Below are 265757 nucleotides of genomic sequence, written 5' to 3' on the forward strand. Positions count from 1 at the left end.
CTGGGAGGGCCTGCCTGGTTTCCTCTGCACTCTCAGTCCTCTCATGCTCCTCACTGTATCATTTAAAGCAAATATAGACATCTTTTAATTAAAATCTGGCTCTTTGGGGAAGGGAAAGTAGCAGGACAAAGTTTTAGCAAAGTTTTCATGAAGAAAAAAGAGAAAACATAAATAACATGTATTAGGGATAAAAAAACATACAGTAGAGGTTTCAAAATATCACATGAACATTTAACACTCTATGCCAATAACTTTGAAAATTGAAGAAAAGGTATACTTTTCTAGGAATGTGTAATTAACACAATTTACCCCAAAAGGAATAGAACAATTTCCTTCTAGTGTCATGTGTGAGCACAGAGGTCCCACAGCCAGACTGCTTGGGTTTGCTTTCAGCTCTGCCACTGTGGTGTGAACTTGAGCAAGCGACCTAACTGCTCTTTGCCTCAGTTGCCTGATATGTGAAGTGGAAACAGTACGTACACCTTGGTCACAAGTCTGCTGTTGTGTTGATTGAATGAGTGTTTGTTGTTGAAATGCTTTGACTGCAACAGGGGCCTGCACTGCATGAGTGCTACCTGCTTCCAACATGGGAATAACAAAGTAGAGGACGGCTCAGGAATCACATGCACTCCCTAAGGAGGAAGCAGAGCCAGGAAGATTTACAACTGAGTTTTACTATAGTCAAGGAACAGACAATTCCTATCTTATACAAACTGTTCCAAAGAGTAGACAAACAGACAAAGACATTGAATTTATTTTATGAGACAATATAATTTGATGCCAAACCCAGTCAGACGTAAATAAGGAAACTATATGCCAACCTGTCTTATAAACATAGATGTAAAAATCCAAGTACAATAATAACAAATCCAGTTTAGCAGAATAGAAGAATACATTTTAAAAAGACCAAGCATGTTTATCCCAGGAACGCACAGAACTTTCACCTTAAGGAATCTGCCCATGACAGCCAGCACATGGGCAGATTTAAAGGCACAGCCCACACAATCACCACAACAAAGGCACACCAAACACTCAAGAAAATGTAATACTCATTTGTAATTTAAAAAGACAATTGTTAACAAAGTATAAATAGAAGGAAACTTAAACATCCTTGACTTGAAAAAAGGCATCTAACAAAAATCTATATCATATTATAATAAATTTATCATGTATCAAAAATGCTCAGATGTTTTCCCATTAAAGTCAATAGCAAGAAAAAGATATCTACTACCATATTATTAATACTATTATAATAAGGTTATATGTAATATATAATATTATCAATAGATTATTATGTCTATGTAATATATAATTTGTATTAAATGTTATATATTATAATATAGTAATAATATAGTTATTATCAATACCATGTTAGAACTTCTAGCCAATGAGGCAACAGAGACACATAGATCAAAGAGAAAGATACAAAATTATCATTATTTGTTCATGGTCTGATTGTCTATTTAGAAAGTCCAGGAAGTTCTATAGAACTAACAAAATAATTCCACAAGGCCTTGGCTGGTGTGACTCAGTGGCTGGAGTGTCATCCTGTAATGGAAGGATTGCAGCTTCAATTCCTGGTCAGGGCACATGCCTAGGCTGTAGGTTCATCCCTGACCTGGGCACAGGCATGGACATGTAGGGTCCCTGGTTCCAGTGTGGGTGCCCCAGTCTGGGTGTGTAGAAGGAAACTAACTGATGCTTCTCTTGCATCAGTGTTTCTCCCTTCCCCTCTTTCTCTCTAAAAAAAGCAAATGAAAATGTCCTCCAGTGAGGGAGGAAATCAATCAATCAATCAATAAAATAAACAAGATAGATCATGGTAAAACTATTTTCAAAAACAAAGAGCATTTCTATGGGCTAGTATTACACAATAAATGGAAAAAGTCTAGTTTAAACAATAAAAATATTTGATGCCTAAGAGTAAATAAAACAAAAACTTTATAAAATTTGTTGCAGAGGAAACAGTTAAACTGTGCTCATGAGTAGGAAGCTTTAATATGATAAAGATGGTAATTTTCCCTCCAATAAATCTAAAACTGATGGAATTTCAATGATAATTCTAACATGGTTTTATAACTTTATAAAACTTATAAAGTTTTATTGTAAAGTTATTGTAAAATTCATGTGGTAGAATAAAAGTCCAAAAATACCCAATATAATTCTGAAAAAAAAAGATGAGAAGGCTTATTCCACCAGGTATCAGAGTTTATTATAAAGCTAAATGTAAAATAATATAGCTTTGGCCAAGTCATTGATAAGAGATCAGCTTAACAGATAGAATTTTCTGCATATATGGACACATTTAATGGAGCTGGCATTATTGATCAGAGAGGAAAGAATGAACTACTCAATAAAAGATACTGGGTAGTTGGGCTTCCTGGCAGAATAAGTGAAAAAACACAAAAATTTTCATGATTATTAAAAACAAAAATTATAATAACCAACAGAAAAATATAAAGAGTATTTTTATGATATTTGGGTAGGGATAACCTTCTTAAGCAATATAAAAGGAGCACAAATTATATAGAAAAAGACTGATAACTTTGACAAAATATAAGCTTCTGAATGGCAAATGAGATAATAGTAAAGCTACGTAACAAACAGACTAGAACAATATATTTGTAACACATAAATGTCACATATATGGCCACACTCATGAGGATCTGAAAGAAAGGTGACATTGTAGACATCGAGGCAATGGGTACTGTTCAGAAAGGAATGCCCCCGATGTTCTCATGGCAACACTGGAGGAGTCTACAGTGTCACCCAGCATGTGGTGGGCACTGTTGTGAACAAAATATTTAAGGGCAAGATTCTTTCGAAGAGAATAATGTGTACATGTTGAGCACATTAAACACTCTGAGAGGTGAGATAGCTTCCTGAAACGTGTGAAGGGGAATGATCAGAAGAGAAAGGGAGCCAAAGAGAAGATACCTGGGTTCAGCTGAAGCATCAGCCTGCAACCCCCAGAGATGCACACTGTGTGAGAATAATGGAAAGGAGCCTGAGCTGCTAGAACCTATTCCCTATGAATTCATGGCATGATGAGTGTAAAAAAAAACACAAAAACAAAACAAAACAAAAAAAAAAACCCTCTGTACTGATTAAAAAAAGAAAAAGGAAAAAATAAATTTATCCACTAGAGAAGTGGACCAATAAATGAACAATCAATTCACAGTGAGGAGAACCAAATGCCTAATGAATAAATGAAGTGATGGTCAAGTTCACCAGTAGTCAGGGAAATTCAAAATAAAATACTAGTGAGATTTAATTGGACTTTTACAAGTTTGGAAAAAATTAAACAGTCTCTTAACACTGAGAATGTGGGGAAATAATGCTGGTGTGTGAACTGGTGCAGTCATGTTAGAAGGCCCAGACCGGACAAGTCTACCTTGACATGTATACTTTAGAGAGTCTCCTGTACATGTGTACAAGAAGGGAATGGATAAAATATACTATAGTCATACTACGGAATATTTATAGTCATACTATAGAATATAGGAGTTAAATGAGGTGGCTAGGTCTGCATACATCTTCATGAATCCTTCTCAAAAACAGTGTTGAGTGAAAAAACTCAAGTGAAAAAATGATGTGTATATACTCCTATTCATGGCAAGTTTCAAATGTACATAACACCATATTTTTTCCTGGTTGCATGGGCATGCATGCACACATGTATAAAAGGAAAAGGTGGAAATGAAACATTACACACTAAATAGAATGATTGCATCTATGAGGCAGTTGAGTTGAGACTGTACATAGGGATGCTGAATGAAGGGATTCTAATTTCAATTCTATTCATTTAAAAAATAAAATATTATAAAAATTATAACAACTATTAATTATGGATTGAAGACATGTGCAGGCTTAAAGTTCAGTCTAAAAATAAGAAAAATATCAGATAAATCCTAATTGAAACATCCTACAAAATGTCAGACCACACTCCTCAAAACTGCCAAAGTCATCAAAAACAAGAAAAGTTGAAAAAAACTGTCACACAGCCAGGAAAAGCCCAAGGAGACATGAAAAGCTAAATGTAATATGGTATCCCGGACCTGATCCTGGAACAGAGGAACATTAAGAAATGACTAAGGAGAAGACTGCCGGTCAAGAGGGAGGGTATAGGTAAACATGACTCGCCTCCTCACACAACCACAGCAAAAATTACAACTAGACTATAAAATAAATACCACCCAGAATTGTCAGAAAATCAGGTTGTATGGAAGACTGACAACTACAGAATTAATGAAGCCATATTCATCCAGACAGGCAGGAGGGGCAGAGATGTAGAGAAGTGTGGAGACATGAGAGGCGCAGAGATGCAGAGAGGAGCAGAGAGAGGTGTGGCGATGTGAGATGTGGAACAGGTGGTCCCACGCCACATGTGGTGGATAAAATCAGGAGGGTACCTTGGGAATGAGGGATCCCAGCTCCACACCAGACAACCCAGCCCAGGGTTCCAGTGCCAGCAGAAGATAAGTCCTTATAAAACTTCAGGCTGAGAAAACCAGTAGGGGTTGGGGTGGTGGAACAAACTGGAAAATTCTCAGGAGTCTCTTCTTAAAGGGCCTGCAATGGACTTATGCAGACTCACTCCCTTGGGCTTTAGCACCAGGGAAAAAAGCTGGAAGGTGATGATGCAGACTCCAACCAGTGGTGTCCGAGGTGTTGTGAATGTGAGAACAAATTCACACAGACTACAGAAGTCCTGTGGAGAAAAGGGATGGCACAGCCACTCTCTGAGTGAGAGAGCACCCCAACCCCTGCATGGACATGCTTTTTTTGCTTTCTGGGAGCATTACATCAAGGAAGGTCCTCATTACTTATGCCCAGGTTTACTTTAAGGGATTACTTCTTACAGATAATAAAGAAAAGAGTATTGCAAATTCAAGGGAACAATAAAAGTGATTGATCTGATTACACTAATCCTTGGAATGGCTTAGCACAGACTTTAGGAGTTACTTCAAAGATATACATTAGACATCTGTTGTCTTAACTCAGGGTGAGAAAGTTTTAGCAAAAGCAAACCTCAAAGCAGCCTAGATATAATGCAGGCCTGTTCCCCCATGGGAAAGCCGATCTGTGGGCCTGGCTCCTGTGTGCTGCCTCACACCTGTTGGTTTTCCGAACCAGAGCTGAGCTACATTCGCCATTGCCACATGAGCCAGTTCCCTGAAGAAGGGCATCAGTGGCATATGGGGATAAATGAAGTGAATGGCATCAGGGTGAGTGCTAGGAGAGAGTTTCCTCCTGGGAAAAACTCTGGAGGCCAGGCAGTGGGATTGTCCCTGTCTGAGCCCTTCCCCACAGAGACACACAGAGTGGCAACACAGGTTACCTGCTCTGGAAGTTACCTAAAGCACTGCCCCATCCATCTAACCAGTGTGCTTTTCTACAATAAGCCACACTACTAAGACAGAGAGTCAAAGCAAATCTACCTAATACACAGAAACAAACACAGGGAGGCTGCCAAAATAAGAATACAAAGATACATGGCCCAAATGAAAGAACAGAACAAAACTCCAGAAGAAGAATTAAGTGAAATGGAGATGAGCAATGTATCAGATGCAGAGTTCAAAACACTGGTTATTAGGATGCTCAAGGAACTCACTGGATACTTCAATGGCATAAAAAAGACACAGGCAGATATGAAGGTTACACTAAGTGAAATAAAAAAAAATTACAGGGAAACAACAGTGGAGTGGATGAATCCAAGAATCAAATTAATAATTTGGAGCATAAGGAAGAATGAAAACATTCAATCAGAACAACAAGAAGAAAAAAGAATCCAGAAGAACAAGCATAGGCTAAGGAGCCTCTGGGACAAGTTCAAATGTACCAACATTCAAATCACAGGGGTGCTGGAAGGAGAAGAGAAAGAGCAAGAAATTGAAAAATTATTTGAAAAATTAATGAAAGAGAACTTCTCTAATTTGGAAGGAAATAGACACCCAAGTCCAGGAAGCACAGAGAGTTCCAAACAAGATGGACCCAAGGAAGACCACACCAAGACACATCATAATTAAAATGCCAAAGGTTAAAGATAAAGAGAGATTCTTAAAAACAGCAAGAGAAAAGTGGATAGTTCCCATAAGACCATCAGTCTAGAAGGGACTGACAAGAAGTATTCAAAGCAATGGGAAAAAAAAGGACCTTCAACCTAGACCACTCTACCAGCAAAGTTATCATTTAGAATGGAAGGGCAGACAAAGTGCTTCCCAGACAGGGTAAAGCTAAAGGAGTTCATCATCACCAAGCCATCATTATATGAAATGCTAAAGGAAATTATATAAGAAAAAGAAGGAGATCAAAACTATGAACATTAAAATGGCAATAAATCTGCAACTATCAATAATTGAATCTAAAAAACACACAAGCAGAACAGAAACAGAATCATAGACATGGAGATCACTTGGAGGGTTATCGTTTGGCAAGGGAAAGGGGAAGGATGGGGGAAAAGGTGCAGGGATTAAGTACAAATTGTTAGGTCTGAAAGAGACAGAGGGTTGTTATGAATAGTATAGGTAATGGAGTAGCCAAAGAACTTATATACACAACCCATAAAGGAGCAATTGCTGGAGGGAATAGGGGTGGTCCCAGGTGGAGGGGGGCAAAGGGGGAAAATTGAGACAACTGTGATAGCATAATCAATAAAATATATTTAAAAAGAAATAACCAAGGATATCTGGATAAAGTATGAATTTTTGTTAACAATATCATATCCATATTGCTACATTAATTTTTACAAATGTGCCAAACTAATGTAAGATATTAGTAATAAGTAACAGGAGACACTTAGAATGGGATACATGAGAACACTTTGTACTATCTTCCAAACTTAAAAATGTTTTTTAATTTTTTATTTTTAGTTTTGATTTTAGAGAGAAGTGAAGGGAAAGAGAAAGAGAGGGAAAGAAACATTGATGTGGGAAACATTGAACAGCTGCCTTCCGTATGCACCCTGACTGTGGACGGAACCTGCAGCCCAGGCATGTGCCCTGTCCAGGAATCAAACAGGATACCTTTGAGTTTGTGGCACAATGTCCATCCAAATGAGCCACAGTAGCTGGACCCAACTTTTCCTTAAACCTAAAGTCATTCTAAAATTTAAAAACTGTATCTAAAAAACAGAATAGTGTACAGTATTATTCCAAATGTGTGTGTGTGTGTTTGTACACAAAGAAAAAGACAGCAAAATATCAAAATATATCAGATAATGATGTCCTGGCTGTGTAGCTCAGTTTGTTAAAGCATCGTCCCGCTATGCCAAGGTTGAGGGTTTGATCCTTGGTCAGACCACATACCAGAAGCAACCAATGAAGTCATAAGTAAGTGAAACAACAAATCGATGTTTCTCTTTCTCTCTCTCTCTCTCTAAAATAAAAAAATAAAAATTTGCCTATGACATAAATATCCTCCAGTGCTTTAATTTCTAGAATATCTTTCTTTTAATATAAAAAGAAATCAGCATTACTATGATCATCAGCCTGCCAAAAAACTGCAAGATGGTTTGGCAAGGTATCTAGATTAAAGGAGGACATCAATATTTTATTTTTATCACTCAAGAATGTTCAAGAGTAAACTTTAATTGATCGTAGAAATAATGTAATACATTTAGATTATTCTTTTCTATTTTGTATTATTTTAGAATTGGATGATTTACTTGTTAATTTTTACACTCAGATGTAGAGTGTTGTGTTTATCAACTCTTCATTTCATTAACACACTGTCACCATTAGTCCACAGAGGCTTCTCCTTTTTGTTCCCTGCATGTATGCATGTATATGTTTTTATATGCATGTGATTCTGCATGTACATATTCATGCATGTGTTAATGCATGGAAGTATGCATCAATGTTTGTATTCTCTTTGATCTTCATTCCCCAGATCCATTCTTTTACCTTCCATAAAGAACTATTACAATGTAAAAAATTTTCAAAAAATAAAAAAATTCTTAAAAATCAGACAATTTGGTCTGGATGGTGGAATTATGGGTGGATTTCATTTTCTCTTTCATTCCTTTATTTTTCTTTATTTTCTCACTTTCTACTTAGTTTTGATGTCAGAAAAAGTGTGTATTTTTCAAACTCCTGCCATCCATTCTATGGCGGGCATGATGTATTGACACACGTCATGTATCAGAAACTTCATCAAGGCCTGACTGTTCCTATCACACATGGGAATTACTGACCCCAACATCCTAACACCTGTTTCCTAGTTTTGCCTGGGGTGTTTACTAAATAAAAGTGCAAAACTGTAAGCTCTATACTAGAAATTTCTGGGGAAGAAACCTGAGAATTTATTTTTTAACAAGCCTTTAGGGTTTGTGTGTGTGGCGGGGCAGGGGAGGGGGGAGTCATTCAGATTAGTTTAGGAAACTGACTCAATTTATTCCCTTTTTTTAAAAAAATATTTTATTTATTTATTTTTAGAGAGGGAAGGGAGGGAGGGAAAGAGAGAGAGAGGGAGAGAGAGAGAGAAACATCAATGTGCGGTTGCTGGGGGTTATGGCCTGCAACCCAGGAATGTACCCTGGCTGGGAATCGAACCTGGGACACTTTGGTTCCCAGCCTGTGCTCAATCCACTGAGCTACTCCAGCCAGGGTGTAGATTACTCCTCTTTATCATTCAAACTCCCAATCAGATAACTTCACTAATACAAGGTCTTTCTTCACCCCTTCCAGCAAAGTTCTGTTTGGTTCACAGTGCCAGGCTGCCACTGGGGTCTGCCAGCTGGAAACAGGGCCTAGATGGGAGGGAGGGAAGAGAGGACTTCTGGGTATTTATTCCTCCAGTTCCCTCTCTGTGGAAATGCAGGCTCCTTTCAGGAAACCCTCTCTTGTCAGGTTCTGGTGACAGCTCCAGACCTTGCTCCTTTAAGATGCTCAGGTTCCTGGAACCCTTGGGGCACAGCACTATCTCTGTTGATTTTTCACACCTTGCTCTTTCCTTTGCTGTGTATTTCCTGCCAGGATCCTTCTTGATACAAAGGTTTAAGGTATTTGCTATTACTCTGTAATTTTTGTATTTTAAAAACTATACCATATAAAAATTATACAATATAATAAAAGGTATAGGAAAACAAAGAAAAAACTATAATGAGAGAAAAGAAATATTAGAGATATAAGAATTTGAGGGAGAAGAAGACAAAAAGTATGAAAAGCTTCTTAAGGACCTGGGATGCCTTGAGGAACTAGACATGAGGTAAAAAAATAAGGATCCTCGTGTTTGTGCTTTGTAGGAATCATGTCTCATGCACACCCCTCCTCAGATGTGCCACACAGGAGTTTTGTCCTCCTTTATGGAAAGCCAGGAATATTCACCCCTATACTGTCATCAGCTTGACACATAGCAGAGATACTGCTGTGAGCCAGCAATTCACTTCCCCTGCTTGGTTTTGTTTAACAAATATGACTGAGAATCTCTGCTCTCTCAACCACTGAGCCACATGCTGGAAGTACAGAGCTGTCCTGGCCATCGCTGCTCCCAAGGGCTTTACTGCCTACCAGCAGGACATTGCCCCAAAGGACCTGCCACTTCAATATAAAGCAGATATTTATTTCATTTCATTTTAGTAAGAAACTTAACCTGAGATCCACTCTCAACAAATTTTTAAATGTACAATACATTACCTTAGACTATAGGTAAAATGTTGTATAGCAGATCTCTAGAGCATATTTATTTTGCTTTATTGAAACTTTACTCCTATTGATTAGTGACTCCCCACTTTGCCTCCCCTCACCAGCCCCAGTCAGCACCATTCCACACTATAAATACAGCAATTTTGGATAACTCATATGAATGGAATCACGTTGCATTTGTCTTTTTGTGACTGGCTTATTTTAATTAGCATAATTTCCTCAAGGTTCATTCGTGTTGTCTCATATTGCAGAATTTCCTTTTATTTAAAAAAAAGACTGAATAGTATTCCATTGTATGTATGTATCACATTTTTGTTATCTATTTACCTTTTGGTGAATATTTAGATTGTTTCCACATCTTGGTTATTGTGAATTGGGCTGTGATGACCGTGGGAGTGAAGATATCTCTTCAAGATGCTGATTTCAATTCTATTTTTTTAAAGATTGTATTGATTTACTTTTTAAAGAGAGGGGAAGGGAGAAAGACATCAATGTGTGGTTGCCCCTTGTGCACCCCCAACTGGGGACCTGGCCTGCAACCCAGGCATGTGCCCTGACTGGGAATTGAACTAGTGACCTTTCAGTTCTCAGGTTGGTGCTCAATCCACTGACCCACACCAGCCAGGGCTGGAGGACTCTTCTGCTAAGTGCTGTGGTAATGGGGTGTAGGGTGTTTCCCCCCCTAAATGTTCCTGGATCACAGCTATTATAGTCAAGGGATCCTGGGTTTTTTTAGTGTTTATTTATTTATATTGTTTTTAAAGAGAGGGGAAGGAAGGAAGAAACAGAGGGAGAAAATAATTAATCAGTTGCCTTTTGCACGCCCCCAACCCAGGGCATGGGCCCTGATGAGGAATTGAACCAGTGAGCTTCCAGTTTGCAGGATGACCCCCAACCCACTAAGCCATACTAATCAGGGCATGGGAGGTAATTTAAACTCATTTTGATAGCAGCAGTCATTTCTGGCTATAAACAGGACCCTGGCTCATGCAGACTATGGCACCACCTGTGGGATGTCAGTAAACAAATTCTGCCTGCTCTCTCTGCTGCTGACGGAAGGGTCTCACTGCTGAATCATGTACAAGATGATATGGAGGGTGCACACACTGCCCCTGATGACAGTGCCTCCCACCGTGTGATGGACAGCTTTGGGAAACCCAGCCTCTCTGACTCCCACCTTCTCCCCTCTGCCTGGTCACCATGGCTGGAAGCTATGCTGTAGCATGTGTCCTTCCCGCCATGGCCAGCAATGACTGCATTAGAAATGAGTGCCTGGTCCAAGATTCCTCCTGTATTTAGAACTGGGGACAAGGAAAGAAGGAGGGAGAGGCAAAGAGAGAGGGAAACTGATTCTGTTTAAAACAGTGTGGGGCTGGAACTGTAAGACATAAATGTAGAGTAGATAAGGTTGGTCCACAGAGAGGGACAGTGATAAAGCAAATGAGCAGAGACAGTTTCAACTGTGGCAGTTCACATCTTAACTTCTGTCCTTCCTCAGGCCAGCTGCATTATTAACCTCGGTCCAAACATCTTCATTTTCTCAAAACAAATTTCCTTAAGTTTCCTTAGGTGAGTTGAAGCATGTACACACACAGTAGGAGCTCAGCAAATGCACCCTGTGGTAGGTAGAATTTTAAGATGGCCCCCCTGAATCCTGTGTCTAACATCCATGCTTTCATGGAACCTGCTCTCCTTGAGTTTTGGGAGGGAACTATAACTTGTTTTTGACCCATGGAATAGAATAAAGTGCAGGGAGTTTGCAGTACCTAATCAGTGACTTAAAGTTAACCAGAGAAGAGATTACCCCAGGCTGGTCCAATCCAATCAGGTGACCCTTCAAGGGAAAAGGGTCCAAAGGTCAAAAACTCATTCTTTCCTGCTGGCCTTCAAGAAATAAGATGCATGAGTTCCGCAGCTGTAAAAAACTGAATTCTGCCAACAACCACGTGAACTTGGAAGAGGACCTCAAACCTCAGATGAGCCCCAGGCCTGGCTTACGCATTAGTTACATCATCAGGAGGTCCTGAGCAGAAGACTCAGTTGCACCATGCCTGAACTTCTGATTATGTTTCAGGCTCTTAGGTTTGTGGCAGTTTGTTACATAGCAAACCAGAAAGCTAATACAGAGGGCAAATGAGTGACTGTGTTCTTGTTTCTTATTCAAGTCCCCCCTCTTCCCACCTTTCTCCTTTAAACAACAACCAGCACTGTCTTTCAAATCTGATCTGTAAAGACACCAATCTAATTGTCTAGATGGACCCTAAGAGGCCAGTTAGCTGTATTCCCACTTTGGCCTTTTACTTCGATGAACTCTTCTGAAGATCACTGCTCAGTTCTGCTCACCATGGAATTGGGGCCTTGTCATCAAGAATACCTCAGCCACTGGCAGCAGTGGGGAGAAAGGTGGGAGAGGGAGATTTTTAGGAGTACCTAGTGCCAAGGATTAAAACTTATGTGAAATTATACTGGCCCAGCACAAAATGTAAAAACAGGGCTTACTGATGGGGCTTTCTGCATTTCTTCATAGACATAGGGCTTTTGAGGAAGCAGATAGGTACACTGCTTTGTCGGGAAGAACCCCAGCTCACTCCATATCTCTTTATTCAGCTCACTACCTCACCAGCCAGAGTCCCCGTGGTATAGCCCCCAGCAGCCCCCTGGCCATTTAGAACATTTCTGGAAAAAGTGAAGAATAAGCAGCTTGAGATTTGGGTACTGGGGCTGTTGAATCCTCAAGTAACCAACCCAACTGTAAAAGAGTAATAATATATGACATCCACATAACATTTTACAGTTTCCAAGTTGCTTTAAGCTCCATTTCTCACTCAGTTCTCTCAATAGGCCTGAAAGTGAGGTAGCTGTCATCAACCCTGTTTCACAGAGGAAGAAATTGAGGCCTGGAGAAGTTAAATGGCCTGCTCGAGATCACACAGCTGAGTGGCAGAACCAGGACACTGGGTCCTTCCTCACAGCGAGTCCTCACTCATTCCTTCCTGCCTTAAAGACATGTCCAGGGTCGTCCAAGTAAGGGGCACTGTGCAGTGCTCCAGGGACGTGGTAACGATCAGAGCAGACCTGGCCATCAAAGAAACTGCCACAGAAATAGTTAAAACATGATCCTGAAGGACAGGCGCAAGGCTCCCTGAGAGTTTATTGGAAGAGTCTGTAAGTCATTTTGGAGAGTTGGGGGCGTTTTTTCTGAGGGAATAACATTTAAGCTAAGATCTGAAAGCCAAAAGTTGTTAACCAGGAGAAGACTAGTGGTAGGGATAGCATTCCACACAGAGGGAATGATAGCCTGGCACCTCCATGGAAGAAAAAAATATGTTCATACGGCTGCAGGGTAGAGAAAGGGAGGCATGGGGCAAGATGAGGCCAGGGAGGCAGGCAGGGGCGAGGTCACAACGTGCTCTGAAGTTCTGGTTAAAGATTTTTGCCGTGATTAAAAAAGCAACAGGAAGCCTGGATGGTGTTTAGCCAGGGGAGTCACATACATGTATTCATATTTGCATTTTAAAAATACCACTCCGCCTGCCCTGTAGGAGACAGGCTAGAGGTCATGGAGGGTGGGGGGCATGGAAACAGGAAGACCAATGAAGAGCAACTGCCTCAGTCTGCAGTCCGAGCAGAGGGCAGAGCGAGTGCAGTGGCAGTAGGGATGTTGGGAAGGGCCTGGGCTTCTTGACTGGATGTGGTGATGGTGAGGGAGAAACGGGGATCGAAGGTGTCCTTCTTTCCACTTGTGTGTTATCTCCCAGGCCGAGGCTTCCTCTGCTTGATTTCTATCTCACAGAACAAAGGAAAAACCAGGCTCTTCCACACAGCAGCTGGAACACAAAGGAAGCCCAGCCAGACCTTTTAGAATCAACTCAACTTTATTTTTTTTAACATTTTTTCAACTCAACTTTAAAAGCTCTTCAAATGTTCCATTGTTAGGGATTCCCACAGTATCAGGAAAGCAGGTGAAATGTTTCCACTTGATGCTCACCTGTTTGATCAGACTCTTTGAAGATGACATTGAACTTCTCCCCAGGCAGGAAAAATAAATAACTTTTGGATAACAAAAATGTACAAATGTCATGTTACATAAAATGCTCAAAAGACTATGTTGAGGTCGAGCCCATTAGTCTTACCAGTTTCTGAAACCCAAGACTCTGCTCTTGACAATGATAAGAGAAGTGTTTAGAATTTTTTAAAAATTGTTCTCAACTTCTCTCCTCAAAATTCTGGCCGAGGGAGAGTTTGTAAGTACAAAGAGCCAAGACACTATTGAGAGTGACAGACTGAAAAGAAAAGAGTTAGGTGTCATTCAATTCATGTCTGATATCTTGTCATGTTTTGAAGAGTGATGTACTAGAAAATACATGGGCTTTGGAATCTGAGGTAGGTTCGGATCCTGCTTCTTTCATGTCTTAGCTACATGATGTTGTGTATCTGAATCACCCTTTCTGTATCGCAATTGACAAAAACTAATAGAAACCTCTACTTCACAGGTTATGATGAAATGTAAGACAATGATTCAAAACCAACCTAGTACCTGGCACAGAGTAAACATTCAATAAATGTTGGCAACAGTATTGTGAGGATGCTTAGACTCAAAGGAAACAATGTTTTTTGGTATATTTTGACTCTGGTGCTAAATAAAAAATTCTTTACCCTTATTAGAAATAATAGAAAAAATAAGTTCAACTTGAAATTGAGTGGTCATAAAAGAAGTAGCTTGATTTAAAAAAAAAAGAAAAAACTATTGATATATACTATGTGCTAATCATTTTGCAAGGTGATGTGAGAGACCTAACAAGGTATAAGGCAGACGTACAGACCAGTGGGTAAGGCAGAAAGACCGAGAAAGGAAGCCCAGTCAGACCTAGTTGGCTAGGCCTAGTTGGCTAGACCTAGTTGGCTAGGTCTAAGCTGCCTAGTTGGCAGCTTAGCCTAGGTTGGCTAAGTTGCACATGAGGCTGGAGTGCGTGGTGCTCTCATACATGAGATTTCCATCTGGCTGGGACAATGGATAGCAGGGTCTAAATGATAAGACCCACTCTCCCCATGTCTGAATGCAACTCCTAACTGATAGTTTAGAAAAAATAAGGAAGAAATTTTTTTTCTGAGCAATTAAGAGTTGTTTTGGAATGGGTCAGAATAAAATGCAATGGCTTCAGGATGTGTGAAATTACTGCTTTGATATTTACTTGCAAAGTCAAAGTCATTTGTCCTATATCTAAAATGTATAACTCAGTGAGTTTTCACCAATAGCCAAAAAATCTGCTTTAGAAATAGCTGCCAGAGAAACTCAGCCAGAGCAGACCCCACCGTGAGGGATTTGAGAGCTCACACCAATTTTCAGTTCAACTTAAAGTCACAAGTATTTTTTGAGCATCAACTCTGTGCCAGACCTGTAGGGCACAATGTTCTGTTGAAGACTTCATGGGCTATTGAAGGGAACAGGCATGTGAACAAAATAAATTGTGTGAACAAATTAAGTTATGAAACAGAATCCTGAGCACAGCAGCAGAAATGTGTTAGGTTCAGAGGTCATGCAGAGCATGGGTGCTATCTGAGGAGGGGGTAGAAGATGTTGGGGCGAGTAGAAGGGAGGACAGTAAGATTCAACAGCAGGATGAGGGACATGGAGGTATGAAAGGGCTGCTAGGGAATTACAAGCAGCTGGGAACTCTAAATGGGCTTCACCATGGGGCTGACCCAGCTCACATGTGGAGAAAGCTGTGCGCAACCTTTCATGCTTTCTGACTAATAGGACACTGAGCCAACTCTGTCCCAAATTACTGCTCACCATTATTCACTGCATCTACTTTTAGCTTCAAGTTTTGACCCTTGTTCAGAAAACAGACACATATTTTAGGTTGTTGCTGCTCATTTGTACTTGAGTGAAGATAACTTCCACACGCTTTCTCTAAAGAAGGTTCGCCTTGGCCAGGTAGCTCAGTTGGTTAGAGCATCATCATGATGCACATATAAGAAGCAACCAATGAATGCACAACTAAGTAGAAAAACAAATTGAGTCTCTTTCTCTCTCTCCCCCTCCCTCTCCCTCTTTCTTTCTAAAAATTAATTTAAGAAAAGATTTAAAGAGCAAAAATGCCAAGAGTTCCAAACTATAGATTTTGTTATGTCCCACTTCTCCCTCCCTCTCACTTCCATTTGCTTCAACATCTTTGCTCAGTAAGGCCAGCTACTAATCACCTATCTGAAAATCTGCAAAGCTGCTGGCTTTTAATAATGTACCGTATTTGTCGGCAATTTTATTTTTCTAGGATACATTAGTAAGAACCTCTGGAAAATATCAAGATGAGTTGCCTAATCGTAATATTAGCCAGAAGTTGGCCTTCAGCTACAGTCTGTGTCTTCCTTTTGGATATAGCATTCTGAGAAAACAAAGAAAAATACTGTATTCTTATTTCCTTTTCTTTTTTTAATTATACTTACCTGGAAATGTGCACATTGTGCAACAATTCCTCCTGTGGCTCAGGCCCAGAATCTCAGAGGAGATTATACACCTGTCTCCATTGTTTATGTTACTATGTGAGTTCCCAGGCCATTTTCCCTGCCAGGCAAATACATATTTTGTGACTTGCCAGATATTGTGTGTTATTGTTCTTGGCAAAATACTTGGTTCAGTCACTCTCCTGCTCAACGGCAGAGAGTACAGAAAGACCTAGCAATCTGATTACTCCATATAAGTGTGGAAGTTTCCAGGAACAGGAAAAGCATGTCATCAAAGTAGCACTTCCATAAGATGTTCGTTGGAAACCCAAGATTGAAGTCTGGGGGAGGTAGGAGCCTTGGGAAGCCCCAGATCGCAGCAAGAGCGACCATGTCAGAGAAGTGGCGATGTTGCCAACTTCAGAGAGGGGCTCAGAGAAGGGTTTAGGTATCTGGAGGTGGCATGTACTTGTTGAATTATGAAAGAGTCAGAACATACCTGAGATTTGGCGGGAAGAGGGTAGGGTTGTGAATGAAAAACTGACCTTCAATAGAAGGTCCAGAGAATCTAAAGCTATTTATTTGGCTTTTTAAAAACTTATTTAAAACTCTTTGAAAGCCAAGAATAATCACATTCTTAAATTCCTTCAGAGTCTTAATCCCTTTTCACCAATTTCAGAAATCACTGGTGCTCTTTGTATGTTCTCTGTTTCATTCTTTTGGTTTTGAACCTGGGTTGGATTCCTGACTTCACTTGCTAGCTGTGTAAATGTGGGAAAATTACTTCACTTAAGCCAATTTTATTGTCAAATGTCAATAGGAAATCACCAGTTGCTGCTTTAAACAGCACAAGGAGTTGGTAATTGCCCAGATATTGCATGTCTATCACCAAAACTATTGATGGAGCGTGGACTAAATTCACTGTGCTCTGAGTGAACTTTTCCAGGCTCTTTTCCCACCCCCTCAAAAGAATCTGATCTTCAAAGAAAGAAGATCTTTTTTGTGATTTAGTACAGAGATAAGTTTGGCTTTACACAATTGATAAGTTCCCAAAAAGCTGCAAATCAACACTCCATAAACTCAATTATGTAAAATGAGGAGAGTTCACTCCTAACGAGACTCTAGAAAGGGAGTTTGGGGGTGCAGGCAGCTCCAGGTGTCTGCAGGGCTGTGAGGAGCTCTGAGTCTCCCACTTCCAGGGGAAGCTTCTCAGACCTCTCAGTAAAATGGGTTAATAGTATCTAAGTCACAGGTTGCTAAGATTATCTGAGATAGTATATATAAAAATGGTTTGTAAAGTATAATGAGATGTCTAAATGTTGGTCTATGATTAAGTAGTAAAACATGTTCATAAATCAGAGTGTTCTTCCCATAATTTATCTACCTTATAAGTCTGGATTTCACATACTAACCTGGATCAGATTTTTGTGGTTGTTGCATTTTTATTCTTTTATCACTATTTCAGTTGTGAAAACTGAAATTGTCTCTAGTCAGTCATCATTTTGCTTGATGAGTTTATTCAAAGAACCAGCATTTCAGGTCAGCAGTGGCTTAGACTGACGAATTTCTGAATTCAGGCTTCACCAGATTGTTCAAGTTGACCAGTTTCATGGGTTGAATTCTGTCTCCCCAAAAAGACATACTGAAATCCTAATCCCCAGTACCCATGAGTGTACCTTTATTTGGAAACAGGGTCTCCGCGGATATAATCCAGTTAAGATGAGCTTTATAGGTGGGCCCTAATCCAATATGGCTGGTATCCTTGTAAGAGGAGGAGAGACACAAACACGGAGGGAAGACCAAGTGTCCATAAAGACTGGGGTTATGTGTTTACAAGCCAAGGAACACCAAGGATTGCCAGCAATAAGAGAAGTTAAAAAAAAAAAGCATGGAACAGATCGTCTCCTAGAGCCTTCAGAGAGAGATGGCTCTGCTGACACTCAATTTGGGACTTCTAATCTCCAAGCCTGTAAGAGTAAATTTCTGTCATTTTAAGCCACCCAGTTTGTGGCACCCTAGGAAACTAATGTAGCAGTTATCCCACAGGCCCATTTGAAGTAGTCTTGGTCACTGCGATGGGGACCATAACTGATTTCTCTAGGTTTTATAAATGAACTGCCGCAAGTCCACAGGACTGGTAAAAGACCAATCTAACCTTGAAATGCACATTCATTCAGTGTAGAGGTCCCATCCATTTATGTTCCCAAGAAAGGAGGTAGCGGCTCACTACCAGTATAGAAACAAGCCCTTTGCAGGGTTTTTATTTTCTATCTTATCACTCTTTTTCCACTTCTGTTATGAATTGTAAAAAAAAAAGGCAATTTGTTGTTATTTGATTTGTCTTTCAATGTTAAATTTTTATTAGTGGAAAAAAATTAAAAGGAAAGCTGTATAAGGCTTATCTCAACCTGAAAGACATATTGTCAGAGAAAAACTCAGAAAGCAACTTAGTGACTATGTGGTCTGGTAGTCCACAGTTCTGGCCACCCTTCACAATTGCCTGAGACCTTTGAAAAATACCATTGTTTGAGTTCTACCCCTAATGATTCTGGTTTAGTTGGCACAGGTTGGGGCTAGGCTTTTGTAGTTTTTTAAGTGCCCACACAGTTCTAATCTGCAGTCAGGATTGAGAACCAGAGAGCTGGTCCAAGAAGAGAATGTTGAGTCCAAGGGGTGTTTAGTGACTTGTCCAGGGTCAAAAAGCCAAGTGTCCTGCATATGCCATCCCTGTCCACAGAGCACATGGCCCTCCTTCACCTGGATAATTTGTGGTTACTCATCAAGCCTTAGCTTAAGTGTTGGTTGCTCATTGGGGCCTTTTCTGACCATAGCCTCCCAGGCCTGGTCCAGGCCTCTCCTCTGTCCCTTTGTGTTTGCAATCACCAGCCTTATCACATATATTGACTTATAGGGTTTTCTTTCACTTTGGGGCAGGAAAGAGCCAAGTTGAAGAAAAAATCATAAGAACTTGTTCTTTTTCATGTTTAACAAAGGAGGATTTTAAATTACTTGCAGTTTCCTAATTTATATATAATTCTTTCCCATTTTCTTATACTTATTTACTAATGTTTATTGAGTTTTTCTGATTATAAAGGTAATTCATACTCATGGTTGGAAATTTAGAAACACTCACAATTACATAGACAAAGTAAAAGTCCCACAGAATCGCCACTTGAAGGTTCATTGTGGATGTCACTCCTTGATTAATCAAACATTTATTGAGCACCTGTCATGTGCCACTTGGTGTCAGAACACCTAGGTCCAAGCCAGCCCTTGACCTTTGTGTCCTCACTTTATTTGTAAGATGTTTATTTTTACAACAATTCCATAAAGTATTATTAGTCCCACATGAGCAAACTGAAGCTCAAAGAGATTGTCAATATTTCTTACCTAGTAAGTGATAGGTCCTGGGATTAGCACCTTGGTCAGATTGACTCCAAGTCCAGGCCCTTTCCTCTATTAGACCTCAAGCTCTGGCCCCTGCCCACTTTCCAGAGTCTTTACCCTCTATTATCTCTTGTTTGTGGTACTCCCGACTACCCTAAGCTTAGCCATCATGAACTGCTACTTTGCTTTGCTGGTGTGGAAGATAATTCTTCCAACTCTCTGACTACTTCCTATTCAGCAGGTGCTTCTTAAACAAAGCCTGCCCTGATCCTCACACTGAGTGCCTTTGCTCTGAGTTCTCATATCTTCCTTTTCCATACTTCTCTCAAAACCAATGACCAGTTGGTTATTTTCTTGGCTGTCTCAGTAATTCTGTCAGTGCCACCTTCAACAGAGATCCCTAATCAGATCATTCCAGTGCTACAAGTAAAACACTGTTAGGTCAAGCCATCACCATATTCACTTTTACTCCCCCTATATTCGTCCTCTACCTGGCAATCAGAAGAAGCTTTCTAGGTCTAAATGAGAGTATACCACTCTGCTGCTTAAAAACCACTATTCCAGGGACTGGCAAACTACATTCAGTTGGCCAATCTGCTCTTCATGTATTTTTGTAAATAAAGTTTTATTGAAACACAGCCATGCTCATCTTTCTGCGTATCGATGATGACTGCTTTGGCACTGCAGCAGCAGAGTTGAGTAGTTGACACAGAGCCCCTTTGATCGGCAAGGCCTGTAATAGTTATCTAGTCCTTGACAGAAAAATGTTGCTGACCCCTTTCTGTTGGCTTCCCATCTGTTTGAGTTATCTTGTTATATATATATATTAAAAAAAACACCCCTAAGCTTAGTGGCTTGAAAAAACAACAATCATTTATTTTGCTCTTGAATCTGCAATTTGGGCATGGCTCCTAGGAACATCTCTCTCTGATCCACATGGGGTCAGCTGGACAGCTTGACTGAAGTGAAGGATTTCACTTTTTTTTAATTTAATTTTTATTTTTTTATTGTCATTCAAGTACAGTTGTCTCCATTTTCCCCTCACCATTGTCCCCCGCCCCCACCCATCCCCACCTCCCACCCTTGATCCTACCCCCTTCTGGCTTTGTTCATGTGTCCTAGAATCTTCTGATCCATAGTCAGACGCATTATCCATTGTGTCACTGGCCCGAACCTCATGTGTCCTTTATACATGTTCTTTGATGACCCTTCCCCATTTTCCCCCATTACACGCACCCCTGCCCCTCTGGTTACTGTCAGTTTGTTCTTTATTTCCATGTCTCTGGTTATATTTTGCTTGCTTATTTGTTTTGTTGATTAAGTTCCACTTATAGGTAAGATCATATGGTATTTGTCTTTCACCCTCTGGCTTATTTCACTTAGCATAATGCTCTCCAGTTACATCCATGCTGTCATAAAGAGTAGGAGCTCCTTCTTTCTTTCTGCTGCAGAGTATTCCATTGTGTGAATGTACCAGTATTTTTTATCCACTCATTTATTGGTGGGCACTTAGGTTGTTTCCAGCACCTGGCTATTATAAATTGTGCTGTTGTGAACATTGGGGTCCTTTTAAATAGGTTCTTTTGAATTGGTGTTTCAGAGTTCTTAGGATATAATCCTAGCAGTGAAACTGCTGGGTCAAAAGGCAGATCCATTTTTAGTTTTCTGAGGAAATTCCATACTGTTTTCCACAGTGGCTGCACTAGTCTGTATTGCCACCAGTGGTGTACTGGGATTCCCTTTCTCCACAACCTTGCCAGCACTTGTCCTTTGTTGATTTGGTTATAATGGCCATTCTAACTGGTGTGAAGTGGTATCTCATTATGGTTTTAATTTACATCTCTCTGATGGCTAGTGATGCTGAACATCATCTCATATGTTTCTGGGTCCTCTGCGTGTCCTCCTTGGAGAAGTGTCTGTTCACGTCCCTTGCCCATTTTTTAATTGGGTTGTTTGTCTTCCTGGACTGAAGTCAAGTGAGTTCTTTTTTATTTTGGAGATCAAACCCTTGTCCAAGGTATCATTTGCAAATATATTTTCCCATACATTTGGTTTTCTTTTCATTTTGCTGATGTTTTCTTAAGCCAGCAGAGGCTTTTTATTTTGGCAAAGTCCCATTTGTTTATTCTTTCCTTTGTTCCTTGCTCTAGGGGATATATAGGTGAAAATATTGCTGTGAGGAATATCTGAGACTTTCCTGCCTATGTTCTCCTGTAGGATTTTTATGGTGTCATGACTTATATTTAAGTCTTTTATCCACATGGAGTTTATTTTTGTACATGGGGTAAGTTGGTGGTCAAATTTCATTGTTTTCCATGTAGCTGTCCAGATCTCCCAACACCATTTGTTGAAGAGGCTATTTTTCCTCCATTTTATGCTGCTGCCCCCTTTGTTGAATATTAATTGACCATAGAGACTTGGGTTTATTTCTGGGCTCTCTATTCTGTTCCATTGATCTATGTGTCTGTTCTTATACCAGTACCAGACTGTTTTGATTACTGTGGTCTTTAATATAGTTTGATGTCAGGTACTGTGATCTCTCCTACTTTGTTCTTCTTTCTCAAAATTGCTGTGGCTATTTGGGGTCATTTATGGTTCCATATAAATTTTTGAAATGTTTGTTCTTTATCTGTGAAATATGTCATTGGTATTTTAATAGGCATTGAATCTATAAATTGCTTTGGGTAGTATGAACATTTTGATGATGTTAATTCTTCCAAACCATGAACATTATATATGCTTCCATTTGTTTGTGTCTTCCTTAAGTTCTTTCTTCAGTGTTGTGTAGTTTTCTGAGTATAGGTCTTTTACCTCTTTGGTTAGGTTTACTCCTAGGTACTTTATTTTTCTTGTTGATATAGCAAATGGGATTTTTTTCCTGATTTCTGTTGCTAATATTTCATTGTTGGTATACAAAAATGCCTGTGGTTTTTGAATATTGACTTTGTATATATGCTGCTGTTTTGCTAAATTCACTATTAGGTCGAGTAGTTTTTTCATGGAGTCTATAGGATTTTCTATGTACACTATCATGTCATCTGCAAACAATGACAGTTTTGCTTCCTCCTTTCCAATTTGGATGCCTTTTATTTCTTTTTCTTGTCTGGTCTCTGTGTCTGGGACTTCCAATGCTATGTTGAATAGGACTGGTGAGAGTGACATCCTTGTCTTATTCCTGATCTTAGTGGAAAATCTTTTAGTTTTTGCCCATTGAGTATAATGTTGGCTGTAGGTCTCTCCTGTATGGCCTTTATTATGTTGAGAAATGCTCTCTCTACTCCTACTTTGCTGATTGTTTTTATCATAAATGGGTGCTGTACCTTACCAAATGCTTTTTCCGAATCTATTGATATGATCATGTGATTTTATTTTACCTTTTGTTTATGTGATGTATTATGTTATTGATTTGCAAATATTGTACCATGCTTGCATCCCTGGGATAAATCCCACTTGATCATGGTGTATGATCTTTTTAGTGTATTGCTGGATGTGGTTTGCCAATATTTTGTTGAGGATTTTAGAGTCTGTGTTCACCAGCAATGTTGGCCTGTAGTTTTCTTTCTTTGTTATGTCTTTATCTGATTTTGGAATTAGGATGATGCTGGCTTCATAAAAGGAGTTTGGGAGTATTCCCTCTTTTTGTATTTTTTGGTATAGTCTGTGAAGGATAGGGATTTGCTTTTTCTTAAATGCCTTGTAAAATTCTCCTGTGAAACCATCTGGTCCAGGGCTTTTGTGGGCTGGGAGTTTTTTGGTCACTGCTTCGATTTCACTAGCTGTTATAGGTTTGTTTAGGCTTTCTGCTGCTTCTTCATTCAATTTTGGAAGATAATATTTTTCTAGAAATTTGTCCATTTCACCTAGGTTTTCAAACTTCTTGGCATATACTTGTTCATAGTAGTTCATTTACAATCTTTTGTATTTCTGTGGTATCAGTTGTAATCTCTCCTGTTTCACTTCTGATTGTGTTTATTTGGGTCCTCTGTCTTTTTTTCTTGATGAGTCTGCTTAAAGGCTTGTTGATTTTGTTTATCTTTTCAAAGAAGTAGCTCCTGGATTTATTGATCCTTAGAATTGTGATTTTAGTCTCTATGTCATTTAATTCTGCTCTGATCTTGGTTATTTCCTTCTTTCTACTCACTCTGGGCTTTGTTTGTTGTTGTTCCTCTAGTTCTTGAAGATGTAGGGCTAGGTTGTTTATTTGAAATGTTTCTTTTTTATGTAGGCCTGTATCATTATGAACTGCCCTCTCAGCACTGCTTTCTCTGTGCCCCATAAGTTTTGGACTGTTGTATGTTCATTTTCATTTGTTTCCAGAAACTTTTTCATTTTTTCCTTGATCTCATTATTAACCAATTCATTGTTTAATAGCATGATATTTAATCTCCACAAATTTGAGTGTTTTATTGTTTTTTCCTTGAGATTGGTTTCTGGTTTCAGGCCCTTGTGGTCCAAGAAAATGCCTGTTACGATTTCAATTTTCTTGATTTTATTGAGGTTTGTTTTATGTCTTATCATGTGATCTTTGTTTGAAAATATTCCATGTGCATATGAAAGGAATGCATATTTGCTTCTTTGAGATGAAAGGTTCTATATATATCAGTTAAATCCATTTGATCTAGGGCATTGTTCAATGCCACAATATCCTTGTTGATATTTTGTTTGGAAGTCCTGTCCATTGTTGACAGTGGGGTGTTAAAATTCCCTACTATAAGTGTGTTGCTGTCTATATCTTTTTTAAGGTCCTCCAAGATTTTCCTTATCCATTTGGGTGCTCCTATGTTGGGTGCATATATGCTTATAACATTTGTGTCTTTTTGGTGGATTCTTCCCTTGAGTATTATGAAGTGTCTTTCAGGGTCTGTTTTTATGGTCTTTGTTTTAAAGTGTCTTTAGTCTGATATAAGTATTGCTACCCTGGCCTTTTTTCCCTTTCCATTTGCTTGGAATATTTTTTTACAACTTTCAATCTTTGTAGGTCATTTGTTCTGAGGTGGGTCTCTTGTAGGCAGCATATGTGTGGGTCATGTTTTCTTATCCATTCAGCTACCCTATGTCTTTCGATTAGAACATTTAATCCATTTACATTTAAGGTTATTATTGATAGGTAGTTATTCATTGCCATTTTACTTCCTTTGTAACTGTGTTCCCTCTCTCTCTCTCTCTCTCTCTTTTATTTTCCTTTTCTTAAAGGGACCTTTAGCATATCTTGCAATGGATTGGCAGAGGTGTATTCCTTCAGCCTTGTTTTTTTCTGGGAAACTCTTTATTTCACCTTCTATTTTCATTGAGAGCCTTGTTGGATAAAGTAGTCTTGGTTGCAAGCCTCTGGTTTGCATTACTTGGAATATTTCTTGCCATTCCCTTCTGGCTTGGAGCGTTTCCATTGAGAAGTCAGCTGCTAGTCTTATTGGGGCTCTATTGTATGTTACTTCCTGTTTCTTGCTGCCTTAAGGATTCTCTTTGTCTTTGAATTTTGCCATTTTAATTATTTTGTGTCTTGAAGTGGGCATCTTTGAGTTCCTCTTGACTGGGACTCTCTGTGTTTCCTGGATTTGTGTGAATTTTTCTCTCATCAAATCAGGGAAGTTTTCCATCACTACTTTTTTCAAACAGGTTTTCTATTCCTTACTCCTCTTTCTCTCCTTCTGGTATCCCTATTATATGGATATTATTCCATTTCATGTTGTCCTACAGTTTCTTTAACCCCACTTCGTTCTTTCTGAGTCTTTTGTTCTTTTCTTGCTCTTTCTGAGAGTTTTTTTCTACCTTGTTCTCCAGCTTGCTGATTTGATCCTCTGTTTCATCTAGCCTGCTTTTGATTCCTTCTACTGTGTTCTTCGACTCACAAATTGTATTCTTCATTTCCTCTTGGCCCTTTTTGATAGCTTCTATTTCCTTTTTTATGTTGATATAGTTTGCAGTAATTTCTTTGTAGTTTCCCTATAGTTTCTGGTAATTCACACTGAAATCATTGAACTTCTTTATAACCTTTGTTTTGAACTCAATATCTGATAGCTGACTTGCCTCTATTTCATTTATTACTCTTTCTGAGGATTCCTTCTTTCCTTTCAGTTGGGGTTTCTTTGTCTTCCAATTATTTGTGACACTCTTCTTGTTTGCTTCTGCTTCTTAACTTTATCTGTTCTGACTCCCTGAATTTGTAGTATGAACTTCTATGGTAGGAGATCTGTAAGATTCAATGATGTGGTCTCCTTGATCTCCTGAACTTGATGTTCTTGGGATACCCCTTATGTCATTTATGTTGGTCCTCTGGATGTAATTGGGTTTTGATTGTTTTTGAGTTACTCTTTGGTGGGTCCATTCCTCAAGCTGGTTGACTGAGGGTCATTCCACCCACCACATCTTGTATGCTGTTGTGCAGGTGCTGCCAGAACAAAACCATAAAGCCCAGGAAACAAACCCACATCTGCAATAATAAATGCCCCCTGCAAGCCCACTATCAACAGCAAATGAACTGGTATTAATAAGGGTGTAAGGAGATTAAGACTAGTATAAGAAAGGAGAGAAATAAACTATAGTATAAAAGCTAGTGACTTAATATGCACAAACTTGGTGGACAAGAAATAAATGTTAAAAAGCTAAGCAGGGAAGAAAATATTCCAAATCATGGAGAAGACCACAGTGGATTTTGTCTCAGTAGTCTTTAGTATTTACTATTGTTTTTTCTTTCTGGGTCCACCTCTGGAGATGGCAGATGTTGACCCCATCTGACCTTAGGCAGCTTGCTCCAAGACTTCCAGGGATCTACTGTTCTCCTGGCTAACTCCTTCAGTTGTTAATCTAGTCACTCTGCACTCAGCAGACAGGCTTAATGACCACAGAGCCAGGGCAGAGTCCCTGTTGGGATCAGAGCTACTGCTTCCCCTCTGGTTGCTGCCGCTTGGAGGAGAGTGGTCTGTCTCAGCAGGATTACTGCTGCCATGTGGGTGATGACTCAGCACTGGGATCACAGCGGCTACTCTCTCAGTTCTCTCCTCAAAGCCTCTGTCCCCAGTTTCTCCTCAGGTGTCACCAGCCCATTCTGCCCCCACCTTTGCTGGAGCCCAGGGTAAGTGGCTGCAAATGAAAATTTGTGTGTTGGCCCTTTAAACAGCTCTTTGTGTCTCTAGCCATCCATCTCTGGCAGAGAGCAACCCTTCCACTTTTCTTCACCACTTGTAATCTGTGTACTTTTTGGGCTCTGGTGCTCTAGGCTGGGGATCCCATTTTAAGGTTTAGACCCCACACTTCTCAAGGGGGTCCAACTGGTTGCTTAATTATCCCTCTGGCCCTGCCACCTGTGGGCACCCAGCCAGCCCCCTTGTGTCTCTATTGCACACCTTATCCGTCAGGTTCTGCTGGAGCTGATTCTTCTGTCTGTCTGAGTTTATAAGGCTTCTCTCTCGCTGTTATTCAGCTTTTTGTTCCAGATGATTTCTCCACAATTTAGTTGTAATTCCAGATTTGTCCTGGGAGGAGGTTAGTGTGGCTTCCATTCAATCCTCTGCCATCTTACGCCTCCTCAGGATTCACTTCTTGAATGGCCCACTCACATGGCTGACAGATTGATATTGCTTATTGTCTGGGAGCTCAGCTGCGACTCTTGTTCTAGATCCTCCCTATGTGGGCCTCTCCATGGGACTGTTTGGATTTCCTCATAGCATGGGTTCCAAAAGTAAGTATTCTGAGGGACAAGAAACAGAAGCTGCCAGTCTCAGATTCAAGGGGAGTAGATACAGATCCCTGACTTCTCTGTGGAATCATACATCGAATAAAATCAAGGTTCACCCTGCCCAGATGGCTCAGTTGGTGGGAGTGTCATCCCATGGACCAAAAAGTTCAAGGGTTCGAGCCTGGTCAGGGTACATACCCAGGTTGCTGTTTCTATCCTCAGTGAGGGGGCATAAGGGAAGCAACTGATTGATGTTTCTCTCTCTCCCCACCAATAAAATCAATAAACATATCCTTCAGTGAGGATTTAAAAAAAAATCAAGGCCCTCCATGAGCCAATCACCGCTTCCCACTATGCTATCATGTCTGCACAACACCCTTTATTCACTTTGCTCCAGTCACACTGACCTTCTTGCTGCCCCTTGAACATGCTGAGCAGGTTGCATCTTGGCCTTTGTCCTGGATCTTCCTCAAGCCTAATCCTACTGGTGTCTTCCTGTCAGCTCCTTCTCATCACTCAGCTCTCAGCTCTATTGTCATCTCCTGATGGCCTTCTTCCACCTTCTTAACTAACTCAGTCCCCTACCACTGTTGGTCTTTCACAAACATATTACCTTATTTTTTCTTCTTAGCACTTACCAATATTGAAATTCTCATTTCTTATTATGTGTTATTTATTTATATATTTACTTACTTTCTTATTGTCAGCTTTCCCTTCCCACCATAGAATGTAGAGGCCTTCAAGGCAGAAATCCTGTCTCACATTTGGCTATATCCCTATTACCCAGAATAAGCTGGTTAGAAGTAAGCACTTGATAAAAATGTGTTGGGACAATAACTGTTTTCCTGAATATATTGTAAGCCACTTACAGGCAGGGGCTACCAAGTCTGATACAGTCTTGAAACACTATGGGTGCTCAGTAAGTGACTGTTGAATGAATAGGGTTTGCATGTTCTTGAACCAGAAATGGGAACTACAGGGATTCGTATCAATATAACAGATTATGTTACCACTTACAGAGTCTCTCTGCCAGTAGTTCAGACATGGTGCCTAGCTGCATGACCTCTCTCCATCTGTCCCTTCTTATCTTTTTCTCTTTCTGTCTCTCAATCTCAAATGCCTCCAAGGCTGCCCTGAGGATGTGGGCCTAACCTAGAGCCTCAATACAGTGCGGGGGTGATCCACAGGGTTTTGATAGTGCCCCATGGCTGGGATCTCGTAGGTTCTGGGTATCTCTGCTGGTCCTGAGATTTTCCTGAGTGTTCGGGTATGCTCCAGGGTGGTGCCAAGATGAGCTTGAGACCTGGATCTCTGAGTAAGGCCAGAAATGAGGCCCTTAAATCTTACAATGTGAGAGTTTCAGTGCTTAGCAAAGAGTGGCTTAGACCAATCAACATTACTGAGTGAGTAAGTGAATAGTAGGGACAACCATGGCCCCACGCTGGTCAGATTCTCTATCCTGAGGTTAAACAAGGAAGGCATGGGCCTGGTATGACTCCTTGGCCAATAGCTGCTCTATGTTTGCCTGGGCTTTGCTATGACAAGGCCCTTCCCCACCTGTGTCTCCTCCTCTCCACCCTTAGCCACAAACACCCATCTTTCTCCTCTCTATACTGCCCCTTGGGCTGGGAAACCATGAACTCTGTTGCTGGAAACCTCCGAAAAGAAAACAGTCCACACCTGTCCATTCAAGAAATAGGGAAGAAAATGGGCCAGAAGATTACTCTAGGCTTTTGCTCAAAAAAAAAAAAAAGAACAGCTTCCTTCTCCTTAGAAAAATCTGCTCACTAAAGTATAAATCAGAAGGAGCCTGGCAATTCCATTTTAAATAAAACCCTTCTCAATTATCATATTTCAAATTGGAATAACATCCTTGCCTCCTTCCCCACCCCTGCTGTGGCCCCTGCCCCATTTCACTTTATTCTGTGTGAAGACTCAGTGGGGAAATGTGAGTTCCATTGATTAGAAGAAGCCTGTGACGGGCTTGCCACCAGCTAGCTGTGAAAAGACACATCCAATTAAAACAGACATTTTCAAAGACCCCAGTTGGGCACTGTATCTCCTCAGCATTTTCTCCAACATGTCAGTGTTAACCTGCAGCAACTCTTTCTCTCTCTTTTTTTCCTCTCCCTTAATATAAAATTTAGGTCAGTGACTGCATAATCCACAAAAACAATGCTGCCTGCCTCCTCTCCCTCCTCCTACCTCTGGAGTTGTATGTTTGGAAATACATAATTGGTCCCAAATGTTTCCCCTAGCTGACTTCAGTGTTTTGGGTGAAAAGTCAGCCCCAGGAATGCTGGCTGACTGGCTGGTGAGCTCTGTGTGCACAGGACATGCGACAAGAAAAGCCTAGAAAATTGGTTCTGTGATTCAGTAATGAAGTCAAACCATGGGGCCCTGTGAGCTGTCTCACTGTGAGATTAAATCTTATCCCCTACCCTGAAAATCAATGATGTGGCCTCAGGGAAACCACCAGCCCTCTCTGAGCCCATCTTTCATCCGTAAAAGGAGGTGAACTGGCCAGATGTCTACACTGCCCTGTGTTGCTTTCATGCCTGGACATCCCGGCTTCCACAGAGCCTTTTGGAGGCAGATGCTCTCTCCAGGGGTGCAGATCCCTCCCACTCATTAGCTGAGTGTGAATCTGTGTCCACTTGTTCCTTTTATACCTCCGTGAGAATGTCCAGACACCATGGGCATGGAGAGATGGTGTCTGCAGAGAGGAGGCCCCCTCAGCCAAAGGAGGTGAGGGAACTGGCTTTCTTCCCACGCTAGCTGGGACAAGCACTGGCCATAGAGACAGCACTATTTTCTTAAATAGAAAAGTAAATTCTGTGCTGGAGAAGTGAGAGATAGAGCAGACGAGTTGGAGCATGTGCAGGGGAAGAGGACCTAGAAATGTCTTCTCACACTCTTCCTGTCTCTGGGTAGCCTGTCCTGCAAGACTATTGGCATTTGCCAGGTGAACTCGAAAAATGCTTTTCATTTTACATTTTCCATGGGAGAAAAGTAGGAGAGACAGACGTAGGAACAGCCACCCTGGTTTTTTCCGAGAGGCCATCTTGTCCAGTACTGCAGCCTCAAGGAAGCACATGAGTACACAGTGGGTGGGCTATGGTCATTCATCCTTCGAGGGGTAAAACTCAGTCAGCTACAGGGACATATCACTGAAAAGATTTTAGCTATTAGTTAGTCCATTATCTCCAATCTGTAGATGAGAAAACTGAGGCCCAAAAAGGGGAGGTAACTTGCCACATTCACACCGAATTGCTGGCAGAGTTGGTGGACTAGGCATTCCTGACCATCAGGCTAAGTTAATCTCCATTATCTTACAGCTTTCATCCTCTCCCAGTTTCCTTCTTCCTTGTTTGGAAATTAATGAAACTCAATTCTGGGCATTGTGTTGCATACGGGGGGTAGGGAAGTAACTAAGCCACAGGCCTGACTTCAAGAAGTTCTCTGTGTACTAGGGGACAAATTTCTGCAGAGAAAGAAGTTCAGGTCAGCATGATAAAGGCTCAGTTGAGCTCCCGGAGCATCTGTACCTCCTTCAGTAACAGCACTGAGTACCTCAAGTTGTAAGTAACTCCCATGTGATACTGATATCTTGAAAGACAAGGACTGGCTTATTAATTTTGTGTCCCTAATGTCCAAGACAGTGCCTAATACATGGTGGGTGCTTAATAGATATTTTTTACAACAAATGAGTAAATGTTTTACTTAAACATAGTGCCTTGGAAAGTTATTTAACATTCTTATACCTCAGTTTTCCAATGCATAAAATAGGCATAAGTGGCTTTTTTCCAACTCCAGTGAACTAGCTTTATTAAGCTAATTCTCTTGCTAAGAACAACTATAAAAACAGAAATATGCATATATATACTTAATATATAATAAATATATCAATTTGAGAGTATATATGAGTATATATTTACATATATATAATTCTTAAAAGATATTGTCAGAAACAAGAAAGTGAGGACTTGAATGGCTCAAATCCCAAAGAAAAGTGAAAACAGTCGTTAGCCCAACACCTGCAGCCAACTTTTCCCTTAAGGTATTTGCTTTTTTCTTTTTCTTTTTTAATATATTTTATTGATTATGCTATTAGAGTTGTCCCATTGCCCCCTTCATTCCCCTCCACACTGCACACCCTCTCCCACCCACATTTCCCTCCTTTAGTTCATGTCCGTGTGTCATAAGTTCTTCAGCTTCTACATTTCCCATACTATTCTTGCCCTCTCCCTGTCTATTTTCTACCTACCATCTATGCTACTTATTCTCTGTACCTTCCTCCCAACTTCCTCCCACTCCCCTGTTGCTAACCCTCCATGTGATCTCCATTTCTGTGGTTCTGTTCCTGTTCTAGTTGTTTGCTTAGTTTCTTTTTGTTTTTGTTTTAGGTGTGGTTGTTAATAATTGTGAGTTTGCTGTCATTTTACTATACTTGCTTTTTATCTTCTTTTTCTTCGATAAGTCCCTTGAACATTTCATATAATAAGGGCTTGTTGATGATGAACTCCTTTAACTTGACCTTACCCGAGAAGCACTTTATCTGCCCTTTCATTCTAAATGAAAGCTTTGCTGGATAGAGCAATCTTGAATGTAGATCCTTGCCTTTCCTGACTTGGAATACTTCTTTCCAGCCCCTTCTTGCCTGTAAGGTCTCTTTTGAGAAATCAGCTGACAGTCTGATGGGAACTCCTTTGTAGGTAACTGTCTCCTTATCTCTTGCTGCTTCTAGGATTCTCTCCTTCATTTTTACCTTGGCTAATGTAATTATGATGTGCCTTGTTGTGTTCCTCCTTGGGTCCAACTTCTTTGGGACTCTCTGAGCTTCCTGGACTTCCTGGAAGTCTATTTCCTTTGCCAGAATGGGGAAGGTCTCCTTTACTATTTGTTCAAATAAGTTTTCCACTCATTGCTCTTCCTCTTCTCCTTCTGGTACCCCTATAATTCAGATATTGGAACATTTAAAGATGTCCTGGAGGTTCCTAAGCCTCTCCTCATTTTTTTTGAATTCTTATTTCTTCATTCTTTTCTAATTGTATGTTTTTTTTCTTCCTTCTGGTCCACTCCATTGATGTGAGACCCAGCTTTCATTCCATCACTATTGGTTCCCTGTGCATTTTTCTTCATTTCACTTATTGTAGTCTTCATTTTTTCATCTAATCTGTGACCAAAATCAACCAATTCTGTGAGCATCCTGATCACCAGTGCTTTGAACTGTGCATCTGATAGGTTGGCTATCGCTCAGTTGCTTAAAAGTACTGATTATGGGGCTTTTACTCTGCTTGAGCCATCTTTTTTTTTTCCTTTGGTCTGGTCTCACCTGTTACATATGAGGGGTGGAGTCTTAGGTGTTCACCAGGGCAGGGCACCCCAGTTGCTGGGTTGTGATGCTGTACGTGGGGGCGGGGTCTGAGAGGGAACAATGGCACTTGTTCCGCTGTCTGTAGGACCTCAGTCCCTTGCACCACTTCCCCAGAACAAATTGGGTGCCTCTGGTGCCCATTTCCATGTGGGTGGGCTTGTGCACTCTGTGGGACTTTCCAACGACCTCTTCTGTGAGATTGGGGCTCTCTCCCTGCACCTCAACCCCCACAGGTGTTTTCAATCAGTGCCCCAAGGTTCTATTTCCCAGTGCTGGGATCCTGGGTTGCGTGCAGTGCCTTGCTTCACAATCACTGCCTCGCTGGGTCTGCCAGTTGCCACTCCTCCACTGAGGTCTGCCAGCTGCCACTTTGAACACTCATGGTCCACCCACTGTGGTCTTGCACCCCCAGATGCCTTACGCACCTGGTCCCAATGCTCTCTATTCTCTGCATCAACCCGCACCCTGCTGCCTGTGCCCTGCTGCCCATGCCCTGCTGCCCGACTCCACCTCTCCTACCAGTCTGGATGAATATGTCTATTTTAACCTCTTGGTTGTCCGACTTCCATACAGTTCAATTTTCTGTCAGTTATGGTTGTTATTCTGTTTCTAAATTGTTGTCCCTATCTTGGTTGTGCAAGGAGGCACAGTGTGTCTACCCATGCCTCCGTCTTGGCCAGAAGTTGCTTTTTTTTCTAAGTAGCAGCTAAGGAGCAGCACATGGTGGTTAAGGAGCTGAGCAAAGCAGAGCTAAGCAGTCACTCAGGTCTCTGGGGAAGTGGAAAACTGGAGAAGGGCCCACCAGGAAGGAGGATTCCTGATAAGCACAGGGGAAGGCAACACCCTAGGAGCAAATAGGAATTGGAAACCGCGGTCATTGTGGACGGATGCACACCTCAAATCAACTTAGTCTGAGCATCCGTTAACCTGATCTGTTCTCCTAACTGCCTTCAGAATCAGGAGTCCTCTCTGGAGAAAGATAATGTCATCTAAGATCTTGAAAGATCTATACCATTTTCCATTCAGAATTACTTGCATTTAATCTCAAATCATCAGACATACCTTCTCCCTTCTCCATTACAGTACTATTTTAGAATATGGGACTCCAGGAATCAAGAACTAAAAGGATCAAAGCCAAGAGAAAAACTGACAAGAGAAACAGACTTATAGGAGTTCGAGACACAGACTTTAATATATAAAGTGGGTGCAACAGTACTAGGTACTAAAGGAGCTGACACATGTTTAATGCTCACAATAATGCCTGCTGCATAGTAAGCTTAATTTAAGTGCTTGTTAAACATAAGAAATACTTTGGAGTTATGAGGGTTCGGATGTGGTGGGGAGGAATATCCATCATTCTGTGACTCCTATGAATACCAATAAGATGAGGACTCAACTTCAGGATCCTCACAGCTGGACGAAGATAGAAACTTCTCAATATAGGAGGACCATTTACGGCTGTTCTAAAGACAACAGGGAGAGAAAAATCAAAATATATTTGGCCAATGGATATAAGTAAACAGACTAAAGAGGTAAATAATATAGCAGGCACTGTGTCCAGGGTAGGGGAAAGCTGGAGTCTGATATTTCCTCAAAGCCTTTGGGCATTGGTAGGGATCACCACCCATTTCTGAGGTAGCTATGACTGTTAGTAGCACCCTCACTTACACAGCAGAAAACAGAGACCCAGAGAGGTTAAGGGATTTGCCCTGGGTCAAAGTAGAGTTGCTACTGGAATCAGGACAGATGGTATCCTGAATGCCATTCTTCTCTCTTCTCCATTATGGTCCTATTTCAGAATATGGGATTCCAGGCAAGGTGAAGGAAGGACATATAGAGCAAGAATCTCTCTAATTGTTTCCTTCTTTATCCTCCTCAACTTCTTAAAGGCTAGGGACACAGACTGCTTCCCAGCAGAGGGTCTATAGATGGTAGCAGCCCTGCCTGAGCCTCTTTCCAAGCAGGAACCCCTCCAGATCAGGACACACAACTGTTCCAGAAGGCTGGATATTAGAGCCATTAACCCTCTGCAGACAATTTGCTCCAGTTTCAAAGAATGTTGCCACAGTTACTTGACTGTGGGAACACAGACCTGGGCCTAGAACTTTCCCCACTAGCCTACTGGTTGGAGGAATGGCCAGACCATGACTGCAGACTGAAGGTTCCTAAGACCAATGGCTCTCTTCTCTCCCAGCCCTTACTTGTCGCTGTCTCAACTTGCTCTTGGCTTCTTCACTTGAAAAATAAAAATGGCCATGCCCAGAGAGCTGTGTTCTGAGGGAAGATAGGACAGCTTACTGCAGTGCCAAGGTCCACCTGGCCAGGGTTAGAAAACATGCCCCAGAATGGCATTTGTGAAAAGTTAAGCCTACTTTGAGTAGAGGACTGTTCTATCTATGAGATAATCTCCCTGCAGGGGCATTGTCAACCCCTTTCAGGAAGTGAAATGTCAAGCAGAGAGCTGACCTGGAGGGAGCCCCCTAAGATGGCAGGTGGGGGTGGCTCCAGGATGGGTGGATGGAAAGGACAAGTCACCCTGCCTCTATCTATGAAAGGACAGTAATATGAGACAGAGGAACCTGAGAAATGCCATATGAGGTCACACACATGATGCACTGATTCCAGACACTCTCGCTGATATTTGTCCTTAGGGATTCGCTGACCATGGAGCCATCTCACAAATCAGTGGTACTCTCCCACAGAGCCTGGATGTGTAGGAGCTGGGAGGGCAATTCCAGCTTTGAAGTCTAGCCTCACTGCTTACTTGCTGTGTGATACTAACCTTAACATCTCCGAGTTTCAACTTCCATCCTGTAAAACAACTATTATGGTACTTGCCCTACCAACCTCATGGAATTTTTCTGAAGGGCACAAACCCTTGAACTTGTATAAAAGTATTTGGTAAACTGCAAAGCTGAGGTGCGGTCCGTAGACCAGCTCCCTGGCTACAGACCATTTGTTACTAATTCCACAGAGGAGCTTGTGTCAGAATGTAAATCAATGGCCACTAAACACACAGTTGAGTCCAGAAGACAGTCTGTTTATAACCTAGCCTTCCTTGTTGCAGGAAGCAGTGCTGGGGTGAGTTCTGTTTCTCCCTGTGGATCTGCACCTGGAGTATCACGGTTGTAAACACTATATGTGTAGGCATCTCTCATCTCAAATGCCCTAGCCCCAGCAGCCGACCCACCTGGAGAGCACCTACTCACTCTTCAAGATGCAGATCAAGCATCTCCCACACAGATCCCTGCAGGAGAGCCAATCCCTGCCTTCCTAGGCTTCCACTGCATGGCAATTAGTAAAGCACCATGTGTCCTGCAACTAGTCTGTGACATTTTTGAGGTCATATTTATCTCTGTGTCCAGAGACTGGCACAGAAGAGGTGCTCAATATGTATTTATTAAATGAAAAAAAGTTAAAAATATATGAGGTGTTGCTACCTCTCTGCTTCTTCCTTGGGTGGGTGCCATGAAGTCTGTGAAAGAGTAGGAGCAACCTCCAGGTATGTTGGTTGAGATGCAGTCCTGCCTGCAGGCTGGGAAATAAATGAGGCAATGATCGTTTGAGACTGAAAGATCCTATGGAGATTTATCCATTCAACACACAATTATTAGTTATCTGCCATGTACCAGGCATGGGGTAAAGCACTGGGGATAGAACTATGAACTAAATGCAGTAGCTGCTCTCCAGAACCCGCAACACAGAGTCTACATATGTCAGTATTAGCTCACAGAAGGTGGAGGGAGGCTAGTCTCTGGTGCCCTGATGCCCACCATTGGTGCATCTACCCCTTGATATTGGGCCAGTTGATTTCTTTGTTGGCTGGGTGTTGATAATATGAAATTAATCCCAAGTCTTGCTTACTGAAGAATGCCTCAGGGCCTCACCTGAAGGTGAGGAAGAGAACTGCTATTTAGAAGGTAAAAGGGAGGGATAAGTGCCCAAGAAGAACAAAAAAGAGGGGTTGGGGGCAGGGAGAGAGAGGGTGGGAGGATGGACAAGGGAAGGCTGAGCCTAATTTCCTCAGTCCATACCACCTTTTATCTTGATCTACCTGGCTATCCTTTGTCCTATGTCTAGATGCAGCCCCTACACTTATCGGTCCCTCCTCCCTTAGGGCCACCTCCCTCTGCACAGTTCACATCATTATGGAACTTACCAAACTCCTTTGTAATTATTTGTTTATATATCTCTCTCTCCTCCTAAGCTGTGAGCTTCATGAGGCACAGGCCAATTTCATTCTTTTTATTATCCTTTTGTCTCAAATGTTTAATTCTTGAATAAATGAATAATTATCTCCACTTATACAACAGAATACCCAGGTTCAGAAGTGTGTCTTGCCTTCTGTCAGAGGCAGAGGCAGAACACAAGCCAGATCTTCTGACTCCAGCCCAGGGCTCCTTTCCTGAGGCCCAGCCACACCCAGCAGGGTGGCCCTGAGGACTATAATTAGACAACCACTACTTGAGATCAACTTTGCTGTTCTGAGAAGTAGAAACTGAAGCCTAAAAGGGTAGGGTGACCTAGGGTTTGAAAGTTTGAAAATAATGGCAAAGTGGAAGGCTGCATTAAGTTCTCTGATGTCTAGGTCAGTAAGTCTGGAGGCCATTCTTGATGTCTCCTTCCCCTTTATAAGTCATTCCATTATCAATTATCACTAAATCCAATGAATTTAGCCTCTTTAATATCTTTCATTTTTATGGCCATTGTCACTGAACTCATTCAGGCCCTCAGCAGCCTTTTAACTACTCATCCACCACCGTAATGAGTCCTACTGTTGATCCTCCATACCACAGCCAGAGTGCTCTCTCTAGGAGGCAAACCCATTGTGCCTCTTCCCTCACTAAAACCTTCCCGTGGTTCCTAGTGTCCCAGGGATAACTCTAAAGCTTTAACTTGGTGTCTTTTTTATCTGACTCCTCACCTCCCCAGCTCCTTCTCACTATTGAATCCAGACTCAGGCAGTTGCCCAGGCTGCCTTCCTTCTGTCCAACTCCAGCCTCTCAAACCCTCTCACTCAGCTCTGCAGTCCCTAGTTTTAGTCCTGAGGCCTTGAAACTAGATTTTTCTCTAGCCAGTCCTTTTGGGTTGATAAACTGGCTGCACATCTGTTTGGCTTTGGTTATTACTTCAGACTTACCCTGATACCTCTAACAACCTCTGTGGGTGGGTCCAATGACCTCTCTACCCTTACCTGCATCCCTACCCCACTCTGCAAGCTGCTCCGGCCCCTGAGTTGCCAGTCTAAATCTGATCACTGCAGCTTCCACATGACTGGAAGGACTATCAGAGTGAATGAGTGAATGAATTCAGTAATGAATAAGTTTCCACACTTTCTCTCCTTTTTCCAGCTCAGACACCCTCATCCTATGCTGTGGTTTTAGATATATACTGCTACAGCTCTCCTTCTTCCAGGCCTAATCTCCCTAAAACAGCCACTCTTCAAAATAATCTCAGCCTTCCTTTCTCTATTCCCAAATCAAAATTTCCCTCCCCATTGAGGTGGCTGATATAGAGAAAGGGTGCAGTCATGGGCCTCAAGAGGCATGGGATTAGTCCCAGCCTTGTTCCCTAATCCCTGTGTAGCTCATCAGCAAACGGTTCTTCTTCCCAAATTGGGAGGCTAAGATCATAAATGTAACAAATTTCCCATTGTGTAAAAGCACAAGGCCCAGAGAAAGGGGATGCATTTCAGAGTATGGCTTTCTTCTACCCGATGCTCCAGGCTTGCCTGTCTTACTGAATTCAGGACCACCAACCCAGTGCTTCTTTTCTGCTTTCCCAATTTTCATACCAAAACCGGAATTGGTAAGGTAGCCCTCCCGGTGAGAACTGATAGGGCAAGCCCTAGCAACAGAGCTGTCCTAGGTGTCCACTAAGGCGCTTTGCTTTGTTTTATCTTTTTTTTAAATATATCTTATTGATTATGCTATTACAGTTGTCCTAATTATTTCTCCTTTGGCCCTCTCCACCGAGTACTGCCATTTCCTCCAGCAATCTCCTCCCCTCAGTTCATTCATGTCCATGGATTATGCATATAAATTCTTTGGCTTCTCCATTTCCTATACTGTTCTTAACTTCTCCCTGTCAAATTTTGTACTTACCAGTTATGCTTCTTAATCCCTAAATCTTTTCCCTCACTCTTCCTCTTCCTCCTCCCAGCTGATAACCCTTCAGATGATCTCCATATCTATGATTCTGTTCCTGCTTTTGCTTGTTTGTTTAGTTTGTTATCTGGATTCAATTATATTTTTAAAGATTTATTTATTTATTTTTAGACAGAGGGAAAGGGAGGGAGAAAGAGAGGAAGAGAAGCATCAATGTGTGGTTGCTCTCGTGTGCCCCCCCACTGGGGACCTGGCCCCAACTGGGAATGGAACCAGCTACCCGCTGCTTCTCAGGCCAGCGCTCAATCCACTGAGTCACACCAGCCAGGGCATGGATTCAATTATTGATAGTTGTGAATTTATTGCCATTTTAATGTTCATCATTTTGATCTTCTTTTCTTATATAGGTCCCATTAGTATTTCATATAATAATGGCTTGGTGATGATGAACTCCGTTAGTTTTACCTTGTCTGGGAAGCACTTTGTCTGCCCTTCAATTCTAAATGATAGCTTTGCTGGGAAGGGTAATATAGGTTGTAGGTTCTTGCTCTTCATTGTTTTAATGTTTCTTGTCAGTCCCTTCTTGTCTGCAAAGTTTCTTTTGAGATATCAGCTGACAGTCTTATGGGAACTTATTTGTAGGTAACTATTCTCTTTTCTCTTGCTGCTTTTAAGATGTTTTATTTTTAACCTTTGGTATTTTAATTATGATGTGTCTTGGTGTGTTCCTCCTTGGGTCCATCTTGTTTGGAACTCTCTGTGCTTCCTGGACTTGTGTGTCTATTTCCTTTAACAAATTAAGAAAATTTCCTTTCATAATTTTTTCAAAAAAGTTTTTAATTTCTTGCTCTTCTTCTTTCCTTTCAGCACCCCTATAATTTTGATGTTGGTATGTTTAAAGATGTCCCAGAAGTTCTTAAGCCTATCCTCATTTTTTAAAATTCTTTTTTCTTCCTGCTGTCCTGATTGAATACTTTTTCCTTCCAAATTGTTGATTTGATTATTGACTTCATCTCCTCCCCTATTGGTGCCCTGTAGATTTTTTTTTTAATTTCACTTAATGTAACTTTCATTTCTGCCTGGGTCTTTTTCGTACCATTGAAGTGCCCAATGAGTTCCTAGAGCATCCTGATAACCAGTGTTTTGAACTCTGCATCTGATAGGTTGCTTATCTCCATTTAATTTAGTTCTTTTTCTGGAGTTTTGTTCTGTGCTTTCCTTTGGGCCATGTTTCTTTGTCTCCTCATTTTGGCAGCTTCCCTATGTTTGTTTCTGTGTATTAGGTAGAGCTACTTTTGACTCCCTGTCTTAGTAGTGTGGCCCATCTGAATAAATGTGGTTTCTTTAAATCCTTGGTTGTTGGACTTCCACACAGCTCATTTTTCTGACAATTCTGGGTGGTATTTGTTTTGTAGTCTAGTTGTATTTGTTGGTATAGTTGTGTCAGAGGTGAGGCGTGTTTACCTACACCTCCATCTTGACTTGGAGTCTGCCGTCTTTTATCTTAAGTGATCTTCATAACATCTTTCTGAGTCAGACAGTATTATAATATCACCATTATATAACTAAGGAAATCAAGCTAAAAAAAATTGGAAGTGCTTGCTCATGATCACAGAACTAAGTGGCAGAACCAGAATTCAACGCTAGGTTTCTTTAACTGAAAACTATATTGCTGCCCTTTGTAGACAAGGTAATGTAATTGACCAGGGTCCTCACTCCTTTCATTGCTTCCCTTTCTTCCTTCCATTCACTGGAATTCTGGGAACACAAAGAGACAGGCTCAGGAGCATGGGAATTAATCCAAGGTGTTGAGAGCTGTCTTTGATAGAGACAAAGGCTTTACAAAGAGCTTTGGGGGCCCAGGACAGGGATCTGGAATGCCACTGTGCCTAAAGACAAATATGCCTCTTTCAAATGGACATACAAGCTTTATCCAAATAAACATACATGGGGAGGAGAGGGGAGGGTAGCAATCAATATCTATAAAGGAAAATGTGCTTCATTTTTCCCACTGTGCATTACACTCAATGTAAAAGGCTTGTGCAGGGTGAGAAAGACAGGCAGGTACCCATTTCCAGTCTTCTCTGTTGGGGTCATTTTTCAAGAGTGGCTTGTTGGCATTGCATTAAAGTATGACTGGCATTCCTCTATTAGGCTGACTGAGAGGGGTCTAGATCTATCTCAACAGCTGTGGGTAAAGATTCTTGGCCTTCTAACCTGCAGAAGAGATTGTGATCGGCTTATCCAGACAGATTCAGGCAGGTCCCAGACAGCTCCTAAAATGAGCCCTGGGTACCCAGGGGATGGCTTAGAAGTTGTCCTTTTTCAAGGAATCACCCACAGCACCATCTCTCAGCCTAGCTTCTTCCTGTACACTCAATTCCCTGCAGCCCTTGAGAATCCTCTACCTAGCTGGTCCCCTCGGCTAGGAGTCCTTTAGACTTCGTGAGCCCATATGCCCCACATTCATTTCTATTTGGTTCTAAAGGGATCCAATGTTGGTGGCACTAGCCCTGGAGCAGCCACTCATCAGTTTCACTTCACACTCTAGCCTCAGTTTCCATAGCTGTGAACTAAAGGGAATGACAAAACCTGTCCTGCCCATCTCTTGGGCCTGTTGTGAAGATGAAATCAGGTCATCTAAGTGAAAGTGTTTGGCAAGTTCTGAGCTGTGGTTATGCTGATGATTATCAGTATTATGTTCACTGAGCAGTTTGGGCCCAGAGACCCAGGGAACAAATACAGGTGCAGTCTGGAGATGATTTGCCAGAAATGAGCCACAAGGTTCATGGGGATAAGCTGATGAAAATGTCCCAGATTGCCATTTTCAAGAGAAAGAAAAGGGGCCCGCTGTATTCACAGAGAGACATGCAATATAGCATTTTCTTGTGCTCTTTCTAGAGGGAGAGAGACGGAATGAAGCTCTGCTGTCATTAGTTCCCTGCCCACCCCATGCTGCTGAGTATAGCTCGAGTTCCTATGAACAGCCCCGCACTTCCAGCTGACGCTAATTGGTTCTCAACACAAGTTGGGCTGTTCAGCAGAAGCACTAAATGGCTGGGGAGAGCTCCTATCTCTGAGCCTCCCACAAATTGGAGAGGCTAAGAACCCAGCCCCTATGTCTTTGGAGTTCCACTCCCAGAGCTGGACTCACCTTATCCACTAGAACAAGTTCCATCTATACACAACATACAAGGTTCCCAGTCTAAGAGGACCAGAAACGCCAACTAATCCATAGTTTGTGGGGCCAGCTTTATGAATCACACCAAATTGGGTGGATTTCAGAACCAATTCAAAGCAGACTTATGTTCAGTTCTAAGCACAATCTCCTGGAAAAAGGTTAATATTGAGTTAAGCTTCTAGGGTAAGATACACTTGGACTCAAACTCTCAGTCATCCAGCCAGTATGTTAGATCACCCATTTGCAAACTGGGAGAATCTAAAACAGTTGTCTTATTTGACATAGAGCAAAAAAGAACAATGTTAACCTCTTCGGATTATTGTGAAGAATGAATGGATATAGAGGTGACTGACAAGTAGTCAGTATTCAACAAATTCTTGTGGTTCTGAATTTCTTGATCTTAGATGCTTTCATTCTAGAATGTAGATATGGTACAAGATTATAATTGTTTGTCATAAGACAATTACTTCAGTCACCCAAGCTAGAAAACTAGGTAACATCCTTGACTCCTCCCTCATCCTCATTCACTAAGGCCAACCAGCCAGGTCTGACTGCCAAATATCTTTCATCTATGTTCCTTTGTAAGCCCACTATATCAATCCAAGACATTATGATATGCCTTCTACATTATAAGTTTAGCCTCTTCATTTATCAGCTTATTTGTCAAAGTCATGCACAATTAGAGAGTTAGAGCTCATCATATGAGGTAACCAATGTTCCCAGAAGAAACAAAGCAATGGGATTCTAGGCAGCACTGCCCTCATTCACTGTACCGTTTAAAGAAGACTGCTGAAATTGCTAACGTGGCTTGAGGATCCCCTTAACTCCTAGTATAAGTGGCTTTCTCTCCAGTTTTCCTTTTTGATTCTCCCCCACATGGTACTTTGCATGCTCATCAAACAGAATTACTTGCTGCTTGCTGTACAAACCATGCTATGTCTTTCTTTGCAAATACTATTCTCTCTGCTTTTTAATTTTTCTTTCATTGAAATATAATTGATATACAACACTGTATAAGTTTAAGGTATACAGCATAATGATTTGACTTACATATATCGTGATGTAATTACCACAATAACTTCACTTAAAATCCATCATCTCTTCCCCTGGCTGGTGTGGCTCAGTGGATTGAATGCCAGCCTGTGAACCAAAAGGTTGACGGTTCCATTCCCAGTCAGGATATATGCCTGGGTTTGGGCCAGGTCCCCAGTTGGGAGTGTACGAGAGGCAACAGATCCATGTATCTCTCACATATGGATATTTCTCTCCCTCTCTTTCTCCTTCCCTTCCCCTCTCTCTAAAAAGTAAATAAATAAAATCTTTTTAAAAATTCCATTGCCTCATACAGGTACAAAAACTATTTTTTGCCTGTCATGAGAACTATTAAGATCCATTCTCACAACTGCTCTTACGGTCTTTCAGCTTCTTCATCTGGGAAAATCCTGCTAGTGATTTGGACTCAACTGAGATTTTTACTTCCTCTTGGAAGATCCTCTGGCTTTACCTACCCCCCTCCCCCACTTCAAAAATAGATTAGGTTCCCCTTCCCTAAGTTCCCAGGACACCTCTTAATTCTTTCATAGTGCTTGTAACTCAGTGACTATTAACTTCTTTGCTTATTGGTTTTTCCCTTTAGACAGTGAGCCCCTTGAGGACAAGAATACATCTTAATGCCTCTTTGCATACTGGACTCAGAGGGATGGCTAGCCCAGGGACAGGTGCTGCTAGCCCTGTCTCATAATATCACTGATCTTGGGGAAGAATGTATCAGTTCTAGAATTTCCGCACAGGGCTGCTTTCTTGAGCTGCCTTACAGCCTCTGCTTATTTTCGTAACCACAGGCCAGTGGACAATGGTGACCTAGTATCAGTTGACAGTCCAGAATACTTCTCCAAGGCAGTCCAATCAGATTGGACTGACTTGAGGCTGCATTTCAGTCTTTGTTTTTCTAAGTCTTTTTTGAATTTACCCATATTTCTGGGGCATAGCTCTGGAAATGGCAAAGTTCCCTTCTTGCTTGACATGGTAAGGTTGGTGAAGTCTGCTCAGCCTCTTATCACTTTCCCCTAGGCTTCTCAGCATGACTCCACAGACAGACAAACGGAGAAGAGAAGCATCTCCCACGGCAACATTCTGTGCTCCTGTTTCTATTGATCCCTTTATTCCCAGCTCCCTTGTCTCTCATCCTAAAAGGACTGAGCTGGCAAATTTCTTGAGGGGAAAAGCAGCATCAAATGTCAGGCTTACCTCAAGGAGTTTCCCCTTCTCTCAGAGATCCTGGCCCCTCAAGCCCTGGCTGCCATGGTAGCACTCAGATGCCTTCTCTATTTTTTGAGTCTAGCTTTTGTGCTGTGTTTTTTTGTTTGTTTGTCAGTGGGAGGTTTGGCCTGTTGCAAAATAATCTGATGCACCTGACACTGCTGAAAGTAAAGTCAGTTTTTTTCTCCTTAAAAAAAAAGTTCAAGCTCTGGGTGGGTAGCTCAGTTGGTTAGAGCATGGTCCTGACATGTCAAGGCTGACATGTCATGGTCAGGGCACATATAAGAATCAACCAATGAAGGCATAAATAAATGGGAAAACAAATAGGTGTTTCTCTCTCTCCCTCTATCTTTCTGAAATCAATAATAAAAAAAAATAAGAAATAAAAAAATCCACTCAAAGGTGGTTTTCATCTAAAGAAATTCTGGGTGAGTTTTAAGATGATAAAAATGTATCTAAATTATTATATAATAATAAAAGTTCATTATGAATCAAATTCAACTAAATGCACTTGGGGTCAGAGAGAGAAAACAACCATTTAAATATCATGGGCAATTCTGCTTAATAAGCCATCTCACTTAACATGGTATTTTCCAGAAGGCATGTGAGATGGGACACATGAACCTCGTGTTCCCTCAGCAGGTCCAGTGCAAGCTTCTTGCCGTACTGACTGTGATTGTAGAATAAAAGAAAGTATCATGTTTGTCTAAAAGCCAGCTGCCTCAGCTGAATAAATGGTGGTTTACTGCTGTACAAGCTGTAACTGTCATGTTGGACTTTGAAAAGTAGTATTTTGGTCTCCAAAATGACACTTTTAGAAGAAATTTCCTATGCTATTTTAAATTCTATGCAATTTTCACCTTGCCTGCTAACTCTCAAGGTCTATCTCTGTGTCAAGTTTAACTCAACCCATGGGGCACCCATCTTCTGCTCTAATTAACTCACAGGCCCAGTGCTGAGGAGAACAGCCTTTATGGGAGAGGAGCGATAGTGCCCTTCTAGAAGTTTGTGAGGTGGTGGCCACCATCAGGAATAAAAAAGGACAAAAATCCAGGGGCACTTCCTGTTCCCGTGTCAATGTGGAGTCTGGAACTGAAAAAAAAAGCCACTGAAAGATACCATAATCTTTAATTCCCACATTTATCTTTTTGATATCTTCAGCATCTTTTCCTTGGGAACTTAAAGTGAAAAGGGCCTCTCTGGATGGAAGGAGAACCTCAAGGGGAGGGAAGTCACAGCGCTGAGGGTCTGGGACCCACTGTGGGAAGGACGGAGGGCGGGGAATGGGACCCTCAGCAGAAAGCCTGGGCTTCAGCAAGTTTTTCCTTAAGATTTGTGGGACATATAGTACGATTGTATAAATATTTACTTAAAAATAAAACCTGATAAGCTGTTTCAAGTGAAAGTGAAACCCTTATGCATGATGCAAGATGAGAAATTTGCTTTTCTCTGAGAGGGAGGTGAGGGAATAATGAGGAAATGGGGGAGCACAGGGAGAGGAGACAAAGAGAGCCAGCAAGGCGGAGGGCTGGGACCAGGTGGTTGGGAGATTCCGTGCTCCTCCATGCTGGGGATACTAAAGGATCATGTTTTATAACATTCCCTTTAAAGCCCTTGTATTAGTTTGCAGGGGCTGCCATAGCGAAGTACCACGTCTCACAGTTCTGGAGGCTGGAAGTCTGAGACTAAGGTATCAGTAGGGCCAGTTCCTGCTGTGGGCCGTGAGGACTATTCTGCCATGCTTCTCCCTAGCTCCTGGTAATTTACTGAGAATCTTTGGCATTCCTTAGCTTGCAGGAGCATTACCCTAATCTCTACCTTCATGTTCACATGACATTCCTGTTGTGTGTGGGTCTGTCTTCAAACTTCCCCTCTTTATAAGGACACCAGTCAAATTAGATTAGAGCCCACCCTAATGAACTTATTTTAACTTGATTACCTCTGAAAACAACCTATCCCCAAGTGAGATCTATTATGAGGTACCCAAGGGGTTAGGACTCCCACATCTTTTCTGGGGGAGTGACAATAGAGACACAATCCAGCCCATAAGCCTTCCTCTTCCCCCTCACCGAACCACTGGCAGAGCCTGGGTTTTAGCAGAACCCCCACACTAGGGCCATGTGCAGCCAGGGACAGCATGGGCACAGGCAGGGCTCGGGGGAGGGGGGGTGTGGGCTCACAGCAAGCCTTCCTCAGGCTTCTCTTGTGCACTGGCCACCCACTCAGGGGTGTTACAGACAACTTTTCAGACAATCCAGTTGAAAGCACACGTCAGCGCTTTCTTACAATCTTGCTGTAAGTTAAAAGGCCTCCATGAGGCCAATTCAAAGATTTGCTCCTGGTAGGGAGCATTTTGTAGGAAAAGAGAATGGTTAGATTATTATTAAGATAAGATACCAAAAGAACAGAAAAGAAAGATCATTTGGTTCAACAACTGACTAAACTCTGCCTCAGAGTCCCCTCCCAGCTTAAGTCCTTCTTAGGAGCAGCTCCTGCCCAGCCTGTCCTCACACTCCAAGAGTTGGGAGTTATCTCCTCTTACAAAAGTCAGACTCCTTCTCGAGGCCCTGAGCATTCCTGCCTTGGTCTCCTCTCTCCTCTTAGTCCATCTCCTTCTGTAACCGAAACACAGGTCCAGCTCCCTACATTTACATATGCCAATACTCGAGAAGCCGGCACTGATGTAAAGGAAAGTGGTTTGTTTGCAGATGCTGGCCATCTGGAAGATGGGGCACTCATGTCACAAAGCCCATCTCCACCTCTCATTGGAGGCAGAGGTTTTTATAAGGAGGGGGAGGGGAACCAAACAAAGAAATCAAGGGAGGGGGTTGGAAAGTTCTCTACGTGCAGACGAGTACAGTCCATTCTGATAAGGCAGGTGACAGTCCGGTGTGTGTCATCCCGGTTTAGTCATCCTGGAATTCACATCATCTTGGCCCCACGATGAAGGTCAGGAAATCTCCCGGAGCTGGGATAACTAAAGGCTGAGGTCTGTAGTTTTTGAAGTTAGTTCTTAATATTCTTATACAAACATGCTGTTCATCTATAAGCTACACGTCAGCCAGGGTCAGCACTTATGGAAACACTGTCAAAAGAATGGTGGGGTGGGTACAGTTTCCCACCATTACAATTTTCCACTGTTACACTCTGACTCACCACCCCCCATCCACACTGGCCACCCTTTTGTTCTTCATACCTGTTAAGCTCTTTGAGGTCTTTGCACATGCTGTTACCTCTGCCTGGAGTGTTCATCTACAGAACTCTCTCCTCACCATTCAGAACTCAGTCCCAATGATGATACCTCCTCACAGGAGCTTTTTCTGTCCAAACGCCCCTCCATCATTTCATTCTGTTAGCTTCACCCATCACCTAATTTATCTTATTGTTTTCTCTTGTCTGTGTCTCCTACTAGATTGTTAGATGCATATTGGTGCCATCCAATATAAGATATATAAGAAATATCCAAATGTGCAGAGAATTTTTATGAATTTATTTGAGCCAAGCAGACAACAATTGCCAGGAAGCAAAAGTATCAATGGATTACGAAAATGCTCTGGAAAGTGGCAGCTTTGCACCTTATTTTATACATTAGAATCAAAGGAGAGGACTTAAGGGAGTTACATGAAATGCATTGGTGATAGGTTAGGGAAGCGAGAGAAAGCAAAGCAGGAAATCTCTGAGACTGGTTAAAAAGTAAACTGAAGAGACACATACTTCTTTCACACTGGTGGGTACAGGATAGTTACAATTAACATTTACAGCACATGGAGATGGTATGTGGGAGAGCTAGATAACGGTGAGAGGCTCTGTGTCTCCTGCTCTGTGGGAGATTGTGCCCTGAAGGGTTTGGCAAAAGTGGGTTATTCTGACATTGCAAAGGTATGTTATCTGTTATCTTAGACACACACACACACACACACACACACACACGACAATGGACAGCCTCAGTTAAGGTAAAGATTGACCTTTGTCAAGGAAGATATTAGGCTAAAACAGGACTACCCACCATGGCTCACCTTTAGTGAGGAAATTTTAATTTCAGACTATCCTATGTGTTCACTTCTGGTCTCTGCATTTGTGAGGCCACCATGCAGCCTCCCCTGAGCTTGTCAGGTTAGGTAAGTGGCCCCTTCATCATCTACATGGGCTAGAATATTGTTCACTACAGTTTCCAAGTTTCTAGCCCATAAAATACATGCCCAATAAATTGTTGGTGAATGTATAATAAATATGTTAGTGAATGTTGAATAAATGGATGGAGAAACTGTGGCTCAGAGTAGTTGACTAATTTGCATAAGATCCCACAGCTTTAAGTGCTGGAATGAGGAAACTAGTTTGACTCACTCTACAGCCCCTACTGCTTTCACTGTTTCTCTTTGTCTTATTTATGTCTGTAGGTGCTAATTTCCCTCTACCCAGGGGCCAAAGATTTCTTCTGATGCTGTGGGTCTCCAGACAGGCTTGTGATGCCCAGTTTGCTCTGAGCTGGTTGCTCTCCTCTCAAAAGCACAAGATACTCACAGGGCGGCCCGCCCACCGTAGAAACCTTTCATTTCACTCTCCGGCAACAAACAGTTATTCGAACTCTACTCTGGGCCAGGCTGTCCTGGGAGCTGCTGTGTCATCCCTGCTTCTCTCAAGTAGAGCTTTCTGTCACTGCACTGCTCCATCTTATTTCCTCTTAGTGTCTCTAAAAGACAAACAAAGCAATGGCCTCTTCTATCTTTTCTTTTCATTAGCCTCTTCCCTGCAGGGTCTCAGGCCCAGGACCCTGCTTACACCTGCCTGGTCCTGTCCCTGGGATAGATGCTAGCTAACAGCCCATTCCAGTTTAGTACAAGTATTAGCATATCAAACACTGATTTACCTTGTTATTCCTCCCACTCAGCACAGCACCTGAGGCTCATATCCAAATAGATTTTGAGGCTTATTGTTTCATGTATTACGTTTCCATATAAGGTGTCTGGCATGACACAGGCACACAAACCCTGTGGCAAAATCTCCTCAACATTTCTCTGAAAACTCCAATCCAGATACGAAGGGGGCAGGCTGGATTTTCCTGGCCTTGCCTGTGTGAAGAGCCCTGAACTAAGATGGCATCAGTCCTGCCAACCAAGAAGCCATGTTTAAAGCATATATAGTAGAGTCTGGTTCAAGAAGGAAACTACCTAAGTCATGCCAGACACACCTGGCAGAGTGGAGTGTTCAGAATGTCTGCACATGTGACCCGGACACGTCTGTGGAGGTGGAGTGCCCGGGATAAGCCTGCTGGGAAATCCCCAACGACTTATCAAGGGTCTTGAAGCATTTATTGAGGGACCCTCAAGGGTATAAGAAATGGAGACCTCAGACTGTTGCAAATCAGCCGAGCTCCACACACCAGGGGGCTGCTCTACGCTGTGCTTGTCTCCTGGCTGCTGCGCTGCCAGAGGCTCTGCCCTGCTGGACCAAGAACTTTGTTTGCTCCACCGCCCATCCAGCTCCGCTAGATTCTGTCTTACAAGATCCTGATGGTTCCCCTGTCTATGGTGCTGTCTCCGGGACCCACTGACGGAGACTCTGGGACTCGAGTTTGTTTCCCCCCACTGACTGCTGTGTGTTATGCTCCTCCTGGATTGTTAGAGTATGGGTAAGATATTAATGTATGTTGATGTTCTACCTTGAGTAAATTTGTGTTTAATAAAAGCTAAGTGAATAGCATAGTTACCTCATGTGACTCTTGTTTATTCCTCGGTGCTGGGTTGCTCCATGGGCAGTCTGTGGAACAGTCACCTGGCTGACTTATAGGAAACACTATAATGCAACCCCTTCTTAAGGACCCAGTTGGGGGCGGCCTCTGAGCATGCTCGGGACAGCCTGCTCTCAGATGTTAGTTCAGGACAAATCTAAAATTAGCCCCATCCCCTTCTGGTGCTAAAACTTAGCTGGGGCTGCAGCCACAGGGGGCTGGTTACTTTTAGAAACTGGCCCAGTGGGGCTTAGAGCTGAGCAACAGAAACAGGTGATGGAAACTGGGCCCAGAACCTGCAAGGCAGGAAAGAAGAGCCAGATGAAGTTCAGAAGCTAAGATCAGAATGCCAGATCCAGGGACCAGGGCAGCAAATCCAGGCTGATATCACCGTCATGGACAGATCAAGGAGAACAAGCACAAAACCAAGTTGGAGCGGCCCATAGCTCTTATTGAAAGCTAAGGTAGGGTGGGAGTGGGGGGTGCAGAGAGGGAATGGAGAGGGTGTTTGTTAGATACACACTGTGAGCCAGTGCCTTTGTGTCTCATTGTGTCTCAGTGGTAGGTCCTATTATTTTGCCTCTTTTACTGTCAATTAAATGGAATATCAAAGATGTCCAGTAACTTAGCCAGTGTCGCACAACCAGTAAATGGCAAAGCAGGGATTCAGACCATAGCCTGTTTATCATAACACCTGGCACTTTGCTCTGTGCTGCCTTCACCAATAGCAGGAAGAGAGGATCAAATCCACCCACGGCCCAGGAGGATGGGCCATCAAGCTACCTCACTGACAGTTCTCACCCTGGGTCATATCCTAATTTCCTGGGGCACTTTGACAAAAATACCAGTGCTTGAACATCATCACCGGAGGTTCTAAGTTAACTGTGCTAGGGCAGGGCCTAAGAACAGGTATTTTACAACATCCTGGGAGCTTCTGTTGTGCCACCTGGATGAAAAACGAGGCTCAGCACTTTGTAGCTGATCAATCCCCCTGGGACAAGCTGGGGAAATGGGTGCTGATAGATGTTAATGCCCAACTCACTTGGGTGGTCCAAGTGAGCCAGCCAGGCTGGCCACTGGGCCAGCAATGGCACAATTCAGCAGCAATTCTCTGGTTGTGGGTGATCTTCTCAAATTCTGCAGTCAGGTATAGGATTAAAAAGCAGCATTAAAATCACAAGGAGAGAGCAGAGGCCAGGAACCTGGGGGCTCAATAAAGCAGACGTTTTTCAAAAAAGGGAGGAGTAGAATCAGCTTCATCTCTCAATCTAATGTGTCACTCTGTGCCCCTTTCCCCAACCTAATAGAGAAAACCTTCCTGGAGGGAGGAGATTCCATGTACTACAGGCAGGGCTCTGCCAAGGAGCAAGCAGTCCAGGTGAGTCCACCTTTGATTGCACTCAGGTACGTCTATCCTGGCACACTTAACTTGCAGCTTCTATGCAGATTAGTACTTGACTGTACGTGTTTGGTGTGTTTTTGACTTCTACTTGTTTTATACGTAATGACTTCAAACTCTATCTTCTCTGAATTCTCCTGGAGGGCAAGAGCTGTGTCATGGAGGAAACCAAAAATAACATAAAAAAACTCTTATAGCCCTGGCTGGGACACCTTTTAGGCCCTCTGGACTGTGTACAGTTGACCCTTCAGGAACTTGATTATTAGGGGCACCTACCCCACACAGTGGAAAATCCACAAGCAATTTTTTATTGAATTTATTGGGGTGACAATGGTTAATAAAATTATATAGATTCTGTGCGTAACTTTTGACTCTATCATGGGCCTTTTGGATCGGCAGATTCAACCAAACATGAGCTCAAAAGAATATGTTTGATATGCAGCTTCAAATGTGAAAAGCATGTTTTGATTTGAGGTTGGGAATCCAAGGTTGGAAAACTGTGGCTCGGAATGTGAAAATATTGTTGTCCATCCACGGTTGGTTGAATCTGCAGATATGAAACTGTGGATAAGAAAAGGCTGGGTGTATTTCTTGAAAAAAAAAAGATCTGTGTAAAAGTAGACCAGAGCAGTTCAAACCCATGTGGTTCAAGGGTCAACTAACTATTGCCATCACCTTGGGAATTAAAAAAAAAATACTAATGCCTGAGTCTTGGTCCCTGAGAATGTGACTTAGCTGGCCTTGGGTATGACACGAACATTACAACTTTTCAAAGCTGTGCAGAGAATTCTTATATGCACCCAAAGTCAGAAATAAAACTTTGAAGATTAACAAAAAGGTATGTGAAAAAATCGCAATAATGCTTATATCTGAGAGGTAAAAAGTGGGGTGATTTGATTTATTTTATTTTTGCTAATCTGTGTTCTATTTGTTTCTCTACATTGGTTATATAATTTTAAAACATTACTCTAGAACAAAAATTAAACTGGATCAGGTTTGCTGTGCTTTTTGTCTGCTAAATTGTCTGCTTTTCCAGGGGTCAGTCACCAATGATAACTTGTAGTTCGTCGGGGTGGGTCCTGATAGGATGGTATTCTCATTCAGTTACCGGATATTTACTGAGAGCCTCCTGTGTTCCATGTGAGGGACACTGGACACACGAGAGTGAGTGTCACAAGCATAATCCCAGCTCTTATGAAGTTTACATTTAATGGAGAAAATTAACCATTAAACAAGCAAATACAGTACTCTGATTTCAAGGAGATGTTCTAGCAGGTACGAACTGCTTAGTATTAACATTAATTTTGTAAATAACAACAAAAAGTTGCAAATATCTGGCTTACTCTGACCCTCCCATATTCAAGGCAGACATATGAGGTAAAGCAATATATGATAAAATAATTGCTTATTGATTATGTCACCCTTTTCTTTTGAAGCTCAGTATTCTTTTCAACATTACCAATCACTCTGAGGTGGTGCTCAAAATGAAACCTATTTAACATCCCAGGAAAGCACTATGAATTATCTTGTCGGAGGTAGGCTACATGACCGAAAAAGTGGCTGGAGCCCACTGAGATGGCCAGCATGCTCCCGCTGGACCACAGCTGTCATACATAACAGCTATAAACTCTGGACAAGATATGAGAACAACTTGTTGCAGGTAGTGGAGAGAAAACCAAAATAGAAACCAGAGGAGAAAGAACCAGTGGAAGAACAGACTGGAATGGACTGTTTTCTGTTTTACAGCTTTTAGTTTAAGAACAGGGCCTGCTGTGTGATATGCAGCGTAGAGCGGAAGCCCTGCACTCCATGGATAACCTCTGCCTGGAACTCCAGCTGACTAGCAAGAAACAAAATCCTGGCCTCAGCTAAAAGAGCTGAACTAAAATTTCAGCTGCTATAGGGGAAATAGGATTTTGCCATTTGAGTTCAGCCACTTTAAAGGCATGAATAAAGAAAAGTCAATACTCTTCAGAATTGCATAATAGAATCTAGACTTTCTACAACATATATATCATTCACAACAACCAGGACATACTCCAAAATCATTCAGTATACAACAAAACAGGAAAACATAACTCATTTTAAATGGAAGAGAGAATCAACAGAAACCAGCTCTGTGATGACCTGAATGATGGAATTAACACACAAGAATTTTAAATAAGTTATTATATCTATGCTCAAGTATATAAAGGGTAATATGTTCATAATGAATGAAAATATAGAAAATTATGGCAGATAAATATAAACAGTAAAAAGAACCAAATTAAAGTATAAAAACTAAAAAATAAATAGCTGAAATAAAAATTCAATTGAGGTCATTAGAAACACAAGGGAGATCAAAGATGAAAAATCAGTGAGTTAGTAGATCAGCAGAAATGATCTAAACTGAGGAACAGACATTTAATAAATGTACAGACTTATAGATATTTGCAATGATACCAAAAGGTAGATATATCTATATCTATTTCTGTAGCTATATCTATATCTGTACATATATATCTCAGAAAAAAGGAAGGAATGATACAGAAGTATATTTAAATAAATAATGGGTGAAAAGTTTATAAGTTTGGTAAAAGACATATTATAGACACCAAAACCTCAATAAACACCAAGAAAGATTAATGTCAAAGACAAATAAAATGGAAATAAAAATACTTAGTATATCATACTCAAAGTGCTGAAAACCAATGACAAAGAGAAAAATCAATGACAAAAAGAAAATCAACACACCAATGCTGAGAGAAATTAAAGATGTAAATAAATGGAAAGAAATACCAAGGTAATCTATTGAAAGATTCAGTGTTTTCAAGATGGCAATTCCTAAGTTGATCTATGAATTCAGTACAATCCTAATCATAATTCTAGTATGCTTTTAAGTCAAAATTGATAAGCTAATTCTAAAATTTCTATAGAAATGCAAAGAACTTAGAATATTCGAGAAGTCCTGGAAAAAAGAAGCCAAGGTCATAGACTTCCAGGTCTGCCTAAAGCCACAGTAATCGAGGCAGGGTGGTGTTGACCCAAGATCAGCAAACAGAGTGAGAGAGCAGAGTAAATGACCCAGAAATAGACCCACATTTACACATTTATTTTATTTTTGGCAAAGATGTCAAAGCAACCCAACTGGGAAAGGAAAGTCTTTTCAACAAATGATGTTGAAATAACTACTACACCAAATGGCATCAGAAGGATATAAAGCAACTAAAACTCTGGTGTGTGATTGGTAGGAGTGGGAAATGAGATAAGAACACTGTAAAAAATAATTGTAAATAAATATTGAACTTTGGTTAATAATATTGAAGTACTTGGGGGATCTTTAATATCTGCAACTTACTTGAAACAATAACAAAAATAAATAAGTCACTGGATGAATAGAGGAATGGACAGAGAATCAATATGTAATAAAATAAATATAGTAAAATGTTAATTGAAGAAACTACATGGTGAGTATATGGGTGTTCACTTCAAAATTCATTCAATGTATCTCTAAGTTTGAAAATTATGTGATAGAATGTTGAGAACAAAAGGTAATTGAAGATTGGAGTCTAGCCGATGTATAAGGGAACAGGGTAGGCAGAAAGTCCAGAAATTGACTTTCTTTCCTCTGTTTTTGTTGGGAACTGCCCTGCCTGGTTTCAAGAGCTGTAACCCATGTCCCGCACCTGCCCATGGCTAAGGCTGAGTGAGTGACCTTTGGACCATAAGCCACTAAGGAGACAAAGCTTATCTTCTTGGCATAGGTGCCGCTTCTGCTCCTTTTACTTCACCCTGCCTGGCCTCCAATGCTTGATCAGTTAGCCAATGACGGGTTAGATTCCTCAAGGGAGCGATGACCTAAAACAGGCATGATCATGGGGGGGAAGGACTTGGGGCCTACAGAAAAGGGACGATGGACCCTCGCCCTTTGGCTTTGACACAGCCTGAGTCCTCATTCTGTCTTCGAGAAGTCTCCTAATCTCCTGGCTGCCTTACTTCCCCTGCCTGATTTAAGCCTGAAACAATGCCGCTGGTGAGTTCAGCCCTGTGCTGGAAAGGGCAGGTTCCCTAGGGTGATCAGGCCTAAGAAAGAATATGTAAAATCCTGTGAAACCTGCTTTGTTTAGAATGCTCTCAATTATATGATAAGGGTCCAAGCAGGAAGTGAGTTTGTTCCCCAAAGTTTTATGGCCATTAACTATCTGGCCCTGACTCAACATAGATCCTCAGAGTTCTTTGTATGTTATCTATTGTTTGATCGGTACTGCCTGATAATGATTAATGAGCTTTATGCATACACCCTGTATTCCTGTGCAAATTGAATCCAATAAAAGCCTGTCAAGGCAAGGGTCTGGGCACTCTCCTCTTGAGAGGGTGGCTGACGCACTCCAAGGCTTACTCTCCCCTTGAGAGAGAAGCCATGCTGTCCCTTTTTCTCCACAGGACTCGGTAGTCCCTATGAATTTATTTCATCAAATCCATAACGCCTCAGACACTGCAGACCAGTGTTGCATCATGTTCTAACATTGGCAATGAACCTGGGGCCTGGGACAAAGCAAATGGCCAAGTTCCTCTTGCATTCCATAAGACCCACTGGCTCATGCTCTCTGCAATTGTCTCATTTACCAGATGGTGACTCAACACATCTGTTCCAGAAATCTGAAACTGGAAGGGGGCTGTCTGCCACTATTTACTCTCTACCTAAGAAGCACCTACTGTGTGTTACTCTCTGTAATGGGCTTTGAGGAAACTATAATGAAGTGAATAAAAATGGCTCCTGCCTTTTTATTGACCTACCATTGATGAAACTCCACCCCCTTCTAATTCTCTTATTATTTACACCCTGGCCAGAAGACTTGCAAGTTCCTTTTACATGCCCTGTTGACATTTTTTAAATGTCTGACTGCAAAAAACCCTTCTGATATTGGACCTGAACACCTCTGTCTACACAGAAAGAGATATTTTCTTATTTTACTTTCTCTGAAATGAAGCTTGTCACAAGAAGATCCCAAAGCCTCAAAATAGTTCAGCAGGAAATTGAACTTGCTGAGCTATTTTGTTGCTCATGCCTACTTGCTAGCTCATACCTACTGACCCAAAGCACCCCCCTTTAGTCTCCTGAAATAGAGGTGCGAGGGAAGGGCACTGCACTACTAAGCTCAACCCTCTGCCCCACTTCCAACAGAGGTCACGTCATTACCATTCCTTGCTCTGGCACCACAGCCAGAAGTCTTGCCCAAAGTGTAGCCCAAGCAGACAGCATGAAGAAGAAGTGCCTGGCCTCCTGGATGGCTTGCCCTGAACCTGAATCCCATGTTACAAATTTGATTGTTCCAGCCTCACCTTCCATATACAAAAGAGGAAATTCCTTAAACACCTCTTTTCCCAAATCTTCTTGATGCAATGTGAGCATGTTTTGATCTGATATATTAGTGTTACAAATGGCTCTAATTTGGTTGAGTGGTATCATATTAAAAAGAAAAAGAAAAGAAAAATTTGTTGTCTTCACTAGAAAGGCTATCACACTTCCTTTCCACAAAGTGACTCATCCCCTTTGCTTAACTGAATAACTCTTCCTCTGCAAAGTACAGGCTGTCGCCTGTTTGTCACCTTTGTATGTTTGTAAATCTACCAGCTCGGAAAACTTCTTAGCAAGCTGATAATTTCCAGCTTCTTAATGCCACTCATGAAATATCTTTGCTTCTTCTCTACCCTCCTTCCTGAAAACTTTTTACCTCTCAGGAATTTAAGTACCTGTTTTCTTCCCCTAGAAGCTGTTTTCCGGACAGTTGGATTCTTGGGAGACAATGATATGACTTGGGGAAATAATGCATAGTTTTCTCTCCCTGGTGCTGATTAAGGTGATTGGTGTTTCAGGACTTTCTGACGCTCTTTGAAAACAGGGCTAGTCAGATTCCAGAGATTTACCTCCTGGAAGCTGAGCATGTCTGGGCAGCGGCTGCATAATTTGGATGGAGTCATCAGTGCTGAGGCAGAGTTGGCTCAGCCAGGGAGTACTCGTTGCTCTCTTCAACTCCACGGCACCCAGCATGAAGTCACCTTTCTTCTTTTAAAATCAACAGATTTGTCCTGTGAGTCCCTGTCGCTTCTGTTAGAACTTGGAGTTTTTTCTACTGCCCATCACGAGGACCTTCTCTCAGGTAAGGAAGCTCTTATTTTGTGGGTTTTTATTCAGGAAAGTTTGATTTGAGGGGAACTTTTTAGGGCATCTCTGGGTAAAGCTGGAGTCAGATCAAGGGACACTCCATGCGGTGAGAAGGTCAGTTGGTTCCCAGGCATCTGATATCCACCTGGTGGGCCAGCTCCGCAGGCCCTGGGCTGGATGAGCAGAGCCTCACTCAGCTGGACGCGGATTCTCTCGGTGGGCCGGGAGACCTAATCTGACCTTGGTTTCAGTGCCTGTTCTAAGAGTTATGTAACAAGCACATTAGTGAAGCACCTACAGGTAGTTCCCTTTGGGTTGAGACTCTCCTACCCCTTCTGCCTTCCTAAAGATTGGCCTTGTGTTTCAGGTAGAACTCTTATAGGGTCTCATGGCAAAAGCTGATGCGCAGAAAAGCAGCGCTCCTGAGAGCCTTTATTTGCTCATTCACTGGCGTAATTGTTTCCCCTCTGCCTCAGAGTACAGCAGGAGACAAAGGGGCCCCAGCTTCCTGTCCAGACAGGCAGACAGGCACCTTGTGTAAACAATGGCTGTCCTGCTATGAGGGGCAGAAGTGTGCAAACATGCCTTTGCTCCTGTCCTAAGTGCTAAGAAAATAAACATGGGTTTTTTGGGGGGATGTATGTTTGTGTGCAGGTAGACGTGTGGTCCTCAAAACCACTAAACTTTCCCTGCTCCACTTGCAATGGGTTATATGAGTCACTGTCGCTGATTGAATCACCCATGTCTTATTAGCTTTGGAAGGCTCAATAAAGACATCCTGGTTATGACGGAGGTGCCTACAGGGTGATAAATGGCTTTTGGAAAGAGTTTAACCACTGTGAAGTGAAAACATTGAGAACTGAAAAATCCTTTTATTGCTTGACACAGAACCCTACTACACATAGTATCCAGTACGTTCATCCATAAACTCTGAAGGGTGCAAGAACCTCATTAGATAAGAAATGCTTGTTTTGTTATAAATGCAGTTGTATGCTGTCTGCCAGCACCCGCTTGCATGTTCACCTCAAACTTGGTTCACCAGAATTCATCCTTACCTGAAATCTGCTTCCCCTTCTGTGTCCCTAGCTCAGTGAAAAGCATCTGGCTGTCCATAACAGATTTCTAGACTCTACTTTTACCCCTCTTTTGTCCTCACATTCCCACATCTAGTTTGGCAACACATCCAGCAGATTCTGCCTCCATATTATCTCTCAAACCCATCCCTTCTCTCACTTCCATGGCTAGTTTCCTCATTTAATAAGCACTTGTCATCTTCTTCCAGGATTATGAACACTGCCCATTCAGTCTCCCTCTCTTTTGTCTTGCCTTCTCGGTACAGCCAGATGATTCTACAATGATTGATCAGCACCTGCACAATCCATTCACTCATTAGTCTGGTGATTCTGTCTTTTTAATGTTCCTCAAAATTTTTCTTGCCTCTCCATTCCACCACCACCACCTGAGTCCAACCCACCAGCACTCTCTGACTTACTTATTGCAATAACTGACCTTCCTGCCACCAGGCTCACTCCCTTCCTAATATATTTTAAGCTTCTTCCCAAGCTGTTAAAGGACATTTTTTTTACAAGAGCAGAACTTGAAACACTTGTTCCCCTATCTGGGACTTAGAAACATCAGCATTGTTATGATTCTTGTAGATACTTGAAGGACAGAGGCAGAGAGAATGGGGGAAGATGGTGGGGGGCTGTGTTGCAATGGGAAGATGGCCTGAAGAGCATATAAAGCTCAGGCCTTGGAGCCATCCAGGCCTACATTTGAATACCAGCTCCCCCACTTCTAGTGTGGCTTTGACCAGGCAGCTGAACCTTCTTGAGACACATTTTCTAAACTGTGAAGTGGAAATAATAATGCCTACTTCACTCAGTGAATGTAAGAGTTAAATGAAAACATTTAGGGAAGGCTCTGAAACACGGCAATTAAGAATTTTTAGTTCCTTTCCTTCTTTCCTTCCCTTTTTTAGGCTTATATTCTCTAACCGTCACATACCTTGTAAGCACCTCTGTGTATGTGCATGTGTGATTATCCATTTTTGACACAGTAGGAAGAAGGAATGGAAAAGAAATATCAGGGTGGATAAAAAGTCCATTTGGGTTTTTTTGTAAAATAAAAGACATATTTTTCATTTTCACCAGTAACTTTATTGATTTGGACATTTTGAGTATCTCAGCTATCTCCTGCTATTGGCTTCTAGTGGGTAGAGGCCAGGGATGCTTTGAAACATCTTCCAATACACAAGACAGTCCCACTGCAAAGGCTTATTTGGCCAAAATGTCAACAGTACCAAGAAACTTTGCAAACCACTTTTGACACATTCAATCAGTCACAGTACCTTCTCCATATACTGCACAAGTGTTTTTATTTCTCTTTTGCATTTCAGTTGCATTTTTACCTTCCTTGAAATAATAAAACATAATACACCCAAATTGTTAAATATTTTCTTCTTTCTTAAATATTAAAATGGCAACACAAAAATTCACCAATTTTGGTAAATTTTTTTAAAATGCACACTGACATGACAGCTGTCATGATACAATCTAACAAAATTGTTTCAGATAAAGTTAAAAACAAGTAAGCACTACTAGAGCCATCGTTCAGAAAAATCTAAATGAACTTTTTGGCCAACCCAATATGTGAGAACTCTTTTAAGGAATCTGCAATTTACTTAGAGAAGTAAAGCAAACCTAAAGAGTATAAAAGCATCTATAAAACAAGAATTCTGCAATGGTCGTGTGTACAGTGCCAGCTGAGTACATAAGCAGGGAGCGCTTGAATAAACAGACCTGTGTATACCCACAGACAGAGTGTAAATATATCTATATCGAGCAATTTTTAGATTTAGGATTTTTGAGGACTTAAAATTCATTGACCTCTCTGATGTTGAAATAAAACCTCCCCCAAAGCTTTATACTTTTAGAGTGATTTAAGGACATACAGATTAGTGTTTCAGTGATTTTACTCATTCATTCATTTACCAAGTATTTATTGAGTACCTACTCTGTACCATGTCCTCTACTATGCAATTTCTTTGCTACCCTTCCACAGGACATGGTGGTAGTTCTCTTTCTCTTGAATTGGGGCTACCTTTAGAGACTTGTTTGGCCAATGGACTAAGAAGAAAGTGATACCCATGCCTAGGTTCTAAGAAGCTGTGCATCTTTCTCTTGGGTTTCTTGGCCCACTCGCTCTAGGGGAAGCCAAACACCATGTGAACTCATGAGCTGGCAACCTGGTTCTCTGGCGGGGAAGGAAAAAGCCCTGATTTGCAATGTTTGCTTGTTTTCATGGTAAAAATACTCCCTTCCACCATGACCAATTTCAAGCTACTAAAGCAACAGCATTGAATGCAGGGGTGGAAAGAAGTACACAGAATCAGCTCTTACATGTTGAAACAAGCCAGCCCCAGGGCATGACTGCTAATTTCTCTGAGACCACCATGCTGTGGGAAACCTCAGGATAGCTAGGTGGAGAGGCTCCACACAGAGAAGCCCAGCCTGCCCCAGATTGTTCAGCCATTCGCATGTAGGCTCCAGGGAAGAAGCCTTAAGGCCCAACCACTGACTTCAGCTGTCTGAAAGGCTCTGAGTGGGAACTGATCCGTCAGCCCAGTCAGCCCACAGAACCCTGAGAGATAACAACGTGTGTTATCTTTTTGTAAGTAGTTACGCAATGATAGATTACTGGAATGAAGTGGTAGTCTTGTTTACTCAGAGGCAAGCCTAGATCAGGCTCCCAGAGGGTGTGGAGGAGTAGGGAGTCCTTTGTTTTTGCATATTCTCAGGCCTTAAATCACTAAGGAAGAAAATGTTTTAATTTTAAAAGCCTGAGAAAGAGATTTGATTACTATACTAATTTGTTTTACCCATATGACTAAATCAGTGAAAACAAAATCTCTTACACACACAGACATTCACTCTCTCATACTTTCCTCCCATCATCTGCCTCCATCACCCACCTACCTAACGCTGTTCACCCAGAGCTCTGCGGGAAGATCTCTCTTGCCTGCTCTTTTCACCCTGCTCTGTCTTCCACATGGAATTTGTCAGGCAAACCAGACAGAGCAGAAAGAATAAGAAGTCAAGTAAGTGTCCAGAGCCCTGAGGTCTGGTGGGAAGCAACTAAGACTTCGGTGAAAGAGCAGCAAAGAGGAGGATCTAAAACAAGCTTTAGGGAAGATATGTGGATTGGTGGTTAGAGCATGAATTTAGAAAACAGGAGGCTGGGTTCCAATCTGGATTCTGACATTTTCTAGTTGGCTGAACATGGAGAGTATCTCCAGGGGTTAGACATCTCTCTTCTCACTTGCTTCAACTTTAAAATCTGGATCATAATGCCATCTCATGAAGTTCTCATGGAGGTTAAATGAGATGGTATTTGCAGAGTGCTAAGCATAGTGCCTAATATTGTACGTTGTGCTGAATACACAGCAGTTACCAGTAGAAGCACTGCTAGCATTGGTGGCACATGGGTGGTGCTGTTGTCACCGATTCCAAAGCCACAGGCTCCCAGCAAGCCCAGAGCTCCAATTGTTCACACTATAGGTGCCCAACATGTGTTCAATAAGCACTTAAATCAAACCAAATATCTATATTCTGAATATTTATTCTATGGCCATGTTTCTCTTGTTTGTCTCCCAAACATATTTCCAAATGCTTAAAAGGCATACCTGTGCAGTATTTCCCCTATATCTTAAATAGATACCTTAAATAAGAACTAAGACCATGTTTTCCAATTTCTTGTACGTCTTCTTCTTACTTTCTACTGTATAGCAGGTAGCTGAGTAGTTTAGTGGTCAATACATATTAACTATTATTTTTTATTATTTACTTAAATTTTATTTTAATTGTTTTTGCAGTACAATTTTTTATCTTTTACTCCCATCCCAACCCACCCACCCAGCCCTCCCCTCGTTTCTCCCATTTCCACCCACCCCTAGTTTTTATCCATGTGTCCTGTAAACCCTTTCTCTTTTTCCCTGAAATTCCCTCTCCTCTCCCCTCTGAACTCTGTCAGTCTGTCCTCTATTTCAGTGTCTTTGGTTATACTTTGCTTATTTCTTTGTTTTATTGTTTAGGTTCCTGTTAAAGGTGAGATCATATGGTACTTGTCTTTCACTGCCTGGCTTATTTCACTTAGCATAATACTTTCCAGTTGCCTCCATGCTGTTGCAAAGGGTATGAGCTCCTTCTTTCTTTCTGCTGCATAGAATTCCATTGTGTAAATGTACCATAGTTTTTTTGATCCATTCACTTACTGATGGGCATCTAGGTTGCTTCCAACACTTGGCTATTATAAATTGTGCTGCTATGAACATTGGGGTGCATAGGTTCTTTTGGATTGGTGTTTTAGGGTTCTTAGGATATAATCCTAGCAGTGGAATTGCTGGGTCAAAAGGCATATCCAGTTTTAGTTTTCTGAGAAAATTCCATACTGTTTTCCATAGTTGCTGTACCAGTCTGCAAGCCCACCAACAGTATACTAGGGACCCCTTTTCTCCACAACCTCTCCAACACTTGTTTGTTGCTTTGTTTATGATGGCCATTCTGACTGGTGTAAAGTGGTATCTCATTGTGGTTTTAATTTGCATCTCTCTGATAGCTAGCAATATTGAGCATCTTTTCATGTGTTTCTGGATCCTCTGTATATCCTTCTTGGAGAAGTGTCTGTTCAAGTCCCCTGCCCATTTTTTAATTGGGTTGCTTGTCTTCTTAGAGTGAAGTTGTGTAAGTTCTTTATATATTTTGGAGATTCAACCCTTGCCTGAGGTATCATTGGCAAATATATTTTCCCATACAGTTGGTTCTCTTTTTATTTTAATACTATTTTCTTTAGCCGTGCAGAAGCTTTTTATTTTGATGAGATCCCATTTGTTTATTCTTTCCTTTATGTCCCTTGCTCTGGGGGATGTATCAGTAAAAATATTGCTGCGTGAAATATCTGAGATTTTCCTGCCTTTGTTTTCCTTAGGACTTTAATGGTGACATGGCTTATATTTAAGTCTTTTATCCACCTTGAATTTATTTTTGTGTATGGTGTAAGTTGGTGCTCCGGTTTCATTTTTTTGCATGTAGCTGTCCAGTTTTCCCACACCATTTGTTGAAGAGACTGTTTTTACTCCATTTTATGTTGCAGCCCCCTTTGTCAAATATTAATTGACCGTAGAGACTTGGGCTTATTTCTGGGCTCTCTGTTCTTTTCCATTGCTCCATGTGCCTGTTTTTATGCCAGTACCAGCCTGTTTTGATTACAGTGGCCTTGTAATACAGTTTGGTATCAGGTATTGTGATCCCTCCTACTTTGCTCTTCTTTCTCAAAATTGCAGCAGCTATTTGGGGTCGTTTATAATTCCATATAAATTTTGAAGTGTTTGTTCTATGTCTGTGAAATATGCCATTGGTACTTTAATAGATATTGAATTGAATCTGTAAATTTCTTTGGGTAGTATGGACATTTTGATGATGTTAATTCTTCCAATCCATGAACATGGTATATGTTTCCATTTGTTTGTGTCTTCCTTAATTTCTTTCTTCAGTGTTGTGTAATTTTCTTTATGTAGGTCTTTTACTTCCTTGGTTAGATTTATTCCTAGGTATTTTATTTTTCTTGTTGCTATATTGAATAGGATTTTTTTTTTCTTGATTTCTGCTTCTGCTGTTTCATTATTGGTATACAAAAATGCCTTTGATTTCTGGATATATTGACTTTGTATCCTGCAGTTTTGCCAAATTTGTTTATTAGGTCAAGCAGTTTTTTAGCAGAGTCTATAAGATTTTCTGGGTACAGTATCATGTCGTCTGCAAACAATGACAGTTTTGTTTTCTCCTTTCCAATTTGGATGCCTTTTATTTCCTTTTCTTGTCTGATCGCTGTGGCTAAAACTTCCAATACTATATTGAATAGAAGTGGTGAAAGTGGACAACCTTGTCTTGTTCCTGATCTTAGTGGAAAAGACTTAAGCTTTTGCCCATTGAGTATGATATTGGCTGTAGGTCTCTCATATATGGCCTTTATTGTGTTGAGGAATGCTTCTGCTATTTCCACTTTGCTGAGTGTTTTTATAAAAAATGGGTGCTGTACCTTATCAAATGCTTTTTCCGCATCTATTGATATGATGGTGTGATTTTTGTCTTTGCTTTTGTTTATGTGATGTATTACATTTACTGATTTGCAAATATTGAACCATCCTTGCATCCCTGGGATGAATCTTACTTGGTCATGGTGTATGATCTTTTTAATGTATTGTTGGATGCAGTTTGCCAATATTTTGTTGAGGATTTTAGCATCTATGTTCATCAGTGATATTGGCCTGGTAGCTATTATTATTTTTTTAAATTCTATTTAAGGAAAAATTAAAGTTGGGTGACTTTTGCAGGAGCTTGAGCCCAGAGTGGTCCAGAAATGTCAGGTTTGCCCGTTTATACACATCATCACTTTGGTACTGTCAAGGTGAAGGATAACAGAGTTCTTGGGAGCCAAATGTGTTGTATTCTGTATAATAGACACTTAGAAGCAAAACTGATGGTTCAAAGCACATATTATGGAATATGCCAAATTACTGTTTTAAAAGCCATGTCAATTTATTTTTCTACCAAATTGTGTAAAAGCCCATTTCTTCAAAAATCACCATGTCTTGGTATTAATCAATGTTTTGAAATGTTTAGATTAATAAAACGTTTTACACACTCACCGACAGAATCCCCAACAGCCTCATTCCCTACAGGTAAGAAACTATTGCAGTTTCTTGTGTGCCCTTCCAAAATTGTCTATACTTGTGCAAATGTATATGTATATATGTGTGTATATATACATATATGTATACTGATGAATGAGACTTTTTACTGTGGATCACCCTGTATCTTGTATGCATTCTTTAAAAAACAAATATGCAATTCTTTTGTAATTAAAAAAATAGTATATAAATTTTCTGCTAGAAACCCAAGCCTGTAACAAGGGCATATTCTGTATATCAATGTTTCTCAATTTCAATTGTGAAACACATTCATTTGGCTGCACATTCGATTTACTTGCAGAGCTCTTAAGAAATACAGATGGCCAGGGCTCTGCCCTCAGAGGTTCTAACTCCAGATGTCTGAGAGAGGGCCTGGGCACCCACAGGTTTTAAACGTACCCCAGGTAGCTCTAATGTGCAGTCACGGTTGAGAACCACTGCAGTAGACAATATGAGGCTTTAAGGAGTCCCCAGAGGGCCACTGTGATGAGCTCTTTTGAGAATAATTTTTTTAGGAATGCAACCCAAAGTAATCCATCATTTTCCTGTCAGGCTAAGTGTGGGCATGAGATTGAATGCAAACCAAATCCAGAGGGGGTGGTGAAGACCTTCTCTTGAATGTGTGCTCAAGCTTCCATCTCTGTGGCAGGGCTTTTTGCTGAAAGGCACAGGCTCCCTCAGAATATAAGGGGTTCTTGTAAACTAGTCATGACCATAAGCACACAGGAATCTCATGGAAAACCAGAAACAGCAAAAAATCTGTTCCTCAGGAGCCCAGAAATGTGGCTGGAATTGGAAGGTTCTGACAGAGCTCCAGGAGCCAAGATTATTTAGACACCTTCCCACTGGAGCCTTTTACAATTCTCTCATCTGGAGAAGTGCTTTACTAAAATCGAGTGGCTTTCAGAAGGCTGATCTAGAAAACAGATTGAAGCGGAACCAGCAGAAGCCTGAGGGTTGACTGGAAACTCACATATTTATTGCTCTTTCTGCTCTGTGTGTCTTCTTCGGTCGATTCTCCCCATCCACGGACTGACTTGGCCTCCATATTCCTGACAGAGGGTCTGATTGGCTGGTCCTCATGGTCTGTTTCTGGATGGGTGGGATTTTTCCACACCAAGTGATTACATGAATGGATGTAATGGTTTGCAGAGCCATGTACCCACTCTTGGTCAGCTGGGTCAGAGAGGTGGTGGAGAGAAGTGGATGCATCAAGCTGCCTTGAGATTGCAGGAGGCAGTTTCTCTTAGAATGGGAGAGTGGACAGTACATCCACCATGATTAAACTGTTTAGCCAACCACTAGGTCAGCCCTCCGTGAGTGTTAAATTGGAGGATAGTTTGCAGTGGGGTGTGAAACTGCCTAAATTCAATCAAAGATGCTAAAGGAAAATCTGTCAGGAATGTATAGATGTCCCTTGCATGTTAAACATCTCCAGAGGTCTTTTTTGGATCTATGAATTTGGACTTTTAAAGAGTGTTAACAGCTTAGGAGGTCAGGAGAATGGACTTCATTTTCCCTTGAGATTAGTTCTGAGCCAAGTGGTTATTGAGAACTTGTGGTATGGCTACTACAAAATTACATGTGCTGTCAGTGAAAATACACACTGCATTTTTAAAACATTGGTGAGGCCCTGGCTGGTTAGCTCAGTTGCTTAGAACATCATCCCCATACACCAAGATTGCAGGTTCCATCTTGGGTCAGGACACATGCAAGAAGCAACCAATGAATGCATCAATAAATGAAACAATAAATCAATGCTTCTCTTTCTCTCTTCCTTTCTTTCTAAAGTCAATCAATCAATCAATAAAGCATTGTGTGAAAAAAATCTAACATTCTCATTACTAATTTTTATTGTAGGTTGATTAAATGCTAAAATACTATTTTGGATATAGTAGATTCAATAAAATATATTATTAAAATTACTTTCACCTGTATTAACTTTTATTGATTTAGAAAAATTTACAATTATTGATGAGGCTCATACTATCTTTCCAGTGGACAGCTGGGTTACACGGTGACTCTGATATTCCCCCCAGACAGGTGTAGCTGTAAAGATCTGCATGTGAACACCAGCCCTCTGCCGTGGGGCCCATGTCAATAGCCCATTTTTGGTTCATAATCAGAGCTGTGGCAGTTTATCTTATTTTGGCTCTCTGTCTCTTTGCCTCACAGGCTGCAGCCCAATTCCTTTTCTCAAATAGAACCACTTAATCCTCTCCTGTGTTTTCCCAACATCCCCCACCCTGGCAGCCTTGTTCATGGCTTTGCCTCAGCAAGTCCTCACACAACTTATCCCTGCCTCTTTGCCCCTGCCACTCTTTCCTGCCTAGTTTTCCCTATTCCTTCCTAGGACTGGCATACAGCAATTTTTTCTTGCTTCAGTCTTACCCACTGTTCATAGATCTTTTTCCAGGGAAATGTGCTTGAGCCAGTAGCTATCCTTTGCAGGGGAAATGGCTGCTTCCTAATGCAGTTCGTCCTGTTTCCCCATGGGATGACGTTTGCTGATGGGACTGTCACTTCCAGGACTGTATCTACTTTAAGAGTTAATAATGATGATAATAAAGACAACTGCTATTGCCATTTATTGAGTTTTATTACTGGCCAGGGTCTATGGTAGATTTTTGCATTTAACTCTTGCATTGACCCCACAAAAGTGTATTCCCTGATCCCTTGTCACAGATCGGCTCAGAAACCTTATGTACCTTGCCCACAGATCACCACTAGGAAATGGTGGACCTGGGATTTAAATCTAGGTCTGTCCCCAAAGTCCTTGCTCTTAGGCACTGCATTTATACTGCTTCCCACACGCCGTGTCGCCAAGTGACATCTCTAAATTTGCTGAATGATAACAGTGCTGTGCATTTTGCACTGTTTCAGTGATTTTCCAGTTGACATTTGATACAACACTCTGTTAACGATGGAATAAAGGACTTTATGAGCCCTATTTCACACACTAGAAGAGGTGAGCTTCAGGGAGATGAAGTGATTTGTGTGTGATTACTAAGTTAAGAAATGATCCCACACCAGATAAGAACCCAGTTTTTTAAAAACATATATTTATTATTCTTTTTTCCTTGCTCATCCATGTATAGTTGGGAGTTGTGCTGCCTGGATGGCAGAATATGGTGACAAATCTTTGGTTATGACTGATGATTTAACCCTGAGTTATATGAAGAGTTTGGAGTTACAAACTCATTTGAGTTTCTCACCTGTAGGAATATCAGTTTCATTCATTCAACAAGCATTGCCAGGCCCCAAGTCTGTCCAGGCACTGTGTGGGAAAAAAAGAGTGGATAAGATATGACTTTGTCTTGAGGAGACCACCTTCTAGTGGACAAGACAATCACTTTGTAAAGAGAACATTACTATCCAATGTGAAGGAAGGGTCTTAATAGAATATAGAAAGTTCTGAGAAGCACAGTGGAAGCAGGAAATAACTCTGCCTGGAAAAGTTTCATGGGGGATCTGAGCTTGGTCTCAATGGACTGACTTGGAAATGAAAAGCCTGTGTTACTGAGAATCCTGCAAAGCCTCATAATTTCATAACTTCATTAGGTTTCCTAAAAATATGCTGTTGCCACAACTTTTTATAGAGTAGAAGCATAAATTATTTACTGGAATACTTAAAATATTAGCATCAATAAATCCCACAGTAGCTTCACACATACTCTGCCAGCTGGATAAGTGAATTTGAAATAATGGTCTTCAAGTTACTCAAACTTTCCAGTTCTACAAAGCTGCTAAGAATTCTTCAAAATAAATAAGAAGCCCAGAATAATCATGTCAACTTTCTAAACATCAGCCATTTCAGACAGAAAAAGACTCTGTGGCTCTAGCATTTTGTGTCCTTTTATTTACTTAAAGAGGTATTTTTTTCACAGTGGATACTTAGAGTGTTCTACTCCTTTCTTCCAGCCAAGCTTAAGAGTTTCATATTATAAGTGCTGCTGAATTTTATCACTTGAATATGAAGAGCCCAGACATATACTGTGACATGTTTGGACTATTTGGAGCTGGAAGGAAAAGAACCTTCCAAGTTTAGAAATTGAAATTTATCAGAGCCAAACCCTTAGGCAGTCCAAGAAGAGACTGCCTTGTATTCTACTGTGGTCTGCTAGGTCACTGATGATTGGGTTTTTCTGATAGCTGATACCAGGCTACACCTTGTACAATGGACTGAATGTGTGTGTCTCCTCAAAATCCAGAAGTTGAACTCCTAACTCCTACTGTGGTGGTAGTAGGAGGTGGGGCTTTTGGCAGTAATTAGGTCTTGAGAGGGGAATGGCTCATGAATGGGATTAGTGCCTTTATAGAAGAGACCCTGGGGGAGCTCTCTGACTCTCCTTCTTTGATGTGAAAATTCAAGGGGACACCGGTAGTCTGCAACCCAAAGAGAGTTCTGGCCAGAACCTGACTGTGATAGCACCCTAATCTTGGACTTTCCAACCCCAAGAATTGTGAGGAATAAGTTTCTGCTGTTTATAAGCCACCCAATCTATGGTACTGTGTCATAGCATTCCAAATGGACCAAGACACCTAGAGCCTAGAGAATGTAGATTTTAGCTAGAGATTCTCAGCTGAGAAGGAAGATCCCATCATGTGATCTATTCTCTCTCATGCTTCAGTTTAGATGTTTGGTTTGTTTTCTGGGTGTGACAAAATATACTTATACCCTGTGCTCATAACCAAGGTGAAATGTTCCTTTTGATCCCTGACTCACAGCAGAAAGTCCATATCTCGAAGGCTTGGAGAGCATCAGAAATGGTGTCAAATCTCAATATTGCTGGAGGAGTATCTCCAGCAGCCTCCAAGCAGCCTTTGAAGAACAGAACAAGGGGCAAGACATCCCAGAACAGCTCAGCAGCACTGAGAGTTGTTGGTGAATATCCATATTTTGTTGAGAATTTAAAAATGAATTGTTTGACAGAAGTGTTCACAAATATAATAGGCTGCCTATGGAGATGAGCTCCTTCTCACTGTACTATCAATATTTAAGTGTAGGCTAAGCTAGCTGGGCATGTAGGGGATTTATGCATAATTCAAGGGTTGGAATAAAGGCCCTAAGCATTCATCCAACTTCCAGATTCTATTATTTGCATATCCTTGCTTTACCTTGTGTATGTTTCATGCTTACATTTACTACATTGTTCTGTAATGTTATATCAGATGTGTCTCCCCTGCAAAGCTGAAAACTCCTTAAAGGAGGGGTAATATTTATCCTTTTATATCCCAAGCATTTAGGACAGTGACTAGTAGGTAGGAGATACTGAGTAAATATTTATCAAATGAATGAATAAATTCATTTTGTATATCTCTCTACATTTATGTGTATCTTGATTTATAATACAAGTTATTAGGAAATGGACTTCCTTGCAGTGAGGTGTGCATAGTTTTAGAATGTGTGGTTGCTTGCATACCTGAATGACGGCATATGCCTTTCGATTCCCCAAACATGCCACTCCTAGGTAATTAATTCCTTCTCTACAGATGGAGCTATGTCATGGCAGTTGAGACAGAGTCAAAGTGTAGCCACAGTCTGTCTGCATTTGTGTTCCTAAATCAAGCCCCCTCTGTCAGAAATGACCATGAAGGTTATGGTTAGAAGTTGAGAGAGGACTCGACTGCATTTGGATGGCAGGTGTCTGCTGTGTCATTTCATCCCAAGATTTGGGAGGGAGGCAGGTATATGAGGAGGTCCTAGTGGCATTCTGGGCAGAGGAGCAGGTGTGCATTCTGAAGTGGGAGCACAGGTGGGCGAATTTCAGCAAGTTAGACTGGCTGAGAAGGTCAGAATAAGGTCAGGAAGCAGAGGCAGATAAGGTACAGTTTTAGGTGGAGAAATTTCCAAAGAAGTGGAGGAGGAGGGTGGGGTTGCAAAGAGAATGCTTTCCAAAGTATTAACATGGACATGTTAAACCGAGATATGCTAGTATATCCATTTATTCAATAAATATACATTGAGTGCTTAACTTGTAACAACTACTGATAAAAGCTAAGGATGTAAATAAGTAAGATCTCTGCTCTCAGGTACATAAACTATGGACTAAACTCTACAGATACATTCACAGACAACTGCAGTATAATGTGATACATGCTGTAATGGGGTAAGCACAGGGAAGTCTGAGGGGAACACGTGACCAAATCTAAGAGGAGATGTGAATGGTAAGTTGTAGTTAGCACAATGAGGCAAGAAGAACTATCTTGCCAGAGCCCCAGGAATTGCTGAATATACAAAAGATGAAACGGGGGGACTTACTCAGGGGTTGCAAACACTTCGCTATCGTTGGACTTTAGATGCCATCTTTAGTGGTCCAGACTGTCTCCTGGGAATGTTCAATCACTGGAATATTTTAACCAAGAAGTGATGTGATCATATTTGTGCTTTAAAAATACTATTACAACAAAGTGTGGAGAATGAGTTGGAAGAAAGGGAGACCAAAACCCAGTGAAGTCTTTGCAGGATCTCAGCAAGAAATGATGGTGGCTGAACTAAAGCTGAGTCAGTGCAAACAGAGAGAAGCAGATGCGTTCTTGAAATATTTTAAAGTTAGAACAGACAACACTTGGTAATTGACTGGATGTGAGTTGTAATCAAGCAAACAAGGATGGCCAGTTTCTGGCTCAGGCAGCTCGGTGGATGGCTCACTCTAGAGGCAGCTCTGTAAAGAGAGGAAGATGTGTTAGTTTAAGGGGAGTTGGAGAGCCATAGAGCTGAACTTCCTTAAGTTTACTGACCCAGCTGGGTTCACATCACTCTCTCAGGATAGACAGGACTCTTTTGGAAACTCAATGGTATCTAACATCTGACTAATATCTAATTATCCACTGGTTATAATCATTAATCCATCCATTCAATCAGTCAATATCTATTAAATGTCAATATTTATTCATAACATTCCAGTATTCCATAGATCCCAGTGTCCAATTATGCAGGTGTTTTAGTTCTTCTCTCTTCCTTTTGTCCCCCTGCTTTCTGCTCTTTATTTTATTTTTCAGCTTTATTGAGTTATATTTGACAAATAATATTTTAAGATATTTAAAGTGTACATCATGATGATTTGATATATGTCTACATTGTGAGATGCTTTCTCCCATCTACTTGACACATCCATCACCTCACTTATTTATATGCTTTTTGTAAAAGCATTTGAATTCTGCTCTTTTAACAAATTTCAGTTATATAATACAATGTAATCAAATATAGTCACATTATACACTAGCTCCTCAGTATGTATTTATTTTATAGCCAAATGTTTGTACACTTTTACCACACTCTCCCTATTGCCCCTACTCTCTGTTTCTATGGGTTTTATTTTTTGCTCTTTAGAGACCACATATAAGTGATACCATGTTGTATTTGCCTCTTTCCATCTAGCTTATTTCACTTAGCGTAATGTCCTCCAGGTCCACTTATGTTTTCCCAAATAGCAGGATTTCCTTCTTTCTCGTGGCTGAACAATATTCCATTGCACATGTGTGTGTTTGTAAATGTAACATCTTAGCCACTCATCTGTTAACAACACACTTAGGTTATTTCTATATCTTGGCTGCTGGGAATAATGCTGCAGTGAACATGGGAGTACAGATATCTCTTCAGAAAAGTGTGTCTCAAAGTCAAAATTACAACTGTAAGTTTTCAGTCAGCTTTTCCACTCATGCCACCCCACCTGTATTGCAGTATCATACCTGCATTGTTTGAGCTGCCATGTGCTACTCCAGAGTAAAGTGTTTCCTCACTTCCTGTTCCCATGATTGCATTAATTTTTTCTCTTTTGTTTCTTCTTCATGGGCTGAGTTATTGAGAGATTTTGACTTAACAATTTAAACACATTATAGAAAAACCCCAGACTCCTTCTTTTACATTGGCCAGAGGCCTGGAAAATATTTCCTAAGGCTCCAGAGTTCCATGAGCAACTCTGGGGCTCCCTGTGACTGAAGTGATTGATAGTGCTAGAGTTTCAGTAACAGATGAGATTGATCAAAGTCATCCTGGACGTACTTGTGTTTGCTGCAATTTCATTTCACATTTTATGCTTGTCTTTCCCAAACTGAGGTGTGAAATTCAGGCATCAGAGAAATCAGCAGGGTTTGTGAGTTGAAGTTAATACAACACTCAGTGAGAATCTGTGTAGTTGATTAATAAAATAGAATGCATGGATGTGAGAGCCTGATCTCACAGAGCTAGGGGATGCCATCTTGCAAATCTGTTTCCTGGGACCACTAGGTGCCTAGGCCACTGGGCCAAGAAGGATGGAAAATCTACTTTGAAAACTACTCTCTACTTCATCAGTACAGCTTTGTTTTTGTCAAGCAAAGCTCTTAGAATTTCACTTCTCAAGGATACTGCAGGGATTAATGAAATGGTTTTGAGTGACCAGTCTATTTTAAATAAGTGTTGTTTTCTAAGGATGTAGTATTTTTGTTAATATTATTTCAGGTTGGTGAATATGCAAGATGTTAATAGTTAGTTCATTTGATTAAATGATGAGACCAGTGTGATTATGGCCCGAGACTGGATTTCCATTCTAGGCGTGGAAATTCACGTGTAGAAAATATTTTATTTTCGCACTGAGAACATGTTCTCTTCCAACGGTAGACCACCTCTAGCCTTAGTCAGCCACATCTTACTGCGGAGTAGTGTGCTAATAGAAAACTAGTGCATATTTCTTAATGTGGGTGGAGAGGTTGCCTTTGAATGTAGAAACATATTATTATATGCTGCAAGTCTTAAAAGACTAAACAGGCCTTTGACAACATCTAGTCCTAATTTCTTCATTTAAAATTAAGGAAATTAAGTCTAGAGAATAAGTAGTTTGCCCAAAATCTCCCAATTAGTGCCAAAGTCAAGACTAAAATCTGGATATATTGAAAAGTCCAATGTTTTCACCATGGTATTGTGTGATATCCACTCTGATCTAGCATTCCCTTCTAAAACTTTGGGTATTTGGATTGAACACAAATCCCTAACAAGCCAGTACCCAATAAAGTGCAGTACAATCTTTGGTACCTGTGATATTATACTAGAGACTTCTGGTTGTTTATTGCAACTCCCAAGAGTACTACAGTTTTCTAGGCCGACAGCCAAAAAGCAACACATTAGATTGCCAGGTCTGCAGCTGGGCGGCCGTGCAAGAGTCTGCAGGGCAACTTTGAACAGCATTCTGGAGACCAAGTCAAGCCAGGTGCTCTGATTACAAGAAATGATAATGGCTGCCCATCGTAATTAGGCCAACAGGATTTCTGCCATGTGGATGCTCCACGTGCTGCGTTCGCTGATTAGGTCAATCAGTCATGTTCAATTATTCAGCCACATCCATTTAATGACCTGCTACCTGCAGAGCATTATGAAGATCTCTTTGCAATATGGGCAAAATTTGGCCATGAGCTGTGATCTTTCCAAATGTAGTTTATAGGTAGACATTCTCCAGGCTGGACTTCTTGGGGACAGCCAGTGAGGTGTCATTTTTAGGAGGGCCAAGGGCCCTCGTGACCTGTGACTTTTTATAGTAGTGTTCAAGAGGAAATGCAAAATTAGTCTCTATGGTCCTTCTTGGCCCTGAAATTTCTCTTTAAAATAATATTAATTATAGATATCTTCAGACTATAAAAAGAATACATATTTATTGTGGAAAATGTAGAAAATTACAAAGACAAAAAAAACACTCATCTTTCCAATACAGTGATAGCTACTTCCAGCTTTTTAGTTCAAGCTTTTTCCAGCCTGTTTTTCAGGTATATATACTATATACCTACTTATTTTTACAAAATTGAGACCCTGCTGTACCTGATCCTGAAATTCTAAAAGTCCACAAAATATGCAAAACTAAACAGTAAGCTCCTTGCTCAAAGCCTGGCATGTAATAGTTGTTCAGTTAACAATAAACATTAATTAACTGATGGAGAAAAACCGTGGTTCCTGGACTTGAGCAGCCTCACTGGAAGATCATACACTCAGGCCATGACCAAATCTTGACAATAATGTTTGCACATTCAAGAAACATGATAAATTAGAAGCTAGCTCCTTTCCTTCAAGAAAGCCTCCCCTTCCCAAGAGAGCATCAGTAGTAATTTATCTTCATTTTTTGTGCTCATTATTTTTTAGGAGATATCATTTGATGTAAGAACTGCACATACAAGGGACTTGCTGAACATGGACCTCAGTGAAACATGGCCTTTGGAGGAAGGAACCTGGTTGTCTCATGCTGGAATTCATCATTTTGCCAACACCAGAGCGGGTATGGCTGCTTTTGATGTCCTTAATATGTATGGATTTCCCTTCAGCTCCTGCCCTCATAGTGTCAGCCCAGCTGTACTGAGTTATAGGTGTCCAGTGCCATTTGTCATGTCAAAAGGAGCCATCAGTGAGGAGAGGGCCTGGATTTTGGAGTCAGGCAGACCTGAGTTCAGGTCCTACTTGCAAGCTATGTGGCCTTGAGGAAAATCTATTGTGTCCTCAGCTCAAACACAAGAGCAAGAGTGCCTACCTTGTAGGGTTGTGATAAGGACCATGAGTAATGTAAGTTATCATTTGAGCCCTAGCCAGGTGGGAAGTTAGTCACATATCTTTGAGCTCCTAATATGTGTCAGGTATTATGTTCCTTCTTGTTTCCTTTTCCCTCCCCTCCTCTCCTGTCCTCTCTTTTCTTCTCTCCAGCCCTGCAAGGATTAAGATTGAGGATAATGCAACCAATATAAACAGAGTAGGTCAGCTTACCTTCCCTTCTTTTTTTTTGTCCTAGCATCTGATTAACACAATTTAACATTAAGTGATGGGGATGTTGTTACTGTCCTGGAGTGGAGCATAAGTGTGAGAACCATCATCCTGACACAGAGCTGTGGTCCTCTGTCAGGTCTAAGAGTTCAACCTTCCCTTCCTGTGTCTCTCCCCATCACCTAGATTAATGGAAATCTACTTTAGTGGTAGGTGCCAGTCTATGGGTGGGGAGAGCAAAGCCTGCTGAAGTTCATGGTGTCACATGATGCTTTTAGTCAGGATATGCTTTCCATTTGTTTGTTTATTCATTCGCTCAATAATATTGAGTATCTACCATGTGCTAAGCACTGGGAATACAAGAGAGAGGGTGAGGTAGACATTGAGATCACCAGCCTAAACTTTGTGTTGTGCCTCATTTCTAAAATAGAGTAACTCATAGAGCAATGAGCACTTACTAAGCTTCTGCACTGCACCTGCATACATCTTTTAGCCAAGACAGTTGTACACAGTGGGTGATTCCCCAAGGGAAGGTTGATACTATGTGAAAGGAAGCTTGGATTCAGTCCAGCCAAAAACAGACAGCTGTCCACTCCTGCACCCTATCACACTACCACCCAGCCATGATTTTTAGAGTTTCTTAAGCCAGTATCTCCAATCAGCCCATGGGATAAAGTTGAACCTCCTCAGCTCAAACACACATCCCTCCCTTATCTGACTTCTGGCTGCCTCACTAGGCTCACCTCTTATTGCTCATCACTAAAAACAAATCCCTTTCTCAACATAGTATCAACACACTTGTGAATCCTTATGTAGTTCAAGTTCTCACACATGTGTGAACCTTTGCAAAGGCAGCCATTACTGTTTGCCTTATATTTGGTCAGCTCCTACTCATCTTTGAAGCTTCAGTTTAAGTCATCTATTCTGGGGTCTCTTCCTGCTGCTGCCACCTACCCACCCCATCCTGGTCTGAATATATGTCTCCAGTGTTGCCACAGAACTTGCAAAGTTTCTTATCACAGTGCTTACCACACTGCATTGTGATCATCTCTATTCTAGACAGCATGTGAGCCTCTTGGGACGGATGTCTGGTTTTATTCTCCTTCACAAGTAGCCTGTCAAATACTTGATGTATACTTGATGAACAGTGGCTTGATGAATGAATAAATGGATGAATGAATGAATTAGTGGTAGCAGCACATCTTCTACATGCCTCTGCTGTCGCTGAGAGCCTTTTTCCACTGTGGCAACTCCAGTGGTTGCACAACCACTTCTGGCACCACTGCCTCACTTCACCTTACTTTCAGCACATTATAGCATTTCATTCAGTGACCGCAGGCTTGTTCTCCAAAGCTGGAAGGCATAGGAGAGAAAGGAAGTAGGTGTGGCTTGTCTGGCAGTGCTTTTGTAAGCTAGTAATAGAATCATCCATCATAGAACTTTAGAACTCAAAGAAGCCTTAGTGATCACTAGGACAAAGGGTGGCTAGAAACTGCTTCTTGTGACTAGCTCCAAGGACTGTCAGGTCCCTCCATGAACTCACCGTGTCATGTATCTACAATCCTTGGGGCATGGCAGGCTCATAAGAAGGGGAACGAGGCCAGTGCCTAGATTTGCGTAATGGGGAGGCACTGCTCTCAGGTAAGCAATGAGCTTATTGGGTTGATGGAGGAGTTTAGCTCTTGTGGGCAACAGATACCAGGATATCTGGCCCCTGTTGAGACTCAGTCTGTGATGATTGGAAGTATTCAAGGACAAGTAGGTAGTATTGTTGTATGTGGGTGAAGCACCATAACAAGGAACCAATATAGATGAAATTTGAAAATCCTTGTGGGCAGCTGGAGTTAGGGTGTTTCTCAGAGGCATGGGCTGGGGGGTTCAGAGAAATGTCTCAGAGGCAGAGTACCCAAATGGGAACCTGGTGAAAAGTTGAAGTGGAATAAGAAGATCCATACTCAGAAACAAAGTGGAAGCCCCACTGTGCCAGACATAAGTCAGAACTGGACAAAATCCAAAAAAAATTGTAATCATTTATTGGGTAGATACATTATACCAGACATTATGCTAAGCCTTTTTTTGCTATAGATATAGACAATCTCAACTCATTCTCACAACTTCATTTTCATTTTAAGAATGAAGAAACCAAGTCAGAGGAGGCTGAGAAACTTGTACAAGGTCTTTCAACTGGTAAATGGCAGAGTGGGGATTTAAGCCTAGACCTGCCTAACCCCAAGTCACTGTAGGTGTTGCCCCTCAATCCACCTTCTGATACTCTCTACTCTGCCTTTTCAGTTTCAGGCTCTGGTGGTCCAGTTACAGATGTTTGTTGCTGGTTATTTTATTGTCACAGTAGAGAAGAGAACTAGCTCTGAGCAGGGCTAGAAAATAAATATGCAGTGACAGTTATCATCCAAGAACCTCCTAGGCTGCCTTCCCTAATGCATTGCCAAGGCTTTGACCTTCCTGCTTCTGAGCATCTTTCCTCCACACCCTCACCCCTGCCCCATGTCTCCCACCACAGGCTTGTACCAGCTCCTCCATCTCTGAGGCCCAAGGTGGGCTAATGGGATTGACATTTCTAGTGAAGTTTCAGGAAAAGTCCTGGAAGTGTCCAGGCCTTGGGGTTTTTCCTTGGCTTCATAGACTCCTCTGAGAATGGTGTTCTCTGCCAGGGAGGCTCAGTTATCCTGGTGAGTCACGGGCCTTGAGCTGGACCAAATCCACACAACATCTGCATTTGTATTATCCTCAGAGCACCTCAGGCTTCCATGAAGGTGGGACAGTCTCCAGGAAACTATCTGGAGAGGGTTCAGGAGGTCTGGGGTGATACAAAATTTTGAAAGGAAAGTCCCTCTACCACTCCTGCTTCCTGCATTCATAAAATACCCTCAAGGACTTGGGCCAGTGGTTTTGCAAACTTATTTTAAAGGTCTGGAAGACATTTTCCAAGTGAAATCACATGCAGTGCCTGACACACAAAACAGAAGTGTTGGGCCCAAGCCCTGTTTCTCATTGTCACATCACAAGCTGATGTGGCTGCTGCTTCGATTTGTCAGCTGCCACATCTTAAGTGTGGGGACTGGTGCAGATGCGGAGGCCTCCACAGCTCTTCTCAGTGAATCTACAAAGCCCTTTTCCTGTTATAGATGTGCTCACTCAGCTGTTCAGGATTCCTGCTGTCATCCACGCTTCCCAGGGGACTCTACCTGCTTAAGCTCCTCATTAAGGGAGAGGCAGGAAATCTGGAAAACATAACCTGGCAGTAGGGGCCAGGTGCATCTGGAAAGTCAATGGTGGTGTTCCCATTATGGTTTTAAAACCAGGAGGTAGCAGATTTCCCTTTTGATGCCTCTCAAGGTCAGGGAGAGTTTTAACACACCAGGAAGGAAGGAAGGAACTTTTTCTGACAGTAGCCTGTGTGCCAAACACTGCATGAATGTTATTTCATGTTATTTAAATCCTCATTGAAATCTCATCAAGTAGTTATCTCCATTTTGCAGATGAGGAAACTGAGTCTTGGAATACAGCAAGATAACTAACTCAGGCTCATCCAGCAAAGGCCAGCAGAGCTCACAGACTCAGGTCTTCATACCCCAGAGCTATGCTCTGTCCATTTCAGTTCTCTGTCAGTTTCAAAGAGCAGCACTTCTTGGCACCTCTACCTTTCTGTGATGTTGATTCTTTTTGTCTAATTCTCTTGCATAAGGTATGGTAAAAGGACTAATACCATGCAATCTGCTATCCATGATCTTCAACAGGCATTTGTTTTAAACAAGTTTCATAGAGGCCTCTTCATTTTACAGAGAAGATCACAGTCCAGGCAGGTTTGGAGACTTATCGAAGATCAGTGGCAGAATTTGGGCTGAATCCAGACCTCTGCTTCTCCCTCCAGCACCTGTACTATGCTGACTGCTAAGACCTTAGCTTCTGGGAAAAGCCATTTTAACATGAAATAATAGAGACCCCTGTGCAGCCAAGAAGACTCTATTTGCAGTCCCCAAAAGAAGCTATTCACTCCCAGGCCTCTGTCCAGAATGATGGAAAGCAAAATGTGAGACCAGGGTGGTCTCTGCATCTCACTGGAAACTCACATTCACCCCGGGGATTTCTTCCTTTCTCTTTTTTTAATGGCTTAGCCATAGATTTCAATTGCTGCAAATGCTTTTTCACTTAATCTTAACATGGGTTATTTTGTTTGATTTCACTCAGTTGGTCTGAGCGTGAGTTGGAAGTGTATGATTTTCCTCTGCAGGGACCTTTTTCTGTGTGTATTTTTGGAATGGTTCTTTGTTCTGATTCATGTCCACACACACCTTCCAGAAGCTTCTTGGCTCAGCCAGAGTTTACTTCCTTAGATATGATGTTGAGTGAGGAATCTTTTAAATCTTCATCTCTATTCCATAGTTGGTAACAGGAATCCTGAAGGGCTGGATAGATTCAGTTTGTTTATATACTTCATAAAACACCTTGTTTTTGTTAATAGCATCTACTGTATTGGTATTTGAATTTTCCAGAAAATATATTTAGCAAATTTCACCAAAATGAATTTTGTCTTCCTGTCAGATTTAGTATCATATCCTCTCTTGGCCTGTATTATTTCTGCTAAAGAGAATGACTTTTTTTCAGGTGAGATATAGTTACGTGTTCTTCCTATAGAGCCTGTTTCTTTCTTCTGGAAGTTATCAAGCACTTAAAGCAGTCTGAAGCTTTATTTTTCTTTTAAGGGAAATCAAGTGACTATGTTTTTTCTCCTTTTCATCAAGCATAATAAAAATGTGGAGTTGTGCTAAAAGACAAGAATATTAAACCTTAAAAGAAGGAGAAATGTCCTTTTGGCCAGTTTAGCCCTGAAGCTAATGCTGTAACCAATTAAGTACAAATTTCTTTCAGATGAAACCTCATGGGTGGACATACGTTTGTCCTGGGTGTCCTTTGTTGCTTTCTCCTAAGAGGACGCAGATGGGAGACAGAGTAACGGAAGGGAGTCTGGCTGCAGTCAGGGCAGCCAGGGCCCTCTCTTCCCTCCCACATCAGCCCTGCCCACACTCTCTGGGGAGGGTAGGAGGGAGAGGACTGCTCTTCCACTTGTTCTGCTGTTTACTAGGGAGGACCTCCAGGAGACTGGAAGCTTCCTGCAGAGAAGATGAGCAAAGGGCATTGCGAGGGATCGGAGGAAGGCATAGGGAGGACTTAACACACTTCTTTTAGTCTTTCATGGCTGAAATTGATGACTGCCCAGGGGCTGGGGTTGGGAAGGTTGTGCACATCCTAGTGGCCTCTGGCTACCATTCCAATTTGTTGCTATGGCATTTGTAGAGGGTACTACTGATATACCTTGGCTGGAAAAAGAAACCCTTCTCTCCATGTAGCATTTATCCCTTCTCCATCTTTTAGAGGAGAAAACCATATCTGTGTGATTCTCATCTCTTCCTCTTTTCTACTGACCAATGAGCTGTATAGCCCCTGAGGACCCAGGAGTCACAGCAGCTCAGAAAGGCCACAGCAACAGGGAGCCTCTCTGTGGTCCTTCCTCCAAGCAGAGCCTGCAGTTAAGCAGTGCCTGCTGCCTTTGCAGCAGAGGCCAGCGGGGGGATGAGGGCCTCCCATACTCCTGTGGGCCAGAGTCCTGGCCCACAGTGCAGCCCCTGCACACTAAGCAGGATGTCTGTGATGGACCTTGTGCTAGGCAGTCCTCTTCCAACCCAGAAAGCATCTGGGGTGGGCTCTTAGCTCTAGAAATAAAATTAAAAATACCTTTGATCCTACAATTCTGGAATTATATCCAATATTGCTATATGACCATACTTCATTTGCTGAGGATTGAGGGTTCTGACTGAGTTTCCACATAACTGAAGCATTACCCTTTAAATGCCTAAATTTCTTCCAAACTTTACTGTTTTCTAATAGTTGATAAGACTTTTGTTCTATGGTGTTTTGTGCACTTTTTTGCCTTACTAAATAGAAAATAGTCACCCCACCTTATGATTGATGTTGGACCAATTTTTCATTTAGAAATATATTATCTAATTTGGAATCTATAATATGATGTCCAACTTTTTAAAAATTCATGTACACATTTTAATATGCCTAAGCAAACTGTACCAGGACACATAAGAAGCTGTGAATGGTGTTTCAGTTTGGGGATGGAGACTGGGAGAGGAGGAGAAAGACAACTTTCATTTTTCAGTTTATAACTATCTGTATTTAATATTTTTTCCTTTACCTTGAACATATATTATTTGCTTATATAAATAAAATGCATTTGGAATTATATATTATAATGTGTATCTAATTTTATATGTTATATATATGAATATTGAAGTTAGGGATTGGGTTCCTAGGCTAACTCCCAAAACACTGTTCAACTTAGGATATGGCAGCACAATGATAAGAGTGGACACGAGCCATCACCCCCCTGTGCTAACTGTTTCCATGGAAAACCTGAGTCCCAGGAATATTTCCTTCTTGCTACTTTCTCCCTATGTGTCCCACTGACTCATAACTACTGCTCTAGAAATAGGGGGAGGGACCTTCCTTCTGTCTTCATGGGCCATTTCAGTAGGAGGCTCATTTTCCTCCTAGGACAGTCAAAAGAGGAACTCAAGCTTGCTGTGTGAGGGAGAAAGGAACATTCACGAGCATCCACTGAGTGCCAGGCACTGTGCTTGTTCTGTCTCATACTTTACCTGCGTTGCTTCTCCCAACAATCCAGCAAGATAAGTATTACTGCTGGGAAACTGAGACTGCTGCTTAATATCCAACAAAGCTGTGATTACATTCTATTGTCTTATGCACTGTCCTTTGCAATTCAGTGACCTTCCAGCAGAACCACTTCTTTATGAGAGGCCCATTAATGTCAAGTATGGCTGGGCACTTTGGATATTCCCTGAGGTTCAATAAGGTCCTCTGTCAGGGACTCCCTTATTAGAAGGTGAACGACTTGAGGGCAGGACCCTGTTCTAATAACCTTTGTATCTGTGGTGCCTTCCACAGTCCTAGAATCATGGTAAATTACCCACAGATATTTGTTTTGATTAACAGGAAACAATTATTATTTGTTTTGCTTTCTCTGGTAGAAAATTGGAATCATATATTTTAGAAAAAATTTCAAGAGCAAATACTGAAACAAGAAAAATATTTTCTCATTAACCTTTGGTTGATTAGAAAATTCAAGTAACTAAAGTGCTGTAAAGAATGCTCTTAGCTTACATACGAGTCATCTGTCTATAGGAGGAACAAAGGGGAGTCCACTGTCAGAACAGGCAGTGGGCTCTGGCACCCAGTCGCCTGGTGGGACATTCTGTAAGGTGCTTCCTGAGGGGAACACCTGCTGCCAGCTCCATGTAGCCAACCTTCAAGCCAACTCTATAGTCAGGGACAATATAACATTGCCCTTAATTTGAAGTGTACTCTGTAGTTAATGACTCTTTTCAGTGACTCAGATTTGTTAAAGGAAAGAAAAAAGCATCTCTCAGCTGTAAAAAGAATATGCCATTCAATAATAATTAATATTTACTTGATCTTGACAAGGTGATGGTCTATCTTCTGAGACCTCTATGTGGATTAGTTTTATTGCACTCTGACGACAACCATATGAGTTAGGTACAATTATTATCTCCATTTTTACAAAAAACTGAGGCTGGCAAAAATTAAATTACCAGCGATTGGTGGAGCCAGTGTTAGAACCAAGGCCTGGTTGACCCCAAAGCCTTCTGCAGAATACAAAGGCTAGTTGCCTCTCAATATGATGAGGACATCAAGGAGACTGATTCTGTAGAAAGTCCACCTGAACCCATCAACTCATGGAATCAGGGAGTCAAAAGATGCTATTAGCACCAAAAACTGACCATTGGAATTGGCAATGGCAAGGCCACTCTTGACCTTGACAAGAGCTACTTTGGATGAGTAGTGAGCTAGAAGCCTGTTTGTCTAAGAGCAATAAGAAGTAGATACAGTGAGTGTAGACAATGCTTTCAATGAATTTTGCTGTAAAGGGCAGCTGAGCATTGAGAGTGGGATTTAGAGAGAGAGGTGAAGTCAAGAAAGAATATTTTTTAAAGATAAAGACATAGTAGCATGTCTGTATATTGATGGGAATGACCTAGAACAGAGAAAAACATTAATTTAAGTTGGAAGGGGGTAAAGTCACATGAGGGGACACAGGATTTGCCCCACAATGGAGGAGCTGGCCTTAGATGGTTCATCCACAGTAATATGAGAGCAGGACAGTCAGTAAACTGGGTGAATGTGGAGTGATTGCTGGGCTACACTAAGGCCCACTTGAGGTTCATGGTCACAAGTTGAAAATAAGTCCAAGAAGCATGCTGGTATGCTTCTCCAACTATTCTTATCTGGATGCTGGCAGAGAGAAAGTGAAGAATTAGACTTTATCAGGGTTATGGTTTTTCCAAGGAAGAATATATAGAGAGAGGGACATGTTTTTGAGTATGTATATAAATAGAAATGATAATAATGAACATGAAAGCTAAGGTAGATATAGGAGGAAGGAAGGTCACGAGGGGAGTAAGGAACAGAGAAAAGGTCACAGTAAAAGTAAATCATAGGAGCTGTTATGGTCAAGGAGACATTGAATTAAAGTAATAAAGAGAATAGGATGGAAAGGTCAGAAGTGGTGGTTGAAGTATAGAAATGCTTGACATTGAGATTTTTGGATGGTGCCACTATGAGGACAGAGAGCTGAGACCGTTGGAGGTCAAGGAAGGGAGAGGATGTTGAAGAATTGAGGGACCAGGTGTAAGAGGAATCTGTTAGGTAGACTTGGAAATAAGAATATTCATGGGAATTGTACTGGGGAAATTGACAGTGAGGGGGGATGCTAATATCGTCAAGGAATGAAGTAGAATAATGAAAAGGTTTGTAGCTGGCTGCAGTAAGTAGGATAATGTGGATAATGTGGTCTCTTATTTTCATGGAGAGCCAGATTTTGATCAGAGTGAGAAATTGAAAGAAACATTCAGATAAGAAGCTGATGATATTGGGCATTTTGCTGGTGACAAACTTCTGGGGGGCAAAAGGAAGGATTCTAGAAGGTGGGAGGGGAAAGAGTGATGTGCGCAAAATTCACGGAAACACATTCACTTCTTGGGTTTGGGAGCTCAGATCGTCAGGAATGGCGGGGCGGGCGGGGGAGGGGCAGAGAGAGGTAAACTAAGCAGCTCAAGAATGGCTGGTTCCCCATGAGCAATGCTGGCTAAAGTGACTTCTTTCTGCCCTCCAAGGTAATTTGTGAACCAAAAGCTGACAGAGGAAAGCCAGAGATGGTTGAGTGTTTGCAGAATTAGAGCACATTGGCACAGGTCAGGGGACCTCAGGTTGCAGCAGCTGGTGATCTGATCACTTTGAGGTTATAGAAGGTCCTCAGCAGTTTGCCCAGGCCATTGACTCCCATTGTCCATCTCCAATGACAAGGACAGGGGAAACCATTTTCCATGTTTATTTCTACTTTACTCTTAACTCCTGCAGGCTCTCTCCAGGAGAGCACATCCCAAAAGCCCAGGGACCTCCCAGGCAGAGGGTAGTCAGTTAGTTAGTCCTGGGGAAAATATATACTGCAACATCCCCAGTTATTCAGGCCTCTGACCCAGAGAGGGAGATTCCCACAATCGGGCATGCATTACTTTAGGACCTGTAACTCTGACTCTCAGAGTACAACTTCTATTTCTATATTACATATTTGAAAGAGCTCAACCCTTTATACAGTAGAAGGAACACTGTTCTGCTCCCCTCAGACAGATAGACCCTATCCATAAGTTACTTAACTTCCGAGGCTCAATTTCCCTGCCTGTGAAATGGAGATATTGCTTTAACCAGGTGATTTCTTAAGGAGAAGAAATATTGTCTGGACTCAGTTTAGAATCCAGGTACATGAAGAATGAGGGTGTTGGGGTCATTGGAAGCTCCTCGCCGTTCCTTCAAGACATATTCAAGCTCTAAAAATCCTGCTTCTCCCCATGAAAAGCACAGAACAAATGATTTCCCAAGCATCGAAGTAGGGCAGGCGCAGCACAAAAGAGCAGGACTCATTTTAGAACCGATTATCTGCTAATTTTTAATAAATGGTCAAAGGGAGTGGGAAATGAAGAGACGACACCCGCAACCCTGAGTTGGGAGGAAGCGCGCGCTCCGGGGCTGAGCGTGACGGCTGCGGTCGCCTAGCAACGGGCGGCGGGGATGCGCGTGGGGCACCCGGGCGGGTGGGCTCCGGGAGCTCGCCGCCGCCTCCTCCGCGCGCCTTGGGGCCTCCCCGACGCCCTAGGAAACTTTGGGGCTTCTCGGCTCTGGGGCGTTGCCGCGAGGCCCGGCAGATACAGCGATGAGCACCGCGGGCTGAGGGCAGAGGATGAGGTGGCTGCCCGAGCGCTCGGGGAGCCACAGGGTCGCACCCGCGGAAAGTTGGTGCGCACCTGGCGCCTGGAGATGATCGGTCCCCGGGAGTTTCTTTGGCAATTTCTTACCCCCATGGATCCGGCATCCCGGACCCCGCGTGGCCCTCCCCGGGTGCTCGGATCCTCATCGCTGGGAGAGAGAAACCGCGCTTTTCTGAGGGACCTGCGCGGTAACCGATGTTTGATCGATTCGCCCTGAATGGTTGCGGTTCTATTTTTGTTCTGTTTTTCTTTTTCCTCCAGACAGTGAGTTTGTGGAAGCCTCTCCCGCGCCCTACAGCTCGGAGGAGTTAGGTAAGTCTGCCCCTTTGCTTTTCTTCTCGAATTCCTCTCGAAAATAGCGAATTTGGGGGCCCCAGAGGAAATCAGTGGGGCTGGGGGAGGGAAAGGGCCAGGGGACACTTTCCGGGCTGCAAGTTCCCTTCGAGGTGAGAATTGGCTGCTTCTCCTCGCACGTGCCCTGGGCTAGTGTCGGGTGCGCTGGGGGAGAGCAGAGGGCTGCGGGATAGCAGAGGGCCAGGGGTGGGGGGCTCGGTGGGGGCAGGTGAGTGGTGCTGCTCCGAGGAGCACGGCGCAGCAAACTTGGGACCTGGGGCCTCTCTCTGCAAGCATTCAGGCTCACGCTGGCCGGGAGGACAAACGCGGCGGCCGAGTTTGTCTAGCTGCATACCTTGCACGAGAAGGACATCGTGTGGGTATTCCATAACCTGAATTCAATAAAGTCAAAGGCCAAAAACGGAGATCCAGTAATTAAATTCCAGGACCTGGGAGATGCGTCCCTTCCTGCTTTCTATTCCTCATTTAGCCTGTAGGTGTCTGGAAGTAGGTCATTTCATCCTCCTGTGGCTCTCCTTGTAAGTGGAGACTTGTGGCCGTTGAACTGCGACATTTGCCAAAGAACCTGTCAAGAATCCCTCTAAGTATTTCTGCCACCCAGGCTCACTTGGTGGCCTAATGGTTATGTTCTTTTCTTTCCTCTTTTTCTCCTTCTCTTCTCATCCTTTGAGACCTCCTCATCCTTTTTCTTTTCTTTCTTTCTCACTCCAGTTTAGTTTAGCCTCTAATGATCTCGTTTGTCAAGTCTGTCCTTGCTGTTCTCTTATCACTAGCTTAAAAATCTTGCCTTCCTACCAGGAATGACAGCTGTTTAAAAATGTTTATCCACAGTACCCTTCTCAGCCTTGGGTACTTCGTTTCTGGTCAGTCTCATATCCTGGGACGTAAGTCCTTATGAAGTCTCACACCACATGAGTAAAATTCCATCTCAGCAAAGACTTCCATTGATTTCTGGGACAGAGACATCCTAGGACCCAGTTCTGGATCAAGGATGGCATTCCGAGACAGAGAAGAGTACCTGGTTTTATTCAGATGTATGTCTGACAAGTTGTGAGGCAATCACATCTCTCTAAGTGGAAACATAAATTAAGTGCATGGGCCAAAGTAGCTTTTAAAGACACACTATGGCGAATCCTTTTATGAAATGAAAATGACATCTAAATTATAGCTTTGCATGAAGTGACTTAGGAAAGCAAACTTTTAGTGATCTGCTCATGTGTGTATAATTAATTGTGTATTGATGACTGAAGCTATTTGGTCCTTTGAAATTATAGATAAGCATACGCAGTGGCAGGATGCACATTCCTTGTTCTGAGAAACTGCCTGTCTAACTACTAAATCGTTTGCATTCACAGAATGATTAATGTGCTATACCAGAAGGGCTCAGGTGTTTGACCCTCTTCCATCCCCATGTCTCTCTCTGGGGCTGACAGGATTGCCCAGCTGAGTCACTGATAAATTGGGGAGCCCTTCAAATGAATGGAGAGAATAAGAAAACCACCTTTTTTCTCTACAGCTTCCCTGTGGGAAAAGTCCAGCATTTCATAAGGAAATGGGTGTTATAGGAACCGTGGGGGGTGGGAAATATAAAGCACAAATCTGAGAGTCTGAGACCAGGGTTCCAGCCCTCACTCTGCTCCATGTTCCTTAGTAGATATGTTAACTAGGCTGTTTTCTCATTGCCCAAAAGCTAGCTAGGGCTTTGGCAGGTGACCTCTTAGGTTTGTCCACTTCTAGCCTCCTCACATGCTGCGAGGGGCCCAAAGCCAGGGGATACCTGTAGCTACCGAGTATTTATTATTTACATTCAAGTGCCATGCAGTTTGGGTGCATGATGTTTCCAAAGGGTTATTCTCTCTCTGACAGAGTAGATCACTGGATGATACTGCATTGTTTCCATGCTATTCAGGTCAAAGAGGGAGCTGGCATCTCTCCCTTGGAAAGAATCATGATAGGTGGTGGTAGGCACAGCAAGAAAAATGCCACTTATAGCAGTTGGTGAGGTTTTCAAGTAGTTATCCTTTCTGGAGCACAGAGGAACACAGATTCACCCCCCTGGCTAGAATATAAGGGTAGAGGTGGAGGTAAGTCATAAAAACTTAGTTCGAATTGTATCACTGCACTTACTTGTGAACTTGGGCAAGTGACCAAAGTTCTCTCAGCCTCAATTGTCTCATCAATCCACTTGGAGACCTCGCATGGATGAAATTATGGTGCATGTAAAGCACCATGTGTGTTGTATATGCAAGTATTCAGGAAGTATTTGTTGCTGTTGTTTTATTATTTTTTATTATTATTGCTATTAATTTGAAAAATATTTATTTCCTATGCATGAAGGATAGAATAGTTCTTATCAGTTGTCCCACTAAGTAACCCAAACCATCTTTATTCCTACAAATTTCTTTGCAACATACCTAGTCTCCAAAAACAGATGCTCGAGCAGGGCGATCAGGTCAACTGAATTATTCAGTGATTTGTCCCTGGAGCAGCATGTGGGATGGTGTTCCATCTGAGTTCTTTAGTGACAGTTCTACTATTTTCTTGTGACATAATCAGCAGTCTGTTTCACCTCCAAATTTTACTTATGTCTCCAAATGAACTACAACTCCCTCCATGGGGAATTAATTCTGTTTTGTAGCAAGATTACATAATGAAATTAAGTTACCAAAGAAGTGTTTTTTTAAGGCAGGAGAAAAAGCGTATGTCTAGATGAATGCTATATTAAAGGCTGCCTGCAATGGAGAGTCCAGAAATATACTCCCTATCCTGTGGCTGTCCCATTTTCCAGGGAGGCAAAGCCTGCACCTCTATAAAGCCTTTCTGTAGTGCCATCCATAGAGAGAAGTGATCACCATCTCAGGAGGCAAGAGAGAATGCATAGAGAATTGGGATGAACTCGGATATGACCTTATGTGCCATTGTCTAATAACCCTGATCGACTCCCCCAAACCTAGAGGACTGGTCCAGCATAGGAGGACCATCTGCATTTCCCCCACTCACTGTAACTTTCTGGTTATATTGAACTATGGGGCAGGCCTCTAAATTCAGATCTCTTCCCTTTGTCTGCGAGCCTTCCCTCCCCCTCCTCCCTTCCTCCCATGGCTGGCTCCCAGTCCACCCTTGACACTAAGTCCAGGTGTCATGTCCTGCTAGTGATTCTCAAGCCTACACATTAGAATTGGGGGAGCTATTAAAAGTCCTGAGGCCAGGTCCTAACTCTGACCAAGTATATTAGAATCCTTGGAATGTAGACCTAACCAGCAGCGTTTTATCAGCATGTGTGTGTGTTTGTGTGTTTCAACTCACCTCTCAAATGATTCCAATGTAGAGCCAGACTTGTGAGCAACTACCCTCGATTATGGCCTCCTCATTCTTCGTGGTCAATATAGCAACCAATCAACACAGTACTTGGCACACATAAATGTTCAATAAATGTTTGTTGTACTATAAGTGAGTGACATAGTCATTCACAGATACTGTGTCTTTTCATAGTTATATATTTCTAAGATTGGCCTCTTTGCTTGTCATGAAGATGCCTTGGGATTCACCTGTGAAGATTCACAGGTGAATCTTTTCACCTGTGACCTATCTCTCTCTTTCTCCTTTGTTTGTTTCTTTGGCTTATCCAGGTTATCTTCTAGCATTCTTAAAAATTGAAATGTTAAAACCATTTTTAGGGGTTAAGAGCATGTGGGTTTGATTTTTGCTCCCCCTCTTACTTGCTTTACAACCATGGGCATATCCCTTAATCCCTGCCTCTGTTTCCTAATCTGTGAAATCGTGGGCCAACTATTTTCTGATACTCTTCTAGCCCCACTCACCAGCCTTCAGCACTCTCCTTTGTGCCCTGGAAAACTTACCTTTTGGAATGGGTCCTCTGGATTCCAGATGGATGTGGCCAGTGAGAGGCACTGGCAGGATAGGGGAGAGTGAAAAGAGCACGTCTCCCTGCCCTTTAGGCTGTAGGATAAGAAGGTTATTTTATTCTAGCCACAGCTCTCTAGAGCAACCCTCTCTCACAGCATCAGTGCTTATGGGTCCAGAACCTCTGACTTAGGGGTGGTCACAGCTTCCCACTGTGCCTGGCCCCAGGCCCTTCTCCATCACTTGTCTTCCCTTAACCCGGCCCATCACACTTTTGTCAATAGTCCCTCTGTCAGACTTTTGGGTGAGCCATCCATCTTCTGAGAAGGCCCTGACTGATACGATGAGGATGATAACAGTACCAGCTTCAGGGCATGATTGTGATGATTGTGAGGAGTAAATGCACTTTAGGAGGAATGCTCAAATGAAATAACCATCATTAAACATTTACTATGTTTTCATGTCCCTAGGCAAGTGCTCTGACACCTTTGGCCATGGTCAAAACCTTCTGGAAGATTTAATTTTTGACATATAATTAAAAAAATGTTTTTATGCATTTGCTCTTCCCCACCCCATGTTGAGAGGATGTGTCAAGACACAACACTTATGAAAAATCTGTTTAAAGTCAATATATCAGGCATCCAAAGTTTCTTAACTCCCACACATGGGGATCAATAAGGAGAAAGGTCCTAGACTTAATATTCACCTACTTGGTGCCGGGCACTTAACATGTGCAAACAGTCTACTCAGCTTCCTAGCCTGGAGTTTAAATCATGTCACCCACATTAGTACCCCCAAATAGAAGGATTTCTGAGCACATGTCTGGCCATATTACTAAGAAATCAGGTCTTTCTCTAAGGTTATCTCCCAAGTTTATATCCAAGAATTCTCAGAGGTTGCTCCTTTGCACCCACAGAGTAAGTTCTGGCTACTCCAGCCTTCGCCAGGGGAGCTAGAATTCAGACACAGCTCACTGAGGCTAGTGGGCACTGTGATATCTGCTCCAAGCCCTCTCTTCTTCAGAAACCAGTGACATGTCTCCGGCCATCACTGCTGCTGCCCCTGCTCACACCAGAACTTGAAAGTGTGGCATTTGCTTGCTGGGAGTCTGACTGGCTTCCCATCGTCTTACCCTCTGTTGGCCTCAGAGATGAGGACACTACTCTCCTCTATACTCTTTCAGGCTCAGAATGGAGCCAGGTCTTTCTATTTCCTACACAAGCTTAGCACCACTGAGAGTCTGGGATCAGGTTGGCTCCATGGCCAACTCTGAGTCAGCCTCCAAACAGCCAGGGCCATGAGCTGCCCCCCGCCCCCCCAATCCACCCCAGATCTCACCACCCTTGGAAGCCTATTTCTCCTGCCTTCCACCTCCTGCATTCCCAGAACATAGCTTCCGAGAGGGAGGGAGTTTTCATCCCAGTTTAACTTTTCTCAGGATGATTGACAGTGGAAAATTCAATTCCCTTCACAGGAAACCTCACCCAACTACAGGGGTGTGGTCTGACCTCCTGGCTGCAACAAAACATTCACAGAATTGTTCACCATTGTTAGAGCTCCCCAAACCTGGGCCACTTAGTCTCTTCCATTGTCAGTCTTTTGGGGTATGTTGCTCATTTCATCCTCAGAACAACTCAGTAAAGCAGAAGAAACTATTTTCACTTTACAGAGGAGGAAATGGGCTCAGAGAAGTTAAATTGTCTGTCTGATGTCACACAGATAGAGGCAAAGTTTAGATTCAAAATATAATCTCTGGCTCCAGAGCCAACCTGAGTTTCCTGGGGAGGAGAGTAGACAAGTTGCCCTCCTCCCAGAGAGATTGGATTGTGGGTGACATAAAATAACATGTGGAAGGAGCTAGCACAGAGCCTGGCGGTACAGTATATGGCTGGCTGTTCAATACATTCTTGTTGAATAAATGAATGGTAGGTACTCAAAGGCATGCATTTTTTATTAGACCATCACATAGTGATCAATATGTTTTAAAAGAATTTTCTGTAGTGGGACTTGAAGACCAGAAGAACTTCTCTCAGCTTCCTTTACTTCCTGCTTTTCCTGCTCTGTATTCCAGTGTAGGGTACCTGGGGACAGGTACCAAGCCAGAAACCAAGCCTCTCATGGTTTCTGAGGGCACAGATGCTATTTCTATAGGAAAATAAACCTTTGCAGCAGCATGATTTGGGGCAGGTCAGTGGAAGCCTGGAGAGAAATCTGAACGAATTACTAAACAAATAACTAAGGGCAGGTGGACTCAGGCTCTGGTGTAAAATTGATCACCGCTCCCCAAAGATCTGTTTTTGTTTTTTAAAAGATTTTATTTATTTACCTTTAGAGGGGAAGGGGGGAGAAACAGAGGGAGAGAAACATCAATGCATGGTTGCCCCTAGCACACCCCTGCCCCCACCCGCAATCCAGGCATGTGCCCTGACCAGGAATCAAACCAGAGACCCCCTTGCCTTACAGGCCTGCACTCAATCCATTGAGCCACACCAGCCAGGGCAGCCCCAGAGGTTTGTTTGCAAAGTGATACTACACGTTGCCCAAGAGGTGGAGTTTTATTTCAGGAAGAGAATGGAGTAGGAAAGGGAAAATGGCAATAAATTCCGAGACATAAATGCTTATCTACCTTGGCTAAAGAAAAGAAAGAGCAAGAAAATAAGGTACACGCATGGACACACACACACAAATGGAAAGGACATTTTCCTTGCCAAAGAGATGGTTTTACTAGAAATATATAATACTGTGTCCAGCTACTCCTGAATACGAAACACAATCATGATTACGTAGGAATGGTGGTATTTCATCACTTGTTAGGGGCTACTGGGGTCTAAAGAGTGTTAAGTAACCAGCTTCATCTGCTCAAGAGAACTATGCTTTCGGTTCCTGCATCACATTCTTACTGGATGATCATTCTGGAATATGTCCTGTTTGTTTTTGTTTCTCTCAAATTAGTTTTGCTCCAGGTGGGCACATTAAACTGATTTGATGTCATTTGTTTCTCTCCTGCTCCCTGGTATGCTTTCCTCTTTTCTCCCCTCTTCTCTCCTGTCTCTCTCTCTGCCCCACTTCTGTCCCTGCTTCCCTACGTCAGTCTTGTCCCCCTTCCTTCTCTAGCCCCCTCTTTCCTTTTCCCATCCTAGGCTGCAATAGGAACAGAAAAGGCAGTCCTTGCCTTCCTGGGGCTCTCTGCCAGAAAATGGAACAGGTCAGATTATTAAAAAGGATAAAAGACTGCTTTTTGGCAAAATAGGGAAACAGATGTTCAGGGTGGTTTCTCTGTCTCTAGCCTGTCTGCTGCCTGCTGACACGCACTTTTTACGGGATTGCTAGACATGGACACTCCTCATCTGGGCACACGTGTGGTTGTTTTCATGTCAGAAACGTACATCTATCTAATGCTGCTTAATTCTCTTCTCCGTGTGACCTTTGTACCCCCAAATGCAGAGTTGGCAAGATTTATTTTTATCCTCTTTTCAGAGGGTTTTTTAAAAGACTACCGGGAAGGGTGGACAGACACTGTAGCTGCTTTAAGTCACTGTTTTACAGTCAATATCTTAAGAACCTGGAAACCTCAGGTTCTTAAGAAAATAGAGAAAGGACCTTATCTGAAATGAGCCCTATGGAAAGTTTGTGGTTAAAGGAGGCTGAATGAGGAGGGTCTACTGCTGGCATTGTAACCTGCCGGGGCTCTTTCCTTTCTGTCCCCAGAGGTTTGCTAGTTACAGGCTGCTGACCAAAAAGAAAAGTCCATTGCTGTAGCCCTTTGTGGTTGACCAGCCCGAGAATTTAGACTATCTCATCCTTTAAAAAACATTTTTATTTTACTCTAAAAGCCATTTCCCTCCAAAACTTAAAGGAGGGTTTCCAGATTCTGAACATTTGCTGTGGACTAAATGTCCTTGACTATGGACTATGTCCTTGATGGACACCTGCTACCTCCACCTCCAGTGGAATTATTAATAAAACCAATTATTATGGTGAGTGAGATAAGGGAAGTGTACAAGGGGGCATGGGGCAGCCGAGAAGAGGGGGCTCAATCATGGAGGTCTGGGGAAGCCAGGCAGGCTTCCTGGAGGAGAGCAATTCCTCACAGTGTGATCTGCAAGAACAAAGGTCCAGGGCATGAACAGCACCACATCTGCCTTAGAACAGCTGGCCACAGCCACAGTCAGCTCCTCCTCTAGGGTCCAGGTAACTGAGGGCTGAATAAGGGAGTGTCAGTGAATGAAACTGAGTATTCTCTCTCATGCAAGTCTCTGGTTAATGTGGAAACTACAAAGTGGGACTGTAACCTTATTAACTCCTTTGTCAAATGCTGTGCATGTCTTCATGGCTCAGGGAGTCTGTCCCACCAGTAAAAGGCCCTTACATTTGGCTCAGTGGGGTTCAGTGGGATAAAGTTCATGTGAATTTCACTCCTTTCCCATTGAGATCATCATCATTGTACTACCATCCACTCTGGAGCTGATATTCCACATTGTTTACCAAATGAGAGACTGAGGAATCCTTTAAAGCAGGTACAGGGACATAACCTAGAGTAGGAAGATATTGTCAGAATTAGCAAACAAAGATACAGGATACCAGTTAAATGTGAATTTCAGGTAAAACAATTACTGCTTTTAGTATATTTGTGTCCTCTGCAACGTTTGGGATATACTATGCTAAAAAAATGTTGCTTATCTGAAATTCAAATCCAACGGGGTGTTTTATCCAGCAGCCCTAGGCGTGAGAGCAGCATCTGGGCATGCTCAGCTCTTTGTACTGGATTTTAGCTCGCTTTGTTAGGAGGTGGAGAAGCACAGCTCCGTTGCTATCATCGAGTATTCAGTCCCCACTGGACTCCAGTAGGTGCTTACAGCAATGAGATATACTTGCTGATGGGCATCTTATTTTATCACCTCAATTAGAAAATGGATGCTGGAAATTAATCCTTCTTGCAGCAGAAATCCTCAATAGCCTCAGGGATTTGATGTGTGCTCCATTTTATATAACACATAACATGGATCAATCCCTTCTGCTGGATTCTGGAACTCCATGACTTCTGGAGTTTGGATATTGAGGTTTTGATTTTCTCTATTCTCTCTTGTAACAGAAGCTGAAGTCTGATCTACTCTGTTTTGAAGAGTCAGGGCATCTAAGTGTCCTATTCCAGTGCACACCCAGGGTCCTCCTTCCCTAATGTGTGGTCACTCAGCCTGACCTAGATTGTCACTAGAAGGGTTGTCGTATGCATGGGGGAGGGCATCCTACCCTAAGAAAACCTTGTCTAGGGTGATACAGTGATCATTCTTCTAACACTTTCTTAGCAGGGAGCTGAAACCTGACTTACTGTTCTTGCATACTGTTCTCTATATTTTGCATTCTAGAGCTTTAAAAACATTTTTCCCCCTGGCCAGTGTGGCTCAGGTGGTTGGGTGTCCTCCCACAAAGCCAGTTTGAAGAGTCACCAGTTTGATTCTAGATCAGGGCGGTTTGGTCCCTGGTCAAGGTACTTGCAAGTGATAGATGTTTCTCTCCCTCTTTCTCCTTCTCTTCCCCTCTCTCTAAAAAAAATAAAATAAACATAAATTTTGTTTACTGGGACCCACCATTAGTATACATTTACATTTAGACTCACATGTACAAATTTTAATATAAACTAAACTAAAACTGAAGTTTTATGGAATAGCAATTATACCCTTTTAGATGGGTATTTTCTGTCATGTTTTATTCTATTTATTTTAAAATGCTGGTTAACCTGTTCAATTGATTTCCACTAATGGGCTGCCAACTACTGCTCTGGAGTGCTATATCGAAAACACAGAATAAGGTAGTCTGTTCCTCCTTTCTTTATGAATTGTATCTTAATCTTCTCTTCTCCATGCTAGTTATCTTTCTAATATGCTCTGGTTTCTCCATCCATTCCCATCCTGCTCAACATCACCTGATTGCTTTACAGTTGAGGAAAGTTTCCCTTTTAACCTGGCACTGAGAACAGAGCACATGACCTCATAATGTAACTCAACCAATACTTGGAATAGTGGGGTTATCAGGCCTCTTAATATCAACCCTCCATCCATTTTAATATCACTCAATGAATCAATGCTCATTAGCTCTGGTTATTTAATTATTTTTAATTTGCATAAAATGCACAATCTAGGCCATTTCCCCTCTGCTTTGTCTATAATGGTACCTGGAGACACTTTTCTTAATTGGGATGGGGCATGTGAAATCAAGATGCCCATTGTTCATATTTCCTGGATCTACCAATTAAATATTCCAAAACTCATGACATATAAACAGAAGGAAACTGTGTGTCCTACAGGGTCTAGTACAGCAATAATTAAAAGTCCTCTAACATGACCAATTTTAAAATAAAATGGATAACAAGTCAGAAATAACAGCTAATAATTATGGTGTATGTGCTGTGTGCTAAGCACTGTGCTGAGAACTTTACAATGCAGTTGACTCAGGAATTTCTCACAACTCTTTAGGGTGGTTACTATTGTTAATGCCTGCTTATTAAAAGCAGGAAAATAGAGCTTTAGTAAAGTCAAGTAAGTTAGCTAGTCATATAACTAATAAGTGGCAGAAGGAGAGTTGATCGCAGGCCAGTCTCAGCCTGTGTTTTAAAATACTTAACTGTAGCCCTGGCTGGCGTAGCTCAGTGGATTGAGCGCGGGCTGCAAATCAAAATGTTGCAGGTTCGATTCCCAGTCAGGGCACATGCCTGGGTTTCAGCCAACGGCCCCCAGCAACCGCACATTGATGTTTCTCTCTCTCTCTCCTTCTCCTTTCTCCTTCCCTTCCCTCTCTAAAAATAAATAAATAAAATCTTTAAAATACTTAACTGTACCCACAGATTGGAAACCACCTCTGGTGACTTAGAAAGGGAGGGTGTATGTAACATGCCTAGCATAATGCTTTTGTGGAGGATTAATAGATCTTAGTCCCTCCCATAAGAAAGAAAACTTCGTACAAGTTCAGGTCCCTAGCAGCACCTGGGAGTCTGTGAACACTGTGTCCACCCCTCACTAACTACACTAGGGTCAGGCATCAGAGTGCTTTCCGGGGGTGCTCTGCAGTCTGGAGCCAGGGGGAGCATTACTGTCCAGGCGAGCTGGGATGAGGAACTGCTTGCTTAAGAGGCAAAGTAATGCAGTGATTAAAACAGGCTTGAATCCTGGCTCTGTCGCTCACGAACCACTGATCTCAGGAAATTCACATTATCTCACCTAGACTCTTTTCCACATGTATAAAACATGGGTGATAATACCTGCCTTTCAGAGCATCATGTACCAGTAAAATGAAATAACTTATGAAATCACTTGGCACAGAGGAGACACTACTCTGTACATGCTAGTTCAAAACTGAAAACTGGGTTTTGATCATTCTTCTGCTACAGTATCTCTTGCCAATTCCATTACTGAGGTTGGGATTCTGAGTTCACAGAGAGGTAGTTTCCCCAAATGTGCCACACTAGTGGTTCCCCAAGTGTGAGCCATTGACCAGCCCCAGTAGCATCCCCAGAAACTTGTTGGAAATGCAGTTCTTAGGCCCTCCCCTGACCTACTGAATCAGAAAATGTGGGATGGGATCCAGGAGTCTGTTGTTTTGTGTTTTTTTAAAACAAGCTCTTCAGGTAACTGATGCAACTAAAGTTTGAGAACCACGGCCCTACCAGCACTGAGGATCCTATCCTGGGTCTTCCCTTGTTTGTGTGTTTCTTCCCCTCACCTCGGGACATTTATTCATTGTTTTGAGAGACTCAGGAAGGGAGAGAAAAAGAGAGAAACATCAATTGGGTGCCTCCTGTATGTGCCCTGACAGGGGATTGAACCAGCAACATTTCAGTTTACAGGACGACACTCCAACTAACTGAGCTACACTAGTCAGGGCTCCCGTGTTTTTAATAGGGCTGAGTCAGAGCCTCTAGAGAAATTGCATCTTTTGTGTAAATATTGTGATCAAATACATAGACTGTGAAATTTACTTTCAGGTTGTTTACATTTAATCCAATTACTATTTTTTATCACAAATTGGTCATTTTCTGATGTTTCCTTTTTCTCTTGCACTTAGTTTGAAAGTCATTTGTATATACCTTATGTCATAAAGGTTGAATGGAAAGGAACCATTCCCAGACACTGAATAAAGGAGATTGGTAACGTTGCTAAGGAATTCTTCCTGGGACCATCCCTGCACCGGGGTACCTAAAGGTCCTTTCTCCCTTTGCCACCTTTAAGTTTCTCACACTTATTCAGCTCATTTGTGCTTCAAGATCTTTGCACATGCTGTTTGGTTTGCTGAAACATTCCCTTTCTTCTTCATCGCCTGGGAGAAGCCTTCCATTTCCACCTACCCACTCTAAGTAGCCACCATTCTCTTTCATTAGTCTGTTATTGCACCCTGCTCCTTTGCTTCATCACACATAGACAAATTTGTAATTATAGACATATATACACATTTTAGTAAAACGGAGCCCATACCGCAGTATTTGGGTAACTAGTGGAGTGTCTTGTCATTCAATGTAATTGATAATGTTTTTCAAATGAGTGAACCATTGCAGCTCTCACATAGCTCTGCCTTCTTTTAACCTGTAGTGTGCTTTCAGTTAATCCTTCTGTTTAGGACTTAATTTTTTTCTAGTTATTTCTAATTATTTCACTCTCTACCTTGGACTTTCCTGAAGCCTGTTTTACATCGTGTAACACTGGCTCTATCACTAACACACAGTAAATACTTTCTGATTTCTGGATGAATAACTTACCATTTAAGATGTGAATTTTAACACTTCGCCCCATTCCGAGCTTATGCTATAAAACACATTTTTCTCCTGAATTGAACCATACACAGGAGCCATTCAGAATGGTGAGAGCTTCCTCATTTCTCTGTCTTTGCCATTCAAAGTACAAAACATGCGGGTGTTCATTGCATATTCTGGAAAGAGAAGAACTAGAACTGTTGTAAAGGTTGTGGAAGGGCCAATCTTCTCACTCTTCTTACTAGCTGTGGACAGAAAGGACATGTTTTCAGAATAAAACACCCAAGCATCCTTTGCAGAATGGCAACTACAAAGGATCTTAAGTATGAACATTCTGATCTAAGTTAGCTACAGTTATTGTGAAATCCTTATTTTGGTTTTGCTTTACATTATTTATTTATTTATTTGTTTGAGAGAGGGGAAGGAAGGGAGAAAGAGAGGGAGAGAAGCATCAATGTGTGATTGGTTGCCTCTCATGTGCCCCAACTGGAAACCTGGCCTGAAACCCAGGCATGTGCCCTGACTGGGAATCAAACTGGCAACCTTTCTGTTTTCAGGCCGGTGCTCAATCCACTGAGCCACGCCTGCCAGGGCAATGCTTGTTTTTACTGGTGATTTTATGTTGCTGTTATTTTAGGAACTTAGTATGATACCAGTTTTCGGGGCGGGGGGGGGGGGGAAGGTGTCTATATCATCATTGGAAATAGGAGAGTAAAACATGATTAGTTTTTTGTTCATGAAAAGAGGAAAAGGAGGAAACTATGATAGCACAATATACTGTAGAATAAATGAAACTGAGGCTGCCTCCTATTGGTATGCAATTGGATTCACCCAACAACTCAATGGCATGATCAACATGGTCAGAAGCTTGGGATTCTATAAACTTGGCAACATCAATTACTCAACTAATATAGTGGTTCTTATCCAGGGGCGACTTTGCTCCATAAGACACATTTGGCAATATCCGTGGAGGTGTTGTTAATTGCCATAACTTGGGTTGGGGTGGGGGTGTTGCTACTGGCATCTAGTGGGTAGATGCCAGGGATGTTGTTACACATTCTATCACACACAGGGCAATTCTTCACAACAAAATACTGTTAGCCCCAAAGGTTAGTAGTACCAAGGCTGACAAACCCTGAAATAATCAACTAAAAAAGTATCAGCTTTCAAAAGTCCCAAGGGTTTTGCAGGAATAGTGGCAAATAATAATTAGAATGATTATCACTTATTAAACACCTATTATATGCCAGGCTCTTTACATTCTTAGCTACTTAGTGTTTCAGTCAGGATCTGAGGTCAGGTTTGTTTGGGACCAATGTCTCTGCTCTTCCTCTTTAGCTATTTGGTGTAGGTACATTTTCCCTGGACAAGATCATATCTACCCTCTCTTTCTTGTTTTTCATGTAGATCAAATTATGTGTGTAGTGCATAGTAGGTAATATGCTCACAGGAGAAAGCCATGAGGCAAGAAGAGACTGATGTGTCACTATGGGTGTGAAGCTAAAACCATCCAGACAAACAGGCCCGATCCATTGCTTACTAATTGAGCCAAACACTTGTGTAGGTTGTAGCACAGAGCCTGGCCCTTAGTAGGTACTTAGTAAATATTTGTTGTGAAGTTTTTCATAATCAAAGAGTCCTTGGATACATTTCAAAAGGAGCAGGGATTCCAGATGATCCATTCTGTTATACTACATTTAAATCCTCCAGGGGCATGCCTGCAAAGATGTCTCACCTATGTATCTTCCACTTGCTTTTCACATCCTCCTCCATTGAATTTGTCACTCTTGCATTCACAGTCAGAATGGCAAAGGATCATCCCTTTGAACTTCCCTCTCATCGCAGCAAAATTCTCCTGGCACATTGTATTTTAGGCACTCCCAGTATTCCCTGCATTTTGTTCCTGTCAACAGTTTGCAAGATGAGGGCAGGACATGTGTCAAAATCTCCAGAGGAGGCCTGTGCCATGAGAAACAGCTTATCTGAGAACATGATTTTACATTTGGAACAAGCTGAAAAAATATACGATTGTCTTTGTAAAACAGAGGACTGAAAGAAAAAGTTGGAAAAATTCCCCTAGCCTGGTGATAATACAGGGGTTTATCAAATCTGATGTTGGTGTGACCATTTGTGTTTGTGAAAAGAAGAGATTCAAAGAAAAAGTGCTGAGAAGCAAGGCAATGTATACTTTCCTTTCTCATGCGCATGACTTTGCTAGTAATATCCTTCCCTCAGCACTTGGATTTCTTGGAACCTGCCCTCCCCACAACTCCGCAAAATCAGTCACTCCTTTGTGCTCCCATATGCTTTGTTTTAACTTCTAAAAAATCAGCCAATAGTCTTCATCTTTATCATATGAAGCTCTGAGGTAGTAAACACTTCTGAAAGAGAATTGCGAGAGCACCATAACTCCAACGAGCTGGTGGAGACAGTCCGTGGCACTCAAACTTCAGTGTGCTGGAGGCACTTAGAGCAGATTCTAGGACTCCAGTCTTGGCGATTCTGAACCTCTAGAATTTGGAGGTGGGGACATCAACAATTAAAAATTGTACATATTTTATGAATATGTACAATTTTTATGAATCATACTCTATGAAGTACTACAGAACTTATGAATCATACTCTATGAAGTACTACAGAACTTGGGTTTTAAAAATAGCCTTATATGTTCAAGAAGTTAAACAGCATCTTGATTAAGACAGCCTGGTCGTCTTCAGTCACTGGTTTGTTCATTCAACAGGCATTGATCAAGAACTACTAATTATAGTATGCCCGTGCCCAGGTGATACTGCACCCTGTCTGGGGCTGTCTCTGATGTGGTCAAGCCTTTCCACTCTCCTTTTGTCATTTGCTTTTTCCCTACTAGCAAGCTCAGGCCCATTCTTAGGGCCTATTCCAGTCAAAGTAGTAGTTGATAAGAACTTCGAGGATGTATTTGGTCATTCAGAGAAGAGTGAGAGGGGAAGGAGATTTGCATTTTAACAGAAAATAAAATTCCTTGTTATTTCAAATCACTGGAGGAGAAAGAAAGGGTTTCTACTGTGAATTTCTATTATGTGCCCATCACTTGACATATATTATCTAATCTAATAAGCCAGTGAGATAAGTGTCATTCCAAACACACAGAGGAGGAAGCTGAGGTTCTTGTTAGGTTCCTCTCCTTAGTTGGAAATAGGTGGAACCAGGACTAGAACACAGGACTTAACTGTAAGACCATGCTCATTCTCTTCTGCTCCGATGCCTGTTACTTCACTCTTCTTCCTGCCTCTGTGCTTGTCTGGTGCATCTGGTACCTGCCCTGTTTGGAGACAGTTCTCTGAGCTGTCTCCAAGAGCGCTGAGATTGTTCCATCACTTTCCTGTGTTTCCTAGGAATAAGTAAAAGGCAGCCTGTGTCACTTTGGAAAGGATGCTGACCTTTAGGGTGAGTGTGCAGATCCAAAGAAAACACTGATGCTGCCTTGACTGTTGTGACTTTTTTGGTTGGGCGTCACTCCGCAAACCAAAGGGATGTTTCTCTCTCACATAGGTGTTTCTCTTCCTCTCCTTCTCCTTCCCTTTCCTTCTCTCTAAAAATAAATAAATAAAATATTTTTTAAAAAAAGAAAGAAAGAGCACACAGTCTGACTGGTTCACCGAGCTGCTAGTAAAACAGAATTCAGTTTTTATTGTGAACATGCCTGCCTTCTGTTTGGCCTCTACTATACGCTGGAATCTCCAGCCAAACATTCTGTGAAGTGTTATTGATGATCTCTTGCTAGTCAGATCCAAAGTCTTTTTCTCAGGCGTTAGTACCGGAACAATAGATTCAGGTATATTTGATGAAGAGGATTACTCATTTTCCATATTGATGTAGTGATTATTAATAGTTGAAGAAATTAAGGTGTATAGAGGAGAAAATTGGCCTCTGGCAGGTCTCCCTGCCTGTACTGCCATGCATTTGACTCTTGTGTTGCCACTTGGTATCAATTTGAAGAGTCTAGGCTAGGTCCACCTAATTGAATCAGAAGACTATTGAGTCTACAAGCTGTGCCTGTCACTTCATCAGGAGCCTAGGAATCTGTAGCTTTTGAGAGAGGGACCAAATTCCTAAAACTTCCCCTATCTTTCATGCCTTTAAACCTGCCCAGCTTTCCACCCTCTTCTTCCTCCTTCTTTCTCTAATTTTTTGTTGTGGGCATTCTCCAGGTAAACCCATCTTCACAGCTTCATTTTTTCCCTCTATACCTCTGTTCTCAGCTTCTCACTCAGGATCTTATTCCTCATTTCCTCTTGCTCAGAGGACAGTAAGTATCTTAACACCTTTCTCAGACAAGTGTTCTCTCTCAGCTCTGCTTCTTTCATCATTGGTCCAATGACCCATTCTTCTAAGAATGGTCCGTTCTTCCTATGACCCAGGTTTAAAATATGGCTTAACTTGATTTCTTTGTTCTTTCTCCAGGATAGCCATCTAGTCCATGAAAAGAATATAATATTGCTTCATAGCTATGGTATCTTTTTTCATTGTATTTGGTATCTTCAAAGATTTGGTATCCACATAGTATCTCTTCCTTTCTATCTCCTTTGCCCAAACCTCACAAGTTATTGCTTCCTGCAACTATTTCCCAGATTCTCTCTGCCTTACAGGGCTATTGGAGGGTTGGTAGAAATAATAACAGCAAGTATATGTGGAGCACTTACATGCATTGTGATACATATTCTATGTTTATTACTTTATTCAGTCCTTACAACCACCCTGTGGGGCTTGGTGCTATTTTCATCATTGTGCAAACTGAGGTTTAGAGAAGTTAGGTGACTTGCTCAAGGTCACACAGATAGTGAGTGATTTGCACTGTGACCTAATTTGTGCCAATTTTGTTCCTGTGGATGCTTGTAACAGAACTGATAAATTCTGTTGCCTCCTAGGATATGGTATGGTATCTAATAGATGTCAATTAATACACATTCATTTCCTTCCTTCCTTCCCTCCTTTTACTGTCCACTACCTCTTTCCCAAGTCTATACCCACATGCTGACTGCATCTGAGCTCTGCCATCCTTCGGTGCTCTCCTTTCTCCTCTACTGAGACCTTCTTTCCACGTTTTGCAGGCATCTCCAGACCTTGTGTTGTTGCCTTCTTGTTTTGTTTGTGTAGCTTGTCTTCTTAAATAGATAATCTTTGAAGGGCTGAACTGTTTCTTTTGTGTGCTGTCAAGTTTTAGGATACCTGACTTTAAATAGAGTAGGTATTTGGTAAATAATTGTTAAATGATTGCATTTGGCTTTATATTGAGAGGTGAGGTTCCTGAACTAGCTAGCCATCCTGGGAATCAGAACCACAATTCACCAGGATTAAACTGGAGGGGAAAACTGCTTGCAGGCTGTTGTGGTAATTGTCACAATCCTGGCAGGAATGCCCTAAAGGAATCCTGGTCTACTGAAAAGGCAAGGAGAGGAGAGGAACACCAGAGTGACATGCCCTGACTCTCTTATTAACATCTCCCTCCCGAAACAGCTGTTCTACTACTAGCTGGCCTCTCAATCTCTGAGCAGCAGAGCTAGCCCTTGAAAGCTAGTGAGAAATGTTAAGGTGGGTGGGGGTGGGTCTCTGCTCTCCAGCTCAAGGCTCCAAAGGTCTACCTAGTATAATTAAGAATAATAAGGTGGGTGAATAGTGTTACTTACTCTGGCCTGATTTAGGAGTGGGGGAGAATCAGCAACATTTTCCCAGAATCACTTTCTTTGCCTCCACTCTGGCAGATAACAGCATGGGGGTTTGTGGCCACAGGATGTACAGCTCTCCCAATACATTTAATAGCTAAGGCTGTAAGATCTATTTTGGACCCTCTGCTTGTCAAAGGAGCACGTCTTAGCAGCATGTCGCCCAATCTCAGCGTGTTGCAGAAGCATTGGGGCCTGGGGAATGCAAAGAGAAAAGTGAGTGGCCATTTTTCACCTGGAAATTCCACTTAAGAAAAAAACCCTAAACAGAACCTAAACTGGTCTTAAAGGACAGATCAGGAAACCGATTTTAGACAGAGTTGGCCTGGTGCGAAGGAAGAGCAAGTCTAAGGAACGGTAACTGGTCGGTCTAGCATTAAAAACCGCCGCAGTGGACAACGAGGGAGGCTATCGCCTTCCTAAATCTGAGAGACAACGTCAGCTTGAACTCCCGGCAATTTCAGCAGGCCATCTCGCGGACCTGAGGGGTGGCGGGATCCTGCAGACGGGCTCTAGGGCCCAGCGGCCCGGGCGCCGGGGCGGGGGTGGAGTGTAGGGTTACATTGACGGGCCCAGACGACCCTCCCCGACCCACGCTCTAGGAGGGGGGAGCGAGGGCGGAGGCGGGAGCGCGCGGGAAGCTCTAGGACCCAGGAGCGGTTGTCCGGTTTGGGGCTAGAGGTGAAGCCCTGGCCTTTCCCCTCTTCCTGCGTGAATGGGGCTGATTGTCGGGAGCCACTTCCCCGCGCTGCCCTACGCCATGCCCAGCGCGCTGCCTGGCGGCCGCCCTTTCCAACCACGGCGGTGAACTAGCCATGATCGCCTCATGTGGAGGGCAAAGTTACGCCGGGGAACTTGTGAGTCTGCGGTGAAAGGTAACCAGCCCGCACTCGGGATGCACCTCCGAGGCCTCCAGATCTCCCACAAGAGGGACCAGCCGTCCAGTGTGCCCTCGTCCCAAGCTGCTCGGGGCTGGGGGCTTCTCTTCGGGTCTCCCGGCTGAGATAGTCTGGCCTCGGAAAGACTCGGGCAGCCGGTTCGGCGCCAGGGGCCGGGAGTAAGCGAGCACCACCGGAATCTTACTCCCTTACCCAGATTTTTTTTTTTTCCCTTTTCCTTTCCTTTCCTTTCTTTTTCTCTTTTTAAGGAGCAGAACTCCGTTTCCGCGCCACCCTCTAGGCCCCCAGTGCCAGCGGGGCGGGTCTTAGAACCGCGTTGTCCCGTGCCTTCGGAGGCTGGGAAGTTGTGTCTGCTGGCCGGGCCCTGGACCCCGGGGTGCGGGCGCGCCCCCGACGCGGAGGCTGGCCTTTCCTGAGGGGCCCTGCCTGAGAGCTACACTCTCAGATGCGCGCGCGGGTCTCCGGGCTGCCGACCGTGGAGGCGGAAAGCGGGTGGCGGCTGGCTGCTTCCCTCCGCGCCAGACAAAGGCGCGCATAGCCGCCCGCCAGACGGGCTGCGGCGCTCCCGGCCGGACCCTTCCTGCCGTCGGGGGAGTCCCGCCCTGGCCAGTGGGGGCGACGGAAGTGTAGCGCCCGAGAGCCGAGGCTTGGATCACGTTAGCTACTACTCCTTTGTTCTCCCCAGACAAGTTTCTTTGACAGAAATAGGGGGGGATACATCAGCTCTCCCTTAGTGATGTCTTTAAAAGAGTCTGGTTGGGGGGACGTATTAAATTTTCCAAGAACTGTTTTTCTTGGAATGTGACATTTGTGGCAGGAGGGAGATTGGCTTGTCGGTCTATGACAGCCGAGGGGAGCCGAGGCCCTGCGCTTGCGTAGGGGTCGAACGTGCCGGGTAGTCCTCCAAGCTGGAGGGCAAGGCGGTGGAGCTGATGAGCCCCGGCGTGCACCCGCCTCTAGGGCCTCGGTAGCCTGGACCGCGCCTGCGGCGACGAAGAAAAGTTTACTGGCTTCGAATCCCAGCCTGAGAATCCCGACTCCCGGCCCGCAGCTCACGCGCCTCGCCACGCCCTGCTCTCTCTGGTGTCTTGATTGTGGCGTGGAAGATGTCCTTTTCCATTTTTTGTTCGAAGGCTTTTGCTTTTTTGGCTTCATGTTGGTTTACTGTCTCCAAGTGGCAAATGCTTTGGAAAATGCCCGGCTTGCACGTCGATAACCTGGACTGGGGCCTCAGTAGACAGGGGTTCTGATCATGAAGCCTCCAGAGGGTTTGTGGTTTGGACCAACATTTTGGGCCCTTGGCCCCTCAGCTCCCTTGCCATCATGATACAGTGCGGACATGGTTGCCCATGATCCTCCTAAGCATATTATGAGTGGAGTTTTTGTACTGCTCCTAAAGTGCTGGGGAGTGGTGGCGGTGGGGTAGGGGGTGGGTAGAGAGCCATTTGTGATACCCGGGGGTGCTTTTGACTATCACAAACAATAATGCTGCTTGCCATAAGCCAGTAAAACCAGAGTGGAAGGATATTAATAGCTACTATTCCAAAAAAAATTTCCTTCCATTTCGGGAAGTAAAAAGTCACGGCTTGAAATATTGAACAGTCGCAGCGCTCTGCTTCCAAAATTGCCCCCTGGGTCCCTGCCAAACTAAGATTTCCTCTGGCGGCCCACCACTCCTGGATCTTGTAAGGTCCCTGTGGTGGTCAAAATCAGGTTAACAGGGGTCTCTCTAGATTACAAGTTATTGAAGAATCTAGACCACTGTGAAATTCATTTCCCATCACATTGCTCCGAGCATCATAGTGCCTTTAGTATGATTGCTCTTTATGGGAATTATATGGGAACAATACTTAATCTTTGTTTTACAGAGGAGTAAAGGATTGGGAGCCACTGATTTGACCAGAATGAAAAGGAGTAGGACTTAGAGTAGAAGGCTTTAAAGATGTCTCTACTCTTCCTGGTGAGGTGCGGTAGGGGAGTGTTTAGTTTTTAGAGAAATAAATTTTCTTTCTTTAAAAAAATTTTGTTTATTTATTTATTTATGTTTAGAGGGGAAGGTGGGGGGAGACAGAGAAAAAAACATCAACCTATCTGTTGCCCCTCTCAGGAGTCACCAGGGGATTGCCCACAACCCAGGCATGTGCCCTGACCAGAGATCAAACCAGCAACCTTTTCATTGCAAAAGGATGCCCAGCCAACTGAGCCACTCTGGTCAGGGCTTAGAGAGATTCATTTTCAAGATAAATAAGGAAACCCTTGTAACTTCTGCAAGTGGATAGGAGGGGGAGGAGGTACAGTACTTATGAAGTCCATTCCTCTCCCCATTCTTTTTAAAACAGACCCAAGTCTTGGTCTTTTAGGTTCTGTGCAGATGGAGAGTAAGACTACTAATATATGGAGAGGCATGTGGAGATTAAAGCATTTAAAAATACATCTTTTCATGGAAGCTAATGGGGACTTTCGGTTTAAATGAGATTTTAAAGTGCTGTCATTAAGAAAGCACATGAATGCAGAAATGTAAGTGATTTTATGGACAGGCACACTGCTGATTAGAGTTGCGAATGTTTGCCCTTGGCCAGTTAGTCTGGAGGTTTTTGTGGTTAGTGCTCTGCTTTTTTTGATGTCTACCCTAGTGGAGAAGTATGGACCCAAGGCCTGGGGAAAGATGGCTGAACTATTGAAATTAGATAGCAGTCTGACTGGTGAGAGTTCTGCTGAAAAGTACAGCCCCTAGGTACCAGCACTGTGTTTTTCACAGTACTTTGTGAAGGTGCTTTGAAAATGATAAAGTACTACAGCACCCCCCACCTTCTCTCCCACTGGGTGCCTGAAATTGCACATAGTACTGAACCTTATGTATACTATTTTTTACCTATATATACATACCTAAGATAAAGTTTAATTTATAAATAAGGCACAGTGAGAGGTTAACAATAACTAATAAAATAGAACAGTTATAACAATATACTATAATGAAAGTTATATGAATGGCTTTGGGGCCATTATTAAGTAAAATAAGGATTACCCCAACACAAGCACTGTGATACCAGAGCAGTCCATCTGGTAAGGACCCTGCTAAGTGACTGATGGACAGGCAGTGCATAAATACACTGCACAAAGGAGTGATTCATGTCCTGGGTCAGGATGGAGTGGGTCGGCGCGAGATTTTTATCATGATGCTCAGAACAGCGCCAAATTTTAAACTTACAAATTGTTTATTTTGGGGATTTTCTGTTTAATGTTTTCAGACTGAGGTTGAACAGGGATACCTCGGAAAGCAAAACCATGGACTACTGTATATAACATAAGGCTTTTAAAAGAAAAAAATAATGACTGTGAAACAAGGGAATTGCTAGTGAAAATTGTAAAAATCTGAAAGATTTTCCGGGCCTATAAATGAAAAGGAGGTAACTTTGTAATCCCTGTTAGTATTTTTGATATACAAAATTCTCCAAAGTAGCAGCCCCTCTCCCCTTTAGTGTGGCTGTTTGCATTTTAAGTGCACGTAGAAGCTCAGACCAGGAAATTCTTTAGTGTTTTGAATAATTTTTTTCTATTTTTTCATTAATTTTAGTAGGTTCTTATATCCTAGAATCACTAGGCAATACAATACTTGGAAAGCAAGGAGTAGTCTGGGGGACATATTTGATTATAAGCTTTGTTGGAAATAGTCTGAGGTTGTTGAAGTTTTTGTTAGTTTGCTTAGCAATTAAAAATTATTTTGTTGGTTTGATTTTGCTTTGTCTTGGAGGAAAAACAAAATTTAAATCTTGGCCACTGTGGGCAGGTGAGGACACTGTGTGTGCTGGCAGGACACTGTGCCGGCCTTGTGTGTGGACTGGCACCATGCTGGGCGCTCCAGTTGTCGAGACCCTTGGCCTCCCTTCTTGTGAAACCCGAGGACATACTCACTGCAGCACTGAGGACAGGACTCCTGGGCTCCCACAGGGGCACACACACATCAGGCATTGTGTTTGCTTTTATGAGGGGGATGGGGAAATAGCTCTAAGGTGTTAGGAAATATGTCCCTGTTATGAGCCTGGAGAATTGGACTTAACTTTTAAAAAAATGAAGTCACATGGCCCTACTGTGTATGTTTAAATCTGTGTTTGGGGCCCCACTAGCCATTAGTGCAGCTATATACACCTCTTTTGTGTGTTTTGTTTTTAAGTAAAATGTCTATTGTTCACTTTTTAGAAAACTTTTAATTTTGAAGTGGTTACAGCTTTGTAGGAAGTTGCAAAAACAGTAAAGAGGTCCCCTGTGCTCTTCACCCAGTTCTCACCATTGGGAATGTCTTATATAACGGTAATATAATAGCAGAACCAGGAAACTGACATTGGTACAGTCCCTAGAGCATATTCAGATTTTCCAGTTTGACATTCATGCATTTGTGTTTGTGTGTATAGTTCTGTGCAGTTTTTTCACACACATAGATTCCTGTAGCCACCACCACAATCGAAGTTCAGGACTCTGGTTACCTCTAGGATCTCCCTGGTACCAGCCCTCTGTAGTAACATCCATCTTCCTCCCACCCGCCCCCCTCTCTAAACCCCGGTGACCGCTCATCTGTTCTTCATCTCTGTAATTTTGAGAATGTTATATAAATAAAATCATGTGGTATGTGACCTTTTGAGATTGGCTTTTTCTCTGAGCACAATACTCTTGAGAGCCAACCAAGCTGCTGGATTTTCAATAGTTCATTCCTTTTTATTGCCAAGGAGTATTTCATGGTAAGGACATTCAGATTGTTTCCAGTTTTGGCCTCTTACTATTAGATAAATCCCCAGGAGTATGATTGCTTGGTTTTATATGGTAAGTGTATGTTTTAGTTTTTAAAGAAATAGCCAGATTCTTTTCCAGAGTTACCTGTATCATTTTACATTTCCATGAGCAATGTATGAGAGGTCCTGTTCTTCTGCATGCCCACCTGCCTTTGTGCATTATTCTAGCTGCTTCGATAAGTGTTCTGGTCTTATTGTAGTTTTAATTTGCATTCCCTAATGGCTAATGATGGTGAACATCTTTTTATGTGCTTATTTGCCAACTGTATTTCCTCTTTGGTAGATGTCTGCTATGTCTTTTGTCCATGTCCTACCTGGATTGTTATTTTTTTTTTTACTATTGAGCTTTGAGAGTTCTTTATACATTTTAGATACGAATCCTTTGTTATCTGTGTGGCTTCCACATTTTTTTTCAGTATGTCTTTTTGTCCTTTTAACAGGATATTGTTCAGGAAGAAAGTGTTTTACTTTTGACAAAATCCAACTTATTGATTCTGTTTTCCTTCTGTGGATCGTGCTTTTGGTGCCATATCCACAAACATTTTGCCTAGGCCTATATCCCAAATATTTTCTCCTGTTTTCTTCCGAAAGTTTTGTAATTTTATTTTTATAGTCAAATAGTAGTTCATTTTTACCCTCTTAAGTATTTGTATGTCTTGCTGTCAATCTAATAGGTGCTTATTATGTTTTTATAGCTTTGGAAGCTCACGGATCGATCAGGCAGGGCTCCTACCCGCAAGAGCTCACTGATTGGTGGGGCTGTGTGGACATCCCCATGTGTTAAATGCTGTAATGGAGACCAGGTGAAGAGCACTGAGTGGAGAGGGCTCGCTGTGGTCCAGGTGGTCAGGGCGGGCTTCCCTGGGCATGCTGCCTGAGCACAGTGGGAGTAAAATTGGTTCTTTGGTCCAGTTTTTGTCCAGTTTTTGGATATCTTTATTGCCACAGATTCTTCAGCATGGGCTGCCTTGGTTCTTGAGCATATGCTGAAGGACTTAGGGTAACCCAAGTTGTTGATGATTATTTTTAAAATTGCATGTGGCATAATAGCTAAAAAAACTAAAATGCTTAAAACTATAGTTAGAACTCAGTAACATAAAAGAGTATGAAAAAGGTTAAATAGATTTAAAGTTTGGATATGTATTTAAAAAAGGAGATAGTATTTTGGACTGTTTAGGAACAAGTAGATGTGGTTTGCTTCCTGGTCTTGCATCTTCCTTGCTATGTAACTTCAGGGAATTTGACTTGCTGAAGCCTCACGGATAAAATGGAGCCAGTAAGAGTTCTTACCTCGCAAAGTGGCATTGAAGGTGAAATGAAGTAATGAATATATAGCACTTAGCACAGTGCTGCGCACATTGAAAGCATTCAATAAATGCCTGCTACCATATTATTTTAATAGTATTAATAATATTATTAATATTATTGTTATAGGAGACAAACAAATGGTTTTATAATGATGTTATGTGTATTCTCATATGTCTCCGTTCTCTGAGAAACTCGAATCCCAGTTCTTACTCATAGAAGTTTACCTTTTCACAGTTGGGAACACTGTATCGTGTACCAAGTATTATTTATTGAATGAGGTTAGAAGCCAGGATACTCTATTCACAATCCAGTACTGCCTATAAAATATACCTTTTCCCACCTAAAACCAAGCTTTTTCTGAAGAACAACTTCCTCCCTGCCCCAACCACAGGAGGTGGGTGGCGGGAGGTGTAGCTGCATTGTGAGCTAGTTCAGAGTTTATTACCTGAGGTTCAGGTGAGCCAGGACTCCTGTCACAAGGCCATGCGTGTCCTGAACTTCACAACCAGCAGCTCCCTTTCCTTCCGTGCACTGACCAACTTGTTCGTTTCCCAGAGGAAGTGGATTAGGCCTCAGATGTACAGTTCTCACTGCGCTGTGCTTCTCAAACATGGGTGAGCATCAGAATTACTGGGAGCGCTTATTTAAACACAGACTTCTGGTCTCTACCCCCAGAGTTTCTGTTTCATTAAGTCCTGATGGGGCCTGAGCATTTGCATTTCTAACAAGTTTTGAAGTGATGTGCTGCTGCTGCTGCTGCTGCTGCTACTGCTACTGCTGTTCTGAGGACCACACTTTAAGGACCATTATTTTAGAGTGTAGTTCTCGTTAAATTGGACCCAGACTAAGGTGCTTAACCCTTTGAAATTGAGTCTGTTCATGTTAATGATTGAGATTGAAATAGATTGAGTTCTAAGGTTACTAGTTGATGCACATAACTATGCCCTCTCTTTTAATCACTCTTTTGTGAATTCCTCCTTCCCAACCCCAAGTTGTCTTAAGACATGCCAAGTTAGGGTATATGGCTGTCATATGCAAACCATATTGCCTTAGCTAGTCACTTAACCTCTATAAGATAAATGTGTTTACTAGATATTTATATCCTAAGGTTATTCAGGTATAAATGAGATATTGCATGTGAAAGGCATATGTAAGAGATAAAGCATGGTGCAAAATCAGTTTTTTATTATTTTGTGAGATCTCTATTTGCCTTTGGAATAGTGTCCAAAGGGATTTGAGGATGGACTTGCCTCTCCTGATACTGAGTTTTGTTGCTGCTGGGGAGACTTGGTAAAGGTCACATAGATTCAGGGGTGTTATGGAGAGTATCCTAGATGGACCATTGGACTCGGGGCTCAGAGTGCTTTCCACACATGCATTGGAGGCACACTGATGTGTAGTTGTAGCAATGACCAAAGAAAAAAAAACCCAGTGCAGGAACACAGCATGAGCAGATGCTGGTCTATCAAGAGATTCAGCTTCCTTGCAGTTGAGAAATATAATTCTATTAAGTTCTTTTGTTGGTCGCTTAGGACAGATGTGATATGACCCCCATCATTTTTTTAAAGTATAGGCCTACTGTGTTCACAGTAACCACTAGCCAGATGTGGCTATTTAAATTAATTAAAATTAAAACTAAAAATTCAGGTCCTCCATCATACCAGCCACAATTCAAGTACTTAACAACCATTTCCATCGACACAGCAAGTTCTATTGGTCAGTGCCATTCTAGAGAGATACCACCTCTGTTTGTCTGGGGGCAACATCATTGGGTTTCATACGATGGGACAGGAACACATTTTTGAGTGAGATATATCTCTTCTTTCTCCCTTGGAAGTCTGGTGTGGACCCGATTAGGAGGAACACCGAAGGGTGACTAGTGTATCTGTGTCAACCTCATTTTGCCAGTTCTGTCTTTGGAAGCTCAGTCAGCGAGGCATTTGAGTTACGCTGGAGATGGAGTTTGCCAGGATAGCAGGCTGTTATCAAGAGGTATCTACAGTGTTTAGTAATGTCTGAGGCTTTGGTTTAGTTCATGGGATTCTTCCAGGGATCTGGTGCTTCAGAGAAGCGAATAGAAATGCGAGGGTGGATTTAGCCTTCTCCTGGAGAGGCTGTGAGGCCACCTGCACTCCTCCACCTTGGGTCTGTTCCACTATTGAACCAGCCTTTGTCAAGCAGAGGCAGGGAGCTGGCCTTGCTCATCTTGCCAGTCTGGGCTTGCTCAGATACCATTCCACACTGCGTCATCCTAACAGGTGCTTCCTTTGGAAGTGTTCTGTAAACTGTAAAGTTCTTTTCCTCACTTACCCCACATCCAGTCAGTCACCAGGTCGCTGCAGTTGATGTCCAAAGTACTTCTTGCATACCTTCCCTTCGTTTGTGTGTCTACAACCCAGCCTGTCTCCTGGACTATTGTGATAGCCACATAACAGATCTTCCTACTTCTGTTCTCTCACACCTCTTCTGAAATACTCTGTCCTTCCTTTTTTTCCCTCCTTTCCTCCACCTTTTCCTCCACCCTTTCAGAACAGGCAGAGCAAGACAAGGATGAGAGATATCTTGTCCTCCAGGCTCGCTTTGCTTCCTGTGTGAGGTGGGCTTTGCCCACACCCTGTGGCCCTGTGCAGGGAAGGAGGGAGGCCTCTCACCTTCAGCTACTGCTTCTCAGCTGTAAGGGCTACTCCAGATGCTGTGACCCCCGAAAGCAGGGGTGAGGCAGGTCCTTCCTAACATGAACTTATATGGTTTTTGTGAAGGGCTCTGAGAACCAAGTTTCTTATGAATGAGCCCCCTCTATCTGGGAGATTTGGGGAAAGAAGAGAATATGAAATTCTCTGGCAAGGCCCTCTGTCCTGAGGTACAAGTCCCTAAATATCATTGTGGGTGCTTTCCTAGTCAGGGGAAAAGGTTGAAAGATAGAAGGGCAGACAAGATTAACTGTCTGGGATCTTGTTTGAAGAATGGGGGAGAAAGATGAAGAGAAATAGAAAAGGAGACTAGGAAACCTGCCTTTTTGGAATTATGGACACTAGGGACGCAGCACCTAGGGGACAGTGGTAAATGCACCACAGAGCACGTGTGACACCAGTTTAGTTTTGGAAAAGAGAGATGTCTCTGGCTCCGTTAGCTAGAAGCGTACAGGAAAATGTCTTCTGAAATCACAGTAAACTTAAATTAAGACACCTGGGAAAGTAGTAATGTAAACGGTATCACAAAACCAGTCACACAGACCTTGAAGACAATGGGAGTATCGGATAATAATTAGGGAGTTATGTCTTGTTAAAAGACATAATCCTGTCAGGCTTACCTTGCAGGACAGTGCCTGGCCTCATAGACCCAAAATGAGCGATGATGGCATGAAAGTGAGTACATTTACTTTAGCTAACTTTCAGATTTGATCCTTTGAAGTACTTCTCAAAAAAATTAAAGGCCCTTGCCGGTAGCTTAGTTGATTCGAGTGTCATTCACCATTCAGGACACATGTAAGAACCAACCAATGCCTGCATAAATGGGTGGGACAGCAAATCAATGTGTCTGTCTCTCTCTCTCTCAAAAAAAATAAATAAATGAGACTAATTTTGTAAAAAATTTAACAATGTAGGGTCTAAAAAGTTTTGCTCCAACATATGGATTATTTTACTCCTGGACTTAGGGAAAAAATTTTCTGAAATTCTGAACTTTCTTACCTTCAACTTTCTCCAAAATAAATTCTAGGAACTTGGAAGGCGGGGGGGACCTGAAATAAATACAAATGTTTATATTCAATAGCATTTATTAAATAACTAAGGTCACTTTATTAGTTTAGGAACATCAAATGGGTTATATGTAATTAAGCTTGGTCATGAAGTGAACAGATTTTGTAGTATTAAATTTAATAGTTTATTTGGGCAGCTACCACAAATACTCTAATTGAATTTATTCTAAATATTTTTACTTTTTCTTAGGGAAGGTACATGTTTGAATATTAGGGAATGTGACATTTCTTGTTTTGGACAGAATGTAACTCAGGCAAAAATTTGAGTACGGGAGCAATCACTTCTCGGTAAGTGTGCATTGAATGAGTAACTCTGGATTGTACAAGTCATAAGTGGAGAATCTGGTGAGAGCGCAAAAACAGAGTACAGTTTCTCGATCTGATTTTCTCCTCCATCTGGCCTTTAAAGGTCTGTCATATGCCTGGCACTGGACTAAATGTGGGGTATATGCCCTTCGTTCCTGTGGAATTTACGTTTTAAAAGGGATGGAGTGAAGTACGATGTTAGAGAACAGAAGGCAGATGAACTGGTTTATTCTACTCTGAGAAAGGCCCAGAAATGACTTAAAACTGCCTTTCAAGTACCCTGTCTTCACTGTGAACTGATTAGGAGAAGGTGGGTTTAAATCACAGGCATCATGACTTCTAGAAGTATGGAGGTGTCCTCTACGGGGGAGCTTAGGAGGATACAGCTGCAACCAAAGAATTACTAGATGCGTGGGGGTGTCTCATTCTAGAGATCTCTTTAAAATGAGTAAGTAAGACTTAACGTGGTCCTGTCTGATTGTGAGACATGGGCCTAATGGGCTAGTTGTGATGTGTTTTTCTGTGGAGCTCAATAGTTAACACAGAAATGTAGATTCACTTCCCGCCTGCACCACTCACTGGCTTTCTAATTCTTGGACAAATTACTTAGCTTCTCTGTCCAGTAGTTTCCTCATATGTTAAACAGATAATAGTAATACCTACCTCAAGAGATCATTGCAAGGATCCTATGTATTTTGTGAATGAAAACATGTAAAGTGCTAAGAACACTATCTGACACATTGAAAGCGTTATGTGTTAACTGTCATCAGTGTTCCAGTCCTGTTGCTGTGTAACAAATGGCCACAAATCCTAGTAGCTTCAAACAACCATTTAATCATGCTTACAGGGTCTGTGGGTCTGGATTTCACGCAGGGCACGGTAGAGGTGGCTTGTTTCTGCTCCCTTGTCCCTGGGACTTCAGGTGGGAAGGAGGCTGGAGGGAGGTGAGTGGGTGGTTTAGGATTGGGTCATGTGGAGACTTCTTTATTAGCATATCAAGTGCCCAAGCAGGGATGACCGGAAGGCTAGGCTTGTACACTGAGCACCTGCTAGTGGCCTTTCCACCTGGCTTGGCTTCCTCACAGTATCAGGCTAGTCACTTTGTTTATCCACACAAATCTCCATTGAAAGGAAAAAACAAACAAACTTCAAGCTCATCAACACAGCAGTGAAATTGAGGCTCATGTTGATGATTTTCATGCCGATTCAGACCTGGATTCAGAATCTCTAGAAATGTTACATTATGCTCTTATCACACTGATTCAGACTTATTTTCAGAGAATTATTGAATTATTTGTTGCACTGCACACTAGAGAACTGTTCTAATGGGTCTTCTGGTCAACTGGTAGTGCTGTGTATCCTGAAGTGAGGTCAGCTGTCTCTATTCTTTTATTTTTCATCTTATTGGTCGGGCCATTATAAGACTCACTGTTTGGAGGATGAAAATAGCTTTTAAATTGCCACCTGTGTTATGATTTCGAAGTACTGGGCTTTCTCCCACTTTTGGTAGCAAAGGGGTCCGTTTCTCCTCCATGGCCCGTGGAAGGGATAGAGTCACCACAGTAGATGCAGAGAAGAGATGTAGAGTTCACACCTTGACCTTCTCCTGTTACACCACAGAGAGATGAAAGTTATGGAACAAAAGTGTCCCGGAAGAGGAGAGGTTTTTTTCTTACCTGTATTACTTAGTACAGAGAGCCTCTCCTCCCACTCCCAGTAACTACCCTGTTGTCCTTCTGTTTGAAGAGGGAGCCTCTTGGCAGCTGAGGGTATTCTAGTTAGAGTCCTGATACCTTCTCCAGGCCCTCCTATCCCTAAACCTGAATGCCAAGGTGGCCAGACGAGTCAGGAGTTTTCCTTCCTTCCTTCCTCCCTTCCTTCCTTCCTCCCTCCCTCCCTCCCTCCCTCCCTCCCTCCCTCCCTCCCTCCCTCCCTCCCTCCCTTCCTTCCTTCCTTCCTTCCTTCCTTCCTTCCTTCCTTCCTTCCTTCCTTCTTTCCTTATTAGCAGGACCACAACATTAGGCTTATTTTCAGAGAAATTGTATATTTAAGACTTTCCTCATTTCAAATTCTTGGAAAGTTGAAAATGTAATTTTAGTCTAGTTTGTCAGCTGAACAGTCTGACCTAAAAACCTCTGAAAGTTTTCATCTCTGATGTGCTTGAGCATCTTGCTGTTTTTTCTTTTAAAAGCTTGCTGATTTGATCATCTCTTGGAAGTGAATTTTAGAGCCGTGATTCCTGTTCCTTTTCCCTGTTCTCAAAAAAAGAAGCTAGAATTTACTGAGCACTTACCATATGCTGGTACACTATTTACAGCCCTCTCTACTGTCTCATTTAATCTTCATAAGAGCCCTACGTAGTAGGTCCTGTTACCACCACCATTTACTGAGAAGGTAACGGACACCAAGAATAAACTCATTTGCTCAAGTTCACAAAACTCATAAATGATAGACTCTGGATTCTTGCATAGTTTAAGCAGCCGATTTGCCAAAACAAGACAAAAAGCATGGCACATCTTTTTTTTCCATTTAGAAGATATTTTCTCCTTTATCTTTTTTATTAAGTCTTTCTAATACTCCAGTCCTTTGGCTTGACAACCTCGTTCTCTTCTCTAAAGTCATCATGTCTTAACATCCTTCCCTTTGTCCAAGGATTGTCTGCCTTCCTGCCGAGCAAGTTATTGCAGTTTATTTTCTCCCCACTTCCTAAAAGTAATCTCATGGAGACGTTTTGCTAGTGAAGTGTCATTGTAGCTTTGTATTCCTTTTTATAAAAAAAATTCCTTGAGGGCAAGAAGATGCATTCATGTACAGGTGTTTTCTGGAGGGGCTGCTACCTCTCTTCAGATGCACTTTGTTTAATCCACAGGGTCCATTCATCTGACAGATAATGTTCCAGCCATGCCCTCCAACAAAGGGCCTCTGTGTGCCTTCTTCAAGTTCGCTGACTTCCGAGGGCGGGGGGGCATCTTCCTTTGCCTAGGCAGGGAGGTGGTAACTCAGTTGTAATTGGTTTCCAGCCGTTTTCATCCTAAAGTTTTCCTTAAGTTTCATATCTTTTGGTCTCTTCCCTATGGCAGAGGCTATATAATATAGAACAGCGTTTCTCAAAGTGTGGTCTATAGAACCTTGGTTTCCGAGACCTAAAAATGATCTTTGTAATAATCCTAGGACACAGGAGCCCTTTCCCTCTGTAGACATCTGTACCAACTGTGCAGAGCGATGCTGGGAGCACTGCCCGTGCCTGCGGTGCGTCAGGGCAATGGTCAGTGTGCACCTCATGGGCACACAATGCCAAAAGCCTGTTCACTCATGCTCTTGTTGGAGCAGTACAAATAATTAATTTTAATAAGTCTCAGACCTCAAGTACATCCTTTTAATGTCTGTATAAAGAAATGGAAAGTACATATGAAGTACTTCTGCTGCAATCTGAGGAAGAATATTTGTGTGACAGAGAGGTGAGCTTAACTTTTTTTTAAGTTGTATTTTATTGATTATGCTGTTATAGTTGTCCCAGTTTTTTCCTCCTTGCCCCCCAGCCCAGCACCTCCCACTCCCTCAGGCAACCCCCATACCATTGTTCATCGTCCATGGCTGGTAGTGTAAGTTCTTTGGCTACTCCATTTCCTGTACTGTACTTTACATCCCCAGGGCTATTCTGTAACTGCCTATTTGTACTTCTTAATCCCTTTACTGCTTCACCCATTCCCCCCTACCCCCTCCCATTTGGCAACCATCAAAACTCTCTCCATATCCATGATTCTGTCCCTGTTCTTGTTTGCTTAGTTTGTTTTTTATATTGAATTGTTGACAGGTATGTATTTAATATCATTTTATTGTTCATAGTTTCTATCTTCTCTTTCTTAAAGAAGTCCCTTTAACATTTCATATAATAAGGGCTTGTTGATAATGGACTCCTTTAGCTTTTTCTTGTCTGGGAAGCTCTTTATCTGCCCTTTGATTCTAAATGATAGCTTTGCTGGGTAGAGCAATCTTGGCTGTAGATCCCCGCTTTTTATGACTTTGAATATTTCTTGCCAGTCCCTTCTAGCCTGAAAAGTTTCTTTTGAGAAATCAGTTGGCAGTCTTATGGAAACTCCCCAGTAGGTAACTGATTGCTTTTCTCTTGCTTTTGAGATTCTCTCTTTATGTTTAACCTTGGGCATTTTAATTATGATGTGTCTTGGAATGAGCCTCTTTGCATCCATCTTATTTGGGACTTTGTGCTTCCTGGACTTGCATGTCTATTTCCTTCATCAAGTTAGGGAAGTTTTCTTTCATTATTTATCAAATAGAGTTCCAATTTCTTGCTCTTCCTCTTCTTTTGATGTGGTTGTGCAAGGAGCTGAGCCGTGTTTACTTATGCTGCCATGTCGACTAGAAGTCTTGAGCTTAACTTTTTTTGTGGAACAATATTTTCACTTGAAAGAATAACTGATGATAGTTATTCTGAATTGGGTATTTGGTAAGTATTTTATCAAAAATGAATAAAGGGAGCCTGTCACTTCAGGAAAACCAGTGGACAGTATTTGTTGCCAATGATAAAATTGAAGCTTTCAAGTGCAAATTAGAATTTTGGAGAAAACCCACATTGGCCACTGTTACCTTGACAGCTTCCCAATACCATGATTGCGACCCGTGGTGTGTAAACAGATACAGTTTTGTGGATATCACGTTTTCAATTTCTCACCGTATAGGAGATCCGCATACTTCAGAGAACGATTTTTTCCCAAATGACCAATGTATGAAGTTACAAAATCCTGCCTGGGCAAACAAAGCTCCCTTCAAAGTGAAAGATGCACCGATAGATTTTGATGTAATAGACTATGGGGGCAGACCCATGGCGTGCTTTTATATTTCGCTTTGCAGCTACCTTTGAGTAATTGCCACTGTTGAGTTTTGATGTAGTCTCAAATAATAGGCACAATTTTCTGAAACAGCTATAAAAATATGCTTTCTTTTGCCAACTGTATATTTGAATGAGGCCAGATTTTCTTTATCTACTTTAAGTAAAAATCATATAGAATACATTGACAGCAGAAGCAAATATGAGAACACAGCTGTCTTCAATTAAGCCAGGCATTAAGAAATTTGTAAGATTATAAAACATATAAAAATATAAAACAGTACTCTTCTCTCTGCTTTTTGTTTTAGAAATGAGTTTCATAAAGGTATTTCATGTAACTTATAATAGGTTTATTGTTATTTGAAATGAATGAACATGTATTTTAATGTTTCTCAGTTTTAATTTCTAATACAGTAAATGTTGTTAGATATGGCTCCCATGAACAGAAGCTCATTGGGTCCTCAGTAATTTTTAAGCGTGTAAAGGGGCCCTCTAACTGAAAAGCCTGAGCACTGTTGGCATAGGGGTACAGGCTGTGAACTCTTGGAACTAGACTAGCTGGCTTGAATCCTGGTCTTGCCTTTTACTAACTGTGTGACTTTAGACAAATTACCCTCAGTGCCTTTGTTTCCTCATCTGAAAAATAAGAATAACCTTCACAGAGTAATTATGAGGATTAAATGAGTTAATGTCAATTACTCAGAATAGTGCGCTTCACCTAGAAAATTCTCAACAGTGTTTGGTTACCCCTTTCCAAGGCTTCCTGTTGACACTTCTCCAGAACATTTTATTGCACAGCATGCCTCCCTCTGTTCTCCCTCTCAGCATCCTGGCTGATTATAAATTAGGGGTTCTTACACTGGGGTTTGTAGTGAACGCTATGCATTCTTCTAGACCATCGATTTTCAACCTTTTTTCATCTCAATGGCATACATAAACTAGTAGTAAAATTCTGCGGCAGACCAAAACATATATCTTTACTGATCTTACCAAAAAGTAAGTATAATTTTGATTCATTCACACCAGACAGCTGTTGTTGTATTGACTGTTATCCGTTCTTTATTTGACAGTCTAAGAGGAAAGAAGTCAGTGGTCCTTTCTAAATAGTCAGGTGTTGCATGTTTTAAAAATTCTTGTGGCACACTGGTTGAAAATTGCTGTTCTAGATCTAGAGAGAAGCTCTGTAGCTCTTGACAGATTCTTTTAAAGGGGTATTTATGATCCAAAACAAGAAGGCCAAAGAGGGGAGAGAGGCAAGTGTAGCCCCTGCACACAGTCCTAGATCCAGTGTGTGTGCTCTGAGAGGGGTGCCGACCCTGCTGTCCCAGCTTGTCACTCCACGGGACCTTGAGCCCGCCTAGGTCCCTGCATTTCGGCAATTGTCTGCTCTCCACATCTGTCTCCCTCACTAGCCTGTCAAATCTGGGTCCCCATACCAAGTACTGGTATGGACCAGTACATCGGCCCATGGCAGATGTCCTGGTCTCATGGCATGGCAGTATCCACATGGCAGTGTCCTTTATCTCTGGAATGAATGCATGGACAAATGAGTTACTAATTTCTGCATTTTGCCGCTGATCCAATTCACAGACCCATGACCCTTCATAACTCATAGGAGTTATAAGGAACCCAAATACTATCACAGATACCTTGGTGTTTTAAAAATATCACTGAAATTCTGTGGAATACTTTGGAATAGTCAAACTTGAGTTTGCATCTCAAACTTACAGCTATGAGCTGTGTGAGCCAGGTCATGTCATTCTGGCTTTTGTTTAGGTAAAAAAGAGATAATGGAACCCAATTCTCAGATGAGGATTTTTCTGAGGATCCATCTTGATAACATTACTCCCTATGCCCTCCTTCCCCGTGGTTAGGTAGCTACTTACTCATCTTACATGACTGGGGTAATTGGCCGTGTGATTTTTGAGTTTCAGATCTAGCAAGCATTTATCATTGATAGTAGGCAGCTTCACGGGCTTTTTTCTGATGTTGAATTAGAGGTTGATTTTGGTAGAATTGCTTTGTTTTTGTATCTGTATAACAGTATTTTACTTGTGACCAAAATAGCCATATTCCCTTACCAGCCATTCAGGTTAGCCATTATGAATATAGGGCACTAAAACTATTGACTTCAAATCTGAATTTATGAAAAAATTAAAAACTTACACACAGGCAGTTCCAGCCAAGATGGAGGCATAGGTAGAAACCCTTCGTTTCCTCACACAACCAAAAAGAGGATGACAACCAATCTAAAAACAATAAACAACCAGAAGTGCTAGAAAATCAAACTACATGGAACTCTGACAACCAAGGAGTTAAAGAAACAGTCAACCAGCCCAAACAGACCAGTAAAACAGTGGACGGAGAGAACCTGAGGCAAGGCGGTGGACCACATGGGAGGAGCTGATTCAGCTCTATCCAAGTCAGAGCTGACTGTGGACATGGTGGGGGTTGCCGAGGTGGGAGAAACTCCCAGTCTCACACGAGTTGGTTGGAAAGCAAAGCCAGGCTAGAGCCCAGCAGGCGAGCTGCATTGTTCCCTCTCTGGCACCTCCCCCACCCCAGGCAGCACCACAGTGAAGCAAAGACGGTTGCTTCACCCTGCCTGGGTGAATACCTAAGGCCCTGCACCCCCTTACAACTTAACAGGTGCACCAAGACAAAGAAATACAGCCCAAATAAAAGAACAGAGTAGAGCCTCAGAAAGAGAGCTAAGCGATGAGGAGATAACCAACCGATCTGATGTGGAATTCAAAACATTGGTAATCAAGATACTAACAGAACTGAATGAGCTTGATCGAAAAATGAAAGAACAAGTGAAGGATACTCAAAATGAAATAAAGCAAAATATTTAAGGAACCAACAGTGACACGAAGGAAATCAGGACTCAAAGCAACAATTTGGAACAGAATGAAGAAACAAGAATTCAAAAAAAAATGAGGAGAGGCTTAGGAACCTCTGGGACAGCTTTAAATGTTCCAGTATCTGAATCATAGCGGTGCCAGAAGGAGAAGAACTACAGGGGTGCCAGAAGGAGAAGAAATTGAAAGCTTGTTTGAACAAATAATGAAGGAAAACTTCCTGAATCTGGCAAAGGAAATTGACTTCCAGGAAGTCCAGGAAGCTCAGAGAGTCCCAAAGAAATTGGACCCAAGGAGGAACACCCCAAGGTGGAACACCCCAAGGCACGTCATAATTACATTATCCAAGATTAAAATTAAGGAGAGAATTCTAGAAGCAGCAAGAGGAAAGGAGAGTTACCTACAAAGGAGTTCCCCTGAGACTAGCAGCTAATTTCTCAAAGGAAGCCTTGTAGGCAAGAAGGGGCTGGAATGAAGTATTCCAAGTCATGAAAGGCAAGGACCTACATCTAAGAATGCTCTATCCAGCAAAGCTATCATTTAGAATGGAAGGGCAGATGAAGTGCTTCCCAGATAAGGTCCAATTAAAGGAGTTCATCATCACCAAGCCCTTATTATATGAAATGTTAAAGGGACTTATTTAAGAAATTGAAGAAGATTAAAAACTATGAACAGTAAAATGACAACAAAATCACAACTATCAACAAACAAACCTAAAACAAAAACAAAAACAAATACTAAGCAAAAAACTAGAATAGTAACAGAATCAGGAAATATCACATGGAGGGTTTTCAGTGGGGAGGGGGAAGGGAAGAATGCAGGGGAAAGGTACTGGGAATAAGAAGCATAATCGGTAGGCATAAAATACATGGGGAGAGGTTAAGAATGGTATACAAAACAGAGAAGTCAAAGACCTTATATGTACAACCCATGGACGTGAACTAAGGGGAGGGAATGCTAGAGGGTTGGGGGGTGCAGGGCAGATGGGACATAAAGGGGGAACTATTGGGAAAACTGTAATAGCATAGTCAATAAAATATACTTAAAAAACTTACAGCATTCTTCACTTTATCCAAGGACTCAGTGTAGATTAGTTGGTTTGTTTTAGAAAATATCTCCTTTACTTACTCACCATTATTTAGATTCATGCAATCAACAGATTTTGGTGTAAAATGAGATCTATTTACCAAACAGCTCACCACAGCTTTCCAGGAGTGCGTGTGCAGTGCAAGGGCCTGCGCGCCGGAGGAGTACAGCCTTCTAAGCCTCATTCCGCACTCAAATCGACTGCAGAGGGGCCTGAAAAATTCATTTCTGGCCAACACTTGTGGAAAAATCCTTTTCTGCTCCACATTTGTGGAATCCCGATATTATAAGTCCGACGTGGGGGGTTGGAAGTGACATTTTTTACCTGTTCCACAACTGGCAAATGCAGCACAGGTTTGGGAATCACTGTGAGAGTGGAGATGCCATCAGGAAAACAGTGTGCAACCAAATGGAAGGGATGAGGAAGGGGCTTCAGAAGTTGCTTTACTGCTTTGTTCTGGTGATTGGCAGGAGTATGCTGTTACTAGTCTGAGTGTTTATAATGAATGACACAAATAAAGTAGTTCTGGCTCCTCTGCCTCATATATGCAGGGGAGGAAGCTCTGCCGGTACCTTCCCCCATTGTCCACAAGCAAGAGCATTTCACTGAAACTCCCCCAATATTAATGTAAGAAAGTAGGCAGGGAAAGAGGGTTTAGGATGAAGTGAGGGATTCTTGAGGGCTTTGGGAAGGCAGAGTAAAAATGGCCTTCTTGTTGGAGGGGCAGTGCTGCTGGCTAGTTCTGGGATGCTGGGCATCCCCCAGCTCTGTGAGCCTAGTATCCATATCAACAGAATGGGAATGGGGTGGTGATTATTAACGATAATTTTATATCATCCCAGCACCTACTAGACCCTCAATAAATGATAGCTCCTCCTATTATTGATTGTATTCATATTGCTAAAGGGATGTTTAGTTTCTGGGGGAATATTGGTTACCTTAAATTATGTAGTTCATTTGGAGCCAATTTTGACTTCTGAGAGGGGTGAGTGTGGTGAGGAGAAACTTACTTGTCTCTTGAGAGTCCCCGTCCCTGTGAGATGCTGCCAGGCAGATGCAGCGCTGTCACTTAGCTGTCACAACAGGCGCTGAGGGGATCCGGAAAGCTGGAGGAGTCTGGTGGCAGGCCAGAGTGTCTGACCCACTCCTCCCCTCCGTGCAGGTGAGAGACGGACGAGCTTGGAGGAGCAGAATTGTGCATTCACGTTGTCATTTTATGCAGTGGGTTCAAGGCTTTTCATCCTATTTGTTTTCCTTTGTTCAAAAAATATTAAGTATATACTGTCTGTATACATATTTAAATGTGTACTGTCTGTATACATGTGATAGAAACATGTTTAAGCACTGGAGCTTACCCACTAATAATAATTTTTCTTAGTGGGAACATTGTGTGTGCCAGGGCCACCCAAAAGAGTACCTTCTTGGTCCTGAGATGGGTATAAACAAATACATTTAAAGATTATTTAAACTTCAGATATTTAATTAATATAGGGCTTATTTACTAAACCTTATCTGAGTCAATGAGTCCTAGAGATCCCCTGTTCAGTATAGTGCCTATACTGACCATACTTTATTGTGTACTTAAATTCGCTAAGAAAGTCGATATAATTATGTTGTGTTCTTACCACACACACACACACAATAAACAGGGCAGGAGGAGACTTTGGGAAGTGATGGATATGTCTGTGGTCTTGATGGTGGTGATAGTCCCGCGGGTTAGCTTTTATCCCCAGACTCATGGAGTTGCATACGCTAAATGTGTGCACCTCTTTACAAGTCCGTCATACCTCAGCAAAGTGGTTTTAAAGAGACACTTCAGGAAGAGAATCTCTGGAGTCTAGGTACTTTAATAGTTTTAACAAATTTAAGTACCAAGTATATCAACACAAAATAGGAATTTTGATGTTTTAAGTATGCTTTGACTCAAGATATTTAAATAACCTTTGGATTTTATGTTCAAATCCAATTTTTAAAAATTATTGCCTCTTTGTAGATAAAGTCCTTTCATTGTGGACAGTGTCACTGTGTAGTACTTCCTGTGACTCTGTGTGGTCTTCCCGTGACTCTGATTGGCAAGCCTGGGATGATTTCTCTTTTCACGGTGGGGGAGCACATGCCCTCCCCAGTCTCCAGGCTCTCTTCCTGCTCCCAGACGTGTGAAGGACGCAGGAACCAAGGCGGCACTGAGGCATGGCACTGGACAGAGTTGCACAGGTGGAGTGGGACCAAAGAGTACCTTCCTGTAAACTTGAGTTTGTGTCCAAGCTATGAAATCCCCCCGACGTACTTACAACCTCATGTACGAAGCCCCTGCGGGAACTGGGTCAGGGTTCACTTGTACTTTACCTGCTTTAGCACTAGATGGCTTTTTTCCTCCCCCAGTTGCTTTTACCAGCCTTGGTCTCCTGAAGAGTTTGAAAGTGACAGATTCACCTTTGAGTTAAGCTCTGTAGAATTAAGAATATGTTTATAACTGGTTATTTTTTAATGGATCTTAATTCCACTAATAAATATTTACGGAGTGCCCATTTTGAGGTACAAACTGCTAGGTCCTGCTAAACTTGGCAGACAATTCACTGAGTCAGTAAGTATGTATTGAGCACTTACTACGACCTTATTTCTACTCGGAATTGAGGAGGAAAAAACCTAGAGACATTGGGATTTAACATTTTTTGGCATAAATACGCACGGCAGGAGATGGGAGCACCAGTGGGTGGTATCTGAGAAGGGGAGTGGCACATACACTGGGGGAGGAAGGTAGGTGGCTCCCTGGAGGAAGTGGCAGTGAAGCAGAGCATCAGAAGACATCCAGAGTCGGCATTCATGTTTCGGCATCCAGTGTGTGCCAAAGCAAGAGTTTCCCTGACTCACAGGGGGGAAAGGCCCTCCAGCTGGAGGAAACTGGGAGAACTGCCAGTGTTTCTGTAGGGTTTGTGCAAAGGCGATAGACACGAGCTGCTATAATTCAAGGCAGATTGTGCAACGTCATGTAGTGCTTGACATAAAAACAATGCGGTGTTCTTAGAATGGGAATCAGAGTAATATATTTTAAATTTAAGTCTTTGTATCAGTTGGAAGGTTAACAGTTAATTAAGCAAAACAGGAATTTGCTGGGAGTATGTTGAGCAGTTCATAAATTAACGGGAAGGTTCAGAAAACAGACAGGAACCTGTGTGAAGACACCACGCACCCAGTGGCTTGTGCTGTGAGAGTGGGGCCCACCACGGCACAACTGTGATTCCTGGACTCCTGGTGCACTGTCACTGCAGATGATTTGTGTGCTTTCGATCATAACTTCTGTGGCGGTCGAGGGGAGGAAGGACAGTGCAGGGCCAAGGTGTGGCGGTCAGCTGAAGAGGTAAATTGACCGGAGAGAACTTTACAGTAGTTCGGAGGGGGGACTGTGAGACACGTGGATGACATTCTTAGCTGGGATTTGGGGAATGAGGGTGACACGTTCAAGGTATGCTGAGGCAAGCAGCAAAGCTGGTGGCACCTAAAGGAGGGGTGCGACTGTAGACAGCCTTGAAAACCAAACACAATTGGAATGCAAAGCTATAGCCAACGTGGCTCTGTGCATGCAAGTGGCATGCTGGAAGTGGAATGTAAGGACAGGTGGTTCCCCAGCTGTGTGAGGTTGGGTGGTAGCGGGGTGAGAGTGTGAATGTCCTACAGTGTCCACACCTAAAGGAAACTTACGAGACTGTTAGGTTGGCCTGGTCACCGATTCCCAGTCCAATCCTAGGGAAGTAAGTCATTATGGTGGAGGTGAAGCAGATGAGCAGGTCACCAGGGCTCCCCTGGAAAATTCACTTCGTTTGCCGTAATTCATTTTTCTTTCAACAATGAGGCCCTTTGTTGTTGCTTCTATTCAGGGGGGGAAAGTCTTTTTCAGGGTCACAGTACCTAAAAGCTGCTAGACACTGACAAAGAAAGTAACAGCATGAAACCATAATGGGAAGGAAGTTTTTAGTGCTTGAGAAGCAAGCCAAAAGCAGTCATGCTCATAGAGAGGAAAGCAAAGATTCTTCTTGTTGACAAATGGTATGCAGACTTTGTCCAGAAAAAGGAACCATTCTTGGTGAAATGGGTTATAGTCAATATAGGGCAGAAATGTTGAACTGTCCAGTTAGAATTTCCCAGTTTCACCCTTTGTCAAGTGTGATACAAACAGATCTGCAGCTTTCCCATGGGGCCAGCCCCTCAGAGCTGCACTTGCCCTTCCCCCGAGGGAGACCCACAGAGGGCTGACTCCTTGACACTGACTTGAGCTTGTTTGCCCTTGCTTTTGCCACTCTCCCCTTGCAGGCTAAAGCTGAGTGAGTGGAAACCCTTAGACAAGGTCCTGGTTGGAAAGAAACAGGTGACTGCAGGTTACTCAGTTCAGAGGACCTTACATGATAAGAGTGTTCCTGAAGCCCCCAGAGGCAACACATGTGCATGTTACAGGCAGTTGAGCCAGCAGAGCCCCTGAGTGGCCTGGGATCCCTTAAAAATTGGACCACTCCTTAGCCGCTGGGCCTGAGCCAGGCTGGAAGGGACCCTGGTGGGGGTGGCATCTTGAAACCCTCTTGGTTTCCCCAGGCTCTTGCTCCTGGGTATGGAGAACAGGGTGGGTTGTGGTGACTAGGAATGGCTTAGCGCAAAGTTCTTCCCTGGGCTCCATATTGGAAGTTTATATCTACACACACACATACACACACGCACACACACACACACACACGCACTCCTACCCTCCTCTATATGCACATGCACAGGCACATGTATCCTTATTTAGACCTCAACTTTGTTAGCAACCTGCTCTGTTACCACTTAGAATTCTTAGTCATGTGACTAGTATCACCCAAAGTTGTAACATGCTGGCACATGCCATTCCTGACCCAGATCCACTGATTTAAAAAATCACACTTTCTTTTCTTGAAGTGTGTGGGTCCCCAGCACCTGTCGGACTCCGAGTGGGTGGGGAGTGGTCCTCAGGGTGCTGAAATGTGTTTTTGTGGCTTTTGTTTTTTGCTTATGAGTACTGTTCTTTACAAGCATAGGGCTTCTCACTGTGGCTGCACACTGGAGGCATTTGAGGAGCTTTATAAAATATAAGTGTGTGGGCCCTGTCCCCAGAGATCTGATTGACGAGGTCTGGGTGAGGCCTTGGTACTGGGGTTTTTTTAATTCCAGGCAATTGTATTTTGCATGGCCAAGGTTATACCTTGCCCCTCTCCAATTTTCCACCAACATTTTCCACCTGCCTGAAGTAGAAGCCAGGTCAGGATCAGCCTTTGGATCTAGGCCATTATGACTCCTAATTTTAGCCCTAGACTTTCAGATCAGTCAATGTAGAGGATGTGGCCCGGAGGAGACGGAGTTTCTCTCCAGGGCAGTCCTTGCGGGTTGGCAAAAAAAGGGAACGCTAACAGAGAGGTGCCATATGCATTGGAACTGTAATTCTAGGCTGATCTTCACATATTATGTCATTCTTACTTGGTTTATATTTATCTTTAAGATGAAAGTCACAACTACATTATTTAGCTTTAACTTCATGAGGTAAATATTCTAGTTGTCAGTATCTTTTTTCTCTCTAGTCCAAACATGCCCATGATGCCTGAGAGCACACATATTAATGCAAATATTTCATGAGGAAAGAAACTTAGAAAGATGATGAGTAAATCCCCATCTTATGGCCTCAGAATAATTAGTTATTCAAAGCTAGTTTCCTACTAGCTTTGGCCTTGTGGGAAATGGGTAGATAACAAATCTAGCAACTTGAAATTGCCAGTTTGAAATGGCTGCTGAAAAACATTACTTTTCTTGTAATGGAATTATCGTGTAGGCAAGGACTTTAAGTTAAAAAAAAAGCATGATTCTTTCCCCCAGAGTCAACTAAGTTACTTTGCCAAAAAGAGCTTTAAATGGGGTGCCCACACAGAGAAATTGGTTCAGAGAGAGGAATCAGTGCAGCAGACCCATCCTGCTGAATGTTCCCACGATGCTGCGTGAGCACTATCAGCGTTATGGTAGTGGTATCGCAGGTTTGGTCACTGTGGGATTGAATACAGTGTCATATTTAATTGAACAGGAAGCACACTTCGGTTTGTGTGCGGAGCAGATAAGCTGGAGCTGACAGTCCAGTGGTTGGCAGAGGGCCAGAACCTGTGCCCCCGGCTGCCTGCTGCCACGTGAGACCCCAGACACCTCAGTGTTGGGCTCAGTGCTCTGCCCTGGGCTGGGACGCACTCCTGCAAACATGTGTCCTGTGGGATGACCACCCTTCTCTTCAGTCTCTTCATGTCCCTGTATTCTGCCCCCCTCCTCGCCTGTTCGGAACTTTGTGACTTTTCCAGGGTCGCAGAAGACTTGACTTTTGTTCACACGAGGTTGTGTGAAAGTGTCAGTGCCTTCGCTCAGCAGGTCTTGGAGATTGTTATTTTGACCCAGGGGTCATTTTGGTGAGTGGCCGGCCTGGTGATACTTCTGAATAGTATGTTTGGAATTTTATGAATCAAAAAGACAGAGCTCCCAGTGCAAGTTGAAACGTGGGAGAATGCCTCGTGGGCTCTTGTGAGTCACACAGGGAGCAGGGAGGGGCGAACTTTATGGCACTAATGGGCACTCTGCTTTTTTCTTCCCTGCAGGTCCCCCTCCTGCTTGTTACAGTCCCAGTAGTCCTGGCCAGATTCTAGAAGAGCCTAACTTCTTTTTCCCAGATTTTCCGCTCTATGCTGGGAGGCATGAAGCGCCTGCTTTGACGGTGGAGCCAAACGGTGCCATCAGGGAAAAAGTTGGTGAGTTCTTTCACTTCTTTCACTGGCACTTGTGTTGTTGTAAACAAAATGATCTTATGTGTCCCATTTCTAGCTCTTTTTGAATAATGTTTTTCCTGTATGCTCATTTTAAGAAATCAGCATATGGGGTTATTGGTTGTCTCTTTATTGGCAGATGCCTTATTTTTAATATTTGTGCTATGGTATTAATAGACTATTTAGCTATAATTTGTGACTCTATCCACAGAAAGTTTCTAGGTATGTAGGAACTCCAGAATTATACCATTTATTTTCTCTAAATTTTTCTAATTCCTAAATAGTTTATGTACTCTTTTCCAGAATCTTTCCTTTGTTTTCCCTTCTGTGCTTCATTGCTATCTTTTGGCAAATAATTCAGAAGTTCAGAAGAAATTCAAAACTACAATAGGGAGGTAACTACCTCCTTTGTAAAAACTTCTGCCCTATTTTTGAAGTCTTTTGGGGTTGGTAAAACTATGAGGGAATTTTTAAAACCAGTTTAGGGAAGGATCTAAGGCTCCAAATGTGCTTATGAAAAGATAATTTAATAGTTTTCATGCTTGAGAAGACCTCATTCCTATAAAATATATATATATATATATATATATATATATATATATATATATATTTTAGAAAGAGGGCAAGGGAGGGAGAAAGAGAGGGAGAGAAACATTGATGCCTCTCGTACGTGCCCTGACCAGTGACCAAACCCAAAGCCCAGGCGTGTGCCCCGGCTGGGAATTGAACTGGCCACCTTTCACTTTTTGGGACAACACCCAACCGAGCTACACTGGTCAGGGCCCCCATTCCTTTTATTATTCATCCCCAAAATATAGTTTTCCTCTGAAAACATATTTTTATTTCAATAGAATTTTTATTTGTTTTATTAAAAAATACTGACTTTTATTTGTGAATTTGCTTGTTCCATTAAGTCTTTTAGATGAGTTATCCTGAGGGTGAGGACTACCTTTTTACTCTCCTGCCCCCAGCATCTGTCAGGATGCCTGACTGTAACAGGTTTTCGGTCCGTCTTTGCTGAGTGAATGATGACCCAGTTCAACCCACACTGATTGGTCCTTGGGTTGTTCATCACTTATTACGATTATTTGGTACTCATCCTGTGTGGACTTTCAGTGGTCTGGTTTTACTATTTAAATTTTTTACTGTTGAACTTTGGATTTATATTTCAGTTACAAGTCCATTCTCTGAAGGTAAAGAGTAAGTTTGCATTTACTTCACACGCAGTCCTATCAAGCGCATATGAAGTCGGCCCATTTTACAGAGGAGAGAGCTTCAGAGAAACCGAGTGATTTGCCGGAGGTCACAGAGGTGTGATTTTGGGGAGACAGGGAGAATGATGTGATCAGAGTCGAGCTTCAGGACCCAGTCTGTGAAGTTCTTTAGTTTACTCAGCAGTTACTTTTAGAAGGCCTTCTGTGGGTCAGGGTAGTATTCTAGGCCCTGGGGACACTACATTGACTGTAACAGATAAAACTGTCACCCTCTGGTGCTTGAATCCTAGTAGAGGAAGACAGATAACAAATACCATCTGGACTGAAAAGAGAAGAGGCCAGAAGCAAGAGATATTAAGAGGTTGCTGCAGACAGCTGAGCCACTGCTAAGCAGAGCCAGCTGGGGAGCAGTTGAGGGCATGGCAGCTAGGGTTGCAGTCTTCACAATCGCAGGGACACTAAAAATGTCATCTACTGTCACCTTTTCTCATATTTGAATGCCAAAAAGAGTAAGTGGTATGTAGCCCTTGTCAGACCTTGCCAGTAAAAGACAGTGAACCTAATGATGTGTGTGTGTGCACGTGCTCACATATATGTGAGTACATGTTAGTTTACACATCTTGTAAGTATATCATACCACCTTTATTTTCCCTCATTTCACGGTGGACTAAGAAAACCTAGCGTGGCAGTCGATTAAATGTAGGGAGCAAAGGAGACAAAGGGTCAAAAGTAAATCTGAAATTTCTACCAGGATGACTCATATGAGGATGCCATTTATAGGTGTAAAAAGAATAAAAAAGGCAACCTTGGGGAAGAAAGACAGTTTCTGGGGAAATGATGTGTTCTGTGTGTACACAGAAACAGAGAGCCATCGTTGCATGGAATTGTGGTACTGAAGACTGCTTAGAGATGATCTAGTTCATCTTCCTCAATTTATAGGTGAGGCTTTTGAGCTAGAAAAGAGTACGTGATTTGCTCAAGGTCATGCCAGTAGTGAGTGGAAGAACATTTACTATCATAATGCTAGATGATATCCTCAATATACTACTTACTAGCACTGTTGTGAAATGGGATAAATTTTATGCTTTGTGGAAATCATGTAGTATTCTTTTACTGGTTAAATGTTTGATCCCCCCATTGGGTTGTGTGCTAGGGAGACCCAGGTAAGAAGGCATAATCCTGAACTTTAAGGAGGTTATGGTCTTGTGTGAAGAATTGCCATCTGCTGCAGTAATTGCTCTTCTGAGATATATGTGAGTGCAGGAGGGCTCAAGTCTGCTGGGCTGCTGCGGGAAAGGGTTTCCTAGAAGGTAGCTTTGGCACCATCACATGAAGCATGAGTCTCCCAGGAGGACATGGAGAGCCACATCTTTCTAGGCAGAGGGACAATGTGAGCAAAAGCCTAGAGGCCAGACAGCCAGCATATGTTCTTAGGTATTGTTGGAGCTTAAACTCCAAGGGGTTGCCGGTGAGGGTGAGCGGTGGTAGCGTGAAATATTGCTGGATAGGTAAGGCGGTAGCCACTGCACCATGGGATAGAATGTCAGTTTCATCCTGCAGTTCATTACTGAGGATTTTTGTGCAGAGGACTGGTGTGGTTAGGTTTTCCTATTTGGGTAACCTTGCAGGGTAATGCAGGAGATAGGCTGGGGTCTACGGGGTGGGTTTGGAAATAGAAGTGAGACTAGTGTCAGAGAAATAGAGAGCAGGCTGTTGGAATGAATGGTCTGGGGGCACCATGGGCTTATAAGGCGTGGAAGGAGCACAGATTTTGTTGTGGAATGAGTCAGGTCCTGGCTCTGTCTCTTCCTACCTCTGGACCTCTGTGCTGTACCTTTTCTTCAACCTCTCTCCTAATCTGTAAGATTGGGGAATTAGTATCTACCTCATGACTGCATATGGGATGAATGAATATATGGAGAGAACTTAGTACAGTGGCATATCATGTGCACTTTAAAAATGGTTCTTGTAGTTGTATTGTGGTTATTAGTAATCACATTGGAGATTGGCATGGGGATAGCGGAGAGCTGGGAGAGAGAAACCTTTTGGGGTGAAGAAGGCATGTTGAGTTTGAAGGACTCATGGGCCATTGGCCGGCAGCTGTGGGTCGTGGGTCAGTCGTTGAAGGTGAGCAGTGGGTGTGATGATGACCGAGGAGATTCTGTCAAGTGAGGGTGGAAGAGCACTCAGGGCAGAGCTTCGGAAAACATCAGGATTCAAGGGGAAGGTGGAGAAAAGGGAGCCAGAGGAGTGGACTGAGAAGCAGCAGCCAGGACCTGCTTGCCGAGTTAGAAGAGCATTTTGAGAAGTGGGTGATCAACATGCCGGTGCCTCGGAAGGGTCGATTGTGTAATATGAGCACTGGAAAATTCTCACTGGGCTTGGTTACTAATCAGAGCAGGAGAAAGGGCAGCGCGTGGGAGATGGCTTACTGAGGACATTTAAACGTGGAGGGAAGGAGAGAGGCAGTGTGGCAGTTAGAGGGACATGTAGGCCAAGAGAAGTAGGTTTCTTTCTGTTTGGTTTTGTTTTTTGTATGTCTTTTTTTAAAATAGGAAAGACTTGGAATGTTTATATGAAGAAGAGAAGGGGCCAGTGGGGATATTAAAGGGAAGGGAGTGGGTAAAGAATGAAGCTAGGCCTGGGAGAAAGCAAGAGGTAAGGGAAGGGAGAGTATTAGAGACAGTGTGAGTTGGCAAAACACTTTCATGAGAAACTGCAGGATACCTGGAGGTGGTGGTGGATTTGAAATCTTGTTACTTGCTGCTGTGGTTAGAATGTTAATTATTTACACTTACTGACAGACCTATATTCTTGTGCAATAACTTGATACCTTTCTTCCTCTGTTTATCTTTTAGTTGAGGATCCTCTTTGTAACTTCCACTCCCCGAACTTCCTGAGGATCTCAGAGGTGGAAATGAGAGGTTCCGAGGATGCGGCAGCTGGAACAGTATTGCAGCGGCTGATCCAGGAACAACTGCGGTATGGCACCCCGACCGAGAACATGAACTTGCTGGCCATTCAGCACCAGGCCACAGGGAGTGCAGGACCAGTCCACCCTACAAACAACTTTTCTTCCACGGAAAACCTCACTCAAGAAGACCCACAAATGGTCTACCAGTCGGCACGCCAGGAACCGCAGGGTCAAGAACACCAGGTGGACAATACGGTGATGGAGAAACAGGTCCGGTCCACACAGCCTCAGCAGAACAACGAGGAACTGCCCACTTATGAGGAGGCCAAAGCACAGTCCCAGTTCTTTAGGGGGCAGCAGCAGCAGCAACAGCAGCAGCAGGGGGCTGTAGGTCATGGTTACTACATGGCGGGAGGCACCAGCCAGAAGTCCCGGACTGAGGGGAGGCCCACGGTGAACCGTGCCAACAGTGGGCAGGCACACAAGGATGAGGCACTGAAAGAACTGAAGCAGGGCCATGTCCGCTCTCTCAGTGAAAGAATCATGCAGTTGTCATTGGAGAGGAATGGTGCTAAGCAGCACCTCCCTGGCTCTGGGAGTGGCAAGGGCTTCAAGGCAGGAGGGGGACCCTCCCCAGCCCAGCCTGCAGGTAAAGTGCTGGACCCTCGGGGCCCTCCACCTGAGTACCCCTTCAAGACCAAGCAAATGATGTCCCCGGTCAGCAAGACCCAGGAGCATGGACTTTACTACAGCGACCAGCACCCTGGTATGCTCCACGAGATGGTCAAGCCGTACCCTGCTCCTCAGCCTGCGAGAACAGAAGTGGCCGTCCTGAGGTACCAGCCACCCCCAGAGTACGGGGTGACGAGGTGATTGTCAAGCCTGGCCATTTCACTCAGCTTTTCAAAAGCCATCAGTTGTGTTTTTAGCTTTTGTTAATATTTGCAAGGCATGTTAGGCTTTTGTCGTCATGTTTTTTTTCTATTGTGCATAGTATTTAATAAGCCACTTTTTGGCCAAAATATGTAGAGTGGAACAAAACAGAGGGCAACTGGGGATTCAGGAGTTTAGGGGAGGAGCCTCAGTTGTTGGCCATCCTTGGGAGCCCTGCATGGTGGCCAGGCAAAGCAGGATTTTCCTGGCCGCCTTTGTGGAGAACATCCAGACTCCTGGAACATATTATTACTACGGGGCTTTATGGAATCTTTCTTCATTGTAGATTTTAAAGGAAAATGTAGTCTGAATGCTAGAACAGAGGACTTAAAGGGACGGTGGAAATCATGTAACCCCACCCCCTTATTAAATAGATGACGAGCTAAAGCCTGGAGAGATTAATAAATTTCCACAGTACACACTATGAGGCAGCTGGAGCTCAGCTCAAGTGTCCTGATCGTGAGAATCTTTTCCCTCCATTGCCCTAATTCCTCTTCCGACTGGTTGATAGATTCAATAGCACTTACTGAAGGTGTATGCTATGCCAGGGTCAGAGATAAAGATACGGTCTCAGGGAAACGGCATCTGAACATTGCAATGTGGTGTGCTGTTTCAGGGTAGAAGTGTGCAGAGAGCACTAGGGGACCTGAGAGGATAGTGTGACTCACAGCTGCAGGGAGTGGGCACAGCTTCACAGAGGAGGTGATGTCTGAGTTGCGTCTTCAAGAATATATGAGTGTTATGGCATAGAGGTGAAGTAGTAGGATGGATGTATTATATAGGGGGAATGTCATCTCTTCAGACAAACCATTTAGGTCCAAAATTTTGCAGTGTGCTGCAGTGATTCAGAGTGTGCTGGACTGTACTGGAGTGATGCAGAGTGTGCTGCAGTGTAGAGCACTGTGGGATGGGGTGTGGTAAGAAGTGGCAGAAGATGTGTTCGGACAGGGTGAAGGTCTGTAAGTGTCATGCTAGGGAGTTTAGAATTTATCCAGAAACAACTCTTAAGTAGAGGCTAAGTTGATGTTTGATAGAAAGGCTGGCTTCAATGGCAGAAAGGACGAATTCTAGGCAAGGGAGAATGGGGGCCATGAGGACCTTCAGGGACAGTCTCAGCAGTCCAGAAGAGAGTTACGGAGGGTGCTGTGGGTTTGAGGACACGGTGCAGGGGAGCACTACACGCTAAGAGAGGGAAATAGAATTGACAGGATTTAGTGATTGTCTAGATAAGAAAGTTGAGGAATAGGGCACTTGAAAATAAGACCTGGAAATCAAGCTCTGAGGAGAGAGATTGGGTCTGAAGATACATATTGGGGATTTCCCAGCTTTTAAATGTTGCTAAGTTTGCTTGCAGGGAGCATGGAGTGTGAGAAGAGGAGACAGATGGTCACTGTCTATTTATTGGACATGTCTTCATTCTCACAAAGGGCTTTATTTATCTGTTTCTAAATTGAATGCGCTGAAGCTTCTGATGCGACCCTGCAGCTATGTGTAGGGCATACCTCGGCTGTACACTTTCTGCAAAGGGAGGGACTGGGCCTTGGCAGCCAGAAAGCTGGCCCATCATGCACTCATTTCCCAGCACTGGCACATCCCTCCCACTAGGCTGGGGATGCCAGCTTTGAAGCACATACCGAGATTCAGACTTCTGACAGGCAGCAGAACACCTTCTTCCTGAAGTGGGCGTGGTCCGGCTCCACTGGGGACTCCCAGATGGGGCTCTGGGGGCTCCTGTTCTTACCTTTTTACAATTCCTTAAGCCAAGGGAGAAATTTAAACTCAAAAACTATCAGGTATGAAGAGGAGAAAAAAGTAGTCTTCAAAGCTCTGGTATTTGTACTACATTGGTTTACCATAGTTTAAAATAATCCATGGTGTTTACCCCAGAATGGCATCAGTGTTTGGTTGGCAACATTTCATTTTTCCTGAATGTTTGGCTCAACCTCTAGAGCTTGACAGAGGTGAAAATATCCCCAAATGCCATCCTTTCCTTCCTTTTGTCTTTCCCATTTGTCAAATGGCAGTGCATAATGTGGATTGGTTTGCTGCTATTTTTTAGGAAGATAATTTATTTTTTCCATTTTTAAATAATCTTTCTTTTTCTTTTTTTTAATGTTTGCTTTTTGTCACTTGGCAATAGGTGTGATATAAGGTGGGAGACATAGGAAGGGGAAGAGGGAAGCACTTCTTGGAGATCTACTCCTTTATTTGTGGAAAGTGTCATTTGTCTCAAATTTGTGACGTCAAAAAAAGAGGACATGTATATGGAACTTGAGTCACTAGCCAGGCTTGGCAGCTGGTTGGACATGACATCAGAATGTCCCAGGAGACGTAACAGACAGGCCATTGAGGCTGGGCTTCAGAACTACAAGGCCCCTTTGTGAGCCTGGCCATGCCAGCCAGCCAGCATGGCTCCAACAGCACAGCCCTCGGCTGACAGGGTAAACGAAGTTGCATCCACACCAGTCCTGCTTCAGATGCTCTCGTTGTGGCCCGAACTCCAAGGGTTGGATCTGAAACTCAGCAGTGAGTGAGGTTCAAGCTGTCTTTGCCCCAAAAGATGGGCAGGACTCTTTCCAATTTCACCAACATATTCCCTTGTGCTTAAAGGGTTATCTGTCCTAAATGGTGATGGTTTAGGAGGCTGCAGGCTGCTGGGTCAATACATCATAGACTTCTGGACAAGAAGGATGGTCTCTGAGTGAGACCACTGTGTCCATCTCCTCGCCTGATGCTACAGAAATGGGCTCAGTGTTCTGCTAATATTTATTCTCTCACCTGCTCTGATCTGCTAAAGATGGAGATGTGGGTGGATTACTGTAAAGCACTTAAGGCTCCTTTCGTGGGAAATGCCATGGACAGGCCACTAGGGAAGGCCTAGTGCTCTATCCCAGTGTTTGTTGTGTGTGAGCTGGTGAGGCTGCCGGAGGTGGAGGTACTACAGTGACCTCACCTTACCGAGGTACCTACTGGGGACCTCCAGGGAACAAGAGCCAGCCGTGGATAAAAGCTCTGGTTTGTTCTGTTCCATCTTCCTCTTTCTTCAACTTGAAAGTGGAAATGGGTAGAAATGAAGACAGGCTAAGGATGAGTGAGACAGGCTGTTCTATGGAGAATTATACCTTTTTTTAAAAAAGGCAAGCGTTTTGATGTTAATCTGTGAAAACAGTGCTTCTAGAAGCTGCGAGTTGCCTTATGCCGTCTGTACTGTTAGCAGAAGAGAATGCATGAAATGAGTGTCAGTGGGCAATCTGATTTTTATCAAAGCAGTTTGCTGTACAGTAGTCAAATGCACGTTTATTTTTCAAAAGAAAAAAAACCTGCCCGTAATTCTAAAGTGGAAATTATAAATGCTAAAAAATTACTTTAAATACCCTACTTCCTTAATATAACCACTGTTAACATTTTCCTATACAAATTAATTTTTCATGTTATAATCATAGATTCTACTCAGTTTAGTATCTTAGCTTTTTTTGATAGTATTTTATCACGTTTTTCTCACAGTGTTTGTTTCCATCCTTTTATTGCTGCATTTCATAAGGTATATAATTTACATTGCTTTATAAATAATGTTGTGAACATTGTCGCGCACATCAAATTTTAATGATTCCTAAAGAATGAAACCAATATTATTTTGGTTTCATTCTTTAGGAATCATTATTTAGAAATGCAATTATTGGGTAAAATTGTAATGAATATTTAATGACTTCTGACACTGGATAGCTTTGTAAAAAACGTTACAGTGCCTGTTTCACTGTGCTCTGACCAACATTAGGTCATTACAATTAGAAAAGCTTTGCTAATTAGTATTAACTCTTTATTTTAATTCAAAATTATCAGCTATGTTAAATTTTGGGTGGGTATATTTTAGTAGTTAGATTTTTTGGCCTTGAAAATTGGTTTTTCTTGTTTGTGTTCATTTGATTTATTATATCTGTTTGATGGATTCAGAGTAAACTGAAGCCTGTGTTCTCTAAGCTTGCTCTGATTTTCCAGTTTCTAGAATTCCGCTTCCACCCTTAGCAGGTAACGATGGAGCGGAGGAGGTAGCCGGAGGACTAAACCCGCAAGTGTCTGCGGTGTGCCGGGCATTTTGTGTGGGCTGTCCTTAATCTTCACACCAGTCCTAAGGGGCGCATACTGCTGATGTCCCTGTTCTTGCAGATGACACACTTAGGCTTAGCCAGGTCCCCAGTACTGGAGAAGCCACCATACAGATGTTTCTCTCCCTCTCTTTCTCCCTCCCTTCCTCTCTCTAAAAAAATCAGTAAATAAACTCTTTAAAAAACAACAACAACAACCTAGGCTTAGAGAGAGAATAAAGTAATTTAGTCATGGGTGCCGGCTCTGAAGTGCACCGCTGCCAGGAGTGAACCTGGGTGTTTGTCACGCCCTGCATGTGGAGGCCCACTTGTCCGTTTCCACTCAGTGTCACTCATCTTGTAAGTTTCTAATCAGGTTTGTGTGTGACACCTGGTGCCCAGCCTGGACTCTGCCCACCCCTCTGGCTCTTTTCAGGAAGACCAGAATACTGATTAAGTATTCCAGACCCTAGGAGGAAAGTCCTCCCGATACCCTTTCTCTCTGGACATCAAATTTAACCTTGGTGACAGCGATGGCTGTGAGCTTGAGTCTGTCTCGAGTGAGTTTGCTTTCATTTGCAAGTGAGAATGCAGGAGAGTATTGTTTATTGCCTTAGACTGTTTTTGCCTTAGCCTATTTTTAGCAGAATGTTTCAGTTATGGAAAATAAGCACTATTTTAATGATTAATTTTTATGTTTCAGGTAGTATGAGTTTGGAAAAAGTCACTGCTGTTGGTAGAAAGAGCATTTTTCCAATCTTTGAGCCTCTCCATTGCCTTTTTTGCCCTCTACCTGGGCTGAATCTTGCCCATTCTGCACGGGGAGTTTAACTTACTTGACTCCCTGGCAGCAGAGAGAAGAGTGGTAACTGTCATTATTAAATATTTTATTCACATATGAATATGTGAATTTAAGTTTCAGCGTGTAGAAAGATACTTTATAAAAGCTTAAAATGCCCTTCTGTCTTAAGTTGATAAAAACGTCTTCCTATAAGATGATGTCCAAGGCAGAGGTGCTGTGGCTTTCCTTCCACAGAGCGCTCCTTCCCCACCCCTACCCTGCCCATCCATGCAGGAGGCTCGCGGTGTCCTGTCTTAATGGAGGGAAACTATGATGTGGCCAGTAAGTTAAATGAGTGACTTCTCCAAATGAGTGACTGATATTTTTCAAAAATCAAGCAATGTGCATTTCCACCCAGAAAAGCTCCTGGTTTGGTTTTATTTGAGATGGAGTCAAAGCTACTGACATTCTCTTGAGACCGTGCAGAATGACAGTGCAGGGAGGAGGGAGGATGGAGGGAGCCAAGGGAGACCGAGCCCAGGAGGCCATGTGGCAAATTAGAGAGAACGCCTCTCCCCAGGAAACCAATGTCCGCCCAACAGTGCAGCCAGAATGTAGGTTAAACCATGAACACGCATAAAGATGTGTGCTAAAGCGCAGGTCATACTCTTGGTAGGCCTGAGGTTTGGAATGTGCTGTAATGTAAGAAAAGATGTTTGGTGGTCCTGACTTAATTGAGTCAGAAATGGCTGGAGGAGAAAGGAGAATTTTTGGAGTTAGTGTATGTTTCCAACATAGTGAATTATGATTTGCAGTTTAAATAGTTGTGAAAATCGATTGCTGTGTGGGACCAGAAGGTAAGCCAGACCCCACGGCTGTTGGATTAAAAACTATCCCTTAACAAAAATGAGGCTGTAAAGCCTTATTTAAATTCCACCAGCTGAACATGTGTTTTGAATACCAACACAAGAACTCCCGAGTTTCTCCAATTTGTAAACTGAATTATAGCTGGGTGAGCCAAGTAAAATGCCCTGTTTATCCTGAGAAACATCTCTGCAGTATGGGAATTTCAAAAGGCTAGGGTCAAGTTCAGGTTACTTTCTCAGGAAACCTAACACAATTCCAGCTGTAGTGAATTAAATGAGTGACTTCTCCAAACAAGAGGATTATCTATATCCATCCTGCATAGCAATAATTATGAAGCTAGTTTACCCAAGAGTCCAGTCTGAATATGAACTGTGGTAAGTCTTACGGTGTCTAAACAGACAAAGGGGACAACTTGGGAAGCTGTGGGTTCAGGAAATTAGATTCAAGGGGCTTTCATTTCCGGCTCTTCCACTTTGTGACAAATTTCTTAAGTTCCCTGAGCCTCGGTTTCCTTACCTATACCTTGTCACAGCTGAATTTTCCTGAAACTAATCAGTGTTCTTCCCTGCATAAATAAAACTTGTTCATCATAGAAAATTGAGAAATATATGTACTTTCTGCTCCTCTCCTTCACAAAAAAAAGCAAAAGAAGGAAAATAAAAGTTGCCCACAGTCCCATTATTCAAAGATAACCACTGTTAAATACTCTGCTTATTATGTTTGTTACCTCGAAGGCCAGAAAAGTATAAGGAAATATCGTGAGTTGGAAAGCTCTACGTAAAATGAGGTATTGAGTTGACCAAAAAGTCATTTCATTTTTTCCATAAGAGATGCATCTTCCATTTTCAGCGATAGTATTATTGATTTGGATATTTTGAGTATGTCAGCTATCTCCTGCGTGGTATAACATTAATTGTTCTCAATTAATATCTTGAGTTGATCACTATCAACTTCAACTGGTCTACTCAACCATGGAGCATAATCAGTGAGAAACGTCCAGCACGGAACTTCACAAACTTGACATGTTTGATCAGCCATAGCATCTTGTCTCCTCACACTGCATAAATCTCTTTGGGTGTTTTAGTTGTGTTTTTACCTTTCTTGAAATGATAAGCATAATATGCTGAAAATGTTACATATTTTTTTCACCTTCAATATTAAAATGGCTACGCAAAAAATTCACCAATTTTGATGTTTTTTAAATGCATGCTGGTAAGACAGCTGTTAGCATACAATCTAACAAAACTGTTTCCAACGAAGGTAAAAGACAAATAAGCGCTATTAGAGCCACCTTACGGAAAAAAACAAACAAACTTTTTGGCTAGGTCAATATTCTTACTGAGTGAGAAATCTTAAAATTTGAACCTCTTCATAGTTAAGAAGATTTTTATTATTTCATCTCATTTTTAATTTTTTATTTTACTTTCTTTGCATTCCTCTGATTATTAAAATAACAATATTTTTTTACTTTTTATTTTTTAAAACTTTTTATAATGTACACGTATTGCTTGGATTATGAAATGTTTTTTCAAGTAGCCATCCATGCTCAGTGTAGAAATTATATAAAAAATAGAAGAAGATGAAAAACCAAAAGAAAACCCATAATCGCATCACCTGAAGACAGTCACTCTGAACTTTCATCATAGTTCCTTCTAGTCATTTTTTCTAATGAAGTCCTAGTAAGTATTGTACCTCTTTTTTCCTTTTTACTGAGTTTACTGAGGTGACACTGGTTAACAAAATTACCCAGGCTCCGGGTGCACGGTTCCACACACATCGTCTGTGCGCTGTGTTGTGTGTTCGCACCCCAGTCAGTCTCCATCCACCACCATCTGTGCCCCAGCGGTCACACACTGTTGTCTGTGTCCGTGAGTTTCTCTCTCTCTTTTTTTTCTCTTATGTATTATATCTTGAGAATTTAAAAAGAAATATTTGCCTAGGGGTTTAGTAAAAGCTTGTTGGACTGAATTGTTAATGTTGATAAACTGAAAAAAGTTGTTCTGACTTTGTTTCTCTATTATTAAGTTTCCTTTGGGAAATGTATTAGCTGCATTTTTCTTTCAAATTAGTTGATCATATCCTCCATCTATTTATTCATTGATGTTTCTTTTCCTGCTGTGTTTTGAAAAATTTTTGTCAATCACAGGAGCCATATTTATTCAATATTAGCATAATGGCCTAATTGTAGATAAACATCTAGTTTACCAAATTGATCACCATTGATGCTTGAGAATCTGGGGCCAAGAGGGTGGAGACTGCTGTTCTGTTTGATGAAATGCTCTGATGCTCCCAGAATTCTGGAATTCTCTCCAAAAACGAGGCCCTGTGGCCTGCAGGCAGCATGGTCTACAGCAGTGCTGTCTAACAGAAATATAGTGTGACCCACAGGTCTAATTAAAAACTTCCTAGCAGCCACACTTTTAAAAACTTAAACAGGTGAAATTATTTTAACATATTTCATTAACCAATTTTTAAAACAGGTTTTAGTTAGCCCTGGCTGGTGTGGCGTAGTGGATTGAGCACCAGCCTGCGAACCAAGGGGTTGCCTGGTCAATTCCCAGTCAGGGCACATGCCTGGGTCTTGGGCCAGGTCCCAGTAGGGGACGCATGAGAGGCATCCACACATTGATGTTTCTCTCCCTCTCTTTCTCCCTCCTCTCCCCTCTGTCTAAAAATGAACAAATAAGAATCTTAAAAAAAAAAAACCACACATGTTTTAGTTAATCCATTATATCCAAAATATTATTACTTCAATAAAATAGCCTATTAATGAGATATTTTACATTTTTTGTACTAAGTATTTACATGGTGATGTGAATTTTATACCTCCTACACATCTTGATTCAGGCTAGCCACATTTCTGGTTTGGAAGCCACATGTGGCTGTGGCTGCTGTTTTAGATGGCACAGGTCTGGAAGGAAGTGAGGGTCTGTGCCCCAGAGAGAGTGTGTGGATATCATCTTGAGGCTATGCTCTTGTTCTGCTTTGCATTGGGAGAAAACTGTGGAAATGGAAGATTCTAAGGTTCTCAAGTCCACTTTAATTCCTCATTGAGGCTTTAGGATTTGGGGCTGTGCTTCTCACCACGCAGTGTCTGACAAGGAAGAGGTAACCAAGGGAGGTGCTTCTTGCCTTTTTCCTAATACCCATTAGCAATGTGTGATAAAACAGCAGAAGCTAACAGTTATTAAATCTTTTCCTAGAGATAGACACCATGTGCAATGCTTTTCATGCATTATCTTGTTTAATGCCCACAACTCTGCAAAGCGGGTGCCAGTATGGTTACATGGCTAGAAAGAAGCAGGACCAGAAAAAAGAGACCCGTGTTAAGGACCAGTGCTGTCCTGTACCAGTGTGGGGAGAAGAAAGCCCTGGTGAGGTGCAGTGTAGTGGGTTCAAGACCTCCAGTTTACAGCCCAATTTTTTGCTGCATAAAGACTGTGGGATCTCTGGTTTGTGAATCTTCTGAGCCTTAGTGTGTGTACTTTATAAGTAAGACAATAATATATGACATTACAGTAGTAAGTACCCAAGCTTGTGAGAATTAGACAGTGGATGCACAGTGTTACACATAGAACACTTATATATAGGTATAATGTAAATACATAAATTTAGTAAATAAGCTCATATATGAAGCATTGTTGTATGCAGAGAGGAGCTAGTGGACTGTTGATTAGATGTCACCAATGACCTTGTTTTCCTCATCTAAAGAGCATCATCCCTCTAGTTTTGAGCTGCATTTTGTGACCCCAAACACATGAGAAGAAGGACAGTGGCATGGAGCCTTATTGTTATATTGGTAACATGATTTGAGGTTCTACCTATGTTATCCAGAACAAGTCTAAATACCAGAGGTCTCTTCCTCAATAATACAATGTTGAAGGTTTCACCATTCTTTGAAAGCACATCGATCATAAGTGGTCTCCTAACTTGCTATTGCACTTGGGGCCAAATCAGCTGACAACAATTTGATGGCTATCAACTTAGTAGTATAAGTCATAATTTTCTACCCTCAAACCATAGTCATTCTAATAATTAGAGAGAAAAGACACACACATTTGAAAAATTAAATAATATTACACTTAAATAAAAATTCAAGAGGGAAAAAAAACATGACCTTAGCCAGTGGTGATAGATTGTCAGGAGAGTGCTTCAGGCAAGAGTCTAAGTTTGGAGGAAAGAAATGGGTGTGGATTCTGGGGCGGGGCAGTGCACACAATGGTCCAAACTGTTGACAGTGGAGGACCAGCCCACAGGGCTTCCCTGTAGGGCCTCTGTTTTGTCTCTTAGATGTGGCTCTTTAAATGCTGTGATTCTTGTTTTTAATACGTCTCTGTGGACTTGGGGAGAAGAGGCTTCTTCAGCCCTGCTCAGACATATTTAAATCACTGGGTAGTTGGGCAGCAGATGGAAAAGAGTCACTTTCTGTGGTGTTCCCAAGGCTCATTGGGTTTCTTCAGCAAAGGAGCAGGACGTGTTGGTGGTGCCTGCCTCTGCCTCAGTTGTCATAAGGATTAAGCAAAGTGATGAAATGTGGTGCCCGGCAGATGATGTAGACTTCGATAAATGTTAGTTGAATGCTCTCTGTAGAGAAGACCTTCTGTGAAAATAATGTTGAATGTAAGTAACAGTTGAAGAGACAATTCAGGCAGGTTTGTAACCCGCATGTTTCCCCTGAGGCTGCTGGAGCCTCCAAAGAGTTCTCATGCTTTTGTGTTGGGGAGTGAATCATGGACGTGGGGTGGCTCGGGCCAGGCCGCAGGGACCCATGGGCTGAGGGCCCCAGGGGGCTGCCTGCCCTCTCTGCTTTCACCGGTGCAGGGAAATGGTGAACTGCATAGATCCTGGAGTCAGAAAGCCTAGGCTTGAATCTCCTTTATGTTCCCAATATCTCTGTTTTACAGAGGTGGGCAAAAGTAAGTTTACAGTTTGTATGACAAATAATACAATAATTAAGGAAGATAATACAAGAAATGCTTGTTTTGTGTACTGACAACTGTAAACGGACTTTTGCCACCCATGTATTTTGCAAGTTACCATCCCATGCTTTGTTTTTTCATGTAAATAGCTGGCAGTGATACTTATTTTGTAAGGCTGTATGTAGGTCAGCAGGAGATGATGCGTGTAGCAGTGCATACCACAGTGGCTGGAATGTAGTAAGTGCCCAATAAATGGTAACCGTAACAATTTTTATTGGACGTCTCAGGAATGCCACACTCAGTGTAGGCTCTGTATTGAGGCTGTGGGTTACCAATGATAATTATAGTAATGGTGATTAGTAGTGAACATTAGTCCAGTGTTTACTTTGTGCCTGGCCTTATACATATTAACTCCTTAAATCCTTTAACAATGAGCTAAATGGCATATTGTCCCAGGAAACTGAGACCCATGATATTGAATCGGCTAGCTCTCCACTTCCCAATCGAAGAGGGGAAATAGGCTCACCAACAGACAGTTATAGCATGGAATTCCATGTGCTGGTAGTTTCTCAGTACATGATAGTTCCATTCCTTCTTTTTCCCTTTTCTCTGTGTCCCCAAGGTCATAGCACTGATATGACCTTGTGTGAAATGTTCCTATTCTTTCCCAACACTCTTTCCCCCTCATTTACACTGAGCTCAAACCTGCCCCAGATGGCTGAGTGGTAGGCAAAACAGGTTTGCTCCCCTGCCTGCCCATCATCCATTGTCATGTGGAGTTTATTAAATGTGTAACCGAGTTATTTGTGTGGCCGGTGGTCTTGTTTAATAGAAGACTTCCCATTTTGGAAAAGCCTGTTCTTTCCTGCCCCTTAAGCTTAGCAAACACCCATTTCCTGCACTGACACTCAGGTAACTAACTAGTCACCATCACAGATGACTTAGGCTGGCATTAAGAAAGCACCTCCTCCTTCTTACATAATAGAGAAAGATAACTGAGAAGGTAAGCCCCTCATCGACCCTCAGTGAGTTCCAAATCCCAGAGTTCAATACACGTTAAAAGATAAGCCCCAGCCTGAAGCAGCGTGGGTCAGAGGGAAGCCCTGATGCTTCAGAACACAGGACTGTAGGTCATCTGGGCTCCGCAGCTCCAAGGGGACCACTGAGTTTGTCCCTTGCATTGGATGCAGTGCGAAGGGATTACTTAGGAAATGAGAATGCGTGCCTGCCTTTGAATTGAGGTCACATAATTTGTGGTTATTCTGCCGTTTGCCAAGGTAACCTCTTTCCATGAAAAATGTGCAGTATTATCTAGCCAGCCTTATTCAGGAATGCACTTATTCAGTACCAGATCGGGGCGGGGGGGCGGGGGGGCAGGGTTTGAGTTCATGCCTGATAAGAGGACCTGTAATTTGGAGTGAAAGCCAGGCGTTGTGAATGACACTCAGGGACATTCCACTCTTAGGATAGGGTTGGACCTCATACACACAGACCTCCTCATACACGTGGGCTGACATTCACACACTTCAGTGTGGAAGGAGCCCAGAGTCATCAAAATGCAGAAACGTTTTATTTCTAAGGGGATGGCAACACCTTATATAATAGGTGTGGGGGGTCATGGTTTACATCTGAGTTCACACCTTTCTGAAATATGAGGATGGCAGGAGGGTCAAGCTCACTTCCGGAACAGAGAATTGCTTTGAGCTCCATGGTTCACCCTGCCTTGGGGAGCTTCGATCCTAGCTGTTTTCACAGGGAGTGGAAGGGCACCTGGATGGGAGGTGTAAGGAAATCGAGTTGGGAGCTATCTTTCGAGCTCAGGTGGAGCCTCTGATGTTAGGAAGCTACCTAAGCAAGGCCTGTGGCTAGTTACTCTGTTAGACCTGCTGGGTTTATTCTGTGGTCATCTTTATGAGTGTCTGCATTTCCATGCAGGGAGGGCTACGATGACTCTGGTCAGATTGTCTTCTAGAATTTGACATGTAGCTGCCAAGAGTCAGCATTCAGGGGAATTCTGGCTACAAGAAATGCTTATAGCCCTGGCTGGTGTAGCTCAGTGGATTGAGTGAGGGCCTGCAAAGCAAAGTATCTCGGTTCCATTCCCAGTCAGGGCGCATGCCTGGGTTGCAGGCCGGTTCCCAGCAGGGGACGCACGAGAGGCAACCACACATTGATATTTCTCTCCCTCTCTCCTTCCCTTCCCCTCTAAAGATAAATAAATCAATTTTTTTTAAAAAAAAAAAGAAGCAAAAAAAATGCTTATAAAATGAGAGATCTGGAGGCTGACAGGGTCCAAAATATTCCAGCAGGTATATTGAAAATATAAGGCCAGGTGACCTTCTGGCAAAAATGGGGGTACCCTGAGAGCTCTACCTCTGGATGGCCACAGGTAACAGGAGGTGACACAGACTAACTGTTAGGGATCAGCAGTAGCTGGATGTCCTGAGAACTCAGCCCTTTGTAACAGAATGTTGATGACTTTGGGGTTACTGATAATTCTTAGTACCCCAGTTCCCAGACTGAGACCTGAAGGTTGAGGGGGGTCAACAGGAAATCTCGTTTTCCCCAGGCTCTGCCGAAGAGAAGCAGCTGTGATTGGAGAACTAGGTTAGAGACTGTCTTTGCTATTTGTACCTGTAGAGGTTGTTGTCAGGTGGCACTAGCTTAGGCCGACCGAAAATGCGATGGTTCTTAGGAAACAGGTGCATAGGAGTGAGGGGGTGTTGCTGGGGAGTGGAGACAGGAGGTGGAAATTCACGATCTACATGTAAGAGCTAGTGCCTGGAATTTGAACAATTAAGGGACACCTCTGTGTGCCCCTATTAACGTGGCTAAAATTAGACTTTTGGTTTGCAGACCTCCTCACCCTAGCAAATCAAAACACAAAAAACTATTTCCTTTCCCAGGACTTCCCCATTTCATAATAGTGCCCCTGTCCATTTGTGTGGAGTTCAGATTCTAGGAGTAATTTTTAAAAATTTTCTTCCCTTTCTTTCCCTCCACCCATTATACATATAACATAGTCCAAGTCCATCCATTATTTCTTTTCTGCTGCTGCTTTGTGTGTCTTCATCAGCTCCCACCTAGACCTGGACCTCCTTGGTGGTCGCCTTTTGTCCGCTCTTGCTGCCCTGCGTACCTTCTACACAGAAGTCAGAGTAAAGGCAGCTTCTCCACTGGCATCTGTTTATACCCTAAGGGAAGAGCTGGCCTTGAATTTCAAAAGCCCTTGTCCATCCCTCTGATCTTAGCTTTTATTGCTTTTGCTGGCTATGCTTGTGTCCGGTTGCTTTCTTCTACTCAGTCTTGCCCACACTAAGTCCTGCCTTAGGCCCAGAGCACTAGCAAATTCCCCTACCTGGAACACTCCTTTCCCCACTTCTCTACTCCCCCAACCCCAACCATGAGTCTGATATTCAGACTTCAACTCAAGCATCAGCTTCTCCTGACCTCAGTGTGAGCTAGCCACTCGGTCAGTCACTGTCACACTGCCCTGCTTTGTTTTTGGAGAGTACTCATTACTTTTGACTACTCCACTTTGTTTGTTTATTGTTTGGTGGCTTGCCTGCCTCTCTCCCTGAGAATTTAAGCGTCATGAGAGCAAGGACCTTATCTGTTTTGCTCACTACACCCACTGCCCACAGCAGTGCTGATTCAGAGGGAGACATTAAATATCTGTGGAATGAAGGACTGAGCCTGCTGTACTCAGTCCGTCACTGGAAAGTTCATTGATGACCTCTGGTAGTGGGGGCCTGCCTTCCTCCTCCACCGTTTCCTGGGGTCTGATCACTGGTCTTCTGTTCCCTTGCAGCCGCCCATGCCAACTTCCTTTCCCGTCAACGGTGCAGCAGCACAGCCCGATGTCCTCCCAGAACTCCTCCGTCAGCGGGCCCCTGCACTCCACTTCCTTGCCACTCCCACTCCCAGTGACCCTGGCAGCGCCCCAGCCCCCGCCTGCTGCCTCCCCCAGCCAGCAGCTTGGTCCAGATGCGTTTGCGATTGTGGAACGAGCCCAGCAGATGGTGGAGATACTGACAGAGGAGAACCGGGCGCTTCACCAGGAACTTCAGGGTTACTATGACAATGCTGACAAGCTCCACAAGGTATGTGACTTCCCGAGGGAAAGGGAGGGGGCAGGTTCTCTAAAAGGGACAACAAGTCTTTAACTACTCATGGGAGTTTGCTTCACTGATGCCCTCGTTAACTAGATCCCTTTTGATGCCAGGTACTGTGCAAGGCTCTAAGGAAACAAAATAAATTTGACGTGGTGCCTGCCTTGGAGGAGCTTACAGTCCAAAAGGGGAGAGTTGCCTGAGCTAACCAATACTTGCAATAGAAAGTCAGGGGCTACAGTAGGTACAGTGGAGGTGGCCCTGGACCCAAGACTCAGAGGCTAAGTAGCATTTTCCCAGGTGGACAGTGTGGAATAGGGAACTCTGAGAGCAACACAGGGCAGTGAGTGGAGAGAGACAAGTTTTCCTTTAAATCTGGGAATCTCAGACAGCAGCCTTGGGACTGCCATGCTAGTTTCATTAGGGGGTCTCTGCAAAAGCAGCCTCGCCTCAACACCGAAGATAGAGTATGAGTTATTGTGCGCTCAACACTTGTGACTTGTCAGGTGGGAAGTTGCTGTGTAAATCCAGCCTGTGTAGTTACCGTGGGAACATTAGAATGTATGGCAGCCTTCATCCTTCCGGCTTTACGCTGAGAGCCAAAGTCAATGGGAAAGCATCCAGCAAGAGTGAACTGTTGTGGAGAGTGGTTTCATGATGACCCAAATGTCTGCACCTGAAGTGCTGCAGGTAGATGAGGTGAGGGGGCAAAGGTAATAGGTGTTTTAAGGCAGCAGAGCCACGGGGCCCTCAAGTTTCCTTTCTGCAGCCAAGGAGGCTTATGTGATGGAAGGCATCTTACAAGAGTCTGTCTAAATGCCTAGCTCTCTGTTCTGGACAATCAGGGGCTTTTGTAAAGAGAAAGAGTAGGAGCACAGACGCTGCCTGACTACAGGAGCGTTGTCATTTGGCTCTACGTGACAGTTAATGCTCTTGATGGCCATTTAGTGTTCACTATTCAGTACTGATCTCTCACAAAGAGCCTGCTCTTTTTGCTGGTCAGGGTTTCAGAACGGTCAGCACCTCTGATTTTTTGTGGGCCGGCAGTGAACAGCTGAGAGCAGCGGGTTTGGTGATACAAATGTGCACAGACAGAATCTGCCCCGGCACGTTTGTGCAGAGCTGCCACTGAAATGGTCTGGAGCTCCCTGGAGTCAAGACCAGGCTTGGCTCGGAGAGCTTTGGCTGCCTCTATTGGAGGGGAAAAATGAGAGCTAGAGACAAATGGCCTGCCTAAATATTGCTGCCTCACCGCCACACCAGCCACACCCTTAGAAGGCGGGAAACAGGCCTGCTGTCGCCTGGCCTTGGCTCTCAGACACTGCCCAGGCCCAAGCTTGCCTCTGACACTTCCCCGGGCAGCCTCTTTCCAGATATGGTCTAAAAATTGGAAAGGGCCAACTCAGCCCTTCTGGAAAATAAGCAGTTCTTTCTTCTTGCTAGTGGAGCTCTAGCAGGCATCTCCAGGAGTTATGCAGACCCACCTGAGGGCGGAGTTTTGAACAGTTACATGGCATATGCAGAAATTGGGAGGTTTTATTATTCTTTGTTGACTTATTTATTAATATATACTTTATTGACCTGTAACATACATATCTATCTTGATTTTGATGCACATTTCTATTTTGAAAAACAAAAATTCATCTCCCAGTGACTCAGTTTCTCTGCACAGAGGACGATTCTTAAACTTTGTGGCCAAAAGGATTTTGATGACTTCTGAAAAAGGAGAAAAATCAAAAGCTGTTTGCCTTCTGAAAAAACAAAACTCCTTCAATACCTTGAATATCATATTTCATTTCATTGCTCTGTCATATATCACACTGGAGTTTTCCATTTAAAAACTCAGATGTTGACACATACTGGCCACACTCATCCCTGGTTCCATAGCTGTTCTCAACAGTTCAGACCAAGAGACAGAGGAGCTGCATAAACTCTGTGACTTAGCATTTCATGGCTTGTGTTCCTGAGGTTGTCCTCGGCCCAGGTCCCCCTCAGTGTCAGCCTCACCACTCAGTTGCCTCTCAGCAGCTGCTTAAGCCTGAGATCCAGGGAGAGGACTGTCGGATGAGGTGACAACTTCACTTCGCAGTGATGGGGACCCCCACACTGGGCGAAGCCGCTGTATTGCGTCATAAAATGGTACCCTATGCCAGTAATAACATCTGGTCCAGGATCCTCACGCCGTGAGGCACTTGGAGAGATTCGTTGTAAGGACAGAACCAAAAATAGAAGAATGTTTAATTGCAGAGCCTAGTCTCTGCGCGCCGTGCCAGGAACAGAGCAGGGAAGAAGGACGGAACTCGGAGACTGCCACAGCACAGCCCCCGTGGGAAGACCCTGTTCCTGTGGGAGGTGGAACATGGTTCGAGGACCCTCTGAAAAGGATTGTTTTTCAGCATTTCCTTTTGGTCACTCATTTGCTTCTTTTTCTTCCTAGTTTCTCTGAAACATAATTGATGGATGGAACTTCCAGCAGGACCAGACTGTGGGCTACTGAGTGGGATGGCTCAGAAGACATCAGGGTGTAGGCAGACATTTGAAGAGAAAGGGCTTGAAGGCATTTGGAGGCTGGCATCAGTGGAGACCCTCCTTTGTCAGCACAGCAATGGCACCTCTGATTGGGCAGTCCGTGACTGGGACAGCAGGCCTGTTTGCTCCTGTGGCTCCCTGAGCTGCGCATAGGAAGGTGCTCAGAGAAGGAACTTGGAGTGGCTGAGATTTTTCAGGGCCATTCTCTGCCTATTTGCTTCATGGCGGCAGAGCTTTCAACTCTGCACATAGTGCTGTGTCTGGGACAGCAAGTGCTTCAGAAGATCACACTCAGACTCTGTACTGGCCCAGTTGGTTTTTATATCAACGCCAGTCTGTCCAACCTTCTCTTCATCTTAACAACGTCAGAGAGGACTTAAGATGCTCTAGACATGAGGGATTTGAAGAAGAGGTTGTGGTTCTCTTTCGGAAGGACTGTGCAATTAGAAATCATAGAGCTTTGGACGTAAAGTTTTTTTAATTTATTCCAGTCCAGTTTCCCACCCTTTAGGAGTCCTTGCTTCAGGTCCCTGAAAGGTCATTCGTTTTTTACTTGAATAGTGCACTTCTGGAAAATGTAGTTAGGAAATGCCTATGTTGAATCAAAATCTGCATCTTTTTAACTTCATGCACTTAGTCATGATTCTGTCATCTCTAACCACAGTAAAGGAGACTAGTCTGTCTCCTTTGTGACAGCTGTCATTTCTCACAGGAAATACCTTATCCTGAACTAAGATTATTGCCCTTTCTGTCTCAATTAGTACAAGCATATAACCTTATTCAATTTCTTGATTGTTTAGTATTTGAGATTGTAAACTATGCTGCCAGAGGGATCCTGTAATTTCTTTTTCTGGTGTGCAGAGAGAAGTTTCTTTTTTGCATTATTCATTTATTGATTTGAGACAGAAGAAAGGAGGAGAGAGAGAGAAACATCTATTTGTTATTCTACTTGTTTATGCTTCATGGGTTGATTTTTGTGTGTGCCCTGACCCAGGATTGAACCTGCAATCTTGATGTATTGGGATGATGCTCTAACCAACTGAGCTGCCTGGCCAGGGTGGAAGTTCTTTTAATGAAAGGAAAGAATTCAAGACTGCTTTTAGGAGTTATACATTTAAAAGTTAATTAATCAATCAGTATTTTTGTCACTGGCAGGGCACACTTCTAGGGCCATGAGGACTATTTCTGCTTTTAAGGAACTGACGTTCAAATCAGACACACAAAATGCACACGCACATCTGAATTCCAGCCAGGTGTGCCGATGAGCCCCCAGTGAAACTGGATGGAGGAAAGTTTCTGGGTGGTGGAGTTGAGGAAGGCCTCCTAGTTGTCCTGGGCTTGAAGCACGAGCATTTCACCACCACACCCCTTATCATGGGCACCGTGCAAGTGTGTGTGTGTCTGGGTGCAGGCCAGCTCCGGACACCGAGTTCCTGAAGACCAGAGTTGTCTTACTTATCCTGTATCCTTGGCACCCAGATGCATAGTAAGTGTCCAGTAGATAGCTGTTAGGATATATTTTATTTATAGGAATCTCAGCAAGGACTTTCTGCTCTGGGCAATTGGGGTGCCTGGCTCATGGTGACATAAGTCCCCTGCAGAGGCCAAAAACATGGTGCAGGTCTGTTGGTGCCCAGTGAGGAGAGCTAGTGCTCTCAACCCCGCCTGCTTTGCCTCTGATCCTGACTTTTTTTAGCAGATCAGTTCATCAGGTCACATGTTTGCAGGCACTCTTCATCCTTCCTCCTGCACTTGTTACACAACTGGAAATGGGATTTATTGATTGCTACTTTCAAAATACACTGTTAGGTTAGAGTCCTGTTATCACAGTTACAGTTACTTATTACAGGTTTATATATGCCACAGACTAAATGCTCTCCCAGTTACATCTCTTGATACAGTGAAATACAGAAGGAGAACAACAAAAAATGGTCTTAATCCCATATTTTCCAATTCCTCCATTCAAAGAGTTTTCTGTGGTATATTTGTTTATAATTAGATACACATCCATTAGTCCTATATATAGATAGTTCTCTTAAAAGGGGGGTTAGAATGCTAAGTAAAGAAGCATCTCCTCAAGTGGGTTTTATGTTCCTTTGGGGATGGGTAGGATGGTCTCTGGAAGAGCACTGTACCTGGAATCTGGAAATTTGGGTCCAGTTGAGTTGTGGTCCTTCAGTTATTCTGTATTTTAATATTTTCCCTTCTGTTAACCAGGAATAAGAATAATAATGGTTATAAACTGCCATGCAAAATATAAGAGGCTTAAGTTATGTTTATATTCACCCCTTTCTTATATTGGTACAAAGGGATTTTTCCAAGGTGACATCGGATGGTCCAGCCAGACTTGGGAGTCTGCTATTTACAGGATCCTAATGTAGCCCCTAGAGGGGAGGCGGGATTGAGGGTGAAATCACTTACACCAGTGGTTTTCAACCTTTTTCATCTCATTTGCACACAAACTAATTCTGCAGCACACCAAAAAATATATTTTTGTCTATCTGACCAAAAAATAGGTATAATTTTGATTGATTTACAAACATAATAATAGTAGTAATTGCCTACCCTTTTTGTTCCAAAGTAACTTTTTAATAAAAAAACTACTTATACTTGTATATAAGGATTTCTGGTACCAAAAATTAACCAATCAGATGCAACTTTATTATGCGACATGACCAATGAAATGCAACTCTATTATATGATCTATATGTTTGTGGTTCAAGACAGGGCACTCAGGGCATTCAACCAGTCGGCTATTGTGTTGGCTCTTATCGTGTTTTTATTTGACAGTCTAAGGGAGAAGAGCTCAGTGCCCCTGACTAAATCGTCAGGAATTGCATGTTTTAAAAATCCTTGCAGTGCTCCAATGTGCCTCTTGGGGCACCCTGGTTGAAAACCACTGGATTACGCAGTTTGGGTAGACATGAAACTGGAGGTGCAGAAAAGGCTGCATTGAAGGTACAGCCTTCACACTTGGAATGTCAAAGAGTTAGTGCAACTATAAGGCACCAGTATGAATGTCAGAGTCCCACTTTCATGCCACTTCTTTCTTCTAGTTTGAAAAAGAACTTCAGAGAATTTCAGAAGCCTATGAGAGTCTGGTCAAGTCTACCACCAAGCGAGAGTCACTGGACAAGGCAATGAGAAACAAACTGGAGGGCGAGATTCGAAGACTTCATGATTTCAACAGAGACCTCCGAGGCACGTCATGTTCCATTCATATTCTCTCTACCCCAAACCTCCTGTGTAGCCAACAGCCTGACTTCAGGTCTGAGTTGTGTTAAATCTTGTAAATTCCAACCACCTGGGGGAAGGGCTCTCAAAGAGCAGAATTTGTTTTTCTGTCTTGTAGGTTGTAGATTGCAGCCCTGAGCCTGAGAAGTGACAACCTGTGTGGGAATTGAGGGAGCTTGTGTGCAGTGTTTCTTCCTGTGTGAAAAGTGTTAACAGTGACTCGTGACTGTGCAGATGGGAACATTTAAAAAGACAAGTGTTGGAAGCACAGCTCTTCCCACGTCAGGCTGAGTCACTTGGTGTCATGCTTTGAAAGCCAGCACTTTATACTTGCTTGGTACAGTGCAGAAGACAGAGCTAGCCATGTGTACCTCGTAGGGAAAACTAAAGGCCCACAGTTATGAGTGTGTGTATATACACACTCACCCATATATACTCCCTGAAAGCTGGAAGCCACCTGCCACAGGGTCTTGGCAACCTCCTACAGACAGAATGGTCTGAGCCGTAAAATTTAACTTCACTTTTAGTCAGCCAAGCCTTTTTTCAGTTGCGTCGTATGCCAGAATACTCAGTGTATTGGTTGTCTCTAGTAGCTAGACCCCGCTTTTTCTACTGCTGCAAACCTTTTTATCTTGCATATCATATACAGTCAATGAAAACTTGTTAAGCTGAATTATTTAATTGAATAAATGAAGATTTATTTACCAATCGGTTTGAGCAAAACTAATGAGAATCTTCATTAGGTCATTTTGACCTTTTTCAGTATCTATTTAATTATTTTTATTTATTTATTTATTGATTGATTGATTTATTTATGGTTTCATGATAGAGGTAGCAGTTGTGGACTAAAACAGAGGACTTGTGGTCAAGGTTAGGCCTGGGCTGGGTTTGAGGCCAAGGAAAGTCAACCCCTTTGCAAGGACTTCAAGTCAGACCTTTGCTTATCAGCAGCAAAGCGGTTTTTCTCAGAATCTGTTCGTGGCCGCCTTCTGTTGGTGCATGCCTTGGCATTCCATTGCATAAAAGTACAGTGTGGCACCGGAAGACTTTTTCTGACAGTTGGGATGTATTGTTTCTCCCTAAAAGTTGTTCAGGTTGAGGCTCCAGTCTGAGGATCTGTCTTTTTTTTTTTTTTTAAGATTTATTTATTTATTTTATTTATTTATAGAGGGGGAGGGAAGGAGAAAGAGAGGGAAAAAAACATCAATGTGTGGTTGCCCCTCACATGTGCCCCACTGAGGACCTGGCCCGCAACCCAGGCATGTGCCCTAACTGGGAATTGAACTGGTGACCCCCTGGTTTGCAGGCCTGCACTCAGTCCACTGAGCCGTACCAGCCAGGGCTGTCTGAACATCTCTTCATACCAGCTCTTGGCTCCATGTCATTTCTCAGTGGACAATGACTTAGGTCCTCATGCATTTCTCCCTAACGATTTTCTCTTTGTGTGCAGATCGCCTAGAGACTGCCCACAGGCAGCTGTCCAGCAGGGAGTATGACGAGCACGAGGACAGAGCCGTGGAGGGCCTCTATGCTTCCCAAAGTGAGTCTCCACGCTTATCCCTCTTGAAGCGGGTATTTATGAAAACTGGGGCCTGGGAAAAGAATCATGTTCATTTTAAGGAGGGTTTATGCTGTGTGCTTTTTGTTTTCTAATTTAGCATGTAAGCAGTTGGGCCTCCTAGGTCTGCCAGACAGAGCCGAGGTTGTTAGGTATGAGTTCAGTAATGTTTATTCTGACCTTCTAACCTGGGCCACCTACAGGATCACATCATGTAATCTCCACACGCGATGCTTATTTCCAAAGACAATGAGCCTATTTCTGCCCAGAATAAAATGAACTGTGGCTTCTTGTGCCTCCAAATTTATTGGGAGGATAGTGTATTAATTTCACCAAAGGCAACTGACAGAATCAAGTGGGTTCTGAGAAACCATCGACCAGGGTTAGAATTTCTGCAAATTCATTGTACAAGTCAAAAATGTAAAAAATACAAGTTTCTCTTTTTAAAGCTGTTTAGAAAATTGAATTCATTTCTCTGTCATAAATCTCAAGAGCATTGCTAATTAAGTGTTTACAAACAAGAGACAATTCAAACAATAAAAGTCACTTATTCAGACACTGCCTATCCATTGTATAACTGGCATTCTGATGCTGGGGCCTGCAGCACAGCCCTGCATTTTCAAGGCTGGGAATTAATTGGTTAAATTTTCAAATTCCCAGTACTGTTTGGCTGGGTTAAGGGCCTTTGTTTCCTTCCCCCAAATTTACTCATGATTGCACTCCAGTTTTTAGTCTCAACTTCATTTTTAAAAATCTGTTTTGGCCAATGGACACTCATAATGTCTAGGGCTTTTGCGTCAGATCCTTTGTAGTCTTGCACTAGATAAATTGGCTTGAGCTGTAGATTCACATAAAAAGCTACCTGAGCATCTTGAATTATTTACTTTCTTAACAGAATTTATCTCTTCCTAAGGGTGTAGGAGGTTGACCATCTCTTCTGAGCTTTCCTTTGAAAAATGAATCACTTGTACTATCTGCATATAGTACCTTTCTTTGGGGTGATCAGATGCCTAGGCAGACTCAGTGTCTGTGGCAGTTTTGCCAACAATGTCACTCTGCTGATGCACTGCCTTTTTGTCAGGGAACATTATTCTGTTGCTTAGTTCAGGTCCAAATGGGGAAGCCAGTTAGTTTCATCTGAGGGGCATTTGCTCTAGCCCCCGAGCCCAGGCTGTGCTGATGGAATGATAGGGTTTGTGTTGTATGCGTTCAGAAATGTTTCTGAAGATTTTAACCTTCTGGCTCAAAGCTAAAACATTAATAATGCAGGCAAAGATGCCCATCCAGCTTTATAGTCAGTGTTTGTTCTGAGCAGACACACTCCATTGTGTTCCAAAGGCATAAATGAGAGAGTGCAGAGGCACTTTTCAACCGCTTACAGGTATCTCAGTGCGGACATGTGCTGTAATTGAATCTAGGCAGGGCATTTGAAGCAGGCTTGCAAACAGTGATACCTAGCTGGTTTTTCAGCACCGGGTCTTCAGGACACTTTGTGCCATCGCCATGCTTTGTAATTGTTTGCATTAGCTTCTCCTCTCCTGGTGTGCCCAAGAGATGAACTGAAGATGTTATTTTAAATTTACAGGTAGGTTTTTTTCTTAATGAGTTGTAAGGATGAGCACACCACATGCCATATATGTTACAGATATTTCCCCCAGTTTTTTTTTTTTACCTTTGATCATGGTGTCCTTTATTTTACAGAACACTTTTTAGTAACTATATTTATGCCTTCTAGGTTTTATGGCATGCTTAGAAATGCTTTTTCCCACTTCAAAATTATAAAAATATTCACCTCTGTTTTTTTCACTTATGATTTCATTGTTTGCAAGACTTATATTTTAGAAGCTAGTTAGGGAGGAAGGGTAGAAGAGACATTCATTAGGAATTAACCTGGAGGCAAGCAGACTTGTTAACAGGTATTTTAGTACCTGGGTAAGAAAGATGGAAGTCTCGATCTAAGACAGAAGTCGTAACAGAGAGAAGGGGAAGATAAGCCAGTACCAACTGAATGAGGGCAGCAAAAGAGACAGAAAGGAGTGGGACAAGAATAACTAGGTGAGTGGTCAGTCTTCCAATCAAAAGCAGATGGCACAGGTTGGGATTAGATAAAGAGTTCAAGTTTGAACATGTCGAGGCATCTCATACTTTGACCTGTAGGCAAGCGAGCAGGTGCGATAACCACAGGTGCCCCCGGGCCTGCGGGCTGGTGATGGGCCATGCTCTCTGCCAGGCTTTCACTTTAGCATGTGGGTCCGGAATGGCAGGTGTGAGTTACTACCTCTCTTCATAGTTATATTAATGTGTTCTATTATCTGTATATTCTTTTGAAACTCTATTATAAGAACACTTTTCAAATGCCTAGAAATCATAATTGTAAACATTGCACACTCAAGAGGAGCCATCCTTTTTAAGTGAGTCTTTGAGATTCTAGCATTTAGCTAAGAGAAGGGCGAGACCGCCAAGCAGAGAATGGTGATTTCTCTGTATAATGCATACCAAGGAGCTAAGGCTCACCTGAGAAGCCTCTGGCAACCCCCATGGCCAGTGGGGAAGTTAGAGGGAAGCAGAAAGTAGAGAATAACACCATTGGCTTTTTTTGCTAGGTGTTTATGGTGAAGCTAGGAGTTCAGGTTCAACAACACCCAAGGTGCTCTGGCAGTGTGAGCTGTCAGTAGGACTTGAGTAACACTTCCTTAGTTAATGGAAGGGGAAGGTCCTTTCTGGCCTCATTTCTAAATTTCCTTGCTGTCCAGGGTAGTTTTCCTTTCAAGACTGAACTCTGTTCTTTCGCTGGGGCTTGATGAAGGCCCTGGTGGACTGCCGGGGCACATACCACTTAGCTTACAGGGAAAGGTGAGCCTTAAACAGGGTGGTCCTCGGGTTCCTCTCAGTCATGTTAAATTTGCTGAATTAAGTGCTTAGACTTTGGTGACTGTGACGAATTGTTTTCTCTATCACGTCATGGTGTCACAGTATTCTCATTGGAGGAATTCAGAGTTTTATGTGTTTGTTTTCTGGCTGTACTTTTTTGTTTTTTAAAATATTTTTGCAGCCAAATTGTTCCTGAAAAACAGGATATCCTGTGTGGTCTGGCTGGGTGCAACTAGGGCTTCTTTGTCCTTTAACTTCTTCGACTTACTGAGATTTCTGGTTTTGCTATTCATTTCTTTGTCTCACACACACACACACATGCACACACACTCATGCATGCACACAGACATGTGCATACACACAATAGAGTTAGGCTACTGTCCAGTAAAGACAGAGCCCTGGGAATGTCTGTCATCTTCTCAGTAAGTGAAATTTTGTAATAGTTTCTTTCTGAAAACTGATAAGTACACAGAATTTCCATCATCATGAGGCCAGAAAGCCAAAAATAAAATATTAGACGTGGGGAAGCTAGATGGGTAGAGGTGATCTTATTACCTCTTGGTAATATTCTTGGGTTGGGTGGGAGCTGATTGGCTCTGGCATGCATGTGTTATTCCAGCACACAACCAGGCTGTGTTCGAGGACGCCAAAGAACTTAGCACCACCCCTCTGGGGTTCTTTAGGACACCCAGGTTCAGCACATTTGGTTAAACCTAATTCTCAGTGAGTTAGATACGAACTGTTAGATGGTATCTCTCTCTAAGAAAATGTTTTTTGAGCATTCAGTTATTCATTTAAATTAATGAGTAATGGGTATAAATGAGCCAGGACTCATATATACTTTTGATTTTGCTCTTAATTTCCATGGGTTTAAAAGTTTTAAAAAATATGTGGGACCACCAGTTTTATATATTGTTTTAAACATAATAGTAAGTTACTGTTTCAGTGTGTCTTGAAATCATCTTACCCTTGAATCTTATTTTAAGTACTTTGATGTTTTGTCTCGTATAGAATGTAAAAGAGACTAAAATAATTTTCTGAAAGAAAATCCCTCTGGCTTTTGTATTTCCATAAGGGCTCATGTGAAACACAAAGCAGAAATTACAATGATGTGAACATTAATTCCGTTGACGCTTACAGAGGATTAAGGAGGTTGTTTTGGATTCTTGTTGCGTTTCACTACATCATGCTGTGGGGCTCTGCAGGCTTCGTTAGGAAGGGCAGGTTAGGTGTTGTCGCACATGAGTGCACTGGGTTTCCTCCCCTGGGTGCTTGCAGCTCCTCCTGACTCAGCGCAAAGCTCCTACTCTGTGCATTCTGTAGGGGCACCATTTAGCTGCATGGATCTCCTCCACTAGAGGGGAGGCCTACAGGCATTCTTTACCGTCATCTATCACCAGTCCTCACTAAAACACCTTAAATCTTTATGTACTCGATAGCTAGCACTCAATAACTATTCAGGCGATGGGTAAATGTGGAAAATCCTTTTGACAATAGGCTTGAAATTTTCCTTGTGCAGCATCAGTATAAGTTCAGAAGTATCCTTGAGATCTTATTTTATAAATTGCCTTAATTTATAAATTAGAACAAATGTTCTTTTTAGCTCAGTGTTTCCTAGTCATGTTGGAAGATGCCCCTGGTTAATTTCTGTTATTTCCAGGCATTGAGCAAAACTATTTTTTGAAAACTGGCATTAGACTAGAAGCAAATTAATAATGCTTGAGTTCTTTTTTTTGCCTTCCTTCTTCCTGCCTTCTTTTTTTTTAGAGGATATCCAGGGAAAGGGAAGGGGAATCTTTCAATGTTAGGAACAGTGGTATTTTTCATGAAAATTAGTTTAATATAGTTGATTTCTGACTCCCTTGATTCCTTGTCTTTTACTCTGATGGAGATACGTTGGAAGTGGCAGTTGCCGTGCTAGGTAAAGGTTTTATAGCAGCAGGCCAGATGCTTGCCCCGACCAAGCTGTAGGCTGTGCCAGGCACCGCAGACCTGCCTGGGCAGAGGGGGAGGAATTGTCCATGAGGCCTGGCAAGGTGGCATCATTTCAGTTAACAAAATTTTCTTGCTGTAAATTTTTAACTGATTTTCCTTAAACATGACCGCTATACTTAGTAGGACTGTGCAGCTCTAAAAAATAAAAAGTTTTGTAGGCACAGCCTCAAGCAAACAATTTTGGATCAGTCCCTGCGTCTTCTAATTCCTGCACTTTCACTAACGTGCTCAGTGACCTAATGGTAGATGATCTCCCTGCACCTCCATTTCTTCAGGAAGCAGAGGATTAAATCTAAATCAGCCAGAGCTCTGAGGAGGAATTGATGGTAGGAAGTGTGAAGAAAACTTTATAAAGTACATTTATTCTGCAATACTTCTTCCTATCCCCTTACATCCTTCCTCCACCTGTTTTAGCCCTCACCTTCTCTGGAAGTTGCTGCCAGTGTTCAGGGCTGGGGAACGGTCCATGTTCCCAAAGAACACCGGCATGGCTCACCGAGCCTTCAGAATTGGGAAGCCGAGCATGTGCATGCTTAAGCCACTTGCTCAATCCTGACAGGCAGCACTGAGAAACGTGAAACCTACACGACGACCAGAAGTGCACCCCAGCTTCTGGGCATCTGCTTGTGTTCCATCAGATCTTCTGCCCAGGGGTGAAAATTAACACTACTCAATTAGGCTGGTTTTCTGTGCTTGAAGAACCAGAGCTGATCCAAGAACTGTCTCCTGGTCGTGTGTTGATGTCAGGTCTCTAGTAAGTGAACATGCCTTCTGACTTGTTTATTTGCTTGACATTCCTGTTTGGCGATGGAAAAGTCAAGTGTCTTAAACTTCATCATAGTCCCCGTTCCTTGCACCACATAGCTAGTTGGATGGGTGGAGTAAGTACAGTCTGAAAACCATACCAAAGTTCATAGGCATTTCATGTGGTATCAGGGAGCTCTCACTTGTCCTCATGGTTCAGAGCCAGGAGATCCCCGTTCAGGTCTCAGCTTAAATGAATGGCAGTTGCTCAGAAAAGGCTTGAGGTAGGATTGGGTCTTCCTTTTGTCTAATCCCCCAACATCCTGTGCTTTTCAACACTCCTCACCCTGAAAATACGTGAGTGGATGTTCAGGGTCAGGCTTCCCTGACTGAACTGCATGCACCATGAGGGCAGGGCCCTGTCTGTCACCCTCACCCTTATAGTCCCACGTCATTGCGTTTCCGGAACCAGACACAGCACCAGGCACTCACAGGCATTTAATAAATATTTGTTGGACACTGAGTGACCTGATGGTCATTATCATTTATTCAAATAGTTGTTGGCTACCTCCTGTGAGCTAGCTGTGTTCTAGGCTACAGGTCAGCAGAATTTTTCTATAGAACTCCAGGTGGTAAACAATGTTTGGCTGCAGCCACTCAACTCTGTCCCTGTAGCTGAAAGCCGCCATACGTGATCCATAGACAAAGGGGCGCCTGAGCTCCAGCGAAGCTTGATTTACAGAATCAGGCTGCGGACTGGATGCAGCCTGCAGGCCATGGTTTGCTGACCTGCATTCTAGTTATGGAAGGGAAGAAAAAAAAAGAACCGCAGCATAAGGAGGATGGAAGATAAAGAACTTCAGAAGTATTCTTGAGATCTTATTTTATAAATTGCCTTAATTTATAAATTAGAACACAGTTGTTATTTTCTTTCCTGGATGAGTCCTGCACTCATCTTTTACTTAAGCCTTAATCAGGTGAACATGATTATTTTCATTTTAGATAAATAGACACATAGAAATGTAGTCACAAACCTCAGTTATCCGTCCAGTTGGCATCCAAAATTGGCTACTGATGGAAGATAGGGCCAGGTGGGACTAGCCCTGGGGGTAGTCATGGTCATTAACTGCCTGGGTGGTGAGTCTCAGGGTTGCCCCTCTCGGCAGTGCTACCGTAGCAATTGACTGCAGATCTTAAATAACAGGCTCGGAGAGGACTTTAAAAGTCACAGCTCTGGTCCCCAGCAATGCATGTGTCCTGTGAGTGGAGCTCGTTAAGAAGCCATTTGATTGCCATTGTGAATTACAACCTCTCTGGAGGCTATTGTTCTGATGGTTAAAAATTTATCCTCAGATGGTGTTACAGGTTTGCTCCCCTGTTTGCTCCCCTTCAGGTCCTGCCTCAGGCCTGTCTGGACATGGTCATTTAAAGGCTGCTGACACTAACTGAGTATTTACTATGAGCCTCTATAGCTACATTGTCTCTGTTACAAGTATCTAATAGATGAGGACGCTGAGGCACTGGGAGGCTGAGTAACTTGCCCAGGGTCATAGACACTGGTGAGCAGAGAAGGCAGATTGTGAACCCGGGTCATTCCAACTCTGGAGCCCATGCTCTTGCTGAGCTGCTGTTGGGGAGCCACTTCTTGTGTTCCGGGGAGGTGGGGAGATGGGGTAATGTGAGAGGTGGCAGCGTTGGACTCCTCACCCTGGTTTTAGAACTCATCGAGTGAGGCTTCCGTGTTTCACTGACAAAGAAACTGTAACCCAGAAGCATCAAATGGTTTGCCCAAAGCCCCTTAGTTGTTTAATGGGTAAACCACAATGTCACCTGGGACCTCCTTTTTTTAATTTTTTTTTCTTTCCTTCTCCAAAAGCTATCTCTGTTGGCTCTGGGGGGGTGATGAAAATTTCACATTTTTACCCCTAGAAGAATTTGGGGCAGGAAGCAAATGTAAATAATTTTGTACTAGAAGTCTTCTTTGGATGCAAATTACTTAGCCCAGCACTCTGACGTAACAATAGTGTATCCAGGTGTTCTCAAGGGACTTTTAACTACTAGAAATCACAATTCGTCCTTCTGATTTCTACATCTGTCTTTGAACCAGAGACAATTATAATAAATGGCCTTGTCTGATAATCTAGTATCTCCTCAGATATTAAAAAAACAAAATTGTTGAGACCAGGATAAAGTTTAGAGTCTTAAAAAAATGTTTTCTCAAAATATCTATGAAATTAAATCTTTCATTCTCTGTGATAAAAATGAAATATAAGCAGATACGATGAGTAACTCTGTGGTGTAGCTTCTTACAGCTAGTTTTTTAAACTATTTTGGTTCATTCATTGTAGTGAGGTCAGACAGCTATATCTTAATGGAATCCCAGAACTTGGAGGGCATAAAATGTTTGCTTTAAGTCCAGAAAATTTGGTCTTAGACCATTAAAAATAAGCTTGCATCTGTTACTAATTTTCTTTTTTGCTTACAAAGACTGGTTTGGTAGAAAAAAGAGGAAAAGATCTGTTCAAAGCAAGTTACAAAAATGATCATGGGAGGAGCTGCAGAAGCTAAAGGAAGGGCGGAAGTATAATCGCAGGCAGCACATTGCTTTCTCTCCGATCATCCCAACAGGAACCACTTCTTTACCGACACGACACGTAACAGTTTCCCCAGCCTGAACTTCCACCTTTGGGCCAGGTTTTGATGTTAAGCCATTCAAAGGGCCCATTTAAAAACCATAGTTTTACATATACATATTATAATAATGCCTTAATTAAAACAAACCTAGGTATATCATATAATATATAACTAATAATATATGCCTATAAATATCTAGGTATTGATTTAGTTATAAATACCCAAAATAATATGTATACCTGTATTTATATACAATAAAACAAACCTACACATTCTGAGAGTAGAGTGTGATGAAATGCAACGACTGCCACAGCCAGGACGCAGGACCTGCGGAGCCCGTGGAGCACCTCCTTTCCTCTCCCCGGCAGCCGGTGTTTGCTGGTGGTGATAGAATGTTTAAGTCTTTACATTGGTTTCTCACTGATTCGCAAACGTGTATAGTCAAAACCAAATGCTCCGTGCATCCCGTATTTATGTGGCATTTTCAGTCCCTTGACTGATTTGCTATTAAGCTGTCAGTGGTGATATGGAAGTAGCAGCACATTTTTATTTTAAGTGAAAAAGAAAATAAAGTGGAAGGCTGAACAGTAGTACATGTGGAAGCTGAACTGGATGAATGGGTATATAGTCAATTAAGCAAGATTGCAAACTACACATGTAAAAAACATTATGAAGGTTAAAAAAAACTGAATTATACCTCAGTGTGTACATACAGTTTCGAGAAATAAAATGCAATAGGAAAAATGACTTGATAAGAGAAAATTACATTCAAGAGAATTTGTGCTGAGATTCAGATAAATATTTTATCAAATTGTACCTCAGACATTTTACTTTTGGTGCTACAAACTCACTTTGGGGCCTGGTTACGAAAGGGCAATAGGTAAATTATATAGAGTAACAAAAATATTATATATGTGAAGACCAAAATGTATGGTTTTCCTCCATTAGGTCAATAGAAAATTTGATGGTTAGGCTTAGTTCCTTTCCAATGATAACTATCTAAAAACTGTCATTTTAAAATTTTATTTTAAACATTGAGATAGAATTTGATCATGTATCAATAATAGTATCCTCTTATTCAGTAACCTGTTGCCTAAACTTATTATATCTCTTCATGTAAGAAATACTTCTGCCATCTTAGATTCTTACAGTCCTACAAAGGTACCAGGGTTCAACACACTAGGAAGTAAGCCAGCAGGGAAGGATGGGACAGCAACGTCTGCCTCTGCACCCAGAGCACAGGGCAGAGTACGGCCAGGACGCTTGGGCACCCCAACGTGTGTGTGCTGGTTTTCCTGCATAGGAGCTCTGTCTCACTGAAGGAATCAGAAAAACTCCATGAGTGTGCAGCGTTAGGATACTCCTTGAAAACTAATTAGTATTTTAGAGTAATTTTGCTGCCATTATACTATGTAAAAGGGAAAAATTCTATTTTCCTTTTAAATTTGGGCAACAAAGTTTGACTAAATCCTTCACACTTCAGGCCTTGTCTCACTTTCTCATATTTATTCATCTGTCCAGAAGATTTCTTCCCTACATTTTAACAACAGCCATTTCCACTAATCTTTGTTTCTTTTTGTAATGTCTAAACCAGTGGTTTTGAAACTCAGTGGTTGTTTGAAAGAACGCTTACTTGGAAGCCCAAAATGTCAAATGTACAAAAACCAAAAACCATTTCTGGTTGAGACAGGGGTGCATTTTTCAGCACCCCCTGTTTCCTGCTTGGCCCCGATGTCTCCTCTCCCCCTCCCCTCCCTTCCCTCTCACCCAGGGCTCTACAGAAGAGTTTGGTTTGAACTCCTATTCTGAATTTTCCTTGTCAGAGAATTCATTTAAAAACAGTTCACTCTCTCAGCCATCTAAGACGAGCCCTCACTGGAGTGTTCCTGTGTTGGTTAATAGACTATTCAGCCACTCGCCCACTCACAGCCCATCTCCCGTTGCCTGGCGGAACCATGGCAACCTGCAGTGGGTACAGGGACCGCACAGAGCTGAAAACCCTCTCCAGAAATAACAAGGTTCCTCACCTCGGAGACTTTATCGGCAAATTTTGAAAAGACAACAAAAAACCAAGCCAGAGGCTTTATGGGGTTAGCTTTGTATATATTACTTTTTCATTGCTGAATTAATGATTGTGGCTTTTAAAGGTAGATCATCTTTTACATTGCTTCACATCAAAATAATCCTCATATAAACAGATCACTCTTATATGATATAAGCACTGCTCTGTTTGGGTTATATTTTGGGGGTCTCTCTCCGGGTTCATCAGTTTGACTCCCACAGATGTTAAGAATGAGCTCTTGCGTGTAGGATGTCTTTGAGGCAGAATGAACCTAAATAGTTTTGTAAACCGTGAAGTAAATGAAATACCTTCCTGTTGACTTCCCACTCTCACAACCTCAGAAGAAAGAAATTACTCCTGGTGTCAATAAGATCGTCCGATGGAGCTGACTCCCCGAGTACCCCACAGATTGTAGCCAACCCATGGAATAAACTCTGCGCAGCGCCTCTTCCGAATTGCAAGATACGGTGCCAGGGAACTCAGGGCTGAAGGAAGGATCCTTGGAGTAAGAAAGAATAGGAGAAGATATTTTAGGCAGGGATAATATGGCAAATAAGTATTTGGACATCTTTTCATAAGAGAGAATCCATTCATCAGCATGTGGAGTTTTCTAGTAACCAGAATTAATGCGATTAGTGTTGGTTAGCATTATCTTAATCTTTACCAAACTCCCAAGTCTCTTGGTGGAGAAGGGAGTAGAGGTGTAAAGAACAAAGAAGAGTGTCTTAGTGATCTTTTCATTACAAAAGGAAAAACTCGCTTGCACTAGCTTAAGCCCAAATACAAGGACTATTTTTTAAGGACATGGGTGTGATAGAGCCCCTGGACAGGATGGGCAGGCAGTCCTCACAAGGGCCAGGGACCAGGGCTAGCGTGTCTGCAAATCACGATGTAGTTCATATTTAGGGGTGTGTGTGTGTGTGTCTGCTTCCCTCTCCTTCTTAACATGGACTCTCACCCACCTTTCTTCACCCATCTGCTTGATTTTTTACTTTCTACAGTACTGCTTTCTCTGTTTCTCCAAAGCACATGCTGGAATGTGACTGTTAGCGCAAGAGCTAGGCGGCCTGCCTGCACCGTTACCTCTCACAGGCTCCTACTTGCACATCCGGAGACGACAGACTGATTGGCCTATCTTGAGTCACATGGCCCTTCAGGTTTGATCCTGTCAAATGGGAGGGGTGGGCAAGGGCAGCTAATGCAGGCGTGGATACTTGCCAGAATTGAGCCCTGTGGATGGAGGACTGCGGTGGATAGCTGTTCAAAACAGAGCGTTACCTGAGCAGACACTGTGAAAGCTGTCTGCTCCGTGTAGATCTCCAGAGTAGGACACACCTGCCTCTGGCAGGCCGCTTCCCAGTGAACCTCCAGTGCGGATGTGGGGCCCCTGCTGTACACACAGGTGACCCAGGCACTTTCAGCCATGCCCCCTCAGCCTCCCTACCCAGCCTCTCCTTTGGCCTCTTCTCTAGCCACGTCCTTTAAGCTGTCTTCACTCAAGGAGGCCCAGAGCTTATACTCCTTGCATCAACTTCATCCGTCAAAATGAGACTTGTAGTCACCAGCAGTTTGCAGGTTTGTTGGATCATGCCGGCCTCCTCTTCCCTTAGCTCTGTCACCACCGCTCCCTCTTCCTCCATCCAAGGCAACAAGAACCTTTGAGAAGTGCCAGAGAAATAACTGCAGAACTAGGCACCAAAATGCACTAGTTGTGCATTGCTGTGTGAGCTTATGGGATTTAGAGCTTGAACAGAAGTAGCTTAGTTTGTATTTCTGTCTACAGACTCATGCACACACATACACAGTGCAGGACAGATGTAAACCTGCAATGAACTCGCCAGTTAAAGCGCCAAACCTTGGTTCCAGCTGAAATAAAAGAAGAGGGAGGAGAAGACCTGTCTTTTTTTTTTTTAACCTTTCAAGCTTTCCAGTGAATAATCACCCTTTGGTCAAGCTGGCAGCAGCTGGACGACTCTGCCCCTCCAGCTATATTGGGCTTAGGGAAGAAATTCATCAAAAACCTATTATATGAGGAAAGGCCTAGAAATTGATTCCTATATGAGAAGAGCCAGGTTAAAGCTTGCCTTCCTCATGAGCTCCAGCTGTCAGTTGGAGCACTGAATTAAAGACTAGCAGTGCAGCACATGGTACTCGACACCCTCACTGTTAGCCCCACATGTGCCCAGCCCCCGATATTTCTTGGCAGAGGTTACTAGGACCCACCATAATTGACCCAGCCAGCAATTAAGCTTAGTGCTCATATAGTAACTCAGACACAGTTTCAGGGAAGTGGAAGGCACGCTCCCCTCCTCCCAGGACCAAACTGGAATTAGGACTAAATTACTGAACAGTCATCCTGAATGACCAACTGAGGACTACCTAAAGAGAAAGAAGTCTTATAACAAAGGATTTACAGAAGAAGCCCCATGGAATCTAATCATCTTATTTGCTGAAATCAAAGCAGGAGCAGGAAGGGAGGAGAAGGGGAAGGGAGAAGACGCAAAGAGGGCGCCTGGCAAGGAAGTAGTTTAGGAAGCTCTTTGTCCCCGAGGCACCCCCTCGACTTCCTGCTATTCCTGTCCCTCCCGCCGAGAAGCCTTTCTAAAGAGAGCCTCCCCCCTCCACTGCCTCAGTTCCACTCATAGCTTTGATGCCTGCTGCCTGAGCTGTCTAGGATTGATAGTTTTTCCTACCTAAGTTAACCACCATGAAAAGCAGCCATCATGGGAACACCAGCCAGCACCCCTGGATCCTGGGTCTGAGCAAGCTGTGCACAACCAGGCCCTGGTATGCACTCACATGCCTCAGCGATTAGCAATGAGCCACTTTACTCACTGCCAACGACGTCCTTCTTGTTATCAGAGGTCAGCATCTGAGATGACATGATGGTCTATAAAGCATGTTCTTCAGACATCTAGAAGGGTCCAAGAAATCACAATCCCTGGAAATTCTGGCTGGAGCTGAGTTTCCCCTGGTACACAGCAGGCACACCAAAATGAGACTTCCTTCCCTGGGTTGCCCTGTACCCCTCTAACTTTCTCTTCTGCCCAAATCATCACAAAGTCAAATGGCCAGTCTTTTTTCAGAAGCATGCACACTCAAGATTTGGAGAGAGGCTCTAGTGGAGCTAAAACAGTGGCCACCAGGTGATTTCCATTCATAGAAAATTTGAGAGGGTGGTGCTGATCTCATTGCTTATGACCATGAGTCCAATCAATAAATGTTTCCTGAGTGCTTAGAAGAAAAAAAAGAAATAGTTTCAACAGATGGTCCACATTGGACCTTACCCAGAAACTGGGGGAGGGTCAGATGCAAAGGGAGCATCTTCGAATGACTGGGCCCAGTGCTAGTTTCCGTCCACTTCCCTTTCCTTAAGCAAAGAAACTAACCTGTGGGCAGAGGCACAACTACCATCTGATCTTGTACAAGTATCACAGCTCATTGCACTTCAGTTTTCTCAGTTGTCAAATGGAGTTGTGAGGAGTTGATGAGGTTCTGTTGCAAAGTTCAAGGCACAGCTCCTAGGACCCAGTAAGCCCCCAGTAGTACATGTTAGCTCTTGTTATTTAGGTGTCTGTTATGTGCCAAGCCCAGTGGTAGGTATTTTACCGAGTCATTTCAACCCTCACAACAGTCCTGTGAAATCGATCTTGTTAGTTCCATCTGCGGAGATGGCCGCACAGGGGTGAAGCCCGTGTTCAAGGTGAAGCAGGAGTGAAGGTGCCAGAAGCAAACCAAGTCGGCCTGACTTCAAAGCCAGTGCCATCCCTGTGGTTTCCAGAGTAAACAGTGCTTGAGCAGGCATCTCTGTGTAAATGGGACTGGAGCCATCAGCCTAAACAACTCCCTGCTCCACGCAGTACAGGGTAATTCATATCCACTGAGTAAACAGACCATTCTGGGCAAGAGTTCCCTGTGTCAACCCCTGTTCTAGGAATTTTCAGTATATACATTGGAGCCCAACCAAAAATTCAGTGTGAGGCTGATCTTTCTTGAGATCCCTCCCAAGGGGCTTAGCTAATAATAAACTGAAAGGACCTTCCCATGAGGTGCCTTCACTCCTGGGACTTTCCCTTGACATTTCCCAAGGGATGACTTTTAAAACAGCTCTGACATACCTCAGTCCCCATGTCTCCAGGGAGTTCGAAGGCCACAGCTTCCCCACCCTGTGGGCTCCCTGCTTTGACCTGTCCCTCCTTGCCCCCTTGCCCCCTTGCCTGAATTAGATGTCCTCCTCTGTGTCTGCAGAACGCCCATGCAAGCGCCTGTTAGAGCAGCTTGCACACTCCATTTGCCCACGTCCTTGCCTCTCTTCCCACCCAACTGAGTGCAGAACACTGCTCTCAGATGTCCTGCTCACCTTGTAGTCCCAGAAATTGTCTCACTTTGCAGAGCAGTAACAGTAACCACGGCATTATCATAGTTGACATTTACTGGGTACTTTCTATGTGCAGGTACTGTTGTGAGCCTCACTTTAAAGGTAAGGAAACTGAAGCACAAAAATGCTTTATTTCTAAAGTCACAAAACTGTAAGTAGGATAGCTGGATCTGAACCTAGGCAGCTTGATTCTAGACCCGTGCTTCTAACCAGTTTTCTGATGTTTCCATGCAGTAGATGCTTAATTATCTGACATTTGCAAATGAATACACACGTGGGTATAATAGCTGTATTTTGAGAAATGTGGTATGACCCATTACTTAAGTCTGTGCAGTAACAAGCTGTGTTACAATGGAGCTCTTCTTCTATACTTTCTGTGCCTGTTCTGCAGTTCTTTGCCTCGGCATGCCTGCTCTGGGGAGGCAGCACAGAGCCACGCGTGTGAGCACAACTTAGATGAAGGTACAAGTTCTGGCTCTACCACTGACGAGCATCACTTTTGTGGGTGCTTTGCGCATTCTTAGTGTTACTTTCCTCAACTGGAAATGGGAATAATACTGGTGCCTACCTCATACAGTCAACTTAAAGGAAATAGTAGTATAAGGGAATAAAATGTCACCATTTTGGAACAGTCATTTAACAAGCATGAGCAGGTCTAGTTATTGTTATCACTGTTGTCACAAATGTTTGTTTTTAAAACTTTATTATCGAGAGTACTACTTCCTATCCATGGACTAGGAGTTCTGAGCCAGGGTGATACTGAGTGATACTGCTTGGTCTCAAGTCCAAAGTCACCAAACTCTGGACAGTATTTTGTTCCACGGATTCCAGAGGCCTGCAGAGCATTGCAGATTTAATGGAGTCTTTGTCCATGACCCACATCTTTGTCCCGTAGTTTGCACTGGGAGGTTTCAGTAGCCTGGGCAGAGAAGGGAACCGGGGATGTCCCCTGTCTGTACCAGCCATCTGATGCATGGCGGTCACCAGGTGGAGTGGACAGCTGTGAAACAAAGGCTGTATGACAGAGACTGAATACCTAACATCCAACGAGAGTTGCCATGTATTGTACATTTGGCAATGAACTTCATACATGGTAGAGAATCATTTATTCATTCAGCAATATTTATTGAACCAGGCAGTGTTCTACAGGGAAAGTCCTAGATATTCAGGTTTTTTGTACTTCACGTGTAGTATCTCCATCAACAGAGGAGCCACACACAGTGATGCAGATCTTACCATTCCCATTTGATAGATGCGGGAGCTGAGGCTCGGAGAGGTTCAACACTGCACCTCAGAGCTGCCAGTGGTGAACCTAGGATTGAATCCAGTTCTTCCCGATGCTGAAGTCCATTCTTTAGCCACAATACGATACTGCCTATCAAGGAAATAGCAAATGCTAGAATCCTGTGCATGCACACATGTGTGCATTCGTGTGGGGGGGGGGTGGTAGAGGTGTTTGTTAGTTCAGAAATCTAAGTACTTGTCATCATGAAACAGCAATAATTGTGATCAATTTGCAAACTGCAAGAAGCTCTGGTTTAGCTTCTTGTCTTGAGCTCAGTGTATCGTTTCACTGCATTCGGTCAAAATCAGTGTGTCCTTGGCTGCCCTCAACAGAGAGAATCTGTGTGCTTAGGTTGATATGCAGGTAGAAGCTCTGAGACCCAGTGGTTCATTCACAGGTATGCCTACTGGGTGCCCTGCAGAGCCTGGACTTGGCCAGCGGACACCACACCCACTGAGACGTTGTCTGAGCCCAGGGAGCTGGTGCTCAAATGTCAGTGACTCTGCACAGAAAGTGAAATGCGCCGCTCTGTGCAGGGCTGTGGGTTTTGGGGCCCAGGGCCAGTCGGCCTTTTGCATACCTGCTCCCCATGGGCTAGGAAGGAAGTTTCAGAGGCAGCATTTCAAATGCCACTGAAAAGGAGGAGGTGGGAGGGCAGTCGGACATTGCAGTGGAGCATAAAGAGCCCAAGAGTAATGCTCTGTTCTGGGTCGGGATCTTTGTGGCCTCATTTTGTTTCCAGGGGATGGATGCTGTTGTTTCTGGGCAGCACAGCCACTGCTTAGCTTTACAGGGCTACTTACTCAGTCTGTCATTTCTGAAGCTGTCCCAGTGGACTCTGATCCCACTGACGTAACCTCACAGTGCAGTCAGGCGGGAAGGACGTTGCAGTGGGACATCAGAGGACCCAGATTCTGGCCCTGGCTCTGCCCCAGCTGGCAGAGGGGCTTGGACAAGTGCCTTCACTCCTGGGCTTTCCTTTCTTTACCCAGAAAGCAAACCGGGTGGAACTGGACCGTGGTGTTTCCTGTGATTTCTTCCGGCTCTGAAATCGTGTTTTTGTTAAATGAGTATTTGCAACCTTAATGTGTCCTTTTCATTCTTATGTCCTGTCTTTAAAGCCATGTTTTCTGCTCCTTAAGTACAGCGTTCTTTCTTTTGCTTCAGTGCCCATGGGGCTGGTCCTTACTGTTGGTACTTACTGTTATTTTAATGAATGGCTGTACTAGGAAATCGTGAATGAATGAAACTACTGTCACATGCTGGTGTAGCTTCCAGAGTTTGATTAATCGATTTCTAACTATTGCTGCTGCTATTGTAATTATATGTTCTGTTTTCTAAAAATTTGGAAGAGTGTGCATTGGGATTTGTAACCACCTTTTTTTAATAACGAAATTCTTTCTCATATTAATAACATTCACTTATTTTAATGATGGCGTCCTGTCTTATTATAGGGCTCACAGTAGTTTATTCACTCAGTCCCTTAGTCTTACACATCGGCCAACTCAAGTTTTTCCATATTATAATTTATTTTAAAAATAAAATGTATTGCTTTTGTAACAGGAAAAATGTGTCTGATAAATAAGGCCGGCCCCATGACACTGTGGGTCTGGCCTGCGCAAGCGAAGTGATGCTAGGACGGCGACAGGAGGGCGTGTGCGGAGCCGAGTACAGGCGGCCTCGGCTCCCCAAGTGCAGAGACACAATCCCCATCAGTTATGCTGCCGCTTCCCTAAGCCCAGAGCAATGTCCCTTTTCTTTCTTGAACAGAAGCAGGAGAAAATGTGAGGCCAGGTCCTTACAGGAAGAGGATCCAGCCAGAGATGGGAGGCCTGCACTGAAGCTCCCCTCTGCTGTCTGGCCCCAGAGAAAGAGCTTACACTTCCGGACCTAGCTTTATTTTTCTGTGCATGAGAATATCAGTGCTGTTGCTAGCACTGCCTGCCCATTCACCCCTGGTTTGGAAGATAGAAATGGGAGGTTGTGAGCATCAAATGAAACCATAGGTAAAAAGTTGATTTGAAGCATTAAAGTAAATGTCACAGAATTGAGTTGTTGGAAATATGGTGTCACTGGTTTCCGTGTATCATTCACCTCTGGAGCTGAACATATCTAGAGTTAACAGTGCTTTTTGAGAAAATCCTTAGCTCACACACCACCAGTATTAAGAGGGAGCAAAAGCAGTAATTCGACCCTCAACTCTTTTCATGCTTTTTATTTTTAATGTTTGCCAGATGTAGACTGGCAGTGAGCCCAGAGGGTGAACACCTTCTCATAGACAGAGTTTTGTTCTTGTCTCCTTTCTAGATAAAGAGTTCTTAAAGGAAAAGGAGAAGTTAGAAATGGAGTTAGCGGCAGTGAGGACTGCAAGCGAGGACCACCGGAGACACATTGAAATCCTGGACCAGGCTCTGAGCAATGCCCAGGCCCGGGTCATCAAGCTGGAAGAGGAGGTGAGACGGGGCAGGGAGGGGTTGGCGTGGGGGAGGCAGAGCCCTGGGGGCCTCCATTTCCTTTTTCTAAGCAAGTGTCTGTAACCAGAGCCAACTGCAAGGAGCTGAGTCGGGGAGGGATAGAGGAGACCTCCCAAATAAAAATTAATAAAAACAGAGTTGATCCAACCCGGAGCCAGGCGAGTATGAAAGGCAGACATGAATACATACCATCAGCAAAGGGCTCACTCCACCTCAAACCCAGCCTGCAGCCCATGGGTTGGTTAGTATCCAGGGCTAGAGATAAGTGAAAGGACGTAAAGAAAAGAGACTAACATTTTTTTTAATCATTCAATAGCTCTGTCTTTGGACTCTTGATTGCATTAAAAAGGCAGAAGTCCTCTGATAGGGGCGGGGTAGGGTGGCCTTCAACACACCTGTCTCCAGTTTTCGGAAGTTGGCTCAGCCGTGCAATGACCTGCTGCCCACCCCCACATACAGGACAGTTTGGTCCTGCTTAAGCATTAGGGATTAGTAGTTCCTGATAAAACTGACCATTTAAATTGCTCTGTAAGGTAGACCTTTCCTTTAAGCCTGACTGTGGAAGTAGAATGATGACTTCTGAGGTCAAAGCCTGGGGATTCAGGCTGTGGACAGTGTCAGAAAGGGAGGACAGGTCCACCTGACCAGGAAGCAGGAGCCCCGAGTCTGGGAGATGCACGCCCCAGGGGGTCAACACAGAGTGCTCCGTGTGGTGCCTGATAGGCAGTGAAAAGAGAATTGTTATCAATCTAGCTGTTGCTGCAATTTTTGAAAATCAAAAGCTGTTCCTTCAGAAAACATGATGCCGGGTAACTCAGTGTCTCAGCAAACTTCAGCTTCAAGGTTAAAGCATCTAAAGGGGAAGATTGTGAAGTCTACAAGGGTCTTTTCCACTAGAAGCTGTTGAAATCCCATAAGTCTCGTGTAGGAACTACAGTTTTAGTGCTAGTACAGTCTGAGGAATCTCAGGGCAACAACCCCAGAGTATCTTTCTTGTCACTACTGAGGAACTCATTACACAGGAAAACATTTGCCACAGAAAGTGACCTTTGCCCTGGCTGGCGTGGCTCAGTGCACTGAGCACAGGCCTGCGAACCAAAGGCTCACTGGTTTGGTTCCCAGTCAGGGCACACGCCTGGGTTGCAGGGCAGGTCCCCAGTAGGGGGTGTGTGAGAGGCAACCACACATCGATATTTCTCTCCCTCTCGCCTTTCCTTTCTCTCTCTAAAAATAAATAAATAAAATCTTGAAAAAGAAAGTAACTGTAGCCCCTGAAGGACAGGGGGCCTACTATGAGGACAGGATCCCTTATTATTTTTATAACCGAAATCACTTATCGAGGCTCCTTCTCCATGTGTGGATTGAAGGAAAATAATAAATATTCTTATCTTTTTGTTTTACTATTTCTATGGAAGTAAAAGTTGTGAACTCCTTGAAGACAGGTTCTTTATAATTACCATTATGGATATTTTCTTGTCATTATATTGATGTAAGATCTTTGATTGTGTGTAGCCTTTCCAAGATGTCTCAGGTGTCTGGCTTCTAGGGCTCTCCTGGTTCTTATTCATGTTCCTTTTGAAGGGCCATTTTCCATCCAGATGGCTTATATGGTGTGCTTGCCACAGCCTCCCAAGATGGCTTAGACTTGGAGCCAGAATATTGTGAGTTACAGTCGTGACCCCAGAGTGGATGCATCAGCTGTCTGACCTTGGGGAGTCACTTCGCCTCTTTAGTCTACAGTTTTCTCATCTCTTAAATGGAGATAATAAAGCAGTTTACCTTTTACTATTGGGAAGATTAATTGAAATACTACATATAAAGCACAAAGAAAGCTTGGCATGGTGGTGCTTCAAAAATGTTGGATGATATAATTATTGTTGTTGTTAATCATCATCATAATATATTCTTTGCTAAACTTAAGGCTGATACAAAGGTAAATGAGAGAGATCCATGCCTTCAAGAATCTTGCAGCTGATTAGGGATAATACGAATTCATTCACTTAAGTGTTTATTGAGTATCTCCTCAGTAAATGCCAGATACTGCTCCAGGCACTGGGGACACCCTGTGCACTGCCCAACAGGGACCAAAACAGACCAGTCTCATGGCTTTTATATTTTAGTGGCCACATGCTTAGACAGTTATATACAATCCAGGGTGTATCAATGGTATATGAATGGTACTCACAGAGCACTTGATCGGATAAGACTTTTAGAATAGGAACCTGCAGTTAGTAGGTCCTCAAGTGCCTATTAAATTAAATCAAGCAATCAAAATACAATGAATGAAAGAGCCAGATGAAAATGGATCCCAGTAGCAGGTATAAAGAAGGCTATAAAGCTGCTGTTTTTCCCGCTCCCAACCCCTCCCTTTCACTCTGGTGGCTTTGGCTAGGATACAGGCACAGCTCACAGCAGTGCAGCCTGCTCAGTCAGAACTGCCCGCCCTTCACAGCAAGCTCCCCAGTGACTAGCATGTCCCTGCTTGCCGGTGCAGTCATGGCCGAACCCAGGATCTGAGTCACCTGCACGGCAGCTGCACGCCCAGATGCAGAATGACAAGAAATAGCATCCCATATCTTCTCACTCAGGACCAGAGGGGTACATGCCTCAGCCTAATTTTGGGCATCAGCCAGTTTCCAGAAACGTAGAAGTGCACCAGGGATTCATGACTGTGGCATAGGCTCCCGACTGAAAAAAAAACAAAGTTTGAGGGTAAGAACTTGAAGTTGTTCATCAGGATTCTCAGCCCACACTGGATGTGACATTGACACAGATTATTTTTTCCTTAATTTCCATCTCAGTGATTGTGTTGAGTGTTCATTTATGGCCTTCCTGCCTCTTCAGGGCTGTCAGCTACTTGTCTTAAAGACTTAAATCTTCAGAAGAAAGTTACTCTGCAAATATCTAGGATAAGGAATGTGTGTATTCATTCACCCATACACATGGGCACACACGCATATACACACACACAGTTCTCTGTTATAATAGTAATTTATAAAATTATTGTGGAAAATTTGAAAAACACAGATGAGAATAAAGAAATGAGAAATTGCTATTCAGCCATGGCAATCAACATGGTTAATGGTTTTAAGTATTTCCTTTCGGTCTTTTTCTTTATAGATAGACAGAGTTGTGATAATGCTGCATATAACTTTTTATTCTGGACTTCTGTTAACATTATAGAGTAATCATTTCCTCATAACATCAAAAACTCTTAATCCCATTTCCAACACCAGCAAATGCTTTATTTACTAAGCAGTAACCAAGGATTGAGCTCAGAGTTGTACAGATAGTTGAAGGCAGGTGCCCCAGTGGGGTCTTCAATTCCAAGAATCCCGGCGGTGTTAGGTATAACTGGTGGCGGTGTCTAAACCTTTTCTGTCCCCGCACACGTGAGTGATGGGGGTGAGAGGGTACACGCACTGGTAGGTTGAGTCAGGTCCCTAGGTCATCTGACCCCCCACCTCCACCCAGTGTTGAGAATTACTGGTCTATATGCTGTGCTCCTTTTTTCTCTCCTCAGTTACGAGAGAAGCAAGCCTATGTCGAGAAAGTTGAGAAGCTGCAGCAGGCTCTGACCCAACTGCAGTCTGCCTGTGAGAAGCGAGAACAGATGGAGCGGAGACTTCGGACCTGGCTGGAGAGAGAGCTGGACGCCCTGAGAACCCAGCAGGTGAGAGGGGAGGGGAGGGGAGGGGAGGGGGGGGACAACAGACAACAGAATGGGCATATTCCTTCGGCAAACAGTTCTGCAGCAGAGCCCCTGCTGTGGGCCAGGCTCTGCCCTCTGCACCGAGGATGCAGAGGAAACTCCCTGTCATAGTGAACCAGTAGTGAACCAACGCAGCGGCCAGTGGAGGAGCCAGGCACTCCCCTCACTGGGGTGATGAACCTCCTTGCAGAAAGCGGTGACCCTGGGGACTGGGCATAGGGGAATGTGGCTTTAGACAGCTTCACAGAGAAGGACATTTGAGTTAGACTTTGAAATATGAGTTTGTTGGGGGTTCCCCGGGGAGAAAAGAACATCAGAGGTAGAGGAAGAGCACGTAGAAAGGGGAGAGGCATGCTGAGGTATAGCTGGTTCAGGACACCTGGGTGCAGCCCACAGAGAGGAGACAGCCTAGTGAGTTGCTGGTGAGGAGGGGAAGGCCAGTTTGTGGAAAGCATTTGGTTGAGGTGACAAATTGAACTTGTTCCTATAACCCAACAGAGCCAACAACAGGGTGTTTGTAAGCTAGAGAGGACTGTGGTACAGAGGATTGGGGAGAGCCCTCTGGTGGTGGTGGGAGGGCCTGGGGGGCAGATGGTGCAGAGAGGAGGCCAGCTGGAAGGCTGTTGGTGCCATCCAGGCTGCAGTGGCAACGGGAATCCACAGAGGAGCTAGTGAGGGGGTGAGATTAGTAGGACTTGACCAGCAGTGCAGATGCAGAGGTAAAGGAGAGGAAGAAGTTCAGGACTGTCCCATGAGTATAATGTCCAGAAGCTCCTAATCCTTCTGCCTCGCCTTCCTTATCCTTATAACAGCTATTACTGTAACTCAGGTACAAATAAGCACAGAGTAAAACACCCAGCCTGGGGACCGTGCGCCTTGGCCAGGGGACAAGCCCTGCAGGGTGGCTCAGTGGCTGGACTGGGATCCATACAGGCCAGTCAGACTCCTGGCTCCAGAGAGCACTCAGGCCAGTGTGGTGGGCGAAGCCCTCTCTGCAGCTAATGAAGGGGGCATGCAGTGCATTGGGAACCAGGGAATGCAGGGCGGCTCCATGGAAGTACCTGTTGGATAGGGCATAGTGGTTGTGGTTGAAACACTTGAGAGTACTTGAAAGCGTGCACTCAGGCCAGGCCAGCCCTTTCTCATGGCAGGCGCCCACAGTTCCACTGGGCATGTGTGCTTGGGGAAGGTGTTAGTGACATTGTCCAGAACATTAAGAAACCCACCCGGCCTCTCACCTTCTTGGCTTAGCTGACGGTGCACGAGGCAGGGTGCGTCTGTCTCCGGACTTCGGCTCCTCCCACCCCGTGCCACATGCCCTGGCACTACCGTTGCCCGTCAGCTCTTCTCTGTTGTGCAGTTGCTGAGATCTTAACCTCCCCGGCTGCAGGGCAGGCTTCTCTGATGCCGGGACTGTGCTGGCACCGGTGCCGCTTACAAACCCTTGGCTGACGAAATGGGCACATCTCAATACTTAGGGAAAAAAAAATGTTTCTTGCCAGTTCCTGTGTCACCCACACCCTCCAGTGGGATTACTTATCTCTGGACCTTCTATTCTGAGTCACTGAAACCAGATTTGACTCCATTATCCCTGCTGTGTACCAAGAAGAAATGTGAAGTTAGAATTCTGTGAAAAATGTCTCTGTTGCCGCAGAGGGCCAGCACACTGCTGCTGTCATCTCCTCAGACTGCAGAAACGACGTCCCTGCCGTGCAGAAGGGCTGCTGGCAGGTTCAGGCTTACTTGCAAGGCTGGAAGTTTCAGAATGAAGGCTCTCCAAGGAAATGACTCAGCTTGCATTTTGGGTTGAGTTTGGGGGGCTGATGGCAGACCCCCAGCTGTTTATGGCTGACATGAGACCAAAGGGAGGGGGGACAATCTTTAGAGTACTACAGAACTTCGTTTAACTCAGCATTTCTTTAAAAATAATATTATAGTTTTTTAAATGAGCTTGTTAATCTGTCTTTTATGATACAAAAGAAGAATTTCCTTGTTGTGTTTGCCTACTTATTAAAAAGATGACTGTTACTTTTTGTTTTTTCTTTAACACCTCTGTACCATTTTACCAGTGCTCAGGGCAGTGGGTCAACACAGTGAGCATGCAGCATTCTATGACCCCAGAAGGCAGAGTTTTATTACAAATATATCCACTCAAAAGCCTTGAGTTTCTTACAAATTCCATGTGGCATATACTATAAAATTTGGTCAAATTCCTGCCTGTATGCTTCAGTGTTGAAATTCATGCATTTGCTTAATAACTCATAATGACCTGAATGAGGTGCTCATGAAGAATTGGCAGGGTCCCATGTGAGGCCAGAAGGATTCTGCAGAAATAAGCCGGCTAAGGTGGCCACATTAGGCTTTAGATGGAAACTGACCAGCACAGAGGGCAGCTGAGCGAGGCTATGGGATCATTTCCTTGGGATGTTTCTAAGGAGGGAACTTCTCATCTCGAAGGACTCCATGTCCTCCTGCCTGAGGCCAGGTGCCTGGCTGGGGAGAGGCCGGCAACTTCCTGCATATATCAGTGAGGGCAGTTGTGTGCCTTTGCTCTATTCTTGCTTAAATATTGGTCACTGGTGAGATCCTAGAATAATTTGTATTTGTAGCTTTAAAAAATTGAATGCAGGCATATGGTTCACGAAAGCCCGTGGGCCCATTTGCTCTTTTTTCTCTGGGCGGATTCGAGTCCATTAGGGCAGCTCACAATGCCCAGCTGTTGCCCTAGATAATTGATGTGGTTCAGGGTAAAGTGCTCAGGTACCTCCCGTCTTGCAACCAGGATTTGTGATCCCGGAAAGACATGAGGGCACACAGCAGCTGGGGTGGAATCACTCTTCCCTGAAGTCAGAGCCTCATCAAAACCCCATCGCCCTCGAAGGCATGCTGTTCAGAGGAAACAGCATGCCTGAGTTGAAAGGGAAAACGTCTGAAATGGGAACATCCTCAGCTTGTGGGCAGCCCAGATGCCAGAACTGCTTTATTTCCCATCATACTGACACGATGGAAAGAAAGGGCTGGACTAGCATTAGAGGATTTTTGTAGCACTTAACTTTGTTTAGCCCTTTAAAGTTTATTAAATGCTTTCACGTGCATTACCTTATTTGATTCTCAGGCTTTTAAGTGGGACAGGTATTAATTCCTGTGGTTCCCAGAAGAGAGCATTGCAGCTGGGGGAGCATGCATGTTAGGTTCCCTGGCCTTTACATGTTATCTCCAGCCTTGGGGAAAACAAGTACCTGGGATCACTTCCTTGAGGTCTAGATAAAGTGCCCTGGACCAGGAGGCCAGGACTTAGGTCCTGTTCTTGCTTATGTATAAATTAACTGCAGGACATTAAACAAGCTACTTGTTGTCATGCAGAGCTGTATCGACTCCCAGACCCAGGTTCGAATCCTGATCCTACTGCTGATTAGCTGAGAGACATGAAACAGTTCATTTAACCTCTCCGAAGCTTAGTTTTCTAAAACTGGGATAATATTTTCCATTTACATTGTAAAGTTCCATGACTGCTGAATGAGAGAACACTTGGGTAGGTGGAGTATCTTGTTGTTAGGATCTGCTAAGTTTGGTTGTCCATACTGGAGAGGGAGAAAGTGTGATTGATGGGAATGCGTGTGAGTGTGCTGAGGATCTGGATGGACCATGATTGCTCCACATGGGTAGCTGTGCAGACACGGTTTATGTGGTCTACTTTATAGCCTCATTTCAGCATCAAGATGTTATTTCTCCTGCTTCTCCAGAAACATGGAAACAGCTCGCCAGCCAGCATGCTGGAATACAATGCCCCAGCCCTTATGGAACTCGTGAGGGAGAAGGAGGAGCGGATCCTGGCCCTGGAGGCTGACATGACCAAGTGGGAGCAGAAGTATCTGGAGGAGAGCACCATCCGGCACTTTGCCATGAACGCCGCAGCCACTGCGGCCGCTGAGAGGTGAGACCAGCCACGCGTCCAGCAGAGGGGTTCCATTCAGTTATGTGAAGTACAGTCACATTATGGACTACTACATGGTCTGCAAGAGTGATGTGGAAGTCTACTTCACATTCATTTTTTAACAGTGGGTGTGTCTCAGAAGAATAGTTGAGCCTCAGAAGAGCCCTGAGAGGAGGAACTACTGTTATCTCCATTGTGCAGTGAATAAATGAGGCTTAGAGAGGTACACGGTTGATTCCAATTCACACGGCCGCCACAACTCAAAGTGAGATTTTTCTGACTTCAAGCTGACTTCACTTGGTTTGAAATTGTCTTCTGTTGCCCTCAGTTATTACCTCTGTTGCTTTCTTTCCTTTTTGTAGGGGCACAATCTTATTCTTTCTTTCAGAATTAGCTCAGAAAGTTCAGTAATTCGCAAAATACTTCTGTGAAACCCTCCTCCTGCGTGAGCAGCTAGTTCCCCTTGATTGCTGGAGCTTGCCTGCACGTGTGCCTGCCGGGCCTCACCTGCACGTGTGATGCTGCACTGCCTGAGTGGCTGTGCATTCTCCCCGTCAAATCTCTCAGTGTCTCTGCCCCCACTCCATCTTCCACCAGTTTGCTTTTTGTCCATAAGTTATATGGAAAATTTAATTTGCAGTTGTTTGGAATTCACTAAAATTTAGGGTCAGTATATTTGGAGGAGAGATCCTCAAATTTCAAAGTTGCATCAATAAAACTGGGCTAGTCAGTCCCACATTTCTTGGGATGTGTTTTTTTTCTTTCATGAGGAAGAGCAAGTCCATTGGGGTGGAGGGGGGATACTTTGAGAGCCACTCATGGGCTCTCATGTTCCTTACGTAGAGAAAAGTCACTAGCAATACGCTCAGGTGTTGCCTCCAGGAACTGGGAGAGAGAGCGGCCACCCACGTGGGCATAGACGCCTCCACTGGATGCCCCAGCACACTCACATCTGGAGAGACCTGCAGACTCATATGGAAAATGGCCATTTGAGGATCATTTTCTAGTGCTCGACTGTTGTCTATGCATTTCTGTGCTTTGGGGGGAAGCGCCCACAATATCTCACCCAAGTGAGCCTTCAGGAGCGGGAACAGGTGCTGGGGACGTGTGTTGTGTGTGGAAGCTGCAATCATGATGTGAGAGTCAGGGGAAGTCGCAGCCTCCAATGCAGTCTTTGTACCAGATGGGTGGGACGTTGAAACTCTTGGAAATATTCCCTGATATTTACATAACTGGTCATCTTCAGCTTTTTGCATTGTAAGGTAGTGAGTAAATCTCCTCTCTGTCCTGAGGGAGAGAACAAACCACCGTGCAGTCACAAAGGGATCGGGGCCGTCAGAGGCCCTGTGACTGGCAGGGAGGCAGGACGCAGCACACGAGGCCCCCCCAGCTGTCGCTGACCATCGGTGTGTGACTCTGCAACAGCCTTTCTGAATGTCACTCAACTTCATTCTGAAACGGGAATTAAAATTCTTGGCTGGTTAGAAGCAGAGAACCAGACCCCGTTCCACTGGCTAAGGACACAGAATCCCCATTAGCAGTGTCAATGTGTCACGTTGGAGGCACGACCAAGGGGCCTCTGTATCATTGTTGCCTCGGCAACTATCAATGTATCAGATTAGATGCATGTTTGGGGCCTGGGGCCTGAGAATGAATGGGACTGGAATGTAAAATCAGAGGTTGGGGCTGTGGGGGGGGGGGGGGGGGGGTTCCGCCCGCAGGGCCTGCCCACAACCCTCCCCCCAGACACCGTGATGAGAATAAGTCTACAAGACATGATCTGCTTGGGGAGGAAAGATGGCCAGTCTCTCAGAGGAATAGGCCTTGAACCCGTTCCTCAGTGGGCTTTTATTGGGTTTAATTTGCATAGGAATACAGGGAGTATACATAAAGCTCATCAGTCATTATGGAGTAGTAATGATCAAACAATAGATACCATTCAAAGAACTCTGAGGGCTTATTCTGAGTCAGGGTCAGATAGTGAAAGGGCCATAAAACTTTGGGGAGCAAACTCACTTTATGCTTAGACCCTTATCATTTAAATTGAGGGTATTAGCAAAGTAGGTTTCATAGGATTTTATGCATTCTTTCTTAGGCCTGATCATCCTAGGGAACCTACCCTTTCCAGCACAGGGCCACACCCACCTCTGGGCATTCTTTCTGGCTTTAGTCAGGCAGGGGAAGTAAGACAGCCAAGAGATTAGGAGACTTCTTGCAGACAGAATGAGGACTCAGGCTATGTCAAAGCCAAGGGGTGAGGGTCCATCACCCCCTTTTTCTATAGTCCCCCCTAAGTCCTTCCCTGAGGGCCCCTTTGTGACCATGCCTGTCTTAGGTCGTCCCTTCTTTGAGGAATCTTACCCGTCATTGGCTAACCAATCATCCTCCCGTGGCCAAGCAGGGTGAGATGAAAGGGGGCAGAGGTCGCACCCCCTACAAGGAAAATAAGCTTTGTCTCCTGAGTGGCTTATGGTCCCAAGGTTGCTCACTCAGCCTTAGCCATGGGGGGGGTTACAGCTTCTGAAACCAGGCAGGACACAGTTCCCAACATGGGGCAATGAACAGATGTGAAGCATAAGACCTGTATTAAGAGCACAGGAGCGGGGTGGTGGGGACGTGAGTAGAACCAGACAACCCAGCGCCATCAGCCCTTCACACAGCGCCAGCCAAGCCTTGTTCGTCACCCTTCGTGCAAGGGCAAATGCCCCCTGCCCTCAGAGAACAGGATGGATAGAATGAGGCCCTTTCAACCTTTCCTCCCTTCCGCCCTTCTTTGCTTCCACGTGTGCTTATTGAGCATCTAATAATTTTGTGGAATTACTGACCTCCTCCTTACTGACCACTCCTTGCCACAGTCTTGAGAAAAATCAGGTTTTTAGCTCCAATCTTAATGTTCTTTTCAAAGAAAACCGTAATTTCAGCATTGCTTTTCTGTTGAAAGGTTTTTGAGAAAGGTCAAAATTCGGAGCTCTTGTCTAAATGCTAAATGGCCGCTTACACATTGGTAAAAATTAGTGTTTCCAGTCATTAGTTTTGTGTCTTTCAGCCACTGATGAATACTTCCCATTTCATTTATAAGTAATGATTTTTAAACAAAAAATGATTTTTGTGTATCAGCTGATTTTGCCTTCCTGATGCATCTTGGCACCATGTATCAGAATTTTGAGAGATTGGGCCTTTTTTATGGTTTTGAAGCTTTTTACAGACTTCAAAGCAATGTAATATTTGTTTTGAGAGTCTTATGTACTTGCCTTCTAAGTTGTTTTTGTTTGATTGTGCCTGCTGCCCTTACTTGGCAGTAAACATGAATTTTTAAATCTGTTTCTGGATCTGAATGAATTCTCCAAAAGTAAATTGGTTGAGAATGTTTCTCCAGCCACTAATTCCTGTGTCGATGTTTCTTGTGTACCACAGAGTGGATTTATGTTTTTGCCAGTATGTTTAAAGCACTTTGCTTCTTTTCCACATTACTAAGCTTTTTATGATTTATTTTGAGCCACTGTTTGCACTTAAGCCACAGTCTCACGTGTGCCTGCTTTGTGGGTTTATTTGATCTACATGCATCTTTGCCCCGGCCTTCTTCATAAAAACACAGGAGATGTCTGGAGTCCACGGTGATGGCTAGGGGCATGGACACAGGGGCATTAGTACATACCTGGGTGTGAATTCCTTTCCACCGTCACACACTGGGTGTTCTCACAAAGCTGCCTGCAGGACAAGGGTGGTAACATCTACCACACACGCTGCTCTGAGAACTAAATGAGATGCCAGGGTGATGTGCTTTCCCCAGCCTGCAGCATGAGGGAAATGCTTGTTCATTGGCAGCTGTTGTTAAAAAAGATTAAACTGAGGGCTCTTTTTTTTTGCTGTTTTTGAGTGTTCTAGAAAAGAGATGTTAGATTTTAAATATGACTGGAGCACTGGATTATGCATTTTAAGAGGTGTGAGCTATTTGGCTGGACTCGAGGGGGTCCAGCCTGCAGGCCGCATGCAGCCCAGGATGGCTATGAATGCGGCCCAATATAAAATCATAAATTTACTTAAAACCTTTTTTTTTGCTCATCAGTTTTTGTTAGTGTTTGTGTATTTAATGTGCAACCCAAGACAACTCTTCTTCCAGTGTGACCCACAGATGGCAAAAGGTTAGACACCGTTGGCCACTAGATCATTTCTCGTTAATTTAGCACTCACTGACCAGAGAATTATTGTGCCTTTCAAAGATATATGTAGACTGTGTCAGTGGCGCAGCTCTGTCATTTTCACTGGCCATCATTAACTAGGGGGATTCGATTGCTAAAACCAGCGGCAGGAATAGTTCTCTCTGACCAGCTGTTTTCTACCAGACTCAGGCTTCCAGCTCCACTGTTTCAGTCTACCTGTGTCTGTCCTGCCCCTTCCACCACCACCACCACCCCCCACACTGGACTTTCCAAACACAGGGCGTGTGTCTTCTTCATCTCTCTGCTGTGTGACCAGCGTGGCTCTCACGCCAGGTGGACCTAAATCCTAGGCAGGGAAAACAAGCAGTGAGCTGGAATGCAAACATGGTAGAAGATTTCAGCTGCAACCTCTCTCTGGTCAAGAGGACCAGTACAGTGTTAGTCTTTTCTGAGTCTTCATTTCACTGTAAAATTACTGAAATAGCCGCTCTGTGGATGAGGAGTAGAAATAAAACTTCAACTCTTATTGAGAAAGTCATGAGGGATAGGTAAGTGCGGAAGAGAAACACTAACAAATACAGTGATGGTACTCATATGCCAGTAGATGCAGTGTTCATATTCATAGCATGCCATGTAGCTTAACGTACAGTGTTGTTAGTAGAAGAGGCAGGGAGTTTTTACTTTAGGATTTTATTTTGTTTTCCTTAGGTACTGTCATAATTCTGTCAAGATGAGGGAGAGAACTGGCTGGGATTTAGGAGAGGGCGAGGGATCGAAGGGGTTTGTGGGGAGATTTCTTCAGTGTGGTGCCCTCGGACGCCTCCCCGTGAGCGTTTGCGTCACTCCCAGGTGTCCTGTGTTGGCAGGGACACCACGATCATCAACCACTCGAGGAGCGGCAGCTACGGCGAGGGCTCACTGGAGGCCCACATCTGGCAGGAGGAGGAGGAGGTGGTGCAGGCCACCAGGAGGTGTCAGGACATGGAGTACACGTAAGGGACAGCCGTGCGCACGGCCATGATACTGGGCTCCACTCTGGTCACCACCTCTAGACCCCAGCGGCTGATGTTGGTGCTCACACGCCAGCCCCGTCCTGCTCGGGACAGCTGACAGGCTCAGCCGATTACTCTCCTCATGAGAAGAACTCAAGTGTTTTCCAATTCTTGTTTTTGGCCATCGTGGGGAAAATTATCTTCTCCCAGAAAATCTGTTCATCTTCTAATTGTTTTTTTCAGAAAGTAGGGAAATTAACTTCCTTGGAAAGCTGACTCTGTGTGAGGCTTCATATTCGTAGTTCCCATGTCCCCTGTTGCTCCTTCCCTGCACCCTGGTCCCTGAGCTGGTCCCTGAGCAGGTCCCTGAGCACACTGTGGTCCGGGGGCCCTGCTAGGAGGCTACGATCATTCTGACCTACGTCCTCAGGTTCCTGGAAGCCCAAGAGCCTCCTGAGAGACCAGAGAAGGTGTACCCTTTTGACCTACTTCAAAAGATCCATCTTACACGGTTTGCAGATTATAAATGTTTGAAGACTTGACTGCAACTCATTCTCCAACCTCAATTACAATTCGAGTCCCTGGGGCAGCCTGAGAGCAATGCTTCCAGTTTTTATAGGCTTTTGTTTACGACTGTTCTATTTTGTTTTGTTACACAGCATTAAGAACCTCCACGCCAAAATCATAGAGAAGGACGCCATGATTAAGGTCCTTCAGCAGCGATCTCGTAAAGATGCCGGCAAGACGGACTCCTCGAGCCTGCGGCCGGCCCGCTCCGTCCCTTCCATTGCTGCAGCCACGGGGACCCACTCCCGCCAGACCTCTCTCACTAGCAGCCAGTTAGCTGAGGAGAAGAAGGAAGAAAGGACCTGGAAGGGAAGCATAGGTAAGTCCCACGCCTCCTTCAGCCTCAAGTCTGGAAAGCAAGAGCCACCCCAGCACTGAGAGGCAACCGTGTCTGGTGCAAAGAGCCCTGACACTTTTGTGGTGTCGGAGTCTGTCACTCATGGGAACAGAAATGCCACTGAATACTTGGAAGCCTCAGTTAACTTATCTGTGAAACGGGGAGGAAAATCAGCTCTCCTTTGGCTGTGAAAGTTAAGTGGGCTCTGTGGGAGCAACGGCTCTACCACGAGATTGGCATTAGCCACAGGTTGACTCATGTAGTTATTAGCATGATTGTTGAAAGCTGAGGTAACCGACTCTTAAACATAAAGTGTTCTAATAGGAAAAGCCCTTAAAAGTCAGACCCCTGAACTTGGCCCTGCCCCAGACCAGTTGTAAGACTGCCCCACCTCTGCTTCTGTGCCTAGAGAAGCAGGGCAGTGTCTGCCCTGTTACCCCTGGGGCTCCAGTGAGGGCACACTGAGGTACTGGGGAGCGAGCACTTTGGGAGAAGCGTGCTAGAGCAGGAGAGGTTGGTGGCCGTTGTTCTTTTTGTATTGTTGCACAGGCAGAATTTTAAGAATTCTGCAGATGTGGTGTTAGCCAGGAGTGGGTTTCCTGGGTTAAGGGCCGCCCTGTCAACGGGCTCTCTGAGTCCAGAGAGGAAGGGGGCAGCGCTGCCCAGCACGCAGGCAGCATTCCCAGACATGTGTCCCCCATTCTTTTCCCTGCACTCTGGCAACTCCGGGGTCTCGCCTTCCTTTGATGCCTGTCCCTGGGTCAGAGCGTGCTTTGTTTATCTGTGCAGCTGAGAGCCAGTTTTTGTCAGCAGGGGCCTGGCTGCTTCATGCCAAAATGGGTAAGAACTTCCAGGATGAACCTGACAGAGTGGGGGATCAAAGGCACCCAGCCAGAATCCCTGTTTGAAGTCCCTCCACGGTCACTTCAGCAGTCCCTGGCCTCCAAGGAAGTGTACTTCAAAGAGGACGTGCATGGATAGCAGCTGGGATCATCAAACACCCTCCCAGGGGCACTTAGCTCCCAGCCCAACGAGAGACCCTGGGAGTCGGTGCTCAGACGCCTGGTAAAGAGCCTGAAAGGCATTCAGGCCAGTTTGTGGTGTCCAGCCAGGCGGGCATTTCTCTGGTGTCTGTGCATCTGTCCCTCAGCGTGTGGCACATCTACACCAGGCGTGGGAGCGGGACCCAGTCTGCGGGGAGAGCTGCGGTGTTCTCTGCTCCGGGGCTCCATTGGTGTCACACAGTTGGTGTCCACGCGTCACAGAAACAGAGAGGGGCTCTGGCAGGCCAGGCCGAGGCGCACATTCCCGGGCCACGCCCCAGTTCCCGCATCGCTTCCACAGTCTCTTGCCCGATGGGCTCTGGAAGGAGGTAGAGGGGACAGTGTAGACCTTCCTGGTGACTCAGGGGTGCCCAGGCGGCATGACTGCCTGGTGACTTAGTTCCACAAGAACATCCCTGTCTGACTGCAGAGCTGTGACAGGCAGCCGATGAGGCGGGAAGAACGCAGGCTGGCGTCAAGTCGGGCACAGCTGGGCTTGGATCCCATTCCTGCTACTTCTTAGCTGTGAGAAGTTTGTTTCACTGAGCTGCTGTTTGCTTGTGTGTAAGACAGAAGATAACAACAGGACATGTCTCACAGGACGGTTGTGAACTACAAAGTGAGATGATGTGTGTGGAAGTGTACTTAGCTCAAGACCCGGCTACTCGAAGTGTGGCCTGGCCCCGAGTCACCGGCATCACCTCGGAGCTTGTTAGAGAGGCAGCCTCCGGTCCCACCCACTGAACCGAGTCTTCATTTAACGATATATCCAAGTAACTAATAGGCACATTACATTTGAGAAGCAAGAGCTGTAGACAAACTGAACTGCTGTGTGTTGAGTTATGAATGGGCACCTTTAAACAGCCCTGGTGAGGAAGGATACTTCATGAATCGCTGGCTAGTTAAGATACATGAACAAATAGCTGATTGTGCTGACCACGTTTTCTATAGGCTAGTGTTCTGGAGTGCCGGCTATTTTCTGAATGCGTGCTGTGTTTCATTATTTAAAAATAAAAAAGTTGCTCTCCTGTCCATCTCTGTTGGGAGACGTTGAGGAGAAGGAAGGGCAGTGCCCATCGTGCCCCCTTTTCCCGGCGGCAGTTTACTTTACAACTCTTCCCCTCAGAAAAAGAACTACAAATTTTTAGGGAGGAGACTTTTTCCCCCTTTTTAAAAATTTCCTCATTGCTTTTCAATGCATCAGACACATAATAAGTGCTTGTAAATGCATTTGGTGAAGGAATTGATGAACGAATACAATAATCTTCAGTCCAGAAGAAAATCATCTCCAAGACGGCTTTTCTTGTTTTGTTCTGTGTTAAGAACTAACACTGAAAAAGCTGTCTCTCTGCCCTCAGGGCTGCTGCTGGGGAAGGAGAACCATGAACACGCTTCCGCCCCTGTACTGCCCGCCCCGCCTGCCTCGGCACTGTCCCCCACAGTGCCCACCACATCGGCCAGCAGCGCCCATGCTAAGACGGGCAGCAAAGACAGCAGCACCCAGACGGACAAGAGCACTGAACTCTTCTGGCCCAACATGGCCTCCTTGCCCAACCGCGGCAGACTGGGCGTGACCCCTTCCAACAGCCCGGTCCTGAAACACCCAGCGGCCAAAGGGACAGCAGAGAAACTGGGTAAGAGGTTCTGATCTCCTTTTCATCATAGAAACCGTAGAGCCCTCTGGCCTGAGAGAGGGGGGCTGTTGTTGAGCTGGGGAAGTGGCAGAGCCACCATTCAGCTTTCACTTTTTGGGGTGTTTTCTTTTATGGTTATGGTTACCCTAGAGCATATAGGCTGTGTTTGCTCTCATGGGAATAAAATGTGTGTAGACACTCCTAATTTATTACCCTTCAAAGGATCACACAACTTGGGTGTGCCCTTTTGGTGTATCCTTGTAGCCGGCCCTTCCCTACAAGGGACAGAAATAGACAGACTCTGAGGGGTGCTGGGGAGCCAGTAACACCCACCGACTGCATCAGAGGCATGGGGTGCATGGATGTGGCCTTACTCGTTAAGGATTCGGGTGGGGAGCACCTCCTGACTGAGGGAGGAGGCAGGTGATAAACCACAGAGGAGGGGAGCTTCTGGTGCCACCCTCAGGCCAGCACCAATGTCGCTTTAAACATGTAAGAGAAGACAGCTGGAGGCAGGAGCTTGCGATGAGCCCAGAAACATCTGGGTAAAGAACAGACTTGGCTTCATCTTGGGGACTAATCTTAGTCCTGGGGATAGCTCTCTTCAGGAATTCTTTTGAGGAGGCGGGGTTATTGGGGTCATAAATTCAACTGTTTCAAGGGAGTTCTTTATTTTCATCCTACAAAATAGACAAATATACACAGCATTGTCTTTTTTTTTTTTTTTTGAGATTCCATTCCTAAAATGCCCTTTTCCAAGAAGGCAAGGGGTGTGTGAAAGTTCCTGTTCCTGCTCCAGCAGGGCCGGGTCATGTGGCCTTTGCCATGTGCCCTGGTGGTAAGCAGTGGGGTCTGAAATGGTTCCATTGTAGAGAGACCTCGTGAGACCCGTGTCCTTCCCGAGGAGCAGGCTACTGATGTCCCCTTGTGTTTAACAGAGAACTCTCCTGGCCATGGGAAGTCACCTGACCACAAAGGCCGCGGCAGCAGCCTGCTGCACAAGCCCGAGTTCCCCGACGGGGAGATGATGGAAGTCCTCATCTGATGCTGGCGTCCCTGTTGAGTTCAGGAACTGACGTTGAGAAGCAAACAAAGAATGTGGCAAAGAGGGAGCAGAATGATCAGGAAGGTTGTTGATGGACAATCAGGAATGATTGGAACTGATAAAGATGTCAGATTAGTGAGAACACTTTTTATAAATGTTAAAAAATCGGGAGACCTACCTGACTGAAGATGAAGAGAATGCTGTGGACTTTTATTGAGTGTGGTGGAAGAGAGACGGTGCATGTAGGTTTGGAAACAAGAAATGGGAAATAGAATCTTCATTGTACAGAAAATGTATCTCATGGGGAGGGTCTGTGTACACCCATTTTCTGGTTATAAATGGATAAACCTGAACGTGAATCTTCCTTGGAATACCCCCATTCTCCTTGCCTTTTAGCATCTTTTGGTTTCAGAAGAACCTCCTGGAAACCCCTGGGAGCCCATCTGGGCATCAGTGTAATATCACCTGTGCCCTCCGCGGGGTGTCCTGGGAATGTGTGTGTGTGTGTGACACGAGCTGGAGGCCACTGGGCGACAGGGCGTCTGGAACATGGTCCTCACCGAATCACCTGCCTGGCTTGGGTTTTGCAGGAGATTATGGGTCTGCTTAGCTTTTGTGGACTCGGCCGTGCTTCGTAAACCGAGCAAGAGCATCATGGTCTTGGTGCTCATCCTTCCCAGCTTCCCTGACTTCATCCCTGTTTTTGCTTCACTTTCTTTCGTTTCACTCTTTCTTCCTTTCACTGTTTTCTAAACTTTAAAATGAGACATGGCAGAAGAGGTCCATATTTATCAGAGCGGTGTCTGATGTGTCTCCGTCCTGCTGTGTTCCGCAGTGACAGGTGGGACAGAGCCGGAGGCTGGCTTCCTGGCTGCTCCCTGGGCCGCGGCTGCTCACGCCGCGCTGACTGCACTGGGGCGGCTGTGGCGAGGCTGTGGTGAGGCAGGAGACCTGTGGCCACTGTGACATCTTGCATTAAGGTCATGGCCCTGGCTTTTTTCTCTCCCACATGAGCTTTTGCATGGGGCTGGGTACTTGCACCCCATCACTCTGTGGGGGTAAGACTTTCAGGACAGCACCCCAGGAAGCAAATGGTGCTGGACTTGGTGGCGCCCAGAATCTCACCAGGCACCTGGTATGCTTTCTAGAGTTGTGGTTCTGGAGCACGTTCCACACTCTCCCCGCCCCTCACACTGCCCTGGTCGCTGTTGACTAACACGCAGACTTTCGTCACCGTCAGCGCATGTGTGTTCAGTTTTCTCCATCGTGAACTTGCTTTGGAACCTAACAGGCAGTTATATATGCAGTTTGGTCTGATTTCTCACGATTTCAGTTTGGGGCAAGGTTATCCAAAGTAAGATGAAAATATCATGTTGAAGAGCCAGGAGTGTGAGTGTGGCGGCGGGCCCCTTGTCCCTGGGCGTGAGGATTCACATCTGACTGCTCTGACGAGGGGCCTTCCTTACAAATCTGGGAGGCGCCCGGTCAGGAAAGAGGTGCAGTGGCCAGGCTGTCAGAAGTTTTTGCAGGGTCCTGCTGTCTCTCGCTCCAGGCCAGCTGGATGCATGTTATCACGGGTCACTTCCTCACCTGCCTTAAGGAAGGAAAGAAAAGCCCTGGCTCCGAATGAAGCCTCATCTAAAGGAAGCTTGGGCCTCCACACTGTCCAGGAGGTTTGGCTTAGGGAGCTTATTTTAGGGTTGGTCTTTAGAGTGTAACCTGGGTGGAGTTAGAGCCTCCCCAAATTGAGGAGTTTGAAGGATGACAGAAAGCACTCAAGGGGGAGGGTTAAAACTAGACCTTTGCCCGTGGGGGCCTCAGCTGTGACAAAGTAAGCTGGGACTGACTCTCCTAAGTGGCTCTGTGGTGGGCACTGAGCCTTGTGCTTCACGCTGGTCACCTCTTTTGGTCCCAGGCTAAGTGTTGCTGAGTATTGTGCAGCCTGGGAAAGCGGAACAGTTCTGCGGCGAGGAGCTCGCTAAATGCCCGAGGATGTGGGGAGAGGGCATAGAGGCCCCACTAGTGAGGAAAAGGTGGCTGTGATGGGACAGAGGGTCACCATTCCAATCTCTGCTTTCATCACTTCTTATGGGTGATGCAGTTCATTAGGTGGCACCTCCCATTAATGTTGGGGTGCACCAGGAAGGAAAGAAAGTATCTAGAGGTAGGAAGGCAAGTTGCCTCTGCCAGCGCCCCCCCCCCCCCCGCCCATGTCTGGGCCACCCCAAACTTGGTCTGTCTCCCCTAGAAGTGGGTGAGAGGGAGATCCGCAGCCCAGCTTCCCCCAGACTTCGCCTCCATGCTCTAGCTCCCCTCAGTGCCCCCCCACCCCGGCACGGGGCGGCACGTGTGCCTCTGACCCCCTGGGTTGCCAGGCTGTGCTAATTGTCAGCAAGCACGTACGTCACCATGTCTCAGTTGTGCTGTGGCCTTTGCCAATCTCTTTTTTATTGTAACCTGACAAGACTCTTCCATAAGAGAGGGGATCTATAGCTTTAAAAACTCTGCTTTTATGGGAGATTTCCTGCCACGCCAGGGCCCCTGACACTTCACATTCGTCGCTTTCTTGCTTGCATGTAGGTAAAAGGGGTTGCCAGTCCTGAGCACCCGCTGTGCATTCCAGGCAGTTTACAACAGATGATCTCATTTGATTTTCAGAAGAAATAATAGCAGCTCTAGTTTTGAGTGCTGACTGTGTGGTAAGCACCTTTTAATGAGTCCTCCAGACACCTGGAAGCAGGGGCAAGTTTATTCTTTATTCTCCTGTTTCACGGGAGGAAACTGGGGCTCAGGGAGCAAGTCCCTTCCTAGAGTCCCGCACCCAGGAGGAGCCGGGGTCTGAGCCACGGGTTCGGAGGGGAGCTGGGCTGCCTCTGACAGTGCCACGCTCAGCCCGCTCTCTCCCCCATCTGCGATGTGCATGTGCACGCACACAGCTGCCCCACTCTCAGGAGCTAAGAAATAGGAATAGGCCCAGAACGCCTCGAATTGCCCACAAACACCAGGCCTAGGTGGAATTCTTTGTGTTCCGTTACACACATGGCCGCAAAACCATGTACAAAACACTTGTGCATTGTCCAGAGGCCTGGACTTCTGAAGCTCCTGGTGGCGTCTGACTGGAACTTACAGGTCCTATCAGTGTGAAGGGCAAAGGCTTTGGCTTTGTGTGGAGACATGTCAGAGTAATTCTGCTTCCTTCTTAAATGTGCTGCCGGGCAGCTTCTGTGTGCTGCCCAGGGACTAGGAGGTGTCTCTGGATTCCAGCAACTAATTTCAGTGCCTGTGCATTTTCTTCTGTTTTTCTTCTGCTTCCCAGAGCTTGGCAGCTAAGGATGGTGTTGAGTTCAGCCTGTTCTGAGCAGGCAAGCAGGACCGGGCCGCCACACCCCTCCCAGGGCTCTGATTGGAGGGCAGAGAGTGCTGGGGCCTCCTCTCTTCGGTCCTGCAGGGCTCGCTCTTTGGAGTTCATGTATGAACTTTACTGCACGGGGCTTGGATTGGATATGGGAACAGTCGCTCCAAATGAGTCGTGAACTCAAACAGTTCGGTGGTTGTGTTGCTCCGGGAAGAGGCTGTCAGGACACCCCTGCAGAGAAGCCGGCAGTGCTGTTTGTTCAGCCACCTGTACCCACAGGAGGCAGTGGCTGATGGGCTGGGGCTTCTCCACGCAGCAGCCCGCGGAGTGCCAGACACTGGCGTGAACACAGGTGTCCGGTGAGGCTGGGCCCCCAGGAGGAGAGAAGACTAGATTGGGATTTAGAAAGTTTCCAGGCAGAGAGCTCATGCACATCCCGCGGGGAGCTGTGCTGGTCAAAGCGGTGTGCTTCCCAAACCAGAGCCCTGCTCCACATCTGCACAGGCGCCAGAGGCTCGTGTTCCTGTGCGCTCCCGACGGCCTCACGCTCCTGAGCAAAGGAGCACCGTGGCCACGGTGAGCGGGTGCCCACCAAAGTTGTTAAACGGCAGAGGCTTTAAGTAGCTGGAGAGTATCCAGCCTGCAGTTGGCTTCTTCACATCCCTAAACTTGAGGCGGCCTTGGTATACACTCTATGAGTGCTGGCCTTCGTGTCTCTTCTCTGCTTAGTTCATCGGGGTGTCTGAAATGTCTTCATTCAGCGTGAGCAGTGTTGAGTGGGTTTGCCTCTCCTGTGTGGCTCCACGGGAGATGGGCAGAGTAATTAAGAAGTTACCAGAAGCTGATCAGCTGGGAGCATATTTCTTTTGGAACTAATTAATGAGCAATTTTTTCTCTTCCCTGAAATAGCATACCCTTTTCTTGTTTAGTAATTTAATGGTATATAAAGACGTGTACCTGTAGGCGTACACCTGTGAGGTAGGGCTATGAGGCTGTGTATGGGGTTGCTTTTCTGAAGCCCCAGGAGATCCACGTGTTTCATCTCACCCCACTCCCTCGAGAGGGGGCCCCGTGGGAGACTCCACACTGATCCCTGCAGGGCTGCCCGGGTGCAGTGTGCACAAACACCTCTATTGGCAGGGACTGCGGAGCCTCGCATGTGCGTTTGATTATTCTTAGACATGAGAAATCTTTGTCCTTGAAGAGGGACTTAAGTGTGGAAATAATCCCAAGTCATTCTCTCAGTTGGCTAAATAAAGATGTGTGATGAGGTCACCCCATTTTAGCTTAAGAAAAACCCCCGAAGATGTTCCTTGGAGTGAGTCTTTGCCCTCCAGGAGCCTCTCGAAGTGACCGCTTCTGAGAGGGACAGTCTTCATAAGTACGTGTAACTTCTAGGGGATTCACTTTTAAAATCTGTTCTCACGCCATGTCTTGTATGTGTCAACATCTCTGCACACACCCGGTGTAAGTGTGTATGCACTAGTGCACCCCTCCCGCAGGCAGCCTGTAAAGCCGTGCTATGCTTAGTGCATGTTATAGTCGTGTTATGCTCCAGTGAGGTGTTTGTCACGAAACTTGGCTTCGTCGCAGAATTCAAATATTGTTCTCAATATAGTGAAGTACATGTACGGCATTTTCTTGTATCAACTCCAGAAGCTTTGATGCCCAGTGGTGTGTTTACATGTGATTTTGCCTAGGACTGTGGTCATATGTAGACACCTGTGACTATTTATTACAAAGCAGAATGTAAGCAGTTTACCCGCAGTGGTTTTCTTGGAGTTACGGTGTCTTTCCCCTTTGAGGAGTGACCGTGGAACCTCCTCCTCCACGAGGCACTTACAGAATCTGTGAAACTCCGGGAACAAGGGCAGGTGCTTGCAGCGGCCTTGGCCAGAACCCGACGGCACCAGTGCTGCCCCGCCCAGGCCTGCGGTGTGTGTGTCGCGTGCTTGGTGGCCGCTGCTGTGTGCTCTGCAGCAGACACCGGGGTCACCTTGGGGCATCTGAGTCTGCTGGCCTGTGCTGAAGGGCGTGCAGAGCTGCACAGGTGGGCGGGCCTGGGCACCGAGTCGGGAGAGCCCAAGAACACCATGTGTGTGTCCCCGAAGATACTGATACTGTTGGTCGGCCAAAGATTTTCTTCTTCTTTGCTGCTTAAACTTGTGCCTTAATATTGTATATAATAAATGGATAAAATAGCTTTTCTTCCCCTCACGCTTGCTCCTTTCTTTTCCAAAGAACTTGCATACTGGGTGCTCAATAACTTTATTGAATTTGATTTTGTTTTATTGCTCGGAGGCAGCCTCACTGACTGTTTTGCTCCCCGAGTCATCTGGCGCCCTCCTTGGGGGCCTGGCTTCCACTAACACACGTTCCTGATTCTGAGAAGGAAGTGAGTCATCCAGATCCCTGGAGCCCGCCCCCGCCACTCCCAGCTCCTCCATACAAGAAAGAAGAAATGCGGGGAGGCTGGGCCTGGGAACACGGTATCACTTTGATCTTCTCTGAGTGTCCTCTTTTGGGGCTCCTGGGTGCAGAGCCAGCCAGTGACCACTGTCACTCAGGAATGAACCTAAGCAGCCTGGGCCCGGAGTCTGGGCTGGAGTCAGACTGCGCCCCACATGGACACGGAAGATGTAATTGCCTTCTTAGTGTCTTAGGGTCACAGGAAGTGGGTGAGGGCTTTGGCAGAAAGGGGTCCCATGGTAAACTGGTCAAATACAGGTGGGAGCTCAGGGACTGAAGCAGCAGAACAGAATAAACCATGTGAAGGCCCTTCCCAAGGGGTCACCATTGTGGGGGAGGAGGTACCCTCTCTTTATTCTCTGATCAGGACAGTGATGTGCAAAAGGTGGCGGAAAGGTATTTGAATGCAGGATGCGAGGCCCGTGCACTTGTAGTGAAGGGGGGAAGGTGCTGGGAGACAGCAGAGCTCAGTCTCCTATCTGCATGGGTTCCTACCCATCCTGCCTTCTACCCAAAGGAATTCCCTGAAGGAGACCCCCAGAGCTCTGCCTGCATGTGGAAGTGACTCCTGTAGCATAAGGAATGAACTCTGCAGCCCCCTAGCCACCGCCTCCTGGGACTGCCCCAGGAAGACAGCTAGAGGACCTCATTGCTTTCAGGGCTCAGCTGAGGCCCCCTCTGAGCAGGTGCCGCCTCTGCCACCTGCCTGCCCTGACCCAGCTCGCAGCTCGTGTGAGGGCCTGTCTCTTGGCTCCTCGTACACCACAGGAGAGACATCACATCCCTAGCTTTCCTGCGTAGTTCTTCCAGGTGGTGACCACACTGCACCCCAAAGGGGTGCCGGCCTCTGTCCTGGGGTCTTGGGCTGGGACCTCCAGGAACTGCAGGGGGCAACCATGCCTTCTGGATTGCCTGGGTTCTTCCTTATCAGGAGTGAGGTCCAAAATGAGAAATGAATCAGGAGCTCTGAAATTCCCTTCTTAAAAAATGAAAAGTTCCATGATGATGAAATCAAATATTTCTGTCATTAAAGAATGTTGCTCTTTCATTGTTTCTGTCGCCCTTTTATCAGTGTGACCATGTGTGTCCGATGTGCTCCCTCTACCCGCCCCCTCCCGGCCGGCGCATCGACACCATGACCAGGGGAGCCTGCACTCTGACTGGTCTGTCCCCCTGAACTGCCTGCAGGGAGCCCGGAAACGGCCCTCCCCATGGCATGTGGATCTCTGTCAAAGGCGGCTCATCCTAAGGTCTCGATGTGAATCATAGTCCTATTGCGACGGACAGAGAGTGTGTAACTTGACATCCAGATTGGTTTCTGCCTTCTGGGTGCCGGAGGGAGGGCGGGCCTAACGTTTATTGAGCTGGCCTTGGAACATCACTTCCTTTTAGCCACCCGAGGCGGGTTGTCGGACGTGCTCACCAAGTGTCGGATGAGGAGAGGGGCTCACGAGAAGTGCAGTGCGCACTTGACTCTGCCGACCCACCCAGGCCCGTCCACCTCTGAGTCCTGTTCCCTGTGTGCTCCGGCGTGGCATTTGACTTCCCTTCGTTTCTATTTTTAATGGCTTGTTTGCTTGCTTTTGTTTTTAATCGTTCTGAAGGAATTGATAGGCAAATAGCTAATTGAAAATAACACCATAGATGGTAGAGTATTTGATTACTGAATGAGTCAGCCCTCAGGATTTAATGGGAGCAGAGTTGTAATGTGTCTGCACATAGTAGGCCCTCTGCCAGTGACAGCCCCGAGCCTCATGGCATCTGTTCCAGGCCCTGCCTCAGGCTGCCTCCCACCGCAGCCACTGCACACACGTGTGTCTGGCAGCTCCTCTGTCTGCAGTGGGAGCACTGTCTTCCACCCAGAGTAGGCGCTCGTGAAAATTTGAGCTAAATGTGAATTACGCCAAGCTTCTTGTTGCATGTTCAGTGACTGTTCAGAGGGAAACTAAAGTAAAATCTTATTTAAGAATAAGCAAGTACCACACATTTGTTCTTTAAAAAAACATGATTTAGAAGTATATAAAATAGAAGCCATCACTTCTCAGCTTTTTGGCTAATATCAAGTGTAGTGTCTGTTCTTATCAGTTAAATAGAATAGAAGCCACTCCCTCCTCTAAATCCCTATTATTAACCATTGTTAACAACTGTGTATACCTATTTGGTTTTTAACCATTGTTAACAATTGTATATAACCAAATAGGTATACAGATACACATGAGTGAATATCAGTTTTTAAAATAAGATCATGCTATTTCATACAACTTGCTTTTTCCAGTCAACAAGAGATCCTGGGGACATCTCTCTCACAGCATCTCTCACTATCCTTCTGTAAGCGTCCCTTTGTCTGGAAGAGGGGACTTTATTGACACCTGGAGTGTGGTCCTTTGCCGCCACCCAGCTTCCCCACAGCATTTTTCCAGGGGTTGAGAGCTAAGAGCATGGGGAACCTGGGGCGTGTTCAGTTTTTCTGCTAAGAAAGAGGCCAAACTTTGTGATAGTCAGGCTTGGCCAAGCGCTGTCCCCAATGGTCTGTCCGAGCACAAACTGGTAATTAATGTCACGATGGCGTGGGGATCCCAAGGACGTGGTGCCATGGCCCAGGGATGGCTCAGGCCCAGCCTGGCCGGCCCCGTTTTGATCCAGAACACCTGTCAGCTCTCTGACTGCGGGGCCAGCTTTCCATCCAGCGTCCCAGCGTTCGGCCTGGAGAAGAACGCGTTCTCCTGGCATGATCCTGCTTGTGCTGCTCTGACTCCACCCAGGTCATTGCGGGCATCTCTCCGGCCCCTGGCCCAGCACTTTCATTCTGCGGAGTGTCTATCGGGGTTTTACAAATACTTTGTTTTAGGAATAGCCTCTAAGCAAAAGCCCAGTTTGTGAATCATCTGGTTATTACTAAAAATTAATTATGTGCCCATCACATTTCAGATGCTGGAGGAAAGAGGGCATAGATTGTTCAGCCATTCCTGCCCTGAAGGAAGGGCAGGAGGGACTGCAGTGAACTGAACACCTACTGTGTGCCAATCATTTTTCATCAATCACTGCATTTGGTCCTCAGGACAGCATACACAGAGAGATGCAGACAGAAATGATCCAAGGTCCACACTTACCCAAGGAAGTGCCAGGATTGCATCAAGTCTCCGTTTAGCTGACTAAACAAGACTTTCCCTCTGTGTCATGCAGCCTCCGAGTTTAAGTCTAACCGAAGTCACGAGATGCATACGAGAAACAGTTTGTTCCTTGCTCATCCTTGCAGGGGCACGTGCTCCAGGGTCTCTTGACAGACCTACTAAAACTCGGCTGCCCTCAGCAGACCCCAACCCCAAGGGGACAGTGTGGACAGGCCACCCTGGCGAGGACAGAGGCTCCACCACAATTTGCTCATGGCAGCCTCACAGTTGGGACACAGTTAGAGAGCCCAGGCTGAATTTCCCCCTCCCGCTGTCTCTAAGAGTTCCACCCTATCTGCAGGGGGCAGTCTGCTGTCCTGTCTCAGCCTTCCCGGAAAAGCCACTGAGGGTTCAACACAGGGCCAGTGGAGTTTCCTGCCCCCTTCCCTTGCGGGTCCATTTACTTCCTCAGTGTGATTGTACTGAAAGAAGGTAATTGGAGGCAGTAACCAGAAGAGTCTTTATTAAAAAACAACAACAGCAATAAAAAAACCCTTAAATATCACCCTGGCCAGTGAGGCTCAGTTGCTTAGAGCATCACCCAATAGACTGAAAGTTTTCGAGTTCAATTCCTGGTCAGGGCACATGCCTCCATTGGGGCTTCTGTCCTAAGTCAGGGTGCATATGGGAGGCAACTGAACTGATGGGTATTTCTCTCACATCAATGTCTCTCTCTCTCTCTCTCTCTCTCTCTCTCTCTCTCTCTCTCTCTCTCTCCCTCTCTCCCCTCCTCCTCCTCCTCCCTCTCTCGAATAAAAAAATAAAAATAAATAAAATTTAAATGTCAGTAATTACATTTTTTAATTTAAAACTTTTGGTTTAAATTTTTATATGTTAATTGTTTCTATGACAGTGTATCTTAGTAATTAAAAATCCCCCTTGCATTTTTTCCCTCTGCCACATCATTCACCACTGTGTCCACAAGCCTCAGTGAGGACGCACACACAGCCTGTCAGGCACGCACAGCTGATGCTGTACATCCGTCTTAAACAAGGGGCAAGAAACTGTAAACACAAAGGCAGCCGCTGCTCAAGCCAGATGTTCCTCTCAGTCAAGACCATCAGTGTCCTGAAGGGAGAGATGAAAGCTCATTGTGTTAGGGCTTCTGGCAGCGAACGAGACACCGCCCCACATATGTTTCCTGTAGAGTAATTCTGGGCCTTCAGTGAGGAGATGGTCCCTGTGAAGTCGCTGCTTAGCAACACCCCTCGCCCTGTCATAATGCCTTTTCCTAAAGAGCCTAAGTGTGTGTCTTCTACGCTGTGAACGTGGCCTAGAGACAGCTATCATGACTTTTATTCACACAGGTGGGAGCCACTAGAGCCATGCAGAAGACGCATCACAAGGCCCTTTGGGGTTCACGTGGTTTGGGGGCAGTGGGGAGTAGACTTTATTTCTTCAAGTGGAAGTGGCAAGCTTTTAGAAGAGCGTGACTGGAAATACCGCTGGGGCTGTGACCACTTTGGAAAATAAAGTCTGCCACCCTAGGCTCATGCCAAATCCAGTAGTCAGAGTTTCACGTACACTGTTTCATTTTATTCTGCCCTCTACCTCATATAAGGCAGGCATTATTCTGCCATCTTTTACATACAGGGAAGTGAAGCTTGGACATCATAAGTGGTCCACTGAAAATGACACGCCAAGCACAGAGGGGGCGGGACTCCACGGGCAAGCCCATGACCCTCCTCCTCTCCCCACTTCCACTTCAGCCGGGGAAGGAAAGCAGGGAGACTGGTGAATTCACAGGTCCTTGTTCTGCCCTGGAACATTGTCACCACTAAAAAGGGCGGGTCAACAGATCTTGCTGACCAATTGAATCCATGCAGTACCTACATCAGCGATGCTGTATGGCAAGCATTTCTGTGGTCACTGCAAAATACCAAGGGGTCAACACTAACAGTTACTGACCACTTACCTCTGTGTATTATTGAATTTAATATTCACAATAACCCTCGGAGACAGGTGTTGCTGCTGTTGCTCTTGTTGCTAGGTTTGAAAGCATTCATTAATATTGCATAGAGAGGACCTCATCCCGATCCCTCCCCCCATGCATCCTCTCCCCACCCAGCACCATGACACATGAACAGGTGCACCAACGACCCCCCTCAGGAGCACCACCGGCCGTGGAGTAGGTCAGAAGGCTTGTCTCCAGAGTCAAACTGACCAAGTTGGAAAGCAGCTCCACTGTCCACCAGCTGTGTGAGTTTGGGCCAGTTACTTAGCCTTTCAGTGCCCAGGTGTTTTTACCTATCACGTGAGGACACAGCCCCTTTCTCATAGAGGTCCCCAGTGGGCAGCATCCAGTGCAGGCACAGGGAAAGCGTTTGACGGCTGGCAGCTCCTGTTGGGGGTGGAGGCTGGTGCCTGTGGCTCCTGGGGATTGACTTGTAGACTGTGAGCTCTCACGGTCCAGGGAGTTGCGTTGCTTTCTGCAGAGGGCCAGGCAGCAACTTGGTCATATGTTGCTTGTTGAGTGGAGGTGGGGTTCACCTGCCAAGCCCCAGGCCAGGCGTGAACCAACCAATGAAATGGGGAGTGAGTACGGCGCAAAGTGAGCAGTTTGCAGACACTGTGCATCTTCATGGATGCTGTAAAGTGTGGAGAGCTGGCCGCACACGCAGGGGTGGGCTGATGCACTGAGGCAGGGCTCAAACACCTGGTGAGAGCAAGGGGCTTAGCTGCAGACAAGGAGATAGGAGCCCCTGTAACTGTCAGCATCATCCTTAGCCAAAGGAGAAAGGCTTTCCAGAGAAAGGGAGGGAGCTCTAATTGCCATACGGGAGGAGGCACGACATAGGAGGAGCCTTAGACTTGGAATTAGGCCCATTTTTTCCCAGCCATGCCCACAGTCTTCTGTCGCACAGAGAAGTATCCTGGGTGGGGTACATCCTGCTACACAGAGAGGCTTCTCCTCAGACCTGCAGGCAAGTGACTGCAAGGAGCAGCCCACAGCCAGAATGAAGGAAAGGCCAGAGCTCCCCAGGCGGGCTTTGTGGGCTGCATAAAAGCCCCACAGCTACTTTGGGGAAAATGAAGAGAGAGAGAGAGAGAGAGAGAGAGAGCCAAGAGCCCAGAGATCCAGGGCAGCCCTGCTCTCTGGCTTACCCACTGTCCCATCACCTGGAGAGCCCAGCACCTCCCTGACGCCAGCCCTTTTTGGGGGCTCTAATCACATGATCCCATGGGAGCTGCTACCAGAGCCAGGCCTCACCTCCTGTCTGTTCCTGACAGACCCAGACTTGTTCCTTCAGGAATGGTCCTCCTGACCTCAGGTGACACAGGTGTCTGTGTGGGACCATTCAGTCACAAAGTTGCCAGACATGTCCTCTAGGCTGCAAGACCTGGGGTCTGGCGGGCAGGTGTCCAGGGCTTCGGAAGCAGGGCTGAGGCAGGAGGAGCAGAGGAGCGATGGGGAGCAGCCTGGCTGAGCTCCTGCCCGTGGCTCTTCATATCCCTGGCCCGGGGCTCTCCAGTCCTTCTTGTGATTTGGTGATTTGGTTTGTGAGCCAAAACACCTCTCCTCTTGCAGAAACTGAAAATCTGGGTGGTTCTGGTATCCCATTACTCAGAGTCCTGAGCTATGCAAACACCAGAGGCTCCCCGCTCAGCCGGGCTTGTCCCCCATGTCCCACAGCCAGGGTAGCAGCAAATACACGCCCCGGCCCAAGCCCGCAGCCTTCCTTCCAAACCCTCCCACACCAGACTGTCAAGAGGCATCCCGTGGACGCTGCCAAGAGACCTGCTGAGGCAGCCTTCCCATGGTTCCAGCTTCAAGGACGCCCCTTCCCTCTTTCTACATTCACAACCCCACAGGCTTTCTTGCAGCTAAATCTGCTTTTTGTTCCTTTCCTTTCCATTTTGAAAAGCACAGCTCAGCATTAAAGACTAAAGATATGCCTGAGCACAAACCACAGCCTTCCATAGGAGAGTGCTGTGATGAGAAATGATCCCTTACTTCCCTCCGTGCATTTCAAGTTCTGAAAATCTCTGTCATTTCCATCCTCACCTCCTTTGAATGCCACCAGCATCTTCCTCTGGAAACAGAGTGGGGGCTCTTTGCCTCTCTGACATTTGTCTGCATGCCTGTTTGTTGTCTTTTACCTTCCCCTCCAGGATCCCAGGCAGCTAACAGCAAAGTATACGCACTGAAGGGCTAGTAAAACAAAAACAAGAGGCTTTTGATAGTTGTGACTTTAAATTCCCAATTCTGACCTTCCCTTAATAATGCTGAAGATGGTTGAGGCAGAACAGGCCGCACACTCCATAGCCAATAGTGTTGCAGGCCCTCGCCCACCCTCCCCACTCGCTCTCCAAGCCACCCCACCCTCCTCCAGCACACAGTGGGCGACACCATGGCCGCCCCGTCCAACTCACCTGCCTGCCTGTCTCATAAGGCCCATCCAGGGCCACGCTAATGCCCAAGGGGACAAGTGTGCTGATAAATTTCAATGTGTGTGCTTTTTTCTCTTACCTGACCCCTAGTGTGTTTGATAGTCGGATGTAGCTTCAAGAACAAAAAAAGTTCTAAATGAGAAACCTCCATAGTTCCTCCCCTCAACTAGAAGGCTCCCAAAGCCTGGGTCTGGGGTTTCACCCTACTTCCAAGGCAATGAGCTAGCCTGGTCCTGTTCTGTGGATGCTGGCTGAGGACATGACACTCCTGGTCAGAGGCAAAGGACTCTGTTATCCATGGCAAAGAAAAGCAGGGTGAGCATCATGCAGGCATCGGTTTCCCTTGCCCCGAGTCACACAGGGCAATGCAGAGGGCCCAGGGTGGTGCCGTCCATGCAGTGTGTGTGCATCAGGGCTGGGGGTCACTGAGCTTGGGGGAAAAGTGATAGAGGGAGCCATCACTTTTATACAGAGTGGTAGGCAAGTCTGCCCTTTGTCATTGAGACATTACCTCCCCCTCAAGGGTGCTTACTGCAAACACAACCTTGAAACTCAGTCTGGGTAAAGAGCAGTCAGGGCCTTGCATCCTTGGCATTCCTCACAGGAATGTGTAGGGATGCTCAGTGCCCAGGACCAAGCGTCTCTGTCTACATCCTTCTTGTGAAGAATTTGGGGCTGGGATGCCTGGATGGGCCTTGGTGATAATGAGGCTCACTGTCTCCTGCAGCTCAGGTTCCTAGGGCTGCAACCAGGACCGCAAAGGGTTTCTTGGCTCCAGGTCTGTGAGTTCCACATCCCAGCCTAGCCCCGGGTCCGCCTGCCTGGCTGCTGGCCCAACATCCAACAGCAGTGGTGGTAGGGAAACTTTGTGGTATGCTGACTGTCTCGGTGCCAAGCCCTCTATATGTGCTATTTTGTATAATCCTGCCACCATTTACAGATGCAGAAACTGAGGCTCAGAGAAGCTAAGAAACTGGCTGCCTGTCAGCCAGCTAGTAAGTGCTGGAGCCCAGATTTGGCCTCTAGTCTGGCTGGCTCCAGAATCTATGTTTTTGTTTTTTTTATCTGTTGCTTCTGCTCCTTTTCTGGTCAACAGAGAATTTTTTTTTTCTGTTAACTTTCTGTCTTTTTTTTTCCACTGAATTCTTCTTCACTGAAGGGCATCTTCCTCTGACCACCAGCCTCTATCCCTACCCCAAGTCCTGGCTGGGATTTAGCAGGTTCTCAGTAGATTTTGGAATCAGCCTGAGAAAATGTGCAAAAGGAGCCAGCTGAGCAGGAGCAGCCCTCAGGGCTGGGCCTCAGGGCTTCTGAACTGCCCGTCAGGGCTCCGGTTCCTTGTGAACAGAGCAGTGACTGCAACCATGCCAGGGCTTCTGAGGGTCAAATGTCACTTTTTCCAAAAAGACAACCCTCTCTCAAGACATTTGGTCACCATTTGCCATTTGGTGGAAAGTGCGATTAGAGATGCACACACCTAGGGAGGTGCCTAAGCGTGTGCTGCCCCCAGCAACTGGATGGTGCGCAGCCATGCTGTTCAAGCTGAGTCTCAGCGCTGGTTTGACGCCAGTTGTCATTGCCGGGTCCTCCAGCTGAGCAATTTTGAGCAGGTCTGGGCTGTTTGAGGCTCCGTTTCTGAGGCTCAATGACAACAGAATGGAGGCAGTATTGGCCCCCGACCAAGTTGTCCACAGGTGGAAAAGACATTGCTTAACACCGAGGGGGAGACATCTTCCTCTTAGGATGCGATGGAAATGTTAACACTCGGAGACCAGGGCTTGTCCCTGGGGGGCGTGCAGCCCTTCCTGTCTCACTGCACTGCCACAGCCAGCACAGGGGGGTCCTCTTAAAGTCCTCACTCGTCTTTCTCATCGGTTAGAGGAAGCGTTGGCCTAGGGACTGAGTCTTATCTTCAGTTCCCTCTGCTCTTCCTTTCCAGTGACGCATTCCTTCCATAAATGCCACCCCACCCCACCTTGCTCCTCTTCCCATTACTCACGTATTCTTTCTTCCTCTGTTTAAGCCCACTCTCAGAAGATGACTGGCAAGGCTTAGTAAGCCCTTTGGAAATTTGTCTCTGAATAACTAGGTAAAAAAAAAAGCCCCTTTGAATCTAATCAATGCCTTTTGATCTCATGGAAAGATATTTTAGAGCCAGTACCTGAATAGCACATGAAAAAATCACCAAGTTGGCCATCTGTTCCACCTTCCAAAAGCATCTAACTGAAGGAAATGACCAAGTGTCAGAGCTCGCTGCTCTGACAACAGCCCCCTCTAGTGGCCCACCTTAGGAATGGCCACCTGCTCTCTCTTGGATCCCAACTTGGAAATTCTGTGACACCAGTGCTAGCTCCTGGCATCTGTCTAACCCTTTATACAGTCATGGCAATGAGGTGAGACATGATTTGGACCCGGAAGTCACCCTCTGATGTCTGAAGAGCATGAACATCACACTACTCGAATTGTTCAGGAGCTGAGGACACCAGGTCCAGCCCAGGCGTTAGCTGGGGCACTTCACTGAGCCAGTTTCCTTATCTGTAAAATGAAATTAATGGTACAGGGTACCTCTCTCATGGCATCGAGGAGACAATATGAAACAAGAGAGATAACAGCTCTTTGAACACCGCATCCGGAAATAGAACACTGCATCCGGAAATAAATGCAGTAATGGTTCTGATAGGCTACCCACTATAGAGGCCACTAGCCACATGTGACTATATAAATTTAAATCAATTAAAATTAAATAACAAACTCAGTGTGTCCACCTCACTAGCCACATCTCAAGTGCTCAGTAGCAACGCATGGCTAGTGGCTGCTGTAGGAGAGAGCGCAGCTCTAGAACATACCTGGCATCACCGAAAGTTCTACTGGGCAGCCCTGAAATCTAGCAAATTGATTTGAACAATAAGTTTTCCATTTCCCAATTCTCCTCTGCTCCTTGAAGAAGAAAGCCCTTGAGCAAGAGCAAGATGCTCAGATCCCAATCACCGGTGTACTTCACCGGCATTAATTACCTACATGATTTAAACCTCTCAGCCCATGTGTTAGGCATAAGACCATCTTCCATTTACAGATAAGGGTATGAGGCAAGGCCAGAGAGCTTAGTTCACTTGCTTAAGGACACACAGCCATGAGCTGGCTGACCTAGGATTTGAATGAAGTTTAGTGCCAGAATCTACCCTCTTCCCCGCTTGTATGGGGCCAGCTCTCTGCTGCTCTCATCTAGCTACTCGTGCTCCTGGAATATGCACATGACATCCCTGTTTCAGATGACCAAAATCTCACATATAGCTGGTTTTCATCCACTGCTCCTGGCTTGCAGCTTCCAAAACCCTTGGAATTACCTAAGTGATAAGAGTGATGGGAGTACCTTTTGTTACATTTGGCCTCTTCTCCTCAGTTCCTAAAATCAGAACCATAAGGGTGAAATGGGAGTCTTGTTATTCTTAACAAGCCCCTTTCCCACCAGTGGGTTTATGTTAATGCTGTGACGTGGGAAGCTCCTAAGGATGGGGGCTGGTTGCAAGGGAAACCAACTGTGGATAGGGGAGAGGGGCTGAATGTTGATGTGGTCGCCAGCAGCCAATGAGTTCATCATGCCTATGTAAGGAAGCCTCCATAAAAGCCCGAGGAGGAGGTTCTGAGAACCTCCACACTGGGGAACCCAAATGCCTTCACGCGCCAGGCCCCAAGCTCCCTGAGGACAGAAGCTCCTTTGTTCGGGACCTCATCCTACATCTCTGTTGAGCTGGCTGTTAATTCATATCCTTTAACATCCTTTGTAGTAATCAGTAATCTAATGATCAAATGGGTGTCCTGAGTTTTGTGAACTCCTCACAAATAAGTCAAACCCAAGGAAGAGTTTGTGGGAACCTCAGATTGACAGCCAGTTGGTCAGAACACAGATAACAGGCTGGACTTATGACTGGTGCCTGAATTGGGGTGGGGCAGGCTGGGGAAGGGAGTCTTGTCAGACCGAATCTCAAACTGGATAGCATCTGATGCTAACTCTGGGTAGACAGTTTCAGAATAGACTTAAATTATAAGACACCCAGCTCATGTTCCAAGAATTGCTCAGTGGTGGGTAACTGCCCCCTTCCCACCTCCTGGAACACACCCACATTAGAATTGGTCCTGGAACTTTTGATGCATTTAGCTTATTTCAGAGTCATAGGAGGTGGCTCCCTGCCCCCTATAACTGGGTCTCTGCTGACACAGCAGAGCACAGGCCCAGTGAAGCGGCTGCCCCGTCTCTTCCTCTTTCCCCCAAGAGCAGCCTCGGTCCATCATCTGTGGCTCAGAGGATGGGCTATGGGGTTAGAGGGACCTGGATTCAAACCTTGATTTTGACGTTCATATAAGCTTTGGACGATTTAATCTCTCCACTTTCAGCTTCATGCATCTGTTTGAGGATGACGTTTGTCTCCTGGAGCTGCTCCTGGCAACCTGCCACCTGATTACTGAGATGACCCCCATCAGGTTCCCTGTACAGGCCTGGTGCGTACAGAGCACTCAGTAAATGTCAGGTATGATCATTGCCGTAACAGAGTGGGGTGCTCGGCCTCTGGGACTCCGTCTTGTCCAAGCCTGCTTTGTTCCCGCAGCCTTCTGGTTAGTGGCTTCTGCTCAGCCTTGCAGAGAGACGTGCTGATAATGAGGGAAATTCTGCCTGCAGATTGAGTTTTACAAAACTAGCCCCTGACCAGAAAGTGCCTCTCCTAAGGAGATAAGGGAAGTGTGTATACAAATAATGATTGTTTGTCAAAGATTTGCAAAAGCCTCATGACCAGATTCACATCGACTAGAATCAACAGACCGAGAACAAAGAAGTTTTACAATTTTCTTTGAACCCCTGCTGCTGCCTGGATGTCTGTGGTTGTAGCCCACCTCCTGCCCCTCACCTTTCCCCTTCCGTTGACATTCAAGAAGACTGAATTCTGTACTTTCCTAAGATGGTTCTTTAGGACACTCATCTGCCATCTTCTTGGCTTGCTGGCTTTTCTCACTCCAGCTCCTTGTCTTGTGACTGATGAGCTGTCGTGTGGGGAGTGATATGGACTTGGTTACATGAGTAATGCTGCTCTGTAGAGATGTGGCGAGTCTGCGTACAGGGGGAGGCCGGCACAGGAAGGAGAGAGGGGGCCACAGGAGAGGGAGATGAGCTTTTTCCTCTCTGTGCTGACTATCCCACAGCGACCAAGGAAGAGCATCCAGGCAGCTTCTTTCTGGCCGCAGATTTCTTATGGAAAATGGGCCAAATGGCCTCAGAGAGGCCCTTTTCTGTTTAAGGAAGGAAGTGCTAGAAGCCTCAGGCCCCGCACACCCCAGGGAACACCCATTTCCGTTCAGCATTCAGATCCTGTGAGCATACAAAAAACTTTCCTTTGAACATATCTGTAGGATAATGTCCCCAGATGTCTTGTTCAGGTGACAGGGGTATCTATTAAAAGATCCAAAGAATGGTTACACCACTCACTGCACACCTCATTCTAGCAGGATCCTCTTAATCATCTGCCTATTCTAAAAAGTGGTGCTACCTCAACTGAAACCTATATAATTTTATTAACAAATGTTGCCCCAATACATTCAGTACAGAAGAAAAAAATAATAAAGTCCCTCATGTCTCTGAAATGTTGGTGATTTCACATCATTAACAAGGGCTTTCTAGGCTAAACCTTGGAAAATCTCAAAAGAGGGTGGGGGCACTCATTAATTTATTTATAAATACTTTAAACGGTGGGGGTTTGGTACTGTTTTCCAATCCCTGCTTCCAGGGGCTTCTGCTAACTGAATGACAGTCAAGTGCCAGGAATCGTGCTGGGGCCTGCGCGGACCAGGGTGAGCCTGCCCGAGGAGCTCAGGTCCAGTCGGGGGAGGGGGGGCGGGTCACACTCTCACACAGACAGTGGCGATGCAGGGAGATGACCTGAGAGAATGGGACAGAGTGGTGCTGTCTGGTTGACGAGGAGAGCCGTGTACCCAGAGTGGGGGCAGAAGGAGGTGCAGGGCAGCATGGGATTGCAGGCTGAGTTCTCAGAAGAAGATGCTGAGGTGGAGTTTGGGGTATGAGATGTTTAGTGGGATTGACACCTTTGAAGAAAGGTGGGTCAGGCAGTCTTGGATCTCAGAAGAAACCAAACTGCAGAGCAGTCCTGACAAAGCCCCAGCTCACCAGGTGGGGGGCTCTGGAGAGAAGAGGCCTGTCGCAGGCTGACACTGCTGGGCCTCCCCGGACCCTGCCTTGCACAGGGGGGCTGGATGTGGGGCTGCCAGCAGATGCCGCTGGCAGATGCTGCTGGCAGATACATGGCCTCCCAATGGGGCAGCAAGACCTGCCTTGAAGGGGGCATCTCAGTCACCCAGTGTCCTGTCTATCTCAGAGGGCAGCTCCCTAGAGTAGGTAACAACTAAACCGAGGACAAACTGCCAGGGGGAAAGATGGAGTTGGTGCAGTGGAAACTGGGGGAGGAACCTCAGACGGAGCTCATGTGAGGAATGGGGGTGCCACGCACAGAGCTGAGCTTGGGAAAGACAACAGGCCTTGTGAGCCACCTGAACAGGTCTGGACTCCATCCTAAGAGCCTGGAAGATACACTTACAGACAAGTTGTAGAGCATGTGCTATGGCCTGGAGGAGGCCCAGGAGGCTGGCAGGTGAGGCTAGGTGGGGCTCAGAGGGGTGGAGACAGTAGGCCCTGCTGGCAGAGCGTGGGTCTCCAGGGAATGCCCCCCATGAAGAGTGGCCCCTGAGAACGGTGCCTCCCCTCCACGTGGAGTACAGACTGGCCGGTGCTCCCTCGAGGGAGGGGCAAAGGCCCCTGGCTCCGGGAGACCGGACTGCTCCTGCAGCGCCCTCTTGGAAGTCCGACCACGCCCACTGATCGAGTCACCGCCCACCCGCTGCATCTGTGCCCTCATCACCTCTCCTTTACTTGCATCATTTTGAAGCCAAATCCCTAAAGAATAAAAATATTTTTAAGAAATACAGCCACAATGCTAGTATCACCTAAAGAAACTGTAGTTTCTTGATGTCAAATGGGCAGTGTTCAGAATTCCACTTGTCTCAGAAATATAATGAATGTTTACTTTTTCCCCTTGGTCTGAATCAGGATCCGAGCAAGCTGCTCTCACTGTGACTGGCCAAGGCAGTATTCTAAGTCTCTTTTCACCTGCAGGTTCCCTCCCATCCCTTCTCCCCTTTACCCACCAACCGCCCCCACTCCTGCTATTAATTTTTTGAAGAAAATGGGCCATTTGTTCAATATCATTTCCTTGGAGTCTAGATTTTTCTGACTATGTCTCCAAAGGTATGTTTAACAGGTTCTCTGAATTTTCTCTAAATGGCCAGATGGATGAGGAGAGTTTTGAACCTGATAAGGTAGCCTGTTCAACAGGGCTGGGCTAGGCTGGATTTTTAGCACCTCAGATTCACAGCCGTGCCGTGGAACCTGTCCAGAATGCTGTTAACAGAGGGACTATGAATACCGTAAACATGCTCATTTTGATTTGCAGCTCCAGGTCCTGCTGATTTTTTGGATGGGCAATTGATCCTTTCCTCTGAGTTCTGCATTAGTCTTGCCCCCACTCGCACGCTCTGGGCAGCCATTGCCCTGTAACAACTCTTGTTACTGACTATTGAAAAGTCTACCTTGGTTATTGGTCAGAATTTATTTTTTGTAGCAAATATCATGTGTTGTTCAGATTTGCTTCTCTCTGACACACTTTGTGTAAAGCTCCTGATTTCTGCTCACTGCAAGGTAATAATGTCTCTCCCTCAATCTTCTCTCCAGCTACATGACTGTTCTCCTTGCTTTTGGTGAGGGAGCATGATTGCTCTAGGCCAGATGTGAGCTTAGAATGGATTCCCTCCTGCGGGGAGCTTGGTACAGCACCCCTCCGTCCACAGCAGTCCCCAGGGTTACCATGTTGCCGCTGCTCTCCAGGGAATGTGGCTGCCGGAGTGGAATTGCTGTGCTGAGACACTTGAAGGACTGCCACGTGGTGAAGAATGCCTGCCCATCTGGGCCACTCCAGAGGGGGGCTGGGGGCCCAAGCATGGGCTAACACACAACAGGTTTGGCTACACCTAAGGGGACCTTTCTGATGACTAGAGCACCCCATAAAGAAAAAGGGCTCACTGGGTGGGGGCCAGCCTGGAGGACTTGAAAGCAAGGGCCTACCCATCTCTAAAGTTCCTGGATTCTACTGAGTTGGACCCTGGCTGAAGTTTCATACCTGGGTGTGTTAACTGGTGCCTGGACCAGTTTCACCCATGACCTTGACCTCATATGTACCTTTCATGTTATTCTCAGAATCGGCCCCCCCACCCCAGCCCAAGATCTCATTTCCTGGACAGAGACACAGCATGCTAGGAATTCAGTCTGAGAGAGCACAGTGAAATAAAGGAATGCACCTTAATAATCCAGCCTTTGTTGGCAGTTTACAAAGTGCACTCATGCACATAATTTACTTTATCCTCCCTACAAAGCCCGGGAAGTGGGCTGAGCCAGAATCATTATCCCAAAGACAAGGGAACTCGGAGGGAGAGGCACTTATCCAGTGTCACTCAGGTTGAAATTGGAAGGACCAGGCCTCCTGCCTTTTGCAGCAGGTAAAAAACGGGGCGGAGCATCACCCACGCTGGTCAGGGCTAGAGAACCGAAGTGGTGCTCCCTGATCGGGGCTGGCCGCTGTTGCAGGGGTGAGTACAGGTGTGAATGGGCTCTTGCCCACCGAGCAAGGCTGGCAATCAACTAAAATGATTATGCCACGAGAGGCACCACCTTCCCTTTGGCAGCCTTGACTCTTAGAGCTAGGGAATCATCTTGTCCAGTCCATCTACTCTCTAATATGTAACATACTAAGCATAATTTCATTAATGCTGATTTATGTGATTTGCAGTTGTATATTCTCAATAACTTATTTCACTCATTTTTCTCTCTTTCTCCAAGATTTATTAAGCACTAATGTGCCAAGCATTCTACTGAGCAGTTTAGTTATATTAATATTTAATATCAATAGAATTTGTCATTGATAATTACAGATATATCTTAACTTCTGTTATAAGTTAATATTAATAATGAGAGACTGAATATGCAAATCAACAATGGCCAGACCATATGTACAAAGAGAACTCTGACCCACAGTCTGCAGCAAACAGCCAGGGAGCCAAACCACAGCCTATGGAGTAGTAATTAGCCCAAAACAGTCAGGACTTAATCAATAACTGACAGCTTCCCTAGTTTTGCCCTCACTTCAACTTAGGACTGACCAGAGAAAGCCAAATATGCTTCCCTAATCAATCACTCGGGATACCTTGCTTCCAGTGAGCCCACCTCCAGCTGCCCCAGGCCAAGAGCCCCCAATCAGGGTGTACCTGAGACCTTCCTTTTCGTCTCCCCAGAGCTGTCCTATGCCCTGCTGCGTGGGGCCTCCGCCAGACACAGCTGATGGTGACCAATTCTCTGGACTGAATGGCCTCTGCCCGTTCCAGTCTGGGTGGTCTTCATTTCCATAACAGCTGCCAGTGAGGTATGTACTAATGTTATTTCCATTTTATATGAAATAAAACTGAGACACAGAAACACCTATCCACTCAGGCACTTAAATCCAAGTCTGACGGAGGCTAAGGCCCGTGCCCTGAGCCCTTTCACTCTGCAGACCTGCAGGACTTCCGCTTAGCCTGCCCCACCCTTTCCGCTGGACCATTTAGAAACTCACTTTTCTCCTTCAAGCCTCTGGCTGCCTGCTCTGCTCTTCACACTCTTCCCCATTAAGACAGGGTGAATTCTGTGGAGTCTCAGTGTACCCTAGTTTCTCCTCTTTGTTGGTGCCTTGGGGGTCATTGCTAATCATGGGAACACAGGGCGCAGTCGTAGTAACGAAACTTAGACAGCACTTACTCTGAGGCAGCCACTGCTTCATGTGTTCTAGGTGTGACACGGTTAACCCTCATATCAACTCCAGATGGCAAATGTACCCCCATTTTACAGATACAGGAACAGAAGAAAAGGAGAGTTAAGTAACATCACACTGCTGGTACGTGGCAGAGCTGGGACTCAAACCCACTGATCTGAATCCAGAGCTTCATCACACACTGTATACACTGTGCTAGATATCGGAAGCACAAACACGGGGAAGTTGCAAAGATGCCAGAATTTCACCAACCCCTACACCCAGTAGGAGCTGCCTTTCTCTTCCATGAGCCCTCCACCCCCAGCACTAGTCCCGTCTGTCATCCTCCCCATGCAGGGCCTTCCCCCGGGGGGAAGCCACCTCCAAGGGCCCCATCCCAACAAAGGAAAGGCCTCCTGTGTTTCCTCACAAAACCAGAGCCCCGGACAGAAAAAAAATCTAGAGAGCTCTCTGAACAGTCTCTCTGGCCCCCTCTGAGGTTCAGTTGACCAGCAAGGTGAGGAGAGGGGCATCAAACTGGACTCTCTGGGCCAATGAGAAAGAGGGCGATGGGGCTGGCAGGAGCTGCAGTGGGGGAATGAGGCTGTCCAGCTCTGCCTTTCATTGGGTTCCCCTACCTGAGCTTGATTAGAGGAGAGTGGGGGCGGGGGAGGGAGAACAGGCTCTCTGGAGAGTTCTGAGAACCTGGGAGAGTCTGGTTTAGTTGTAGTCCAGGGTGGGTGCTGGCTTCTCCAAAGAGGCAGGCAAGGCCTGGGGCCATGGACACAGGCACACCAGTAGGGGGTTTTAGAGCCCTGTTGCCCAGGCCTGCCTGTCAGTAGGAATCACCGGGGGGGATCATGTAATACACAGGTTACTGAGCATCTCGCCTGGAAAATCTAATTCAATAGATCTCTATTGTGTCTCCAGAGACTGTTTTAAGATATTTCCTGGGTGACCTTTATCTTCAGAACAGTTCAAGAATCCTAAAAACAAACAAACAAACAAACAAAAAAAAACCTGATTTTTTTTAAGTTGTTAGGAGGGGCTGACATGCTGTAATCAGATCTGCAATTCAGGGAAAAAAAGTGATTTGGAAGGGGAGCCCAAGGGCCCATGGGAGTCTGTGGAATGGCTGTTGTGGTCGTCAGGTGACACACCATGGACGCTTGCTCCAGAGCAGCTGTGCGGGAGACGACAGTGGGGCCCGGCTGTACAGATGGACTGCTGGCCCTGCATGGGCTAAGGGAAGCCACACTGTAAAAAATGAAATAAAATACAGGGTCCTGTGTTCATTTTGAACAGGTTGAGTTTGAGATGCCACTGACATACTTAAGTGAAGTCATCAAAAAGGCCATTGAATAAATACATCTAGAAATCAAAGGAGATATCTGGGCTGGAGAGGCATGCTGGCCATTTGTCTGCAGGTGGGAATGGAAACTCTAGGCGTGCTGAAATAGCTGGGAGAGAGCTCCTGGAGTATTAAAGAGGGTGTGGGCTGAAGCCTTGAGGGACTGACTCCATGGAAAGAACTGAATGAGAAAGTTGAGTCTTCAGTGGAGAGAGAGAAGGAAAAATCAAAATGGGAGAAGGAAAACCAGAAGGTGTGTCAGGAGCCAAGATTGGATCTGCGTTTTAGAGGGATCCCTGTGGCCCTCATAGGACGGATGATTAAGGTCAGGGAGATGGGTCAGGTGTGCTTTGTATACTCTAGATACTGATGTCCTTCAGCCCAGGGAATAAGCAGCCTGAGCCTTTGGGACCCACTTCTGGCTCACTGTTTCACCCCATAACTGAGGTCTGCTGCCTGTAGGAGTGACAGTCTCCTAGCTATCAGGCTACTGCTTAGGGATTGCTCAAAAGAATTCTTGATCCTGTGCCCATGCTTTCTTTGTTTCTTTCAAACACAACTTTGCTACATTGAACTCATTTTAAAATAGTTATATCTGCAGAAAATGAGAACTAGAGAGTAACAGGCTCCTTTCCTTTAAACCTATCCTAGCTTGCTAATTCACATGAAACTGTAGCAATTATGTTTTTATAGGGTCTTCCCAGTTTTGAAGTACATTTGAAATCCCCATGCAGTGAAGATGAAAAAGTTAACCTGAAAAATGGAGACAAAGCTACATTTAGTTGAAAGGAATCCAATTTTTTAGCTCCAGCTCCTGCATTTAAGAACATTTGATGCCCCAAAAAGGAAATGGTTCCTGAGAAATGGAGCAGTGCTGAGAAGTCTAGGAAACTTCTTCCACCGTAGCTGCAGCAAACATTTTTTGGTGAGGATGTTTATCAGCATTTTGTAGGAGGCAGTTTTCAGAAGCATTATCCATTCATTCAGTAAATATTTATAAAGCACCTATTCTGATCCAGGCACTGGGCAAGGTGCAAGGAAGATTAAAGTCATCTCCAAGATTCCCTTTCAATGCATAACTCTGTGCAGGTTCAAACAAGAACTGATTTTTGAACAATTAAAGTTTGTAAAGTTGAAAGCACCAATGTAGCTGTGACAGGAAATCTTTGATTATCCTGAGACTGCGTTAGCAGATCCACCACAAGTCATGGAAGTCGTCTCTGCTGTGGACTGAAATGTACCAGAATTGGATCACGACTCATGAGGGTGACCCGGAAACAGAAGAACTGAAGGACAGAGTGCAGGCCTGGATGTGTGCAGCTCTAGCCACTTGCCTCACCGATTGTAGAGAAGGCTTGTTCCTAAGGCTTGGCATAGGGCACACTGCTTGTGCACTATGTGCAGACGGCTGTACATTCCAGTAACAGTAACCTTAGGCTGTAACAGATGTCTGTATAGTTCCAGTAACCTTAAGAACTATACAAATAGTAGAAGGTAAAGGGGGCCAAATACATGGTGACACAAGATGATTTGACTTTGGGTGGTGGGGATACAATGAAATACACAGATCATATATCCCAGAAATGTACGCTTGAAACCTACATGACCCTATTAACCATTGTTGCCCCCAATAAATTTAATAAAAAATTATACAAATAAACAAAAGTAAAACATTGTCATTTTCAACATGGATAGATCTTGAGATTAGTATGCTAAGTGAAATGTCAGATAGAAAAGGACAAGAACTGAATTTTACTCATGTGGAATATAAAACAAAAACTAACAAATGAACTAACAAACAAAAACAAACTCACAGACACAGACGACAGATTGCTGGTTGCTAGAGGTGAAAGGGGGTTGGAGAAAGGCAAAGTGGGTAGAGGGGGTCAAATACATGGTCCTAGATTTCGTGGTGAGCACACAATAGAGTACACAGATGTCAAATTATAATCTGTACACCTGGAAATTATATCATGTTATTAACCAATGTTGCCCCAGTAAATTTAAATAAACAAATATGTCAAAAAACTGCACAAACACCATCACATTTCATACTCAGAGCAACCCTATAAAGTGGCTGCTATTCTCACCCTCACTTTTGAGAACAGGAAACTGTGGCCCAGACAGGTAAGCCACTTGCCCACACTCAGCCCAGATGTCCCTGACTCCCAGGCTCAGGCTCAGAGCCACCGTGCAACTGCCACCCAGATGTCATCGGCCAGGCCAGGCCGGATCCACAGTGAGTGAGTGAGTGTTTCAGCTCTATTCACCCTCCTGCAGTTATTACGTCCTGAATTAAAGAGCTCTTTCAGGTGTTATTCAGGAGAAGTTTCTGATGGGACAGACCAACAGCTGGAGACACCAACCAGCAGCTGGAGTCCCCAGTCCAGGGCCAAGGTAGGGACAGGCAAGGTGAACAGTGCTCTTCTCAGGACCATCCTGAACAAGGCTCGTTTCCTCACTTCACGCATGTTTTGTCCTCCCAAGACTTTCTGAGGTTGATGTTACATCACTAGTGTGCCAGCAGCATATGCCAAAGCTCAGAAAATAAAGTCCACAGCCAGCCCCCAGGGGCACTGCCTCTGGAGGCCCAGGGCCTGTTCCTGTGCACATGGTGAGGGACAGGTGCCTGTCGTTTCCACGTGAGCCATTTGGAGAAAAAGTCCCTGATCGGGCACATGTGCAGCCAGCCAGCCATGCTTTCTTTTAATTTGTCTTTTGAATCTCTGCAATGAACACCTGAGGGTTTCTCCTAAATCTGAGCATGAATGAAGCTTTGGGAGAGATGGGTTTGGGGTTTAAATCAAGGCAAGGCTGGTTTCATGTTCGCTGAGCCCTGGGTGTAAGTCGTGGTAACAGGTGTGAATGTCTTATTATGGGTGTCTTACTTTTCACTATTTGAAAAATACATGTCTCAGGGTGTCCGGTCCTTTACCAAGTGCTGTCCTGCAGTGTTTTCTCTGGCACTGGGCAGAGTCTGGGGCCTGCAAGTCCATCCACTCAGTCAATTCATTTGTCACCATATATTGAGCACCTACTTAAGGCAGTTTGGGTGGACACTGGAGCCCATCTGCCTGGACTGGAGTCCTAGCTGGTCTACTCTACTAACTGTGCAAACTTGGTTAAGTCCCTTAAACTCTTTGTGCCTCAGTTTCCACATCTGTAGAATGGACATAGTATAGCTCCCAGCCTGTGAACTGGTATGAGGATTAAATGAGTGGCCCTTTAAGTGTGCAGAACTCTGCCTGTGAGTGAGCACTGTGTGAGTGCCTGCTGGGTCTGTTGCTTGTGATGGGCTCTGGGTAACCCAGAGGTGCACACACATGCCTGCCCTCAGGGGCCCACCTCCTGTGGCAGAGGCAATGCAATGGAAACACTGTAGTATGAGGTCCGGGCAGTACACATTCTGAGACAGGGATGGCAGAGCATAATTGAGAGGATCCTGGACTTAATAGACTATTTCTTTTTCTAATATTTTTTCTTAAGTGTCTGTTATTACCTGTGGTTTCCATGATGTTATTTTCTGAAGCACAGCATTCTAGATTTTAGAAAAAGCCACTTTTAGTGCAAGTTCCTTATTTTACAGCAAAAGTAACTGAGCCTCAGAGAGGCAGAGTGAACTACCCAGAGTCACAGGCTGCTTTATGGTAGAATGAGTCCAAGACCACTGCCCTTTTTGATTACTCCAAACTGTGTTTTCATGTAGTGAGTCCTTACTGCCTAGGGCTCAGAGTTCACCTTACCTGCCACCTGTCAACTAGGTGGTGATATTGGTAGGAGATAGATATTTAAAATCTGTAGGATGTCTATAACTCTCATCTGGGCTCAAAGCTTTACTCAGCACCCCAGGAAAAGCCTTTTTCAAGACTTCCAAGGACAGAAAGGGCCCTGGAGAGGAAGGGGCCATATGTACGTGTGCCAGCCTGGCAGACGTGCAGAACTGCATTTGGTGGCTACAAAGGCTGGGCACCATGAGTTTTAATGATTAGTTATTAGTACCTGCAATGGCCCCGGTACTTTGTTAGACATTAGAGACACTGAAGTAAACAAGAGAGCTGTGGACCCTGCTTTCCCAGAGCAGTGGCTCTCCACATGGGACCATGCTGCCCTGGCCTCCCAGGGACAGCAGCAGTGTCTGCAGACATTTGTTACCATGATCACTCGGAAGGAGGTAGCTACAGGGATGCCATTCAACATCCTACAATTCCTAGGAGGACCCCCCACAACAAGGATTATCCAGACCAAAATCTCCACAGTGCTGAGGTTGAGAAACCTAGTCATTGACCTTGAGCAGAAGGTCTAAACAAGTAGTTAAAATAAGGTATGATTAGCGTGATGATAGAGGAAGCTCGACACACTGTAAGAACCTATCATGGGAGAACTTAACTTAGAGCTCAGGGCAGGCCTCTGAGATTGGGGACTGTTCAAACTAAATCTTCAAGGATGAGTGAAAGGCTGCAACACCAGGAAGTGGGGGCTGGAGACCCAAGAAACAGGGGCCACAGAGGCCTGGGGAAGAATAGAACTCTTTCAAGGAATCTAGAGATTTGAGATAGTTGCAGCAGCCTGAAATCAAAGTCACAAAGCTGAGTCATGGAGGCCCCCGTGAGATTGCCCATGGGTGTGCTATAGGTGTTTATGGGTGCCACGCCCTGATCTTATGCCCGGAAGTCCCACCTGAGCCAAGTTATTCACTGTCCTTGAGCAGCTCCTAGTCTAGAGAAGAGAAGGGTTTGGCTTTTATCCTTTGGGGCAGTGGGAGGACATGGAAAGGCTTTATTTAGGAAATGGCAAAGTATGATTAGCATTTTGGAAAAGACACAGAGGAGAGACTGAGGGCAACAAGAGTACAGGCAGGAGGACCAGTCAGAGGTTGTGATGATAATCAAGACAACAGATGCGGAAGGGCTGACCTGGGAGAGATCTGCTTATGGAGGAAAGACAGATTCCAGAGAAAGGAGGTACGGCCAGGGGAAGCTTCATCCAGCAGAGCTCCCCTGGCCATTGCAGATGAGAATAATTCTACCAAGACATGATCTACTTGGGGAGGAAGGCTGACCAGCCTCTCAGAGGAAAAAGGTGTTTTAGCCTCTCCCTCATTGGGCTTTTATTGAGTTTAGCTTGCATAGGGATGCATATCAAAGAAAGGAGGTATGGTTTACAGATAACATTTCTGGGATCATGGTGATCCTTTTGAGTCAGGGTCTGGTAGACAGGGTGATGCCAGTCAGCTGTAAAACCTTGGGAAACAAACTTATTTTGTGCTTGGACCCTTAACGTTTAAATTGATTCTTAGTCAAGCAGGTTTCACAGGACTTTATGCATTCTTTCTTAGAACTGATTGCCCTGCACTGGGAACCACCCATTCCAGCACAGGGCTGCACCCCACATCAGCATTGTTTCAGGCCAGAATCGGGTGGGGGAAGCAAGGCAGCCAAGTGTCCTCATTCTATCTTTTTACAGATAGAATGAGAACTCAGGCTCTGAAAAAGCTGAGGGGTGAGGGTCTTCTGTCCCTCCCCTACAATCCCCTAAGTCCTTCCCTGATGGTCCCTTCATGACCATGCCTGTCTTAGGTTGTTCCTTTCTTGAGGAATCTTACCCATCATTGACTATCCAGCCATCCTCCAGGGGCCAGCAGAGTGAAGTAAAGGGGGCAGAGACTGCTCCTCTGCCAGGAGGATAAGTTTTGTCTCCTTAGTGGCTTATGGTCCCAAGGTCCCCTAGTTATGGGGCCTTTTTGCCTGGCAGCAGGGTTACAGCCTCTGAAGCCAGACAAGATGGTTCCCAACAGTACGGTAGACATGTGTCTGTGCATGTGCCTGACTAATGGTTTAAAATTACATTCAAGTACAGACTACAACTATCTCTCCCCTGACTTTGTGGCCACCCTGAATTTAGACCATAGATAGTCGATCAGATTGTTGATGAGTACTGACCACAGTTCCCATCCTCACTGTTCTATTTTCCTTTTCCAACTGTTTGCATGGGCTGGGAAAGCTACTTGAGACTACTGACAATGGCTGATGCTGTTAAAACCTAAAGGCCAGGCCCTTTCTCTCTCTCCAGGCAGCCTTCTTTCCATGCTGCAACTGGCCTTACTCATTCTAAAGAGCCTGTTCTGCTTTTACACACCAGATGCACAGAGGTTTAAAGGCCGATCACTCACTGGTGGGCCCTGGTTTTCTGGTCCCTTGGCTTCTGTGATAATGGCTGGTGCCATTACTGAAAACCAGTCCTTTATGAGTTTCCCAATGCCACTGTAACAAATGAGCCCAAACAGAGGCTCAAACCATCCGGCTCCGGAGGTGGGAAGTCTGAAGTCAAGGCACTGACAGGGCTGCTTTCCTCCTGGAGTTTCCAGGGAAGAGTCCTCTTCCTGCCCTTTCTGGCTTACAGAGGGTGCCTGCGCTCCTCGGCGCAGAGGCCCTGCTCTTGCCATCATACTTCTCTCCGTCCCTCTGCTTCCATTGTGACATGACCTCGCCGACTCTGGTCCTTCGGCCTTCCTCTTTCCCATGCCCTGGTGACTACATCAGGCCAACAAGGTAATCTAGAATAGTCTCCCCTATCTCAAGATCCTTAACTGAATCACACCTGCAAAGTACCTTTGACCAAAGCAACATATTCATAAATTCCAGGGATTAGGACAGGGACATCTTTGGGGGAGGACTTTATCACAGGTCCCACACAACAGCCACATCGTTGTGCACCACTGTGAGGACCACCTCCCCACCACCTCCTGGTGGGTAAGCCCCATGGGTTCTGCTGGAAAGGCCAGTCCCATCCCTCTGCAGCCATGCCCAACATGAGCTCTTAAGGTGTGGCCCTTTCAGTTCCCACCAATGTGCTCAGCTCTTTTCAAAACAGGCTTCTGAGCTGAGATTCACATTTGCCCCCAAGACTATGGCAAGGTGCTGAGCTGGGGTGCAGACTTACACTTCCATTTATATGTTCCATAGTTAAGAAGAGACTGGAATCTGGTATGTCATGATGTGTATTTAAAAAGACAGAACCCCCCCGACTTACAATGATCAGTTATGCTTATTTGAAGATGCCGTTGTTGTCATGGTGACCAGAGGCGGGCAAAAGCAATCCTCTCACCTCTTTCTCATTTTCCACCCCTCTGTACATTTCCTTAGCAAAGCTTCTTTGCATTCATTTATGGGTATCTCAGGGGCATTCTCCTTCCTAAAGAAGACCCTCTTTCTGCTTTCTGGGAGTGGGCATCTCTGTGGCCCGCAAGTCCAGTCCCCAGGATTGATCGGGAACGAGATGGCACATCTTGACCTGCCTCCTCCAGGCAAACACAGACAGAATCAGCCAATTGTGCTCTCAATGAATAAATAATGAGCACTCTGCTGCCCTGTCTCTGCATGCTGTGAGTGTCAGTGCCTGACACAGGGAAAGATGGAAGGAGGGGCCCAGGGAGGACAGTACTGACCCAGGGCCACAGAGAACAGGAGCCACTGAACCCACCTGCTAGGCCCTCTCTTCTGCACTGTTTTCCAGATGACATTTCAGGCTCCATGGCCACACACCCCCGGCCCCCACCATCATGGTCTGAGGTCCAATCAAGGCCCAAGAGACTGGACTGAAGACAGTCAGTTGTAAGATCTAGGATGAAAGATGCAGGTTTTTAAAAAATAAAGTTCAGGTTTATTATGAGGTGTACTTTAAAAAAATTAATCCTTACCCAAGACATGTTTAGAGAGAAAGGAGGAGAGAGAGAGAGAAGAGAGGAGAGAAAAACATTGATATGAGAGAAAAACATAGATTGGTTACTTCCTATACGCACCCCCACCATGGAGAGAACCCACAACTTAGGCATGTGCCTTGACTGGGAATTGAACCTGCAACCTTTTGGTGTATGGGACAACATCCCAACCAACTGAGCCACCCAGCCAAGGCAGAGATGTGTTTCTGTTACCATCTGCTGTGACTGCAGGCAGTGCAGTCTCCCAGTCACAGCTTTCCCGCCTGTGAACAGGGATCAAGACCCTGCCCTGCCTGCTTCCTGGGATCCTTGTGATGATCAGTTTAGATCACTGGTGTGAAGGCTCATTGTGAACTCGGTGTGGGACTGTAGCCATGATGGTGGTGGCAGTGATGATGATGATGGTGACAATGTTATAAAATTGGAATCATAGCATTATATGGATATATCATACTTTGTTTACCCATTTACCTATTGAAGGGCATCTTGGTTGCTTCCAAGCTTAAGGCTGCTGTAAATATTCACATGCAGGTTTTATGTGAATATAAATTTTCAACTCATTTGAGTAAATATTTACAGGCATGATGATTGCTAGATCATATGGTAAACTTATGCTGAGCTGTGTAAGAAACTGCCAAATTATCTTCTAAAGTGGCTGTACCATATTGCTTCCTACTAGCAATGAACAAGAGTTCTGTTGTGTCGTATCCTTACAAGCATCTGTCTTTGTCAGTGTTTTGGATGTTAGCCATTCTTTTATTTTTAATAAAGTTTACCTTTTAAAAAAAGATTTTTTAAATTTATTTATAGAGAGAAGGGAGGGGAAGGAGAAAGAGAGGGAGGGTAACATTGAGCAGTTGCCTTCTACACACCCCCCGACTAGGGACCTGGCCTGCAACCTGAGGGGGAAATCGAACTGGCGAACTTTTGGTTGGTTTGCAAGACAACAGCCAACCCACCGAGCCACACCAGTCAGGGCGGATTTTAGCCATTCCAGCAGGTCTGTAGGAACTATCTTGTTCTGTAGTACTGAGAGTGTGTAGTACGCTCTCATTTTAATTTATAATTCCCTAACAACATATGATATTGAGCAATTTTTGTATGTTTATTTTCCATCTGTACATTTTTTTGGTGAGGAGTATGTTTAGACATTTTGGCCATTTTAAAATTAGATTATTTTCTTATTGTTGAGTTTTAGGAGTTCTTTGTGTATTTTGGATAACAGTCCTTTATCAGATATATATTTTGCAGAGAACTTTTTCATAGCCTGTGCTTGTGTTTTCATTCTTATAACAGGGTTTTTAGCAGAGCAGAAGTTTTGAATTTCAATGCAGTCAAATTTATCAATTTTTTTTCTTCATGGACTGTGCTTTCAGTATTGTGTCCAGAAGTTTTATAGTTTTGCATTTTACACTTAGCTCTATAATCTATTTTGAGTTAATTTTTGTAAAAGATGTAAAGTCTATGTCTAGACTTATTTTATTTTTTGCATGTGGGTATCTAGTTGTTTTAATACCATTTGTTCAAAAGACTATCTTTTCTCCATTGAATTGCCTTGGCTTCGTTATCAAAGCTTAGTTGACTTTATTTATGTATTTATATTTATATGTATGAGTGTTTTTAAAGAATTTTTTCCTGAGGGACTGATAGGTTAGTTCACTATAGTCATGTTGCTGCATTTCTGGTCTCTCTGTCTTGTTCCATTGGTGTCGTCATCTGTTCTTTCACCAACATCACGCTCGATTACTATGGTCTTGATTACTACAGCATTATAACAGGTCTTAAAGGTAGTGTCAGACCTTCAGCTTTGTTCTTCAGTGCTGTGTCACCTATTTTCAGTCTTTTCCCTTCCCATGTCGACTTTAGAGTCAGTTTGCTGATATCCACAAATAACTTGCTAAAAATTTTATTGAGATTACATCGAATCTACAGATCCAGTTGGGAAGTACTGGCATTGTTTTTGATATTATGGAGTCTTCCTATCTACAAACATGGAATATACAGGGTCCGGCAGAAGTAACACCTGCTTGAGTGTGGTGGGTAGGGTAATAATAGGGGTGTAATAATTTATAGTTTTAATTTGAACATTTCACCTAAAATGTCATGTGATATGCTTGAGTGTGATATTGTGAGCCACAGAATTACATGCTTATGATTTTGTAATAAAAAAGGGGCATTATTTGTGCTGGATCCTGTATATTTCATTTATTTAGTTCTTTAATTTCTATCATCAGTTTTTTTGTAGTCCTCTTCATATAGACTTTATACAAATTTTGTTAGATTTACAACTATTTTCTTGTTCTGGTGATAATGTAAATGACATGTTTTTAATTTTAATTCCAATCACTCATTGCTGGTATATAGGAAAACAATTGGCATCTGCAGGCTTGCTTTAATCACTTACCAGTTTCAGGAATTTTTGTGTAGTTGTTGTTGATTTTTTGAAATTTTCCACACACAGACAATTATGTCATCTGAGAACAAAGACAGTTTTATTTCTTCCTTGCCAGTCTATCTAGCTTTTATTATATTTTTTCCTGCTTTATTATATGAGCTAGAACTTCCCATATGATGTTGAAAGGGGTAGCAAGAGGGGACACCCTGCCTTGCTCCTGATCACAGGGGGCCGGCATCCAGTTTCCCCTGATAGGTATGGTGTTGGCTGCATGGTTTTGGTCAACATTCTTTTTTTATTTTTTAAGATTATTTATTTATTTATTTATTTTAGGGAGGGAAGGAAGGGGGGGAGAGAGAGAGAGAGAGAGGGAGAAACAGAGAGAGAGAGAGACATCAATGTGCGGTTGCTGGGGGTTATGGCCTGCAACCCAGGAATGTACCCTGGCTGGGAATCGAACCTGGGACACTTTGGTTCCCAGCCCGCGCTCAATCCACTGAGCTACACCAGCCAGGGCTGGTTTTGGTCAATATTCTTTATCAAGTTGAGGAGACTCCTCTCTGGACCTAGTTTTCTGAAACTTTTTGTCATAAATGGGTACTGGACTTTGTCAAGTGTTTTCTTCTGCATCTATTAATATGATTATATAGTTTTCTTCTTTAGCTTGCTGATGTGATAAATTATAGTAAATGACTTTGGAATGTTGAACCAGCTTTGCACACCACTTGGTTGTGGTGTATAATTTTTTTATACATTGTTGGATTTCATTTGCTAATATTTTGTTGGGGATTTTTGTATTTATATTCATTTTTCCCCTTACCTGATTATATGTTTATTGATTTTGAGAGAGAGAGAGAGAATATTGGTGCGAAAGAGAAACATCAGTCAGTTGCCTCCTGTAAGTGCCCTGACCAGGGATCAAACCTGCAACCTTTTGGTATATAGAACAGTGCTCCAATCAACTGAGTCACCTGGCCAGGGTTTCATTTTTTGTTAAGCCCCAGGCGAGCCCAATATAGAGGTTGAGAGACACTGACATAGAGAAATACTCAACCATGTATTCTGAGAGGTATGTCTATTCACTGCAGTATTGCTTATAGTAGCAAAATAACGGAAACCACATCAGTGCCCATTAACAGACAACTAGCTAAATCAACTATGGTACCTTTATACTATGGACTACTGGCAATTAAAATGGATTGGGTAGAATTATACATACTGATTTGTTAAGATGTCTAGGAGATATTTTTAAGTGAAAAAGTACAAGCTGTAAAACAATTGATAACACAATCCTATTTTTATTTACTTCTTCCGAATTGTCTAGTTCTCCACGTCTGCAGGCGTGTGCAGGCACAGAGGAAGCCCTGGACGGCCGCACACCAGTTGATCATCACTCTGCAAACAGAGAGATTGACCTCAGATCAGGGAGGACTTTCCCATTATCCTTATTGCTTGGAACTTTTACTGTGAAAATGTATTAGTATAGCATTTGTGTACTAACATATATTTTAAAATTAAAAGGGCACTTACTAAGTCCCAGGCACTGTGAAAACTGTGGAAATTCCTAAATGAATAATATGCAGTTCCTGTCCTGAAGGGATTACAGTCTGATGAGAGAAATAGACCTATAAAAAGGAGAAAAAAAAATTGCTGGGGATCTGTATAGGTCACAGTGGGAGCTTATAGGGGGAAAGGAAAAATCCTGCCTGTGGGTGGAGGGTGGGGGTGAGGAAAGGCATCACAGAGGTAGCATCCCCTGAGCTGAGTCTCCAAAACAAGCGTGTTCAGTTAACTAAGGCAGGAGGCCATAGACTGAGGTGGCTTTGATGCTGAGGCAGCCAAGGTAAGTAAAACAAAACCTAAGCCAACAAACACCTGAACGTTATAAAATCAAAACCGAAGCATAATCAATCACAAACAGCCAATTCAATGTTAAGCTATAGTCAATTAATAATTTCCTCATTTTGCATCCACCTTTTCTCTATGAAAGTTTCTCCCTGCTTCCCGTTGGTAGAGCATTCCACAACACTTCTGGATTCAAATCAATGCATGCTCAAATAAACTCTTAAAGATGTAGTATACCTCAGTTTCTCTTTTAACAGCAGATAGTTGCCAGGCTACCGGATGTAGGACCGAGCCGGTGTAGTGAGCACTGGCAGGAGGCTGGATGGGAATTCTAGGCAGAGGGAGCTCATGAACAAAGGCAATGAGGCATGCTTGCTGGGTTTGGGGATTGTGTGACCAGGCCTAATATTCAAAGGAGGTAAGACAGAAGCAAGACTGAAGAGGGAGTTCCAGAGCTCGGGGCGTGAAGACGCCTTCATGTTGAGAGTGGTACCAGGAGAGCGGTGTCACGCTGCACGTGCAGCGTCGGGTTTGCACGTCCTCCAGATGGATGTGCACGGAGAGCCTCAGGAGGAGGGTTGCTGTGATGGTGGAGTCAGCTACACTCTTGCTCTACATCCAGCTCCCCACCTCCAGAGGTGAGTAATAGTTCTCAAATCATACCCGGCCCCCAGTCTCCTTGCTTCTGAAATCAAATTAGGTGTAGCTCCTTCCTAGGGCTGTCACATAGAGTCTGTAGTAGGAAATAAGGAAGCACCCTGCCCGACACAGCAGAAGAGCAGCGGAGGAGTCCCCTACTTCCCTCCCCCACACCTCCTCCTGTTCTGCCCATAGGTGGGGCCCTGCCGCACACAGACCCTCCTCCATCTCTGCCCCATCCCAGTTCGTGAAGCTGAAGGAGAGCCCCTGCCCCCATGGGGGATGTGGGAAAGGGCCCAGGAGTGGCAAGGATTTCCTGATCTGGGGATGAGAAGCTGGTGGCCAAGGAGATCTGGGCCAGCTTCCTGACCCTCGTGGGAGTTCCCGTCCCTCTTCTTTGGCTGTTTCTGGGAACTGTGCCTGCAAATAGTTTTCTCTGGATCCATCTGTGCTTTCAAACCTCTGAATTAAAACATTCTAAACTACTGTGAACTAAGAACCCTAGAGTCCTTGTTTAAAGGTCATTTTAAAATCTTCCCAGGCAAAGAAATTTGGCTTTCCTCTGAACACGGTGTCCTTAATAACACTCTAGGGCACTTGTCTTCATGTTGCATTTTTCAAAATGCCCTTGGATTCTCATAAAACTCCATCAAGTAGTGGGGGCAGGTATTACCAGCCACAGTTACCGGATGAAGAAACTGAAGCTCAGAGAGTTTGTGTCAGTGGCAGAAATGAGATCATTTCAGGGCTCCTTCCCTCCATACGGGACAGAGCCACATGGCTGTGGGGGAGAAGCCCCCTTCTGGGCAGCTAGAGTACAAAGGGAGCCCAAATTTGGGAGGCAGACGGTGCAAAGTGGGGGTCATAGCTGACTCCACAATCTGTGTGGGCCCAGACAAGATGCTCTCTAGGGCTTAGCTTTCTCTTTCTGAAATGGGAACAGCACCCCATCCCTAGTTCACAGAGTTTTGTAAAACCTAAACGGCATGATGCCAGTGAGAATGCCTACAAAATAAGGTGAATCAGCTATATCGAGGGATGAGGATGCTTTGGATTGTTGTTGATCCCAATATTAGTATTGATAGTAATGGCTGTTTTGCTGCCCATTTGGAGGAATGAATGTATGCAGTTCAGTGCCTGGCACATAGTAGGTACTCAGTAGATGGCAGTTATCTTCATTGTGTGCTGTGGCTTAGTAACTTCCCACTTGGCTTCCAGTTTTCTGTCTCCAGGACCAACTGGAGATATAATTGTCAGCTGGAGACAGACAGGGTGGGACGTCACAATGTAGGTCCGCAGGAAAACTGGCAATATAATAGGCCGGTAGAGCAGCGATCCGCACCTCTGACCCTACAGAGAGACCAGCTGACCTGAGGCCAGGTCAGCTTGTTTCAAAGGGGGTTCTCCTAGCCTCAAAATGCATATGATGAAATAATGATACCTTTTGATTACTCAGGATTTGTAAAAAATCTCTGTTCTCAATGCTTCTTTTTCTTCCCTGCCTGTGGTTCTTATTGTGGCTCCTTAGCCTCTGTGACTTGGTGAACAGGGGCAGGCCAAATGTTTAAAATACAGAGCCACTCCACTGACATGAATGGGTTTTGCTATTTTGGGAAACTTTGAAAACTGGGCTCACATGAGGCTCCAGAACTCCCTGGAACTTTCCCTATTCATGCCCCAGTTAGCAGGGACAGTAAGGAGCTGTTTCTGTTTGTGGTGCCTCATAGCCAAGCTGGAGGCAACCCTAAACAAGGTGGGGACGTGACTTGGCTGGAGGTTCTCTTGACATTGGTATTAAAGGACTGGAGTATGTTCAGTCCGCATATACACATCGGGCCTCACAAGCTGGGTTCTGGTGGTGCAGCAATAAAAATAGAGTTCCCTACCTGGAGAAATGTGTAGTTTATTACAGAATGCCAATAATTAGCCAGGCAGGTACATTTCAGAGAGATAGAGGTATGTGTCAGGAAAGGGTTATATGAAGGGTGAGAGAGAGGAAGCTAAAGACAAGATCCAATGGAGCAGTTAAGGAACAAGCAGAGCTAAGAGGAAACTGAGCAATAACAATAAAACCAGGAGAAAACGGGAAGTACAAGCCAGGGAGGAGAGAAAATCAAGGGCAAAGGGGTCAGGAGGAAGCTATGAACTGAAAGTGCCTGCTAGATTTGGCCATCGGGTCAACAGAATGAGCAATTTCACTGGGGCAGTGAGGGGAAGCCCGGCCCTCGGGGCTGTGGATGGAGTGGGAGGTTGGTGTCCACTACACGCTCGGGAACCCATGGCACCATCTTGAATCTGGATACACTCAGTACATGGGTGGACCTTGTACTATTATTCTATTCTTGTCTGAAAAATTTTATAATACTAATTTTATTGTATTGGCTGAAGGAGAGCAAAATAGCAGAACGTGGGTTGAACATAAAGTTAGCTGGAGTGTGTGTGTGTGTGTGTGTGTTTTAATGAGAGAGGCTTGCACATATTTAAATCCTGATCAGAAGATATAGGTAGGAAGAGAAAAACAGGATTATTAAGAGAGGAAGAGAGGGGAGTGAATGGAGTCACAAACACAACAGGAAGGATTTGTCTTAAGGAGCAGGAGAGAGACTTCTCAGAGAATGGGAAACAGAAGGGGATTGTGCATAAACAGACAGGTTTGTTAAGGATGGGGACCAGAAATTTATAGAGATCTCCTTAATGGTCTTTACTTTCTCTATCAAATAAAGGGAAGTTTGTCTAATGGGAGTGATGGCCAGAGGAAAGTTCTAGAACAGCTTCTGGATGGAACCAAAAGGGCAGAGCAAGTGCAGGTGTGTCGTTTTGGATTTTACAAAGATGTTTCTCCAAAGCACACGCAGCCCCACCCCCAGCCCTGAGTTCTGCATAGCCCAGAAGAGGGGTAACCTTGCCATTTGCCCCAGTGTTCGGTGCAGGATAGCTGTGGCTGGCGCAGAGCTGCTGACTAGAGACCCATCAGAGGCTTCCCCAATAGTGCTGAGACCCTTCTGAATTTGGGGACCTTGTGTTCATTGGCAGTGACCTCAATCTGCACACGAATGTATGGCCTCTTGCCATTCTTTGGAAGTCTAAGAATAAGAAGGGATAAATCAGATGGGCTGAAGTCATGCAGAGTTTAAAGTTTCGCCAGATGAGTGCAAAAATAATGGCAGTGGGATGAAAGAGTTGGAGATGTAGCAGGAAAGGCAGTGCTGGCCCACAGGATGAACACTGCAGAGTGGAAGGCAGGAAAACAGGCTGACAGGCGGAAGCGGGAGGAGGAAGGATTGGGGGACAGGGAGGCTTGGATGAGACCCAAGGACAGGTGAGGTACAGGCAAGAAAGTGAAAACTCAGAAAGGGTGGAAATTGGGGTGAGAGATCATTATGTGGTACTTAACAACTAGAAGCTGTCACATTTCTTTTGTAGAAGAGTTCCAGGTAATGACAAGTCTAGTTGTGGCCATGGAGTAAAGGGCTAACATGAAATGGAGGTGAACGGTGATGTGACTGTCCAAGGGGTGGTCTGGGGGCAGGTGGCCTGTGCACAGAGCCACCAAGCTTCCCTGGTGATGGCGGGACAGGCGAGAAGAGGAAGGCCCTGGAACGGATGCAAGTCCTCGATGAGTGAGTGAGTGTGTGTGTGTGTGTGTGTGTGTGTGTCTGAAGACCATATAAAGACTGAAGGTGTTTCTTGTCCTTTTTATAGCAAAAGTATGTTATTAATGTCAGCTGGTATTTCAGAAAACTGCAAAGAAAAAAATCTTTTCTTTGGAGTACCCACCATTTGTACACAGGGTTGGTTTTGACTACAGTGCTATGTCTATGAGCTTTATGCAAGAGCTAGAATGTGGACATACATTCTTGAGGGGAGGCAACACTGAACCTACTATAGAAGGCTAGGAAAGGAATTCAAGCATTTCGCAGGGGACAGCTGAGCTTTTTCAAAAAAAATTAAACTTTTAGATGGAGGGTAAGGGAGGGAGAAAGAGAGGGAGAGAAACATCAATGTGTGGTTGCCTCTTGCACACCCCCACTGGGAACCTGGCCTGAAACCCAGGCATGTGCCCTGACAGGCAACTGAACCGGTGACCTCTTTGGTTTGCAGGCCAGTGCTCAATCCATTGAGCCACACCAGCCAGGGTGGGAGGGTTGAGCTTGATGTGAACAGCCAGGGAGCAGGCAGGGAGTCTACACACACACAGGGATGGGGGAGTCTGCACCCAGGCCTCAGCCCGAGCCTGCTGTGCCATTGCCACAGTGACCAGTCCCCACAGCTGCTAAGGAAGCACAGGCCTGGCTCTGCACTGGCTAGGAGGAAGGTGGCAGCGTAAGGGGGCCCCGGCTCCACCCTGTGTTTCATGCCCATCATTGCCTGTCACAGTCAGCTTGGGTTGCCATGACAACTTAGCAGAGCCTGGCGGCTTAAACAACAGAAATGTATTTTCTTACAGTTCAGGAGGCTAGGAAGTCCAAGATTAAGGTGCTGGCCAGTTTATATCCTGCTGAGAACCATCTTCCTGGCTTGTAGAAGGCCTTTGTGCCATGTCCTCACATGGCCTCTTTGTGGTGTGTGCACTTGGGACGAGACAGAGAGAAAGAGAGGGAGAGGGAGAGGGAGAGAATCAGCTCATGAATTTGGGTGACACAGATGTTCAGTCCATAGTTAGTCCTTAACTGCCCTCATCCTTCCAGGCTGGGGAGACTTGTCTTCTATCACCCAAACTTTACAATTACTTGTACTTTATAAGGAACACTTTACTAAGTGTTAAAAATGCCAACTTTGAAAATAAAACCCAATTGTAGTTATTTATTCATTTTTAAATGCATAGCAAAGCCCTTAATGTGTACATGGGTGAAAGAGAGTGTTCCATCTTAGGTCAGACACATATCTTCCCTATGAAATGAAACTCCTAGGATATGAAGGGAAACAGCCTGGTCAGATTAATTGCATGAAGCTGATTTTCACCTCACCTCCCTGCCAAGAATCCTAGCAGTGAGCCGTGGCTCCAGGAGCCACAAGAGGAAGCAACTGGGCAGAGCACTCCAGGGTCAGTGGCAAACTTGTAGCCAATGAAATCTGATATTCTGAGTCTGGGACCAGTAAGACCTACTGCAACTCCATTTCTGCTCGTGGTGTTAGCAGTAAGGTTTGTTACTCCCCGGATGCTGCGCCTTCCTGGGCTCTGGGATCTGTGCCTTCCCTGCCTTCCCAGCTTCCCTCTCAGAGCAGGAGGGGAAGAAAACACGGAGCCCACAGTGAATGTGAAGGGTGGCCTCCCAGCAGGGGTGATGTCCCACTGAGCAGCCACCCTGAGCCCAGGTAACCGCTGCCGGCTGGGCTCACCCAGGTGAGATGCTCCTCCCCTCCCGCAATGATCGATTCCATCATTCCACCAGAATTTCTCAAACATCTGTTCTGCAGTAGCCCTGGGCTGGCATTAGCTGAATGCCCAGAGTCTGCCCTCAAGGATTCATGATCTAGAGAGAGGGCAGCAAGTCCACCAGCAATTTAACACAGTGCAGAAATTCATGCAGCAGGAACAAAGGGAAGAAAGAGGCAACCAGCCCAACTGAAGACGTCCGGGAAGAGGCACCCCCTTATGTAGGGAAAGGTGTTTCAGAAAGAGCAAAGCGGGAGGGTAAATAACACCACAGCATGTTATTGTGGTACGTCTTCTAAGTGAAGCAGAGCAACTTGTTTCGAGTGACTGAACTCTCTGAGGAACAAGAACTGTAATACTTTTCTGTACAGCATGTGTCACATCTACATACATAACATCAAACTATAAAATGTTTTCCCCAATGTCCTCCCTACAAGGAAGGATGTCCAGGAGAAATCATCCAAGCTGACCAAGTGCCCACAGTCATTCCAGAGTTGTCTCCTAGTCAGCTCCTGCTTCCTATGGACTTGATTCACATGTGGGTTCTGTCCTCCCACTCACCTCACTGATCTGGGCATTGCTGTCACGTGAGATCATCCTGGTATTTGATCCTGGGCTTGGCTTTCTAGACTGACCAGGCTGCCTGAATCCTGTGTGATGGCGCCCCCTGCTGGCAGGAGCCCAGATTCCGCCCTGATACTTTCCGAGTCCCATCTGTTGCTGACAGCTTAGGGGCTTTGCTCAGGTACATGGCTAAGATGTGACCAATGGCTCTGTTACTGTCCTTACAGAATCACAGCTGCAAAGGAAGTGTGTGGTTTTTCCCAGTAACTCAGGGGCTACCCCAAAAGTGGGCAGGAGGTCCCCAGCGCCTGGCCCCACAGCCAGCCAAGCTCTGTCCTCCTGGTGGTATAAGGTTCCACATAAAAGTTCTGAAAATCAGTGCAGTGGTAGAGTTGGAAGAATTTCACAAGCTGCCCTGAGGCTAGCCAGAAGAAAACCACTTCTGAGATGAGGGCTGCTTGGAAGGTTTACTCTCATCTCTATCCCTGTCCTTCCATGCCTCTCTTCTTCACCCTGCGGCCCTCACCCCTGCCAATTTCTCAGTACTTATCAGTGCTTTGTTTTAGGAGTACCTAATAGCCTCAGAGACTCACTACAGTGGATACGATTAGAAACTTTCCACTCGTCATGTCTGTGGAACTATGAATACCTACTTGCACATGGTCTACATCAGTGGTTCTCAAACTTGAGTGAGCATCAGAATCGCCTGGAGGGCTTGTTAATACCCACAGTTGCAGGGCCCAGTTTCGGACCCTTTAGGTCTGAAGTGGGGAACACAGGACCTGCATCTCTATTTGGTTACCAGAACATACTCTGAGAACTGCTAGTTTATATGAATATAATCTAAGCTTAGCACAAATCATTCTTGAGATAAGAATTCAGATAAATGTAAGAACTCAAGGAAGACTGACACAGACTAGTGAGTGGTAACTTTGCTGAGCTGGAGGAGGGCCCCAAGAGATGAGCCCCAAGAGGTGAGCTATTGAATGAGAAGAGGAGTTAACAAAGAGGGGGGATAGCTGGGGGTTGGAGGTGAAAGTAGAGATTGTGTGTGATATGTAGAGAGTGCCTGCTTAGCATTTTCATAGTGCAGGAACTCAAATTATGCTAGGTCCCATATTCTTGCCATAAAATTATATAGAGCTAAAGGGAATTTTAAAATATTGTCATGCATGTCCATTCATTGACTTGTTTGATAAAATACTTGTCTACTGCTTTCAGAGCATAATGTGAGGGCACTGTGGATGCAAAGACACAAAGTCCCCCTTCCTACAGCAGGTGAGCCCGTGAATGAACAAACACAATTTGGTGTGACAGTGGAGACAGTGGTGGTAGAGGCGGTGGTGGTATTGAAGGCTGTGACGCTGCAGGTGATAGAGGTGGTGTTGTTGCTTTTGTTGGTGGTGGTGGTGATGTGTTGGTCCTGGTGGAGGTGATGGTGGTGGTGGGACTAGTAATAACTTTCTCTACCAGGCTGTACCTATATTCCAGACATAGGAGTAAGTAGTCATCATACCTTATCTACTCCCTAGCAACACTAAGAGACAGGCATTATCATCCCTATTTTATAGATGTAGGAGCCTATTTGTCCACAGTCCACAGCTCTAAATGAAACGACAAAGCAAAACTCATGCCCTAACCTGTCTGACTGCAATCCCCCAGCTGCGCACCATCCTGACGCTGCCACCGGGCTGTGCTGTCCTAGATGTCTGCTCTGGGCACAGGGCCTCAGATTTGGTCTGGGGAAAACTGTGGTCACGTCAAGCCTGCTTGCTACAGGATATACTACTGCTTAAGCCATGACCCTGATGGAAAAGGTGGAGGAAGCCTCTCCAACAAAAAAAAAGCAGTGTGTGGAGTTTGAGACTTAAGTCTGCTTAAGAAAAACTGCTATTTTTTCCTGGGTAAAAAGGTTAAAGAATGCAAATGTAGCTTGGCTGCCCAGACAGAAACGCTGGGAGTCAACTTCAGGGCATGACGTACGCAGCCCCTGGGAAAGTGGAGAGGAGCTGAAGTGGGCCAAAGACCAACTGTGCTCACACAAAGAAACATCAAAGTGAAAGCTGCAGCCTTGGAGAAATCTGGAATTCAGAGTTGTGGGAGCATCAACCAAATAAAATCATAATTTAAAAGTACTCTAGAGAGAGAAGATGCTTCCAAAAGGTGTATTTCACACATGGAATTGCTGAAGAACTTTCATATTTGTAAATGGAAATTCAGTTACTAAGGCTGCCCAACAAGTCACTCCAGGTCAAGAACATAAAGCACCTGTTTATTATGCTCTCAGAGTCTGTGGGTCAGGAATTTGGGCAAGGCTTAGCAGGGACAGCTTGTCTTTGCTCTATGGTGGCCTCAGCTGGATGACTCAAAGGTCTAGGGCTTAAGTTCATTTGAAGATTTGTGCTTGTGCAAGTTGGCTGGTTGATGTTGGCTGGCAGCCTCCTTTCCTCTCCATGGGAGTGACCACTGCTGGACTAGTTTGGGCTCCCTCACAGACAGGAGCTCGGTTCCCAGGGTGAGCCTCCTGAGAGACAGAGAAAATCAGGTAGAAAACATGTCCTTTTGTATGATTGGCCTTGGAAGGCTCACAGCATCCTCTCTGTTTATCAAGCCAGCAACCAAGGCCAGTGCAGCTTCCAGGTTCACTTGATACAAATAGTAAGGTTCTAGAAAATGTGTGGGACTGGAAATATGTTAGGAACCACCCTGCCTAGTTTCAGAAACTAATCCACCATGGCTAAGGCTGAGTAAAGGACCTTGGGACCATAAGCCAGTAAGGAGACAAAGTTTATCTTCCTGGTAGGGGCGCTGCCTCTGCCCCCTTTTACTTCACTCTGCTTGGCCCTGGACAAATGACTGGTTAGCCAATGATGGGTAAGATTCCTCAAAAGAGGGATGACCTAAGACAGGCACGGTCTTGAAGGGGCCCTCAGGGAATGAACCGGGGGGCTATAGCAAAAGGGGGTGATGGACTCTCGTCCCTCAGCTTTGACATAGCCTGAGTCCTCATTCTGTATGTAAGAAGTCTCCTAATCTCTTGGCTGCCTTGCTTCCCCTGCCTGACTTAAGCCTGAAACAATGCCAGAGGGCGCTGCAGTCCTGGGCAGGAACAGGCAGTTCCCCGGCAGCAATGGGCAGTTCCCTGGGGCAATCAGGCCTAAGAAAGAATACTTAAAATCCTGTGAAAACTACTTTGCAAAGAATGTCCTCAATTTTCTGATAAGGATCCAAGCATGAAATGAGTTTGTTTCCCAAAAGTTTATGGCCCTTTGGCTAACTGACTCTGACTCAGAATAAGCCCTCATAGTTCTTTGAATGTTATCTATTGTTTGATCATTACTGCCTAACAATGATGAAGACCTTCCTTGAGGTAATGCTCCCAGAAGAGTAATAAAAGCCTGTCCAAGCAAGGGTCATGACCCTCTCTCACTCAGAGAGCGGCCATGCTGTCCTTTTTCTCCACCGGACTTCTGCAGTCCATGTGAATTTGTTCATCACACCCACAACACTGTGGGCACTGCTGGTCAGAGTCCACATCAGAAATATTTTGGTAATTTTGGGAAAGTAGTCTGTCACAATGAACAAAAGAAGTAGACTCCACACCAAAATGATCTATACACATACTTTAGCTCTCTTTCTGACTCAGCATAGCTATGGGGACATAAGCCAGCACCCACAGACCACATATGCTGGTTACTGCTTACGTATTTTATTCAGCCTACATGAAAGTCAAGATTGAGGATAATCTTAAAAACTCTGAAGTTCTTGCAAGGTGAGCTAAAACTCTCACATGCCAACATTTGCAAGAGTAGAGTATCAGCTGCTCTTTTAAAACTAAATATGTCCTTTCCACCTTGCCTGTTCAGTACAAACCATATCATCTGAGTGTTCTCTGTGCATTTCAACTTATTTCATCATGTGCTTGGTCCCCACAGATGTTGACTTTATATTCCTTGACACAGAAGGTTTTGCTGCCCTTAGTCTAACCACCTGTGGTGATTAGCAGATGAGATCAGATCTAAGGCTGAGCTATGAAACTATGAATACAGGTGAAATTGTTCCCTCTAACAAATGTTGAATTGGTCACCATGTCTGCTTGTGTTTGTCCTAAATTTACCCCCCTGAGAGCTTGTAATAAAAACAGTGTTTGCTCTTAGCTCTAATTGTCTTTGATTTGAAGAAAGATCTAAAGACGGGCCTCAAAAGGACAAATGAGGATTAGAAGACCTTTGTGTTCCCAGAGCTAAAGGAACCCCATTAAGTGAGCCTGGAGTAGGGACCAGGGGTCTGGGACCAGGGGTTATGAAGTCTGTGAACCCCCAAATTACAATACACAATCATATGTATGTGGAGAGAATACATATTTACAGAGGTTTCTCAAAGAGCCCCTGACCCCCAGAAGTTAATATCTGGAGTGTCTGGAGACAGAGATGGGGGCAGTGGCAAAGGGTTTCAAGGACATTTGTTGCGTAGAAAAGCTGAAGGTGGGGTGCAGGAAGCGGACGTAGAGCTCAGGGCCAGCAGGTAGCTGGAACACGGGCCCAGAAGCCAGAGCACACATGCCTGAAGTTGCTCTTGTTGAAGTCACCCGTAACTTTCATGTTGCTAGACCCAACAGGCCCTTCTCAGTTCCCCATCACTTGGCCTATTAGCCAGCTGGCCAGTTTGATCCTCCTTGTCCTTGAAGGGCTTCCTTCATCTGCCCCCATGACTTCAAATTCCCCTACATTTGTCCTGCCTTGGGGATGGCTTCTTGTCCCCTTTGCCAGGCCCTCATCTGCTCCTTGACTTCTATCCTTTGGAAGGTGCTAGGGCTCTTTTTCTCTTCTCTATAAACATTCACTTTCTTGCTGATATTATCTAGTCCCCTGGATTTAAATAACACCTATATCCTGAAGATGCCCAAATTTTTCTTTATTTATGTCTATTATATCTTTAACCTTAATGTTTCTTTAGAATTCCATACGTAGATATTTAACTATTTACTCTGTCTTTACAGGGATGATTTAAAAGGGATCTGAAACTCCCATACTGAACTCTTATGGCCCCCACTTTTCCCTTCCCCCAGCCAGTCCCTCCCCAAGGCTTCAGGTCTGCGATGCCAGGACCCCAGAGCCCTCTCTTGTATCACATGGCACTGCTGCTTCCCTGAATGCTCCCCACTTTAGAACCAGGACTGCTACAGTCAGATCCCAGGAACCAGAGGTCACCTGGCTCGTTCCAATGGGGGAAAGGAAACGGAACTTCCTGCTGATCCACAGAGTGGACCCCAAATGGGGGCAAGTGACAGATGACCAAGGACCAGCCCAACTTACTAGACATCTCAGCCATGGCCCTCTCCCAGGGGAGCTTCAGGAGCAGAAACACAAGCGACAGGAGCCACAGGTTGCATTCATTTTAAGAGAAGCCTCGTGGGGCATGTGCATGATGTGGGGGTTGTGAAGGCAGAATACAAACAAATCAAAAGAGTGACACAATTTGAAGGAAATTCAGGCTGAGCAGCAGACAGGTCAAGATTCCCCCCAAGGAAAGGGTGGCATCAGAATCATTAGTGGGGTGCCTGCTCCTCGTACAATTATTCTGATAATGACCTGCAACAAAAGGAAGGACAAGGCCCTAATGCACTCCCCCATTAGTCCCAGAAAAGCGTTCAGAGATGGGCATTTTTACTGAAGTGCTTAAAAGAACGAAATGACAGTCCTGAAGCTATCGTTGTTATTGTTTCTGATTTGCTGTGTAGGTCTGCCATTTATGTTAATAAAACAATTTGGGAGGCAGCTGGTTCCTATAAAGCAGCACTTCCCTGAAATGCACATGGTTTCCCTGAAAGCAGATGAGAAGTATAATGCCAAATGTGTTTCCTTTCCAAAGGGCTCATTTTACACATTCCCAGGTCCTGTGGGTCTAGGTCTTAACATTTACAAACCACGTGAAGGATGTATTTTTCTAGAATGCCTTCCCTGATGTCCATCTGGAAGCAATTTCTCCCTTTTCTCCATTCTCTTAGCACTTTATCCAGTCCTCTACTAAAATTATCATGATTTTCTACCCTTCATATAGTTACTTTTGTACCTGTACCTTCTCTGCTCTTAGCACGTGGTCTTGTGGACAGCAAAAGTCTGATTAATCTTTGAATCTCTGGCACTTACTATAGTGCCTGACCCCCACAGGTGCTCAACGAATGTTGAGTAAATGAAATAATGGAAAGAAAAAAATTAAGGCAGATACTATGTTTAACAGTGCTCATGTTAGAAGCAGCTACCATTTCGATGTGTGGATATCTCAGGCATGTTGGTGTTTTGAGCTGGAGATCCTTTATTGAGTTATAGTTGTCCTACTTCTTATAAATTTAAGGAGGAAAACAAGAGTCTTCTCACTTCACCACGATGCTGATATCATCCTCCCATTCTGAATGTTTACTGTGTATTATGTTTGAAGTTAACAACTTTGTCTGATTCAAAAGCCAGACAATAGAGACCAGCCTAATGAAATGATATGAAGGGTTTCTTAAAACCTTCTGCCAGAGTGCTCAAAATGCCTACTTGAAGTTTTCTTTTTTTAATATATTCTGTTGATTACGCTATTACAATGGTCCCATTTTTTTCTCCCCTCTATTCCCCTCTGCCCTACAGACCCCCTCCCATTAGTTCATTTCCATGGGTCATACATATAAGCTCTTTGGCTTCACCATTTCCCATACTATTCTTAACCTCCCCCACATCTATTTTGTACCTACCATTTATGCTTCTTATTCCCTGTACTTTTTCCCCCATTCTCCTCCCTCCTCTCTACTGATAAAGCTCTGTAAGATCTCCATTTCTGTGATTCTGTTCCTGTTCTAGTTGTTTGCTTAGTTTGTTTTATTTTATTTTTTAGGTTTAGTTGTTGATAGTTGTGAGTTTGTTGTCATTTTACTGTTCATATTTTTATCATCTTCTTTTTCTTAGATAAGTGCCTTTGACATTTCATATACACAGGGCTTGCTGATGATGAACTTGACCTTACCTGGGAAGCACTATATCTGCTTTCCATTCTAAATGATAGCTTTTCTGGATAGAGTAATCTTGGATGTAGGTCCTCAATTTCATGACTTTGAATACTTCTTTCCAGCCCCTTCTCACCTGCAAGGTGTCTTTTGAGAAATCAGCTGAAAGTCTTCCAGAAACTCCTTTGTAGATAACTGTCTCCTTTTCTCTTGCTGTGTTTAAGAGTTTCTCCTTATCTTTCATCTTGGGTAATGTAATTATGATGTGCCTTGGTGTGTTCCTCCTTGGGTCCAACTTCTTTGGGATTCTCTGGGCTTCCTGCACTTCCTGGAAGTCTATTTCCTTTATCAGATTGGGGAAGTTCTCCTCCATTATGTTTTCAAATAAGTTTTCAATTTCTTGATCTTCGTCTTCTCCTTCTGGCACCCCTATGACTCAGATGTTGGAATGTTTAAAGTTGCTGTAAAGATTCCTAAGCCTCGCCTCACTTTTTTGAATTCTTGTTTCTTCATTCTTTTCTGGTTAAATGTTAATTTCTTTCTTCTGCTCCAAATTGTTGTTTTGAGTCCCATGTTCTTTCTGTTCACTGTTGGTTCCCTGTACATTTTCCTTTATTTCACTTTGCATAGCCTTCACTTTTTCATTGGTTTTGCGATTATACTCAACCATTTCTGTGAGCATCCTGATTACTGGTGTTTTGAACTTTGCATCTGATAGGGTGGCTATCTCTTCATCACTTAGTTCTATTTTTGGAACTTTGATCTGTTCTTCATTTGGACCTTTTTTTTTTTTTTTTTTTGGTCTTGGCATGCCTTTTATGTAGCAGAGCCTTTGGTATTCATCAGGGTGGGGCAACCCACATTGCTGTGTTGTGACGCTGTATGTGGGGGAGAAGTCTGAGAGGGGAAAATGCCACTTACTCAGCTCTCAGCCAGCTGTCAGTCACTTCCCCCACTACCAACAAGCAAATTGGTCCTTTCTAGTGCTGATTCCTGGGTGGGTGGTTTTGTTTATGTTCTAGGACCCTGTGGTCCTAGATCACAATGAACTCTCCTCTGAGGCTGGGAGTTTCTCCTGCTGCCTCAACCCTCACAAATTTTTACAGCCAGAGGTGTTGAGGCTTTATTTCCCCACACTGGAACCCTGGGTTGCATGGTCTATCTCACTCCCCAGTTGTTCCTCCTGATTTATCTACAAGCAAATATGTGATCTCCTGCTCTGCCAGCTGCTGCCTCGCCTGCCCGGTCCTCCAGCCACCACCTTGCCATATGTTCTCTCAGCCCCAGCTGCCTATCACCATGTCTCCTACTGGTCTGGATGAATGTTTCTTCTTTAGCTCCTTGGTTGTTGACTTCCATACAGTTTGATTTTCTACTCCTTGGTTATCAGACTTCAATACAGTTTGATTTTCTGGCAGCTCTGGTTATCTTTTGTTTTTAAATTTGTTGTTGTCCTTCTTTTTGTCATTCAAGGAGACAAAGTGTGTCTACCTATGCCTCCATCTTGGCTAGAAGTCTTGAGAAATGCCTACTAGAAGTTTTCAAGTAGGACAAATTGAAATGCAAAGTTTCAAAGACGAACGTGTTAATGGGTGACATCATATTAATATGAATTTTGACAGAGAACTGATTAATGTTTAATTAACTATTATCCGACTCTGTTCATACTGCTCTGTCAAAATATCATAGAGTGGGAAGGTTATAAATATCAGAAATTTATTTCTCATAGTTCTAGAGGCTAAAAGTCCAAGGTCAGAGTGCCAGCACTGCCAGGTCAGGAACCTCTTCAGGGCTGCAGACTTCTTGTTATATCTTTACATGGTGGCAGGGAGCAAGGGAGCACTTTGGGGTCTCTTTTATAAGAGCATGCACTAAACCCCATTCATGAGAGTTCTGCTAACCACCTCCCAAAGGCCCCACCTCCAAATACCATCTCCTTGGTGGTTAGATTTCAATGTAGGAATTGAAATTATAAATTGACATTTACAAACCAGGTGAAGGATATATTTTCCAGAATGTCTTCTCTAACGTTCATCTGCAAGTATTTCTCCCTATTCTCTACTCTCTTAGCACTTTACCCAGCCCTATACTAAAATTATCGTGATTTTCCACTCTTCATGTAGTTGTTTTTGTGCCTGTACCTTCTCTGCTCCTAGCTCTTGGTCTTGTGGAGGGACACAGTCAGATCACAGCACTTGTTAATTAATATTGTCTGAGAACCTGTTATTTCCAAAGCTTTGTTCTAAGTGCTTCACATGTAGCAATTTTTACAGCCCCACAGCATAGCTATTATTGTTATAATTTTGTAAATGAGAAAACCAAGGTACAAAATTCAGCACTTTGTCCTACTTCCCACGGCTCGTGGGTATTGGATTCAGGTGGTAGACCCCAGTAGTTTGGCCTCAGAACATAACTCTTAACCACTTTGCTGTGACAGTCATTTCTTGGAAGGGGCATTAAAGATCTAAGAAAACAGGACACAGAATCTTAAGAACAGAATGTAAAACAGCTGAGTTTTGATGGTGGGAAACTGGAAGGTTCAGAACATAGGCACTGCTACAGAGATTTCTGGATTGCAGTATATCGAGTACCCAGTCTATAGTTAGCTAGACACTGGGGATGCCACAGCCACTGAGGAGACTGAGATATGTGTACTCAGATCTCCCTTCAAGAGAACCTGCCTCAAGAAGGATAGGTGGGGCACAGCCTCCGCTGCTGCGTATTTAGGTCTCTCCAGGCATTCACGCTGAAGCTGCACTCCCCCAGCCATTCATAGCCAATGACTAGGAGAACAGCCTGTCCGTCCCTGGACAACGAACATGTGCAAAGTTTCCCACTACAGGAAACTTTGCCCTGACTCCCCACTGCACCTACTTACCCTTGCTCCCTCACCCCTTTATCCTCCATGCATGTTCCTCCCCACCACCAATAAATCTCTTGCATGCCTAATTCTCTTGTGGCACTCAAACTGATACAATGAAAGATATAAACAAGTGAAAAAATTATACTCTATTTTAGTATGCTCAGGCTGCTGTAACAAAGTACTATAAACCAGGAGGCATACACAACAAATATTTATTTCTTATAGTTCTGGAAGCTGGTAAATCCAAGATCAAGGTGCTAGCAGATTCGGAGTTTGGTGGAAACTCTCTTCCTGGTTTGCAGTGGCCACCTTCTGGCTATTTCCTCACATGACTGAGAGATCATCTCTCTCCTGTCTTTTCTTATAAGGGCATTAATACCATCACGAGGGCTCCACTCGCATGACCTAACTACCCTCCAAAGGCCCCACTTCCTAACACAATCACATTGTGATTAGATCTTCAACATGTGACTTTTGGGGTAGGGGAAAACAAACATTTAGTCCATAGAAACCTCCTCTTGTTTTGACTATACTGTACTTAAGAAGAATAAATTACCCACAAGAAATTGCTAGGAAACCATTCAAGTCATCCTATAATTTTTGAAATGCACTTACAATTCCGTCCTTTTTCCAGAAAGGTTGTGTGGTGCTGGCAACAGTATATATTGACAAAAGTGAAACAATAAAGGTGGAAGGAATTCAAGCCAAAGAAAAAGGGTGCTGCAGAGTGACTAGTGAAGGAAGTGTGGAAACAGATGGAATGTGAGGTTTCTGCACAGATCTGCCTCAGAACTTCCTAGTGACCAGGCAAAGAGGAAATCTGGCTTTTGTAGGATTTACCAAGTCTGTGAGACAAAACCAATGTAGTTCCAAGTTCCAGCCAAGATGGAGGCATAGGCAGAAATGGTTTGCCCCCTTGCACAACCAAAAGGAGGATAACAACCAATTTGAAAATAAAGAACAACCAGAACTGCCAGAAAATCATTTGCATGGAAGTCCAAAAACCAAGGAGTTAAAGAAACATTCATCCAGGCTGGTTCACCAAGACAAAGAATATGTCCAAATAAAAGAAAAAATCAAAACTCCAGAAAAGGAACTAAGCATTGAAGAGATAGACAACCTAGCTGATGCAAAGTTCAAAACACTAGTAATCAGGATGCTCACAAAATTGACTGAGCTTGATAACAAAATGAAGGAAGAAATGAAGGCTACACAAAGGGAAATAAAGGAAAATATACAGGGAACCAACAATGAAGGAAAGAAAACCAGGACTCAAATCAATGATTTGAAACAAAAGAAAGAAAGAAGCATCCAACAGGAACAGAATGAAGAAACAAGGATGCAAAAAAAAAATGAGGAGAGGCTTAGGAACCTATGGGATGGAAAGCTTTAAGTGTTTCAGTATCCAAATCATGGGGGTGCTAGAAGGAGAAGAGGAACAGCAAGATAATGGAAACTTATTTGAACAAATAATGAAGGAGAACTTCCCCAATATGGCAAAGAAAATAGACTTCCAGGAACTCCAGGGAGCCTAGAGAGTCCCAAAGAAGCTGAACCCAAAGAGGAACACACCAAGGCACATCATCATTAAGTTACCCAAGATTAAAGATAAGGGGAGAATCTTAAAAGCAGCAAGAGAAAAGGCAACACTTAGAAACCTTACAGGCAAGAGGCGTTGGAAAGAAGTATTTGAAGTCATGAAAGGCATAGACCTACATATAAGATTAATTTATCCAGCAAAACTATCACTTAGAATGGAAGGGCAGATAAAGTGTTTCCCAGATAAGTTGAAGTTAAAGGAATTCATCATCACCAAGCCCTTAGTATATGAAATATTAAAGGCACTTATCTAAGAAATAGAAGATCAAAAACTGTGAACAGGAAAATGACAACAAACTCACAGCTATCAACAACTGAACCTAAAAAAAAATAATAAAAACTCAGCAAACAACTAGAACAGAAACAAAATCACAGAAATGGAGATCATGTGGAGGGTTGTCAGTGGGGAGGAGGAGGGAGGAGAATAAGGGGGAAGGTACAGAGAATAAGAAGCATAAATGGTAGATACAAAATAGACAGGGGGAGGTTAAGAATAGTATAGGAAATAGAGAAGCCAAAGAACTTATATGTACAGTCCATGGTCATGAACTAATGAGGGGAGGAAATGCTGGAGGGGGGGGTCCAACGGGGGAGGATGGGGATAAAGCAGAAAAAAATTGGGAGAAATGAAATAACACAATAAATAAAATACACTTTTAAAAAAAGAAGAAGACAATCTAGTTCCTCCAGATGATGCACTGCTTTTCTAGCTGCCAAGACCCAGTGCCATAAGGAATCCTCCCCCAGCTTCTCATTGAGGAGACCCATTGTAATGAGGTGTAGGGGACATCCTAAACAACACCCTAGAAAAGCTGCAAGCCGATATTGCCCAGGGCAACTTCTCATGATGCTCAGGAGAACAACAGCCTATTCAGTGAAAGTGATTCTACAAGGATCAAATTCATTGGTCTAAGAGCATAGGTCTTGTGTGATCTAGCAGATTCAATGACAAAACTCATTACACGCAGATGAATGAAGGAACTGGGTGTTCTTCATTCATCCCTCCATAAATATGATTGCTCATAAATCAGTCTCTTATAATGACTGTATTGTGAATGAGTTCATGATGTTAGCCTTTTGTAGGACCTGAGGTGTAACTATTGTGTTGCCATGAGGGGTAAATCCATGTGCTCTTCCAATCACCTGGCAACTGCAGGGTTAAATTTCACCTTAAAAAATTAAGGGACTAAACCAAGACAGGTGCCTGGAAGTGGTATAAGGGGAGACAATCTCCAAACAAGCATTAAATTTGCATATAGAGGTATTGTGAAGAAAAGTCAATCAGCTATGATCCCATTATTACCCCATGGTTTTATTTTTTTATTTTTATTTTTATTTTTTAATAAATATTTTATTGTTGTTCTACTACAGTTGTTCCAACTTTGCTCTCCTCTACTTATCTCATCCCCACCTCCCACAGTGAATCCCCATTCCACTGCCCACATCCATGGTCATTCATACATGTTCCTTGACTAGTCCCTTCCCCTTCTTTCCACCATTACCTCCCTCCCCCACCCCTCTGGTCACTGTCAGTCTGTTCCTTGTTTCCATGTCTCTGGTTCTATTTCACTTATTTGTTTTGTTCAGTAGGTTCCTCTTATAGGTGAGATTATATGGTATTTGTCTTTCGCTGCCTAGCCTACTTCACTTAGCATAATATTCTCCAGTTCAATCAATGCTGTCACTAAAGGTAGGAGCTCCTTCTTTCTTTTTGCTGCATAGTATTTCATTATGTAAATGTACCACAGTTTTATGATTCACTCATTTACTTAGGCTGGCACTTAGGCTGTTTCCAGCACTTGGCTATTGTAAATAAGTCATGACACCGTAAAAGTCCTTAGAGGAAAACATAGGTGTAAAATTTCAGATATCCCATGCAGCAATATTTTCACCTATATGTGTGGGTAACCCCATCCCATGGAGCTCTTCCAGCCACCATGGATGAAATCGAGCCATCCTGGACACAATTCTGTTGTTCCAGCTGAAAAGGGGGTGGCAATTCCCTCTAGTGGAGAATGCCTGAGTCCTTCTCCAAAATGGCTTTTATTAGGATCCGTATGTGCAGGGGTATTACATACATGCATAGCTCATCAATCAATGTCCAAAGGCTACAGTTATAAAAAAACAGATATAGCCCTGGCTGGCATAGTTCAGTGGATTGAGCGCGGGCTGGGAACCAAAGTGTCCCAGGTTCGATTCCCAGCCAGGGTACATGCCTGGGTTGCAGGCCATAACCCCCAGCAACCGCACATTTCGCTATCTCTCTATCTCTCTATCTCTCTATCTCTATCTCTATCTCTATCTCCCTCCCTTCCCTCTCTAAAAATAAATCAATAAAATCTTAAAAAAAAACAGATATTATTTATAGATGACAATTGAAGAAACAGAGATCTGCCTCAGGCCAGGGCCTGTTAGACATGCTGACGCCAGATGGTTATTAAGGCGTACTTCATGAGATAAGGAGTTCACTCCTTATGCTTTCAACTTACACATCTGATTTATACCAACAGAGCTATAGCAAAGCAAAGAAAGCTTCAAAGGACATAATATATTCTTCAGGCCTGATTTCCCATGGGAAACTTTGGTGTTAGTATTGGGGCATGCCTGCCACCTGCATTCCCAGAGTTCGGGTCAGGAATTACAGGCCTCAAGGCCTCTCTCATGCAGGGCTACAGTCTCTGATACCACACAGAGTGGTCCCCAATGTATATGTCCCCTAGAGCAAGGGACATAAAGGATAAACAAATGGAACCTCATCAAATTAAAAAACTGCAAGGCTAAAAAAAAAACAGCATTAAGATCAAAAGAGAACCAACTGTACGGGAAAACATTTTTGCCAATGATACCTCAGACAAGGGTTTGATAACCAAAATATATAAAGAACTCACATGACTCTACTCCAGAAAGACAAACAATCCAATAAAAAAATGGGCAAAGGACCTGAACAGACACTTCTCCAAGGAGGTCATACAGAGGGCCTAGAGACATATGAAAGGATGCTCAGCATCACTAGCCATCAGAGAGATGAAAGTCAAAACCACAATGAGATACCACCTCACACTGGTCATAATGGCCATCATAAACAAATCAACAAACAACAAGTGCTGGCAAGGTTACAGAGAAAAAGGAACCCTAGTGCACCATTGGTGGGAATGCAGACTGGTGCAGCCACTGTGGAAAACAGTATGGAATTTTCTCAAAAAACTAAAAATGGAACTGCCTTTTGACCCAGGGACTCCACTGTTGTGATTATACACTATGCATTCTGAAACACCAATTCAAAAGAACCTAAGCACCCCACTGTTTCAAATGATAGCATAGCAAGCCACATTTTCCAGGCCCACCCACCCCTAAGGGGCAGAGACAACATCTGAGCCCATGCTCTTTCTACTACATTAATCTGAATGATAAACCCAAGCACTGATCACTTTGAGTAAAAATATGGTTATGCTGTGGGCTCAAATTTCCAGACTATCTTAAATCACCACAAAAAAATTTGGTCTAAGTTGAGAAAAGCAAATTGAGTTTAATGGACAACTCAGGTAAGGAAAGCGATGGGATTCTATGGAGATCAAGTACTTCCTGCATCTCTCCCTCTCTATGACTCATAATCATATCAATCCTACTGCCTATCAGGTCCCATTTCTATGAACTAAATTGGATTTTCAGTTTTGTTTGCTCGTTTTCTTTGTTTTTATAGGAGAGAAAATAATGTGTAGTTGCTCATGCAATTCAAACAATTAAAAATTAATTAAATATTGAGCCCTACTGTGTTTTTGAGGGTGGGAGGAAGTGAGAATAAGTAATGCTAAGCCTCTATGACAGACCAGAAGCTCCTAATCTAGTGGCAGAGAGTTATACCCGTGAGCTTGCCAGAATTACAGGCCTCTGGGAGGCCTAGAGAGGGAGAGATGCAGGAAGTACTTGATCTCCATAGAATCCCATCGCTTTCCTTACCTGAGTTGTCCATTAAACTCAATTTGCTTTTCTCAACTTAGACCAAATTTTGGTCTAATAATGGACCTAACAAGAAAATACCGTGAAAAGGTGGAAGGGGAATTGCTGACTGCCCCTGTGGGGACCTGGCAGGTCCATGATAGGTTGAAGCTGGATGGTGAAGAATGGGCACCCTTGGGAAAGACCGGTTTGTGGAAGGGAGACGGCAGTCAAGGGAGAAGCACAGTGCAGGTGAGGACAAGAAGCAGGGAGAGTGTTGGAGTCGTTGAGAAACCACAAGCAGATAAGCATAGGGGCTGAGTGAAATTGTGATTTTTATTATCTTGAGCAACAAAATTTGCGCCATTATATAGGAAGCAAGGAAATTCCAAGTGAATTTCAGAATGGCCACAAGTGACAACCATTGATCTCCTTAGTCACCAACTTTATAAAAGTGCAGAATTCTCAGAATCAGAGCCTTCAGTGTTGAAAGCTGGTAGAGGTGGTGTCTCCCTCTTGCCGGCATGCAGCACTGGAGAACCATCTCCCCTAACTCCAGGGGCAAATATTCAGCCTTCATTCTCACCTTCACCATGGCCAGAGGGCGCTTCTCTGTACCATAATGGCTCTGCAGGCAGAAGCTGGAATCTCTGTCTAGGACTGGACCCATGAAGTCTCACTCCCAGTACACACAACAGCCTCCTACACAGACAAGTACAGGCCTCCAAGGCTGAATCTTTTCTCTCCTGGATCAAACATGGGGTTCCTTCAACAGTTCCATTCACCATTCTTGGTTGTTGGGTTGGTTTTTTTTTTCCTTTGAACATGTTCATTTATTTCTCATAAAGTGCAGCTTTTGCACTTTGACACCTCGCTCCCTTTGCCCCACCCCCACATCATGTGCCAGTGCACCCCTCCAGGTACTAGGAACACAGCAGTGAAGAAAATAGTCAGCTTGTTGCTGTGAGAGTGAGAGAAGGTGGGTGGAGCAGAGAACACCAAGGTTTATTGATCTTTTACTATGTACCAGGCATTATGCAAAAAGCTTTTCACATGTTTCATCCTATTCTTACAAAATGGAATCATTATCCCCATTTTGCAGATCAGCAAACTGAGGTTCCAAGAAATGAAATGAATGGACCAAAGTAAATTAAGTGGTGCAGCTGTGATTCGAACCCACCTCTGTCTGACCCCAGACAGGCAGATAGCTGTGTCAGAAGACTAGCACTGTGTCAGAGGACTTATATCTTTGATGCTGACATTTAGAACAAGGTCTTACACATAGTAGGTACTCAGTTCTAAGTCACATGTTTCAGATTCACCTTCTAAAATCACTATTATAAACAAAACACTTCATAACTATATTTCCTCCATTTCTCTCTCTCTCTCTCTCCCTCTCTCTCTCTCTCTCTCTCCCCCCGCCGCCCCTCCTCTTTTCTGCCTGAAAACCACAGACATCTCCACATGGGCAATTTGCACTTTTCCTGGTGCACTGCTTTGGTGCTCTCAGGCTCCTGACAGCCTATTAAATAATCGTGTTCTGTCTTCAAATATTTTATGAGCCTTTTCCAGTAACACATTTCAGGGGATACTGGGAGGATGGATGTAGTAGTGGCTGTCCAGGGCTGATGGGTATGTCTGCAGCCTTCAGTAATTTCCAAGTGGAATGAAAACTGAAACTCAAGAGAAACTTTTTTCCCTCTGATTCACTTAGCCTCCGTGAAACACCCCTTCTTCCTCAGCCTGGTCAGTTCCCTCCGATACATAATCAGTTCCAGTGTGCCCTGAACTGGCCCCTTTGTATGGTGACAAGAAAGCCAAGATGAATCCAGTCTGCTCCATGGTCATCCCTCACCTCATCTTGCCTCTCATGTGAGTCTTGAGCAATAAAGAAGTGGTAAAACATATCAACTCTGAGCATTGCTTTCTTCTTGAGACTGTCATGCCTGACTTCTCTATCTAAAAAGAACATTCTCTGCCTTTAAATGCAAGCAAATTATCTTTGGCAAGTCTACACATTTTGCTTTTTCCCTAAATTGAGAATTTTCTTCCCCAGGAAAAGAAAGAAGGAAGGAAAAAAGGAATTGAGAGGGACAGAAGGTGAGGGAACCAACATTGCTGAGCACCTAGGCTTTTTATATGTATATTATAGGGAACTTATCCATGTGGCAATGACAAATGTTGCCCAGCCCGATTCAGAAAACTGGCAGGGAGTGAGTTGGCACTCAGGAGCCGAGCCCACAGATCGGTTTTCCCATGGGGAATCAGGCCTGTATTGCACCTAGGTTGCTATGAGGCTTGCTTTTTGCTGAAACTCCCTCACTCTAAATTGAGGCAGCAAATGTTTACTGTATATCTTTAAAGTAACTTTCTAAAATCTGTGCTAAACCTCCTGGGTATGGAGTATAACCAGTTCAACCACTTTTCCCTTTGCATTTGCAAATATCCTTTTCTTTGAAGTAATTAGCAACATCCTCTCCTTTGTTATCTGTAAAAGGTAATCACCTAAAGTGAACCTGTGCATAGTAAAAGAGGACCATCCTCCATGTAACATACCCAGAAAAGCAATAAAAGCTTGTCCAGGCAGGGGTCGGGGTGCTCTCTCATTCAGAGAGTGGCCATGCCATCTCTTTTTCTCCACCGTACTTCCGCAGTCTGTGTAAATTTGTCCATTACATCCACAACACCATGGACACCACTGGCCAGAGTCCTCATCATAATATCTTTTAAATCCCCACAGAATTTCCTGTTCTCAGGGTGCATACCAATGAAGTGGCAGTGTTGTCCCAAGTCAGGATGTTGGTAAAAGGCAGAGATGGAGAGAGGGGGAGTTCTGTTTTGGAGATGTTTGCTGAGTGTGAGGCGCTTGTGGGCCATGAGTGGAGATGCTCATGGAGATGCTTCCCAACAGACAGTTGGGAAGAAGGGCAGTAGCTCTGGAAGTAGAAGAGGGCTGGAGATGTGGTCATGGGGCTCAGTGGCATAGAGCCGTATGTACTCCTCTTACTGAAAGAGCTTAACCCAGTGGAGCAAACTTCCACCATTACTACCCAACCTCCACAGCACCCACAATCCCCCAAGGTGCAGAATTTTCAACCCAGAGGATTGTGACTTTGGTATTCTGTGTGGGTCTTCCTCAGAATGTTAAGGGTAAAGGAGCAGCGAAGGGCAACAGGTGGGAAGGGTTTAAATGGAGGAAACTATGAAGTGGAAGGAAGGGTGAGAGGGTAACACTCTGGGATAACCCCATAGAAAGTGCGCAAGTACGGAATTCTCAAAAATGGAGGCAGCAAGGGAAACAAAAGGTAGCTACAGTTGGGATCTGATACCTGGCACCACCCCCCATGTTATCCTGCCCAGCCTGGACTCAGAGTGACCTTGGGGAACTGCCTCCCCCAGCCTCTTCAGTACAGCACTGATCAAATATTCTGAATTTAATAGAAATCATGGGGCAGAAGGAGGGGGGAGTCAGAAAAGAAATGGAAAAGGTATAAAATGAGCAGCCAGCCAAAAGGCAATTGTTTGTATAAAATAGGGTAAACTCTTGCCAGTGGTGTGCTAGCTCTGAAAACACCAAGGTCCAGATTTGTAGTGTTTGACAATTTCTGTGATTACATTCTTCCATCACAGGTGATTTCAAGCTACTTATGATTTATAACTAGCCTACAAAATATTTGACTATTTGCTAAGTAGCTCTTGCAAGAGGTAATTATTAAATACCAAATGGTTCCAGAACATCACTGAGTCTGGCACATAGCCATTACAAAGAATGAACTAGAAACAGTTATCCTGGAAATATTTCTACAAACTTTTCTTGAATAACAACAGTCATGGGATTATGTCTAATGATCTCCTATATGTAAAACAAACAAGCATGTGTGTGTGACAGAGAGAGAGAGAGAGAAAGAGAGAGAGAGAACAGAGAAATAATGAGGGTGATACATGTGGGTTACCAGGTGGGTGCTAATGTGGAAGAAGTAGAAGAAAGAAAACAGAAAGCAAGAAGCCAAGTCAAAGGGAAATGCTGGGTCTCTTTTAAATAAATTTTTTAGAAGAGCACACATAGTACATGATATATAATTGCATTTATTCTATGTGAAATTAAATATATATCCAAAATTTAAAAAACAGAGGCAAAGTGAGGCAAAAGCAATTTAAATAAAGTCAGTGTTGAGCGGTATGTATCACTTGACATATGGTGAGACTTTTAAACAATAATTAAAGAGGAAGAATAAATAATGCATCAATAAAATAATGTATTAAATTTAAAAATTCTCACTGGTTCTTCACAATTCTGTTTTGGAAGTGAGAGAAAGATAAGTAGGGAAGTCTGAAGGGGGCAAGCTTGTCATCTGATGGATGTTGACCTTGCGTTCACAGTGGACCACTATGCTGAGAGGGACCCAGAGGCAGATGGTTGGTCTCCTGGAGAAACCCTGACTTACTCTGCCCTGCGGGTGGCCATGAAGTCAACCTTGAGATAGAGAGGAGGGGTCCTATCATCCAAGCTATCTAAACATGTCAGAAAATAACTTTTACAACACTTTTAAATGAACTATAACATTATATAAAATACCTTTGTGCATATGAAAAATTAATCCACAGTCACAGAATCACTAAACTCAAGAACTGAACTTTTTGGAACAAGTATTTAGATCCCTTAACACAGTAGCAATGAAATATTTTCCTGACATTAGAACATTCTCCCAAGGTCAGAACCATAGATCTCCTAAGAACTTTGTGCTTCTCTGTGAATCTAGCATTCCTGCACAAGATGTAATTGGCCTGGCTCTGACCAAGCTATGCCACACTTTAACCCATAAATCTGCTTGAGGAATGCTCCAGTGTAAGTTAAAAATATCTTCAAAACCTAAACAGTTTCCTAACATGATAGGGCACCTTATTCTCACTGTTTCGAAAATATGCTCTAAATACCAGAGCTGCTTGGTTATCAGGAAAGAAAGGCAGAGGGCTGAGTTGGGTTTCCTTCCCTGGCAAGGACAACCTCATTTGCCCTGGGGTCTCTTGTTTGCCCTGGGACCTCCAGAGTCCCTTTCCAGACCCCTTTCTTAGAGAGCAGTTAGTGCAGCTGTGGCAGGACATAACTAAGCAGTAGCCATTCTTAGATGGGAGCTGGACAGCAGTGGTTCCCAGACAGCAGCCATTCCCAGATAAGCAGTTATCTCAAGGTCGTACACTAACCCCCATTTTTAGCAGCTGCACTCCTTCCCCTCCTCCTTCTGCCTGTGTAACAAGCATATAAGGAAGCCCCCAGCCTAAGCTGGGTGCCCAGAATTTGGAATTTTATTTCCTCTGGGTCTGCATGCATGAATAAACTCCACTTCATAAACTACCAGGCCATCTGAGTCGGCTTTTCCATGACACAGCCACGGCAGCACGCCACCTCCCAGATCACAGAGAGGAAACTGGGATGGTAAAGGCTTCTGGCCCTGTGACTGGGAACATGTCCACACAAGAGAAAGAGAGAGAGAGGTAGAGCGGGGGGCGGGGGGAGAAAGTGTGCAAGTGTGTTTGATTGTGAAAATACTTCATTACAACTACTTTGAGTCCAGACTAATCTGTGAACACCAGCCCTGATATCTAGACAAAAACAGGAAAGAATTCAATGCAGAAAAAATGACTGCTATGTGCAACATTCAGTGCTGGGAACCCGAGGTGAGCAACATGCAGTTCCGAATTTCTAAAGGAAAAATGCAGTCTGGGTAAGACAAAGGTACTGATGGACTTTTTTTTTTATAAAAAGACATGTGTTAATATATGTGTTTTATCTGAACCAATGACACCCATTTCTTAGTATAAAGAAAGCTAAGAGGAAAAACAAAATGTTGATGGCCTTGCTTCATTTTTGACATCCAATAATTTACTCAAAGAGGTGCCTTGGTTTAAAAATAATGACCAAACACATTTCTCTCTTCTCTCTGATAAGTAACCTAAAAGAGATTCAAAAGATATTACATATCTAAACCCAGAATTGAAATAAAATTGAATGGACTAAGATTAAGTTTCTTCCATCAAGAATAGAAATCAAATTGAATATGGCAAAACAAAAAATATATGTATTTTTGCATATGTGAGTCTGTGGCCTGAGAATTATACCAGCTATAAATAGAGCAGGAATTATGTTTAAGGAATAGTCTATCTACCTACTTACCTGCCTACCTATCTATCATCTATCACATTTTAAATAATATGAACATGTATAAAGGACACATGGACAAAGACAAACGTGGTGGGGGAGGATTGAATGTGGGTGGGGGGTGGGTAGGGCAGGGGAGAGAGGGAGAGTAATGGGAGAGAAAGAGGACAACTGTATTTGAGCAACATTAAAAAATTTAAATTTTTTTAAAGTGACAAAAATAAAATATGTAATATTTAATATTAATATAATATTACAGAAAATGTAGGTCTAGAACAGAGATGGAATAATGCAGTGGTTCTCAAACTATGATAAAAATTGGAATCAACTAGAGAGCTTTAAAAAGTATGGATTCCGTCCTGGCTGGCTTAGCTCAGTGGATAGAGTGCGGGCTGCGAACCAAAGTGTCGCAGGTTCAATTCCCAATCAGGGTACATGCCTGGGTTGCAGGCCATAACCCCCAGCAACCACACATTGATGTTTCTCTCTCTCTCTCTCTATCTCCCTCCCTTCCCTCTCTAAAAATACATAAATAAAATCTTAAAAAAAAAAAAGTATGGATGCCTAGGTTTTTCCCCAGAGATTCTGACTTAACTGGTTGAAGTGTGGACTGGGCATCAGGGTTTTTTAAAGGTCCCAGGTAGTTCTAATGTGCAGCCAAGGTTCAGAACCACTGAGATACTAGGAGAGAGGTTTAGAGAATAAAGAGAAGGTCTTGAAATTCTTTTATTTGATTGCCAAAGTTAAACAAACAAAAAAATCAGTGAAAGAATTGAAATATAAGAGTAGAGAGGGTAGAAAATGCCTTAGAAAGTAGAACAAAAAGACAGAGGCCAAAATATTGATAGGAAAAAAAGAGGATTAATCTACCACACAATTCATATTCTGAACAGAAAGAACAGAAAAATAGAGGGGAGAAATTGTCAAAGAAATTCGATTTTTTTTTACTAGAACCCAAGGTCATAAATCAACAATGGACTCACTGAGAATCAAACTTAGTAAGCAGTAGTAGACTCACAGCTAGATACATCATTACAAAATTTTAAAACAGAAAAAAAAAGAGATAAAGAACATATCAAAAGATGGCAGAGATTAAAAACAAAACACTAGGATATACATAAAGGAATATAAAAGAAACTGACAGTAGAGTTTTCAAGAGCAATGCTAAGTTTAGAAAAAATAGAGCAAAACCTTTTAAATTCTAAGAGAAATTTATTTTAAACCCATACTCAGGAAATCTATCAATTAGGTTGCGGGGAGAATAGACTAAAGCTAGATGTAGACATAGAGAAACTCAGATACATTACCTCACATGCATTCTTTCCTAGGAAGCTACTTCAGGATGTATTCTGTTAAAAGAAATAAACATACCAAGAAGGAGAAAGACATGGGGCACTGAAAGTATGGGGTTCTATGTGGGAAAGCATTAGAGATAGTCCTATAATTACACTCCTGCTGGAACCACTATTCCACCTGGAAGGTTCTGGAAAAGAGAGAACTTCACTGCTTATCTTATATAATAAAATCATTTTTTAAAATGGAGATAAATGAAGACATTAAAAAAAGAAACACAATCAAAATCTCTAAGAAAAGGAAAAGACTAAGCAAGAAAATTTAATCATAACATTGACATTTTAAATGCTTTGATCTACAAATCTTTTTATGTAAGTGATTTATTTGTTTGTTGTTCTTTTGTTTTCTGCTTTTGATACCATACTTAGAAAGGCCATTTCAGCTCCACATTAAACACATTCATATTTTTTCTATTACATTTATTTTTTCCTTTAAAGCTTTAAACCACATGAAGTGTATCTGGAGGACTGGTGAGGCAGCTGTGAGGTAGCTCTGTGCTTGTTGTTTCACTTGTCTTTTTTTGTTGTCCAAATGAGGGTTTGGGGTTTTGTTTTGTTTTGTTTTGTTTGATGTATAGTTATTTCAGATGATTCAAATGTAAAAGAAAAAACTTTGTACTAAATTGCTTTTGTAATATGAGAATGTATTAGTACAAACTAATACATTCTTTTTAGTTTGTATTATTTGTACAAACTAAAATAATATATACTGTATAAAAAGAGAGAAATAAAACCACATGCTTCTCCAAAAGCCGAGTGAGCAGGACTTGGACACAGCTAATCTGAATCACAGAAGAACGCCTTTGGACTCCCCCGGAACGTGGGAACTTGGGGGGGGTTGTGAGCAGCAGCTACAGGGTTATTTCTCAGGCTGTCAGAGACAGTTTCCCATGGCTGCCTGGCTGTGATGAGGTTTGAGGCTTTCTGCCTCGCCTTCTTTGGGGTACAGCTGGAAACTATGAAACTTAGCTGCAACATGGCATTGCTTTCTCTGCACTAATGACACCCGGTCCCTTTGGCTTCAGGGTTGCCTTGCACAAGGGCCACAAGGAGCTAGCACCCTTTCTCTGTGTAAAAACTGAACCATCTGGATCTAAGAAGGGCTTGTTTCTTTAGTTTTTGAAGGGCTGAATCTGGCTTACCCCAGCATTGTCCTTGACAGTAGCAATTTATTTTTCTACCAAATGATTAGTAAAGTTTCATGGCACCATTTGCTGAACAGCTCATTTTTCCTCCATTGATTTTCCTTTTTCTTATTCCTTTTCCTTTTTAAAAATTTTCTTATATACAAGATTACTTTATGTATTTGCATTTGTTTCTGGACTTTTTATTATAGTCTTTTTTTTTTTCTTCTCTCTGTGTTGTTGCCAGACCCACACTGATTTTTATACAAAGATGGGCAAAAGTAGGTCTACAGTTTTTCATGTAGAAAAAGATATGCAGCTTATGACTATTACAATAGCTGCCCTGGAAGGTGTGGCTCAGTGGACTGAGTGCTGGCCTGTGAACCAAAGGGTCACCAATTCGATTTCCAGTCATGGCACATGCCTGGGTTGTGGGCCAGGTCCCCAGTAGGGGGTGCTGGAGAGGCAGACACACATTGATGTTTCTCTCCCTCTCTTTCTCCCTCCTTTCCCCTCTCTCTAAAAATAAATAAATAAATAGAAATAAGGCAAAAAGAATAGCTTCTTTAACTCAAAAGAATGTCACTCACAACTGTAAATCTACCCTCTGTTTATCTGTAATCCATTTTAAAACTGTGAGGAAAACCCTTGTCATTATTTTTCCTTGCCAGCTTTTTTTTAATGTTCCTCCCAGTTTATTTCAACAGAAATTTTTTAAATAATTTCGTCAAAACATCAATATTTTAAAGTCCAAAGCACATGGAATTTCATAATTTCTTTTGAGTGGAGAACTGATATCTTTATATGATTGATTCTTCCCATAAGGACTATGTATTTCTCCACATTTTTTAAAAAATATTTTATTTATTTATTTTTAGAGAAAGGGGAAGGGAATGAGAAAGAGGAGAGAAATATCAATGTGTGGTTGTTTCTCGTGCACCCCCTAGTGGGGACCTGGCCTGCAACCCAAGCATGTGCCCAGGGAATCCAGCCAGCGACCCTTTGGTTCACAGGCCCACACTCAACCCACTGAGCCACACCAGCCAGGGCTCCACATTTGTTAAAGCCTAAGTTGATACCCCATAGTGGAATATTAGAGCTTTCTTCTAAAGAGGCTCTGCACATTTCTTGTTAGGTTTATGACTGTGACTTACACATTTTCTGTAGTTGTCATGGATGACAACTACATGATCTTTCCTAAATGGTGGTTGTTTATTAAAGGGTTTAGGCAGGGAGGTGGCATGGTGGTATTTCGTCCAGGGATGGTGGGAGGGGTGACCCTTCGCGGCGGTGTGAGGTTAGGCACTGGGGGTGAGGGGGTCTGTAGTGCTGACGCCCAGGGAAGCAGGCTCTTAAGCTCTGTGAGCCTTGCCACTTCCGGCATCCCAGTTTGTCTCCTCACTGGAGAATTTTTCTTCCCTCGGAGCTTCTTTGAAGTAAATGCTTCAAGAGGGTGACTCAACTCCCAGTGTTTACTTAACCCACCCTCCCAGTAATAGGCCCCTGAGGCCAAGAGTTAGAGGAGGTGTGCTGTTGGGGAAATCTCAGGCTGACATTAGAACCCTTCCATTATGCTAAGCGAAATAAGCCAGGCAGTGAAAGACAAATACCATATGATCTCACCTTTAACAGGAACCTAAACAATAAAACAAAGAAAAAGCAAAATATAACCAAAGACACTGAAATAGAGGACAGGCTGGCAGTGACCAGAGGGGAGAGAAGAGGGAATTTCAGGGGAAAATGGGAAGGGTTTACAGGAACAAATTTAAAGGACACATGGACAAAAACTAGGGGGAGGGTGGTAATGGGAGGGAAGTGGGAAGGGTTGGGTGGGTGGGCTGGAATGGGAATAAAAGGGAGAAAACTGTACTTGAACAATGATTAAAATAAAAAATAATTTTAAAAGATTTAAAAATTACTAAAAAATGCAATAAAATCTTTTAAAAAAAGAAAAGAACCCTTCCCCTTCATTCTGAAAAATGTAAAGTGGTTTAAGACCCTGCTCGTCTTTCCACCTTCCTCAGAATCCAGCTCACACACAGATGGCTGAGCTCCCAGGAAACTGCTGCCAATTAGTCCGGGGCCGTTAGGAGTCATTTCTCTGCCTATTCCCAAAAGGGAGGCTGTTTGAAAATGCACTGAGATGAAAAGATCACCCTGGAGAGAGAAGTTGGCAGATGCCTCTCTGAGGAGTGTGAACATGACTGATTTCTTCCTCCTCCTTTTTCTCCTCCTAACGTGCCTCTGAGAACTAGGCCAGGGAAGAACAGGATATTTTTTTAAAATGGAAATGAAAAATACCTAAGGAAGCTTCTGTATAAAAATGTTCGAGGAGCTAGGACGGATGGCCTCTGTGGGCGTGTGATTTAGAGAAAGTTGTGAGTGCTACATCCCAATGCCAGCCACCAACACAATTAAATATCACCTAGCATCTACTGAAAGGTGACTCCAAGGCCGGTCCTTTGTCTTCCGCGTCCCACAAACCTTGGCCCAAAGAGGGAATGGGGGCCAATATCGAAGCCCTCAGAATCTTCAGCTCTCCTCCTCTCCCTTTCCCTTGCTTCACCCTCTCCTCTCAGGAGTAGTTCAATCCAGTTAGACCGACTTCTAAGGTGTCTCAAAGACAGGACAAGCCCCACCATGCTCCCTGGTGCTGGTGCTTCCAGGGTCCAGCAGGAAACTGGCCCAATAGGCCCTGTTCTTGGCAGGCCTCTCAGGCCTCCACTCTGGGTCCCAGCTTTTTCTCCTGTGCCTGGGTGACTATCTGACCCTGGGTGTGTCTGTGCCCAGGCCTGCATAGGGCAAGAGGGAGCACAGAGGGCAGCCCTTGTTATGTCCCCAGCATGGTGCCAGATGCTGGAGAGAGCCACAGACACTACCCCTAAGATTGCAGCTGTGATATCTATTTCCAGCTTTTGCCCAACCGTGTGAGTAGCTGACTCTCTCAAGCTGTGTCAGTTCTAGAAAGTGTATTGTAAACATCGCCCTGCCCTTACCTACATTTGTGCTAGGTTACCTGTTTCCCAGCTGCTGCTCACTGGACCAGCTTTGTATCAGAACACAGACATCCTATTGGCTAGTGGAGCACGAAGCCTTCCTTCCAGGAAGGCCAGGAGCAGGAATGAGTGGCCTGCAGTTTTGGGGGGGCAGAAATCTAGTCTTGCAGAAGTGGGACAAATGAATAGTGAGAAGCAGAGTATGAGCTGGAGAGAAGAGGTGCCTTTCAGGTACTCTTAAACTAAACCTGCCTTTCAATGAGTTTCTGCTGCTGGGTCTCTAATCCCAGCAACCAAGAGCATCCCTGTCTGTCCATACCTATTGCCTGACTCAAGCTGAGGGGCTAGGGAACCTCTTAATTCAAAAACTAGACCTTTATGATAGAACAAATAGGCTTTGAAACTTTTATCCAGCCCCTGCTCTGCTAGTAGAGGCAGATAGAACATGTGTGAAATCTCTACTATATGCCTGCCACACTTTCATTTTATTAATCTCCACCAAACTTCTTTACAACTGTCTTGTTACTATGGTTTCACGGGTGAGAAAAATCAGGACTAACAAGCAGAAAGAGGTAGTCAAGCACACCAGTTAAGATGGGCTTTAGAATAAAGGCAGTTCCAGGTTTGAATCTGGCCCTATCCCCATAAAGATTTTTGACTGCTTGTTTTTCTTGCAAACTTCAATTTCCTTATCTATGACACAGAAAAAATGCCTACATTACAGGGAGCGGTGTCGATTAAATGGCTGCCATGCAAGCACACTTGGTGAAGTCAGTCTCAGTAAAGGCTGCCGTGAGAGCCAGGCATCACACGCAAGTCCATCTGGCTTCAAAGCCCTGGCTCAGCATGGGCCCTGGAAGGGAATGGACAGATTCACCTGCTGAGTCAACCCAAAAGGTTTGGCAATGAAGAGGCAAGGCATTTTAGCTAAGGCTGTTACCTGCTCTGCAAATCTGGGGCCAAAACTTTTTAACATTTCTGTGTCCTGGATTTGACTGGTTATACATTTACACTGGAAAATGTCAGGGAAAGGGAGAAATCACTGATACTAGCCTGACTCTGATTCTTCCT

The 265757-nt window shown here is 44.0% G+C and overlaps 1 protein-coding gene and 1 pseudogene across 4 annotated transcripts; both read left to right on the plus strand.

Annotated features, from left to right (window-relative positions):
- The first annotated feature begins 50170 nt into the window (after positions 1-50170).
- On the plus strand, positions 50171-199415 carry AMOTL1 (angiomotin like 1). Of its 4 annotated transcripts, XM_036028652.1 has the most exons (17): positions 50171-50266; positions 51110-51180; positions 57264-57341; positions 75202-75334; positions 86460-86510; positions 131333-131482; positions 135570-136494; positions 151019-151310; positions 156905-157049; positions 158533-158622; positions 176917-177062; positions 180607-180756; positions 184539-184729; positions 189756-189881; positions 190541-190767; positions 193187-193462; positions 194401-199415. In XM_036028652.1, the coding sequence occupies exons 4-17, from the start codon at positions 75250-75252 to the stop codon at positions 194505-194507; spliced, it is 2961 nt and encodes a 986-aa protein (XP_035884545.1). In that variant the 5' UTR covers positions 50171-50266; positions 51110-51180; positions 57264-57341; positions 75202-75249; the 3' UTR covers positions 194508-199415. The 4 variants fall into 4 exon arrangements, with proteins under 4 accessions (XP_035884545.1, XP_028371011.2, XP_028371007.1 ...); XM_028515210.2 differs by lacking the exons at positions 50171-50266; positions 51110-51180 and having other exon boundaries at positions 57156-57341; positions 135570-136461; XM_028515206.2 differs by lacking the exons at positions 50171-50266; positions 51110-51180 and having other exon boundaries at positions 57157-57341.
- A 2949-nt stretch (positions 199416-202364) lies between these two features.
- Positions 202365-202505, plus strand: LOC114501042 (annotated as a pseudogene).
- The last annotated feature ends 63252 nt before the right edge of the window (positions 202506-265757 follow it).

Source organism: Phyllostomus discolor, chromosome 6 (assembly GCF_004126475.2).
Source record: "Phyllostomus discolor isolate MPI-MPIP mPhyDis1 chromosome 6, mPhyDis1.pri.v3, whole genome shotgun sequence".
NCBI classification, from domain to species: domain Eukaryota; kingdom Metazoa; phylum Chordata; class Mammalia; order Chiroptera; family Phyllostomidae; genus Phyllostomus; species Phyllostomus discolor.

Coding starts and splice junctions, on each gene's coding strand:
- AMOTL1 (XM_036028652.1), top strand. CDS start 75,250: ATGGACCTCAGTGAAACATGGCCTTTGGAGGAAGGAACCTGGTTGTCT. Junction 75,335..86,459: donor TTTTGCCAACACCAGAGCGG/GTATGGCTGCTT, acceptor TTTTTCCTCCAG/ACAGTGAGTTTGTGGAAGCC. Junction 190,768..193,186: donor GACCTGGAAGGGAAGCATAG/GTAAGTCCCACG, acceptor CTCTGCCCTCAG/GGCTGCTGCTGGGGAAGGAG.